The sequence below is a fragment of the Passer montanus genome, unplaced genomic scaffold, assembly GCF_014805655.1.
Source record: "Passer montanus isolate IOZ18808 unplaced genomic scaffold, ASM1480565v1 scaffold2, whole genome shotgun sequence".
Classification (NCBI taxonomy): domain Eukaryota; kingdom Metazoa; phylum Chordata; class Aves; order Passeriformes; family Passeridae; genus Passer; species Passer montanus.
In genome coordinates this window covers 23,313,516-23,601,873 of record NW_024366591.1, presented here as the reverse complement: position 1 = coordinate 23,601,873, position 288,358 = coordinate 23,313,516, and the positions used below count along the sequence as shown (strand labels likewise).

Genomic DNA, 288,358 nt, shown 5'->3' with positions numbered 1-288,358 from the left:
ATTTATTTATTGTGGTTTTTTTATAATGTGTTCCTGGCTTCTACCTTCCTCCTTCTCTAAAAATGCCTTCAAAACACTGTGCTAAAACCTTTCACATCATACCTCTTAGCAAGCCACAATCACATCTGGTTTAGAGCCATGGCTGGCGTCAGCTATTCTTCTTACTGACTTTAGAAGCTAAATATTCAGCAGGGATTAAGACACTGTGAAGGGGGAACCAGCAGCTCTCTAGAATCTGGAAATTTCTAGGCACCCTCCTGACACAGGTGCATTAAGGTTTGGGACACAGTAATATCTTGGCTGCTTTACACTGCAAAGCTCTGACAGGAGTCATTGCATCCCCTTGAAGTGTAAGGTAGGGGACATCTAAGGACACAACTTTATGATGACTGATTTCACCTTCTCTTGGTAATAAGAAGTACAAGGTAGAATTAGAGAACAATATTCTTATTTGTAATGTCTCATCCAGTGGTATTAGAATGTGTATGTCAATTGTAAAGTAAAACATTGTTGTGGATGATATTCCCTGACTTGTTTATAGGAGTAAGCCTTTCATCAGTGTGTAATTATAAAACATTACTTTTGATTAGTAAAGTGTATTTTGCTGGAATGGGCAAGAAAAAAATGAGGATCTTTCACAATTACTTAGCAGTCAGTTTTTTGGGGGTCTGAACCACAATCTTCATCCATATCCAAGCTTTCCAAGCAGATCTTGTTCAGTGACTTTGATTCAGTCAAGGGAACAGATTCTAAGTTCAGACTTAAGTTCCCTAACAGTCAAGAGGAGAAATAGGTCAGGTTTTGAATCCAACTCACTTCTAATATTAATCTGAAGAAAACAAATGTTAACAAAGTGGAAATTTTGCATGCAGCTTCTCTGGCAGTGAAGCTAAGTTTGAGGATTATCATTTGGAGGCTATCAGAGGTTATGACGGACAGTAGATCAATCTTGCCTTCTTGCTAATGAAACTTTTGTGGAACCATACTGGAATTTAGATTGTCTCTGTGATCTAGGTTAATACTATGAAAAAAAACACATGGGAGAGATTACTTGCTATTATTGCTGTCACAAGATTTTACGTGTCTGGTCAAGTCACTTTTGCACAGCAAGAGTTCACAGAGAACCGCTTGCCATTTCCAGCTGTGTTTTGTGCTGTAACAAAAAAACTACCTTGGATTATATGTCCTCACAGTATCTTCAGTCACAGCAGGTTAAGATCCTATCAGAAGTCTGTTTGCGATAGACAAATCTTTGGTCTTCTTCATGCAAAATAAAATCCACCTAGGAGCAAAACTAACTGTATTCTCTAAGGATAAATAAACAGGACAATATTTCAGTTTTGTTTGTATACAGTTTCAGTTAGCCTCTTCTGAAAACAAGACAGCAGTCTGATGCTTCCTGTCCGAGAACTTCAGTGCTAGAGATTGCCTTTGTCTATTCTACAGGCTGCATCAGATAAAAATCTAGTGAAAAATGTCATACTGACAGTGAGACCAGCAGAAGTAATTCTGGCAATGCCTTTAGTTACACTTGACTTTCTCTAAGCCTGTTATGAATTGTGAGAGTTCAGTTGGAGAAGGGTAATAATATAAAAATAAAATAAAAACAACAACAAATAAGTACCTCAGAGAATTAAAGCTTCTCAGTTCTGATTTCACTAGGAAAGCAGAGCTGCTAGCAGTGTCTTATTTTTGTCAGCATGTTAACTTACCTTTTGCTTTTTCTACTGAATAAAGACCACAAAAATGCTGTTTATATATTCTTGGTGTGAATATTTGATTAGTGATATTGCTTTTACCTTGCTTTACATAAGATATTTTACCTAAGATACATAAGATCATAATGATCAATCTCTTTCCTGTGGTACTGGCTACTGTGACAGCAATCTTAGAGGTATTTATGACTGAAAATAACTGAGTGCCATGGACTTAAATAAAAACTCCTCATGAGCACACAATTTGCAGTATTGGATATGGTGAAAAAGATTTTCAAAAGCACTTCTGAAAGTCTGACTTTTCCCATGCTGAACACATTACCCTTCTGCCCATCAAGCCTTTCCAAATCCTCCCTTTCTGTGTTGTCTCTATTGCTTTGGTCATGATCCCGAGGCTGCTGTAGGAGGAACAGAGACAGAATAAGCACATAACAGTAATCCTATACTAGCGTGCGGCACGAGAGATTCCTGCAGCAGCGTGGCACGTCGGCTCTTCAGCAGTGTGCCCTGGACAAAGCCTGCCAGCTATTTCCCCTGCAAACCACCCTGCATGGATGTGGCTGTGGCCCTGAGAGCCGAAGGTCCCCGTGGAATGCGTTTGAGAGGCGTGTGGTTGCGCTTTGTTTGACATTATGACAAATCCCAGCTGTGCAGTTGGCTGGGGGCTTGCCGAAGGTAGAGGCTTTCCTCCTCCCTGGCTTTGCACGGCTGCTGGGGAGGGCTGCAGTAACATAACTCGACTTCGCTCCATATTTTTCCCATATTTAAAAGAAAATAAACCATATGAAAAAGTGCCCTTCCCACATGCACGAGGACTTCTGAACTCCTCCTGTGCTCTGGATAATTGTTCTCAACTTGCATTTAATTTTAAAGCTTGCTGCTTCTATTTCAGACCAAAGAGGGACTTGTCAGCCATTTCCAATTACAGTAGTTTGCCTAAGGAAAGACATATTTCGACTTACAAACCTCCGACTACCTCTGTGTCTCTACCCATCCAAGTACACCTAGGGCTGAGAACAAGCAGAGGATGACATTGTAGGGTTACAAAAAAATAACATTCAAAGAGGCTCCTGTGATAGGATAAGAGGCAATGGTTTTAAAGTAATTCTTTTAAAGTAAGAGAAGGTAGGAACAAGAGGTGATTTTTAAGGAAGGTGGGGATTGACCAGTGAAAGAGGCCAATTAATTAAGGGAGCGATGAGTTTGCTGTCTTGCTAACTTCCGATTAAGCTCCTTTTTTTTTTTCCTGGAAGATGTATAATAGTAATATTCATTTCACTGAGTTCAAGTCAGATGTAGGCAGTCAAATTTTCAGGTCTTCTATAGTCAAGAAGTCAAGTAGACATCTAATCATGCCTTTTAGTCCTAAATTCAAGGGATCAGTGAGGAAACATCAAAGTGCTTGGAATGAAACTGCAGAAGTTTCACTGTGTGAGAGAACTGAGACAAGTTAAGAAGGAGGTCCTGATCCTACACCAGTTTGTAAACATCCAGAACAGATGTTGATCTCTGCAGTGGATTTATAATCTCTGCTTAACTCAGGGAACCATAAAGAGAAATGATCAGAGGATCAACTGTTTTTCTACAAAGAACCAATCTTAATAAAGCCCTGATCTTTTTCATGGGATCTTTGAAAAATTGACAATATGTTTCCATGCATAAGACTCTTTAAGTCTTATAATCTTTCTGGCCACTACTGGGACTTTTTTTTTTCCCTCAGTGAACTTCACTTTTGCATTTGCCACTAACTCATGGTTCCAAGATGTGAGGGACTACCAGTGGGGAAATTTAAAGTAGTTTTCTTTTGTAAAACAAAGCTCCTGGGCAGTCACTTTGTGCCTGAGACAATTCTTTGTCCACTTGTTCAGCCCTGAGAGAGACAGAATGATACAGCCACTTTCTATGCTGGGCTTCTTCAGAGGTCCTGTCACAGCTGAAAGAGCCAAAACAGGTCAGTAGGCTGTGAAATGGCCTCCAGAATTGTGTCTGACACTCTTTAGTGCTGGCATTCCTGTGCTGCACCAGCTGGGCAGTGGGAGCTGGCCGGGCACGCTGCAGGACTCAATGTCACAGCATGGGGGCATGGATGGGCATGTCACCCTTCAGCTGTACTGCATCACAAGCGAGGCTAGGTCTGCCTTTAGAAAACCATGACTAATTACTGCCAAGCAGTTGATAATTCTCCAGATCTGCCCCTGGGTATCTGGAAGGAAAGTGCTGCTTTTTGGACTGCTGTAGTGGCCGGCAGGAGAGACCTGCCCTACAATGCAAACATTTGTTTAAGCAGTGCTTTTAGCAGTAGATTACATCTCAGCAGAGCCATGAGATTCTGGCTGCATGAAGGCCTCCCTTGTAGCAATATATCTATTCTGAGTGTAGACAAGTCTCAGTAACATTAATAAATTGGCACTGAGGGGTTTCTATAATATCTCAGTTTCCCACAGCCAGTTCAGCTTGAGAGAGGACTCTGTAAGTTTTTAAAGGGACAGAGTGGAAAAAAAAATCAAAAGGAAGCAGAAGAAGAGTAGGGCTCAATGTAGACATGACAGGGACAGGAAGGATATCTTTTTGCTGTCTCAGCCCTGTTTTCCACTTTTTAGATAAACATGTGATTCTTTCTGAGTGCCCAGGTACCAATACCCTCCCTCTCTCTAGCTATGTGTGTAACAGGTGGGAAGGGGAAGGGGAAGGATGTGCAGGTGCTGGTCATGGCCCTGCTTGTATCCCCCCAGTTTCATCTAACCTGGAGCTGTGCCTGCCCATAGCACATCTCTGACTCTCACACTAGGTAACCCTCTTCTCCTGCTCCTTGTCTCCATTGTATGCAGCTTCCTTCACTCCTTGAGTTTGCTCTGGTTCCTCTTTTAAGGGCTCACATGCTCTTTCTGAGTTTCCTAGAGTTCCCTTTGTTTACCCACTAACAGAAAACTTCTCCTGTTTCCACAGTGTGGCTGTGATCTCAAATTGTCTCTCCTTTGTTTTTTTTTTATTTTTTTCTTTCAGCTTGCAAGCTCTTGATCTTCCCCTTAAATGCCCAAGATTCTAAACTCCTGCAACTCGGTCTTCTCACTGTACAAGATGGTAATCCCTCCCAAGTTCTGTTGTAGGGGTTTGAAAAGCCTGTCTGTGTCCATGCAGTAACAAGACAGCATTATGCTTTTGGACTAATATGCAATGGCATATTTCTGACAGTCATATCTTAACACAGGGAAAGTTGTGAAAATCAGATGTGTGGTGCACCCTTTCCCAAGTCAGAAAAGATGAGATGCATTAGTTGCATCTGTATAAGCACTTTTGTCCCTCATTGTTTGGAGTTACATCTGATCCCAAATATAATACTTATTCTGGATGGGAAAAGGTAAAATAAACCCCTGCAATTTCTAATTTTCTCTGGCTACTGATATAATATCTTTTACTTCTGCTAGTAGTAATTTTTAAACTTACCTGCTCACGGGACAGTGTTCTGGCAAGTTCCTGTTGCTGCTCTTCATGGTGTCATTCAAGCACCTTGGCAATAGCCAGCCTAACAAAGCTCTCTCTGAGGCTCAGCCAGATTAGCAGCCCAGATTAGCACAGAGGCAGAGTAAAGCAATAAGGAATAAACCATGCCAAGATCTATATTTGGAGTGGAAAAACAGTTAGGTTAACAAGCTGGAAGTGTCAAGCAGGGGACTCTTGGGAGCTAAGTGCATTTTTCCACTCATTTGGAAAAGAACCTTCTTGTGTAAATAACACCAAAACACCTCATTTCTTACAGAAAGGATGGAGATACAGCAGGTGGACAACCCTTTCACAAGAGAACATTACACTGAAGGTGAGAGGGATCTTGACATCTGGAGACTGGATTTGAATCCAGGTTCTTCTAGTGTTGGGAGAGCAGTACAGCCATTGGCTTTGACCCTCGTTGTGTTGGGTGTATGTCCTTGCAGTTTGGTTAAGCCACTGTATTAGCCAATTGGGCTTCAGAGATCATCAAGATAACACTGGGCACCAGAGATGAAGCACAGAGTTTTTGTCTGCCAGTAGCAGTGCAGGCACCAAAGGGTTTAAAATTTGAGACTCATCCTTCCAGCATGAGAAGGCAGCTGAATGTGACTTAGAAGCACTCCGCCATGAATTTAGTTATTTTAAAATTCATGGAGATTTTGAAACATAACACAAATAGTTAAAAGAATTAAAAAGAAAAAAAAAGAGATTTCTAGAGTTAATGGGAACATTCAGTTCAAATAGAAAATACTAATGAAAGAACTTTGGAAGCTTTATAAATGCTTTGAAGTTTCATCTATGCAACCAACTCCTGGAACTGTAGGAAATTTCTCCATTAGGTGGGTCACCCCACAGATACCCACCCAAGCTGGTACTGGTCAGTATCATGGGAAAGACAGGAGGCAGGACTTGTAACAATTTGAATAACACCAAAAAGGTAATATTTTTCTGCCAGTCCTTTTCCTCTATCCAAAGCAGAAACCAACTAGGAAAATATGTTTAACATCAGACATGCTTTTTTCCCTTCATATGAAGAAATCCAGAAGATGAGTGTTTCATTATAAAAATATTTCATACTTAAGAGATACTGTCGCTGTGCCCTTGGTTGGGTAGCAGAGTAAACAGTTGCATGAAAGCGAAAGGATTTAAGATGTGCTAAAAGGGAGTTCATTTTAGCTGCTCTGTAACTACAATAACATACCTATTTTTTTTCATAGTCGTGCCAATCTTGTATGAACACTCTCCTTTCCTGTTACTATTTCACATTGCCTGGATAGGAAATCAAATGCAATGGAGATGGGTGAGACCAGGAAAGTTTCAGATTTTATTGAACTTTGAGGGGGTTTTGGAGCTAGTGGCTTGCAGAGGCAGCATTCTGTGGAAGGTTTAATCTCTAACTCGGTGATTGCCAGTTGAAGGATGAGCCGTGTGAACAGACATGAATGAAAAAGAACAACTACATTTGACCCCAGTTTTGTCTGTTGCAATGCAGGAATAATTTGCAGCTTGAACCATATTTGTTTGATTTGTGAGTAGAGAACATGGCATTTTTAGAAAGAAACTCAGTTTTGCTGACTCCTGTGTTTGGAAATTACCTTTTCAGTTACTCAAACAGGAAAGGATAAACGCTGGAAACGTTATTAATAAAACATTAAACCCCCTCCCTCTCTCCCTCCCCAAAACCCCAGCTCCTAATTCAGCAGAGGTCAAACAATAAAGTTTACAATCATGCACTCCACGCTGCTCAGCACTCCGAGCCAGCACACCAGTGACTGGCCAGATTAACTAATCTTCCTCAGCTTCGTCTTGGGCCCTATAACTACTGCGGCAGGTCATTAACCAGCTGGTGAAGCCCCGGCACATCGTACATTTATTCCCAAACCTTAGCAGCCGTTGTTGAGTCCAGGAGCCTTAAAGAGGTACTTCTGATGTTAGCTGACAGAATGTTAATTTATGCTTGCTGTAATTCAAAGGGATTCCAAGGCAACTGTAAACTAATGAAACCTGAATAACTTTCCTGGAGAAGGTTCCTTATTTAATCAGTTGAACTAAAATGGAAATATGTAAAATGAGCAGTCATTCTTTCTTTTAAAATATAAGGCCTTTTTTGTGAAAAGGGAGATAAATGAGAACATGATGTGTTAGAGGAATGAGATGTAGTAAAATGTTTGATTAATGCAAAATATTTATTCTCCCCAAGTTCCTTGATTTTTTTAAAAACTCTGCTGTTCATCACTGCCAAAAGTAAAAAAGTAAAAAAGTAAAGAATGCAATGTCTACTAAGTTGGGTAACCTAGCAAAGGTATTGCTTTCAGCCAGGATTTGATTTTTCTTTCCTTTTTCTTTTTTTCCCCCCTCTTTTTTTTTTTCCTTTTTTTTTTTTTTTCTTTTTAATCTCAAATGAAAGGCTCTCTTTAATCAGATAATTGACCGGCTGGTAATTTTATCCGTTTGTGACACACCAGTTGGCAGGTACAGTGGTACATAACCATGAGCCTTTTCCTATAGCCCTCCCTCCCTCTGGGACACTCACAGACGTGTCTCTGTCTTATCAGTCCCAGGGGACAATTCCCAAATATTTTGCAATGAAAATGCAAAGAAGGGGCCTTTTCCCTCCCGAAAAGGAGGGCCAGCTGTCAGAGGTAATGACCGCCAGTGGAGGCACAGATGGCACTGGAGGTGTTCCCTCAGCCCACGGAGCACCTGGAGAAAGGGGGTGTCCATTGTACAGCTGTTCCTGTAGGGGCCATGCTCTGTCCTGCTCCTGGGGCTCAGGGCCCTTACCAGGTTGGTGGGGGGCCCAGGAGCAGCATACACAGATGTCCCCAGAGTGTGCCACACTGGCAAGGAAGGCATAATCTGTGGGATTCTCATTTTGATTTACTGTGGGCTTCTTGCTCTTATCCCGTCTCTGCTCTTCACTTTCAGTGCTGGCTGGGAGTAAAATGTACCTTGCTGCATGACTGACAGACCTTCAAGCTCCTCAGCAAACCTTGGGCCTTATTTTGAAAGGCCCCTGAAAGAAAAAGGATTGTGTGCTCTCTGAATGCAGGGCTGCTGAACCGCTGCCAACCCCAGGCTGCTCCATTCAAAGAGCTGAGTGAATAAATGAGAATAACATCCTTGGGGACTTCAGGGATCGGTTTACTCTGAAAATCCTCAGCCTTACAAAGGGTCAGAGTCACAAGGTAAATGAAAATGGCTGGGAGGGGACTTTGATGGCCAAAATACTGTAACTGTAGAGGACTTGAAAGAAAACTCAATTTTTTAAAAAGTGAGAGAAGAGAGGGAGCAAACAGGGGAGAATGTGGCTAGAGGGGGGACTTCAGCCTACAGCCTCACAGAAGAGAGAGGGGGGAATGAGAATTGGAGAAAATAAAGAAACGTCTGCGCTCTCTTAATCAACAGTGATCTTTGAAATACTGCTATGAGCAGTGGCTGTAGCAAAGGAGAGCCTCTCTCCCGCCTGATGCCTCAGTGCAACAAAGGTATTTCCTCTGGGTAATGATAAGCACAGTAGAACAGAACAGCATTTCACTCACTTGATAAGTAACCAACGATCTCAGGACATGGAGGGCTGAGCAAATGGCATTAAGGACATGGCTGCACCATGTCCTCAAAGAAACTGAAGAAAATTGCACCTAAGTGCAATTCTTGGTGATCTTTTTGGTGTTTCAGTTAAAAAAATGAACATACAAGCTAATGCAGAGACATTTTAAAACTACATTTTGGAAATAGCTTTTCAGTGGTATGGAGGACAAGGATGTGAATGTGTGCACCTACTTTGAGTCTGTTTAAATTTGTTGAAGTCAGTAAGTTGTATAAGGCCAGATGCACATTAACATCTTGCGACCATTGGGAATTAGACACCTAAACACTTCAGTCTCTAAATCTCTGCCTTTTGTTGGTCTGTTCTCTTTACCTTTAATTCTCTGAGCAACTCCATTAATACTGACAGTAGTAAAGTTAAACACAGTCCTAAACATTTGCAGGATCAGGATGTGTGTGACAGAGCAGCCACAGTTTCTTATTAGGTGTTTGTACAGTGCCTGGCATCTGGGCCTCATCTCAGTTGGAGTTACTGCAACTCAAGTCATAGTAATTTAAAAATAGGTTAAATACTGAATTATAAATGTCTTCTGACAGATTATCTTTTGCTGGTGAAATATTTTTTCAGGTTCTTAAGGTCAAGATGCTCAGCTGACAAGTGCACAGCTTTGGTCAGAGTGCTTCTTTCTCAATGATCTTTGCACCTTATCTAGGGGAGAAGTTTTATGTGCAGCTGAACTCATTTGTGCCCTCACATGTCAAATGTAGGCTACTAAGAGACAGTTACAGGCATGTCTCCCTCCTCAGCTGTCAGTAAAGACTCTGCTATCTACAGATAGTTTCCTTTTGCAAACAGTTATTTGTTTCTGTAACACAAGAAGGAAAAAAAGTCCTACTGAAAACAGAGAAATCAAACTTGTTCGATTTAGACATTCAGATCAAGGTCCATACTCCCTACTCCATGAAAAAGAGTCTTAACTTTCACTAGGCTTCATGCTGTCATAGAATCATATGACTTGTAACTGCTGTTTATGACATACTTTTTTTGGTAAGCATATCAGTACCCCATAGTAATCCACAAAATAACAGTGGGCAGAGAAAAATGCAGGATCCTGTTTTGTGTTTCCTACACACCAGCTGCAATATTGTTCCTCTGATCAAAGTTTCCCTGCCTTGGGATTCAGATGGGGAAGAACCTGTCAGCCTCAGAGAGTACCATAAACTGTAGTGTTTTTTAGGGTTAAAACAAGAGGGTTTAGCTCACCAGCAGTGTACACCAGTGAGTAGCTAGACCCTTCATTTGAAAGTATAGATAAAACCCACCTCAAACTGTTTTGTTTTGTGTAGTGGGTTGTTATCAGAGTTGATGGGACTGGAGAGGAAATAAAATTGCATCCACACAGGCAAACGCTAATATGAGACCTCATCAATCCAGAAATATTTGAGGCTTTTCTAAAGGTTTATGTTTTATGCATTTTTTTTTTAATTTATAGGCTTAAATCCTTGTACTAGACAGAAGAGACATCACTGGCTTGTGATCCAGTTTTTCTGTCAAATATTAGAAACATCAAGGGGACACATATAACTTCTCTGCACTTTAGCTTCATCTACATAGGGCAGAAATAGAAGTGCTAGTTTAATCCTGTGCAAAAGAGGTACAAGTAAACTGTAGAAATCTTATTTTGGCAGATAAATTAATGGAGAAATAAAGCGCTTTATTAGAGCACACCAGAAGAGAGTTCATAGTTTATTTTTAAAGAAAAGCAGGTCGTTTGCAAGACTCAGGATGGGTTTTCTAATAGACTGAGTGTTTGACCCAGGATTTGGGCTCTTTTTGTGAATGCTCTGAAGTCCAATGTGGAGCAATGTCATGCTTCAACATACCCAGTATGAGGGTATTAATAGATTTTCCTTTTAGCCTGCCACCTGTTTTCCCACACCAGTGGGAGCTTCGCTACCTCTGAGATCTCTATCACTTTTGTCAAATTTAGCTGATGTAGGCCAAAGGGCTCAGAAGTTATTGAAGTATCTCATGTTGATGTAAGACTCATTTCCTTAGGAAATCAGGCTGAGAAAGCAGTTGGGTTCAGAGTACACTTGAGGCTGTAATGTGCCATAATTCACTGTAGCTGTGAGCATCACTGTGTCATAAATGAACACAAATGCAGTGTTTCCTAATGCCTACTGGAAGCAATAAGCAGAACCAATAATGTATATGTAATTGTACTTATTTTTCACAAACGTCTTTTAAGAAAGGATTCTCTTAAACCAACAGTTTGAGAAATGGTCCAAACTGGGATTTATCTCAATTATGTTGTGTATGATTATATGATAGACATTTTTTTCTAGGAGAAAAATCTCAAGTTGCACATGGAATTCATTAAAATAAGACTAATGGTTTCAATCATGTTTCTAATAGTGTGGAATTGCTGGTCAGCAATGTGGGCTGAGGATAAGCCTGTGTGATATCTACTAAAACATATGTGCTTTTGTTTCCCCTCCTCATGATGAGCAAACTATTGCTGAAATGTTTTATTTTCACAAATGTTAATAAGGAGAAACATGAATGGAGAAAACTCTGAATGAACATGAAGAGTAAACACGGTAAGTGTATACAAAGCCTTGCTAAATATGTGTTCAAGTAGGTAGGGACCAAGAGGCCTGTACCTGCTGTGGCATGGACAGTTGATGTTCCTTTGCAGTGCAGTCATAGGGAAGGACAGCATCAGGGCAGTACAAGTCAAATTTTCTTTTAAAGTGCCAACTTGTTCTTAACCTCAAACTGACAAAAAGCAGAATTGTGCAGCTTAACTTACTAATTAAGTGCCAACATTTTCTTTAAAGTAATCTTTGTTTTCACAATGTCTACAATTAATTTTTTAAAAGTGTTTGTCAGGAAAACAGTTTTTGATATTTCACTTTTCTTTGGAGTTGCAGCGTTTTTGTTTATGTGGGCACAGGGAACAGCTGCTCCACATACAGTTCCCCTCAGGCTATCTTTTTTTACCTTGAAAACCTTTGCAAATGACTCTCCTAGTTTTGTTCTTCCAGTGTTCCCCAGCAGCAAAACTTTAGAGTTTCATTCCAAGTAATGTGCTCAGGGCCTGACCGGTGTGTTTCATCCCGGACTGTGGATTTAACTTCAGCCTTCAGAGGGCAGCCCAGGGCAGCAGACTGCACACTTAAACCTCCTCTTGGGTGAGATTTGGACCCTCTTGTCATATTTTATTCTGAGCTCTTTCCTGGATGGCAGTATTGATTGATGTCATTATTCCCCACGTGGTGTGCCTGTGCAAGGCGATACCTGAGCGTGGCTGTGGTTCTGCTGGACAGGCTGTTGTGGGAGATCTGTAGAAGAGAAAAAGGAAGCCCCTTTGCTATGTTGTGTTTCTGTGCAACAGAAACTTATCTATAGACGTGGGTACAACACTTCCATTTTCATAAGGGAAAACTGCACATAATTTCTCCAAGAATTAATATGAGACTATCTCTCATGTTTAAATTTTAATTATGATTAATTCTGCTGGTATGACGGAGACAGTGAGTTCAGTGTGTCTTCCCCAAAACAAAACATGGCTTGTTTAATTTATTTCAAAAATCCAATAAAAACGGTTTAGACAAATGTTGAAAGACCCATTGGCTTCCACCGGGTATACCACATAAACAGTTGGCATCCTATCTACCTTCCTCATCTTGCCTTTGATTCTCTCTTTTCCCTTGCTTTCTACTATCAACTTTCACATAACTCTGCATTGCCTCAGGCCTACATGTTCTGTAGATCAAGTCACTTCTAATAAGACAATATAGTTGATTTATAAAAACATTTCCTTGATGGGCACTGGAGGAGGGTGGTGGGGGTGGGTGGAAATCCTACAGAATTTTCTTAGAATAGCATGAAATCATGGAATCTTTAAGGCTGGAAAAGACCTCCTAGATCACTGAACACAACCTTTGATTAAGAACCACCATCTCAACTAAATCACATCATGTCCATTCTTTCTTGAACACTTCCAGAGATGGTGACTCCATCACCTCTCTGGATAGCCTATTCCAATGCTTAATCACCCTTTTAGTGAAGCAATTGTTCCTGAAGTCCAAACTGAACCTGTCCTAGTGCAGCTTGAGGCCATTTCTTCTCATCCCATCACCTGCTGCCTGGGAGAAGAGGGCAACCCCCCACCTGGCTACACCCTCCTTTCAGGAAGATGTAGTGAGTGACAAGGTCTCCCCTGAGTCTCCTTTCCTCCAGTGAAACAACCCCAGCTCCTTCAGACTCTTCTTATAAGCCTTACTCTCCAGACCCTTCTCCAGCTCTGCTGTCCTCTGACAAACTCCAGCACCTCAATGTCTTCCTCGTTTTGAGAGGCCCAAAACTGGACACAGCCACTTGAGGTGCAGCTTCACCAGTGCCAAGTACAAAGGACAACCCTGCTCCTGCTGGCCACACTACTGCTGATACAGCCCTGGGTGCCATCTGCCTTCGTGGCCTCCCAGGTGCACTGCTGTCTCTTGTTCAGCCACTGTCAACCAGCACCCCCAGGTCTTTTTGGATGCCATCAGCCTTCATGGCTTCCCAGGTGCACTGCTGTCTCTTGTTCAGCCACTGTCAACCAGCACCCCCAGGCCTTTTTCCTCTGCTCCAGTCTGTAGGTCTGCCTGGGATTGTTGGGACCCAAGTGCAGGACCCTTTGCCACCTTATTCTTGATGATCCATTTCATTGCCTTGTTACTATGCCTAAAAGACAACCTTCAAAAAAATTCCTGAAAAAAATGCCCCTCTTACCTAACTGAGGGATTTTACCTCCAGTTGAAATGTTGGCTTTCTTTCTGCTCAGTCCTTCTCTGCAACTAAGAGTGGTCTTGGAGCTTGCTTCTGGTGGAAAAACTCAAAATTTTGGCTTTTCTTCTGGTTGGCTGTGGCATGCAGGGCAGAGAAAATGCTGGAATGAAAATATGCTTTTATATCACTGTTTTCCTTATGTATTGTGAAACCATGGCAGAGCCAGGAGGGAAAAGGAAGGTTTTACAATTGTGAGTGCAGTTCAGGGAAGAAAAACAAGTGTCCTTGAAAATACCTCCTGGGTTTTATTACATTTGTTCATGGATGCCAGCAACTGGGAATGGAACAGCACCAGGGAAACAGGATAGATTTCAAAATATAAAAATTCAGAAGTTCTGTAATACAGTGCTGGGGAAGAATGATAAAAATGCCTGACTGCACACCTAGCTGTAGCAGAAAAGAATGCAGACAATTCTCAGAGGAACAGGGAAACTGCTTTCCTGTAACAGCCTTGTGCTACTCTCCAAGCTGAAATCTGGCTCCCGGGCTGACCTCCTCCAGATGCTCCACAAGCAGGGAAAAAAAAGACCCTCCAAAAAAAAAAGTCTCAAGGAAGATATTCAGGGAATAGTTTGCCAGTAAAGGAGAACTCTTCATAATTGCCTTCAGTTAGTTACTGTCTTACACTCAAAGCAGGAAAGTTGAGTTAATCTCTAATCTACTTTTAATAGGCAACATGCACAAGAGTGCATTGATTTTTAATTGTTCAATGCATGTACATAAAGAGCATATATTGCACTTAAAAGCCCACATATGCAGAAACAAGTTACATACCTTTAAAAGCTGCTGCAGCTCTGTGTATTAGATAGAGAAAAGCAAAAATGAGTAAGTACTTATTGCCCTCATATTTTACACTGTTTCCCATTCCCATCTAGCTGCATTACGTTCCCTTTAACATCCTTTACCACTTTTTAAACTGAAGAAACGTGCCTGCAGAGTCAGGTATCTGTGTCAAACTTCCCCAGCAGTAGGCCAGTTATTGGTATACTAAGATTACAGTGTTAAAGTACTCTGCATGACAGTCCAACACTCGACCTTGGCATGCAGTGCTGGTCACTCTCTGTTTGCCCACTCCAGGAGCCTGTAGCCAATCTGCTGGGATGCTCCTGGACCCAGCCCCACACATCCTCAGCAATATCAACAAAATAAAAGTGGAAGAGAAAACTGTTTTGCTACCTACATGTCTGCAATACAGTTTGTCTACTTTGCTGGCAATAAGGCCAAATGATACCTTTCCTTTTAGGCTAGAAAAATGAATCATACTTTCTGTCTTAAGAGTAACGTTTATGTGTCTCTGGAAATGTGATCCTTATTCTCTCTGCTATAGACATGACCCAGATGCTTTCCTGCCATTCAGATATAGGCAGAATGCTCTTAATTTCTCTTTTCTTTTATTTTCTTTACCTCCTTCCCTCTCTCCCACCTTCTTCCTTTTCCCTTCCTTTTTCTTTCTTCCTCTAACTCTTTTTCTTCCAGGGGGATGTGTGTATGCAGTCATTCCCATGCAAAAGGAGTTTGCTCCTTCTTGTCCAACTGTGGAGAAAACTGTTGCATGAGTGGAAAGTTCTGCAGTTCATTTCAAAGCTTTCCATTCTACAATATGGAGTGGGGATTGTTTCCATGCCAATGCCTCAAAATGTTGTCTAAGTGCCATTGTCCTCTGGAGAGAATGCATCATGCTTTGGGAGCTGCAGATACGACTAGCTGAATGAGATCTGGCTTGTAGGGATCCCTACATGCCTTCTGCCTGGGAAGCTACTACAAACTACACTACATTGTTTGACTGATCTGGAGCTCATTCCTGCTTAAGACTGGGGAAAAGCAAGAGCACCCTTTGTTGGCTTTGTCACAAACTTTGTCACCAATGTAAGATTGTGGTATCAAGTTCTAAGAACCACAGGATAAAGGCACTGCAGAGGGAGTACAAGTGGTGCAGGTCTGTCAGACAGATGAGCAGAGGTCTGAGACCATCAGAAGTCTCACTGGTTTCTGCCATAAGCACAAGAGCAAAGGAGTTTTAAGAAAAGGCCTGAAAACCAACTGACTTTGTGGATGTTTGGAGCAAACTCTTCCCAAGATCAGGAGTCACACAGATGTGGTTGCTTACAAATGAAAAAATTCAAAACAAGGGGATTAGGGGAGAGTTGAGCTCTCCGTGCTGACTCCAAGAGAAGTGGGATGTGAAATGAAGCCTGCTAGCTTCTTTGATGAGGCAGAGGGGCAAAGAGAGACAGCTGTAACATGATCAAAACAGTGAGGCTGAGAAATGATCTTTAAAGCAGCATTACCAATCACTGTGAGTGGGGAAAACTGTGTCAAGGAAAGCAGAAAGGGTGTGACTTCCATGGTCTACTGCGCTTTGTCCAGAACAGGACTGAACAAGCTTTTTAATCTATGAGGAACTTGGTTTACTAGACAGAATTATCTGTTGTATATGTGTTAGAGAAAGGTCCTTGAGCCAGTATTTGTTCTAAATCCTTCTCTTTTCATACTGTTTTTACTGTGCCCACAAATGCCCATTGAAATCAGGATCTCACGGATCTAGTGGATATACAAATATTGCTGCTGCCTTGTTTCAGCTGCAGAGGATGTGAGAAAACAGCAGACTCCTCATTCAGCTGAGTTCTCATCAGCTTGTTCCTGTTGCTGCTGAGCACCAAGGACACCCTGGCAGAGAAAGGCATCCCCATGAATGGTTCCTTTGGCTGCCTGTGCTGGTGCTCCTTTCATGCTGTCCTCAGAGTCTGGGTGGTGTTTGGGTGAGCCAGGGTAGGCTACTGGTCTGCCTGAACCCTCTGTAAGCAGCCATTCATGCTGGGTTGCATGGGCACAAGGGATGAGGTGGGAGACATGACGGGAAGATGGATTTATCCCTTTATCCCTTCAGCTGTGTCTCTGTTGGGTGGCCTTTCTTCACCCTGATGTTTATCTGCTTTAAAAACTTCTGATAGTTTTAAATAATAATGCTGAGAACCCAGAAAGATTTTTGAGATGAATTACAGTAACATTCAAAATACATTAAAATACAAAAAAAAAGAGAACAAATTCCTAAGTTGAACCTTATCTGAGACTATCTGTGGATGGCATTTTGTAACCATGTGAATTACGGGTTCTTGGTTTGTTTTGGAATTTTACACCACATTACACTATAAGCTGTTGCCTAATTTTCTCTCCACCAGGACTGCATAAGCATAATTTTTTTCAAGACTGCTGTCTCCTGTTGTTAAATAGCTATGCCTACTGGCACTCCTACTTTTGCAGATGGGCTAGAAATCTTTACGGAAATGCATTTTTTCTACAATAGCAGTATGTCTAAGAATAAATTAATATACCATTCAGCCATTCAACCTTAGAAAGATAGTAATGCTCTTGTTGAAAGACAAACAGGTACAAAGACATGTCCAGAGATCAACACTATGCCTGATCTATGTAATATTAATGTTATGAAATGAGTTATACAGAAGAAGAGCTAATAGTACTGATTAACTCTTAGGTGGAAGACATAGCATGAAGGATTTAGGCACGTTACAAAGAAACACTGGGCTGGGCAGTAATAATTTAATATGTAAGACAGAAAAAAGGGAGTCTGGTTATCACAGAGGAGAGGATATTGATTTAGGATCGTCATCACTTTGGCTGAATATCTCAGTCCTTCTAAAGAAAAAACAAAGTGTGTTTATAGGGGAGCTAATTAATTTTTGCCATGAATAGCAGGTGTTATAGTTTCCTTCTGTGCCTGTCTGACTGGTTGGAAGCTTTGATTTGAGTCCTCAGGTTGAGTTTTCCTTGATCTTCTCAAGTCTGGAAGAGCCTGTCTGATTGTGCTGCCTGTGACTCAAAGCCAAATTGAGAGAGTTAAATAAATATGCAAGACAAAGGAACTAAAGGAATGCATTTATTCTGTGGCATTTTCTCCATTTTTGAGAAATAATTCCTCATTTGTTATATTTTAAATGAGAAAGAGAAATATGTTATGTGCCTATGTATGTTAAATTTTATGTGCCTTGAGATAGAGCTGGTAAGCACACATGTTGTGGAGTGTTTCTGTTGTCTGGAGCTCACGGGCCCCTTATTGCACTCATTTGTTCTGCATGGCAAGGGCTGAGTTCCACAGTTTGCTCTTGGCAGCTGAGAGCTATTATTGGGCTGCAACATCTGTTTCAACAACAGTGGGTCCCTGGTCAGCAAAACTAATTAAAAAAGAAGTGCAAAGTCAAATACCATGACCTATCTGCTGTGTCTACATGTAAACATGGAAACTACTGGAATAATGAAAACTTAGGATAATTTACAAAAATCTGACAAGTGATGAAATGCCTCAGAACTGTTCTTCATATCAGACACTTATAAACAGCACAAGCAAAGATTAGGATCCGTGTAAGCGCTTAAGCACGTAGGGAACTTTTTATGCATATGGGTATTGGCAGTAAACTCACTGAGGCCACTCAGCTGTGCAGCCCTTCCCACATGGATGAATATTTACAGAATTGGATTGCAAGCTTCCTCTCTACTCTGCCAGAATTTTCTTAATTGGTAATTGTAGATATGAATGTGCCTGGGTACACAGTTAATGACTCCAAACATGCACAAGATTCCTCCATTTCACTCTGCTGTCAAAATTTTTGTTGTCAAGAATAAAGTAATTATTGCTGGTAAGTTCCAGCACATTAAATACTTCCCTCTGACCTAAGAAGGAAGAGAGGAGTCATGTTTATATTGGACTGATGAATGAGATTACTTCCTTGAAGAAAATGTAGTAGAGAAAGTATTTAGGACAGAAGGCGTAGGAAGTTGTCAGAGCAGGCACTGCTTCATTGTCAAAGTGATGACTAAGTTAGCTCCATAGCATCCTAATTTTGCTTTTTCTCAGGTTTTCTAATTAATTCCAGACTTTTAAAAGCTGAACAGAAACTGAAAATTGGCCAAAACATCCCTACAGCATAGACTCAGATGAAAAAAAGAATGATCTCTTTTTAAAATATTGGTAGATTACATGCTAAAATTTGGCTTAAAGGGGGTCTCTTTATACTCCCTGAACGAGCTACATGGGATGTGGATGCTACATTGGATGTGATGAGTGAGTGGAGACAGGAGGACAGTAGATAATGCACTGTGAAGCTGCTGCTTTTACTTTAACACAGCAAATGGGCAGAAGGTGACAGACAATCCTTCCCCATGCCATTTTCAAAATATGGACTATAAGCAAGTAACTGTGAGGTTCTTTTTTTCCCAGCAAATGAAAAACACGCAGAAAGAACTGTAACTTGCGAGGTGACAATTTTTCATTCATACAGTTCCTAATGCTGCACAACGTATTTCCTCTCCAGGTCTGAAGTGAAGTGCAGCTTCAGTCCAGCCTGCCATGAAGATATCAGTGATTAATAGTGCCTCAGAGTGTGCCAGTCTATCCACAGTTCTTTTCTCTTTCAAATGTATTCTGAACATTTTCAGCCAAGAGGAATACTTCTTATGTATTCTTGTGTCTGGTTTTAGAATACAAAAGATTGGTTTTATTTAGTGTTTTCCTGACCAAACCTTTGTCTATGTCTTCCCTTATTGGAAAATAACAGAATTCATTATTTTCAGGGACAACAGTGAGATTGAAATAGTGTGCTAAAGATGGTCCACCTGTGTAACCAGTTGCTCTCTGTAATCTGTTCTTCCTTTAGTAATGGTGGGAAGTCAATGTTTCTCAAGAGACTTTTATTGTCAGTCTGTTTATCTGCTAGAACCTCTTCAATATCCATCTTAGATGGCTGAGAATTATCTTTACAGGGTGTCAAGATGAATGGTTTGTCAGACCTTCTGTCTGATGATTTTTACATCCCTTTCTAATCTCTCCATTGAATAGTAGTTTAGCAAAAAAGTAAAAGAGATGCAATATAATGTTCTGAACTGTCAAATTTGCTACAAAACCAGATTCATTCATGATATTATATCCTTAGAAGCAGTTGAAAACTGCTTGCAATTATTAATACCCATGTGCCATGAATAGTTACGTCATAAGTATCCAAAATAGTGTTATAGCTTATACCATTGCATTCAGATTACAGAAGAATACAAGAAGTATATTTTCCCCAGGAGCTAACACTGTTTTTGGTGAGAAAAAATATTACCTTGCTGGTTTTCTTAGCATCAGTGACAAAACTTGGATTATCCACTGCTAATTCTATTTATTTAAAATACAAATCCTTGTTTTACCTTTCTAATTTGTTAATTTAACTTGCTATCATGCCATACAGTGGGTGAGAGGGCAAGGTGATCCACACTTCAACATTTATTTGAGTTTTTCTAGATTTCTTCATTGGCTCACGCACTCATCTTGATGTTTCATAGCTGTGCTTCAGATGTAGGACCTTTATCTGAAAAACAAGTAAATGCATTATTTACTTTTCTAATATTTTGCCAGAAAGTGCATCTACCAAATGCATTTGTATGGATTCTTAAGAAAACTGAAGGAGCTCAGAAAGGGGATAAAGGAATAGAGAAAACATCAGCTAGAAAAAAATAGCTAGAAAAAAATAGCAAAATTGTTTAGCTAGAAAAAAATAGCAAAATTGAGGCCTTGCATGCAATACCAGGAGTGTGCTTCGCCATTTTGTCTCAGTTATAAAGAGAGCCCGGAACACCCAACATGGGATGAAGGCACCCCTGTGATGTTTACTCTTCTAATATTTTGCCAGAAAGTGCATCTACCAAATGCATTTGTATGGATTCTTAAGAAAACTGAAGGAGCTCAGAAAGGGGATAAAGGAATAGAGAAACCATCAGCATTTGTTTAGCTAGAAAAAAATAGCAAAATTGAGGCCTTGCATGCAATACCAGGAGTGTGCTTCGCCATTTTGTCTCAGTTATAAAGAGAGCCCGGAACACCCAACATGGGATGAAGGCACCCCTGTGATGTTAATGTTTTCCCAGTGGGCTCATCCAGCTGGTGCTGCTCTAGGTAGTGGGTGTGATGTTTGGAGGGGCTGCCTGGGCCCACACAAGCTCCCCTGGGACCTGCCTGCCTGGAGCTGGCACAGGGCGAGGATGTGGCTGCAGGCACAACTGGCCATGAGGACTGTACAGTTCCTTTGGAAGCAGCCATGCTCCTTCCCCTCTACTCCCTTGGTTGCTGCAAGGGCAGCAGGAAGAGCAGCTCCCCCCATCTCTCCATGCCCTTCTTCTGTCTCCATGCCCTACTGTCTCCACTGGCAGAAGGAGCCTGCTCCTAGACCCTTGTCCACAGGAGAGTGACATCCAGTTTCTGATATGCTGCCATGACCATGTTGATCTACTTAGTTTTACTGGATGAAAACAGAAATTATAACAGCACTGATGCAGTGCAGAGCAAGACTTTCAGCTGTTGCAATCACCACAGCTCTGCCAACTTTGAAGGAAATAGTCTATTAATGCCAGCTCAGAATATTGCCTTCTTCTAAAGAAATCAAGTAACACTGAATTTTATCAACATCCCTCTTGAACAATATCATATACACATAGTTACCTTTTCTTGCAAGAATAACTAGGGTCTCTTTGGCCAAATTTTAATAAAATTCTAACTGAAAATATATTTGATCATTTTCTTTGCAAGCAGTTGTATAAAGAAACATAATTGTCTTTCCACTGCTTTATTCCCGTGCATAACTCCGGTTATGCTATTCGGAGTTCTGAGTAGCTGCCGAGTTCAAATTCTTTCACACGCTGATTGCAAAGCTAATTAACTAGGTCAAATGGGACTGGGATACTGGTATTTGCTCTGATTTCCAGGAATTTAAATAGTGACTGCAGCTTTAGGTCTTGAGCTGAACTATTCTCAGGATGCCTCCTTAGACTCACCTGAGAGCCAGTGGGCATCTGGCTGCAAGGCTTCATGGACTTGCTGCTAAAAACTGGAAACAAGGCAGAGAGGAAAAAAACAAGGCAGACCTACAAGATCTCTCCTAAATTAGAGCTTTCACCATGGGAGCCTGAGCAGCTCAGGGGAATTGGTAATGGGAAATTGGAGCCATGCACCTCAAGGCTGCCAATCTGTATCTGATCCAGGCTAGTATTGGCTGGAAGCCCTTAGCATCTAACAGTTCTTTAGCTCTTTTCTTGTCTTTGTGAAGCTGTTAGCAACCTCACACCAATTCCTGTTGGAAATATATCTGTAGCCCAAGGCTACCTTCACAGCTGGCCTAAAGTTGCACCCTCTCACATTTGTAGCAGAGAGGTGAGGTGAGAACAAATTGGAGACATAGCTCCTCCCTGCCCTTTGAAGGGTCCCCATGGTCAGGGAGCAGGTGTGTAGGCAAAGAACCATGGGCAAGACATTACTGCTGCTCAAGGTACACTCAGGAAAGGAGTTTGGGTCAAGGAGACTGTGGGTCTCCATGCAAGAGTGCATGGGGAGGCATAGCAAAGGGTTGGTCAGGAATTACTGGATGGGACAGGAAAGGAAAAGAAGGTGCAAAAATGTTGCTCAAGCAAGGAGGCCACATCAGCATAGAGTGTATGCCAATGTCAGTCATCCTCTATCTCTATGCAGCATTTCTCATCTGTGAACTGAATGTGTATTTCTGACCCATAAATGCCAAGTTTCCTTGAAAGCAGTGGGAAGACAGGATGTGCGATTTGTGTACCTTTAAAAACCCTCACATCCACCTGAAAAGTGTACACCCAGCTGCTTGTGCCCAGGGTTTCTTGGGATGAAAAATTGATTAGCCCTAAAAAATGCACTGCTCTTTCCCATCTCTCCAAATAAATGGAGGAACAAAAAAAGCAATGTCAGAATTAACAGCAGCTCCAAGACAGACTATGTTCTTGGGCTAAAAGTTCCAAAAAAGCTGAGCTTGAAAAAGGAGATTGCACACAGCAAGCATGAGGAAAAATAAGTGGCTGCAGCAGAGCCAAATTTCCCAGAACAAACTGATGCATTCAATTAAACCTTGACTTGCTACCTGGGGACAAGCTTTACCTGCACCTTGGGGCTGGCCATCCGCACACAGGCAGGTAATCAGGTAATATGAGCAACTTGATACCTACCTGAAAAAAAAAAAAGTATGGGCTGGGTGTGCAATACCTAAACTAATTACTCCAAAATGATTGCCTGGATTTGGGCCAAGCATTATCTCACTTGTCCTCAGCACTACTGCAATGGCATGAGGGGAACAGAAAATGCAGTAACCTGAGAGGGAGATAAGAATGAGAGAGAGGGAGAATTGAGAATGGTCTTTAGCTGTGAAGGAGCTGTTCTGTCTCTGTACCACTCTTTTGTCCAACCTCAACAGCAGTGAAGCAGCCTTTGTGTCTTGTCTCCTCCTTTTAAAATGGATTGGCAGCCAGGAGCGTTATCCACACATGCATAGTCTAAATACTGTGAATTAACTTGGTTTTTTTACCTTGATCTCCATACAGCTAGACTCATCCTATTGAAGAATAAAATATCAAGTTTTGAAGGTAATTTTTATGTAGAAAACCACAAACCCCTGATTATAAAATCCTGTTATCTTAATTTTTTAAGTAGGTAATTGGTCATACAGTGAATATAATTTTATATTATGCTGAGTAAAATGGCAAAATTCCCATCCAATCTAATCCAGGATTATTTGGTTTATTGAAAAGAATTCCTTTCCTTTGGTAGGTTTAAAGCAGAGAATGGTTGTTTTATTGTCAGTGGAGAAAGTCAGTAATATAATTTCTGATCTGTAAGCTAATATACAGGACCTGCTTAGGAATTCAGTATAAAAAATTAAGGTGAAAGTCAAACTTGGAGAGCAGAGGAAAATACAGCAACACAACATGCTTTGTCTTTCAAACCTGTCACTTGGAGAAAATAATATTTTTCATATCAGAGTTGGGAAATCCTCTTCCACTGTGTTTCCTGCAATGTGCCTGAAAAGTGTGGGCCTGGGAATTACCACAGGTGTATTTATGGGGAAGGAAGGTGTTTTAGACTTAGCTTGCTTCAGGTTGTTCAGCTGATGCAGAAGTTACTGTGTGAAACCCATGACAGACACCAAGCAGGAGGTGAAACACCACGGAAATGCTATAGCTTTTCCTTCTGATTGCTGTTCTCCTTACAGGGTCATATACTGCATATATGAACATATAATAAATGAGTGGTTTCATATGAAAGAAACATCAGAGAAGTACAGACAAAAATGTGAAATCAATAAGTTTACTAGCTTTTACAAGGAAGGACAAGTCAGACTCTCACTAGTGAATCTAACAATCTGTCCCTAATTCACTTAGTCAATGCTTAGAAAATCAGTAAATGCTCACTTTCAGTGCTTGCTCCACAGGGACACACTCATTCAGTACAATGTAGATTTGTTTAAACTTGCTGATGAATACAGACCTGGGGCATGTGCTTTTGCTGCATCAGATCCTGCAAGCCACATGTATCCAAAGGACAGATAAACTGTGGCCATTTGTGTGTGGCTGCCTGGCCTTCTGCATTGTGCTAGGTGGGAGCTGGGCACATCAGTGTTCACTGTGGTTTCCTGCCCAGGGAAGACAGAAGTTAAACTTTGACCAGAAAAGCAAGGGTTAAACTTTGAGCAGAATAGCTAAGGTTTAGAGGACAGGGAAGTTTCTATCTTTGAAATTCAGAATTCTCTACTTCGACCAGAAAAGCAAGGGTAAAACTTTGAGCAGAAGAGCTTTAGAGGTTTAGAGGACAGGTTTAGAGGGCAGGGAAGTTTCTATCTTTGAAATTCAGAATTCTCTGGGAGCTATAGCTGCCATTCGTGCTAACATAGAAGTTCATGTAGTTCCTTGATCAATTTCATTGTTCCTCTTCCTTTTTTTCCTTTTCCTTTTCCTTTTCCTTTTCCTTTTCCTTTTCCTTTTCCTTTTCCTTTTCCTTTTCCTTTTCCTTTTCCTTTTCCTTTTCCTTTTCCTTTTCCTTTTCCTTGTCCTTTTCCTTGTCCTTTTTTTTTAAACTTTCCTTTTCCTTTTTTCTTTTCTCCTTTTCTCTTTTTTCTTTTTCCTTTTCCTTTTCCTTTTTTAAATTTTCCTTTTCCTTTTCCTTTTTTTTAAATTTTCCTTTTCCTTTTTTCTTTTCTCCTTTTCTCTTTTTTCTTTTCTTTCCTTTTCCTTTTTCCTTTTTATTTTTTCCATTTTTTGTTCTCTTCCTTCTTTTCCCTGTTTATATCTTTCTTCTTTTTTCTGGTTAGTTTTCTTTTCCCCTTATCATTTTTCTTCCTAATTTTCTTCCTCTCCTCTCCTCTCCTCTCCACTCCTAAGGTGCTGTTCATGCTTGCTTCTTTCAAGGGAACCTGCAACCAAAATTGCCTCTGACCTTTCCCATGAGTGTAGGCAGAAACCTCTTCGTGGCTGAGATAAAGAAATGAGAACTTCATTCTTCCATGGTTTACCCCTAGGAATGCATTTTGGCAAGATGCTAAGAATAAACTCGTTATTGAAAGGGGGATCTGGGAAGTTGACAAGCATGGCTAAGCTCAGCAGAGAAATTTGACAAGGAAATAAGATGCTTTGTAGATCAGGGTGTAGTGATTAGTCTTTTGAATGCTAGGATTATTATATAAGCAAAAAAGGAGGGGGGCACTTATTGTACATCTGACAGCTACCACTTACCCAGGTATTCTTCAAACTAATGAGGAACATAATGGTGTATTTGTTTATAAATCTTGAACGAGATTCCTGCAGTTTACAAAAGTCAATTAAACGTGATGGAAAAGTAAAGACAACTTTTCTTTTTCTACTCTCAAAAATTAGAATCCCTACAGAAAGAATAGGTAAAAAAAAATCCAGTGCCATATCACTGACATGCTGCCTTCAGTCTTGACATCTATGTTCATCTTTAAAAATCCTGTATTATATCTTTAAAAAACCATGTTTTGCACACTGAGGATAACCAAATATCCAGAAATCAGTGCCCACTGGTATGACAGATATTACTTCTCATCATGCTGTACAAAAGCAGACAGGCTAGAAAGGTGAGTAGTAGGAAAATCAACAATATAAACTTCTGAAACCATAAAAAATCAATTTAAAAGTCTAAAATATCTTATTAAAATATAGAAATAGATAATTAAATAACAATTCTCTTCATATTTTTCTTTTTCATAAGTAATAAATTAATGTTTTGAAAACTACAGTCTCCATATTACTAAAATATTGAACAATCACCCAGAGATATTAATTCCCCCTCTTGTGTCTTTCTCTCCCATAATCATATGCACACACAACAGTGAAGTTCACCCTTAATTAAGCACATAGATTCTACTAATAAGGATTATAACTCTGTGTGTGCATGTGTAAAAAGAGGAAAATATGAGACAACAGATTCAGCTTCAGATAGAACTTTGGAATATTTTACAGAAGTTTGTCTTCCCACATGACACATAACATGGGACATTATTCACACAGAACATGCTCAGGGAAACAGAGCAATTTACAAATTTATTTGAACAACCTGGAGGTTTGATTAAAAATATCCTATTTGCATCATTATTTCATTATTCTGGATATCAGTACACATTTTTGTTTTGTCTTCTGCAAAGGTACCCACGAATTTGGCTGAGAGCCCTCTGGACCTAGCTAGAGTCCAGAGTCTTTCCAGTCCTGTCTGCAATGCCCTTTCCATTACATACAGACTAATTTTTGTGTAAGCAAGATTTATCATCAGCCTATGCCTCTGCCTCTCACTGGGACATTATCCCTGGAAGTGTTATTCCAAATAGCAATTTCCCAGTTTAAGTGAAAACACTTATGGAGTCAGCTTATTGAAGGGAAGACTGAAAGATATTTATGAATGTTTACACCTAACTTATGCACATACTTCTACATGCTATGGGATATAACACCACCTGGACTGAGGCCAGATCTCACTGTTTATGCGCACAGAATGTATGGTCTCATTTTGTTCCACTTTTTCTGAATTACTGGGATAATCTAAGTGTAAATGAGTCCCTGCCTGAGAGAGAGCTTTACTGAATTAGTTCCAGGAGCAAGTACTTAGTTATGATAACATTTTATATGTGGAAGTCCCAACCAGAAAAGAAAGGGGACATTTTTCAAAAAATGTTGCTGTTGCATTCATTCATATATTAAGTAAACTAGTTCTGGTGAACCCCGTTTTGAAGAATATTCTCAGTACTAGGTGACCCTAGTGAACTACTATTGCTCCTTAAACTGCAGTGGACTGACTACCTCCTTGAGTTTTGGAGTCTCACAAGAATTTTTATCATAGGCCTAGTTTAGTCCTGGTAGCAGCACTTTTGCACATTTTTACTTTGTATAATGACAAATTACTCTAGATAAATTTTAGGAGTGTGGAGAACATATTGCTCACCTATGTGGCATCTGCATGGAAACCCCGTCTTTCTATTTCTTTTGCAGTTTCCCTTCTCCTCTAGTCTGCTGTAAGCTTATTAGAAACAGTCTTGGATAAATATTCACGTGTACTCTGTGTTGGTCAAACAAATACCTGTACATTATTAGAGGATTGCTGGAAATCTTTAGAGTTCTTGCCACAATCTGCTTTTCCACAGAGTGATTTTAGGCACACATAAATCCAGTCACAAAGGTATTCTACAGATTACTGTCATCTTGACCAGATAATTTCTTGTCCCTATATTCACAGAATTTTTTTGATCCTTTTGATTCTAACTGAGGAATCATATCTGGGGAGGTTATGACTCCTGAGATGACAGCCACAATTTATAGCCAGCAATTTGGCTTTGTGATTCCTGGTGCAGACTGCAAAGGGTGTCTTTGGATTTGGTTATGTCATCATTTTAATTCTATTGTTTTTCTTTTCTTACACTCACTGTTGGAAAACCTGGAGGTTGTCTAGATCTAAGACTTTTTTATAAACATCTTTGATATGAATCTGTAAAAATCTTTTCCACTTGTCTGTGTTATGCTTAACAGTGAATGCAAAGACTGTCTCTTCAGATAGTGACTCACAGGAATGCAACAGGCAATCCACAGAAAGGAAATGTAATACCCTAGCAGCTAATTAAAAAGGCATTACCTTCCACCAGTGCTGACCTCCAGCCATGCAGAGGATAAAGATGGGTGACTGTCAATCAACTTTACCTAAGAAACCTTGGCACAGTATAATGAATGGACAAACCTAAAAAAGGGTGATATTTCTCAGAATTCTAAGGTACTTTTAATGTCACATTTAAAGAAGCAGAAGGACTTGCCAGTAATTTGAAAACTCAGCCTGCATACTAGGAATATACCAGTGCTAAATTTGCCAAGTACTATGGATACTAGACTTGGGCTAAGTAGAACCATTATAGATCTCCATAGGATTTTGATACACTTAGCACCAGGATGTTCAAATCACAGCAGTACATGCAGACATCCTAAAGTCTGCACACTTGTATTTCAGTCTTTCATCATTCCAACAACAGAACAAGCAATAAATTTTAAGTGGGTTTTTTGTTCTAAAAACCATTTTTTTGTATGTTTAGGAACTTTGCAACTGATGTTGGCTCAATCCTCTGTTCTAATTTATCTTTAATTAAGGCAAGTTCACCTGCTACGTCTGCAGAAATAGCATTTATGCACACTGTTCTTGCAATGCATTTGATTCCTCAGTCCCACTGCCCATATATTTTTTTCATCTAGATTTGTATCATGCAGCATGTTGCTCCAGAGTTCTGTGATGACCAGCACAGAGCCCTTACCGTGAGATACAGCTTTAAAAAATATGCCTTTTGTTTTCCTTGAACTAAGTAAGAGGTGAGAGGGTAAGATCCTAGTTATTTATAACAGTACCATGGTACTTATGTGAATATACATATGAGAGTCTGGGCTGCAGGTTTTGGGCAGAGTGACTGGAAAGTTGCCCATCAGAAAACCACATGGAATATGAGCCAGCAGTGTGCCTGGGACACCAAGAAGGCCAATGGCATCCTGGCCTGTATCATCTATGGTGTGGCCAGCAGGATCGGGCAGTCATTGTCCCTCTGTACTTGACACTGGTGAGGCCAAACCTTGAGTGCTGTGTCTAGTTTTGGGCCACTCATTATAAGGAAGGCATTGAGGCCCTGGAGAGTGTCCCAAGAAGGACAGTGGAGGTGGTGAAGGGTCTGGAGTACGAGTCCTATGAGAAGCACCCCAGAGGGCTGGGGTTATTTAGCCTGGAGAATAGCAGGCTCAAGGAAGACCTTATCACTCTCTACAGCTATCTGAAAGGTACTGTAGCCAGGGGAGGGTCAGTCTCTTCTCCCAGGCAGAAAACCATAAAACAAGAAAAACAGTCCCAAATTGTCCCAAGGGAGGTTTAGATTGGATAACAGGTAAAGATTCTTCATTTAAAGGGTTTTCAAGCATTGATACAGGCTGTCCAGGGAGGTGGTTGAGTCACTGTCCCTGGAGTGATCTAAAAGACTTTGCAAATGTGGCACTTGGTGACATGGCTTGTTGGTGGACTTGGTAGTGTTAGGTTTGCAGTTGGACTTGATAATTTTAAAGGATTTTTCCCAGCCTAAACATTCTACAGTTCTATGATTCCATCACTATTGATCTACCTGGTCACAATCACATAGTACTAAACCAGTGCCTTAGAAGGTGATGAATGGAGATGTATGACATAATGAACTGAGAAGAAAGATGAGGAGAAATGGAATTGCCATAAATGTAAAGCCTGACAAAAGCTGATTTGTCTTGGCTCATCGTCTGAAGGGGAAGGGAAGGACTTGTCAGGGTAATGTTCTATTCCCATCAAGGTTCGTGGCCTCCAGGAGCTTGAGAGTGCTGAGCCAGCTGTAACCAGAAACCAGAGCAGAGGGGGCAGGTGGCATCTGAAACCTGGAAGCAGGTAGACGGGCTACCACTTCTCTCTCCACAGCCTTCTGTTGCCTAAAACGGAATTGCTCCAGATAAAATTTTCTGTAAGAAGAGATAACATCAGGATCAGAGTTGCTAGGAAGTGGCAGTGAAACAAATTCAGTTTTTTCTTCAGCTATTCTTTAGGCAAAATATGCATTTCTTTTCAATGTATATATTTTCCCATGCTTTGGAAGAAGAGTTTGAAACATGATAAAGTTGTTTGCCCTAGTGTTGATTTTTGGCTTCCTCAGAAAATCCTCCCACAGTGATGCCAACCTTCAGACCTTTGACTCACTTCACTTTGCACATGCTCAGCTGCGAACTGCTGAATTTTCCCTGTTGCATTTCCAGAATATTCCAATTGCTCTGCGCATGCTCCAAGACTCTGCAATTGCAGCTGTGGGCTCCTGTCTAGGGATACAGTTTCATGATCAGCATAATTTGATCTAACTATGGGCTGCTACCCAAAAGGAATGGCCCCATTTTCTCTGGTTTCCCCAACTGCATTTTCAAAAATTCTTCTTTGCATCTGATCTAGCAACTGCACAATTATGGAATTTCTGGGAGTGAGAAAAAAAAAATCTTCCTATTTTTTTTTCTTTCCTCTGTTTTCCAAGGTCAGTGCCAGTTCCAAGTACATGGACCACGGGCAGTATGCCTGACCCTATGCAGTTCCCTCTCACTGACCACACTTCTGGAGTATGCACTGCATGGGAGGAAAGAGAAGCTTGCCAGGATGTAGCAATGACATGGGCCAGAGCCATGCAGTGGGCAGTTGTATATTATGCATTTATGAAATAATACACAAAAAAACTTGGGCCAAGTAAATGATAGTAATAAACAATGTCGAGGGTATTAGCTCTGCAGATGCTTATTTAGTATATAAGCCATTGGATACACAGTATCACACCTGACCATACGGAATCATCTTGGTTGCCAGCAATAAAGAGAAGGAAATCAAAATTACGACTACTAATTCACTAGCATGTACTGGAAGAACAGCAGATACTTAACAGATATCTCAGGAAAACAAGCATTCCATGATGAGCTTGCTTATTCAGTGTAAGAAGTATGGGCAACATATCTGCTGTGCTAGGCCTGTTAAGAGGAACATTGCTTGTGGTGCTGAAGGACACAATCTTGCCCTGGGTTGGTGTTCTTCAGGTTAGTTGGGATTTTACCTTCAATACTCATCCTAGGCAAGACAAAAAAGTCAGAGACCTTTCTCTGAAGCTGAAGCAAGTTGCATCAGTAGTCTGTGCATTTAGAGATGTGTCATGTGTCCCATGCTGCCCCCTCCTCAGCAGCTCAGAGCAGCATGAGGGCTGGTGGCTGTCTGTGTGTCCTCTCCAGTGGGAAAGAAGAGTTACCACAAAGCTTTGATTTAACACAGAGCCATGCTCTGCCTGCTGACTGCTTACTTAGTGCTCTCTGTTGCATCAAAATGAAATGGTAATTCATATCTCTCCCATAATACACCTAGCATTTTTACACCTAAATCTGTCTATTCATCACAAGCTGTTATAGTAAATGACTCTCAGGGGATGGCCTTGCTTTCTAGCAAAGGGACTGGGAGAAGCATCGTTTAATTGTCTTCTGAATATACAAAAACACAGTCACAGAGAAATAATGCACACACACACACACACACACACACACACACATATACACACATATAGACACAAAACCCAAAGGCACTTGCAGAAATACAGCTTTCAATATATTACCTAATCCAATCCAGCAGAACTCTCTGAGTATGAAGGCTGGGCTGGTGTGATATGATTCAAGCATATGGATATAAAGAAATGTTAAAACAAATGGAATTAAGTAGCTTACTTATGTTCTCCTCTACCCAGTGCACAGCATCGTTATCATTTTATCAGGATCCCCTGGCACTCCTGATGAAGTGTGAGCAGATTGACTCACCAAAGCCACAGCTCAAATGAGCCTTTACTCTCTGATGTCCATGGACAGCTTATGAAACTTTCCAGTTGATGCTGAGATGTCCTCTGGGAATACTAGGAGGAGTTCAGGAAACTTTTTTCTTTCTTTACCATGGTATTTTATTTTACAGCAGAAGGAATAAATCTCACTGTGGGAAATATAAACTTGTGATAACTGCAAAGACTGAAAACAAAACAAAACAAAACTTTCAGAATTTTTCCAAACCTAGCTTGTCATTAATAGAAGTGAATTTGTGTTCATTTAAATTTCATGCTCATTTTTGGGAAGGGGGACAGAGACACTTCAAAGGGTTAAATCCTTTGTTAACAACAGAGTCTGCCTCTGATCCACACTTCTGTTAGAAATTACCTGCTTCAGTGCTATTTGATGGCTCAACTGCACACTTGTCAGCCTTACCAGAGGATTGCAGTCTTTGTAACAGTTCTTAATATCTGTTAATGGAAAGTCATTTATTGAATTTCAGCAGTAGGGAGGAAAAGAAAAAGATGTGTATGTATGGTATTAGTTTACCACCAGGTGAATTCAGTGTCTCACTATTGCTCCTTTGTGGTCCTTAAAAAAGTAACTACTACTGAAACCAACTGCAAATATATACCATCAGCATCAAAAATTGTCATATATTTGAATATATATGATATATATGTATATATATTTGACACAAGCTCTAGGCTTGTGTTACCAAAAATTTGCACTGCATCTAGTGCATGAATTCAACCTTTTTGGTCTTTAAGCAACAACACCCACATATGTTAATGTAGCTGCTATTGCCATAGTATGAATAAAGCATAAATTCAGTATTTCATTATAGAAAAGACTTCAATTATGGCCTCAAAACTACAGCTAAGCTAGCTCTAGTCCATGCTGCAGTACGAAGCCATGTTTAAATAGTTAAAGAAAAAAAAGTTATAACCAGATCACTCAATATTTTGTCTTTTCTTAAATTTTTTTTGCAGTGCAGATGAGTCATAAAGGTGATGAAGACAATGCAGGTGATGAAGACTGAACCAAGGTTGGTACACAACATTAGAGAGAAGCCACACCCTTTCTAAAGACATGTAAGCAGATCTTAAACTTGTAGTTGAAGACATTTTTTTTTTACTCCCAACTACCAGGGTGACTTAATTTGTCAACCGTTCATTTTCATCAGTAATTTGTGAGCAAAAACAAAGAAAACACTCTTCAGGAGTGCTTTTCTGCCCAAATAATGAGCTATTATTTTAACTCAGAATGCTCTCAGGAAGGACAGGTGAAAATAAGCCCCAAAATCTGCAAAGTGCTGCAAAACATTAAAATAATTAATGTTGTTTCTCGCATCCAAGATGTGCTGAGGCTGTGATGAAAGATTTTTTGTGTGTGTCTGTTCATTATTCCCCTATGATTGCAACCACAAGAATGGCTTTTAGTCTGCTGAGAACCAAACCCTTATTTCTAGATTTCTTCTGTAATTATGGATATTATTCCTAGCTGGGAAATATAGACAGTTTTCCATACTTTTCTGCTTCTGGTGTAAGTAAATTTTTAAGAAAAAAACTCACCTAATAAATTTCAGTATCTTCCCCTCTTTACAAAGAAAATTCCTTGGTTTTAGGTCTTTGTCAAAAAAGCAAGTGACAAAATAGTTGTCAACACTTTGTACATATATTTTTTTAAAGTCACAACTCCAGCAACTAACAGAAACTAAGGAACGGATAAACCATTCATTAAACCAGCCACACAACCTATTGAGGAGTGCTATTATCTGTCCTTAGACAGTCTTGACCCCCTTATTTCAAGTTCTTAAACAGCTGAACTGTGGAGCATTTCCATGTACCCTTACCTAAGCCTGCTCTCCACAGTCTGACTTAGCCGCCTTAGCTCTCAGAGATCGGAGCAATTTCTGCCTTCCTCTGGGATGAATATTGTGAACTGGTGGGGGGCAGAGGAGTGATGATACCACAGGCTGGTGCTGGCTCCCTGCCACCCATCTCAGATCATAGCTGTGACTCCCACTGCCCGGGCAAACCTGGCTCAGCAGCCCCTGTGCCTTCCCCATGAGAGACACAAATTGAGCTGGAGCTATTCCTCCACAGCTATTTGAATCAGTCAGGCCACTGCAGAATTTGGGGTGCATAAATGACTTCAGAGGTGCAATGGATTTCCAGTCCTAGCTGTAGCATTTTGCCTGGCAATTCAGGGTGGTTCTCAGCCCAGAGGACATTATGGAGTTCATGTGTCAGGACAGGGGAAGACTGGGAAGCTTGTGCTTTTCATGTTCCTGGTCCCATGGTGACAGTAAATCAGAGCATTCAGCCGTTCCTTCTGCAGAAGAGGAGGTCCCTGCTGCTCATTCACAAGAATGCCTCGAGTCCTGTGAGTATGAGCAAAGCCACCTTCCTCTGTCTTCTGGCAGCCTGGGCTGCTGGAGGGTTGGTCTCATTCTTGCTGTAAGAGAAATTCATCTGCTGCACCTGTCAGACTGCTGGAGGGTTGGTCTCATTCTTGCAAGGAAGGCTGTAAGAGAAATTCATCTGCTGCACCTGTCAGAAAAAGGTCCTGAAGGCAGGCAAAGACATTGGAACCATCCCTCATGTCACAGGCAGTGGCACTTCAGGAATGATTTCATGTGCCAGCCAGACTCCAGCTTCCCTGATTCCTCAGAGTCTTATCATGGTTTACATAGACCATGTGGCACCAAACATGAAAAACTGTAGATCACTGATCAACCTGCTCCAGAAAGCAGATTTAGGGCATTGCACATTAATTTGTTTTTACTTTGGTAGTCTTATTGGATTATTTGTTTGTTTATTTAGAGCTTGTTCCATTCATTCCCATGTCCTTCTCTCCCCTTCACTATATTTACAGGCAACTTGATGTAGTTTGGGACATACAGAAAACACTAATTAATTTGTGATTGAAACTGCAGCCTAGATTCACGTAGCTTGTGAAGGCAAGGGAACTCTGGGGACCCTTATTCATACTCAGCATTGTGTTTTCCACAGTTATTCCACAGTTTTTTACTGTTTTTCATAAAGAACTGGCCTTCAATCTAGCTTACATGCATATATTTTTTGATAGTGGAATTCAGCTCTTTCTCTCTCTAACACCTTTTCATGAACTGTGCTGGAGCAACAGCTTTAACTTATGTGTAATGGCATAGAGGTTATAATTCCATCTTGGGGTAAATCCTTCTGTCCATATCCATTTCTCAGAGTGATTGCCATGCTCTGCACAGATCCTCATGTCTCACTTTCAGGGGGAGGGGCTGCATATGTATAGACACTTACCACCTCAGTGTCTGGAAGTTAAACTATCTGTAAAACAAGCAAGTGAGACTCAGGGTAAGGAAACCAAAGGCTTCTCATAATGGGTAATGCTACATTACTGACTGCCTAAGAAAATTCATCAGAAAGGGCAGTTTCATAGAGTCACAGAATATCCTAATTTGGAGGGGACTCACAAGGATCATTAAAGTCCAAATGTGGTTTGATAACAAGCCAGCTTTCCCTGAGTCCCCATGGAAAAACAGGGAAAAGCCAGTGTTCACCCTAGAGACTAATAGGATGATTCTCTAATCCTGTGTCCAGTTTTGGGCCCCTCACTACATGCAAGACATTGAGGCATTAGAGAAGGGCAATGGATCTGGTGAAGGGTCTAGAGCACAAGTCTTTTGAGGGGCATCTGAGGGAGCTATGGGTACTTAGCCTGGAGAAAAGGAGACTTGAGGGGACCTTATTGCTCTCTACAACTCCCTGGAAAGGAGGCTGTATCCAGGTGGGGGACAGCCTCTCCCGAGTAATGAGTGATAGGATAAGAAGAAACAGTCTCAAATTGCAGCAGGGTAAGTTTAGATTGGATAGCAGAAAAAATTTCTTCACTGAAAGGCTGATTAAGCATTGGAACAAACTGTCCAGGGAAGTGGTGGAATCATTATCCCTGGGAGTGCACCAGAGATGTGTGGATGTTGAATTTAGGGACATGGTTTAGTGTTGAACACAGCAGTGCTAAGCTAATGGTTGAACTTGATGATCTTAGAGGAATTTTCAAACCTAAATGATTCCATGGTACTGTGACCTAGCTCAGCCATCACATAGCCATGATGAACGTGCTGAAATCAGCCAGAGTCAAGTTCTACAGGTAGCTGAGACTAAGGACAAATGGTGCACATAAGTCCAAGGCAACATCAGTGTAACAGGAGGCTCCTGGTGAAAAATGGCAAGACAAGAATTTTAAGTGGCTCACCTGGCAGGTTCTCCATACAGCGAGGAAACAAAGCATTGTGAACCATAGAGAGATTTGACAGGAAAACATCTGACAGATGGAGGCAGCAGCATATCCCAACCAAAGCATGTCTCCAAAGAACAGGACAGGAAGACAAGAATCTTAAGTGGCTCACCTGGTAGATTCTCCATATAGTGAGGAAGCAAAGCATATGAACCACAGAGAGTTGACAGGAAAACATCTGACAGATGGAGGCAGCAGCATATCCCAACCAAAGCATGTCTCCAAAGAACAGGACAGGATTGGCCTGAACAGCAGAATATGTGATGATCATGATATTAACTGGCTACACTATGATAACAGTAAAAACATGTCCCTGTAAAAGAACTGTGGCCTACTAACCTCTTACTGCCCCACAAGTCAGCATATGGTGGCTCAGAAGACAAACCCTCAAAAAATACTGGTAGCACCAAGATGTAGGAACTTGTACAAGATTTCAAAGAAGGACCACAAGCTACCAGAAGGAAGAGTCGGAAAGGGGTAGGAAGAAGTGAGCCTGAACACACATCACCAAAGTGCCAGCAGCACACACACAGTATCTTCATGAATAATTCTCCTCATAAGAAGAGAGTTGCTTTTACATATTAGGAGCTTTCTTATTTTGTTATCCAGAATTTAGTTACTGAAGTGGGATTATAAAATGTATATGCATAGCCTGCCTTAACAAACCCTTGCTATTTGCCTGGCTACATGTGTGTAATCTATCACCAAAAATTTACCATTTCATAAGTAGAGCATATCCCTTCCAGGCATCATTTGTGTCATCCACTCACATAACAGCTGCAAAGGATTGCCATTGCAGTGACACTCAAAAAGGAAGGACATGCAGAAGGGTTTGATACAACTACTCTGATTTCTAAGGATGTTGGCTCTTGTTGATTTGTGAGTAATGCAAATGTTTTGCTGAAGTGGCCTGAGCTCAACAAGAAAATAACTGGGTTTCCTAGTGGACATGGAATATTTTGGCTTTGAATTCTGGTGCTGCATCTCTTCTGTAGCACAGAATTTTGTAGTTTAGGCAAGAGTATTTCTGGGTCAGAAAGAAAGCAAACTTTATGTGTTTTTAATGGAAACATGTACCCATCTACTGGGCAGAAAGAAGTCATTGCAAATGTAATATCCAGTTCTGATTGTCAAACCAGCTTCTTCCTTGAGTTACCCCTTTATCAATGGCAGGTAACATACTCAACAAGTCTTCCTGAAGGAGACGGTGGTGAGTGGTTCTGTATATTTTCCCTGTTCCATTAAGGCATGAAGAGATACTAAAAACAATTCTGGACAGGAACTGTTTATAACCACATCCCAAAAAAGTACCATTCTTTCCTGGTACTTACCTGTGAAGGTGGACTAGAACCTGTTGCTCTAGAAATGCTGATGGGTTGGAGTTACCTGAGTTTTGCCTTCTGGATCTGATGATCAAGAATGTTGCTGCTTTAACTACTTGTGTGCTAAATTGATCTCAATGATCAAGAACACTCCTTTCAGCTACTTGTGTGCCACAGGTGCTGCAGTGTAGTTCAGGCTTCATAATTTAGACTAAATCAGCAATGCAGAACTTACCTCCTGGTTCCTCATCACTGCTGTCCATGGAACATGTCCCATGGGCATTGACAAACAGGATCTGCAGAGCCTCCACAGGATTTAGGAGTGTGGAGAATTGAAAATTCTTCCCTGAAATCACTCAGTACAGACCCTCTGGTTTCCCAAGGGACTTAATTCCCCTCTGGGCTTCTGCCCACATTTAAAAAGACACAGAAAAATGCAAATATCCTCTTTGACAAAGTTACCACAACAAACTGGGGCTGGGAGATGAGGACTGAGTACAGGAATAGAGGACTGAGTACAGGAATTGAGAACTGAGTGCTGAGGTCTCTGACAAAGAAATCCATGTTACCTACCTTTTGACTCATTTTCCCCTGTGCTATGCCTGTCTTTCTCCCAGTTTAGAAGGATGATGCCAATGATTGTAGAATACTTTACAGGATACTTTAAATACTAATCATTAAGGATAACTTAGCAGTCTGAGTGGGGCTAATCACAGCGGGTCCTCTATTCAACAGGCAGTAATTTTGTTATTTTTAGAGACATTCCTAAAATGTTCACTATAAATTGTGTAGCTAGGAACATGGTCATCAACACTGGTTAAAAATTAATTTCCTGTCATCTTCCAGACTGAAAAAATTTAACTGTTTCATGAACAAAGTATTAATGTCATGGATAGATACTGGGTGGGTTTTAATCTCCTTAGGGTTACATCCTAGGTGAACCTTGTTTATTTCTGTTGGAGGTGAAAGAACACAACAGTGGTTTTACTCCTTCTCAGTCTTTTAACCTGAAATTCTCTCAAAATTTCTCCCTCACATTTTTGCTTCTGTTTTGGAGTGGGCTTAAATGGGCCACAGGATTGTGCTGTGTAAGAAAAGCAGAATTCCCTGAGGTGGTGGCATGAGAGGTGTAGAGGACAAGGAGATATCTGAAGCAAGCTTTCCTCCATTGTTCTGCTCTGCCTCACAGGCTTTCTTGAGAGGTGTCTTTTAATGTCCTGCCCCCAGGTAGCTTTTCAGCACATCAGCTCTTCTGTGCTGGGAGTGCTTCCTAACATCTGTTTCAGATTTGTTGCTCCTTTGTTTCCATTTATGTCCCTTCTCAACCATTATTATTTTTAGGCTGAAAATATTAAATTGTATAGAAAATATCCGAATAGGCTACGACCGGAGTATGTGTGAGATAAATTTTATTTTAATTGTTGTTTTCTGTCATATTAAGCACAGGAGGTTCAGCTGCTTTGTGGAAAGGGGAGAAAATAGTTTTGTCTGTCTTATTTAGCAAAACAAAATCTACAGAGAGTATCTGTCTTTTTACAGACCAGCTGTTGCTGTCAGAAAAACACCATGAAGCTTTGAGCTCAGAGTCCTCATCACATCACGTTTTCACCATCAAATCAACACTACTACAACAAAATCAACTGATCTAGGAATGTAGCAATTTCTTGTTCTAATGATTCTCTTAATTTTTGCAGTCCTTACAGAATGACAGCACCATGGGAACCGCACCTTAAGGAGTCCCTAGTATGCATCTTGGGATCTGGTTTTTAGAGTATTGGGGCTCTCATTAGTGCTGGGGTGATCAGTGATTCACCCGTATGCTGAATAAAAACACTGGAATTTTTTGCATATCCTCATAATTACCAGACAACAGAACTATTCTGCATGGTGTTAAAAAATAAAATGTGAATACTGGTGTTTATTTGTTAGAGTTTATCCAGTCAGTGCAAAATGAGAGCTTAATCTTGAGCAAGTATGACAAACAATTAAAAAGTAAAGATTTGCATTCTGACTATAACAGGATAAACATTGTACTAAATAGCCAGTATAATGCATAGCAGGACAACAAAATAAAGGCATGTGTACAACCAACAGACCTCTTGAATTTCTGTTCATGTTCACACTTTATTGTTGATGATAATTTTTTTTTCTTTTCCCATTGTCTAACCTTCATGCATATATTTCTAGATCAGTCACCTATACCTGTCAGGATGAGAGGGACACAGCAGAAGTTAGAAGTGGATCTCTTACCATTTCCCAGTCTAAAATATTTAATATACCCTAAGATAGTGCATGAAAGTTAAGAATGTGGCTTATGCTTTGGGGAGCAGAGGTCATCTGGCAGTCCAGAGGAGTAAGCACCTCGCTGTTAGTAAGATTGTACTGTCTTTTTCCAGTGTAGCATGTCTAGTATTTAAGCTTCAACCCGATTCCGTACATGGGTCCAAGCCACATCCTGTTCAATGGAGTTAGCAGAACCTCTGCATAACTCCTCTGTGGGGCCATTTTTAAGTTCCACACTGGTAGGACATCAATAGCTCTATACCACAAACATGGTTTTGGCTGGGCTGTGGAGGCAGCCTCCAGAGCAACTTGTGGAATTCTTTGGCAGTCAAACTACAGAAGCATATGGCACTGAGTTACTTACTGGATAATATTAAAAATAGTATAAGGCTCTGCATTTTAACTGAGGAACTATATTGCTGCTCATTAAACACTTCAGAAATGTCCATCTTCATAAATATAAAATATAGAATTACATATGCCAAAGAAAGGCATTATTACACTTCCTTAAAATGAAATCTTCCAGGTTTTAAAATGCTTAGTAATACTGGCTCACTGACATCCTTCTTGTGACCTTAGAACAATTTTTTGTTGTTTCCTTTAAATAATTTAGTGAGTGATTGCTCAGTGATGATGTTTAAATAAAAACACAATGTGATAGTTAATCTGCGAGACAGATGCTATTAATATTGGGTGGATGTAGTTTCAGAAGTATTCTGCCTGAATTCGAAGCACTAAGCTGGATATAAATAGTGGTGGATTTCCCTTATGTGGAAAATGTAATAGCCCCATTAAGCATGTCTTCGCTGCAGAGTCAGGCCATGTATTGACCCCCAGCTTTGAGCCCAGCTTTTACTGAGATGAGCTGCAAGGAGCCAGACTGCCAAGCTCTTTTAATTCATTCTTAATGGATCCTCATTAGCTTGGTGCTCCCTTGGGCATTTCTGTTGTCTATCACGGGGCATCTCACCTAGTCCTTTATCTCTGCAGTACGTGGATTTGTCTCAAGTCTAAGTCATTTGGTCTCAGACCCTGAGCATCTTTCAATGGTTGAATTACATAACCCAGCCATAATAATTTCAAGGAAATTATCAATTAAATAATAATGAAATAATCAGCGACATTATCTGACTCTGTAGAAAAAAAGAGTGGGTAGTAATGACCATGGCATGGCCTTGGAGAGGGCTCCTCCAGCTTAAGGTCACTTTCCAACAAACAAAGAACAAATGTGATGTCTTTACAAGGTCGAGTTGTTTCTAAAAACCTCTGTTCCTGTGAACTAGGTCCTCATCAGGAAACAGGGAAAATGGGAGCACTGAATGAAGATGAAAAGCTGTCTCTAACTTCTCTTTCCAGCTTCATCATCCCTCAGAGACTGACAGCATCAGAGTCTGTGTGTGGCCATGACAAATGGAGTAAAATGCAGAGCTGAAATAAGAGTCAAAAAATAACTCCACTTTGAAGACATGCTGTTGCGGGGGGCTGCTTTATGGCCAAGTCACTCTTCTCAAATGCCCACAGTTTTAGGATAAGATGGAAAAGATGTTTCTGTATATGTATGTGCCAACAAAATGCTGGCAGGTATATACTGCCTTCATTCCAGCCCACCCTTCTATTCTCCCTAGAGAGAAGAAATATTATACCTGCTGCTACTTTATATTGTAGGCTATACTCACAGCAACACATTCAATTATTTTTAAACTGTTCCAGTGACAATTCCTGTAATGGGGTCTATTTTCCCCTTTGTCCTTTGGGTGTTTTTTTAATTTTATTTTATTTTTACAAACAAAATAAAAGATGGATCAGCTAAAGATCTTTTTTTAAGTATTATTGGCATAGAGTAAATTCAGTAATATGAGAGTTAGTCCTGGAAGGATGTTAATAAGATTACTCATATTACCTATGCGCTTAATAAATTTTTGCTGGCTACTGCTGGATGCTTTGTAGCTTTAGAAACTTATACTTTAAGTTAGGGTAAATCTCAGCTCAGCACTGAAGGTAAGGCTAATGCAGACATTAGGTACTGCCTGAAGTTTGGGACCTGCAGCTGCAGCTTCCTTGCTTTACCAGAGTCATCTTTGCACAAATCACATTGGAGCCTCACACAGGATTTAGCACAGGATTTTCTGTGCTAAGGAGGTCCAGAGCCGCCACTGAAAGCAGCAATTCAGTCAGCAGAGGCACTACACCAGGACAAAAGGCAGGGCATGCAAGTGCTAGGTCTGTTTCAGCTGTCTTCCCCTCCACATACACACAAAAAATTAAAAAAAAAAATCATTTTTAGCACAGGAACATCTCCATTTCAGGATTTGATTGATGGTGGCATGAAATGCTTCTGCTGGAACACAGAGAAAGGCAATGATGGTGTTGGATGAGAGGAAGGAAGGATTGATGCTTTTCCATTCCTGTCAGAACACAGTGGCTCTTGAACCAGGAGCCACTGTGTTCTCTGCCCCACCATCCCTTCTGTAAAAAGCAGCATTAATACTCCTCTTCCCCACAGGAACTTTGAAGATCAACACATTCCTGTTGCTGAGGCACTCAGATGCAGGAGATATACACACAGACACTAAATCAGGCCTCCACTGGGAACTTGGGGACTATCTCAGCCATGTGTCTCACATTACTTAGGTAAGAAACCTTAAAAGTTTTCTTCAGTACACCTCTGTATCATTTCCAGGATAATGCAATCTTTTTCTTCTTCTTCCTTGATGGTTGTTTTAAATATTGTGAGAATTCAGAAAATAGAAGTCCTGTGCAAAAAATTTTCATTGATTTAGCATGCTGTATTTTTCACAATTTTTTGGCCTAAAGCAGTCTCATAATTGGACACTAAATTTCTCACTGTACAACAAAAATCTCATGTATTTCACTGAATATATTGTCTACTGAAAAATGTTGTCAGAGACATGTAATTTAGAGGTCAGTCTGAAACATCTCTATTTAAAGACTTCAGTCTTTTGTCATTATGAATAATGATGGTGGTATATATAATAGGTATTTGCACTACTGAAATACTGAAATATTTACCATGGGTATTTGCATGTCTGAAAGCTGCAACAAGGCAAGAGGATTTGGAAGCCAAACCCAGAGTTAAGGCCTGAAGATTTTCTTGGTGAAAGAAGCTGAGAGTATTCCTACAGCAAGAAACTTTGAACATTCCTGAAACACTTATGAGTGTTTTACATCTAGGTGATGATTAATGAGGGGAGACGATAATACATCACAAATGCTGAAAAAGCGACACTAAAGAAAGTGGAGATACTGTGATAATGGGAAAGAGAACAAAGAGAAAGAATAAGACAAGAGTAAGAGAAGCATAATCCAGTTTGTGAGGAAAGTATGCTTGAAAGTACTTGGACTAAAATCTCCACTGTTCTGGGGTGAAACTATCTTGAGTTTCACAAATCAGTCTTGCTTTTTCATGATAAACAGCACTGTGATCTGGATATGTTTTCCATCTTACTCATACAGTAATAGCAACCTGATTTCTGATATTTGGGTCTTTACTCAAAATCTTCAAATACAGAATTTCTGCACAGTAAAATTAGTTCATCTGCCATTACATTTACTTATCTTAGGTAATTTTTGCAGTCTCACAAATCCTGGTCTGAATATCACTGCTGTTGAGAAATAGGCTAAAATATTCCAAATGTTTCTCCCAAAGAGCAGGAGCTTAAAATGAGTGAATCACATTTAGTACTTTGACAAAGAAAAACGAATCACAAATATGTTCTAAAACTTCATTTTCCCCCAGAGTACACCTAATTGTAATGCGTACACATCAGTGTTGCATGCTAATATTGAATATGCATGGGGTACAGCTGGTTGAAGGGTCCTTTGAAAAGAATACCTACAAATGTAGCTTGTCTTTCCACCAGTAAGTCAGTCTAATTTCTGCAAATACATTTATTGTTTATAGCATTTACCAAAGAGTTTCCAGCAATTGATTTTACATGGTATTTACAAGGTAGCTGGTATGACTAATTATGTTTTATTATCATTCATTCATTGCTGCCCAAATGGAGGACCTGAAATTTCTAACACGTTGATGTTGACAAATACTTGGCATTTCTCTTCCTGCTGCTGCTTTTGTAGCAAAAATCATTAATGGGTAACAATGTTAATTTATCAATTTATGCAGTTTCTAAACGGAATACTGTGATAAAAATGCACATATTTCATATTAAAAATTTGGTTCATCATATGCACCTCTACCTACACACAGTTTTCTATCTGCATTTTGTAGCAGAAATATTTTTTTTCAAAAATTATGTCCTTCTTGTAGAGGTTTGTATTTTGTCATTCACACATTAAAATTCAAAGATTCATGGTCAGGTTTTTTTCATAATTTGTTTGCCTAAAATACCAGACTAACATAAGAAACGAGTCTCTTGAAAACTGTTTTGGTTTTTTGTGCTCTTATGATACATTTCAAAGCCATTAGAAGCTAATCTGACAACATTTTTATGTGACATGGTTGTCAGTAGGGAAAAAAGAGAAAGGCATGGGAAAGCAGTTGGAAAAACCTGAAAATAAGAGACTTCAATAGAGTTGGGAACAGCTGCTAGTGAAATACATGTGTGTGTACAGAAAATGCACTGCCCTAAGGATCAGGATTTTAATAGAGGTTGCATAACACTTTAAGGTATGTTCAGTATCTTTACTGTTGCTGTGTTTACAAGAAGAGTGTCAGAAAACAACACCTTGGTGAAGCAGATTGCAAATTAGGAAATTCAAGCCCCATTTGAAATGGGTGATTTGAGGCATAAGTAACACCACCAATTCTGAAACAATGGTTAATGCACAGCAAAAATCAAATTGCAAAGACTTACTCAGAACTCTGAATAGTCATCTTGAAGTTCCAGCACCCACTTGGAGCACTTCCCTCCATGAAGATGAATGGCTGACATTTTATGATCTGCCAGTGGCAAGACCCTAAAAGCCTTTCTTGTTCTGGGCTAATTAATGCATCTACTATCCATTTTCACACCTAATTTTTTCTGAACTCTTCACTTCGCTATAATTGTTATGGTTATTACTACACTGAATTGTTAAGCATGAAGGAGGAATTTTCTTAATTTAATTACATGGCATTTGTATGATTGATAAAAACAGTTTGCACATGCATCACAAATTGTCACACACTTTGGGTAAACTACCAGCGAGATGTTGGTTGTGTTGTAACAGTATTAGAGTGGCAGAAATAATACAGACTTCTGAATAGTTTAGAGACAGTGCTTAGTGTGACCTGAAAAGCACTGAGCATTTGTGTGCCAAGGCTCAGTTATTTACCAATAAGGTGTCAAAAACTTCCTATGAAAGTTGATATTTTTAAGTGAAAAGGCTAAGTTAAGAAGGCTGTGTGTGTCTTGCTGCTACAACGTATGCTTTCAAAAGCCACTGAAGGAATTTAGTTGCTTCACTCTCCGACGTCGATGACAGCACACACCTCCTTGAAAAATCACTCTCTGTGCTTTGCCTATGTTGGGGTTTTCCAGCTCCATAATCTCCCAGAGTGTACTGTTATTGCATTTTTGACAGCTGGTTCACATACCAAAATCGATGTAACCCAGCTGACCCTATATCCTTTGCAGGTCATGCATGATTCTTGTATTCACAGTTTAATAAAGCTAGGAAAAAAAGGCTTGCAGAGAAATACATCCTTCCCTGGGCAAAGGGAGTTGCAGCAGCTTTAAATTGATTCAATGATACAATGGAAACAGCAAAGTATCTGTCTGTGTCTGTGGTGGATTTTTTTGTTTGTTTTTTTTTTTTTTCCTATGGTAAGGTGGAATGTGGATTTTTCTTCCCTCTCAGAAGAGAACATCTAGGAAGACACAATGAAAATTGCAGGTAGAAAGTGAGTCTTTGTAATTTGAAAACTTGCTCACTTATTTTAACATAATTTTAAGCACATGATTTTGTCATTTCCTTTGCTTCTCATCTCCCAAAGCACAGTAACTGTCCAAGTCTAAAAATTACCAAACAAAATTGTTTTTTGCTGCTGTTAAATGACTCCAGAGTGACCAAAAATTCCTTTAGTTAAAATTCCTCCTATTTTTAAAAAAAAATCTTGGTGCTTTATTTTCTGTTTTCCTGTCAATTTTATTAGCTCCTTAGAATTCTCTAACAGAGGATTAGGTAAAGTTGAGTGCAAATGTGGTGCTTTTCTTTACTGCTCTAGACCAGGTCTTGACCAAATGAGAATCATGGATAGTATGCAAGTCCTTTGTCCCTCTCAGATAACACAGACCTTCCAAGAGGTTTTCCCTTTCTTCTCTCTGTTGTGTGATCATGTTTTTATTCATACAGTTCCATGTCTGCGATGATGGAAGATGTTAAACCTCTCAGTAGCACAGCTGGAGTCTCTGAAGCAGCCTTTACCTTGAGCTGCCCCGACTGTCAGAGTGGAAAGGAAGCTGGAAGGCAAAAAGGAGCAGTGACAAAGGAAAACAGAGAGGAGCAAGAGACACCAGACAGCATTTTGACAGGTTGGTGCATTACACTGACACGAGACTGACAACTTCATTACTAACTTTATCCTGAGTGGAATTGATATGCCTGCACTCTCAGTGCAGAAAAGTAGTTTAAATGCCAAAATAATTCAGAAGGCTTTGCCTGCTTCAGTTTTCCTTAGCTATCTAGTTGTGAAGGTGCAAATATTGTAACGCCAGGGGGATTTTAGGGATCATTAGTGGCGTAAAAGTCTGAAGATGTGAGTGACACTTGGCCTAAAGCCTGTGACTGATTGGTAGGCACAAATGTGGTTTTCAGCTACAGAAAAGGAGTGAGGTCATCATCATTAGAAAGGAAAAGAAAGATGGAAACAAGATGTCCTTTTTCAGAGTGATTTCAAACCTTTGTACCCGTGCTTTCAGCTTGTTTTGCTGAAAGATTTAAATATAAGGTAAAGAAAATCACAATATCCACAATGAAATGAAAAGAACTCAAAGACTGGAAAGATTGACAGAACCATGGGTAACACAGTGAAACTTCACTGACCTTCAGTTAATTTGTTCTTATGTTCCTATTAGTGAAGCCAAAAATATGTTATTTCAGCAGTATTAATTTCACTAAACTTATAAAGAAAATATAAATGAGAGCAGAAGGGAGAAATTAACTAGTAGTTGACTTCTAGAAATAATTTCCGGTCACAGCACAATCACTTTATGAACTGATTCAAAAAAATAACCTCCCACCAAAATCACAGTATATAAAATACTTGTCTATGTACTGAAAAAATCCTCACTTTGCATTTCATTCTGCAGGGTAAGCTGCTTAAGTCCAACGGCAGCCTTCAGAGTATGACAAACAGCTGTCATTTAAAAAAGATTATCAAAAGTACTCCAAAGTAGGAACAAGGAAGAAAGGAATAAATTCTTTTATTTGATGAAACAAAAAAAAAGGTGGAGTGGAGAAGAAAATGAAGTCTTTCGAGGTCATCTAAGGGTTTTCTTTATAAGCTTGCTCAATCTACATCTTCATTCATCCTGTTTTCACATATTTTATTGGTGAAACTTTAGATGAATTACCAAAAAACAACTCATTTTTCCTAAAATAATAAGATGGAGATCCACTACAGCCTCTAAAAAAATTAAAAGGATCAAAACAAAGCAGATGAAGTTTACAGGTCATGTATCAAGCACCCCAAAAGCAGGCTGCTGCAGCTTGTCCTGCCCTGCTAAGCTGGTCCAGGTACAGGGAGGGCAGTGAAACCAGTAGTAGAGCAGGCAGGGAGGGGATTATGGGGGCACAAGGAGGGGAAAGAATCTTTTCTACACCTAAGACATTAATTTTTTTTGAGAGGAAATTATGGGATCTTTTGATGTGCGATTGGAAGCTGAGATGAGGGTCTATGTGGATGAGAAAGTGGCTTTTATGTTTGACTTTTGATATTGTCCAGAACTTCAAAATGAAAGCACAGAATTGTAAAACATTCCAAACCTTACTAATGAAATTCATAACTGTTCTGAATTAGAGAAGGATGCATCCCCTTTATGTCTTTGTCTTGTAACTTAATTAAATTGGCCTCCTTTGGCAGCACTAATTAGGGCATGACATAAGTCATTTACTGAGTTCAGTCACCATAACACATGAAGACAATAACAGAACTCCAGAGACATGGGACAATAAAGATAGTAGTAGGCTGACCTTTTTAATTTCTTTCTTTTCCAGTTTGAATCAGTGAACTCATTGAGAATCATGAGCACAAGCCCGAGAGCTTCCTCCTGTTCATCATTACCTGGATGTTGCTGCAGGCTCTCTTGTCTCATTTGCCCTCTGCCTCACACTGGAGTGACGCTGGTGACATGACTGATCCTCTGAACTGTACACAGAGTTGTTTCCCTTGCAGGCACTGGGCAAGAATTCATAACAATTAAAGAAAGCTCTAGTACAGATTAGATTGAAGCCAACGATAGCTAAATTGTTTCATCTTTCTAACTGATGTGTTTGTGGTTTGCCTGCAAACTCAACCTATAAAAATGAGACACAAAGATGTTCTCACACCTTAGCACAACCCCCCTGCCAAAACATCATGACTCAGGATAGCCAAGGACATTTATTATAGCAAAATGAATTGTCAGAACAGGCTGAACTTCTGTTCTTGTTGAGTGTTTGTGCCCTGATGAAGTAAAACATTTCAGGAATAATTTGAATCATTGCCTGGATGACTGTTGGCACAGGGTTTCCCCAAAGCCATTCTCATGCCTAACATAGAATATGCCATGCTCAAAGACACCTTCCATTAAATCAGGCTGTTCAAAGCCCCATCCAGTCCCACCTTGGACTCAAGGTGTCATGGTAGTAAAATAGCAGTGCTGCATGCTTCATCATCGGCTAACAACTTCATAACCTCCCTGGCCAGTAATGAAAAAAAGGAGTAAAAGTCTTTGGAACCTGACTGTGATTTTGTCTGATATAGAAGGAAAGTTAATGACAGCCAAAAGAGCCAGAATCAATAGAGTAAGGGCTAAAGGCTGTATAATAAGGGGAAAGTTACACTGAGACAGCAGAAAGTTACCTTTTTTGGGAGCTGTCTTGGTCAAAACCCAAACATAAAAAGAATAAATGAATACTGCAGGTGGGAGTGCTGATGCTCTGATATCATAAAATTTTATCATGTCCAGAGCTGCCATTGTCAGCATGTAGAGTGAAGAGATTGATTTACATCCAGTGAATTCACTAGCAACCTAATAATAACATGTGTTTTCCAAATAGGCCACTCTGGAAAACCTGGCTTTATTATAATTATATGTGCCTGTTAGACCTACCAGCATCTTGGATCACAGGCTGTACTCATAAATTATATTATATTGCTGATTTTATATATATATTGTGATTGCAATTTATGTGTCAGTTTATATTTATTCCCCTGCTTGACATTATTCCTCACAATGAGAAAGATTTATATTTTTTCCAGCATTATTTTGACCTTAATAAAGAGTGTCTTACTACAAAGTGAATTATGAGTATATGGACCTCTTGGGCAAAGCTGGTCTTCAGAGAAGTCTGATGGAAATTTTTCAGGTGCCCCCATCTTTTGGATTTTTCACTTTCTGAGTTGAACACGGAGGGAAAACCACACAGCTCAGACCTCATGGCCAAAGCAGTGTCAGAAAAGACACCTTTAAGGAGCTTAAGTGTCTGTGGAATTGCCATCCCCAGAGGTTCAGGGCTCAACTCTTTCTGGATTAGTTCTCTAGACCAAAGCAGTGCCCACCCCAGCCGTGCTTCCACAAACTTGTCTACCTCCCATTTGTTTCTGATGGTGTTTCCAGCAACAAGGTCTACAGTTCCTTAGAGAAATTCTTCACTCTGGTATCCTGGGATTTCAGGATTTTTTACTGTTACTGGCACTTTTAAGGGAATTTAAAAACTTAGTCACTGATGGTGATCCTTCTCATTAACTTAATCCATTTAAAATCCTCTCTTTTTATATGAGGGAGTTTGCATCCTGACTGTTGAGGATTACTTAGTCCAGGCAACATCCTCAGAGCCTGCATTTGGAGGTGTTGAGTGCTACAACCTGAAGCCTGTGGAAAATTCTGCAAGGTCAATTAACTTAAACAAGGTCTATGAAAATTGGCTTTAAGTGTGCCACAACAGGCTGAAACTAAAAGAAAAAACAGATCTGAAAAAAAGGGTAAAGTATATTTTGTTAGGGAACTTTTAAATTTAATTCTAGCAGGGATATAATACATAGAGAAATAAATTCCACAGGTCTACTCAGCTACTTAAGTTACAAGTCTACTAAGTTACTTAAGAATTTCTAATGTCTCCCTTCTCTTAGCAAGGAAATACACATTCAGACATGTACAATAGGAAAAAAAACTGCTGCTATCCTAAAGGGTTAAATTAAAAATGACAAAAATTATCACTTAAAGTATTTTAGTCTCTTTTGTGTTTAAAATGAATTTTTGTGGTTTTGTTTCAATTATGTTTACTACATAACTGACAATAAATAAATCAGTTTATATATATATATTTAAGGAAACCTTAGAAAGGCCGAAAATATCCATAAGTTTTATAGTAGGCCTTCCAATGACATAACATGGTTTAGCTACGTTCTGATCTTTTCAGGACATATCTTCTCTGTGTTAACCCTTTCTTAGCTGTTTGTCAACTTGGTCATTCTTTTCTGAATTATTATCAACTGCAAATGTTCTGTTTTATGTCTTGCTGGTTGCCTATTTAATGGGTCAAACAACTTTTTCAGTAGTGCAAAGAATGTGACAAAATTATTTAAAAATATTATTTACTATTCTCTATGGATCTTTAAGAATAATATTCTCTGAAAGTTTGGTTATTGGCAATACATTTCTTAATTTATTCTCAATGTAATATCTGAGCTGGGAGTTTGGACCTATAAGTCATTTTACATATTAATCATAAGAGATTGCATCTAATATCTTAGACTTTTATCTTAAAATTGCCTAAATAGATGTTTATTAACATGATTTTTTTAGTGGTCCAATTTTTTTCCACAGTTGTGTCAATAAAGCAAGTACATTGATTTTAAAGACTTCAATACAGATTTATACAAAAAATATTGAAAGTATTGGAATTTGACCTCATAGGCCTTTGTGTTGAGAGATTTCTGTCCTTACAATGTTAGGGTTTTTAGCTTTCATTAAGACTCAAGGTTTTTCTAAAGCTCAAGTTAGTGAATATGGATGTATTTCTTTGTGAAAACACCACACTGCAAATCTTCATTCCATACAGGTTTAATTTCTCATACTGTCTATAATCTCTGCTTACATTTGGGATTTTTTTCTATCAGATTCACACCTTTCAATTTGACACAACTGTGTACATGAGGTAAAGGCCAAAACTTGCTGATCCAGAATAGCAAGCTACCAAATTGTTGAAAGCAGAGTATGAGGCTAAGACTCTTGCAAACAGAAACCTAAATTTATGTTGTTCTTGATTTTTGTATTTTTTATATAACAATGTTCTCCAGAGTCATATAGCAGGAACTTTATGTGGAGGTTCATCTCCACTCCAGAATAGGATATAAAATACTGATCCTATTTTGGTAGACTGCAGCTGTAGGCAAGAAAATGTCTGCAAGGTGAAAAATGAAGTAGTTTCACACCAGGAAATATCAACTGCTCAGTACAAGCCTAATGGCTGTTCTGGCTATTTCATATCAGCTTTTTGGTTGTGATCAGATAAGCACAGATTCCCTGTTCAGAGCAGTGTCAAGGATGGTTCAGTTTTAGACAGGGATAGTGGCTCTGAAGAAATAAACCTAAGTAGTAAATATGAAAGCTTTTCCTCATATAGGGTCTACAATCTTGCCATTTGCATAAATCAACAATATTTACCATGTTACAGGTAATTTATTATGCTGACTTTAATTATGTTGATTTATTTATAGGTTGTGGCATTTGTAGCAATCCCAGTACAAGTAAAAGGTGAGAGTTTTACTACCTGTAGAAGAAAGTTTTCATAGCTTTCAGAGATAAACACATAAGTTTAAGTATTTCAAAGAGTTAGGTAAATAGCTTCCATGTTTCTGGTCTGAGGTTTTGTATTTGGATCTAGATGTCTGGATGAAATTGAGGAAACATATAAGAAAATACATTATTAAAAAGTCTTATTGGAGTAAATTTGGTCTCAAAAGTGTCCATACATATTTAGGAAGATGGAATAATTTCTTTCTGATGAGTATATCAGCATTATTACTCATTAAGCTTTCTAATATTGGAATTATTTTTGGGAACTGCAACAACTTGTTGGAGTAAATTTGGTCTCAAAAGTGTCCATACATATTTAGGAAGATGGAATAATTTCTTTCTGATGAGTATATCAGCATTATTACTCATTAAGCTTTCTAATGTAAGTATGCTCACAAATGAGAATTAAAGAAGTCACAGCTTTCTAGACTTTGCAAATACTAGGAACTGTTCCTAAACATCATCAGGAAAGTCAGATTAAAACACAACAAAACAAGTGGGAAAAAAACCCCAAACATTTTGATACAAAATAAAACTTTTTAATTATCCCTCCCTGCCCCCCAAAAAAGAAAAAGCTGCCTGAACCTAGCTGCCTCATGATGAAGAGTCAGCAAAGAAGAGGTATCATAGAAGCATAACGTGGTCATGATGAGCAGCAGCACTGTCTGCTTATCACTGTCTCTCCATGGAATTCAATAGAGGATGGCTTAAAAAAAACCCCCACCAACTTTAAAAATCCTTATTCTTGTTAAAAATAAAAGTGTTATGAAGAAAAGAGGACTGATGAAATTGCCATACTTTGGCTCCCTGCAGTTCAGTGGTTTCCTGTGTGAGACATTGAATTTGCTGCTCCAAACTGTTGTCCACAAATGTTAATGGGCAGCCTGATTTTGCACTTTTGGAAATAGTTGTGTGCTGTAGCACTACCTTTTGTCATGTCCTATGGCAAAATATGCCCAGAGGACAGCCCAAACTTGTTTTGAACACTTGCTTGGTGTTCTCCAAACCTGTCTGGTTTAGGGCATCCTCCCCTGACCCTTAATGTGAGCTCTTCTGGCATGAGCTCACCCAAGTTGTGATGGACTCACATCCACAGACCTGGGTCTTGTAAGTGAAATTCAGAGTTGAAGGAGAATGGTCCAAGGGACCACCTCTCTGGATTTCTAAAATTCAGTGGTTTCCTTGTGAGATTTGACTGTAGACACTTTATCAGATGACATGTGCCTGGAACTGGCATATTAAATTCTACTTATGGTCCAGCCAACCAATTGTCTTTAGCTGGGAGTTCAACTTATTTAGTGGTCCATTGTTGGCACTTATCTTAAAATGTTAGGCCTGATTGCCATCTCTTGGCTTACCAAAGGATCTTTCTCTGAGAATGCAGCCTAATTTCTGTGGATACCAATACCACAGCTCAAAGAAGGGAAGGTGACTGCTTTCTCCTTTCCGAGTAGCCTGCAATCTTAGAAAAGTGTTGCAGATATACAGCTAAATAAATGAGAAGAGGCACACTCAACCATCAAGAAAGTTAAATAAATAGGCAGAAAACTGGATTCTAAGTTTTTGCAGCTGAAAGATATAGGACAGCTATTAGACAACAAAGTTTGCCTTGGCAATATTAGTTATTATGTGCTTTTTTCATTGAGGTTTTGCACTAATAGCTCATTGGTTTGAGCAGATACTAGGATGTGCAGGGCTGATAATGATGCAGCAAAGATCTGGAGATATTTTACATTTCCCAGGGAGAAGGGGGAGGGAGAGGACCTGTTCACGCATTGGCTGTAACCAATCAAATTTTGCATGATGCCAAAAAATTAAACACAGTAAAGCCAGACCCTGTTAGCAACGAGTTGATTGCTTTAAATAAGGGAGATTTCCTGAATGTTTAAATTGAAACTTCTACTATGATTAAAGCAAAGAGAAGTATCAGGATGCTTCCTAACCATTTAGTTCCTAAAATTCTTGTGGGGTCTGGAGATGACAAATTCAATTCTGATGTGCTGTGTTTTACACTCTGCAGGCTGTACTAAAAGGTAAAACTAATCAAGCTTGGGTTTCCCATGGGCTGTGCTTTAAGATGTTTTCTTATTTAAAGTCATGGAAGTATGTTAAAACCCACGTAGACTGGGTGAAGTTTATATAAGGCAAAATGTATTTGACCATGCTTTTTCAGAGTGTGTATATTTCCACTTTTCATTATTTTTTTGTTTGTTTAATCCTTCATCTTGCTTAAATCTATATTCCAACCATATTTTCAGATGGAAGATGGGGAAGAACAGCTTATAGTTCTCTCAAGATGTTACTTAAGACTATTTTTGTAGTGAATTGAATATTTTGTATAAGATTTTAAATGCAGTCGAAGAGAGAATAGTGTACTCATCAGTGAACTTCTAATTACAGGAGAGAAAATATTCATTCTACTGATACTCTTTTTAGAAAAAAATACAGAATTTTGTCCCCAACCCTATATATTAAGGGAAAGTTTAAGTCCACCTACAACAATCCTTCTTCACTATTTCAAGCTCCACAGAATGAATAGTCAGCTGGAATGTAGCTAATTAATCATCATATGTACATACGGAACTCTTTACATAGCACGAAAATTATTAAAATGGGTCTTTTCAGCAGATCCGTCTGCATCAGAAATTACTTTTGTACTGATTATGAATGTAGTCCTCAAACGTATCTTTGAAATTATAATTTTTAAATTTTCTAACTGAAAATTATGTTTCCCATTGTGGGTAAATGAAGCACTTTTTCTGTGCAACCACATATTTCACCATATGAAATGATCTCATCATGATTTTTGTATCCCACCAGAAGAAATATTAATTTTTAAATCTTCTGTGTCAGAAGTTTTAAGGCTGGTTTGAATTGTTATATTTTTTACATTTCCAAAGTTTAGCACTTGTCATTATGCTGATTAGTTGTGCGGATATTCTTTTCTATTCATAATTAAAATCTGTCCATGCAACATCTCTGATATGGTTTTCAAGTCTAGGTTGGAAAGAAAGAAAGCAGAAATTTATTTTAAAGATTTATTATACTGTAAGTTCTGTAGTGGACATTTACCTAATGAATGACAGATAGATGATGAGTATTATTTAACCACCTGTGTCATCATTTTGCATTTTGCTTGAAATCCTAAAGTATGTTCATAACAAATTGAAAATACAGACATGGAAAATTCATGTTTAGACAGTCTTTCAGACTTTGTTTCAGTATACATTTGGCTTTGGAGGTCCCACAGGAATCTCTACTGCTATTAGTAGATATCTACTAGATATTTAGTAATAGAAACTAGAAAAGTATTTTAAAGGCAGAAAATGCTAATCTAAATGCAATGTTTTTCTGAAATGCATTTTCTAAATGCAATGGTTTGAACAACTGCACATGCAGTTGGGGTCTAGGTTTATATTTTCTCATTCTTGCCAGCTTTCACTGAGTGATGTTGCAATTTCAGAGAAACTGTGCCATTATTACTCCAGCCTACATGTTGGTTTTAAATAACATTTTCCATATACAGGGTTGTTTTGATTGGTATACCCTAAAGAACACCTGTTGACAAGTGAGCATTGGAAACACTTTCAATTACACTCCAATTAGTCCATATGGTAAATTGACAGTGGGGTGCTGCTGTGAGCTCCTCCCTCATGGATCTGCCTGACACAGCCAAGTGCAGGAGCTGGGATCACACAGCTTGATGGTCTTTACGTATGGATGCTTTTGAGATTAGGATGTCAGGCTTAATCCCACGCAATCAGATTGTGCTCCTGTGGAAACAAATGATGAAAACCTATCTGTCCAAAACAAACAGATACACATGATTAGTGAAGTAGCAAATGAGTTTAAGACTCTTTCATGTGAGTTCTGCATGCTCACAAGTCAATTTAATTTTTTATAACCCAATAAAAACAGCCATTGGAATCTATGGTGAAATGTAAACTGGTATTGAAGGAGCCAATGAAAGAGGAAAGGTTGAAGCCTGCTGTGCTCTGTGGCCTGGACATGATGGTGAGAAGACACCAGTGAAGTGGCTGGCTTGAAATCCCCTTGTGCCTCCTGTGCATGTCAGGGCATTGCCAGGTGAGAGCCCAGCAGACCTTTCTACCCAGCAACAGGAAAGTGTTGATGGAGGTCTGTGTGGTGAAGGAGCCTTCCCCACAGCCATGCACACCTAGGTGCCTGCACTGCCAGCAGCAGCAAGCTGGGCTTGCCAGCAGCAGCCCCAGCCCCTGAGGGTGGCACTGCCTCTGCTGGACTCTACCAACATCCTGGTGAGCACCAGCGAGCTAAGAAAGCCCAGGTGCCTCCATGGACCCTTTGCGGCTGTACCTCCGGAGCGATCCCAGGCAAGCGAGGAAGCAGGAGCTGCACCGCAGCTGCAGACAATTACTGCCTCCACCCAGACTAAACAAAGGGCAGCCGAGCAGCCAGATCCCAGAGATAGAAGCTGGAGAGACTTATCCCTTCAGCTTGGACCACTCACTCAGGAGGGTGCTGTGCACGGCCAAGTGTGCGAAGCCGGCAAGTCTCGGATAATTGTGAATGACAGGGAAAGGCAAAGAAAGGGGAAAGAGCAAGTTTAGCTCTGTAAAGGCATAAAAGCATCTCTCCCTTGTGCAGCATTGTTTTATTCCCCACTCAGAGGAAGGTCTGACTCTACCCACATGGATTTTAGGCAATCCTTTTGGGGAGAAGAAAGAAGTTTCTGTGCTCTTTGAAGCCTGTGTATGCTGGTCAGACAGGAAGCCAGAGCTTCTGTCAGTCAACAGCACATGCAAAATTTATCAAGTATATTACTTGACAGAGGTTATGCTGTCATTACCAGCTAACAGGGCTCTGCCAGAGAATTTTTTTATGGAAGCATGTGCTGTCAAAGGCAAAGTGTCCATTGATTGATTGCCACAGCTGACCTAACCATACAGGGATCACTGTGTAATAACCCCTTTATCATATATAAACTGCCAAATGCTAAGTTCAATAACTCTAATGGTCTCACTTAAAGCCCCAAAGAGAGGCAAATTCAAAGGAGCAGAGGAAAATGCCATCCTTTCTGCACCCAGTGCAGCAAGGCTGCCACTCAGGATGGAGAGGTGGGACTGTGGAGTAGGAACACCAAACCCTGCTGCCTGCATTGGCTCAAGGGAAAACGCCATCCAGTTCAGGAGCTGAGCTTTATACGTCAAAAAATGTACTTATTAAGTATTGCTCAGATCTGTGTTTTCTACTAAACAGCATGCTATGGTTATCACAGAAATACTGTGCAACAGTCAAGTTTGGTGCATCCTAGGCCTGAAAACTGCTTAAACTTTCTCAAAGAATGGTAGGCCATTTCTTGAAGGAGTTTACTGGCTCTTTATTAAAGCTCTTTAGAAAAACCCAAATGAAACAACCAAAAAAAATCACAAAACCAAACTGCTATCAACAAAACACAATACTCCCAACCACCTAAACAATAACAACCAACAAAAGCCACACCAAATCCCCAGAAATAAAGTAGGACTTACAAAAGAGGGAAAAATAAGCTTTCTGAAGCTACAGACTACACTCTAAGATCTCTATCAGCTGTTTAAATGTATCATTGCAATTGCATTCAGAGATAGAAACATAGGTAGTGAAAACAGGCATGAATATTCCTTGTGTTGAGGCTTTCTTAGGGAAGGCAAAAAAGGCCTGACTGAGGGAAGGGAACTGAATATGTTTGCATTGCGGGCTAACACTAAGTTTGGGAAGTACAAGGTTTGAGGGGGAGGCTGAACTTTTGTCTGCTGATGCTCTCAAAAATAGAAATCACAGTTTTTCTTTAAATGCTATGATGAGTTCTCCCTTCAGTTGTTCCACAGCTGTTAAAATCTTCTGCCTAGCTGTAAATGCAGCAGCTATTTAGACAGAGAACATTGGTAATGGTAATTTCAACAGCCAGGAACCAAGGCCTTGTCCCCCTGGGGTCAATGACATAGGTTACTATAATAAACACATGGCATTGGCCTGAGAGTCATTTCTGATGGGGAGGTCTAAGGTCTTCTGGGTTCTTCTGTCACAGTGTGCCCTGGAAGACTATGATAGGAGTGTAGCTGGGAATACACAAGGAGATTCTACGAGGAAGAAGCCCTGCGAACAATTTCAGACAGAAACCACTTGGCACTGGGATTAGGTTTATGCTAGTACATTTTTTTAAGCTTTTTTTATTGGTTAAGCAGTCCAACTTTGGTTCTGCTCAAGCAAAGTATTTGTGTAAGCTGAAACAAATAGTCCTCGCCCCTCTCAATATAATGCATCTAGCACAAAGCTAGATCAAACTCACCATATTGCAAATCATCTTCTGGAAATCAAATTAAAATGAAACAACAACAGCTCAATGTTATTAATAAGTATTTTATAATAACCAAAAAACCCAGCAGAAAATATCCAGGACAGATGCCCTCTGGATGCTGCACCTGTTGCTCTCTTGCCTGTTTAAGGGCAGTGCAGAGTAAGCGCTGCTGTGAGCAGAGCCAAGGAGGGGAGCAGTGTGCACTCTAGGGATACTCTGGCTTGGAGGGAGCTGAAACAGACATTGGTAGGGCTCTTTACTTCAGAGCCACCTTATACCTGTATAATGCAAGCAGAGAGCATCCCAGCTCTGCAGGAGAGCCCTCATGGGAGTGCTGTACTACAGTGGGATTTGTAGGCCATGAATGGGGTGCCCTGGAAAGCCAAGGCAATCTTTCCAGCAGGGTCAGGCATGCAGAAATGTCACAGCTGTAAATCTGGGTTAACGTCACCTGGGCAAAATGTCCAATGAACTGGAAAGCATTTACTCCTTCTGGTTGAAACCATATACAAATAGATTTCCATGAAAGTGGTTTCCTAGAGTTTCAAGCTGAAAACAAAATTTAGTCAATCAGTTTGGGTAAGAATTTTTTGACATGTGAAATTCATTTAAGCCTGAAGTGAAATGCAGTAGTCAGAGATACAGATGCAATTTTCCCAAACCCATCCTGGTCAGCCAATAACCCACCAAATCACCAGGTTGTCCTGCTACTTAGTACCCAGAGGAGATATTATCCACTTTACCCTGCCTTGTGGATAATCTCTATGCCATTTGTTGGTAGTCACAAAAGATGGATTCAAATATCTAGGGTTTCTTCTAAAAGTCTAGACCTAGATCTAGCTACAGAGATCTGCCAGATTTTACCTGAGTCTCTGGCCATTAAAAGGCAATCCCAACTCTCTCACATGAAGAGTTCAAAGTATAAACCAGCAGAACACTTTACTCGGGGATACAGTGACAAATCATCAGTAACTCAATGATCAGGGGAACATAGTACAAATAAGTCTCATAGAACAGGGACTTCAGCTGCAATGAATCACAGCCACCACAATGCAATAACATTAATTTACAATATTTGTACGAGGAAATGCTTCAGTGGGACCTGGATTAAAGGCCGATGTGCCTGGGAAAATGTTGGAGGACATTATTCCTTATGACAGTAAGAAAAATACAGTCCTCTTGGTCAGATCAATGGGTCTTTTCATGCGCTTTCCATGCCCCATATTCTGTCTTAAGTGTCGCACTTAGGATACTTCATCACACATGCCTGTTTGTTTTGTATTCACCAGTTCCTTACAGCATGGCTTCTCTTACAGGCTTAAAAGAAGAGCTCAAGTTGAAATCAGTTCCCTTCTCAACAAAGTCAGCAATTTCATTCCTGCTGGAAGTGTCTTACAGTACCTGGAAGGCTGGGCAAGAGTGGCCTGTGATAACCAGCTCTCACCTGTCACCTTTCTTAAAAATAGCCATTGAGTCAGCCTTTCTTATGACTTCCCACTGGTGCTCAGTAACATTGTAAATAAACAGTGAGCGATTCTGATGGTGCCCTACAAATTCTGGCAATGTCCACAGAGAATCCCATCTATCCAGTCATAGTGATTGATGTTCTCCATCTCATCTCTTATATTCAAACAACAAATTGTTAAGAGGCTGTAGTCCTACATGCATGTGTGGTCCCAGCTCCTTCATGGGGGTGTTACCCATAAATAACGTGTATGGGGCACTTCTGACTTGGGTACTTGCCAAAAATTCCACAGGGAAGCAGATGAATGTATTATACAGCATGACTGAGATATTATGAGATATGGACCTGTTCTAAGTGACTCAACCTGTCACTTTCTTCCCCTCTCATGCCCCTTTTTGTTGAGAGTGCACTTAAAAAATATTCAGCCTCTTGTGATCATTCTCTTAAATCTGGAAAAGAGACAATGAAAACCTTCCCGTGTGGCTTTTGCCAGTGGATCCTTCATTGCATTGAGGAACACCTCAGCCCCAGTGGTGTCAAATGCTGATGGGAGGAATCAGAAACCAGGCATAAGCAGCCTTCCAGGTGTGGGGAGAGAGGCCCGCTGGGAAAGGATGCATGACACACACTTGGAGAAGAGTCAGCCACTCTGAGCCAGTGAGCAGCGGAGGGAAACAAAATGATGAAGGAGGCCTACATTTGGAAGCAGAATGGTGTTTTGGGATCCAAAGTGCTGTGCATCAACATCATCACCATAAAGCAAAAGGCAGAAGGGAGGCCATGGAGAACTAATAAACAGATGAAAAGCTGGCTCACAGAGGTACCTGGCTCTGCTGCAGGTATTATAGTCAATTTGCACATCTCTCTGAAGAGAGTTTTCAAAACCATCTTTTTGAGAAGTGAGCTTGCCAAAAATAACATTTTAGCAGAAGCACAGCTTGTCAAAACCAGCATTTTAGCTAGGGCAAGTACTCAGAGTGCAACTAATGTTTTTGCAGGAGCAAAGCTTCCCATATTGGAAGGTAGAAGCTGTTACCACACCACTTTCACTAAATCCATACCTCCCCCCTTCTTTTTGATAAAACGTTATTTTCATCCATCCTGTTCCCCTAAAAAAACATTATTTCTGGAAAGTTCCTACCCTTCATGCAACACTATTTTCCTCAAGCAAAACTCCTGATAAAATTCCACTTTCAGCAAGCTTTTCTCCTTAAATTGCCATAGTCCTCATGCCTGATAAAAAGGCATTTTCTGTTAAGGCTCCAATTCTGATAAATGTTACTTTTTCCAAACCTCTGCTCCTGATAAAACATTCATTTTGCCAAGATTGGCTCCTGAGAAAATGTTATGTTTGGCAAGGGCTATTCCTGATAAAACATTTATTTTTGCCAAACCTCCACTTCTATTAATTTTTTTCCCCTCAAAATTATTATTATTTCCCCTAAAGCCTCCTTAGTGTAAGATATTGGATATGACACAGTGGGTAACAGAGTAGCACTTGCCAACAAGTCTTTTATCCACAGCCATGATCATTACCAGCGAACCCCCTGGAACACTGATGTTGAATGCCTCTTTTACAGTGTGGAGGCCTTGGAAGGAACAATGAAAAAGATATTTGCACCCTTGTGCTGAAACAGGTTTAGTTATCATATTAGCTCCTCGTATAAGGCAGACCTGGCCTTATTTGAAAATTAATCAAATCAGACTCACCAACAGGTCAAAGGCAAAACACTTAGGAGGATGTTCAAGAATTTCCAATTCTATAACACCGAATGTTCCAGCGAGGTTAAATGAGGCTGTAGAAAGGAGACCAGATCACTGCTTGTTCACAGCAAACCTTTAGGCTGCCAGCAGTTTTGTGACTATTGCATCTCATTCTGCCCAAATTCACATTGGTATCTGCCACAACGCACCCCAAATTTCTCAGAAAATGCTTCTTACATGAGCACATGCACAAATTTGTTCCTGCCATTGTGCCATTGTGAGCTGCTGTGGAGAGGGGTGACAGTAGCAAAAGGCACAGGAATCATGTTAGCAGAAGACAAGAGATCTGGGGCAACATATTCTGAAACACAGCAGCCCTTTGCATTATCAGATGTGCCTCTGTCTGGCAGTGCTCAACCTGCATCCAAATCATTTGTCTATTTCCATGTCAACTGTCATTCCAGAGCTAGAGAGAAACCATCTGGTGTTTTTTCATATGTTTGCAGCTGAGCACGTGTGATCAGTTAATTGTGGCACAGAATGTGTGAGGAGAGGGGGAGGACCTGAGGCAGTCTAGCCTGGAGAAGGCTCAGGTCTCTAAATGCTTCCTGGAGTTACCCAAAGGGCAGTACAGAGATGGGTCCAGACTGTTCTCAGAAGAGCACCACTGCAAGGTTAAGAGGCAATGGGCACAAGCTGCAGCAAGGGATATTAGATGAAAGAGTAAATATCACCATGAGGGTGTCCAGGCACTGGGACAGATGCCCAGAGAGGCTGTGGAGACTGTTTTTGGAAATACTCAGAACAGGGCTGGACACAACCCTGAGCAGGACACAGTTCTTCTTTTAGAAGGTGGTTAGACCAGATTAGCAGAGATCCCTTCTGACCTAAATATATGATTTTCAGCATGTAGAAATTTATGTGTTCAAGCTGGAACCCAGACAGCAGAGAACGTTTTCTTCAGAGTGAATAAAAACTTTACCTTATGCTGAATTGAATGTTAAACTGTAGCTGGTACATTTTGTTTATTCTTACTAGTTAATGTTAATATTCTTCAATGTATTAGCCTCCTGAAGATTAGATGGAAGACAGCAATTCACGGGATGAATCATTAAAATCAGCAATTTTGATTAAATATCCTATTTATGAATCTTCAAAAACATGATTGAGAATTAAAGATATTAAAACTCAGTGCAGTCTCACATGGCAAAACTTGAAGAAAGACTCGAATGGAAGCTATAGAAGAATGTGGGCAGAGGCTGACAAAATAGCAGTAACACCCTTTCCAGCTGCAAAACACACTTTGATAATTTTAACCCAATAAAGAAACTGCATTTTCAGGAAGTGCCCGCTGGTTCTGGGCTGAGGTTTCAGTAGCAATACTGGTTGCTCTTTCTTACCTCTGTACCTGTGCTTCTAAGCCAAAGAACTGTCCTGGGTGGGGCCTTTTTTGGTTTGTGATATATAAATTCATTCACCTCAGTGCTTGTACTATGAGAGCTGATTTGGGGTGAAGCTGGTGAGCCACAAATATTGCATTCACTTTCCAGGCTTTTCTTATTACAAAGTATATGAAATAATTAATGAGCTCCCTCTTTCTTTCTTGTACTCTCATATTAACAAAGGGACAGTGGAAAAAGGTAGTGACATGCAAATCCTTAAATTGTTAAGCTGCCAAATATGACAGTACTAACTATGTTTTGTAAGGGAGACTGGAAAATCAGTGTTGATCCTTTCCCTCTCTCCATACCTCACTAGATGCAGATGTTGTTCTGAAAGTGGAGTAAAACACTGCATTTTTAAGAATTTATACAGAATTCAAGATTAATCTCTCACTTCAGATTAGCAAATGCAATGATCCTTGACTGGTTTCATTTGTGTTATCTTTTCATCCCAGAATGGGAGCATTGTCTTGCCAAGAGACAAAAAAATTAAAATGTTTTCTAGGTTACGTCATACTGATAAACCTTAGATCCATTACAGAGAGAAATGTTAACAAGTCAGTAATAACGATGGACTGCAATCTAGCAGTCCTGATGTTGCAATGAATTTTGTGAATGAAGAATTCAAAGATTCAAATGCAGTTGCTGATTTCGAATGCCACATGCTGCAATGCCAAACTCTGGGTACCAAGGTAATGCTCTGAATATGCCCCAAACCAATGTCCCCTTCTGAAAAGGTCAGCCATGAATTTTACTACACTGACATTTAAGTTAAGGTCATGCTAACCTTAGACAAAGTTGCTTCTTGCATCCTATTCATATTGGGCTTTGAGGGGAGTAATTTTACTCATGTTAGTATTTTGCAAATATTTTTAGGCTTCCTTTTGTAAGACCCAGCCTCTGTATTGGCAGCTTCCTGATATGTTCTTGCAACATTTCCAAATTATTAGCATGTGCTTAATGCTTTTTTCAGGTTCTCCAAATATCAGTTTTTTTCAGTGTCCACGCTTCCACACAAAACAAAACTGTTGAAATAGAGGAGAGTTTCTTTAGTTGTTCAGGATTTGTTCTCCCAAACATGAGGCATGTGAATCAATAGGATGTGTTTTACTGTATCTCCACAAGTATTTCCATAAAGCACAGTAATGTAAAAGGTATAAACCTACTGACAGCCTATTCCACTAATTTTTTTCAATACTCATAACTTTGCTGTCTTCTGGGTTCAGCCTTGGGAATAGCCTTTCACTATCTAACAGTAGGAGTTAGAGTTTCCCTGAAATCTCTTTATGACTCATGTTGTTGGTCTATTTTAAGAAAGCCATCCCATTTCCAAAATTCAGTCACTTCTAATATCCTCTGCCATGTTCACCTGCCACTCCTGGCTGCTCTTCAGCAGCTAATCTGCACACCACATAAGCATTTAGAATTTGCAGTTAAACTAGGAATAAGATATCAGTACTTGGCATAGTTGATGACCTTTCTGATAATGATATAAACAGATTAAGAGGTATTTTTTTAAAAAAGAAGACCTCCCCCACCCCAAAACACAACAAGACTTTGCTTGTAGGAGTCATGCATCACGTCCTGAGTCATTTGCTATTCTAAATGCCTGACACAATTATCTTATGCTTAAAATATTAGTGCTGAAAATAAAGCCATTAATGCTTATGTGGTTTTCTAGGAAGGCTTTACTAAGAGATTTCATTTTTCTATCAATCCTTGTAGTAGACACAAGTCTAGAGGCCCAGTCTCTGTCTAGACATTACCCCCTTAATATCATACACATAAAGTCTGTATTGCATTTCTACACAATAATGTATTTAGTCCACAAACAGCATGGCACTAGTAAGAAGATATGAAATGTCTAGCTCCACACCTCAGGCCAAGACTTTTCAATTTCACACAAAGATAAATAAAAGGAGGTTAATGTTAAAAACAACTAGACAGAATGAGGATCTATTGATATTCTCTGCAGTAAATAACCAGAGGTCAGGAGTAATGTTGGAAGTGTTTTTGAACTGTGTAGGCTGTGAATTCTCCACAATATGAATCCATTTGCCAAGTCATTTCTCTTGCTGGGAAGAAATGAAACATTGAAACAGAAAACAACTTTCTGCCACCTCTCCTGCCTTTTGATGAAGGAAACAGGTAAAAAGAATGTTTACTGATACAGGGTGACTGGTACTATTTGAACATTAAAATCATGGTTTGCTTTCCTTTGGGAAGCTGTGGGGAGAAACTCTGCCTCTGGACATGCAAGGATTGAACAGAAGGCAACTGATGCCTGGAGCCATGAAGCAGAAACACCAGTGCAGATGCCTGGCCTCAGCCACTGACTGAAACCACCTTGCCAGCAGCATAGCTGGCTGCCTCCGTGCCCTCAGGTCAGCTTGGCTCCAAGCTTCCTAGAGCATGAATTTCCATGACTTACAAGCTGTAGGGTTAGGAAAGACCATATGATTATATGGATTGACAGCACTGTATTTCTACTGCTCCCTGCAACTGTTCATTACAATGAAATTTGAAGCATTGGAAAGGGTTTCCAGAATGCAAGGAAGATGCTTGCAGAAGAATATCTTAACATCAAAAATACATTCCCAAACAGAAGTGACTATTGAGTTGATTTAGGAAATTCTGAGTTCCTTGAATGCTCCTTACATTTTTCGGTGTACCACTGCAAAAGAGTGGTGGTAATAATTTTTACTTGGTGGTAGCCATTAAAACCAATTCTAGGCTAGAGAGGAAGAAGACAAGGTTCGCTGTCCAATGGATAAAACTTCCAATGACTGCAGTAAAGTACAGATACTGATAATGTGTATTAGTGTCTGGAGAAAGGCAGCCATGATATCTATCCTGGTAAGATAACAGTTGTGTTCCACTCTGCAGCTTGAACTCATTTAACTTATGTCATAGGAAAAGGTACAGACAGCAGTCTGTAAGACAGCAGAGGAGACATACACACTGCAAAGCACTTTATTGTAAAACACATAGCAGGAAAGTCCACTGTTGCCCTGAAGCTATAAATTCTGTTCAGCAGACATGCTATCAGAGAATTATTTTGAAAACTAACTTGGGTAAAAACTCTCACTGGTTGACTAAAAGCTTTGGTCAACCTAAAGAAATAGAAATTATGGGGACTTTGCTCTTACTAGAAGTACTGAGGTAAACTTTTTCATAGCTGGAAGCCTTGCAGATCGGATTGACTGGAATCTGTACTGATAAATATTGGTAAAACTTTGCATGTCAGGACTGACACATTCACATACAGCACAGGAGAGCTGTGAGTAGATCTAGAAAAATGATGGGAAAAGAGAGGGAAGAGTATTTTCTGAGGAGCAGGATGCTGTCAGTTCATCCAGTGTTGTGAAGGAGAAGTGGTTCCCTTTCTTGACATCCTCTCTCATTATGCTGAGACTGTATCTCAGCGTAAATCTGGAGATTATGAAAAAAACCCATTTCTTAATATTATTTCCTTTTTGTTTTTATTCTTTTCTTTAGAAGTTCTTTCACCTGTGTTATCTTTTATTGAAATTTGAGTTTGTCTGCTCCTTCTCATTCTGCCACTCATCTGAACTTTTTAAACCAGCCTTGTTTACCACTAAACCTCCCTGGGCAATGTGAGGAAGGTGTTTGTAGCCTTCAAAAAGTCCTTTATTCATGTTGCACCTGCAAAAGTCACAAAAGGAAATAATGAGCAATTTGTTCACATGAATTTCTACAAAAATGCCATCCATCAGTGTGCTTCTAAGAGAGCAGACTTTTCTAACAGCTTTAATTGCACAGCATAAAGAATTTACTGCAAAGAAAAAGAGACTCTCAGAAGGTTGCTTTTTCACCACAGAGTATTCAAGTTCTTCTGAAGACCGCATATAACTTACTAGAAAGCTTAGAAATACTTTATTATTTTCTTTTCAGAAGTGTAAAAAAATATTCTAAAGTACATATATGGACTGAACACAGATTTACTGCCACTGGCTCTTTGTAAGGCAGCCGGAATGAGGCTGCTCGCATACATAAATGAGTCCAGCTGGTACATTTACTGGCAGCTTTATAAGAACACCTCCAGAACTGCTGAATGCTTATGAAAGGTAGGGTATCAAACAAACTAGACTGGACATGTGGGCCAGTTGATGGGCAAGGCACTATAAACCTATCCATAACTAGTGCAGCTGTGACTATAAAACTTTTCAGAAAACCCCCCAAAAATCAGACACACAAACATTTAATGAATTTCAAATGAAAAACCTGGAATGCTTAGAGGGATTATGTAATGATTTTTGGGGAGTTCATTATAGGTCACACTTAAAACAAGAAGTGAGGTTTAGAAGTCAATATATTTTGTTGCTTCCTTTAATCAGGCTCAATTAAAATTTCCCAGCAACAATTAACTTTCTATTTTTAAAATCACATTTCAGAGTGCAGCCTGGTATTAATATCCAGCAAAACAAGGGGACCTCTTTAATATTGCTGCCAAGAGAGTGGTAGCATTGTGGTTCAAAGGCAAGCTTTACGTATTTGTGTTAAACAGAGAAAGCAAAGCCATTTGCCTCATGTGTAATAAAAGCCTATCTGAAATTTATTCTTCCTCTAGCAGTGAAGTGCCTACATCTGGTCACTGCAGTGCCCCTCAATGAAAGTTTATGTCCTCAGGATCAATTGTTTAATTTATTTACTTTTCTCTCACCCCAAGCATAAGCCATTGGTAGTCAAACCCTGAAGACTGATTGCAATATGTTATCATCTGCACCTTTCCTTTACATGAACAGGCAAATGGGAACTCATTATTTTATAGACATAGCAAGGTATTTGTACAGATGCCTGTTGTGAGTGCACAGTAGTAGGATCTCTTCAAGTTCTGAAAGAACCAAGTAAACTTTATGAACCTGGTCTAGGACATATCTGACCATAGACCTCAGATTGGTTCAAAGATAGTGAGCAAAAATGGGAAATACTTCCCATCAAAGCTCCAGAGAAAACATTTCAGTATAGTAGCTGTGGACAAAGCAGGACTTTGTAGCAGTATGTGCACACAAAATTTATTTCTAGCACAGTTCTTGGGCAATGGCTCTGAAGAATATCACAGTGATTACAACCTGCACAGCATCCTTGCTTTGCTTAACACACCTTCTTTAGGATGGAGAATTTTCCCATTGCCTTTTGCTCCTTGGGATGCTAAACACCCCAGTCAGGACCCATATTCAGGGCAGTTCAGGGGCCATCATGTCTGTGATCATGAGATCCTGTCCTCCATACTAGCCTGAGCTGTGAAAAGCACTGGTTGTGCAGGCAGATACAAGGTATGTTTGTAGCTCTTTGGAAAACTGCCAGAGCCCATGTTTCTGAGGGACTCATAGCCTAAGTCTCCAAAGAGTTTGGAAGCTACTTCGCAATTCCTGAGATGGTACTGCTGAGACAGATGAAATTCCTCTGGGGACTGTCATTAAGATAAAAATGTTCTGCAAATGGAATCTGGCTAGAGCAGACAAGTCAAGCCTCTATAAAAAAAGGGAGAGAACTCTTTTGGAGGATCTTTCTGACTGTGTTACATTATGAGAAATGGCTGCATTTCATTCTGATCTGAAATGTTCTCTTAATACAGCCTCAGGCACATCTGTGTGAAGAATGAAGACAGGGCATATCTGCTAGCAGTGTGCTGGTGATCAGGCACCATGCAGAGCATCTTCTCCGTGCACAGTTCAGCTGCTCACACCTATTATAAGCTAGACATTTTTCACACAATAAAGTTGTCTAGAGACAAAAAGTTTGAGGCTATCAAGTCATATTAAGAATATCTTCTTCAGCAAGAATGAAGTGCTCACTTTTTATTACACTGACGTGTTGCAATCATCAGCCTCCTAACTAGGGTAGTAAAGCCAGGGGAGTAAAAATAGCTGAGATGGCTGCAGTTTCCCTGTTCTACACAGATTCAGTGGAATTAGTGAAATATAAAATGGTTGTCAGTTTGTTTTCTAAATAAACCCATTGGTAAACTACTCCCTGAAGTATGGTCATAGATCAATTGATCTCATTCTTCAGCTTCTCAACTACTCAGCTATGACCTGCAAGGCTTCTTCTGTAACAAGCAAGTGCTGAGAAAATACACAAACTTCAAAAGCAACTCCTATTTGCCTAGACTTTTTAACCCTAATTTTCTTCTATTCCTGACAATCAGAAGTCTCTATTTTTATTATTCTCCTATTCTTATTGAACTGGATCAGCAGCAGAACAATACAATGCAACTCTGAGGGCGCTATGTTTATTTATGCTGGCTGTGGGGCTGGCCTCAAAGCATACAAATACCAAAAGATTTAACTCAGTAATCAATACTGCTACTAAGATACTTCCCCTTGCCTGGGTTTTTTTACTCTGGCAGAAGCAAAAGAGAGGGAGGAAAGTGCATTGTTTACCTCAAACTACAGGCCAAATTCCAAATTTTCTTTTCCTGATGCTAAAGCATGAATTGTGAAGAATGAGCAGTTTCACACAGGCTTGAAAAGGCTATTTCTAGCAGAACCCCTGCTCAGGAACTGTCAGAGTCAGACTATGTTAATTATTTCCCTTTAGCATTTTGAGTTTGGATTACAATTTCTTCTGCTTCAGCTGACAGACCATCTTAAAGTCCCATGCTGGATTAGTAGTGATAATCTTTCCTTCTTTGGATGAAGTCCACAGTGGTGGAAACAGGGCAGATCTCTTGTCTCACATAGTCCCTGTCTAATTTGCCCTCAATACAGACATCTATTTATTTGCTATCAAAACCAGGAGTCAAAAGCTGTGACTTGTCTTAAATACAGGACATGTTTGTTGGGAACTGCAAAACTTCTGGACAGTTTTAAAGATTATGTATAAACTAGATGGTATGGCTTCAGATGGATTGGCATAATATTCTGCTTATTTACCCAGGTAACTTACCAACTTCCAAATATCTGCTTGTGGTTTTTATTCTGATAACTTCTTCTGTCAATGACTTTGTTCCATCCTGTCAAACTTTTAGTCAAACAGATGAAATTGAAAGCAGCAACCCACTGACATAAGAGTGGACTGGACAATTCTGACTACTTGACAATTGGTGATTCAGTCAGCATGAGCTCTCTGAGTTCTTTGATCAACATAAGAATTAAAATGTTCTAGTGTAATTGCTAAACACCATGAAACCAGCACACAGTGCATTTGCTCCCCTCCTTCCTGCTATCCTTTCACCACCTTAAGGCATGAAACACTGCTGCTTGAGTTGACACAAGCTGTAACAAGAGTAGTAGAATTATTTTGAAAGATATCTAATGCATCACTCAGTATCTTTGTTAATGTTTGCTCTCTAGGTATGATGTCCTTAATAAAAATTTACCCACTCTAATTTGCCACCATCATATTTAATTGTGGGTGCAGAAAGGCCTTCAGTCTGCACCCTTTCTGATGGCTCTCAGAGATGTGGGAATACAATAAAGATACAGGAGTGTGGGCAACAGGAGCTGCAGTGTGAAGAACTAACACAGTGTTGTGCAGAAATATTTGCTAAAGAACAATGACCTGGATGCTGAGTAGACCATACAGTGATGTGGACCATGGCCAAACTTCAAACAAATGTGGTTAAGTATGGTGGAGTCTGGTAGGACTGTCACCAGCCTCTGCATCTGACACCATTTCTGTGAAACCAAACACTTTAAGGAGAGTTTTTTCTCTATTTCTCCATTACTGGCACCAGAATACCCCTATGGCATGATGGTAAGAGTTTTTTCTTCAAGTGAAATTTTAGAGGTCACTGTGCTGGCCAATCTCAGACACCAGTCCAAGAATCTCTCCTGAGATATCTTTCCAAGTTATAACCTGGCTGGGTTTGTTTTGCACACATGAAAAATTTAGGTGCACATCTATTTGTATCACCCTGTAACAAGAGTAACTTGCTTGAGACTGACATTGATTGTGTTGGTACCATAAATATCTCAGCAAAATGACATTGCAAGCCACACTACTACAATGTGGTTTGCTAATCCAGCAGTGTGTTTTTCTAACTCTGTGATTTATGTCAAGGTTGTATCAATCAAGGATTGTAAATGCATAAATCTAATTGGTTTTGTGATTTGTTTTTGGAGAGTGCACTGAATACTAGCTGCAATAACACACTCCAGGCTACACATTTTCAGAGGATTACTGAACTTATTACTCTTCTTGGGTGGTTAAAGTCAGTCAGTCATACAAATACCTTTATAACACTGCATAGAGAGGGCCATATTTTTATGGTATAGTATATGAAAGAGATAATTTCAACGGATAACGGCCTCCCACCACTTCATAAATGCTGAGACAAAATCAGGACTTTATTGAAAAAGGAAATTGATCTCAAGACAATATTCTACTGCAGTTGCTGAAGATCACAGATATGTTATTACAATAAGTTCAGCCTACTATATGACAAATGAAGGGGAGCTAGCTAGGTCTTGTGGCCTTAAATCTGCAGAAAGAAGCCTAGGAGATTGTATGTGTAAGTGCAACCAAAATGCTCAGCATACATAGGAAGGTGAAGAACACTGGTTCTGTGTTAATAAATATCCTGCCATGGTGCTACTGCACTATCTTGTGTGCAGCTGAAGGAGGAAAGGCTAACAGGGCATTCGTTTCAGTGGGACAGGCAGACTAGATATAATGGATAAAGTCTGAGATCTAGTAAAAAAAATTGGAATTTTCTCCTTGGACCTTAACCTACATCCTTTGCTAGTTTCAGCTCTTGCAGATGCCTATTCATATGTTGTTTCTCAGAGATAATGACTGAACGTCAGACACAGGCAAAATCCTGTTTACACTCTATGCAGACACCCTCACACAGACGTGCATGGTTGTGCAGCACAGCTGGGCCAAGGCTTTACACCTCTGGCAGCCCCAGTCCTGCGTGTGGGCTGCAGGAGCCAGGCACACTTACTTTTGCTAACTTACTGTCTTCAGCTGCGCTGCCGCGCATGCCGTACAATTAGGGGCAAATCAATCTCAGAAATACATATCTGATGATCTCCTCCTCCTGAGAAAGAGGAATGAGTGTAAGAACTGTTGCATTGGATCTGAGGGTTGGGTCTGGCCATGATCCCTGACAGGTGCTCAGCAGATGCCAGCGTACCACTGTTGGCAGATGTGGGCTAATCTCTACTCCACACGCATTAGGCCTCATCCTGATCTCAGGCTTAAACTCTGAATCAAGAGGTTTAATGGCTGGATTGCTTCCAGTGAGCCAGTATTATTTATGTAACTGAATTGGGGTTTGTCCACACAGCAAGATGAAAGCAAGAGGGCATCCTGTTTTGGAAGCACTGGGTTAGCCCTGGGACTGCAGCCAGGTCAACCCTGTATACCAAATGGGCTAGACAGCTGAGTCAGGCCCTGACCCTGAAAAATAGTGTGTTTAAAGCAATCCCACTGAATTTTCCCAAGGAACTGGAGTGTGTCCATGATATTTCCAGTGTTTTAGCACTCTGGCCAGCTCAGAGTATGATGCATGTAAATGGCAGGAGCCCTTCCAGTGCCTGGTGCCAGGCACCTCCCTGGCCTCATGCCCCTGCTCCCCAGCAGGACAGCAGCTGTGCCTCACCAGCCTTGCCTCCACTGGTGCACTTCCTGCTGGATCCAGACTGCAGGGAGGGACAGGACCTGCCAGATTTCCTTGACAAAAAAGCCCGTGTCTGGAGTATGCAAGGTGTCCAGCACAAGCTTTAGAACTGATCCAATCTAACCCTGCAATGCATACAGTGATAAGACTTAGAAGGTTGTTTTGCCAGGTTTAGGTAATCAATTATCTTGTTGGGAGAAGTCCAACTAGACAGGTGTTTATTAATACTAGAGCCATACTTTCTCAGGGCATTTGATCTCATCAGCTCCTGATGTTGGCTCCTTAGCAAAGGCAATTGTCAGCTGACATCCTTTGTTTGGCACATGAATCTCTTGTATTTCTCCCTGCTCACAGGTGCTAAAATTAAACAGAAAGGGTAAAGTAGGGTTTACAAGGTTGTCCACGCTGGGCAGAGGGAAAACTGTGTGAGGTTGACCTCATTTTCCATTCCAAACACTCAGAGGCATGACTGGGATGTGCACCTGGGGTGGCAGATACTAGGGGGAACACGGTTGAGGGGATCCCTAACTTCTAGTGGCATAGCAGGATTACAGGCCTTGGAGACTCCTTTTCAACCTTGTTGGATTTGATAGAAGTGTCATTTTAAGATGATGTCTGGAAAGGCCCATGAAAAGAGCTTAAAACTGTAAGATACGGGGGGAACAGGAAGTATAGCCACTCGCAACTCAAAGTGGCAAAGATTTATCTGTGTGTTTGGTTTTACACATGTGATCAAGAGGCTGGGGAGAGACTGGTGGACTTTGAAGGATTTTGAATCAGACGCATGAATGTTTCAAGCATCCAAATGTGACAGGTATGGAGTCATAAATATATGCCTTTTTTTTTCTTTATTTTTTCAGAACTTGGTGTGAACAAACAAAATTCTTGTTCCTGTATCCTGTATCTATTTTACGAAATTAACCCTTTAGGAATTTTTTATGGTTGCTGTTCTCCAGTAATAAAACTGTTCTGCTATCAATATGTATTCAAAGACAACTCCCTTTAGGCTACCCAGATTTTTTGTGGTTTTTTGAAACATGCCACAGTGTTAAGATGCTATTCTTAACATACATGCTATATATGAAACATATGGATCCTTGAGGAATTTGTCCTTATGTCTTCCTTCTTGTCTAGTTGAGGTATTATTGAATGCTTACAACCCATGTTTATTGCTGTAATTAAGTGGAATTTAGAGTGGCTCTCAGGGTGATTAATGGTAGAAATAGATATTTTGTCAATACAAAGGAGAGTACTGGAATAGTTTGGTGGTTTGGGTTTGTTGGGTTGGTTTTTTTATCATTATGGCATTCAATTTTGCAAAATTTAAAAGTTATTTCCAGAGAGATAGAATGGAGGGAAGAACAGAAATATGTTTGTGCCTTTGGAGGAAAAATATTTTTTATTCATGATGCAATAGCTTAGTGAAACTTCATCATAGGTCAAAGTTTAAGGAGAGCTCTTAAAGGATTAAAAAATTTTCAGGCAATGTGCATCCTGGAGCACTGCTGGAGGGATGCCAGTCACCTCAGCTGCTCACTGCCAGTGCAAAGCCCACCTAGGCTTGGTGAAGTCAGAGATTTCAGCATGGGATAGTTACTTGGTGTGACATTCAGTGACCAGAGATGCTGGTGCCTTTCGGCAGGTGTGTGACTCACCAAGTCTTTGCCTGTCATTGCCATGTTTGGTGAAAGCCTGAGCCCCACAGGCTTGAAGCTAGACCCTAAAGGGTGAAGGAAGTGAGCCCCTTTTCCTCCAAATAGCAGCCAGTGTGTGAATTACCAGAGATGTAAGGCAGGTGGGAAAAACCAAAAATGCCAAACAAAAAACAAAGAAAGAAAGAAAAAAAAAAATCACTGTTTTCCGTGCACAGAGTGACTTCTAGCACACTAATCCTGAGTGCACAGTTGTATACCTGCATTATAACACAAGAAGTCCCTTCTCTCAAGTACGTGTTTCACAGCCTTCAAGAGGAGACTAGCTCTGTAACCTAGAAGTCTGCAGCCATGAACCTATTCTGCAAACTTAGGAGTAGGTTGTGAAATTCTCCCCCTTTCATGGCTGCAAACACCGCAGACATTTGTACATCTGTGAAAAAAATCCTTTGGATTTCTTTATGTATTCAGAGCCTGTATATCCTTTATTCTGCTCTTAAAACAAGGTCAATAGAAGAAATGAAAATGATAGGTGTACTCATCTGTTCCTTGTGTTGTTAGTCTTCTTCTCTTTTCTACCAGATCTCACTGCAGAACTGATATCTGGCTCAACAACTTGACAAATCTGCTTTCCTAGCTACTGTGTTTGGTGTATTGGCTATATGATAATATTTTTTCTTTGTAAATCTCATACAAATTGACTCCATTGTAGTATCAGAAAAAATGTCTGCAACGCTTTCACTGACACAGGAAACTTCCACAAGACCTTTCATAAACAAGGAAATTAACTGTAATTTTTAAGTATGAGCCTTTTGTGAGATTACTTTTTTCTGACTTCATTCTGACACTTCTTCTAAAGTATCTCATTTATCACTATCCAGGTAGAAATATTCTTTTTGTGTGTGTTGTTTTACAGTGATATATGTATAGACATAAATAATTTCAGGAGCCAAAAAAATGCCAGGAAAATTATTACTTCCAGTGCTAGTGTTGAAACAGTGCCAAGCCTAAAGTTTTGTAAATTAGGCTGTAAGTGTGAAATCCCTCCAGCTGTTAAAAGTATTCCATATCTAATTATATGCACAGTTTTTCAGACCATTCTCTCCATTTGGATAATCCTGAAATTACATACTATATGCCTGGAAGTGAGGACCACATGTGTTCTGTGAAAACATCCAAAACATAAAGAAAGCAAATAGTCAAAATAGATAAGCCACATTTTTGTATGGTTTTGTATGGTTTTGTCAGTGTTTTCCTATGTGGCTTTCTTTGTTTTCAAAACATTTCTTTCTAAACACCATTTACTGTAATGTGCCACCCTGTCATTCCAGATGCTGCCAATAGTTATATGTAAGGAAGTGACTATTTTCTAAACCTATTTGTACAGGAGGCTAAAACAACAGCTGCATGAGAGCAGAGAAGCACCAAAAGAAGAGGAAATTTTTTGTAGTCACTGTTTCAGCCTTCAGAAACCAACTGTGAAAGCTCTTTGTGAGCACCAAATAGCACAGTCAGAAAGGGGGTAAGCTGTCCATTTTGTGGAATAACTTAATCAGACTGATGGGAATTGTGTTTTTTAAAATTAGTTACAAAACTTTCTGGTTGTATCTGACCCTCTGCATTTTCATATTACAACAAAACTTATTAACGTCTTTGTCACTCATTAGCAAAGATACTCAGTGCCAACCTAACAATTTGCAAACTTCTCTGGATTGATCCAAAACTAAAGCTGCCACCAATTAGAACTGAGCATGCCCTTGCAGTACCAAACACCACCTCTGAGCTAATACCCAGACCCTGGGGAAATTACTTCCTTTTCCCATGGAAAATGGCCTCCGTTTGCGGCCACTCACACGGGTGGACACTGGGGTGCCAACCTAAAAATTTGCAAACTTCTCTGGATTGATCCAAAACTAAAGCTGCCACCAATTAGAACTGAGCATGCCCTTGCAGTACCAAACACCACCTCTGAGCTAGTACCCAGACCCTGGGAAAATGACTTCCTTTTCCCATGGAAAATGGCCTCTGTTTGCTGCCACTCACACGGGTGGACACTGGGGTGCCAACCTAAAAATTTTCAAACTTCACTGGATTTCTCCAGAACTAAAGATGTCAGCAATTATGGCATAATGGAAATTATGGTAGTTATGCCAGCAATCTCCTGAATAGGAGCCTAGTGACAGAAGCATTAAATAAAAACTAAGTCCTACACCTTAAAAAGAGCAAAATGTTGTCAATACAGGGAAGATGCAAAAACCATTTGCCTTCAAAAACATTTGTCACCATACTTTCATTGTTTTCTTCTGGCTACATTATAGTTCTATGCATTCTCTAGGAAGAAACTTATGTGTGTATGTATATATGAGGCTTATATGTGTGTATGTATATATGAGGCTTTATTTATTCCTTTGTTGTGCATCTGAAATTTTCTGAGACAAATATGTGTTCTTCAAGACCATGGTTCCTGTTGAAGACTCTTCCTGTGTCACTTTTGGTTTGAACATACATTGCATACATATTTTAGTAATTTTAACTAAAAGCAAACAAACAGGAAAAAAGTAAGCAATTTACCCAATATATTGTCCCATATGAAAAATATAATTTTCATTCAAAGGTCCTTTGAAAAACAACCCTGTGGTTGACAGCACATACAGTTGGCAGCCTGGACTGTCTCTCCTATTTTGCAATTTAAATAGCTCTGGAGTTAAATGCATTGAATTCAAAATACTGATGAAGGACTGATTAAGTCACCCAAGTAAAGTTGCACTACCTTGCAAGGTAAACTGCTTTATTACGAATACACCTAGCAGGGCTGGCACCCCAGCATCAAACTCATGGAAAATTCCACAATGTATTACAAGCAGGGATAGCTTTTCACTCCTTTAACTAGGTCCTTTCTCTGCGGGAAAGAGGGACTGCCTGTCCCCAACAAGGACTCTTGTCCCACTGCGGTTTCCTTCGGTGACCTGTGGTACGCCCAGGTCACAGAAAGAGCATGGGTGAGAGACAGCCTGTGGTGTAAGCAGGGACTCCAGAGGCACAAGGGACAGAGACTGTAAATTCTGGGGAATGTACCTGAGAACACAGGAATGCTCAGTTTTTATTTTATGAAAGACAAGTATAGACATTTAGCTCAAAAAGGCTTTGAAAATCAATGCAGATAGTAAGAAAAAGCAGTGAGATTTTTCAAGTTGCTAAAGGAAAGAGCTCTGTACAGCATATCTTCTCTCCATATCATGGTCTGGTCTGTGCTGTTCCCATGGACTGCTGCTCTCCTCCTCGCTGCGGTCTGCACCATCTGGAGCCATGCCAGACAAACCTGAAGATATTCTGAAGCTCAGTGAAAAGCATGGTGGCTACCTGCACTCCTAATATGTGTTAAGCAGACTGGAAAGCATTTTGAATTTTCCAGAACTTTCTGCCTCTGGCAAGGCCAGGAAGTGTCATGACTAATATTATTTGGAAATCTCTGATCTGCAAAGGCAGGGCTCACCACAACCAGAAAGCAGAGCAGTGTTAAGAGCTGTAGGAGCAGAAAACACTTTTACAACCTTCCATGACACATCTATGGGTTTGCACATAGCCAAGGTTGTAGCTAAGTCAGAATTACTGATGTGCCTACACATGTGAACAAATGGAAAAGTTTTGAGGGTTGAAATGTTCTGAAGTAAAAACATTTGGCACATTGACCCAAGGGTCCATTTATTATTCAGCTTCTTCTGTACTACCAAGTGTGACATTGAGTTGAAAATAAAATTCTGAATAATTTGTTCACCCTGGACTTTATTTTATCTTTTGCTGCACTGTAGTAACTTTTGAGCAATCCTGTTGATGAGTCTTTTTAATGCTCAGAACACTGCAGAAGTGACCTAGCTGTTTTCAACAAGACCGAATTGTTCTCAAGAAGATCTCATGGTAATTAGCATATTTTTGTGAAAGATTTCATTGTTAATTCATTTTCAGATTGAAAATTTTCAAGTAATAATTTAAAAGAACTGGACATAGAAATGTTGTTCTTATTTTAATGATCTTACCCTAATTTAGAATATCCCACCCGTGTTTTTACATGTAGTCACATTGTTTATTTTGCTTTCCATGATTCCCATTCATTTTAAAAAAAGAAACAAAAAACCAAAACCCGAAGACATCATCAGCATATGCATCTTGACTGCAAAACCACAGCATTCCAGGCAAATCCAGTGGTGTAGTCCTGCCAGAGGGCCTCAGGAGTGCACGCGTATGCCATGTAGTCAACAAAAAATCACTGCAGATTTCATACAAATGAAATTTGCTTGGTTGTTGACGATCAGCTCTATCTAACACATGGTATATTTAGTAGTTTTGGTCACCAATCTATGAAAAAGATTGTTGGAAGGGTTTGTTGTTGTTTTGATTCAATTCCAATACATAAGAACATCTTTGTTTTGCTGCTGCTGTGGTTAATCATTGCCATATTGTAGGATTTCCTTGATTGGTTTATAAGTATTACATTTCAGTTTTCTAATTCTAAGGGGGTGTTTTATTTATTTTCTTGCCACAAACAATAAACACCCATTATATGTGTAGATAAGGAGAACTGTACAGGACAAAACCCTGCTGTAAACCAACAGTGAAATAAAAGAGCATAGAGATGCTGTGCCAAATAAACTAAGGTGATGCCTTAAGACTTAATGCACAGGAGCTGGGGCAGTTAGGCACATTAATGTTTTAATCTGATCAAGCTCCCATCCAAAAGCTGTGTTTTAAAACCCTGGCAAAATGATTCAGGGTATTTTTGCCAGACAAAGTATCAGGCCTTCAGCATTAAAATGAGTCTGCCATTTACAGCATGGTATGTCAACAAAAGTCTTCTATGAGACCTAAATAAACCAGGGATGTCGGCAGGAGCAGGAGAAATACAAAAACATCTGCTGGGCTGTCAGGGAAGTTCGAAACTAGCTAGGTTGCTCTTCACCCATTCACTGCCACAAATGGAAAAATTGACATTTCCTTGGATCAAATTCCTTTCATTTCAGATATTAATCTTTATATTCCAGTATATAAAGTATAAAATCAAAAATGACTTTTTGTGGCAAAACTCAAAAGCACATGTATCTTATCATTCACTTTGGAATAAAAATGTTTTTAAAATCAGCACATTCCTCAGAAACTTTTGATCTTGACAGAGCAGCATATCTATTAAAAAATTTATAGCAAAACCCACTATGTAGCTATGTATAGCCAGAATAAAAACTCATTTGACTTTGCCTTTTGCCATGCATGTAAATATTTTTCCTTTCTGTAGCATATGTTTATGCCACTTTCTTTACATTTGAAAGTGTTACATCCCAGTCCTGCCACTTGCTCTGTGTGAGCATGTTATTGCACCTATGTATCCTTTGAAGTCAATGCCTGTTTAGTAGATTAGTCAAGCATATGTGACAAATAGATTTTCTTTGTGAAATATATTATCTAATAAATCTTTGATATACGACAAAATTATTGGTGTGTTTCTGGTTGCCTTCAGTCTTCCTTTGAGATCAGAAAAGAAATGTTGTGATAAAATAATCAATCAAATAGATCATAACTTTTCTATCAAACTTTAATGTTTCAAGTGTGTATTAACCTCTACTACAGTAAAGGAAACAAAAAATCTTTTCCCAGATTTTATAAAATTACTTTCAGCACCAAAGAACTGCAGCCATCTAAATCTTACAAGTCCATTTTTCATGGGCAATGAAAGTGTAATTGCTGCAACGTTTACATATTTGGCAACTGCCACAGTGAGTCCTTAAAGCTCCAGAAAATGGATAATGTAGAAGTTCTGAAAAAGAACATAACTAATCATAGGATAAACAAAACTATAAAACTACTTCTCTCAATTTGAAACATGGCAGTTAACTTTAAAGGGAAAAGAAAGGCAGGAATTTATTCTGTATGTAGTGATGATATTCATATAGGGAAGATTCTGTATAGCTTCTATGAAATAGGTTCTGTTGGTGCCAATATGTTCTATATGCCCTTAATTCAATGAAGTTCTTGTTTCTTTGAAAATTTTCCTTTTCTTACATGAAAAGTAAAGAGCTATAGCAAACTTGGAGACAACAGCACAGTCCTTCCTCTGAGGCTTACAAGCATCAGGTTGATAGGAGACATCAGGACCTCACAGATCCTTTATAATGCTAGAAACTGGGAACAACTTTCTTGTTCCTAGCTGCATTCAGTTCAACAAGTCCTGCCCCAAGTTTGTACAAGAGGTGTAGATGAAGTCCAAGGTGCTGAGTACATGTTCCCCTGAGAGTCACGTCCCCTCCTGTCACACAAGGCTGCCCCAAAACTCCTTCTGTGCATCACATGGTCTGGAGTTAGTTCCTCACCTGTTGCTGAGTGTATGTAGAATTGGACATGTGGGGCAGATATTGACTCTCTTCACTCGAGGCACCAGAGTTCACTGTGTACATCTAAGCTCTTTAATGTCCTCATAAAGGAGGCTTGATATGGCCAGCTAAGAGCTGGGTTGTGTCAGCATTAGAAAATAAATTGAAGTATCTTCTTGCAAGAGGAGCAGACTGTGAGAACAAAGCAGTTTTGGTGCTCAGCCCCCAGCATCAGTACTGCATGCTCACATGATTCACTTCAAAACCACACTGCTGCCTGCAACTAAAATGCTGATGTAGGCACAGTCTCGACCAGCCAACTTTCATAAGTCTAAAATGCATCAGGTAAATCTTGACCAATGAACATAAATTTGGACCTTACCCAAACACCTGTCTCTTCATGGATGCATTTTGAGACAATCCAAGCTGAAGGAAAAGAACATAATTCTTTTCTTATGTTCAGTTGCAGCAGTTGAATGGCCTGTCCTTGTCTTAATCAGCTGAGGGGAGGTAGAAGCCATGTATATTTTTTGGGGGACCTTCAATGCCATCAATATTCCTGATGGTGAAAGAAAAGCAATGAGGAACTAAACAGACCATGCAAAAATAAAAATCTATTAGAAATGCAGCATTTCTAGTACCTGTTCTTACAAATCATCTGAGGAGAGAGGAAAATTTACATTTAAAATTACATATGGAGCACAAGTACTTAATATATAGGACAGTGTACTCTCTGAGTAAACCATGGAGTTGAGCTTAAGTTGCATAAACCCTTGAAGTGGCAGCTTTAATTTCATATTCATCCTTCTCCACTGAATAAGACATCTTAATGTAAGTACAGAGAAGCTGTGAAAAACAGTTTGTTGGAAGAGACAGGCAGTTAAGGCAGTGATATGCAGCCTTTATCTAGCTAAACTGTACTTTCTAAGCCTATATGCCAGCAACTCCCTTGGAAACTGTGCATACATTTGTGTGTATGCCTGCACAGCCATGTGTAACAGAGCCCTGGAGATTGGATTACATCTGCACATCCTTATCTGTCTGCCATTGCTTCTGCATCTTCAGAGTAGGAAAATGTATTCTTGTATCTTTTTCTAGTATAATTTGCAGGTCTGCTCGGTCATAGGAGAAGGGCTTTGGTTCCACTTAAATAATAATTTTTTAATTAGAAAAAAAAAATCTCTGAGCATGATTTCATCTGCTCTAGCAGTCAGATCAGCTATTTAAACAGGCAGACATACGTTTCCCTTTATCTAATGAGTATGCCATGTTGTGGTCTCTAGCTGCATGGCCCAGCCCAAGATTCTTTGAAGCCAAGGGAAAGACATTTGCTCATTTGGCAGCAGCAGGATCGGGCTAAAACATAAAAATTGTGTAAAAAGGCCTTTCCTGTAGAATTCCTGGTTTCGTCTGAAGGAAGTAGTGCTAAATATTTCACAAGAAAGCCTGATCCTGCAATCTAATTTTAGACATGATGTAATAGGAGCATGTACTAAACAACAGGAGAGAAGGAGGGGAATTAAGGACAAGGATAGAAGTAATAAAAGCATGTCTTTCTCCAGCCTTGTTATTTGTGCATATTGGTAGCTCTGCTGAATGGGAAGATATAGTTATTAACTTATTTGTTTAGGACTTATTTTGTCTTATGTTGTGATAATACACGGAGACTATGCCTGCTCTTGTGAAACTTATTTTGTCCTTTCCTGAAAGACAGTTCCTTTACAGGTATAATAAATAATATGTACAATGTGTACAATTTTCTGGACATTGGTGCTGACTCCCTCTGCCAGGCTCTGTGCAGCACCCACCACCCAACAATATTTGCTTCATGTACATGGCAGATAAAGAGCAGTAGGCAGAGTGGGACCAAGCTTTTGAGAGAGCTTTTTTCTCCTCTCCCATAGCAGGTCACAAAGCACAGCCTTCAGCCTAGTCCTGGAGGTGGGTACTGGGAGCAGTGGTTGCAGAGGACCTCACAGAAGGCCTGAGCTGGCTGGGAAGAGGGTAGGGTGTGGAAAATGCAGGCATTTGGGGTGCAAAAACACAGCACCAGCACCCTTGGTGACCAGTAAGACCACTGTTTTCATGTCTGCTACAAGTCTCTGTTTCCATGGCTTTGGGGTGAATAAAGCCAGTTTCCACTTGCAAAATAAACCAGTTCTTTCTTCAAATGAGCCTGTGTTCCCTGCCCACACCTACAGCAAGTGTGTGTGCTGGATTAAGCATGGTTCTCGTAATGTGGGAGATGCTGCTTTGCACAGAAATCCATGGAATGGCATTCTTTCTTCAAGTGAATTTTGCAGTTCTCTGCAAGCCAAATCAAACATTAATAACATTCAATCAGCATTTCCATATGTAGATATTTTTTATCAAACCACAGTCTTTTTCACTGTATTTTTCAGTATTGCTTTGGTCTCTTGCACATATTATATATTGACCAAAGTAAATAGAAGCGTAGCTTTATGAAACATTGCTTCACATTTATGGGTATTTTTAAAAGTTTCTGATTTTGTTACTCTTGCCAGTACCAGTAAATGTGTTTGAAGTCCTTCACATGTTGCTTTGTTTATAGTAGAAACACCACATCTCCCTATTAAAAAAAAAATTAAAAAAATAAAAAAGAAACTGACGTTTTATTAAATAAAAGGATTCAGAAGACTCAGTTGCTCCAAAACATTTGTGTGCAGGAAAAAAGTTTGTGTCCATTTTTGTTAATGATCTCATGAGTTTTACAAGTTAAAACTGAAAGCAAAGAAACCAGGACTGATGCTTAACTGGCAAGAAGCCAGTACAATGAAATTAATAACATATGTTGAAGAACCCATTTGTAACAATTTTTCCATTAAAAAAAAAGTGGCAGCTTAAAACCACTGACAAGACTGTCTTTTCTTTTTTTCTTTCTTTCTCTTCTTCCCTTCCCCCTTTTCCTTCACTACATAGGACACTTTGGCTTGTATCCAAGTGTGCAGTATCAAACTCGTCTCAGAGCTCAGATTAATGCTTTATGCAATTTTAAGTGATCCCCCTGCAGCTGCTGCTCAGGGAAATATTGTACTGGACGTGTTTGCTCTGAGGAACCGGTGGCAAAACCACAGATGCAGCAGCCATCCCTTGGCAAGTAACAGATGTGGTGTAGGCTGTGTTCAGCCCATCCTCGGCACTTACCTTACTCCTGAGCAATGTGTGGGGCACTGACCCAGCTCACTGCCGTCCATGCACAAACTCAGCCTTAAAGCCCTTGGCTTGTGAGGTTTTTGCCTTGATTGTTCTCTTGTCACATGCAAGCAAATCTTATTTATTGATACCTGAAGTTAAGGTTGAGAAGTGAGGACTTTGGCCTAAAGAAGGCTGCCTCTGTCATTACCATCTGGTATTACCTCCCTGTATTTTTATCTTCCTTCTCAGGCATTGTGTGTTTTCATTGCAGTTGGGTTTGGTTTCTTTCCTCACTCCCTCTAGAGACTGTGTTGTATGTCCTTTTGGGGAACGCAATCCCTCTTGCTAAGTCCCCCATCACATTTTCTATGTGAAACTCCAGGCACAGGCTTCCTGGCCATGCTGGGATTCTCCCATAAAGAGTCTTGAGTGCCTTCAACAGGAAGCACGAGCACAAATTGTTTTGGTCACTAGAGCTGAAGGGAGGAAAGCATTGTGATTTGAGAAATCACTGCTTGGCATAGGGGAGACACCTTGGGTTTTCAAACTGGCCAAGGGAGTTGGGGAGGTTCTTTAAGGGTACCCTGGTGGTTTATAACAAGGGCACAGGGAATTACAGGAGAATTCCCAGCTGTGGGAGTGCATTGAGATGCCTGGAGATAAGTGGGGTATTGGGAAGTGAGTGAGCTCATAAGATAAGGAAGTTAATGAACCTGTAGATGTCCAACAGGTTGGAGGCATTGAATGACACTGAAGATTATTTGGGAAGTGAAGGCTTCACCCCAATGGCGACACAAAGAAGTCAAAATAAGGAAAAAGAGAGTTAAAATTGCCAGATACTATAAATAAATTAAAGCTTTCAAGGCAATTAGTGTTCACAGTGGGCTGGGAAAATAAGTTAAAGCCTTTGTAATACTGAACTGCATTCCTCTTTGTATAATTTCACTGACTTAATTGGCTTGTACAGGGTGGTACTATTCTGAATTTGGCCCAAAAATCAAAATAAAGTTAAATGCAGCTATCATGCTGTGCCCAGACTTGGAAAGAAATTGCAAGGATTGTGAATAGGAAAATCTTCAGTCATCAGTTCATTGTATGACTTCAGTAGAAAAGGAAAACAGGTGTAGCAGAGTGGGGAAAGAAGACTGACTGTATGAATGAGGAGAGAAATCCAAATTAGTTCCAGTGTTTGGAGACTGTATGAGGTGCTAGCTCCATTTCCTCTACAAAACCGGACATTTTGGGTCTTCTCACAGAAAGCATACCATTGCTCTGGAGATGGAACAACACTTGGAAAACACTGGAGACTAAAGTGTGTTTTCCACTGGAGAAGGAAAAACAAGATAACAGTGTGCAGTATTTCTATATTTTCATGTGTTATAGTGTCTAGGCATAGAAAATCACCTTCTATTCACTGTGACTTACCACACATATTCAGGTTTAAGACATATTCCTATTAATTTTCACCTCCTTTTTTATTTCATGGGTTTATTTATGAATCTCTTATTCTGTCTTAATCTAATGTCTGACTTTAGGAGTTTTTTTTTCCAAGTTTCAGCAGTAAGTTGAACAAACCACACTTCTAGGTGCATTACTTTATCTAAATTGTAAGAAGCTCTGTGAAATCAAAAAACAATAGTGGCTGAAATCTGGACCTAATTCAAGTCAATAACTAAAACCTCACTGACTGCAACGTAGTCAAAATGTTGTGTATGTGGTGAATTATTAATGAGAGCTCAGCTCAGTCATTATCTGTTCTCGTGTCCTTCAGCTGGTCACAGAAAGTGCAGGCACCACACTTGCTTCCTAACAATTGACTCCAAAGTTAAATTAACCCAACTCTTAAAAAGAGCTCTGTAGAACAGCCTTTTCATTTTCAGAGTAGCTAACCTGATGAAAATGAAACTGAGGCTCCATTATTTTACATTTTACTTTGGCAATTTTAATGCCTCTTTTTTTTCCCTTTGCTTGAAAAATGCATAGCATTAACTTATATTCACAGATTTGCAAATCTCTCCTTTTCTATAACCATTAAAACAGTTTTTCTTAGACTTCTGCACATTACATAAAACTGTTTTTATAACAGTAATTTATTAGGTTAAGTTGGAGAGCTTTTACTGCTCTTTATATAAAAAGACTGGGCTGATTTTGGATCTCTTTAATGTGGCCCTTTAGATGTAGTAGCTCTGACATTAGAACTTTCTGGGAATGTATGCCCAGTAGCCTGGTAATATGCAAAATATGCTAAAGAAGCACCATTCCCTTCAGGATAAAAGGGCACTGTTTTCATTCATTACTGTACTATGTATAGGAGTAAAAATGCCACTGCGAATGTCCACAGAAAAAGGGTGTGATGCCTAAAAGACAATTTTTGTGGCCTTCTGTGCTGAGATGAATCTGCAGGCTACAGTAAAAAGGCTGAGTCAAAGTGGAGAAGTATCTGCTGAGCAGAAAGGCTGACTAGATTGCCTTTAACAATGAGGCTGGCATAAACCTTTTTCCTTTTAGGAATTTCTGATATATTCCAGTACTTAACTTTCTTTGTCTTCTTTCAGTCGTTTGTGGGGTTGTATTTTAAAGTTGGGTCAGTGAGGTGATACTAGTTCAAAAGAGGCTCTAAATTTTAAAGTTTACTGACCTGTACTTGACTCTAGTCAAGTACTCCCTGATCTTACGTTTTTGGGAATCTGTTTAACCTGGATTTCAAAGACACAATGTGCCATCACCTCCTGTCATGGAAAACAAATTCAGAGCTAAAGTTGTGCAGGGAGCTGGAAAATGCAAGCACGTAGCCATGTTTTCAGCTTTTGGTGTGGTGCGTGGAATGATTTAATGAGATGTTTGTGGGTTACTTTAGCTGGGGCTGAATTCTGGCTTGCACTTCTTTGTGGGCTGGCTTGTAAGTATGGAACCAAGCTGTCCAGAAGCAAAAGTCAGCACTGCACAGCATGCATGATCTAATATTAGACTCAAGTCATTTTAACTTCCACTGAACTCTGTTAACTATCCACTTCAGGGCAAAACTGCTATAAATAATACAATTTGCAAGGTGTAAATCAAAGTTACAAACACTCGTGTTAGTCATTCAACATAACAAGGAATCAACTGCTTCATCCTGTAGCTCACATGAATAACTAAATTACTTGGAATGCCCCTATGGTTCAGCCTTATGGATGAAGTTGCCTGACAGGTACTAAAAAACAAAGTGAAGGATTGAGATAAAATATAAATATACACATTCTCTGGGTTTAGAAATTGCTAAAACTATGAGAAGTGATAATTAACTTTATAAGCACTTCCCACAGTATTTCACAGTCTGTATTCCGTTTCTGTGTTATAGTAAGTCTTTCAATACAAAACATTTGATTTCTTTTAATTGGTAATTTATTTGCATTTAAAGTGAAATTCTTTACTTGAGTAATACACATCAACACATACTTCTGAAAAGTGAGTTACCCTTTAAAGAAGCACAGGAAGATTTATCACAGCAGTTGTGAATTTTTTACCTTTTAAAAATGAAAACATAAGGTGAGGGTTATTTTAACTAAAGCAAAATTAAAAAACATGGCTACCTAAGTAGAAAAACACAATACATACTGAAAAAGAATGCCTAATTTAGGTTTTGTTTAGCTTTTTTTAGGTCATGAAGTGCTTACATTAAATATATTTTCACATCCTCTGAATTCCTTATGCAAGAATTCCTTGAAGAACCAACATGTGTTAACAAGGATATTATAAAACTATCACTTTAGTGCCTGAAATGCTAACTACTATTTCTCATGGAAAAGCCCCTCACAGTCATGGCAAGTGTCATCAATTTTATTTGATTCCCTCTCTTATAGTTTACATCAATAAAAGCTGTAGCTTTGCTTATGCTTTGTTCACATAGGTAGGCTGAGCTAATCATGTCTCCCAAAGGAGTGTCTTGCCTCCCCTCCCACTGTCACAGAAATTGGCCGTCCATACAACCCTTGAATGCACTTGGGGTGACTTGTGAAGTTTCAGGTAATATTCAGACTTCTTGAATCCTAGAGCAGCAAAACAGGACAGGAAGAGGGAGTTCCATTTGACAGCTCTGTTGAACATTACACAAGGATTTACATGAAGAAAATATGTAACAAAAGAATAGTTTCTGAACTCAAAACCATGAAAAAAACAAATGTCAGAGCTTTTCTCATTTGCACCTTTGATGACATACCAAGACTTGTGGCACAGTTTCAATAAAGCACTTTGGCACATGGTCAGTTAGAAGGGGGCAAGTCCCTTGTGCTCAGCCAGACATTTGAGCGTATGCTTAACTTCAACCACATTAAATGGCTTCAGTGAAGTCGAGTGAAAGCAAAACGATTTAGAGTGAGACTTAAACTTCATGTTTCACAGATTGATAACATTTAAAGTCAGGAAGAATCATAATAGTCATGTAGCCTGACCTCCTACGGAATACAGAACCAAAGAGTTTTGCAGTGTTCCCAGTATGAAATCCATTGCTGCTGACTGAACTGTAACAGCGCTTTCAGAAAGACAAACAACTTTGATCTAGGAACATCACAGTAGACAGAATACATTGTATTCCAAGATAAGACTTTTTTTAAATGCTGTGAAGAATCTTCATTAAAAATAGCTGTGTCCTTGAATGCTGACCTAAATTTGGTGAGATCCAGCTTCCATCCATAATAACTTTTTCTGTTTAGTTAAAAAGATTCTCCCATTTTTTTTCTACAGAAGTATCATCAGACCATCATTATTCAAATTTTAATCTGCACTTTTCAGTGATTAAATTAAGATTCTTTTTTCTCTTGTTTCTGTGGCTGAAGCTTTGTTTGAAACTCTCTTCTCAACATTTTTCGAATAGCCAACATCCTATTTAAGTGCCTCCACTCAGAAGTGGAGAGAGCTATCCCAATAATAATCTTACTAGTTTCAGTATTTCCCAGTAGTAAATGTCCTTTGTTTCTATCTAATAGTCTCCTCCCATATATACATCCAGAGCAGCATTTGCTGGCTCAGCCTCTCTGCTGCCCTGGGACCTCTTGTTCATCTGTTTGTACAGCAAAACCACCAAATCCTTTCCTGAGTCACTTTGTGCCTAAGGACTGTCAATCACTCTGTAAAAACAATCTGTATTTTTCATTCTTAATGAGAGGTCTTTTAATGAAGGCCAGCATTTCATATAGCTTGTAACAGTGATACAGGTGAGGCCAACTTACAAATCAGCTCTTATTTCTGTGTGGTGCTGGTATGTCTTCATCATTACACATATATTCCAATTTTGGTGTCATTTGCAATGATTTTATATTTTATTCTACATATACTTTAAAGAACTCAGTCCTATTGATTAACAAATTTATGCTACATTTAATCATTATTTATTAAGTATATTTGCTTTTTTGAGATGCATTGCCTACCAGAGGGGAGGAAAGAGAATAACATTAGCTATGCTCTTTGCATAGGAATAAAATTGACTGGTCAACCCTATTGAAAGAATGAGCAAAAAAATGCACAATGAAAAGTAAACTAGACCATTAAAAAAATCTTTCTTATAAATTAATACTGCAGGTGGCAAATTTTTCATCCTGAACTTAGTTATTCTGCTTTAACATATTCTGCTTTAACAGTAACTATTTCCTTTGACTTTCATCACAGGGCTTTCCATGAGAAAGTGAATTGGGTGACTGTGGGTGAGTTTTCCAGATTTAGGTACTTCAGTTAATATCACTGAGAAGGACTCTTAAAAATATGTGGAGATTAAAGATTCTATTGATTTCACTGCAGATTGCTGATTGAAAAGAGACAATGGGACAATGTAGCACTGAGGCATTAATTTTAGCTTAAGAAATAGTTATGTCTCAATTGGTTAGTTTTTAATTGCCTTTCTTAAATGTGATTATTTCCCAGCTGGCTGCTTTCCCCTTTCATTTTCTTTCTAAATTAGAACAATTGGCACAAGAAATGGAATGGACATCATATGTGAAAAACAGGCTCAAGCCTGACTGACTCAAGACTATTTATGCAATCCCTCTTTAACTGGTGAATATCATCACCATCAATATATGAACAGTAAAAGCTCATTTATGGTTGAGATATTTAGTAGAGCACCTTCTAAATACAACCCTGACACTTGAGAGAAAGGAGTTTTATAGTCCTTTAAGTCACTTGCCTCCTTGCACAATTTGCTTTTTCGCCTTGTGACTGAGTTTTCCGTTTAAAAAACCTAAGAATAACATTCTTACTTTCTTATATGAAATGCTTTGAAGTCTGTCATGGAAAAGTGCTTTGTCAAGCAGAATTATTATGCAGACCCCCTGTAGCTTCAGTTTTTTTAGAAGGTAATTTTAGTTTGGCTAAGGACACTTGTGCGACGACAGATCACGCTTTCCTCTGTTGGGCAGCTTCTGGCCATGTACCTCAGCCACACAGAGAGAAACTGGCCGAGGGGACTGGCAGACAGGTTTGTAATTTAAAAGATTAATTTAAACAGAGAAGCAGTCACTTATTTCCCTTTCCAGGAGGTCCAAAACTGAGTGCAAGGGACAATGACACGCTTGGCTTAGTTTTTGTACAAAATCCCCTCTATCCCTGAGTAGGTGTGTTTTCAAATAGCAATTATTATTCACTGTGGGGGAAGGAAGGAGTGTGAAGTAGATGAACACTGGAGACTCAAACAATGTCCAGAGAACTTTTATCACTGTAGGAGTGCAGGGTGGAAAGCAATAAAGGTTGAAATCCTCAAATTTTACATGAATTGTAACTTACCTTTATCACAATCACATAACCCCAAACTCCCTCCCTGCTTCCTGCTGTTACTACAGCCTCCAGGGCTTCAGTGGCCTTTGGGTTTTCTTTTTTCTTTCTTTCGTTTTTTTTCTTTAATATATATCTTAATGTGTTTTCTTTCTTTTTTAATAAAAATATCAAAGACATACTTATCAATGACTGAGGAGAGAGAGCTGCAGTTCAAGCTATTTTTTAACTGGAACATGCACCATGCTGTGACACACTCATCCAGCAGCAGAAGATTGATGGCTAGACATGTGGAGAGAACTGCCACTGATTGAAATCAGACAACTGCAAGCTGTGAGGGAGATCCAGGGGAAACCATTTTAACCACAGCAGTCCAGTCTTAGCACACTTGGACAGGGGCTTTCCTCTGTCTGATGTCTGCACTGCAGGACACAAAGATACTAGGCAGTACACTGAGGCCAAAGGCAAAAAATAAAACTATGACAACGTGGAAGATATATGTGAACATCTCTATCTATCTCACCTCAGCAAATTATTTCCTTCACTAACAGATAATAGATCAGAAATTTCATTTCTCAAGTACCAGTCATCTTCTTACACCCTTCAGATTCTTTCTCAAAGACCAGAGGAAAGGAAAAAAAATCCAAAAAACCCTCAAGCTTTCAAGTCAGAAAAAAAAAAGAATGGGAATTGTACTAGAAACTTGATTTTCAGAAGTGCTAAGCACCTGGAGTGTCAATTACAATTCCTGTGAGCTGGAACTGTTCACCATGTCTAAATCATCAGATTGCTGCTGCACAAAATCGTGGTTTATTTAATCCCATTTTGGAAACAAACCTCTTATTTGCTGCAAAACAGAAGTGAAAAGCTTGATGCTGGGGAAGGGCCTGTTCCCCAGCACCCATCTCTGGGGCTGCCAGGGTGGGTGTTGGTAGCAATTGCACAGCCGTGCACTTGCACCGAGACATTTTTATTTCATTACGGGTGTCAGTTTACAGCCATTAGCTAAGCAGATTTGCCTGGACCAAAATGCCTCCTTTTTGTGTGCATGCATGTGTCTTATCACTAGATCTTACTTCCATTATTCAAGTATTTTTTTAAAATAGGATGGAAGGAAGGAAAGAAGAGAAAATAAAAGGGAGAAAATAAAGGCTTTACTTTCATTATGTTTTGTGGTTTGTCCCAGTCCTGTAGTCAGAACAGTCTGAAATAGGTTTTATTGGAAATCATTACCCAAATTCCAGCACTGAGAAGAATATTGATCTCTTGTACCTAATGGTTACCAGACTCCAGAAAGTAGCAGAGAGGGCTCCAAGTGGGCCGACAGAATGTCAGTGACAATTCATTTTTTTTACTAATTAGGATGCTGGTTTAATATCCTGTAAAAGGCACTTAATGCCAGCCTTTGCATAGCATCTGTCCGGCCCTGGCGGCAGCGGGGGGCTGCTCCTGGGGTGGTGGGCTGGCAGGCGCACTGGAGATCAGCTTGGCACAGCCCCGGCATTCCCCCGGCACCCCGCACGCGCTCACCAGCTGTCCCAACTTTCCAAGGCCCTTCTCAATTTTCTAAATATGTGTCACATAAAAATAAAATTTCGGACAGTGATGCTGTGAGGAGCCCTGTGCCTGCAGTGCATAATTCATTCACAGTGTCCGTAGCCCATTATTCCCACATTCCTCCTGCAGAGCTATCAATTTCATCTCTGGCCAAGCTGGAATCTGAATCTTGGGAGAGCAGTGAAGTGGTGGTGGTGTGGGTATGCCACTTTTCTTTTTTATTTTTTTCCCCTACTCTTTTTTGTCTGCCCAACGAGAAATGTTACATTCATTTTGTGTTTGCATACATTAGCTGCTTAGAAAGAGACACATAAGTAGCTCCAGATTCCCAGATTTGGTAGATTTCAGGGGAATAAAAATATGTGACTGTCCATTAGATGCTGAACTGCACTGGGAAAAATATGATCTTCTTCCCAAAATAAAACTGCCAGTTGTTCTATGCATCTCTCACCCACCAACTCTCATGGGAAATCAGTGCTTTGCTAATGAGGCTTCTGCTCATCTCACAAAATGTGTGAGGATTCCTATAGATTTCCCTGCATTAATCATTTCAGTAACCAGAAGCACGCAACTTCGCAGAGATATTAGTGGCATTTAATTAACACAGTGCCTGGAACACCTGCCCCAGTGCTGCAATGACCTGTGGTTTGTACTGCATTTAACCAAGACAGTAACCAGTGTGCTGTGAGCACACTCAGAAGGGCACCAGCAAACTACAGTGTAAATTTGTGTCAATTCTCCCAGATCTTTTATCCCCCATCAGTCATCCTGAAAATAGCATCAAAACATGGTCACAGAAAGGCTAATCCACTGCACTGCAGTGAAAAAAGTGAAGGGCTGCTCATATGAAAGAAATTAGGACAGATGAAGAGATTTTAAGGACTAATGAAGGATCTGGCAAAGCAATGTCATAATGGATTTAAAGTCTGTTACCTGTACCCCAACCAACTCTCTACTTACTGTGTTTTAAAAAAAAATCCATTTTTCTGTCAAAAATGAACATTCTTAGACTAAGCTGTTCTACCTTTTTTTTTTAATTGCAGTAATTAAATATTAAATTTCTTTATAATACATTTATATTAAATATAAATCACTGTGATTAACCAGTAATAGAAAAATGAATAGCAGTAACTCTGTTGCAAACCCATCTGGACAATGTGCTGGGCAGCCAGCTACAGATGGCCCTGCTTGAGCAGGGGAGTTGACACAGGTCACCTCCAGAGATGCCTTCCAAACCATTCTATGATTCTGTGATTTATACATGTAAATTACTATTAATGTGTTTACATAGAACCACACATTTCTAACACAAGAGCACTGAAAGGTCACAGTCAAATGCTAACAATTTGAGGCAGACAAAACGTTATTTTTAGTCCTATTTGTCAGTGTGAGAAGCATGTAGAGATGCAGTATTAGAATTCATTATGTCTAATATCAGACATCTCAAATTTGGGCATTTAGTCTAAGACAGCTCTTTTGTAATCATGTCTCTACAGAAATAGCAGAGGCTGCTGGTGTGCAAATACCTACTGCATGGAGCAGACCCTGAGGCAAAGCTCTCCATTCATTCATGCTCAGGGCTTGTCTTGGAAGGAGGCTGGGAGAAAATTAGCACCTACACAGAATATCAAAGGCATACAGCTAGATGAGATACAGTTCATGCAGAATCTAGAAAGAGCAGTGAAATTTCTTCTAGCTGTAGAAGAATAGACTGTATTGGTAGGTACAATAACTAACTTGGGGAAGAAATTCCCTTCTGTAATGGTTTTGGCCAGAGTAGGTTTCATTTTCTTCATAGTATGGGGCTGTGTTTTGGATTTGTCCTGAATACAGGGTTGATAACATAGAAATGTTGGGTTGGTGTTTTTTTGCTGATCAGGGCTTACACAGAGCCAAGGCCTTTTCTGCTTTTTGTGCTAATGCATGAGAGGTGGGAGGCGACACAGATGGGACAGGTGACCCAAACTGACCAAAGGAATATTCCAGACCATATGGAAAGCTCAGCATAGAAAGTGGGGGCAAGAAGGAGAAAGGAGGGACATTTGGAATGATGGTGTTTGTCTTCCCAAGTCACTGTTATGTGTGATGCAGCACTGCCCTCCTGGAGATGGCTGAACACCTGCCTGCTCATGGGAAGCAGAGAAATAATGCTTTATTTTGCTCCACTTGTTCTCATGGCTTTTGGTTTCTTCATACTTTCTTCTGCTTTATCTGATCCCACAGGTTTTCCAGCTTTTACCCCTCTGATTCTCTCCCAGTCCAGCTAGGGGAGGAGTGAGTGAGCAGCTGTGTGGGGCTTGGTTGCTGATTGGGCTTAAATCACAGCACCATTCCAGATGACAAAGTCAGGTGAGATGGATCTGGATCCTGATGTTTTGCTTGAGACATTCAATGGCTTAGTAGGTCCAGGGCAGAAATAAAACCTGCAACTATATAGAAAATCCAGGGCAGAAATAAACCTAAACTGTGTTTTCCACATTCCAGTCCGGCAAGACAGACTTTTTGCTACCAATGATTCTCCAGTTCTTTCCTAGCATTTTCCAAAGAAGAAATTCAGCAATTTAATGCAGTCTTTTCTGTTTTTCCTTTGAATTTTCTTAATGGTCTGTCTGAAACTGAGAGGCATATAGAACATGTAAAAAAGAACTCATATGCAATTTCCAGGAACAAACATATTACAGAATTAAGACACTATTAATGTCTCTTGAGTAGTCCTCTAAAAATCATTACAGCTTTTAAAGAATTCTAATTAGGCATGTCTGAAGCGCCAAATCCAGGTGGATTTTCACCCACTTCCAATAATATGGCCACTCTGAGCCCTCACTGAAATAGATCATATCTCTGGAATCTAACCGTAATGGAGATCAGGTTCTGACTTATCCCATAACCTCCCAAAATAAAGTTAAGTTGCTCTGATGCAGCGTGTTTTAAAGCTCTGTGGGGGTTACAGCTGCATGCCTGTTAACATATCCTCCAGTTGCTTTCATTTAGTAGCTACAAAACATAGCACTAAAGCAGAGAAGAGAATGGTGAGATGGGTCATTCTTCTCCTCTCTTTCCCCTGATTTTCTGAGTGTGCTCTGCACTCACCTGGTACTTTCCTGCACACATCTGTGGAGTAATGCTATATTGTCAGCATCTGCTTCTCATATGGGACTGCAGCTGCAGCATGGATGGGGAAGAAGCATAATTTCTATCCATTACATTATTTTTTCTTAACTGTTCCAAGATGAATATTTTAAGGTAAGAAAAGTGCTGTTTTCTTAAAAAGGCCCTGACTACAATTTTTGTAAGGCCTAAATCTATATTTGATCAACAAATCTCTGTCTCTACAAAATCTTTCTTATGAGCTAAACTAAAGAAGTCTAAGCAGATGCCTTCAATGTGGCCAGGATGAAAGGAATTCATTGAAACAATCTCAGTGGATTTGTACTTTTTTGTACTTAATTTAAAGAAGAAAATATCCATTTTAAAAATCTAAATCATTGGTTAAAGTTAGGTACATTCTACATACCCTACCAGTCAGATACAGCCTGCAATATAAAGCAGGCCCTTATTTAAAAAGATATGTCAGTACAAATCATGTCAATCAAGACACAATATCAAATATTATTACTGTTATTTATTATCAATACAATTATTGATTATTTTTATGACAAAATAACATTAAATCTATGATGTTTGGTGTTGTGAATTAAGTACATCTTCATATAGAAGTCATCTCAGTAGACAAGAAGACATAGGGGATTTTCTTTAGAAGATCATTTTCTGATCTGATTCTGCTGTTGCCTTGCTACAAGATGAACTGGGTGTGGGCAGAAACAACTTGTTTCTGAGTTCACCAAGGATGTTGTAGTTTGGAAGAAGCTGTGATGGTTCCTCCTGACCTTGTCCCAAATCCCCTTCCTATGTTTAGAGAACACATATTTTTAAAAACTCACATGTATTAAAACTGATAATTCTTCAAAGTTAATTTCAATAAGGCAATGAAATTCATAGTATACTCATAGATATATTGTGAATGCATTCATCATTGTTTGCTTAATAAAAGCAATTAAAAGCCAGAAAAAAATTACATTAGCTCCAAGTAGTTTTGGTCAGGCCACATAACCATAAATATGATAATGCCTCTTTTTTTATTTATAAAGTATTCACCAGGCTGACTACGTGACACACACTGAAGGTGAATTTCAGAAATTAAATCTTCACGTAGGAAATAATTTAAAGGAATGAGAGCTGCCTAAAAACTGACAAAGGCTGCATTATTGTTCACATATGCCATTCACAGTGCTTTAATGAGGAATTATAAGTGTTTGGAGGTTGTCAAAACACCTGTTTGTGGGTCAAGAATAAACTGTCCAGTCTGAAGACATGTGAGCCTTTGCCAAACAATGCTTGCAGGACAAAAGACAGCATGGGGAAATATGTCTGTTCTAAAACCTACTTAGATATTAAACTTTAGGGGAAAAAAAAAAGAAAAAAAAAAGAAAAAAAAAGCATTGAAATTATACCCATCTGAATGCTCTTAAAATGGTCCTGTAATGAGCACAGCTTAACCAGGGATGCATACTGGATCATGTTGCATTTGATTTTGGAACAATTTAGTTATGATTAAAGGCAATAACAATGATCTTCGTCACCAGATCATCACATGCTATTGTTCTTGTTTCTATAGTGTACAAGATACACATATTGAACTAAACCCCAGAGCAGAGAGAACCAGTTTTCTAATTTCAGTCTATGTGGCCAGCAGGTAAACAGGCTGCACTGCTGTGGGTACAGCCTGTTTCCCTGGAGGAGCTGAAATACATTCCATGCATCCCTGTGCAAACTGAGATTGGAGATGATTTCAAGGTTACATGTCAAGCTGATGTCCATGCCATAGTCATCTATGAGGCTAAACTGCACAGCCTGCAGGACTTCAAAAGTGGAGCCCATGGTTTTACTCTCAGTTCTGTGACCATACTACTGAAATCTGAAAACCAGTGGGAATGGCAGTAATTGCAACGGGACAAACAGCTCCCCAGTGATTTTATTGAAAGGAGAGTCTGTGTAAGTGCAAATGAACTAACATGTCCTGAAGATAAGGCTCAAGGAGTCAGAAAAAGATACTCTTCCAAGGGTAAAGATTTGAATAGGTAAAAACAAGGCTGATGATATATAACCTGGGTTTTTTTCGACTGAGATCAATAATGATTTTTTTGTTTAGGGCTGTTGTCTCTCTCTATCTCTCTAAATATTATTAATAATTTGATACAAAAAGGCCCAAACAACTAATAAAATATGGTTTCTAGTGTACCTAAATATCCAGTCCTATCCAGCTTTTTTTATTACCATTTGAACAGTCATTAGCTGAAATGGCATCATTGTTTGTAGGAACATTATGAAAAGAGCACCTCAGATTCCCATTGCGTATGAAAGTAGCTTAGCAATTTTTAGAAGATCTGGCAGACAAGATCAGATGTCTGGATTTTACTAATGAAAGGTCTCTGGATGTACAGCTTCACAGTCCCAGGTCTGAACAAATAAAAACAAACACACAAATGCTTCTTCTTTTTTTTTCTAAAATTGAGATAGACTTTTGCATGTGTCGTACATGTCAATGAATTCCAAAAGAAAGTTTTACTATTTTGTTCCATGGGAATAGAGCTGGTACTCAATTTCCCCATTACTCTGAGGGATACCTTGTAAAATATTGCCATGCTTATGGTAAAAAACATGTGATGAAACATACTGCCTTTGCCCCTAACACTTCTTCCACTGAGAAGAGTCAATTAAAAAAAAAACAAAACATCAATATTCAGATTTTTACTTTAGTCTTTTGTTTCTTAGAGAAAATTGTGTTAATGTATTCTGAAAGATCAGGTTTTCCACAGTAAGACAAAAGAAGCATTAAAATGAAACAGTGAAAATAGTATTTTTCTCCCAGAATTGTCACAAAAAGAGTTCTGTAGGAAAAAGTGTGTTAAGTGCAAGTGTATTATCTTTGAAATAAAGACTTGAATGAAACACAAAGTTAATCAAAGTGGGTTTTTATAGAACAAGTAAAAATTGAAATAGGCTTCAAAAGGAAAATATACGATTGAGTGAGAAGGGTATATGCAATTCACAAAGTTACATTAAATGGGATAAAAACTAGACTGTGTATTCTGAAAATGTGCAAATCTTTGTAAATTCTTCCCACAAACAGATAAAAGAAAGAAAGTGAATATCAAAGTCTACCTAAACACTTAGAAGGATAAGGTACATATCATCCTGTTTATAAAACATGGAATGTTCTATACTGAGCATTCCATATGGTCTGGAATATCCCTTTGGTCAGTTTGGGTCTCCTGTCCCAGCTGTGTGTCTCCTCCCAGCCTCCTGTGCATCCCCCAGCACCCTTGCCAGCATGGCAGTATGAAAAGCAGAAAAACAGAAAAAGCCTTGGCACTGTGTAAGCCCTGCTCAGCAATAACAAAAATATCTCTTCAACCCTCTTCAATTCAGCACAAATCCAAAACACAGCCCCTTACTCACCACTGTGAAGAAAGTTAACTCTACCCCAGCTAAAACCAGCACAATCCCAAACTAACTTTAAATGCAAAGTTTCCTAATGATTTGCATAAGTGACTGATTTCTCCGTTTCTTCTCTTCTATTTGGCCCACCCATTTGGTGGATCAAATAGGAAAGTGTGAGCTGTCACTAGAGCTGGAGGTGTCCAGAGGAACTGACATGGGCATGTGATCTAGCACTATGAGGTTAAGTAGTCAGGTCAAGGTCCTGACCAACCATAAAATTATCCATTAATGAAACATCCCCTCTACCCAGTGGACAGGCTGATCCAAAACCTGTGCAAACACACCTGGCTTCAACAGGCTTGAGAGCAAATTTTCATCAGCTTCCTAAAGCCTTTTCTTATAAAACCTCTCTTGCAGGTGAAATTCTTAAGGGAAAGATACTGGGAGATTTGATAAACAAGAGCTTTGATAAGATTTCCTAGATGCCAAAATGTAGTGAATTGGAATATCAAGGATTACAGGTCTGAAGAGCTTCAACTGACATACTTGTCTACTGCACTTTACAGTGTGTATTTCCCATAACACGAGCACTTATTGGAACAAATCACTGTTCTTGTCAACAGCATCATACAATGAACCTCTTATAAAGTGTGAATGGAACAAAACCCATGAGTACTATCAGAAGTAAGATGGCACATGGCAAATATTTCTCATTTCCTTGCTCTAAATGTAATGCAAAATAATTTACTCTGATTTGCCTTTAAGATGTATTTTGTCTTCAAGTCAGGAAAACACATCTATTTCTAACACTGCATTTCTAGTGTTTTTTAAACATGTGAACTTAAAACTTCTTTATTGTTGCTTTTAAATAAATGGTTTATGTTTAAGAGTGCTACATTTGAAAGAGATATTTTTAGACATCTGAAGTGACGTGCAATGCAAAAAAATAGCTCTGTCTGTTTTCAAATGAGCTCCAGCTTGGAGAAAATACTCCATTGCCTGCCTATGAATCAAGCAGTGAAAGAATAAAAAATAATAAAGTACTTTCTGTCTCAGCTCTGTAAGCCAAAACTTGGATGCATGTCTGTTGCACACAGCACCACAGCAGAAGAAGGAATAGAGTATGTCTGTGTATTAGGGGGCATTTCTCATCTCATATATCACTGTCGTTTTGGTGTTGTAATTCCAGAGAGTCAGGTAATCTTCTTCTACATTCACATCAACACAAATAATTTAAAATAATCATTTGAGGTTGGGGTTTTTTTATAATTCATCTTCCCCACAAGTCCTTCTGCCTGTTCTTCCCTCCACAATAGATGGATAAAGCAGATGTGTCAGCAGTGAGCTTTTTTAGCCAAACGCCTTGTTGAGTTCAACCCACGTGTCTGCCTAACAATGAGTAGAGAATTCCTTGCAGTGGCCTTGGTGCATTGCAAAATGATTTAGTGTCACCACTTTCCAAGCTGCATAACAATTCCTTATAAAATGTTACAGCAAATAATAAAAAGATGTTCTTGTACACACCTCAGCTCAAAAGCAGCCATTCAAAAGTAAGCAGAATGACTGAAAGAGTTACTTCAGTGAAGTATTTTCTGAGATTTTTTTAAAACACCAACCAAAGTCCACTTGTCACTGGCCATGCAAAAATTACCTCTTGTGAAGATTGCTGGAAGAGGAAAGTTAATATGAGAGCTGCTGGCAAAAATAGTAGAGAAACAACTGCTGGCTACAGAAATTTGCTTAGGACTCTGAAAACAAGAGGTAATCAAACAGAGAGAAAACAGAAAGGGGCAGTTCTCTGTTGCTGGGCAAAGCTAGATTGAAGAGTAGGGAAAAGGAAAGAGTATTCCTGAGTAGTTTAGATCTAAGAGGGAAGATGTATTCTTAGAGGCATGAGAAACATCAGGTTTATCAGGCAGACAAAGATGAACCTGGATGCTTATAAGCAAAAAGCTAACAGAAGATTTTTGTAGCTGGTGAATCAATTATCTCAGTGGGGAAGATTTAGGCAGTGAAGAGCTGGAAGAGATGATGGAGGAATTCAGCAGTTTTGACACTGGGAAATTTTTAACTGCAAAGACTGGAAAGGTGAAACAAAGGAGCCTCAGAGCAGAGATTCAGTGGAATTATAGCAAGATTGGAAAAATGCACTGTTGTGCTCCACTTATATAGAGGTCTCTGGGCTATTTGATGCCTAAACACTTTGCATCTGATTTCCAGAACCCTGGTGAGTTTTGCTTTGAAAACTTAAAACTTTTCAAATTTAAAAATGACACCAAAACCTTCTAAATGGAGCAGCTAATTTGAACCTTTCAAGTAAGGGGGACAAAATAAATAAGGGTAAAGGGTATCATTCTTGGAATTATGGAGGTTCCCTCACAGCTGCCCTAAAATGCACAGAGCTTTTCAGGGCCAGCTTTCTGCCTGCAATGTGCAGAGCAGCTCTGCTGTACTTCAGAGTGTGCAGGACTCTGTCCTGCTCCCAGCATGGGGATATTTTCAGGGCCAGCTTTCTGCCTGCACTGTGCAGAGCAGCTTCAGTACTTCAGAGTGTGCAGGACTCTGTCCTGCTCCCAGCATGGGGATGCCTGGCTCAGCCTGCAGCAGTGTGACCTGAAGTGACACCCTGATGATTAGTGAGGTTCACATTATTGGACTCCCCAAGTGCATGCTGTGGGCTGTAGGGGGTAGGCAGAGCTTAGACAGCACACATCTGTCTAGGTGATCAGAATGACCAACCTACCTTTATGAGATTCTTTTAAAACAAAGAATGATCTTTGTTAGGCCCTGGGGGGCTCTTACCACGAGTGTGAAGAGTACTTATTAACCATAAAACCATGTTTAAACTGATAATATTCCTGCAGGGGAATGAAAATCACCAGGCTTGCTTGGACAAAGGTAACTCTGTGACACAGAACCAAGAGATTGACCACAGCCCAGCCTGTGACCCCAGGCTCTCCAAACATGACTGCTGACTTCTAGCTTTGCTAGCCTGGCTGCATCAGAAGTGGCCTCCCCATGCATTTTAGGGTAAAACTGGGTTCTGAATATTGTCAGTTAATTCTCTGATTTCATGCCCACACAACTTCTCTAGGGGTATACCTGATTTCAAAATCACTTGTGTACTTTTATTTAGCCTCCACACAGATAATTACAGCAGTGTGGTATCACTATGGCTAGTCTCATCATATTGGGTCCCCTGTGTAAAAGGGAAGGAGGTTTTGTCCTCTTAGGCTTTTTATTTTTCCTTTTTTTTTTTTTTTAATCCTGAACTTTCAGCAGAATTGAAACAAAGGACTGAAATTCTTTTATAAGTTGCATGAAAAATTCAGGCCTTCCTTCACCAATTTCTCTATGTTTTGTGATCTCCCAGAGCAGGGTGGGTCATTTTGGAAAATATGGAGAAGAAGAAATATTGCATTTGGAACAAAATACAAACATGATAAAATTAATCTAGAAAGAAAACAAGGAACAGGGAGCCAAAAGGAATGATTTCCAAAACATTTCTAAATGTGTACCTCTTTACGCCATACCATTGTCAACGTGTGTTGACACAGTCATCAGAGCAGTCTCTCTGGGATTCAATATTTCACAAGGTTAGAAATTCTGTAGAGAAAAGACTTGTGTCTGTCTCACTCTGCATTTCCTTTGAAAAGGAGTATGAACATGCAAGCTTGGCTAGACTTGGATTATGTTTAGAGGGCAGGAAGGTGGAGCAAGACACAAAAAATTATTTCACCCATCCCACTTAAATTTCTGACTATCAAACCTCCTATACCTTAAGTTCTTGCACATTTAGTCCTATGTAATACAAGAAATCTCTGGAAGGAATTAAGGATCAGAGCCCCAGAAAAGCAAATGATTTATCTGTATAAACAGGAATTAGGGAGAAGCCTTAGTAGCCATCCTTCACAAATCTGTATGCAAAATGGTAAAACTCTTCTTCATAAGCTCAGAATTCGAAGCATTGTGACACCATTTTATGGCACATGGAAACGTTTTCAAATAGACAGAAATGTATAAAATTATTCCATTTAATCTGAACCAAACTTCACTGGTGGGCTGGCAGTTCTGTAGTAGATTTCTTTATGAGTTTTTGTTGACTCTGACATTTTGAATTTTCTTTCTTCACTGAGGTCATATGAAGGTAGACAGGAGACAACACCTACAAATTCCTAGCATGAAAAGAGAAATGATAGCAAAACTTCCTCTATTGTGTAACACTAGCAGTGAAGGAGTATAAATGCATCTGTGAGTCCTCCTTGAAAAATAAGGAATGTAATCTGTAACTAGCAGTTTGCTTTCCTATGAGACCACAGTACAAGTCAGAGTCAGAGCTGGAGGTGACATGTGGATGTTTCATGCTTATCTGCATAGTTTAAGGGGCTTTTGAAAATACTTATGCAGACTAGAGTAGACTTTGAAATATTACAGAAAGCTGAGCAGAAGTGGAAAATAAAATACAATTTAGACACATATCTGTATATATGGAAGAATGTCTACACAGTTATTAAAAGAAAATGCAGTACCTAGCCAATATAAAAGCACCAATCATAATGAAATCCAAGGTCAGATATTGAAAGGAAACCAAAACAAAGGTCAGGGTTGACTGCCTGAATCCTAAATAGATAAGACATTGACAGCTACAAAAAATTACTTAACTCTAGGATAGCTCATTTAGTTGTCTTTGTGCATGTAGGAGATATCCATTTCAGTTTCTGGAATACTGGCTACTCTTAAAGCCAATTTTTGTGTTAGACCTTCTTCAAAATGTGGACAGTGCCTGCTATTGTGTAGTGATGAAACAAAGCACACAGGAGGATGAAGATGCAATTTTTACTTGTGCAATTGCCAAACAAAGTCAATGGCAGTGAAGCAGCATAAATTAAATACCAGGAGTGGCAAATAGTAAGTGAAATCATCTATTCATAATTAAAAATTTATTGGAGGCATAGATTCCTTGTGGTTAAAATAAAAGAAATCACCTCATGCCTAGCTGTGAATGGAGTTCAGTTTGGCAGTGTCTGAGGACTGTCATGTCATTAGTCCTTTATAATCCTAACCACATGCTTCCTCTCCTAGCTCCATCACAAAAAACTTAACCTGGTTAAACATTAATTACCTCCTTCCTCCATTCACAGGTGCCACAAAGAATTCAGTCTCAAAGTAGCATCCACATTACATTTTCATTGAACTGATGGAGCTGAAAACTGAAATACTTAAGTAGGAGATGCCGTATTAGTGGCACTGCACTGCAATGGTTCAGGAAAGACTAGAAGGCCCCCTGAAGATTTGTGGGAATTATGTTGGAGATTTTATGGCAACACTATATCCCTCAGCACATGGTGCAGCTGGCAGAAACTCCTTCCCTCACCAAGTGCTGGGCTGAGCTTCATTATGCTGGAGACTTGATGTTGGCCAGGGTTATGTGGCTGCAGGGGCATGAACAGCAGGATGGGACAGGGTGGCCCTGGAGGTGCTGGGTTAGTGCCTGGCATCACAGGGAGCTCCAGCTGCCACAGCATGACAGTGGCCAGGGTGTGGGTCACCTGGACACACCACAGCTCCTTATGGCTGCCATTCAGGAGAGAGATGGGGACCTGGGGAAACTTGCTCCCCAGAAATAATGGAGAATACAAATAGAACCTTCACTGCCGGGTTTCTTTTGTATTTCCTTCCAGTGAGATAGGATCTGAATGAGTCCTCATCATTCCTGCATGCTCCCCTTTCCACATGGCTCCCCTATCCCTCCAGAGTTAGTCTCACCACTGCGTTCATATGATATAAAAACCTACCTTCACTAGTGCGTAATTTTCAGATGTCCAAAAGGCTATTTCTTTGCATAAATGCCTGGAATTAAGGCTAAAAATAATGAGGATTAATAATTTCATTCCTAAAGCACTCCCCCTGCTGATGGACTCCGAGAAAACTGTACTACATATTTAAGTATATGATAAAATGTAGGAAAACATAAGAATGGTCACTGAACAAACCTTGATAACCTGTAAGAGGAATAAAATAAGACAGTGAAAAGTGACTGAATCCCAAGAAAAAAGATCAAAGACTGTAGTAGGAAGACATTAATATGGAATAATCATATAAAAAATTAGCAAATGTTTTTGCCAATAATTTTGCTAATATTTTTTTAAGAGGTAAGAGACCATTCTCACATTTCTCAGTTTGGAGAAAAAGGGATCTTTGAATTCAGTGCAGAGTAACTTCAGCAGCTCAGGGCCATTCCAGCACACTCCTTGCTGCTGGAGCATGGCATTCCCTGAGGTGGCAGTGCCTGGTGGAGGTTGCTGCAGTGAAGGGTTCAGTGTGTGCTGAGGGAATTCACTGGGTATGAGCTCAGGTAGGATGTCATGAATGCTGGCAGGGCTCAGACTGCTCCCAGCTCCCAAAAGCCCTTCCCTCCCTACTCAAATCAAGTAGTTTCTTTTTAAGCAGTCCATGTAAAACAATCCTGTAACACACTAATGGTTGGAAATGGAGGCATGAGGAAGCATGCATGTTGACAGCTCTGAAATGCAGAGAAAGGAGTGGAGAGCATGGGAGAGGTGTGGAAGGGACCCTTACTGACAATCATGATAAATGTTTGTGGCTTTTCTTTCACACTTGGAAGTGTAACAAACACCAGATTAAGCATTTGCAGGTAGGAATTTGGGCAATCTTTATTTAATGATGTTCAATTCTATGTGTAATACTATTGTGTGGCTTTATTATTTCAATCTGCTTCTACCTCTCCCTCTCCTTGCCTACACCCCCAGCTCCCAGTGCAGTCAGACATGGAAACTGTGGATGACCTGTTTCTACTGAAAAAAACTTCTCTCACATCTTTAGAAACAATCATGCATTTTTAAAAGCTGTAAATATAGTTCTTGTAGTATTGCTTAAAAATCTATCCAGATTTTATTTTCATAGGAACTGTTTTTTTATGATATCTAACAGTCCTTCCTGTTGGTAGCCTTTCCAAAAGAAGGAAAAGTGTCACAATGGTAAGTCACCAGGAGGGAGGGGAAAAAAAATCAGAAAGCTTTTCCATGGCATTACTTAGATAATCCAGTCCACATGTAGCTCTGCACATGAGCAAGCAACCCGATGGACTGGAGCAGGTCTCTATACACATGTGTAAATCAAGGCCACATCGTTCTGTTTGCAGGATCTGAGTTCTGCTTCAATTCTGAAACAGAGTAAGATTCACATGGTTGTGATTCACATTGAATTTGAGCCTCAAATTTGAACATGCCAGCTTGTCATCAAGCTAGCTGCCTTTATTTTATTTTTGGCTTTTTCTTTGTCAGTGCAAGCGTCTTATATTTCAGACATATATATATACTTTGCAAGGCAGCTCAGTCTGTTGAGCCAGGATCTTTCATCAAGGAAAGAAAAGTGCATTGCTTGATTCTTAGAGAAAGAAGAAAACATTGCTTGCTTTTTGGAATACATCCAAACTGTCTGTGACACCTTAAAATACCATACAAGTAGTGCAATTTGTCATAAATTAAACTATAAATTGGCTTTAAAACACACATAGTCTGATTAGCATGTGACCAAGTATAGCAGTCAATAACATATCCTGATACAATCCTACAGCTCTAGTGGCCTCTAGGGATTTTACTGAATCTTCTGTTCTTAAAAAGAATAATGGATTCATTGTTTTGCAGCATAATTCTCATTTTTATTGCAACGTCCCTCCTAATTTTGTCCTCAAATCTTCTGGAAGACATGGTTTGATGCCTTTTCAGCTTCCTCAAATCTCCGTAGGTAACAACCCACCACCACAAAAAGAATCCTCAATCCCAAATTTTGACTCTGTCATTAAGATATTAAACAAGAAAGCAATCAATTAATATTTTCTTGTAAGGGAGCTAAAATAGTTCAGATATTTCCACAGTGATGGATGAGCAAATAGAAAGATGGTTACCATTTCCAGTTCTGCATCATGTCCACAGTTTATCCTCTCATTACAGACTGAAGGCTGTGGCAGAGATTTCCATTTCAGGCACCATGCATCACTGTCATGACAATGTGGCTTGAGAACAAGAGGAGGATCACATTTGGACAGTCAGATTAAGATTAGAAGCTGAGAAACTTGCCACTATCTCATGTCTGTGAAGACATGACCAGTAAAAGAAGCTGCATTTCTGCTTTTCTTCTCTATCACGGCCCTATGGAATTAAGTGCCATTTAAGGGATGTGAACATAATGTGTGGCCTTGCTATAGTCCAGAGTTCCAGTCTGTGCTAGGAAAGCTTGCCCAGTTTCCTCCAGGTGGGATTCCCTTCCCCAGATCCATACTGAACATCCAAGATTAGCCCTGGGGAAAACTTAGTTGAATAGAAGTCATACTTTAGTATCAAACAGACATTTTTCTTTTTACCAGAACTTTAAACTAGAGTGAAGAAAACTGAAAATTTCAGCATGAAGCTGCAAACTCCTTTTCTGAAGACCTGCTTTTATTATATTTGTCCATTTCTCACAATTACAGTAGAAATAAAGAAAAAAACATGACTGCTATACTTTCTTGAAGTTTCATGAGCAGTTTTCATTATCACTAGCACACAGAAAACGAAGACCTTCTTCTTAAGCTACACTAACGTGACCATGGAAAATTGAAGAGTAAAAAGCAGAATCTCATCTTTGCTTCTCCTAGTCAACAAAAACAATGCAGTAAGTGCACATTAAAACAATAGCACTTTGCTAACTTAATCCTATGTGGACAGAATGCTTTGAACTATAAAATATCTTTATGTGTTTAAAGGATAGAACCGTACAAGGTATTTCATGTAGTGTTTTATAGCATACCAATACATCTTTTAATTCATGTGCCAGAGAATCAAAGAGATCTTTTGACTGCATACTATGTGATGTTTTCATTAGATACTTTTATAATGTGGTGGTGATTTTAGACTTTATCTCTCTATAGTATAGTCCATTGCCTGGCTCTTTTTCTCAACAGCTTCCTTATGGCTAGGTGATGGTTTGAAAACTTGGGAGTACTTCCAAAAAGCATAAGCAGAAGAGAGTTGTTCTAACTGAAAACAATTTTGCTAAATAAAGAAGAATGATTCTATAAATATTTATTAACTGTAGACTTCCTTAATTTATTTGTTTTCAGATTAGTTTTGCTTTTGTGCTGAATACTGTAGAATACTGTACAAAATTCAGCCCTTTCATATGATTGTATTGAAATCAACACAATGGGATAATTGTGAAGAGTTTCCAGCAAATTATATGAGCTTAAATTAAATAAAAATAACACTAGGATAAATCAAGCCCCTAATTAGATAAGTGAAAGTGCATTTTCCCTTCCCTTCCCTTCCCTTCCCTTCCCAGCCTAGAGAATGATAATGAAATCTAAACAGCTCTTGAGCCCAATACAGACAGAAGCTTGTCGCTTATGGTTGAGTGATTTAACTACTTCCAATTGAAAAAAAAAAAAAAAAAAAATACAAGCTAGAGCAGGATTTGCACAGAGGAAGAGTCAGCAAAATCAGAAACAACTCACAACTTCTAACCACAGCCACCAGGGAGAATACAAACAACAAGTTTGTGTTCCTTGGTTTGCTCTGTCTTTGGGAGCTTTACAGACACCAGACTTTGATTTTTCCCAACCAGGAGTAGGAATACATAGAGTTTTTGAAGCATATACTTAGGATATTTATGGATACCGCTTCCATTTCAAGTCAAAACAACACAGATCCTTCTCTGGTATGAAACGCTTGTTTCAGAGAAGAAATGCCAAGTAACACTGGTGATTTTCAAGTCACATTTGGGATCTCTGCCACAGGTCAGACAGCTGTCAAATTTATTGGTGCTCCAAATCAACAGACAAGGCACACATTTTCACATCTGTTCAAACCACCAAACCAATGGTTTTGTCTTTTGTTTGCTTGCAGACTAAGGCTCAAAATGCAGTCACGGCTCTGTGCCCAAACCACGTCAGAACTATAAGTTAAAAGCATATCTGATGGTAAACTGAGGAAAGGCTTACAAAAAGGAAAAAATGGGGCACCATTTTGGTCAAGCTCTGCTTCAAAAAGAAGCAATCCATGATCTACAGCCTGGCATCTGGCCTAAATTATTTAATCTGTTACAAGGTTGACAGTTTTGGCATCTCTGTCTTTCATTGTTCCTTACAAGTCTGTAATGCCTGGGTTGCAGGCATTCCTGGTGGGCTCTGGAAGCCCTTCCCTACAAGGAGGCCGTTCATCATCCTATCTCCAAGCAGTCTGAGGTCTCCAGCTTCATACACAGAGCTGCCCCTGGAGCAAAACAGAGAGTGTGCTGTTAACTATGTAACTGTTACCCAAATGAAACTCATATATTACAGTCTTAGAGTAAAAATAAAACAGAACAACACAGTTTTAATTGCTATTTCTACAATAAAATTGTGGCTTATTTATAAGTTGGGATTTTATTACTTACTGCAATTTATACACACTTTATCTGGAAGTTCATGGTGGGCAACAAAGGACTGCTCACATTCTGTTTTTCGTGAATTTTCCATGAAAGCATAACTGCATCTTAAAATATGGTAAAGTAGTTTATAAGTAAAATGAAAAAAGCTTACATGGAAGATTACATAAAATACATCTGTCTTTTCAAACCATTGAGATACATAAACAACTCATTAAAAACTGAAAAAGCCAAAGAAAAGGACAAAAGACCTTCTAATAAGAAGCCGTTTTGTACAGATTTTTTTCTGCTTTTCAAAAGACAGGATATTACATTGTTCCCAGGAAGATGATCTCAAATAATCAGGAAAAACACCAAAAATTTCAGTACGCACTGTCCCTGAGAGAGATTATGCTAAAGCTTACAAAAAAAAAAAATTGCAAGTGGAGATGTCATTTTAAATAGAATCCAGGCTCTTATTTTTCCATTGCAAAGAGTTTTCTTTTATGTCAAATGAAATTCTAAGATCACCTATGAATTTTCAACTGAACCCTTTACTGCCAAATCTGATTCCAATACCTAAAAAATCTGTTTCTGTAATATGGCCAGCAATGCAGTAACTTCTAAAAGGTAGCCAGACATATTGGCAAAAAATATATGTGGTTAATCAACTAAAACAATGTAGTAGTTTGGGAACAATCAATCAATTTCCAGAACTTTTAAGGCATGCAGTTGCTGTGAGGATATCCAAGAACAATAGTAATACTAATGGCTGATGTACACAGATGTTTTTGAGATGGTCTTGTCTTTATTTTTTATGTTCAAAATGCTTCTGCAAAATTTAAGTCTCTACTGTTAGACAAAAAACAAACCCATCACAAATAAATTCCAGATAATAATACAAATGTAGAGGGACAGTAGGTGTCACTTTGCACCAAGGTAAAATAAGCACAACCAAAAAGAGGTTTGTGTTCAACCAGTGGTGTTTTCTCAGTCTGTGCTTACCCACATAATATCTTGGAGACTTAAACAGAGACTTAGGCAAAAATGCAGAGAACTGCATACAGTTCTGGGATACTGAAAACTCTCTGAGTTACTCCTTGAGGCATCATAGCTGGTAACTTGAAAGATGCTTCAGCAATTTGAAAACTGTTCTAAGTGCAGAAAATGTCTAATTTTTAGTAAACAAAGCTGAGCTGCTCACTTCCACCTTCACACTTCAGCCTGCCTGGCATCCAGGAACTCTCTGCTAAATTCCTTGAGGGGCTCATTAAAATACATTGCACAAAGTCACCCCTAAAACACGGCAGTAAGTAACAGTAAGCCATAAAACATAGTAGCACTTTCTGAAGTTCTTTAAAATAGCTGGGGGAGAATTCCAACCACTCTAATGCTCCCTTAATACTGTAATACTGTGGTCTGAGCTCTGACCAAAGAGATGTGTGACCAAGGTTCACTTCCTGGCTATATCTCAGAGGATTTCAACTCCCGTTTACCACTTCCTGACTCATTATACATCAGGTTGCTGGCTTCCATCCTGAGAGAGGTTTGTGTGTGTATATTACATTAAACTCATCTTGGGTAAGTTAGCAGACTCAGCAGAGGAACCAAGAGATAGGCAAAAGCAGCACCCGTGTGAGGACAGTACCCAACTCACTGTGCGTTCTACTGCAAATTATGGAGTTGCAATTAATCTCCTTAAAAACACTTTCAGAAATCTGTGATCAAAGTAGACATAATAGCCCTGTCACATGAAACGAAAGCCCAGATTTTTGCACTTAAACCACCATAATCCTATTTAGGTCATCTGAGAATGAATAGTGTTTTGGGTCTACAGTTTTGCTTTCCCTGGTGAAACCAGCTGCTTTTCCACTCTAGAATCCGGATTCTGATGTAGGCGGCTTGCTCCTTTGGCAACAAGCACTGCAGAGCTGGTCCTCCCTTGAACTGGCATAATCTAGCTGTTTTAGGCTTTTTTTTGAGATTGGAGGGTACTGGATTGTGCCTAGCATGCAGATGAACTGAATATGACTGATGTATTTTTGTAAAAAAGTCTCTAAAAAAATATGCCATACACATAGCTTTATTTTTCTGCATAAATTTGACAAGTTGCATCATTGTTAATATGATGATTTTTAAAATTAGTGTAAGATATTTCCAAAGCTACAATGGTCACCCAGATCAAGGTGGAAGACTGGGTTAAATTTTACCTGAGTATTTTGCAAACACCAAGTTTTATGACATAGAACCCAATTAGTCTTTTTTCATGCTTTTTCTCTTGCCATGACTCCATTTGTTTCAGAAGTCACAGTTAAAATTTTAAAGATTTTCAGGTGATTTTGATTCATATTTCCCTGATAAACTTTAATAAAGCAGATCACATTACTCTGCCCTATGAATAAATTAACTGTGCTCCTATTTATTTGAGAAGCAGTTCTTGTATTCATGTATGTAAAAAAATATTTTATAACCTCAAATAATTTTTTGTTTTCTCTTAAAGGTTACCAGCAATTCTCCTGTACATGGAACATTCCTGATCCCAAATCATTAACATAATCTGTGTCTAGACTAAATACTACATTTTAAAGCAAAGTATTTAAAAAACCAGCTACTCCTCAATTTACATACCCAGGCATAAATTTTAGGTGTTTGTTTCCACTGTAGCAGATGATGATGTCATTAACACCTAAATCAGGACAGAAAAATGCCTGGTTTTAGGTGTTAGTGACATCATAACTAATTCAGGGAGCACACTGCACCCAGAACTTCTAGGCCTGGCAAGAAAAAGAACTGATGTCAAAACACACTTGCTTAAAAGATACTCATGTCTAAGACAAAACTAACCAAGGTCTTGCTATGGAGATCTTAAAAACTTTTTTTAAAATGCTTAAAAAAATATATTTTGCTGTTCACAAAGAAAATGGTTGAAAATATGTGTAAAACATATGTTTTGGTGTTTTGAAGTGGTTTGCTTCTAACAATAGAACTGCACACTCATCACTGGTCATGGGATAAATGTGGTTTGGGGGATCTGTGTTATGCCAAGACTCAAAGCATTTAATATGAGCTTTGTTTTGGAGCAATGGCAACAGAAAAAGTGAGCTGACATGCAGACAGTGGTGACTTCAAGTTCCTGAAAGCTATATGAACACTTAAGATCCAAAAGCCCCGTGTGACATGAAAACATCTGACCCACTAACCAGCTGCAAGACTTTCCCAGACTCTCATCAGCACATGTACCTTTGCAAACCCTGCTACAGCCCAGAGGAGAGTAAACTCTCCTCCTGCACAAGTCTTTTGCAACTCTCGGGGCTGTGCTTCATCTCTTTGCATAAATTGACTGGTTTATGTCTGTTACTGGCTTTGTATCACATCTCCTCAGAGGAAAAGCTCAAGGGCTGCTGGTGCCTACAAGAGTAAGCTAGCAGAGTGTGCCACAAAGCACAAGTACACAATTATTTCCCAAAAGCAATGAATATTATAAACAGACTAAAATATTGTGTGGCTGTGGATATAAATCCAAACACTTAAGCATATCTATTCTATCAATTACCTATTATAGGTATTCTCCATTTCATGTGCTCCTGCATACATTCACACACTTGCAGAGCCACCCATGTTATTTGCACATATTTCCCTGTTCAGTTTTAATCTGTTGGGCCCCAATTTCTATTTCTAATGGAATAGGATGTTCAACACAGACCCTCTAGAGGGTTTGACATTTCTGCCCCTCACCTTACAAGTCTGCTAAATATGGCTACAGCTACAAAGGCTGGAATAGACTAAGAAGAAATTTAGGGTCATCTGAGAAAATGAAACAAAGAGATCTAAGAGCCTTTGAGTGGCTCTGCTGCTGTCCTGTGTCACTCCTTGAAAGTAATGAAAGGACCCAATGTTATCTTGTTTTTTTCATGATACTCACACTTTGCTTTACATTAAATTCAGGTGGAAATGCTGGGATTGACATGACCAGCAAAAGCAGGTCATCAGCACAGTCTGAACGTGCTTGTCTTACTCAGGCAAGTAGATACCATGATGTTAACACATAGTAAAACCCCCATCATTCCCCACACTTGTGCTTGAAGGCTTAGGTCTGCCACTGGAGACTCAAGTGCTTCAAAACAAGTAAATAGTGAGGAGAAACAGGAAAGGAGACAAAAAAGTTCTGATGAAGCATGAATGGAAAAAAGAGTGGCAATAACATCAACTGCTGAAGTACCATTTATGTTCATGATATAAGGTCTCACCCATCTGTCATTTCATTTAACAGAAGGTGGGGGCAGCCCTTCCATGTCCAGTCCTGTAGTCTGCATATTTCTTTAACCTTTAAAATCACTTCCGCAATTTCTTTTAAACAGGGATTACCAAACTGGCAACAAACTATAAAAGTAAATGCATTTACAATATGCCCTCTAGATAGCTTTACTGTCACGGAAATAGTTTTGCTGTGACCATGGGCTGTAGGAGCAAAAGGCTGGCAAAATTACATGGTTTGCAATGATAAAATTCAGGTTTCAGCCAAACATTTTGCTTCTAACCTGCAGTCATCTCAGCTGTGAAGTGCTTATTAAGTTCCTTTTGTGACCACAGGACCTGCAGTTTGTAAATGCTGCAGGTGTGAAGGCATTGTATGGCACTTTTAGGTTAATGAAAGAAGATCGGTATTCATGGGTGAAATATTCCATTTATTCAGTGGAAGAGAAGTAATGTGTGGGGGTGGAGAGTGCAAAGCTGATGATAGAAAGACATAAATAGAAACAGACTTCCACAGAGCACCTCAGCCATTCTATCGTATTGCTGCTTCAAGCTTTTAAGTCTTCCACAATGGCCAAGCCCTGGGATTTTTCTTCTTATAAAACAAACTTGCTGTATCTCCTGCCACTAAACTATTTTAAAAGTTTACCTAATCTTAATTGTCATGGAGTAACAGTAATAGTGACAGACCATACTAAACCAGTGGCTTTTATATCTTCTTCTATATCTTCTATAGAGTTGAGTGTGATTAGACTGCCAACTGCTCTCATTCACACAGGAATACATCCCCAGAAAGTTGTGACTGACAGTAGGCTTCATAAATACAGTATTATTTTACAGTTGTGTACTCAAGGTTGGTGGAGGGCTTCCAATGGAGTTTTTTTCCTTTGTATTTTTTGTGGTTTTCTGTTTTCAATGAGATCCTGACAATGTCTCTGATGTATCACTATGAAGTTGTTAAGATAGAATATAGGAATGTTTATGAACTTTTTGTCAGGCCAGCAGTGTAAAAAATATATTACATGTAAATATACCACCTGTACACTGAAAAGTGGTTTTCAAGAGCTACACTTAATCACACATTTTTTAAATTTTCTTTTCTAATTTGACTACAGACATATAGGAGTCTGAATTCTTCAGCTCCAAGTGCACTGCATTTTTAAATCAGCTGGGGAGTCAGGAAGAAAATACACATGATTTGTAATCCTGGCTGACATACTGCATTATTGACAAACCCACCAAAAAAAAAAAGCTAGTGTATCATGTAGACAAACATCTAACACAAATTCTAAGACAATTTTTTCTTTAAAGAGAAGTTCAGAAAACTGAAGTGGTTAACACTGAAACTGCTCCAGACTGAGTAACAGCAGATTCCCTTGCTTACATCTCTTCCATGTTACTGTTAGTTGCTGAGTAGACAGTAATATTTCTCATTACTAACATTAAATGGAGAATATTCTATCCCTGTGAATCTAGGAGAAACTTAAGCAACATCTGAATTCACCTAGCATTCAAATTAAGGGCAGTGTTGTCTTGGCTAGGGCACCAGCTTATTTTCTGCTAGACCATGAAATCTTTACAATTGTCAGAGCCTCAACACTTCATTCACAAGACATGGACATGATTAAGTACCGACTCAAGGAGACTAATACCTCCTCTCCAGTTACCAGCACACATCCCCCTGCACCATTTGCTAGACCCTAGGCATTGAAGGGAGCAAATACTGATCAGCAAGATTCCAGAAAATCACCCACAATAGCACTAAAGTTGGAAGATAATAGTTATAGCAACAGGAACAACAATGGGACATTCATCTGTTTTTTAGCAAAGGGGTTTTTTTTTTAGCATTTAAATATATAACAGTACATTACAAGCCTAAATCAAAAGACAAGTGGAAGAGAATTTTGAACCCGCATTTCTTTCAGGCACACATTACTTCAGGCATTTGAAGAAAGTGTCGAACAGCTTCCCCACCCACTTTCTCAAAGTGGAGGAGAAATTGCTCTCAAATGTTGGTTATAAACTTGTAATCTGAACTCCAGCCACTCGGCAGGGCTGCAGAAGAATTTACGATGTGCTAAATATTTCCTTTGTTCTTCCCAGTGGTAGCCTGCTGTAGCAATTAGAAAGCAACTGACTGCACATGTAAACTGTGGCTCTTTTCTAAAGAATTGTTCGTAATTGTTTGAAGCCTTCCTAAGCAGAACTTGCTCTGCTAGTACTGCAATACTTTAGGTGCGTCTGTATTAATTGTCTAAAATGATTTTTTCTCATCTTCTAATCTTTGTCCTGTCCTTTAGGTACTTTCCTACTGGGACAGAAGGCACACACAACTGTCGACCATTGCTATAATTTCAATTCAGACTAACTGGGTATCTGAATCCTTCTGTCTTTATTGGACACCTAGGTACATTCCATAGGAATGATGTGTTCATGTAAATGATCCAAACCACTACAACAACGTTTGTTTCCATTGCTGCATGAACATAATGCAAAATAAAATGCAATTCTTCTTGATTCCAACAAAGAAAGCAGTCTCCTAAGCCATTCTGTTGCATGCTGAGAGCACAGGATATCGAACCCCAAGGTGGCAAATTTGACGTAAGCTTGCCACGAAAGGAATTGCAAAGAAACGTGCCTTGGAAAACTGCAGGTATTGAAAATAGGAAAGATGGCTTTGGGAGATATCCTCCCACCAGCATCCATTGCCTTAGACATAACTACAGACAAGGTACTAAGCAGGACAATGCAAATAAACTGGTACAGCTGCCATAGCAGGAGCACAGGACACGGTGAATGAGTAGGCTGCTGGTGAGAAGATGAACAAATGCACTAAGCAGTGACACCACTGCTCTCCTGGGAGTGAGAGCTCATGGTGAGGAATATGTTAGCTCTCCTGGGAGCAGCTCTAGCCAGCCGTTTGCGGTCGGTCACCTCCTACCCAGGGCTCAGTATGCAGGTGCTGGCCAGGAGTCAAGGGCAGCCCCACAACCTTGCTACCCGTGCTGCCTCTGCAAAAGAGGTTAAGAGTAGTGAGGAAGCCAGAGGGAATGCTTCCCCTGCGTGCCAGCAGCAGGATCCATGGGATTTGGCCTCGGAATTCCTGTGGAGCCTTAACCACATCATCAAAGTGAGCTCCTTGGCATTTGTATGCTATTGCTTAGCCCCCTGGGTTTCCTAATCCTGGGGCCATATTTTCCCTCTGAAGCCTGAGGGAAACAAAGTTCCCTAGTCAAAAAGCAGCCAACGCCCATTGAAAAGACAGCAAAATACCACCTCTGGCAGGTGACCTTCAGCATAAACCACCAGACGTACAAGCTGAAAGCAAGCTTTTACATAGAGGCTTTGATTCGAGCACACGCTCCTCTGTGGTGGCCTTCGCCCTGTTGCACCACCTGGCAATGTCTGGAATCAAGTTATTTATAGTCTATACAATGAGAAGTCAAATGAGTTGGATGGTTCAGAGTTTTGGTAATGAGATACAGAGGTTTCTGTTTTGGACTTGCTGTGTCAGACTCAGGCTGGACTAGTGTAAAGGAGTGGAAGTCATTGCCATCCAATTGTTTCTCAGCAGTACATGTGAAATGGACTTTGTTTGTGCACCCTTCCTTTGAAGGCTCTGCAGACAAGCCAAGGATGAAGACAGACTGAACGCTTTCTTTCTTTCCTAGATTTGACCCTTACTAGGCAGAGTAAAGATGCTCCACAGCCAGTACTTTAACACCTTCCTAAGAATTTGGTGCGACACCTTTTCCAGAGCACACCTAAACTCCTTGTGATGAAATTGTCAGAATGGATCCCAGCTTGTGCTACTGCCTCCTATACTTTAAATGTAAGCATTAATGGAGAGACTGTCCAGACAGCACTTACAACTATATCTGCCACAAGAACAAGTCATGCTTTTACTCTGTGCTATTTCACTGGCTGTGATATTTCAAACACAGCCCTGCCATCGATTGTTTAATTCAAGACAACAACCAGTTTACTTCTTCAACTGGCCAGCTTCTCATCGCAGTTATGAACTTGTATCTCCTTGGATTTTTAGGGCAAATTAATAACCTCTGAGATCAAATCTTCCTCTGTGCCAATGTGAGCACTGAATATTGTTGTGGTTAGTTGTCACAGGACTAAAGGGTTCATCATCCTTATGAGATTCCAGTCTCATAAGATGCCTTGAAGCATAACCCATCCCCAGCTGCCATGTTACAGGGAGAATCCTGATGATCCCATCTTTTTGCAGTTTTAATAGTGATATGAACAAAAACTCAGTATTTCCCTCATTTTGTGTCATCAACAAAATATTAGTGTATGTGTCCTGGATTGCTTTTAATATTCATCTTTCTCATATATAAAAATAAAGATACACCAGGTGATAGGAAGAAATCAGAACAAAGAACAAAATTCAGTAGGGGCTGAAGATAAAGGTGACACTTATAGGCTATGTTTGAAAGACTGCAATCAACACATGGAACCAAGGGGATCTATTTGATATTCTTAGTGCTCATTTATTACTTGTTTCTTGGAGATGTATGCTCCTGTCTCAGCTTTGTGTTGCAGGAGCACTGCCACCACACACACTCCCTCACTCATTTTTTTTTCCTTGCTTTGACCTACTGAGAGGAACACTTTTCTACAGGCTCTGCCAGTGCAAGAGGATATCAGTTGTCTCTTGGACTCTAACTTTCCATCAAACTGCAGTTGTAAATCTAAGCACTAAATTGATTAATTTTTAGCACTATGTGTTAAGGCAGAGCCAACAAGGCCAAAATATTATTAACTCATTAGGTACCACAGACACATTGCAATAGTCCTTGCTGCAAAGAGCTTCCAATTCAAACAAGTAAGACTGACCGCAGATGAAAGGGAAAACAGAGTCAAAGTGAACAAGTTAACTCATCTAAATTCTCGAAAGAGCTCTGAATAACACAATAACATTTGATGATAAATCACCAAAAAATGTAAATGAGATCCTACATTTTGGCTCTTTTTTAGCAGAACTGCATAAAGATTTTTGAAAGACATTGTGTTACGTATTTCCTCTCATAAACGGATTCCTGATGTCATAGCATTTATATAATTAGTCTCTTAACCGAGGATTTTAAACAACTACCATTTAATGCAAGCTCCTCATTCTCCAATGCTTGGATAAATACTGCTCTCAATTTACATATTGAAGCCTAGAAAGTCAGGAGACTGGCTTAGCATTCTTCTAGAGAATTCAAGCCAAGGCAAGATTCCAGGAGCAACATGTGTGGTTTTGCCTACTCAGTAGGTGACATTTGCTCTGCATTCTACTGACCTATTTTGTAGTTATTCAGTGTTGGGGTCATCACTCTCAAGACTTAAAGTGTGTTGTTTTAGTCTCAGAGGTGTAGGAAAGCTGGATGGAGACAGAGGAGGACTAAGTCACTCTCTTTCACCTGAAAGAGCTGTGGACAGTGGCAGAGAAAGCACAGGTTAATATGACAGCACTGATTAACAGCTGTTGTAATTAAAGAAAAATCCTTCCCATTAATTTTTTAAGGTAGCTCTGATAAAACATGGTCATATAGTTCATTTTTACCTCACTGATCACTACATTCAGAACATTAGCAAGAAGCACTGCAACAATGAAATTAAAGTTATCAAAGTGTTGTTAAATTTCATCCACTTGAACATCAGCTAGAGTCACAGTAACTTGTGCCAACAGCCTCTGATTATTTTTATACTTTGTTTGACAGACACTTCTGGAAATGTCTTCTTGTTTTACGTCGTCAGCAGGGCTCTCAGGCTAAGTTCCTTACGTATCTCTCAATGCTGCTAAGCTGATTGGCATTTACTTGTACCCCCTCACTGTAAGAATCATGGAGTCTGACTTGGCAAGAATCATCTTCTTTTTTTTCTTTATTTTGTTTTAGACAGAACAGCTGCCCTCCAAACTTAAGCCCATCTGCTCTTATTTGAAAAATGAAGGGGCAAAAATTAAAATCAGTGCTCACCAATTAGAGGAAAGCTGTGCATAAACAATTGAAAGGTCTTTTCATACTTATGGCCTGACATTTCCACAAAAAGCTTAATTGCTTGCATGGTCCTAAAGGGTTATGTTCTTTTTTTAAGTTGCATATGCTCCCTGCCAAATACTAGCTTGGACATGCTGTGAGTGATTTTTGGATCACCAACAGCTCTTGCTATTTTAGGCTCTGTCACAGCTTGAAATTGTAATTAATTTTGAGGATCCTGACAATCATAATTATGACCATCCTGGTGTCTGATAAGGCTCACTTTGCCTGGTTTTTTTTCTTTTTTTTTTTTTGGGTAGGAAATCTTTGGATTTAGTATTGGGAAAAAATTCCATACTTCAGACTATCATGCTGCAATAAATTTTTAATTTAAAAATGAAACACCTGCAGTTGGGCAGGAAACATGGTTCTTGTACCATGAAACTTGTAAAGTTTTCATGAATGTTCTCATCAGGAATTCAAGATTCTCTGAAGCTCTGTTCATAACACCATGGAATGGAAAAACCAGTCAAAAGTGACTTGTCATTGTAGTTGTGGATGCTTAAGATGCATAAAAGAGACAATTACAGGTTTATCCAGGACAAGCCATCTATATTTTTGTAAAAGTAAACACTAACTTGAGCTGACTCTTTAGCCTACTTTCTCTGTCCCTGATTCAGTTGCTTTTTGCTATTCTGGGATTTCTATCACTCTCTTTTCATCATATCCTTCAGTTTCTCTCTAGTTTTGATTAGGAAATTCAGTTTTGGACCCGAGAGAGCCCCAAAATATTGTACTGAACTGGTGTTCCAATTGAGAGTTTCCAGTGCCCTGAATATTTTCCTGCGGGACAAAAATTATAAAGTTTTGAAAAATTCTCATCTGTTCCCTGAAACTTAAAAAACATTGTGTTCTTTTATGTCAGGTGAAAATTCATGATGCTTACGACTTCCAGATTGGCTTACATTTTGACTTCACATCACTGCAATTTGTAATAACAATAATGACAAGAGTACTTTTCCTTTCTGCTTTTCAGAGACATTGAACTAAAAATTCACTGGAGTTGGGTAGTGAAACGAGTATAGAGTGAAAAGAAAATATTTGTTGGATCTTTCGATTCTCTTCTGATGGCCCTGGGAAATAATAATGTCTGTCAGCTGTTCTGTGGCGCTTGAAGAGAGAAAAGCAGACTGCATTTGCCTAACTGCTTAAGTAAGGACATGCGTCACACTGTAGTCACTGTTTTCGGAGATTTATCCTCCCTCTTTAGCAGCTCCCATTAATAGCAGAAGGAATGACACAGAGTTACAGAAGGAAGGATGTCCCTTCTGAAAGAACACTGTTGTGCACTGTTTGGAGTACAACACCCAAGGCCAGCTTGAACCTTGCAGGCTGATTTGGGATACTGCAGAGCCTCAATGCAAGCAGGGAAGCACTCAAGGAGCTTCCTAGGGTATGCATTCCTAGCCCAAGACTCCTGGTTAAGGAAGTGAAGACAGGCAGTTCTGTGCAATTCACTGACTGTGAAAACAGACAGTTTGGCTGCCTCAGAGTACAAGAAAGAGAAAAAAAGTTGTGCCTACTTTTTTTTCTGATCCAGGGGCATTTCTTCCATCACTGGAATCAAGAGAAGTTTTTCCTATGTTCCCCCAGCACAGCAATACCAATCCTACCTGCTTTCATAGCATCTTTTTGTTTTCCCTTGAGAAGGAGTTAACTTTCAGGACACAAAATATAGTTCTGCTTTCCTATTTGTACCATATTCAAACAGTTTTTCCAGGAACCCTAACCCCTAAGGTCATGCCCATTTGAAAGGATTATTTTAATTTTTTTTTAAATAAGCACTGTGAGTTTCCAGCTCCTCTTTCTTCACCAAGAATTTTCTGGTGTAAACTAAGTAGATACTAAATGCTGGGGGAGAAAAAAACCAGGCAATTAAAAGATCCCATTACCTGTTAGGGTTTCTAAAGGAACTTTGTGATTTTGTTTGAATTCAGATTTTTCAATGCCCAGAACTAGTAAGTCTGGTTAAATATTTACTAAACAGAATTAATGCATTCAAAAACTCTCCTAATTTTAATGGGTAGGGGAAGGGGAGCTTGGAACTTACCATTTTTATTCAGTGAAAAACTCAGATCTAAACATGCCCAGCTTTCAGGTCTAAGCATAGATGTGAGAAATTCATAGGTGATGTCATGGATCCACTTCAGAGCTACAGCTATGAAGAACCTGTCTGTCAGTTTTTGCCCAATCCTATTTAAATGTTTTATTTTAAAATTTCTAAACAGCCAAAAATCTGCTGTTGGATATGCCCAGGAACCTTTTCTTACAGGACTGAGCAGGTTGCTATTTTTCTCATTCATGACGCTCAATGGGATTTGCAAATTAGTTGTAGCCTCACTGGGTTCTCAAATAAGATTTGCTCTGGTGGCCAGTTCTTTAATACCATTAAATATTCAAGCCAAGCAAAACTATAACCACTGAAGATATTAGTAGTGGTTACAATATTTATGCAACGTTGGTTCTATTCTTTATCTGCCTATTTCATACACAAGGCTACTGTTTGTGCTGGAATGTGAATACCCTCCTCTTAAAACAACTCCAGGTTTTCAAATGAAGCCATCACTAGTAGTAATATTGGAAAGCAGGGTTTCCTTTCTTATCTCAGGTGGTCTGCCAATATGTCTGATCGTACTCAAACTTTTCCTTTATTTAGGCCAGTATATTAAAATATTTATTTTTGTCTCACAGTGTAGCCTCTAGACTGGCTGTTGTAACATTTTCTTGAGGATGAAAATGAAACTATTGAACCTAGAATGGGAAGCACTGAAGCCACTGGGTGACTACAGATAAGGAAGGAATGAGATGCATGACAGTCATCAGCTCTAAGACTGTACTTATTGAAATGGCTCTTTAGATATTCCACTTTATTCAACATATAATTTTTATAGTGAGTACTTGATTAAAGAGCAAGATAGTGACGTTTCACAGAGATACTTTGGCATCAACTTCTGGGTACTTGTTCTTTTCTCCTCTTCCTCTCCATAGCTGTCCACTCAGTGTAAATGTTCCATCAGAACTGTCACTTCACTCAGTTGTATTTTGATTTCAGCCTCAAACTATTGCACTGCACAAAGATTAATGCGCATTCTGAAATATGTGAGAAGATTCTGGCATGCTAAACATCACACATTGTGGATCTCTTCATATGTGTTTTGTCAAGCCTGCTGCAAATCTGCTGCACACAGCCTCTGAATGTGACTGTGCAAAGCCTTTGGGGGCACCTCAGCAGTAACAGTGACAGATGTAAAAAAGAGGCATAGCTACACAAGCACAGTTCTGAGGGAAAATATCCTGTTTCTTGCACTTTTCCATATACTTCCAGACTGGGGGATTCCTGAAATGTAAGGAGTAACATCACCTCCTCCTATAAAATCTTCAGAAAGGATTAAACAACCAATGCTGTCAAAAAAAGAAAGAAGAGAAGATACCTTTTCCAGGTATGTCACTCCAGGAGGGGACACCACCAATCCTGTGGCCCTGCAGCCAGGGTAAAGCATCTGTGCCCTGGAAAGTCCTGACACCTACCACACATCATGGTCCCTGCTCATTGTGCCACCTGCTGTGAATTCCTCCAGGCCCTCAGGCAGGCGGGCACTGCCATGGAAAGAATTACAAGGCCAAAGTTTCTTTTTATGCTTTGGCCCGAGGATGCTTGAGATTAGGCAGAGCACCACCCTGTGCTGCCAAGGAGGCCTTTGCAGGCTGTGCCTTTAGAGTACAATTTCCCTCCAGATGTAAATGTGTAACAGGCGACTTAGCAGGTAACCACTTAATTGTCCTTTAGCTAGTAACTCCCTGTCCTGGTCATTAAAGCATTTTATATACTGCTCAGAGTATGTACGTTGCAGTAGCAATTATACTGAAATAGATAAAATAAAACAGACTGATAAACTTGATTGTTTGTTTTCTCTTACTTTTCTTTCCAGACCTGCTGTAATTGTTTGTTATAACAGAAAGAGTAGCAATAATGCTGGTTAACAGGGTTGTTGTTAAGGCATGGAGTGGATTCTGCTCAAAGCTCATGACTTAATTCCCATGTATCCTGAAACAAGGCTCCGAGTCTTTTTTTAAAGGGAGAAGAACACTCCATTTTCGACCAACTTTATGTGTGCCTTGTCCCCTGAGAGGCATTGTGTTGGAGATTGATCTTCAGATCTGCTGTGGAAATCTTCTTTAGAACATTTTCTGGTTGTTCAGAGTTCTGTTTGGGCTCAGAACTTCACTTTACATTGCAACTCCCATCAGTGCTTCACTGTGGTTGCACTGCATGTCCAAAATCCTTGTGCTACAAACCCAGATGCAAAGCCTTCCCTCCTCTATAGAAAGATTCTGCTTGGTATATCCTATACCCAGTAATTCAATATCATTTCAATCTAAATTATGCTCAGCCTACTCAGAAAGTTCTGGATAAATGCTAGCTGAGTAACTAACATAAAAGCATTTAAAAAGGCACCCTATTTCTTTTACTAAACAAGTTTAATAAGATAAAGGGGTGCCTCAAATAAATGAAACAGAACAAAACCAAACCCCTAAGTAGTATTAAAGTTTTTGTTCTCACACAAATCTAACCATTCACTAAAACATCAAATTATTTTTTATTATCATCATCCATATTATCACAAACGTGAAAGATCTATAAACTTTAAATCTAGACAGGAAAATGAAAGCTGATGACCCCAAAAGGATGTGTGTGTATATATATATATATATATATATATATAATTACATATAACTGCAATTTGTGAGCAAAATAATGCTTTCCACTATAGCATCGAGACTTGTTTAGAAAGATGCAAAGAGATGGTGCAGGTTTTATTTCCTCAGGGAGTTTGTTCCAAGGACAAACTTCCTTTACATATAAAAATATGTGGGTTTCAACTTCAGTGCATTTCAATTTTACACATTTGTTCTTCCTAATTATTTTTCCTACCACATGCCATAGGTATCTAGTATTCCTCTTTACTGTGAACATCACCAAATATCACTGAACATCAACAACATGAAGCACATCACCAGTGGTCTCCACTTAAACCAACTGGATTTTCTGTTATGCTCCTGGAAGGAGATCTGTTTCCAACTAGTTTAGACTGTGCCAAAGTCCAAGGCTCTTAAAGAAAATGCCTTGCATGTAGTTAAGGACAATAAAAAAGTTCTAAGATTTGAAAAGCCACAACTGAATAAGAATTAACATCTTGAATTTATGAATTAGCAAAGATAAAGATTAGAACTGTATTGTAAAAGAGCCTATGAAATCATTATTTATCTCCACTATTCATTTATTAGTAAAGAAATAAATGGCATTGCCCTTACTAACTGAATTTGGTCAAGGACTCTTGAATATTTGCAAAGAAAATGACAAACTCATTCCTAACTTCAAGCTGACACCAGAAGGCATCTAGTTTGTTCTGTGAAGAAGGATCAGTTACATGTTTATTTATAGCCTGTGAACCAGGATGACAAAATGTGGGCCCATAACTCGAATGGGCTCCCAATGCTTGCTGTCAGAGTATTGCACAACAGTATCACAGACAGCATGTGGCTGCCCCGCTTTTCAGGGTAAGAATGCAACTGCTCATCTGTGGCTGCCCCAAACAGCAAAGGTGTCCAAGCAAGCCTGGCATCATGTAGAAGTTCAACTTCTCTCAACTTCTGAGAGCTAAAGTTGAAGGTCTAACTGCAGTTATTCTATTCTAAAAATACAATATTTATATTTACTTAGTTAGCCTTTTAAACTGATCCTCTTTTTCTTTCATTTCCTTTAGTTTGCTTCCAATACAGACTTTTTTTTTTGTTGGATTGTATAACAGCTTCTACTTTTTAAATCATCTGTATATCATTTAGTCACATGAGAGAATCCCTCCAGCTTCAAGATCCATGTTCCTGACATCCCCATCTGGCTCTCCGCAATGATTTGCTTCCTATTTGCACTTGGGAAATAGGGCCATGATGAATATTAAAGGTTGTGCCATAGTAGAGACATAGTAGATTAGACTCTGTACTTAAAGAGGTCTTGATAAAGGTAAATTCCAAACCAGCACCAGAGGTCCTCCCTTTCATTTCATGTGATAAGGAGTACCTGAAGAATCCACATGTGATTCTTGTTTCTAACATCACCTGATGCCACCTTATCCTGCCTAAGCTTTTGTCGTCTCTTTGATCTTGGAAGTAGAATCAGGGCTCAAACATTATAAAATTAAGCAGTGACCTTACTAATGCTGCTGTTTTCCAAAGAAAAAAGTTTGAGGTGTCACTGCACCTTTACAGGAATACTGTTTTACTAAGCCATGGTTTTTCTAGATGAATGAGGAATGAAATTAAGTACTCATTTTACAATCCTCACATCAGCAAAAGTCACATATTTAAATTACCAAAATCATATAATCATAGAATCATCAAGGCTGAAAGAAAACTTTAAGACCATCCGGTCCAACTGTCAACCCAGCACTGCCACTGTAACCCCTAAACCACTAAACAACATCAACCAGAGACAGATCCAGATACCTCTAAAGCATCTCCAGCTGGGCAACCTATTCCAGTGCATGATCACCCTAACAGTGAAAACTTCTTTTCTAATATCTAATATGAACGTCTCCTGCCTAAGGCATCTGGCAGGAAAAACCAGCCCCACTTCACTGTAAACTCCTTTCAGGGAGTTGTAGAGAGCAATGAGCCCCCCACGAGCTTCCTCTTCTTGAGAAGAGCTAAACTATTCCAGTGCATGATCACCCTAACAGTGAAAACTTCTTTTCTAATATCTAATATGAACGTCTCCTGCCTAAGGCATCTGGCAGGAAAAACCAGCCCCACTTCACTGTAAACTCCTTTCAGGGAGTTTTAGAGAGCAATGAGCCCCCCGCGAGCTTCCTCTTCTTGAGAAGAGCTAAACAATTCCACCTCCCTCAACTCTCATACACATTTTCTAGACCCTTCACGGGCTGTGTTAACCTCTGGGATCTATGTTAGCTCATGCTTGGATTGTGTCAGGGGCAAGCTTGAGTAGAAAATCACAGTATCCCTAGGACAGCTGCTTTTCTTGCAGATTCATGAAAACCAGTAGTTTCAAAACCATTTGTTCATAGTGAAAATTCATGGTGCAGATAAACCTGGATGCAGTTTAACCTGGGGAAGACACATCAAAGGGTCCTGTTAGCATAAACTGCCTCTGCTTTGTGATGAATGTGCTGCTATAGGTCTGTACAGTCCACAAGTCAGACTGGACCAATGTGGCTGCAGTTCATTATTTTCCTAAATATTTCTGAGCCTATAAAAGTTGAAGAAGTTTCCTGACCAGCTCTGGTTTTGGTAGCTGGAGGAAAGCATTCAGAAGTGGCGACGGTACTTAATTTTTAAGGGAAGAGGCAAGGAAAGAGCACATAGATATTTCTTCTTAAATAAGAAGCGGGCAGGATGTGTGATGGGTCCCAGCCAGGTCCTTAATAAAAAGGATGATGTCTGTGTTCCCCAGAGGGCTCATGACGCCACTTTGGAGTTTGCACTCAGCAAGAAGCAGCTCATGTTGCACACCGCATGACACTGGAACAGGACTGACAAACATCAGGAAGTCCCCAATGGCTGCAAATTTGGAATTTGGCAGCGCTGTCTGAACCGGCCCATTGCAGTGTTCATTGCCTTTGTGAGCGTACTTGGGCCCAGTTTCAAACAGATAGCAGAACCCTGGCTTTTTGATTTAAGGCTCTTCACTGTTTCAAAGAACGTGGAAACTGAAATAATACAGGTTGCTTCTGAAGCCCAAGGTGCACCGGCTAAATCATAGGGAGCTGAAACTTGTACAATGACTGTCTGGTTTAAATAAGACCATTAACATTCCTCACTAGCAATCATATGCATGCATTCATATTAAAATTCTAATAAAAATATTCAAACCACATCTGGGAACTAGTATTCTAGGTCGGCACCACTATTGTAAATTTTCAGCTAAGCCACTGACTCCTCAAAAAGAGTTTCTACTGGAAATGTTGACAGGCCATTAGCTAAGTACAGTGGTGAGAATGGCACTGACCATGAGACAGTTTAACAAATAATAAAATGCTAGTAAGCAGATGAGGCTTTAAGCCTATTCATTAGGCTCACTTTCTGATGAGTTAAAGCAGACTGCTTATTTCTTGTCCATAAACACTCCCAGGCAGTGAAAATCTGTCATGGATAGGGCTGGTGTGACAAAGTTTGTTTAGTTCTAGAATACAGTAGTCAGAAATATGCAAGAAACCACATATGGTGACACAGCGCCCTTAAGTCTGTAAAGTTGGAGGGAAATTTTCTGGTTAAAAATTCTGATATGTTATAATAGTGTGCGTTATCCCACTAAAAATTAGATATCTGTGGGACTAGTTTAGAACAATGGGACTGCTAAGAACATAATTACTAAAAAGTGAAACCGTTGTCTGAAACAGTCTCCGGCTGGAGGGTTGTGTGGTGGGAAAATATTTTAACGGGGTTTCCTATTAGTGTGATTGTTTTCAAGATGTAACACTCGTACTGGAATACAGTGGAATGTTCACCATGTGTGTCTCTCTAATAGATGGTAAGTACTTCATGGTGATTCTGTTTTTAAAACCCCCTCTTTCTGATTTCTGCTCCATAAATTCATAGGCTAACACAGTGTGTGCTTACTTGATGTATTTACACTAGAGAAGCAAATGTTAGAGAGCAGGATATGCAGATCTGTTGAAAAAAGAGAAAGACTCAGAGCTTAAGATATATTTTAAGACAAAAGACTGCATGTTATAGCTCATGGGATCCAAAGCCAAGCCTACCCCTGCCAACAGTTTCTTAGCCTGCAAATCCTGGCAATTTGCAATTATTCACGCAGAAAATATTTGCAGTACAGCTCTGCAAGCAGATAAAATGCAGGTAAAATCTGGCAAAAATAGGAGGGGAAAAGAAGTAAACTGGCACATTTTTATTGGTTCCATTCTTCTGTCACTTGCCTATTGGTTATAGTATATAAACTTGTAGCAAACATGTTCCATGGATAGGTTTATTTATACAGCAGTATGTTCAGACCCCATTTTATATATGCAGTGGATTTTTATACTGATGGTGGATTTTTGTGCAACATAGCAAATATATGCCATGATTTTGTAGTTTTGGTGTTAATGAATGCTAAGATATTTCCATGTTACAATACTATATTTATGCCTAATATAGTAGGCATAAATATAGTATTGTAGCATGGAAATACTTCTTATACCCTTATATTTTTTCCAACCCTGTGAAAATAGTTTTTCCTTGAATAGGAATGGCAGAACTGACAGTTGCCCCAGTGGAGATCTTAGGTTAAGCTGTTACCCACTTTTAGTACTTGTTCTTACAAAACCAGTAGCTTTTGTGGGCTATCTTAATTACTCTTGTAAGACTGGTGGAGATCCTTTTTGTTAAGGAGATTTTCCTCAAAGAGATCTCCTTTGAGATGACAAAACTGAGCATTGGTCTTCTAAGTGGTCTGCCTACACTTCTTCTGCCATGGAGGTATATTTAAGATAGACCACTGTAGTGATGGACTTTGAGTTGTCTCTTACTATTGAGATTATAAAACCTAGACTGCAGAAATGATTCACGCAGAAGTTTTGCTACAGTTCTATCTTTAGTTGCACTTGCCTTCGATTTCACTGTTCATGTAATTATGGAGGGATCTATGTTAACTAAAATACAAATGGTATTTGCACCGTACATATGCCAATGTATCAATGGCATGGCACTTTCTCAAGTGTAAATTACATTATCTTGGCCTAGCTAGCATATACATAATTTAGTTTTGCTTACTCTAAGTTCATGCTGAGTGAAATTCTGATCCAGCAGAAGTCAATGGTAATTCTGTCTTTGATTTTTGTCAAGTGGCCCAGGACTTTCTATCCTGTGTTTCCGGTGGGGTTTTGATTTCTTTTTTCAGAGCTCTATGTTACTCTAATTCCTTTCCTTGGATGATTGCTTGGATGATTGGATAAATGGTTCTTGCTTTGGTTGTTTAATTTCTAGGTATTATGGATCATATGCCATGGGGAAAACCACACTGTTTAAAGTATTAGTTTCTCCATTAATTCAGGTTTCACCAGTACTAGAAAAACTTAAAAAATAAGCATTTTGTGAAATGTTTCTCAGATTCCCTTCTGTGCTAGGACATCCTATTCTCCTTCTGCAAGTATACGCTAGAGAAATTGCCAAACATCTTCTCTAGCACTTGTCTTCATAATTTCAGTGCTTTTTACAATGTGAAATCTATCTCCTCTCACAACTCAAAGCAGTTTTGGACTGGTTTATTAGAAAGAGAGAAGAGCAGTCCATCTGTGGCGAGTATTTTCAACTTTAAGGATATGTCTTTGAAGTTTGTTTTCACAGTTGCATCATGGCATAAAGTTTCTTTTAATATAAATGTAGTCCTATGGTGTTAACATATTTCAAGAAAATAAGAATTTAGCAATAAAGCGGAGATTTAAAAGAAATTCTCTCCTATGCCAGATTCTGCTTTGCTTCTGTAAGACAGTCTGAGGAGATTCACTTAAACTTAGGGGGTTGTTTACAGAACAAGAAGTAATGTAACTAAAGTTATTGAATTGTCTGGCCTGAGTTTTGGTAGAATATCAGACTGTCTTACTGATCAGTGTTTGCTCATCTTCCAGTTTATACTCCTCTATTGCTTTTTAAGTCCTCAGTACCCTCTTCTCCAAATAGCTGGTAAATATGACTGGCCACCTCATTATGGTTGTCAGGTCAGTAACTCTGTACAGAAAAGTTATTAAACCTTTTCTTATCTTCTGGTTTTGCTGAAACTTCTACTAAAAATAACCCTCCTGAATCATGGGGCCCGGTGGTAGTGGCCACCACAAGGGACAGAAAGTATAATGTCAGGTTCTCATGCAAGGACCTCTGCAATATGAGGTAAAAGTGCTCTAATTTCAGGACAACTGAACACTGAGGGCACTGATTATGCAGAATTTTTACCCAATTGCTTAACAGGTGAAGAAAAACATCTTGGAAAAGTTCTTAGGATAGTTCCATTGTTTAATCCCATGCACTTTTTGTTGATACTCATACTCAATCCAATAAAAGGACCACTCTCTTTACATAGTGGAAGTGATTGAAATACAGTTTAACATCAAAGCACTTTCAGAGCCACAGTATAATGTCTTCTATACTATCACTTTAGAGAGAGCCTGCCTCCATCATTTTTCTCTATCAAACAAATCCTTTAGTATCACGAATCCTAGAATGGTGTGTGTTGGAAGGGACCTCGGAGACCATCTCGCTCCAACGCCAGTCCCTGTGGGTAGGCATGACTTGTCCATAAGTGAGGCTGTGCTGGTTGTCTTGGATCACCTCCTTGTCTTGCACTAGCCTTGATGCTTCATCTATTTTTCTGAGAAATAATGGCAAAACATGAAGTTAGTAGTGAGTTTATATATGTAAAAACATTACCAGAGGCTGTTAAATGGAAGACTTTGGCTAGTGTATGCTCTTTAGGCTTCCACAGACTTCAAGCTTGTATACATTTACAACTCTTTACACCCTCAACAGTGACACTTTTGAACTCTCAGGTGTTTAAAGATGGCACTACCTTTCTACATATAAGTGAAAAGTGAGAAAAAAAGGGGGTTTATTAATATTTAAACAATTAATGGTGACTTTACTAATTGTACTTTTTTAAATCTCTGACTTTGAAGGGGGAAAAAAAGAAAGTTAAGCACAAGAATTTATAAAAATCTTTTCCAGTTGGACTTTTCATTTCATGGATAGAAAATAAAGCACTTTTTGTGCTGAAGGGCAAAATAGAGGTGTTGTGGTGATGGAAATAGAAAGAAAACAAAAGGCTAAACAGCCTTAGAAGTAAAACAACTTTTCTACATTTAATAAAAACAAAATCAACAATTTTATGGAGGATAAAAAACACCTTGGACCTTTGGTGTTCATAAAATTACAAATTATTATTTTACCAGAAAAAAAATTAAATCAAACTAAGAATTAGAATTGTATATTTTCAAGAGCTTTTGTCCACATTAAAAATTAGCACTTCCTGGTTTTAAAATGGCTTTTAATCAGTCAGTTGAAGGCAACTCTAATGGGGAAAATGCTCAGCTTCAATAAGAATATTAGAGGATGTACTGAACATATTTATCCCACTTATAGAAATCAAATATAGCCTTTCTCAGTGCCGTATAGACTTTAAATGGTTTATAAGAAATAGCCACTACAACTGTTAATATCTGAAAGATTTATTTTTTACATATCCGTGGCATTCTTTTTTCTCTTTTCTTGACTTTTGACATTCTTCTCATACACTTACTATGTACCACTTGCCCAAGAAGTAGGGCAATTACTAACTTAGGATTCCCATGGAGGTGTAAGAAGTCTTGTTGACAGCATTCACCACCTGCCTGTTCTGTAAACAGAGGATTTGTTTACAGCCTTTTGACATGCAGTACCTGGGTAACCAAAGCACTGGACCTCTGCAAGGTCTGCAAACTCAGGTTTTGTAGTTTTCAGAAAATAATCATTCTTGCCTTATTTCCTTGTTTTCCATAAAATAATGATAGAAATATTTATGCACATTATAAGGGGTACACTTTACATCACTGATGTATAATTGTCAAGGAAATATCTAAAAACTGTTAAGTCTTCCTTTAACTAAATGCAGCTTCTACATTATGGAAGTATTAATGGAATTATGTTACAATGTGAGTGGAAGATGCCAAAAATGAAAATGAAAAAAAAGATCAGAGAAAAAAGACAGAAAATGAACTGGCTATACTCAAGGGACTAAATTAGGGCATAAAGAATGGTGACAATCTCAAAGGAAATCCTACTAAATGTGAAGTATTACTAAGCTATTGAATAATCTTGCTAAACTGACATAAAGTTCTAATTTAACTGAAATACAAATATAATTTAGAGAATTAAATATAATAAGGTCTATAAATCTCTCAAGCATTTGTGTACAAACTACAGGTGTGATATTTGCAATACAAATGTGACACACACTGAGTCACTTCAAAGAGAAGGTGATTACAAGGGGAATAAGCATGGGCCAATGTCAACACCTTGTTATGTCAGCATTATAAATTTCACCAAACTCAACTGCTACAAGACTGTAATTCCTTCTTGCATGGGCATTTCTTGCAGAGAATAATACAGACTGCAAACACTACAGAACCTCAGCAGAATTCAGAGCAAGAACTCTCTCCCACCAGTGATCTCTTGTTGTTCTTCTTTAGGCCTGTTTCTCTATCACTAAAATTTGCAAGAATGTAAATTGCCAAGTACTTCCTAGAATTAAAATTATGGAGATCACTTTTGCTTGCTCTAATTTTCATCCAAATATTAGTGACAATAGGTGAAAAACCCTTGTCACATTTCTACTTACAGAGACTGAGAAAGTTATTTTTTCCTGATGGGGGAAATCTACCCCCTCTATAGGTATGTCTATCTCTATAGGTATGTAACTAGCAGATATGTCAGAGCAAAATTGCTTTGCTTTTCCAGATTGTTCTACTTGACAACAATTGCTGAAATAAACCTCTTTTTGTAATAATTCCTTCCTTTAAGGAAATATTAATTACTTCAGCAGTACTACTTACTTTTAGAAATCCTGTTTCCCATTGTGCTTATTTTACAACTTTATGAATGATACCAAACAGGACATGTAAAAAGGGTTCTGGATACCTGACCAAGCTTACTACCTCACTTGCCCTCTCTTAATCTATTCCTCCTGAAAGTCTTTCATCACGACAAGACTTTTTGGAACTTTTGAAGAGGTGAAAGCAAATTTGATACAAGAACATTCCTGATTTTCTCCTAGCGCTCTTACAGATGCTGTTAGCATTCATCTCCAGAAGTGAAGGTTCCAGGAAGGAATGAGAGAAAACATCTTTGTCCCATCATCTGGAACCAAGGGGATGAAGAAAGGGCCCAGCACTGGTTGCCCTCCTTCTTACCAGTTCATGAAAGTAAATTCATCTCTGAGTTTGCATAACTAACTGCATGTTTACACAACTGAAAAAGCATCTCCTCCTGCTGCCAACCATGGTACTGCCATATCTTAACTCTTAGACTCTCAGAGCAAAGCCATGATACCAAACATCTGAGCATCGTTAAATGTGGTTTATATTAACTAAGAGATTAAAGTATTTATTAATTAATTCCCACCCCCAAGTCAGTAATATTAAATTCCATTCATAATACAGTGCAATTATTTTAAAAATTGTCGCCTGTTTTCAAAAACAAAATTTAAGGCAAATTGATACATTAAAAAAAAGGATAATATTATTAATAGGATACATGATGAGGAGGACTGCTATAAGGATAAGGACTGCTAAGGTTGAGTAAATTGCCTATAAATTATTCAGTCTTCACAAGCTCTGAGCAGTAAAACTGTTATTACACTTTGCACACTATGTACCTCTAATATCCAATCTGAAGCTCATTTATCAACAACTACTCTTATGTAAACAATTCATGAAGAAACCTGACTTGTTTTCACTTGTTATTAATGATCTTTCAAAACTCAGAAATTGCCTCCTCTTCAATTTCCTACTGAATTCTTAGGTAATCACCTCATCAATAGTTCTCCACAAAATTAATTGTTTCCAGAACAAAACTTTCCCCAGAATTTAGGTCCTTCAAGCTGATCCCTCTCAGAGCTTCAAAAGTGTGAATAATGAAAATGCGTATTTAAAAAAAAAAATCTTAGGATGTGTATATGCTTTTATAAAGTCAGAAGTGAAGAAAAGTTTTCCCAGAACAGGATATGGGGCAGTGAAAATGAAACACAGGTCTTTTAGGATATGCGTTTCAGTTTTTCTTGTTTCCTTTTTTACCATGAAGTTCAATCTTCAGTTGCATTTACACAGGAGTACAGGTCATTCAAATGCTAATAAAGCACTCACATTCACAGTCAGTCCCAAGTGTAGTCAGCTAATGGAAAAGGTGAGGAAGAGAACTTTGTATGCCTTTTAATGAAGTGGTGTGCTATAGGTGGAGATTTACACTAACTGCTTTGTTCTCATCTGAGGTCCACTTCCCTAGTGTCCATTTCCTCCACTCTCTCTTTTTCACTGCTGTAGCAAAGTTGTTCTGAAGGAGCCACTTGTAGGTCTCAGAACAACTTAGAGCTGTGGCAAAACCTACACCATTTGGTTTTAATTGCTTAAAAAAATGCAAAGTATTTGTTACTAGGAAAAGAAGAATATGATGGGAAGGGTGAGGAAAGATAAAGGTTGGAGAGAACACATTTACCTCTATGACCCTCTGCCTCCTGTTTTAAGCTACTCAGGACTGCTTTGGAGACTGTTGTTAAAAGCATCCTTTTCCTGTCCCAGAACAGCTGTTGTCCAAAAGCAAACTAATGGTGAGAAAGATGCGCATGTACCATTGCATCAATACTCAATCACACACAGCCATCTGTCTGACAAGCTCTTTTACGCCAAAGACTGAGAAGGCACATAATCTCTACTTGTCCAATTTGGGAAAATTGGCAAAGTGCTGCTCAGGTAGTTCTCACAGTCTGGATGTATCAGCATTGTTATGCTAGCTAAAACAAAGTTACTATGTCCTTACCTAGTTTTGTATAAGTATCTTGCTGAGAATTAGGAGCTGGTGGTTTCAGAAAGTACATTGAACAATTAACCACTTCTCTGCTGAAAGACTGTCCCCTCATCTGTGCAGTCCAGTAGTTGCAGTAAAAATGCTCCCACAAAACCTACAGATATAGATCAAGGCATGTTCCAGTTAATACTAGAACTGAAGTGCTTCTTTACATCAACTTCAATCAGTGGATTACCATGCCAGAAGAAATTATATTAGTAACTTCTTTTGTGTGGTTTACATGGGGCTAGCTGGTAAGATCCCCAGGGCAGAGACTGTGCCTACCTCTGCATTTACCAAGTGCAGTGAGGACCTCCCAGCATTTACCCTCCACAGTAAATGTTAATAAGTAACAAAATGTAAATATAATAACTATATTAATAACTACTAATATATTACATAAACAGACTAGACCCATTGGAAGAATGCAGAAACCATGAACATTACTGATTAATTCAGAGTACACTTATTACTTCACCACCAGGACAAAACAAACTTTCCTTTTGCTGGATATGTTAAGATTTCAGTGCATAAAGAATGATTTAATAAGAAGTGTAACTTCAGGTTTAACTAACAGACATGTACAAAACAGACCTCTACAACTTGTGTTTAAATGCCCTTAAAATAACTTAACCACTTTATTTCTGATTTATATATCTGAGATCCAGGATGAAGTGCTCACAGAAACCAACACCTAAAGAGTCTGCTCAGGAGTATCCCAATGCAAGAAAACATTGCAATATGCGCTATAAAGGAAGGGTAATTGCCCCTAAATGCTATGCCTGGCTTTCTGCCTACTACCATTCTGACAGTGCTGCAAATAAGCTAGCAGTTTAAATCCATAAATGCTTATAGATTATACTAGAGCTGTAACTTACATGTTCAGAAATGTCTGAAGTCTTTGAACAGAACATTTTAACAGGAGAAAGGAACTTGTACTTTGAAATAAAACAGGTTTTCCAAAAATACTCTTTGACATAATTTTTTTTTGAATCTGCTTTTCATTTTATAGTTTTTCTCTGTTTCCTTTCTCTATTGCACACCACCTGCAAATAAATGAGTGAAGTTGCCTGAACTTCATTTAATCTTATGCTACTAGGAGAATTGAATTCAATCATGCTTCTGGAAGTAACAGAATTATTTTTAGTGTAATGGCAATATATACCGTAATTTGTAGCGTCATTTGGCAATGACATCTTTACTTCTATAAAACATGTTAAAAAACTTTTGGCAAATAATTCCTCGCTGACTATATATAATATTATAATGCAATACAGCAACAACATGATGTTACAGTGTAGTAAAAAGATCTTGGTATGAATCTGTATTTGAATTTATTGCATAACAAGCTCTATCCTGCTGACAAGGACACTGATGAATGCTTCGCTATTGGTTTCACTGGAAACCTCAACATGCCTGCAAGTTGACTAACACACACAAATACTGACTTACCCAGACCATTTCTGATCAATGACAATAAAATGAAGTCTCTGGTTTATGCTACCTACATCTGTAATCAAAAAACCATTTTCAAAATGCCAAGTTTTAAATCTCGCAGATTTTGAAGCTGTTTTAAATAGCTTTTTAGTAATATTATGGTGACTATCTCAGCATTATTCCATTGAAGAATCTTGTAAATGGATAAAAATAACCCGAGAGAAGTTTTAAAAGATAGTGGAAATTCCTAAAAGTAATCAGAAGTGAGGAAAGTACATCTAACATAAGACTGATTAAAAAAACAAATTCAAGGGAATTACACTAAGCAGCAGCATAGATGTTTAATGGTACAGCTTAAAATGGTCACATTTTTATAAATCATCCAAAGATTGCTCTTCATTTTATTTGTAATGAAATGAAATCTGAAACAAGTTTCCAGAGCCAGAATAAACATGGATGGATGTGGGGCACACCCTCAGTTCTCCCACCGTGCCAGAGGCTCTGGAGGTGAGGTAATGCCAGCCCTGACATTTCTTCTGCCTCCCCAACAACCTGACCCGATGTTGTCTCTGGAACACATTTGAGAGTGACTTTCAGGCTACATCTGCACAACAAAATTTTCTGAAGATTGCTCTTCTGACCTAAAGCCATCCGTCAGAGCAGTGTTTCTGTAAGGCCAAAATTCTCATTATCAGCTTTCTCATTCCCTGTCATAGGATGGATGCCTGGACTAGACAAAGAACTAGGAATGGTCCTTGACTCACACCACAATCTGAACTGGACCATGGCATTTTTTAGGAGTATACCAACTGGTGAGAACAAAACTGTGACAAGAAGTAAACTAACAGATCCATGTGCCAGCCCTGATCAGTGCAGACACAGGTTTTGTATCCCACAATGACCAGGAAACACATGGATCATCAAACAAAAATACATGGCCCAACATTTTCCATGGGTCAACTCCGTAGATTACTTAAATGAACCTTCATGAAACTTCCATGAAACATGATGGAAAGGTACATTGCAGGAAGCACAGCGGATATCTCACAGGAAAGAAAAAAAACATACTGGTGAAATGGCAGAATACAAATTAAGATTATCAAGCACACCTCATTCCGCATGCACAGGCAGCTGAAACAATGCAGATTTTTCTTTGCACTTAGCCAGCTTCCTTTGAAGCAAGCTTTAGAGACAAAACTTGCACTAATTTCAGTGGGGCCTTTGTCTGAGCACGGTGTGCAGAACAGAGCCCTCTCCTGGTAAGCACTGAAGATAATTGAGGACATCCCTGGCACCGTATTTGGCACTGTCTGCAGCACATATCTCTGTGATGAAGTATTGAACGTAGGCACTCAAAATAAAATATTAGAAAAGCTCAGCTATTTGGAGCCATGGAACCTTATGATTGAGGTCAGATTTGTTTGGATTAAAAAATATATGAAAATCTAAGTAACATTGAATGATGGCATACTTGAAAACTGAAACCAAAAAATAGGTTATATAACATACTTAAAGGCACAGTTGGCATTTCAAGATCACAATGACTAGCCAGTTATAACCTGTTTTTGAACCCACAGCTGAACCCTGCATGTCGAATTACTGAAAAGGGTGGGTCACCTTCTTTTTAAACCTGAAATCTGATAACCAGGTCAAAAGAACCCCCATTCATTCTTTCTTTTTATGACTATAAAGCCATGAAGCACCAATAATAACCTTAAGTATATAGATCAACACTCTTTGCCTAATTAACATGCTTTTGGATTTCATACTTGAACCTGAAAATAAGAAACCATATTTCAAAGCCCTGCTTTTGCAAAACAAAATTTGCAACAGGTACCTCATCTAGATGCAGGACATGGTAGGCACTTAAATAAATCATAATAATGATCCATTGCCAAAATAGTGGCTGTCTGTCATTAGCTTTTCTCAGAATAACTTTACCAAAATCCCTTTGCTTAAACAGCAACACAACATTGTTGTCACTGAGATGCAATGCAAAAGAATATTGTTTAATTTTAAAATTATTTATTAATATTCCAAACCCCACATTGTTTTTAGCAACATATGCAAACATGATTCTCTGGAGCCACACTGCTTATGGCTGTAACCTCACTAGATTACACAAGGTAGGTAGGGTTGGGTCTGTAGTATTTGCATGGAAGACTTCCAAGGAAATTCCAGGTTACTCTATGAAATGGTATTTGTGCAGTGTGGCATTCTTCTGCTGACGCAGTATTGAACCAGCAGAAAGAATATGATCACAAGTGCTGTCTTTAATTAAGAGGTAAAACCAAGGATACTGAGCACTTGTGGGCATTAAACACCCTATGGCAGTCTTTGCCAGTGTAGGAGTGCCTGGCCAAATACCAGTCTAGATAATTACATCCTGCCTACTTACATTCCCATGTTGCTTTAAATGGATAAGGCATTATTCTTCTATTCTGGTGTAAGAGTGGATCCTGCAGCCCTTCCTTGGGCTCTGTTAGGACTATTTCTAGCGTGACCTTCTCTATGGTCATACAGAGTCATTTATGTGAACCAATGCATTTTACTACATTTTGGATTTGCCGCCTTCTGAAATCACTTCCACTGAGCTCATGGGAATTTACTTCAGCTTAAGGACATTGATTAAACCAAAATCACCATTTAATTACTGCCTGTGAGTCATACTTGTAATAAATCTCTGCAAAAAAATTGTCTGATTATCAGATCAGTTTCTGTAGGAATCCCTCCGGTACGTGTGACGCTCAGTTTCAGTGTGACTCTGCCCGCCCTCACCAAAAAAACCAGCAAAACAGCAGCATGGTTCAATGGCATCAAGACCGGGCTCCTTATTGGGAGATTTGTCTTGGGACCATACCATGCACCAGCAGTGCAGACGTCCCACACCTCCTCAGTTTGAAGGAAGTTACACTGAACAAAGAAACAGATAATCTTTTCAAGTCAGCTGTACATTTTAAGAAAGCGCGCAACAAATGGTTAAGAGCTTGCTTTAAAATGATATGTCCATTAAAACAACCAATGTTACTACAGGACTGTTCCCCACAACAGGAATTCACTTCATTGAAGTGGAAGGAAACCAGACTTCACAAAACCTTCATTACCATGTTCGAGTACCTCACAACAGACCACCGAGCTGCCACTCACCAAAGTCCCCTGGAAAGGAAGGAGTTGTTAGCATGTTTCCCCGCAGAAGGAGCCTTTTAGCAAGATGGGTGCTGGCATTAGTCACAACTTAGTTTATGGCAGTGTTGTCAATCATAATTATTCCTACAAATCTGAGTTTTCTCCCCTTCCAATTGCTCTCTAAACTCCTATTTTCAAAATTAATTTCCTATTTCTGGCTTGTCCTACACTATGTCAATTTGAAGGCTGGCTTTTGGATGCTTATTTAGTTTAAAAGTTTTTCTAGCTGTATTTGTGTAGGTAAAAAGAGTTTTCCAAGTCTGCTCTCTTTCTGAGTGGCGAGTCTCCCAAGACAGCAAACACAGGGTTTTTACAGACTTGTTTTCATGAAGATTCAGTCATGTGAAATCTGAAATTCTTTAGGAAAAAGTTGACCATGTTAGTAGAATTTATTGAATGAAAATTATGAAATTCATAGGCTTGAGCAAAGTTAAATAGCTCTAAATAGTGTCACCAAATGCAACATGAGAAAAGGGAAGGCAGGTAGGAAAGAATTTTCACAAATTCGTACATTTTTCCCCCCTCCTTTCAGGGGACTTGCTGACCTCTAAAGCTTCTAACATTCATGACTTCTGAAGCCCGAGACTTTTCTCTCACATCTCTCTCCAAGTATAGGGCCTAACTTTTGCCTCCTCTTTTAAATCTTTTACTTAGACCCTTTGGAGAGTGAAGTTAACTTGACAGAAAAAGGGTGATGCAGCTGGTTGAACAAGAGCCACTCAATCCACTCAATGAAACTATAGTCAGAAGATAACACAAGGTGAAGGGTAAGAGTATGAAATGTGACTAAGCAATTAGGGATTTTCTTCCGCTTCCCCACACAATGAAGCAAAGAGGACCAAATGCAGCTGCTGAATTTCTTGCAGAGAAGAGTGTTCAGTTTCAGAGCAGGAAAGGACTTTGCCTTCATCCACACTGATCAGCTTGAGAGAAAGGAGACAAATGTATCCTACAAAACGGTATGCCAACCAGCCCTGCCGTGCACCACTTGATCATACTTGATCATTCAAACTCAGGATTACTTTATAGTGTTGGCTTCTAGAAAAAAAAAACAAAGGGAAGAAACGAAATGCAGACTTCACTACCTGTACTCCAGCGGATTGACATTAATCAATCCTACCCTTCAGGGCCCCCTCCTTTGCTCCCATCACTACTAACTGCAGATGTCAGGGAGTAGCGAAGGCAGAAGGTCCAGGCCCCGGGCAGTGAGGCCGAGGACCGCGGGAGGGACACTGGAATAGTCTGGCGGCCGGGTCAGCCGGCGGTGCGTGCCCGCCGCGGTGTTCCGAGCGCGGGGCAGGGCAGAGCTGAGCGGGGCTGAGCGGGGCAGCGGGGCTGCCGTGCCGACAGGGGCCGGCACAGGGAGCGCCCTGCGCAGCTCCCGGCACAAGTGCGGAGCGGCGCCCCGGGGCTGCGCCGGCTGCCGGCTCCTCGCCCCTTACCTCCGCGCTCCCGGGACGGCCTTTTTGGGCGGGAGGGCGGGAGGGGGGTTACCTTTCCTTAGGGAAGTCCCGTCCCTTGCCAGGGAAACTTTTTACGTTCCTGTGCGTGAGAGGCAACCTAGTTGCACTCACTGAAGTGCGAGGAGTGTTTGGCTTCTCCCGTACCAGCCTCCTCCTCCATCTATTCCCCCCCGCTCCCGCCCCGAATTTCTCCTCCCGTTTTGCTCCGAGTTGCTCTTTATTTGTGTGTGGAGAAAGCGGTGGGGGGGACGACTTGTAGGGGGGATGTTCTGTTTTGGCCAGAGGAACAGTGCAAAAGGGGAGCCTCGGCTCGGAGAAGACACGAGAATAAATAAATAAGGAGCGGCCCTAAAATAAAGGTAGCGGCATATCCCGGCAGCGAGGTGAGTGCCTGTGACTTCCCCGTCCCCGCATCTCCCTCCCACCCCTTCTGCTCGGAGGTGGAGGAAACGGGTTCCCTGTCGCATGTGCATGTGTCCGTGGAGGGGGTGTGTGCGTCTGCTTGTATTTAGCGTTTATTTAGCACTGTTTTCATGTCGGTTCGATGACAGCAACAACAACAACAAAAACAAAGTTGCTGTAAAACAAATGTGATGGGAAGGAGCAGCGGAGCCGTCCATCGCGGGACAGCGACAAGCTTTTACGCCGGCCCCGCGCGAGTTTAATTGCAAAAAACCAAACTGGTTTTCCCTGTGGACGGGGCGACTTTATCCACGCCCAGCCGGACTTTCTGCCTCAGTCCAGGTGATGTTCCCTGCTGTTTTGCCCTCGCCGCTCTTCGGCTGGGTGTTACCGGGGCTGCTGGGGTAAGCCCCAAGACAGGAGCAAGCCGCGAAGGCTGCCGTCGCATTGTTCCCCGCTTGCGCCTCCCGCCCGCTCCCGGTGCGGCGGAAACGGGGGGCCCGGGCTGAGCCCCCCGAGCGGCCGGGGCTGCCGGCCCGCCTGGGGTGGGCGACGGGGCTCTGCCGGCCGCCAATCGCTCTGCTGACAGCCTGCCCTTGCGAGGGCCGGCGGCGGGGCCAGCGGCGGCTTGACCGGAGGCTGTGAGGAAACCTTTCTGGTGGCGGCGTCCGCGTGGAAACACGTAGGGATGGCAGTCCCTTTCCGAAACCCCCGCTGCTCCAGCGAGGGTCCGGGCAGCGCGGGGGCGAGGCGGCCCGGCCGGGACGCGGGGCACGGGCGGCAGCGGCAGAGGAGGCGCTGGTGGAGGCGCTGGCTCCGCCGCCCGCCCTCCGCCCCGCGCTGCCCGCAGCGCTCGGGGGTCTCCGCTGCCCGCCTGCCCCGGGGCGGAGCGCTGCGGGCGTGCCGCGCTCGGGGTGCCGGCGGACGGGGCACGCTGCTTCCCACTGCCTCCCGGCCGGCAGCCGCCGCGGGGGCTCCGGCGGACACTTTTTCGAGTGTCCGAAGGGACGGGAGACAGCGCTGCCCGTTGTTTTTGTTCCTCTCCGTTTCCTCTCCCTGGGGGGATGTCTCTTGCCCTTCCCCTCCCCCGCCCCGGCTTGTTTTCCTTGTGGTTTAAAGACAAAACGTTGCATTTTCGGGTCGTCCCATCGCGCCCCCGCCCCCGCCGCGGTCTCCTCTGAGCCGGCGGACGGGGCACGGGGAAGCCCCGGCGCGGGGGTCCCGCCGCCTTTTCCACCGGCGATGCGGGGACTTGTGTTTTGGTTAGAAAGCGTTTCCACGTGGGTAAGCCTTGTGTGTGTGTGCGGGTGTGTGCGCGTACTTGATCCTCAAGGAGGTAACAGGATTCTCCGTGTTCAAAACCGTTGGGCTCTTAGCCATTAATCTCCTTCTCCTGCTGTCATTACAGACACTTCCAAAGTCAGATACCCGCGGAGAGCCGCCAGCTGCCTTTCACACGGCGGTTCTCCCGAGCCGCGGGGGCTCCGCGCCGTGCCCGGCCGGGGAGCAGCCCCGCGGCGCCTTCCGCCGGGAAGGGAGAGCGGGATCCCACGGCATCTCCGCTGCCAATCGGTAGTTGGCATCTAAAGTTTCATTTACATTTATGAAACTGCCGCTCCGGGCCAAGCAGGCGCGGTGCTGCCGCTCCGTAGCCGCGGGCAGGGCTTGCAGCCGAGCGCACGGAGGGACGCGCTGGGCTCACGCGTGGCGGTGTGAAATAGCTGGTACTGACAAAAACCCTGCGGCTCGAGCTGTACCGGACAAGGGAGCGACTTGGCCGGTTCCAGTCTGAGTGTGAAGTCATGCTAGAACAGTAAGGAACCAGTTTTTGCAGTTTTCTGAGTTTTGTTTTACGTGTTTCATTTGCGGAGACTAGAAAGCGTATCTAAGGTAAACTAATCAGCAGTTTAGATTTAGAGGGAGTTATACAAAGAAGGCATCTTTTCTGTTTGGCAAATAGATTTTCTGGTCCGACCTCGGAGTTTGATGTTGGAAGCATGTACTTTGCAATAAAGCTCATGCCGTATTTTTGTTTCATTTCCCTAACAGTCAAAAGTAAGTTTTGCAGAACTGCCGTGGGTTTGACTCTTCCCCTGGCATTTCTGAAAATGCTGCCGAATAACAAATGCTTGCATACTTGCAATATATATCAGACTGTGAGTAAAATTTCCATACAGACTGACATTTCTCTCTCTTCCCGGTGGTTCTTTCGCTGTTTGACATCTAACATTAATGGGCTATGTCTGAAACAGCTTTTTTTTATTTTTTTTTTTTTTTTTTTTTTTTTTTTTGAAGTGTGGTATTTATGTTACCAAATGTCCTTCAATCAAATTTAATAGAAATGAAAGTGGAGTATGTTGACGAATCTTTTCTGTATCTCCGTTCAGATAATTTGTATACAGTTATTAATTGTTACATGTATATGGTGGTACTGATAATAAATTTAGTTGAAGGTTACTCTTGCTGGATTTGTATTTAATAATGGTCTCACAATACTCTGCAGTATAAATTCATTCTGTGTGGATAATGTCAATGAAATAAATGAATCCTAAACAAGCAATGTATTGAGTAAGGCACTGGTGGGTTCTCAATTAGTTGCAGTTCCCAGTTAAAATATTTCAAACAAGGCAACTGTAGAAATACAGCTATAGGTAGTATCATGTGGCATATTTTTAGCATGTGATGCAAGTGTTAAAGTTTAACTCTTTAAACTTTATGCAACTCTTTAAACTTTATGCAAATCCTAGAATTAATGTTAAACATTGGCATTTGGGGAAGGAAAGGTACCTGTCTGTTTCCTTGATGAACTGGTGGCATTGGACAATGTTGTGTGCAATCCTCCCTTGTTAAAATTTAAGCAGCATTTTGCTCTCTTAAATACGAAAGTTACCACAGAAAGAAAAAAGAAATTCCTGGAATTTCTGTTAAACGCTCTAGGACACAGCTATTCATTTTTTCTGTGTTATCTTTTTCCTTCTTGAAAGTAGGGATTTTATTAACTCAGGGTAAAGCAGGTCTCCCTTTTTATAAGGAGCGTTTATTCAGCATACTTCTATATTGCAGCTGCTGATCATATTTCATAGAGCTGTTAAAGCACTTAAAACCTAAAATTAGGTACTGTCTGGTAGTAAATATTTCAAATCGCTCCTTGAAGGAACGGGCTTAAAAAAGAGACATTTTGAAATATATCGTTGAGAAGAAGTAATCTGCATTGCTTTTACTCAGTGCAATACCAATCTAAATCACTGATTTCAACACAGTGTGCTTTTTCGTTAGGTTTTTTTAATCTCGTGGATTTTTATTGTGATTTTATGCTGGCTTTATTTGCAATCATAACCAGCTACTTTGCTCAAGCTATATTTATGATGGCAATGCTTGAATTAACAGGTGTCGAATTAACTTCTAACAAACCTGTGCTTCCAGTGAGTATTCTTGTGGTACTGAGAACTGAAACGTAAGTTTCCTCGCTTCCTGGTGTGCATGTTTCTGGCTGTTAGTTGCAGAAGGCGTGCACTTGGTTTTTTTTTTCCCAGATTTTGGATGAGACTATTTACAGTATTTACAGATTATTTACAGTATTTTCCAATTGGGGGATGGGGTTAGGTTTGGTTTTTAGTTGAACATAGGTATAGGTTTATTTGCTCACTAGCTTTCATTTTTGGTACTGTCAAGGTTTGCAGAAAAATGCAAACACAGGGACATCAGACTGACAGACATATGTCAAGTTGGTGGAGTATTTTTAAAGCTTTTTGGAAGTTCACCACTAAACCAAGTCTGGTAGCAGCAACACTCAGATGTCTTTGCTTTTTTCTTTGTACATGAGAATCCAGTAGTATTTCTGCTGTCTAATATATCTGTAATCTTCCTGACATTTTGTGTTAAAAAACCCTGGCATTTATAGTATGCAACTGGAAGAAGAGTGTTGATATTCAGTCATTGATGGAGAGGTTTATAAGTACACCTAATAAGTGCTATTTTTCTTTTTTTGGATTTAAATATTGTGTAAATGTGTGTCCAACTTAACCTTTTTCTGTCATTGAAAAGCGCTAATTGATCTTGCTGACCCTGACATAATAGTATAGTTTGATATTCGAAACCTTTCAGCTTTGGCATGGCCTTTTTATCACCCCTGAGATTTCAGGGCATGGTTCTACTGAAGGCATAAACTGCTTCTCTTTGAAAAATTAAATAAAAATGGTTATTAAAAATAAATTATGGTCTTTTAAAAAGTCAGTAATGTTTTACCTATCAAAGACTCAGGCTTTACAATATACATTAAAAGCTTCTGATTTACTTGTATGTATTAGGTGACATTTTTGACATTGCTGTACAGAAATCAGATTTTTATGAAATAATTTTTGGCCAATTCCACACTTCTGTGTTGCAGTGTTATTAAATCTGTCATTAAATCAGAAGTGGTTAAAGGAACTTGGACGCAATTTGCAATGCAAAAGCTCAGATAAGAAGAGTGCTCATATGTCAAATAAATAATAAAATCTATTTGAAAAGGCAGTAAAACATTTTTAGTCTACATTGTAGTTTGCAATGCTGCCAGAAGGATTGCTTTTGGGATGCCTGTAGTATAGGACCTTAAAGGCAAAAGCTGTTTTAAAGAATTTTCTTCCTTTTATCTCTAAGCCTGAAAAATGTGTCGAATATCTGGCTGCCTTTTTGCTTTAACGTTAAACAGTGAAAATTACTTTGATGATTGATTATCCCATATTGAAATGTATCACTGGGCAGTCTCAGTCACAGGATTGTATAGGCTAGTCATTAGGCTTTTGAGCAAAATGTCAAATGGCTAATGGCTGTCTGAGGAATACTAAAGTTTAAGCATTGTATTTTCAATTTGTTAAAAATTTCCTTATTTCTCCAAGGGAAGATTATAATGGCTAGTGATTATCTTCAGAGCTTCTCACTCCATAAGCCGGTGAGACTTTTTTGGTTTTAGGCTGTTAGGCTCGGGTAGTAGACACTAAAGTTTGAGTTAGGCTGCAATTACCATGGATTTGAAAAGAAGTATTTTGGAAGATTTCTATGCATAAATTAATTTCTATGTCTTTTTCCTAGACCTAAATACTATTACAGTGACTTTTCATTGAGCAGCTATCTGTAGAACTGCAGCGGAGGGCAGTTCTGTTGGATGCAATTTAAATGCTGTCTCTGAAGAACTCAGTCTGCCTCGGCTGACTGAATCCTCTCTTTGCACTAGGGTTGTGCTGGGCTATACAAAATTTGACTAATTTGGAGCAGAAAATTACAAAAAAGACCTCCCAAGGCAACCTGAAAAATATTCACACAAAGGCTGATTTTTGCATAGGTGTTAACTTATTACTTATGTGATTTAGTTAATATGCACTAGATTTTTTGGCAGCATGAAAATGAAATACTATTGTGATGTGACTCACTATAAGCTCACATTCTCAGCAGTGAAAAAATTATTGCTGCCTTTTTTTTTTTTAATTGGGTAGATCAGCAAGTAACTAGTCTGCTCTTGACATATATACAATTAAACCACAAAAACCTGCATTAAAATACCATGAAGGGTCTGATTTAGACCATAAAAGTAAAAGAAACACAGAGCTGAGTTTGCAATTTTTCAAATAATTCTCCTCTATGACTATGTGTATATAACTATTGAAATCAATGCTGGTGCATGAGGTAATTGGAAACTTAACTTGATGTTTTGTGCCAGATCCTTAGCTGTTGCAAATTGGAGTAGGAATGCTGAAATTACTGGAGTGGTCTCACATTATGCCAGATGAGTATCTAGTCCTCTATTCTTAGTTCAGTCTCCTCTTCTCATGGGGTATAGCAATATACATTATATGTGTGAAATCACATGCACTGAGAAGTGATCCTGCAATACTTAGGAAAATAAAAAAGAGAGTGAAGTATAAATGTCCAAATTATATATTTTTTCTTCCATTTTGAGGCACTTTCATACTCCTGTGTTCGAACATTTTTTGTAGCATTTTATACACGACCACAGAAATGCCTTTTACAGTAACTGTACTTTTGAAAATGATGCATTTAGAAATATTGCTAATTGTCTGTATTTTTTAAAAATCTATTAAGGCAACTTTGTTGCTCAAAGAAATGAGTAATTAAGTTGTGCTTGTTCAAGGACATTTCATGAATTCCAAGCCTATTCCATGAAAGGCATGAAGTCCATATAAAATCCCATCTGGATGTTTCTTTTTATTCACTGTAGTATATTCCCAGAACATCACAGAAAATGAAGTTTACCTTACTCCCAAGAGAGAGCAGCTAAACCAGCTTCTGTACACTTCAGTTTATGCATCCTGACATCGTGCTCCATATGAAGTCTTTCTTCCAATTCTCCCGAGTGTCTCAGCATAGACGTGGTCTTGCAAAACCAGGCACAGCTCAGGGAGATTATGCACATTTCCTTGCCAAGTTCTAGCAATGCATTCAGACTCAACCTAGCATTTCTCTTCTGGTCCTCTTAGCACAGAGAACTGGGAAGTTGAGAACTAATAGGGCTGAATGATACAGAAGTTTTTACAAATGCAGTGATTATATTCTGGGATAAGGTCTTGAAAATAACATTTCTTGGTACCCCTAGGCAAGATTTAAACTGTGCTAGGTTTTCCAAATAGGAAGACAAAACTACTTTTCCACTCAGACACCTATTTTTATGTTTCTTCTAATCTGGCATGGTAGAAGGATCTAATCTAATGATAAAATTAATTTTTTTTTCAGTTAATTTCACCTTCAGAGAAGCAATTTTTTGTGTTCAAAGTACCCTCTGAATACTGTGCAGCAGTATGTCTGGGAGTTACCTGCAACATGAGGTCTTTCAGCTGAAATGGCTAGATGATGTGTTTCCTAGTAATTTCTGGTATCTAGTTAGCTATGTTTCAGCTTGTTTTCCAATTTTCTGACTAAAATGATAGTCTGATTTCTCCAAGGGCTAGATGAGCAGTCAGATTTTTGGCATAAAACAAATGAAATAGAAGAGTTTGCTCCCTGGTAGTTGTGAAAGTGCCCAGTTTTTTGAAGGAAGTCCAGGACTGAACAACAGCTTGCGAGATGCTGTCAAATCGGGATTGAGTTTGAAATAGTTTGATTGCGAGGTCTGTAGCAACATTTTGCTCTGTTTTTACATCATTATCTAGGGGTATTGGTTCATATAAGCATCAACAGCAGTAACCTCATGTGCGGCTAACCCTATCTGAAGTCCTACATCCATCTGTTTCCTGCGGTGGAGGACGGAAAAGCGTGAAGCCGTGGTTTCACATTTGGTGGCAGTGCTTCTAAAGCAGCCCCTTAACCCGCCTCTGCCGGCCACTCGTTTGAGTTGGATCCACTCTTGCTGTGGTTCACAAGCAGCTGTGCTGGCAGCGAGGCGAAGGTCGGAATGAGTGGCAGCACCCGAGCTGCTGAGCCTGGCAGCGGTGCTGCAGAAATAGCTGCAGAACCACAGTCTCCGTTACCTAATCTGCCACCTCTATTAACTGAAGTGCAGGGTCAAGTCTGTGGGAGAGGTGGAATTTTTCAGAGTGAAAACATTGTCTACAAAAATCATCCCTTGATCTTTAATCAAAAGGTTGTGTTGATGCAGGGATTTTTGACTAAAATCGAAGTAGCTGCCAATAATTGGCAGATACACGTGCAAGTTAAAACAATAGGGAAAGTACTGGGGCCTTTGGAGGGGATAACTGTGATTTTCTTGAAGGAAGTTCAGACGTGATACCAGACAACAGAACTTTTCCAGATCTTTGCACTGCTGTCCAAAATCTGGGCTTGCAGGGAACAGGCGGAGCATAACTTCACCAGAAGTAGGACGTCACTGCCAAGGGCTGCAGCGCTCGTGACAGGCTGCGTTCTTTTATCACTATTCCTGGGGAAAGAAGTGCAATAATTTCTCAGAAGTGGCCACTACATAGCTGTCACTGTAGACAAGTGCTTAATTTATGGCAACTATTTTTTATTAGTCTCCACTGTCACAAAGTATTAACTTACAGGCTATCACGTTCCAAATGCCTTTTTTTATGTTGTTCCCGTATAACACTGAAATATGCATACTGTACCACATCATGCGTTTATGAACACTCAAGCAAGCCAAACCAGTGATATTATTTTTGATGTGAGTACAAGTTTGATTTCCAAAGATAAGTGTAGTGATGTAATAAAGTTCTGTAAGTCTGTCTTGAGTTGACATGACTTTTTGATTAATAAAGTTGAGGGATACAAAATCAACTTGGCACAAATGAAATGGATTAAGCAGCAAACTAAAGCATAGATTTCACAAATAGTTACTTGTTAACGAGTCTTTAAAAAGCGTGCTATTACAAAGGGTTTTTCAGGGGGCAATCATCAAATCAAAACCTATTTATTATTTTACCAGTGACGCCAAGATTAGTAAGTTCTACAAGAAGTAATACCCTTTATTAGAACAATTGCTGACATAATAAAAGATATTTTTCTTCTTACAAACTTCCTTAAACTTCTGTTGTTAGATTGTAATGCCTAAAGTGCTGCTGCTACAAAGACTGAGGGATGGGTAAATAATGACGAGAGCAGATTGATGAGAATAGTCTGGCTCACTGAGCAAACTGAGAGCAAGCAAACAGTATGTACTTCACTACAAGCCAGCAGTTTATTTAAAAAAAACCCCAAATAAACAACAAATGGAGGCCATAGAAAATTATGATGGTATTGAAGCCAAAAAAAGGAGTAGTAACTTAAACTAAGTACTCTGCAAAGTAAGAGGGGTTACATTAGCTGTGTAGGTAGTATGGGTGCAGCTACTAGTGCAAAGCTGTACCCTTTCTTAGCTTTAGAAAGGAAGCTTTAAAAAATTGGAAGTTTCAGATTTAAGAACAATGGAGTAATTAAACATTGGAAGATGTTTCTTCCAGGGAATTAACAAATTTTAGTTGACCAAAGGAATGTGTAACACAGTTTGATCACAGCTAATAAATATGTAAACGAGGAAATGCAGTAAAGGACGCATTGTCAAAGCAGTTGTTTTAGTTAAAATCTGAGAATACCTGTTTTTTACAATTACTTTGTGTGGCACACTTACTGCTGGCTCATAGTAAAAGAGATTTGCCTGTAGGATTGCAAGCTGTTCCACGGATGTCACAACATTTCAGTTACCTATAGGGACTACTGATGGGCCAGGAGCCGAAATGCGTGCAGACAGCTCATGCGAGGGTCAGCAGCATAAAAATGTAGATTACACAGGATATCTGGTATGGGGTTTTGCATTTTCTTTGTGCTGGACAAAGGTGGTACATAGAAAATTTTCTACTTTCAGTCATTGTGTTCTGATGGTTTCAGTTTGACTTGATGGCTGGGGTGCAGCAGTGTTAGTTTTGGTGAGTAATAATTATTCCGTTCTGTCAGAAAGCACCAGAGCTGCATGCTGGCACCAGAAGGAGTTCCATATTCTGGGACAGTTCTGCATTCACACTTTTTGTTTTCCACTGTTCACAGAATGAAAAGATAACAGTTTCTAAAATGCAATATTTAGGAGTTACTGACAATTTTAGTTAAGAAAAAACACTTCATTTATTCTACCAAACTGGAACCAAAGTGGAACCAAAGTACCCAGGCTTCTTTTCAGTTTACTTTGTATTTCTTTCTGACATTTCAAATGTTCCATTCAAGAATTTCATGTGAGACACTTGGCAGTAACAGGAATAGCAGCTGCTGAGCAATGACACTCACACCTAAAAAGGATGGGCATGCTGCAAACTTCCTTCTTCATCAGGATGTTTCTAGTATGCCTGGCAAGTGATTGAACTTCTACAGTAACTGCATCCTCATACTGCTGAATACACCCTTCAAACTGTGGCATGATTTTTAAAGCAAGTGGGATGAATAGGTAGGATGCTGTCACAGCCTTCAGGATACCATGTGGCTGGATTCTTTGCATTAAGTTTTTCAGCCTTATAAAACTGCTGTGTGCTTTTACCTTGTGAATATGCTCATTTTTAGGTTCTTGTAAATTGTTTCTAGTTTAGAAATAACCCTTATTGTTATTTTATGTTTATTTTGTGTTACAAGGTTTTTGAGGGTTTTATGTGTAGAGGTAAATTAGACATGTTTTTAGGGAGAGGGAATAAGAAATAATTAATATTTTCAAGTTGACAGTGTGTCTTTAAATATTCTAGCTAACCAAAGTTAGACTTTCTGTTTTCAATGGCTTGTTTATAAATAATTGAAATGTTTACTTTGGTTTGTTCACAGCTATTTCCTACAAAAAAAGAGAAGAAAATTGTCTCAGAAGTTAAACAAAATACTCTGTAGTAAAACCAAAAATCCTTTTCCCTAAAAAAAATCTAGTTGTTTAAAACACTGAAATGGCCATCTAGTAGGAAAATAAAACAAAAATTTTAATTAGAAAATTTGAAAGGCATCTTTGCATAACTTGTTTGGGTTTTGTTTCTTTTCCCTGGGAACCACCTTTCTTTTCTCTTTATTTTTAGGGGAACACAGTGGGATTCTAGATTAGATTTGCTTATAAATTGAGACCAGAAACAGTATCAGCATTTGTTTTATTCATTTCTCTCTGGAAAATTCTGTAATTGGTTAATTTGGAATGAGATAGATGAGGTCTGTGTAGCTGCATGCCTTATCTAAACATGAGTGAAGCGGTCTCTCACAGCTGGGAAGCCCCCAAACATCAGTGGATTTGTAGATCTGGTCTCTATCTTAGTAATTTCACAGTGTGTTGTATGTTGCTAGGATAAGGGAGGTATTGTTGGGGTTAAAATTCTGTATACTGAAAAAGTTATTCATTACACAGGTATGGGATGGGAGGGGTAGGAAGAGTAGGGGAATCAGTTTTAGTCATATTTGGGTACCTGTAAAGTTGGAACCCAGAGCTGCAAAAGACAAGTGCTGCGCCAACATGCTCTTTTACAAAACTGAACTAAATGAGATCCAGTGCTTGCAGTTGTTTGCCATTTGCCAGGAAGTCTTCTGTTTAAGTCTTGCTGTTTTCCCCTTTTTTATTTGCTGTTGTATGATGGTAGAATCAGCAGGCAGATCTGTCACAGACCCTTTCTGTTTCTTACCTGGTTCACATACCTAACTGATGCAGGGACGTCATGGTCTGTGTTGCTCTGCTTTTTTCGTCTTGGTGGCTGCTTTTGGTACCAAGTGGTTTTGTGGTGCTGTGACTTGTTTCTAAGTCAGAAGTACCTGATGTAGAGTAGCAATACCATCTTAATTTTTTTGAATAAAATGTCCACAAATGCTACAGAAGCAATGCCACCCTTCAGCAAAATCAGTTTAAGGAAACAAATTACATTAAACTGACAACAATTATACAAATATTCATTGAAGACCATGCAGAGTTTGCAAGACTGTGTCTAACAAATGTATAGTGACTTGCATGAAAGTCAAAAATTTGATTTGAATTTTGAGGAATTTTCAGTGTATTGTGGTTTGGTGGCATGAATTGTGGCTGTTTTGATTACTGTATTTAATGTCTGGCATGAATTCACGTGCTCAGAAAGGAAGATGGAAATAACAAATTATGTCACAGTTACCGATTTGTTTGGTTTTTTTTTCAGGAGAGGGAGAAGGTAAAAGGAAACTAGACAAGCTCAGAACTGTAAAGGTGTGATGGATGTTGAAGATCCCATGCCTGTTCTTAACATGCATCCTAACCCAAGATCTGAAAATAAATGTTGTGTTAGCAGGAACAAACACTATTTCATCTCCAGCAGGGATTGTAGCAAGACTGTAAATCTAGTAATGTATGACATCGCACCTTGAAGCTTATTAATTCCAGAAGCACACTTTCTATATACATTAGGATATATACCATATACCCAGATTAAACATATGCACGTTCTTATGCATATCCATGCTGGGTATGTGCTGGGATGAGGACACTGAATGGATCCTAAAGGGTGCCCTGCACAGTGATCCATACACTGTCACCCAAGTATTTACTGTGAAAATGAGGGCTATTTGTAGAGAAAGCAGCTGGGTGGGTCCATTTGCTTTTCAGCTCATCCTAGAAATACCTCCTGTATTCCTTCCCCATTCACAACAGTGTATGTGGCTAAAAAAGGGTATTCATCTGTGTTAAGTTGCATGAGTTCTTCTGTGAAATCCCAGCATAATTAAGATTATTCAGAATAATGTGTAATCTACCTTCTCTGTTTAAGCAATGCATCTGCAAATGCAAATCGATGTAGGCAGGTGCTCCTCAGAACACAAAACCCAGGGAAGACTATTCCATTCCATCAGGGCTTGCTGGAAATGCCTGGAGCTAAAATTGGTGGTACATGATGTTATGGCTTGCTGTCCTCTCCACTGCATACCAAGGGCTCCGGGTGAGGAAGGAGATCCATTTTTTGGAAGTCACTAATATAGAAGTGAGAACTGGATGTGCTACGAAGGCTTCCAGAATGCTCTAAAACTTCTCTGAGTGTAAAATTGTCATTCTCAGCAAGCTAAAAGTGGACTGAAATCAAACTGATCCAAACACAGCCATATTTAACCCTCTAAAGAGGAGGGCCCAAGGAAGGGAAAAAGTATTAGAGGAAGGGAAAGATTATATTCTCATTAACTCTCTAGTCTGTGGAGCAAGATTTGTTTCTAGAATGAAATAGGAGTTTTTCAGGAGGATCATTTCACTCATATTGATGCCAGATAGTAGACAACAGCTAAGGAAAGGGCCTCAGCTAAAACCTAAATACACATGCAAAATTCCTGAGCCATTTCTGCTTACGTCAAGAATCCTTCTGGAATAAGAGAAGAAAAAATTTGAGAATTAAAATAATTTAGAAATTCTGAATATATTTCTGTTCACCTGCCTGTTTTTCTCAGGGAGGAATACATGTCCCTGAAAAGGTCATACTTTCAGGATGGCTTTGTTTGGCAGACAAAGTTGAAGTTCTAATAAATCAACATTTTGTTTCCTTTTAATTTAGGAAATTAAAATGATATTTTATCTTTTTCGAAATATTTTTCAACATACTTTATTTTATCAAGTATATTTTATTTTTTTCACATTTATATTTTATCTTTTCCACATAAGACAGGCATGCAGACAACCAGAAGGATGTTTTCTTAGGTAGGAAATTACTGAATATTAGGGAGGGCCTGTTTGTTACTGCCCATTCCCTTTCCCCTGTTCCTTCAAAGAAATGGGTTTCATGGGAAACAAATAGCATGAAATAATCTAATTTAATGAGATTGCAGTGTGCATGCACTAGTTTCTTGTTCTAAACTCTAAAGCAATTTTCTCATTACCTGCCTTGCCCAATGTTTCATAGTGTCTTGAATGTGATTTATTCTGTTCAGATGTTATCTAGGAGTGGTGCAAACACAAAGTGAGACTGGCCTGAGAGACTGTGAGAGTTTGGACCCTGGACCCATCCTCACTTACTGGTTCACATCCTGCTTTAATTCAGTGGCAGCTGTCAGCACTAGGTACTAGTACTATCACAGGTTTCTGAAGTGTAGCACTAGAAAATGAGAAATTGCTCTATTTGTAGCCACTGCTCTCTTAACATCTTGATTCCCAGCCTGTGTCTGTGACAGAAATGAGTTCTTTTTCATGGCTGAATGAATTGTGTAAACCACAGCAGCATCCTTCTGCTAGGCTTATTACCAACACATTTCAAAATGTGTAAAACAGTGTAGCATATTTGTCTGGGATTATGAACTTTCTGAACTATATTGCCAGACCATCACATGATACAAGCTCAGAAGAGCTAGGGAGCATCATGTGATATAATCTCAGTAGAAGTAGGTGTTCTTTACATAAAACAGAATAAAATGAGTGTGAAAATGCCCAAGAAGATTATAATGTGAAAAAAAAAAGTGGTAGAAACTGAGGATAATGCTCCCCCTGCCCCTGAATTTCATTTCAGAAGACCAATTCCTAGTGGCCAAAGAGAGGACTTTCTTCCCAGGTTTTTTTGTTGAAGTGAAATGGGGAGATTTTTTTGTCTGATGGCCAAACTCTGCTTCCAGATGATGGAGATCCACATCCTTGTCTGGTCAACTGGAGGGCCTGAAGCAGTCTCTGAGATACTCTTGGGAAATGTCACGTGCTTTAAGGCTGGTTTTTACCTGTGGGTCCGCAAGCTTTACTTTCTGGCTTGAGCTTGTGGAAGTTGCAGCGCAGGATCATAGAAGACGTCCCATAGAAAATGAAATTGCATTACATTTTCAGTCATTTATAAAGCAGTGTGCAGCAGATCCGCAAGTAGTTTATTTTCTTTAACTTATGGGTGTATCTCTGGAAGGAAACACATGTTTCTCCTCATGGTCAAGTCCTGGAAGTTGCAGTTTAAATTTGATGAAGTGTTTTATTCCCCCAGATAAAAACAAATAAATAAAAAATTAGATTTAAGTGCATTTGTTGATGAGGAAAGTCAGGAATCCTCCTAATTAAGACATTTCTTAGAAAAGTAAAATTTTTATCTGGGAGCATAAAACACTTCATCAGTTTTAAAGCCACATCTGCAAGGAGTGGATAAAGAGGAGAAACAGGCACTTTTCTTCATTCTGGCTTGTCTGTGAGTTTAAGACTTTTAACAACAGTTTTAAAAATATTTAAACCCAGTTAGAAACACTTGCAATATAATAGGGATAAAAGTGCCCTCCCTCCCTCTGTTTTTAATCTGGTTCTCTTGATGGAATAAACTACAAGGTTGAATTGGTAACTGGATTATTGCCTCATAAAACAGCACGAGGTTACTATTATCCTTTAATTTTATATCTTTATTAGGGAGTAATATTGGTCTTATTTAAATCACTGACTTCTCTAATGGTTTTTCTCCCCTTTTACAAATTTATAAAACTAAACCCTAAAGGATTTGGTCTAAGTGCAATTGGCATAACTGCCATTATAAAAATCTTTGTGTTAGCAGTTGGTTATAATCAGCCGCTTTAAATGGGCTCAGAATGAAGCAGAATTTAGCTGTTGATAGGTAGAATAATACTGATAAAATATTATTTCTGAATTTTATTTCAACAAGCTCCATTTCCAGTAAGAACTTCTGAATTTTGAGGCAGTGTAAAGATGAACAGCAGTGCCATGGAAACGTATAATTTAGCATGTTCGTGCAAATGATGTATTAAACATATTTTGTATTTCTACAGAGATCTAAAGAAGCTTGTCTTTGTCTTGCAATTCAGTAAAGTAACTTTGAAAATTCATGAAAGTTAGTCTTTTTTAGAAGGCGACTGATACAAGTGGCTTATTTAATGATGTATTCCAGTGAATACACCCACCTGAATTTTGGGACACAACACATACTGTGGGTGAATCATTGGCAGTTCTTAGTAAAACTCCTGTTGGATTTGTGTCATCGGGATGGATTTAAAATTTTGATACACTTGTTTTTGGAAAAATGTGACATCCATTGGTTGATCTCAGAGTGCTTTGATTAAGCATCCATCAATAGGGAAAGAAATACAGGTCTGTATGTGCTGGTGTAGCTCTGTAGTTGAGTTATCATTGAGTTTTATACAGAAAGTGAAGTATTTGCCACCTTCAGTGACTGACTGACAGAATTAGAGCATTTGCTGTTTGAATGCAAGCCAGGTACTGACTTTTTAGTCAGTATACCTAGAAACTAGTAAAATAATGTCCCAAAAATTGTTTATTTTGATCATTTTTTTCTGAGAGTAATCTTACCAGTGAAATAACATGAACATACTACAAACTTTTAATTAAATCAAAGCAGATGTTAAGTTACTAATGGAATATTTTCATTTTAGTTAGAATCATCTCTGTGTTTGCAGTTGCCTCCTTTGGTTGGGACTGCTGCAGGCAATGCCATGTAGAGCTGCTTTCTTTTAAAATATCTGTTGTTAATGTCATTCTTCTTTCTGAAAATTGCCTGTAGTGTGTGTTTTAAAGAAGCCTCCTCTTTTAGCTTCATTGAACAAAGAGAAGATATTTACAAATAGAGGATTGTGGGCTCCACATTGACCAGAAAATCATTGGGAAGTGATTACAGTTTTGGTGAAGGCATTGTGGGGAAAGAGATCGATGAAATTGAGAGGAGACTAAAAACATTTTGAAAAGCATAAATTATTTTCAGCTGCATGATATGGTGAAATACATGTAACATGGTTTTCTTGAAATTTGTCTTTTCCTTATGTAACATCATGGCAAAAATTGGTGAAATGTGAATGAAAATAATTTTGAAACTTAGGGAAGAGGGAAGAAAGACAAGAGGGTGTCATTTGGTGGCAGGAAAAATCCAGGTGAAACTTGAAAGCAAAGTAGACTGGGGTGGTGCATTTGTGTGTGTTCTAGAAAATATCCAATGCAAAACAAAATGAATTTTTGGGAGTGACATTTTGGGGAATAAGTGGAGGTATGGCAAGTAAGTGGCACTTGAGATTTAGAGAGGAGTATTCATGGGGCAATACAGGGCAGTGGGTGAGAATATGTGGGTGCCATGGCTTGTTCCACGTAGGTTCCATGACTCTGGTTCCTTTCAAATATTCTGCAAGTGTCAATCCAGCTGTACATTTTTTACCCTTGTTGCATTTATTAGTGCTTGCTGGTCAGAATTTAAAACAGAGATCTATAATATGGTTATATTATTGAGCATAGTCCCAGGTTATTCCTTGTGGTGCCTTCTTCATAAACAAATGTAGGTAATATTGATAAGCAAATCCAGGATGTTTGGGTTCCTTAACATGTGTGTTTACATATTGTTTGATTTTTTAATGTAACATGAGCTTTGCTTAATAATATTATTCCATATATGAAATATCCATGCCACTTGTTTTTTGTTCTAAGTTATGCAAATTCGCATAACTTCAAAATGAATCTTTTCTGAGAATGCAGATTGTAATATAATTGTGTGGCTTTATAGTTAGGGTTACCATGATCATTCACAGGCAGAGCTCCTGGAAAATAGAATTTTCCTATTGAAGATCTCCATATTTCATGAGAATGATTCACCCTGTTAGAGAAGGTATAGACATAGCAGATAATTAAGATAATGTCTGTCATTTAGCACTTTGTAGGGAGCCGCTTGTTATAAACCACTTTGTGTATTTAATTTAATCCTAAAGGAATTTAATGAACCTTAGAGAGGAGACTTCATGCTGATAATTGCATAATAACCTATTTTTATGCCAGACACTTAATGGCTAAGAGGTTATCATTAAATGTGTATTAAGCAGTTCTGTTCAATAACTGTCTTTATAAGATATTCTCTCAAGGGGTTATCATTTGTTGACTACTTAAACAGCTGCCTGTATGCAACATTTTAGCTTCTTTATTGGTTTGTTTTCAGAGCTATTTTTTCTCTTGAAGGAGACAAAGAAAAGTCCCTGTTTCTGTTGGTATATTTTAGATAGTTGCCAAAATAATACTGAAAGTATTGAAGCACTTTACAAGAAAATAGTCTTCATTTGAGAACTTTGCTTCAGATTTTAGTGAAACTGCAACCTCAGTCAGGGTGTTTGTTTATTGCAGATTTATCTTAGAAGTGAGGACACAGACTAACATGTCGTTTTTTAATCTTCTCTTTTAATTTAGACCACTGAGCTGTAAATTGAAAGGAAGATAATTTCTGCTTGTGGAGGAAAAGAAAGGTGAATAACCTCAATGGAAGACTCTCAGGATCTAAGTGAACAGTCAGTAAGTACGAATGTTGCTAAATTGAATGGAATAAATTGAACTCTGTTCAACCAAGTTGTGTGAAAAGATTTTACTTTGGATTTGAAAATTATAGTAAGAGCTCTGGGGAATTCTTCCAAGCTCCTTGTTTTAAACCTTTTAGTTTGTACATTAAATGAGTGGTTTTAATATTTTTTCCTCGTTGAAAGGAACAAGATCTTTGTTATGTAAGATTTTGCGGAACTACAATTGCAGGAGGGATATAATTAAGCTGCATTGGAAGAATAAAATGTTATAAACATGCGCAGTGATATGCCTTGTTCAAATAATTGCATTAAAATGTATCTCCATGGTGGTCTGTCAGTTTTTCCAATTCAAGGGTTACAAAAACCAGAAACAAAATATTTCAAATGGTCAGACTGTGGCAGATGATATACAGTTGACATTTTTTCAGGATTGTCTTGGATTTCGAGGGGATTGTGAGAATTGGTAGTCTGTTCCCCTGTCCCATGTCAGAGACAGATTCTTCTTTTCACTGATGACATTTCTGGGAAAAATGAGGTGAACATTTCTTCTCATTTTTCTTTCTTATTTTTCGTTGCCTTTAAGGATATCATCTTCAGATCTCCTCACCATCAGACTGCAGTTCTGAGGAGACAGCAGGCTCTGAGCAAATTCAAAACTATCTGGGGTTGCCATCCAGTGTATTGGGCTTTTTAGCATCTTAATTTTCTGCTGTTTCTTACTGCTTACAACAGGGACACATTTTGCCAGTACCATGATCCCTACAATTCTCAGCTTGGACTTAGTGTACTAAAGATGAACAAAGGGATTTAGTATTTCTATTTTTGACATGCTGAAGGAGGTTATCCACAGACCTCCTTCAATAAACCTGTTTGTATGTATATATATATATAATGTTTTTAGAGACTTTTATGGTAACAAAAGTGCAAGTAAGTGGGAAGAGTTGCAGTGTTTCTAAAATGTCAGTAATTTTCTTTAATAAGCAGTACTTTGCTCCTGGCTGGGTAGCTCCTATCTGAGACTTTATCTTGGACTAGAGTTTTATTACTGATTTTAAATGGTACAGGACTGGAAAGTCTTAACAGTGTCTTAAGTCCCCATGGTGGCACTACTTGGGACAGCTGTGCACATTTATGTATTTAAAGTGTTCCCAAGCAAAACTTTAGAGCCTGTAAAAGCTACATGGCTTCATAATTTAATAAAGTTTTATAAAGGTCATAAAAGATTAGGCAGAAGTTCATCTCTTACAGTCAGTCTATGAAACACTTTTTCTGTGGAGTATTCATGGTGTGGTTATTAATAGGAGGTAGATGAGCCAGTTTAGCTTACTGCAAAAACATCTTTCCATAGTAGTTAAAATGTTTTTGCAACACTGGATGCCTGATAAATTCATATTTTAAAAGCAATTTTACTATCCCATCATAGTATAATCTCTCTAGTATTTCTCGTAATCCCTGCATAGCTTTATGCTACATGTGAAAATGGTCTGCAGATTGCAAATTGAGGTGAAATCTGTTCTGTGTTGCATATGAAGTTAGGATTTTTTGTGTTTATGCTAGTGTCATAGAAAGTCATGATTCAAGACAAGTTTATTCTTCTTACTCTTCACTAACAGTGTCAGAACTTGAAGGTGATGTGTGGCAGAGCCATTTCATTGTTCCCTGTATCCAGGTGGGCACTGAGACTAAAATCTCACCTAGAGCCTGGGCACGATCCTGGGAATTGTGTGCAGCTTGTCTGCCTAGAGCAGGCACTAAGCGTTCATTTCCCAACTTCAAAAGCCATTTCACTGTTACATCATGGTTAACCTCCTCTCTTAGCCAATTTTCAAAAAAGAAAATAGCATCTCTGGCTTAGCTCATTAAAAGGCACAGGGCATGTCTGTGGGCTAGAGATCCCAGGAAGCAGGAGGCTTTGGTGGTTTAAACTCTAAGAAGGTATCAGATGTATCTGCTTGAAGTGCAGCTGTGCTCTTTTGTACTGGTTAATGTGTTTTATACTGGTTGGCTCTGGGCAGTTTCTGCCCATCAGGCAGGATTTCTAATTCTTTATGTGTTCAGGGAGCATAAGTACTTCACTCCAGCCTCAAAATTTCTTTCGAGAGTTAAATTAATAATATTTAGATCATGAAAATTCATGGAGCATAAGAATCTAGCCTCTGTTGCATGTGTATTAGATTGTGTGAATAGGTGTGAGTGTGAGACCTGTGTTCAAACCTGTGCTGATACCTAGGCTTTGAACAGTCTAGTCCTTGGTTACTTTAAAGACTGCCTTCCTCTGCAGCTGAGATGGGTTAGAAGGTGTTTGCTTTTGCGTGGTGTGTTTGAGTTTTCTGTAGAGAAAGATTCCTTTATTGAATTAATTTCCCTGGGAATTCTTTAAAGAATCTTTCATCCTTGGGAAAAGAAGACAGGCACAGTTCCTTGATAGAGTGAACAAGAATGATTTTCAGGTTTTTATTTAAAGAAAGGAAATTATTCTAACTTTGAGAGTAGATCATCCTCCTGAAGCATGATGTACTGTGGTGTAGCTTTTATTCTGACCATTTTGTCTGTAAGTTTTAGATCGCTATAATTATTTTAACTCAAAAAATACCCCAATAAGAAATGTTTGGTTCTGTGATTCCTATCCTGAAAGTATATCAGTTAGGTGAAACTTATATCATCATACCTAAGAGGAATTCCACAGCATCCCTGTTGCCACATGGGAAATAAATTCTTCCCCTTTTGTCTCAGTGCAATGACTGCATGACCACACACTGCTTCAGAAATCTGTGCTCCCTTGTTCTCAGAGCCTCTGAAGTGTTGTGTTTGACTGAATTGAGCAGCTGCTGTTTTCTGAGATGCCAGCTTGATTAGATGTAATATATATATTCATACATACACACGATGTCAGTAATTTATTTGATTTTCCTGTTTTTGATCAGAAGTCAGTCTACTTACCTAATTGTCCTGTAAAGCCTCTGTATTGGGAGACCTCTTGTGCCCCCTTTTCTTTGCCATGTCCTGGTTGGCAGAGGTGAGGGAATCAAGACTTAATCAAGATCATTCAGCAAGAAAATGAGTCAGAATCAGAATAGAGCTTATTGTACTTCAGCTTTCCTGTCTCTGCTCACAGCTGAATAGGTGAATAGCTCTGTTTTGAAGACCAGCAGGAAAATGATGCAATTTACTAGCTGATGCAGAGGTGAGCTGGGATCCATCAGGTGCAGCTGAGATCCAGTGGATCCTTGCAGCTGGCATGGAGCAGTCTGGGATGAGGCCTAGCATGCTGCTGTACTTTCTAGGGTGGGTGGGTGTCCAAAAAAGCTCACAATTCTCTTTTCCTTTCCAATTCAGACACAGAATATATTTGTGCATCCATGCATGGGATTTTCTTTTAATTTAGGGGAAGGCTCCCTTGATAGTATTCTGAGTGAAAAAGAGGAAAATAGTAAGACAGGTATTGCACAGATGGAAGAAAATAACCAAGTGGTGCTTTTCATTTTCTGGTGTGAGGTTTGTCACCAGGTGCAGGCTACTACTTACCAAGTGAAAGAATACTTAAAACAACATCAATTGGTCTTACATGGACAGATATTATAAGTTCTATTTGTTTTGAAATATAAGAGAAGGAAATTTTACAGATCTTGTATTCATGAAGAGTCTAGCAATAAGGAGACAAAAGTTTTCAAGATTGGTCTTGGAAATGATAAATAAAACTATAACTTTTTAGCACCTTAATAGTCTTCTGCTGTGCTTCAGTATAGCAGGCACACTTAGGATCTTGAGAACTACAGGTTTGCATTCTTTATTTTGTCTCTTTTAGTCATCACTTTCTGTTCAGTCTGTATTAGTAGGAGAAGAACAATTTGGCTGCTAACTTGCTAGTTTAGGGTTTCAAAGGGCCTTATTAGAAACTGGTGTAATTTCATCCCCTGGCCCTTTTATATAACAGCCTGCATATTTAGATTACTTCATTTTAACCTAGAATTAAACAATAGATTGCAGTGCTGTAGGACAGGACACTAGCAGATGTGAAGCTAAACCTGAATGAACAGGTTTTTATTTTTGTGACATTTGGACAATCATCTCCCTTGTGCCCTGGGTAAGTTATTTGTTTTTTATCAGATTGTACAGACTGTTATATCTGTTACTTGCATTTATGGCCCACTTGCAGATGGACTATCCTTGACAACCTTTTTTGGAAAGTGTTGTTTCCCCGTTTTTGTTGTGTTTTAATGTGTGAAGCTGTCAGATGTGATCCCTTTGCAGATCAGTTTTCAGCTGCAGCTACTTCTGTTGCACAAGCCCTGTGTCTGCAGCATTTAATCTTCCTCACATCTGGGGTGGGCAGCCTGTGAGCACTTTGGCTGGAGCTCATTGCAGAGAAATAAAAATTAGTTTTAACTCTTTATCTGAATTTTAAAATGCTTTCACTGTTCTGCATTGCAGCATAGCATGTTGTAGTTCTTATCTCTGTTAAATCAGTATTTGTAGGACTTGGAATATTACAGGTAATTCATCTTCTCAGGTTAGTGATGTTGCTTGAAAGAGATATCTGGAAGTCATCTGGTCTAGCTGCTGGTCATAAAATGCTGGCAGCATGCACAAATACTTCAGTTATGAAAGCAAGGAACATTTAAGATAGGTAAGTGAAGAAATTACAGATGTAGTAAGAAAAAAATACTTTTCTTAATGAGTGATTATTTGCTTTTAATTAAAATCAGTCATTGAAGAAAAATGCCATAACTTCAACTCAGCTGTAAGAGATAGTAAGAGAAAACCAGGCTGTCTTTTTTAAGGTTTATTTCAGAATATTTTTTGAGAATTGTTTAGGTATTTTACTACCTCCTTTCTACAGACACAGTAACTGACACAGAGAGGTGTTTTGCCATAAAGGATCCAAAATTATCACCCATTTTGAATTACAGTAGATAAATAAAATGTATTACCATATTTCCTTATCTCTCATCTAACAGGAATTTGAGGTAGAAACATCAATGTTGCTCTCTCTCAGCTGTAAGACCTTTACATATGACAAAACTTCTATGAACACAGGTTTTTTTGCTCTTTCCTTTGTGCTCTACCACTTCAGCATTCTGTCATTTCTATACAATAATCCACCATTGTTAAATTTGAAGGCACTTTTTTCAAACTACATAGTAGTTTTATATATATTTCATTTCTGTCCTTTACCAAATAGGATAGACCTAATGAGACAGCACTCAGAAGCAATTAATGCATTTTGACATGCAGAATAAACTGCGTAGACTTGTGTGTTGTGTGAATTGAATATCATTGGAGAAATAGCTTGGCATGAAAGATACAAATGTTCACTGTTGACATACATGTAATAGAAATGTGCATTTTTCTGAGTTTATTAAAATTCTAATTTGAAAGCATGTTTCTTTAAAAGCTAAGTACTCCATCTCTTAAAAATGTGTCCAAGAGAATTCTGCAGAATAATATCCATGGATTGTAAACTTGCACGATGGGATGAGAAGAGGAGTTGGCAAGCAAACAGAAGTGCTCCTGTCATTGTCACTGTCATGTTTCCTCTGGTTCAGCTCTCTGCCTGTCTCCTGGAAGATGTTACTGTGTCAGAATTAGAGGTTTAAGTGGAAAGGCACTGTATGGGCTTTATTTAATAACAAGGAAAACCAATAAAAGAAAATGTTCTGCTGTCACACGCTGTCCTTGGACTGCTGACAAGGACTGACACATAGCTACTATATAGTTTGTTATGGCTGGTATTTCTGGCTCCAGAGAGGCCCCTGACTAAAATTTTAGGGATAGAACTATTTGGGAAAATTGCCACTGCCATAAGCTACATGAACTTTCCTCAAGGTAGATAGTGTCTTCTGCACAGGGGTCTCCAGGGTTCCTGGAGCATGAACTTCTCTATTACTAGTGATGTTACAGCCCTGATGTGATATGGATATCAGAGGTGACTTCTATTGTATTGTAACAGATAACACCACTAGAAAAAAATAATGACAAAAATTTTCAGGCAGAAAAAATTGTCTTCAAGGCCTGAAAATGGGGACAGTTTAGACCTTCTTTGAATCCTCCACAAGGACCTGTTCACCTAAGAAAAGGTTTGTATCTATGTGTGCATACATAAGATTTGGAACATGAGAGTCAGTCTAATTAAAGTATTATCTCTCTCTATACATGGTGCTTTTTTAGAATAAATCAGAATCTGACAGACACATTCCAAGCTCTGCAGATGAATTCTGCTTGTATGATATAATACTTGCTCAGGCATTTAAAATACCACATTTATAAATGCTATACTGCTAAATGATTTTAATATTGAATTTTGACTTAGAATTACTCACAAAATTTCTGAAAGTGTCCACATTTGACATATTTGTGAATGCAAAATGGAAGTACAAGTTTCCTTAGCACAGAGGATGTGCATCAGCTTAGGCTTCTGATTTTGACAGTGTCCAGGTGAGGTTAACATGTTCAGAAATACTTTCTTCTTCAGTAAAAAGGGGTCAGGGTTTTGTAATTAAAGCAAAATATTCAACAACATGACAGTAAATCAATCTTCTCTAGCTCTTTCATTTTGCAAAGCTAAATGCCCAGTGCCTTCATGCCTATTAAATAACTAAGTCTACATTTTCACATGAAAAGCATGGTTTACACTGAACATACATTAGGTTTCTACTCATTTGATTATTATAAAAAGTCCAGATGTAGCAGTGTGCTGAAGAATGTGTGGGACTTAGGGGATGTAATTAAGCCCACTTAAATCAATGGGATTTTTCATGTGCTTTTAGTTAGACATGTGCTTAAATACTTTTCTGGAAAAGACTTGGAAATACAGTACAAAATAAAAGCAATAATTTCAGAAATATTTTACTAGCAAATACATCTGAATGATTTGTGACTGTGGCTAATATTTATTTAGCATCATGTAACAGTCATGGTTTCTTTCTTCTCCTTATAGTAGCTTTTATCTGAGCTCTACCTACATATCCAAGTGGTTGACTTGCAAATCAACTTGTATTCAGAAAAGAATGACAGGGAGAAGTATTAAATAATTTCAAAATAATAAATTGACGCTAGGCAAAAAATCTAATTTTCTATTTTATAAAGTGTGTCTTAAACATATTGGGCACATGGAGACCCATTAAACCACACTCATATCCTTGTCCTCTCTTATATTTGGTTAAATCTTTAGCAATGTGAAGAAGATGTTAAAATCATTGAAATGTTTTGGCTACCGTGAATGAAAATAGTTTTGCCATAATATAACTTAAGGCAGAATTTTTTCTGGAGGATCCCATTGGAATAACAATGTGAAACTCATGTTTTTTATTTGTTTATTTAATTATTAGTTAAATAATTCATTTTAAGAATTGTTCATGCTCCTCCATGCTCTTGAAAGCAACACTTAATGCTATATAAAAATATTGTCATGGCAGCCTTCTTTGCCTTGTGTCAGCACTTGGACTTCAGCAGTAATTGTCCTTTAGTCAAAGAGTGACCAACCCAAATACAAAGCAGCTTTCATCTGAGAGACCCAGAGATTCGTGTTGGAGTGCTACTGTTATAAAGGCAAGGTCTAGCTGAGAAACTAAGAAACCAGGTGTGTCTGAGCAAAGACTGAACAAACCTCTTCTTAATGAGGCAGCAAATCTAGTTTGTTATCTCTCCCTCTCTCCCTCTCTTTTTTTGTGTATGATAACAGCAGAGAAATTAATGCTAGCTGACCATGATTTTTTGATTTTTTTTTTGTTTGTTTGTTTCTTTAGTTTTGGTACTGGAAGCAGTGACTAATGGGATTTCTGTCATGAAAAAGAGCATCTTTTATAGTTCAGGTCTTTATTGTTTCTGTTTTTGTGAAACCTTACAGCTTTAAATTTTTAGTCTTTGGTCCTGTATACAAAAAAGTATACAGGTTTTCAAGTTTCAGTTTGTCATGCAGTCACCTTCCCTGTGGGACTACTCACGGCTTGCACTGAAATGTGCTGGGCTGCCGCCTGAGCTTTTGGGGATTTACATAGTAACAGCCCACAGCCTGGGAGCCTTGTGTTGCTGGGCATGGCAGTGGAGAAACTAAATTCCATCCAATAAAAAGTCAAACTGTGCTTGTAGTCCAAAGTCCAGTAATCTTTGCTTTAACTGTTTTTCAGGGATCTTTTTTACTGACTCTGTGCAAATAGGATTTGTGTTTTTTACCTACCCAGATAGGATCAAGTGTGAGAAAGAATTTCTCACTAAATGGTGATCCTCATAGTGGCTCTTGAGCAGTTAGGAAAACCTCTTCTTATTCTTTTATCCATTCATTCAACGATTCTTACTCTGTAAAAATTCTTCCAGCAGCCTGTGCCTTGAATACAGCACATTGCTTTCCCATCAGTTCAGGCCTTTGCTGGAGTGGAGTGGGCTGTCATTTCCTCTCCTCCTTTTTGGTTTGTTTTCTTTCAGTTGTGAAATAAACTTGATAGTATGACAATTTTTGAAACAGTGAAATAAAATAATTCCTTAATGAAATGTGTGGAGTATTTCTATCATTCAGTGGGTTTTACCATCAGAGGGAGCAATGTGTTCTCTAGTTAATGGTTAGTTATATTGGTATCCTCTGTTTTGTTTCAACCACTGTTAACTGTATTTATGTAAACAGCCTGGCCCTGACAGGCCCTGATGCATTAGGGGCACCTGAGCTTCCTTTGCTTTCTCTTGCTTACCCTGGTTGCCATGGACCATTCCAGGACGCTTTTAATTTCAGGAACTGGATTCACTCAGCCATCGCTGCACTGGACACAGGAGGCGCTGCTCTCAGGGAAGTCCAGCACGCAGGAAGAGTGAATGCTGTGCACAGTCAGTCAGATGCTGTATACAGGGGTACAAGTGTTCAGGACCTTCAATCCAGCTACAGTTTCCCTTCACATACATTTAATCAGTTTCTAATACACACCCTGGGCTACTGGTTATCAGCTTCCAATATCTATCTATTATCTACTTTTCAAGAGATTAATTACTCAGGCTAAGCTCAAGTTATTAGCACATTCACAAGTTCAGCTTATGCTAAATAATCTTAAATAATCTTAAATAATGTATTTGTCTACAGCTTTCTGTAGGTACTTTTTCTTCCATGTAGTAATAGTGGTTATGGTGGTGCTGGAGCTTTGGTGGGCTATGGACATGCAGATACCCTGCTGTTTATCCTGTGTTCTAACTCCTTGTCTGCCATGTTCTCAAATTCATTGCCCAGGTTAAATAGCTTTGATAATGAGTTTTCATGGGTTTTTACTGCATCAGTGTAAAACTGATGATTAACCTGTGCCTTCTGTAGTATAGCACCTGCATCTAGAAGTTTCATAAAAATAAAACTGATTTTATCACCTTATCCTATAGCTTTGAAGGTTTAAGACTGCTTTTGTCATTTCAAATGGAATGCTTATTAATAACTGTAGTAAATGGTCATTTAAACCATACTCCTTGGGGCATCACAAATGAAAATCATAGGCTTTCAAGAAGTTGATTTCATATGCATTTCATGCATAACCTGCTTTTAAGTCAAAGAAGGAATCCAGAGTTTAATTGAAGGAAAATTGTACATTTTCCTTGCAAGATAATAGATTTAATCTGAAGGTAACTACAAACTGAAAGTAGAAGTAGAGGAAATAGTCCTTGTAGGATCAAGGGCAGTTACGTGATGCACCATTGGCTGATTGTTCATAAACTCTCCAGTTCTTTCTCCTTAGTACTAATGTTCAACAGTACTCAATTTTGATAAAAGCAAACACGTGTTTGACCTGAACTTCCCAGGCTGAAATAATACCTAATTTCAGATTTAGCAGGGGAGAATTAGCTAGCATTTTGAGAACTTTATACTGAACTATGTACTGAAAATCTCTCAGTTAGTGTAATTAAACTGTATTTTAAAACATGTCTATGGAAGCAGATGTATTGCAATAATGTTACACTTCATCTGCTTTTCTGATGCTGCTGGATATCTTCTGTTTTGGACATTAACCATATAAAGAGTTCTGCTGAAAGTCCTGGTGTTGAGCTGTGATAAATAAAACTGAATAACTGCTTAACAAGACATCCTACCAAATATAATGGATTTGAAGAAGTGACTTGTTTCCAGTTGATAGTCTATAGATCTGCTTTGTATTTTTGTCTAAATACCTCTGTACTGATAAAAGAAGGCTTAGAATTGCTTAGAATATAGGCATTTGGAAAATTTTGTAGCAATGCAGCTGTAGTTAACCAGTTACATCTACAAAAATTTAATGCAAATCTAGAGCCTGATTCCAACATAGTTATGCAGCTGTAAAATTTACCTATTGTTGAAAGCCCATCAGTAGAGTACCAAGCAGAGCTGCTGTCCAAAAAGCTTATGTCAGGACTTTAAAAGAGCAGGAGAAAAAAACCTATGTTTAGATTGTGCTAATCACTACTTTCATGTTCTGTGGTGCATGGGAAATTGTGTATTTTTTCAGAAAATTTTTTTCAGGAAATCTTGATGTGGTCAACAAGCTAAAATATATAATAATAAAAAACAGACTATAATGGTCAGGAAGCTTGTACTACATGCTCCTTAATGGTTGAATGAATTTCTCATGCCTACCATGAAAGTCAAAAAGACCCCTGTAAAATTTCATGTCTACATTGAGTTCCATTTGTAACTGGTCTTGCAATAATGCTCAGTCAGTACTGCAGGTATGACCTGATTGTGGATCTGCAAATCAAGTTGCAAAATTCAGCATACTTACCTGAAAGAGTATGGAGCTGTGAAACAAATATAATTTTCCCAGGGGCAGTGCTATATTCCTTTCTGTCTGGTTTCACCTAACATGATGTGCACTGAAGAGAAAGGATGCCAGATGGTTGTGAAAGAGCTGCAGCCCAGCTTCTTTAACATCACCAGTTACAGAAATCCATCTGGCATATGCCAAGAGCAGGAGCTGACCAACTAGCTGTCCTGTGATTTCCAGCAGTCTCAGGAGATGTTCTTGAGGTATTGAGTGAATAAGTGATGCAGTGCCTAACCAGGAACACTGGGGCATTTCAAAACATCTGAAATTTTCAGATGAGTGCTTCACAGTCCTCAGAAATTATGCTTGCTCATAACATGGTTTCAGAAAAAGATAAGAATAAATATCAACATCTGTAATACTTACCTCAGTTCTCTTGGAAAATTTACATTTTCACAGAGGAAATCATCAATGGACAGTATACGTAGAAATTTATGGGTTATGGGTGATTATCCTGCAAATTTTCAGTGCTGAAAGAAAGCAAAAGATGGAAAATAGCCTCCATGGGGGAAAAGGTAACCAACTGTATAAATGACAGTGTGAGGATACTTCTACCAAGTATATATAGTAATGTAGAAAAATAAAATGCAGCAATGCTGCTTGCTAGGGTGAATAATACAGACAGGACTCCTTGGCTGTTGGTTTCACCAAGCCACTGTGTTTACTCTTAATTTCTTATACTTTTCAGTGCTTCTGCTGTAGCAAAACATCAAAGTGCCATGACTGAATAATACTTGAAAAGTGAAACATAACGTCATTTAGGAGAGGCCATTGGAACATTGTCTGATGTTTGGAGGTTACTTGGTCTGTTCATACTATTCACTTATCCTTTACTATTAGTTTCTGGGAGAGAATGGGAGAATAAATCCCTGCTATTCTGCTGCTGCTCAGTGGTAGCTTTTGAGCTTAATCTTAATAAAAAATGTGTCTCAGACAATCAGATCTTTATAAAAGTCTTGAAGTTCATTAGAGGCATAAATGTGCTAGTATATGCAGAGAAAATCTCCAGCTGCTTAATCTTTATTTTAGATAGGATTTTTTTTTTTTCATATCTTTCCTTCTATCTTTCTCAGGGGACCATAAACAGTTACCCATTTAATTTAGGGTCAGAAAATGGTCTTCAACAGATGCCACAGTGCAAAGCAGGGAAGGAAGTTTTGTGTGTACATTTGTGTAAAGCAGGGTGTTTTATGTGGTGATAGGGACTGCTGCAGTCATCTTTTTGCCTTGTACAAATACTGCTACAGAGATAAGGCCTTTGTATTTGGCTGCATGGAGAGGTTACTGTCATGCAAAGACCAAAAAAGTTCCTGCCATTTTCTTCCACTTCTTGGTCTACAGTAAACTTTGTCCCGCTGGGGGAAAAGACTATACTGTCTTTTCATCTATAAAAGTTAGTAGTGTCACCTGGTAAGTTTGCATGTATGATTTTTCTGCTTTTCCAGGAAAAAATGCCTCCACTCAAATTAGAGAAGCTCAATGAGTGATTTACCCAATTCCACACTAAGGTATGCTTGTGAGTTTGAATACATGAACTCCACTGGAAGTTGGCTTTATTCCCAGGGCTTCCCATTTAACATCCTGTGGTGCATACTGTGAAGGTATAATGCCCTGTAAGTCAGAGACTTAATGATGTCAGATTAAAGGGGAAAAGGGAGAAAAGATCCATCTTAGAAATTAAGAGAAACTGTAGCTGCCTTCCACATGGAAAGTAAATGATGGAATAAATCATTCTTGCATTCCTGGAACAGACTGGACTATTCTACAGCAATAAAAAGTGAATACAAAAAGTGCAGTAATGGTATCATGCAGTGTGTAGTATTTGGTGCCGTTTTTCATCAAAAAGATACATAACTATATAAATGTCATCTGGGCTTGCAACCATCCTTCAACTTTTTTGTGCTTTTTGTACTTCTCTTAGTTGCCTGAAGAAAGCTACAAATATACACAGTATTCTAATGACAGTATTTACTAGAACACAAGAGGCTGCTGCTGTGCCTTCTTCACTCAGTACCCACACAAGGGATGTGCAGCTAAGATGTGCCTTTTTGGTGCAGAGAAGTGAAAATCATTGTGGCACAATTAGCATTAAAGGGTTCTGGTTTAGGTGGTGTAATTAGAAAGCACAGAAAATATGTGTCTGCTCCACCCAACCATCTTTCTGTCCCTGTCTACTTCTGTACCATATAAAGAAACATGCTTTTCACACTTGCTGTTAGTGTAAATATTTTGTTGTATAATATTAGAGGACATGGTTTGAAGATAGTTTTTTATTAATTGGTTTTAATATCTGTTACATCTCCAACAAAAAAGTCACTGTTTAAATACTGAAGTATGTTAATATTTTAAATATTGAATTTTGATAAATCAGTAAGCATCTGCTAATTCAGTAGAAAATTCTTGACCATCAAAGTAACAGTAAACAAGCAAGATACATGGTAACTAAAGCAAGCCCTACAGATCCTTCACTGTATTATACAATGGAACAAGCAAGTGTGTGTACTTTATGTGCCACTGTTTTGTAGTTCATACTGGAAATATTTGTCATTTGAGCAAGTTCAGCTTAAGGATGAGAGAAAATCTGGCAAATTTTTTGAAATGTAATTTTTTTAATGCTTTTGAAAAACATTTTTGCACTGCAGTAGCATGTGTGCCCAGGATGCATCTGTAAATTCTTGCTATGTCTGTATTTTGGCTAGTAAGAAAAATTGGTGCAAAGAATTAATTGACGAGAATAATGAGGAAAAATGAAAATCCAACCCAGAACATTTGTAATTAGTATGGCTGTAGGATGTGATGGGTTTTGAGGACCGCAGCAGGAAACAACTTCAAACAGAGAAGCTGTTAGACTATAGTCTTCATATTCAGAGAGGAGGAACTTCTGCATCCTTATTTGCCATGCTAAAAGCACACAGGTTGTGTGCCACCTGTTTGCATGGGTTTGTGGCTGGATACGTGATCCTTTAGAGATCCTTCAGTAATTGTTGCATGATGATAAGTAAAGCCTTTGGAAACTCTGACTGTGGTAGCAATGCATTAATTGGTGCACAGACCTTGCAACCCTCTGCTGTTTCTGTCCTACCTACTTGTCATGTTGCTGTGACTTGAAGAGAACCTTGCTTCTCTCTCTGAAGTACATCTGCAGCCCTGGTATTCTGCTCAGGTTATGCACACCTTTCCATTACACAGGGTTAGGTTGGCCGTCAGCATCTCAGTTCATGAAGGCTGCCCATTCAAAAAACTGTTCTGTTGGTTTACTTACATGATGTTATGATTTGGTAAGTGTAACTAAAAAATAATATCTCATTACCTTGTTGTTCAATCTTTCAAGATTGATTTGAATAAGTACGCTTAATAACACCGCAATTGAATTGTACAAAGCCCTCTGCATTTTAATAGATGGACTGATTGCAAAAACATGTTAGTAATGTGAGAGATTGTGTAGCTTCTGGTTTGTGAAATGAAAAGTTTAGAGTATCCAATACTAAATAAAATTTCTGCTGTTTTTCAGGGTTAATAAAAATTGCCAAGGAATGAAACTGCAGCATATATTAAAACTATATTTCTCTTGCTTTGAAGGAGATTACAGATCCAGCCTTTATCTCTTTGATCAAAGCTCTTGTGGGCAGCAGCACGTTTTTGAACTTTGTGGCTCTTAGTGTAAAATTTTGAATGGTTCTGCTGTTACATACTTTCATTCAGCTTTAAATTATTTTTTAGTGATAGAAAATCAGTGTGAACTAGGTGTAAAAGCTATCCCTTTTTAGCAAAACAGTTATTTGAAACTAAATGAGGAGTCTGATATTCCCGTACATAGGCATAATTACCATTCCAAGACTTGGGTTTCCCCATTGCAGACCACAGGGTTTTCCTGCTGGTTTATAATCACATGCAGATATGACAGCATATCTAAACTTGGCCTTTTTCAGACCTTGCCAGTGGTTCTTAATCCATCTGGCCCCTTGTGTGTCCTCGATCATCTTCCCACTTTGCCTGGAGCAACTGCTGAGCAACTTCACTTGCTGGTGGCCACCTTGTTTTGCAGCTTTGGATGGAGCTCTCTGAGAGCAGGATTGAAAGGAAGGGAAAATGCAGAGTTTTTGGTCTGTACTGCTGCTGGTGAAAAAGGAATGTCGTTCTTGACATCTTCCCTGCTGCTTGATCAGCACATCCAAACTTGTCTCCTTCCTTGCCTCCCTGTTTGTGCTTGCTGTAACTGGGTGTGCATCAGTACATTCAAACCATGTGACAGCTCTTTGGCCACCAGCCATTTATCCCCATTTTATTAATATGCCCAAAGATGTCCATCTGTTGGAAAATTAAATAATATGAACAAAAGGGGGTCTGCATCTTTTCCAGCACTTTTCTGCAGTGGATTAGGCACGTGAAGATACCAAATGGGTCCCGGGATCTGATTATAGTCAGGTCTCCTTTTGTCCATGCTGCGTTTTACAGAGCAGTATGCTCAGCTGGTCTGTTTTAAATGGCGCATCATATCTTAAAAAATATGAAGGTACATAAATGAAAGCTTATGCTCTGGAGCTGAGTTCCCAGTTACTTTTACTCATGCATTTTATGTCTGTTATACCCATTTCCTATGGTACTATGGATCTGATTCAGAAAAGCATATAAGCATGTGCTTAATTAAGTGCTTTCCTGAGTAGGTATGCTTTTCTGAATTGGAGCCCATGAGTAACTGGCATGTGGGCTGTAATCTCCCACCTGGGACATTCTGGGGGTGGATATTAGAAGACAAACCAGGTTTTTTTCTGCTTTTCCTGTTTTCTGGAAGTCTCCTCCTACTGTAGATGATTTCAGATTTTGATAAAGTGCTTTCATCTGTGAGCTGAATCAGGCTTTATATTTATGGTATTAATCATTTAAATCCCTTTTTTTTAATAAATACAGGTTGTCATTGATAGAAAATATATTTGCATTTCATGTTACAAAATTTGATGCCATGGATACTCTTAAAAGAAATTTAAAGCTTTCTTCTCAATTTGGAAATCACTTTCATAGCCTTAGTTTTGGTATTTAGTACAGCTTAGGTTTTTTTACAACAAAAATTAATTTAGTTATTTCGAAGATCATGTGATCGACTGCCCAAAGTGTGTTCTTTGGCACAGGTCCAGATTCTTGTTCTCTTTTGGAAGTGTTACAGCTGCAATAAATTTGATTTCACCCTTGATAATTTCTATAATGTGTAGTAATAATGTATTGCTGATTTAGTGTTGTTGCCTTTCTACTAAGGAAAAAAAAGGTCACAAATCACAAAATTGCAAATGTTATTATATTTACCACACTTAAGTAGTTGTATGTACATGAAATTCAAATACGCTTCAAGATTTGTTTGGTGTCTAGTTTTGGGAGGTTATTCAAATAACATAAACTTGCAGTTTGCATGTTACTTGTCACTTCTGAGAATTCTGGTAGGTTCCACTGTTTCCTTTGAGGTCTCTGTGGGGTATTTAATGCAAAAAATGAAAAATAATCAAGAAGATTTGCCTCTATATTCATGACACACACAAAATATTCTTATACTTGGCAATGTAATAGAATATTACAAAGTACATATATCCAAAAGGATCTTTAGATGAATGGGAAAAAAAGTTGGCTTTTTATTTTGGTAAGTCATTTAAATTTTAATTTTGTTTTGGTAAAACCATTCTGTGGTCTTGGTGAGGTTATGCTCACTTCATAGTTGTAAAATTTCTTCCAAACCGCCTTTCTGTTGCATATTTAACAATCTATTGCATTGCTCACACAGACACATCTTAACATTTTAAGCTTTTTTTTTTCTGGAAAAATATTTAATACTTTATAAACTTTGCTAAAGAGATTGCCTTAGAAGGGAAACTTAGCCTGGGAGCAGAGGGGAAGACTACAAAAAGGAGAGTGACTAAACCACCCCTCCCAGGTCCCAGTGTTCTCTGTGGTAATGTGGGACTTTCTCCATGAAGGCTGGTGGTGCTTGCTGGTTGAACATTACCACCCCTGTGTTTAGTCTCATTAAAGGAAATTTTTGGCAGGTAAGATGGATTATGTGCTTGCCCTGGTTAGCAGTTGTTAATGTGTGGGTTTGGACACTGCTTTGCAGCCCTCTAGAGCACAGGTTGTTCAAGGGCTTGACACAAGTCACTGGTCCTCCTGCCATGCCCATGTGCCACCCCTATGTGGTCATTGGCCCTTTTTTGTATATTTAAACCTGTCCTCTGCTGGAGATTCCTGTTTGTAACTCATGTGCCTGGTAGCAAAGAAAGGGCTTTGGACTCCTCCAGTATTTCTACCTGCTACCTGTTTTACAGCTTTTTAGGAGGAGATATCAGTAGAGAAGACACAGGTCCCTTATACAACCTTCAGGGCATGAGGTGCTGTGGTCACACTGGAGCAGTAGCCTTGTTTTTGTAACCCTTGTGGTGCAAGAGCTACTAAATGTGAAGACGACCATGAGACATTATAAGTCAACATAACCAGGAAAAATAATTATTTCCTCTCAGGAAGAAATTTGTTACAAGATGACACCTCTGTGTTGTGGCTTTTGTTTCACCTATTTATTTTTTTTATTTATTTCCCTCTTCTGTAAGTAGAAAAATAAGGCAAAAGGCATAAAACAACCTTTCAAGGGCATCTTTCCTCAGCTGCCTATTCAATGCGACAGGTTTTGCGAAACCAGAACTTTCCTTTGCTTCATTAGCTGCAAAGGAAGGTCCTTCTTTCCTTTGTTGTTCAGAGCACATTTTAAATAATTTAATAAGCGCAAGTGATTAAGGCATTAAGAATTAAAGTCGCTTCAGAATGAGACTGTGGTAATGGAGAAGCATTGCCTAAGTTCCCAGCTGAGCAGAAAATGGGAAAAAGCCTTAGCTATTCACCTAAGTCCTGCAAGAGGGGCAAGGGATTAATGGTAAGAACCTGACTCAAAACTACAGTTTTAGAAAAAATAACTCAGAACAATGCTTCTTGAATTAAATTCTCATGCTCACTCCTCTGTGAGTTCATCCTTAGAAAGCAGGACATATTTTTGGCAGCATATATTTTACTAGAAAATTCTAAAATAAAAATACCAGTCCTTACTTTTTCAAGATTTGGGTCCTCAGTATCACCCTAACATACTTTCAACTCTTCATTAATAATTACATTTTCTGAGTCTTCACAGAACATTGCTAAAGACTGTAATGAAAATTCTGGTGTTACTGTTTGATGGATGCAAGAAAAAATTACTCTGAGAGGAAAATATTTACACCAAAATGTAAATGAATTATTGTTTCACCTTGTGTCCAGTGGATGCAGTGTTCTGTCTGTAACATTTAATATCAAAACAAATATCTACTAATTTCTTGGTCTGCTGCTGAATTGAGGTACTATGAACAATTCTATTAAGCGATGATTTATGCTAAAGTAATTTCAGTTATTTGCTGAATTGCTAAACTTCAGGAAAGTCATTCAAAAAAATTGCTAAGAAGGTAATATTTTTAGTTATGGTCCCATAAGTATATATAGTATAAAATAAAATTATTCCCAGGGAGATAAAATCAAAAGGAATTATAATCAATATCCATAGGAGATGGAAAGCTCCCAAGAGGTGAAAGAAGCTTTTCTTTTTTAAATAGAGCTTTGAGAGACTGAGCAGGATTACAGAAGAAAGTACATGCCCTTCCTTTTCCAGTATTTTTGTTCTTCCTCTTCCACCTCTATTCCTTCTAATTCATGACTCTGTCAGTTTATTGGTGGAAAAGAGTTAAATATCTCATTTGGGTGACAGTGTTATTTCATGTCACTGGTGAGCCTTGCTCTCTTGCCTCAAAGGGCCTGGGGAGTCCTGTGGCACGGGGTTGGAACCAAGTGTTCTCTAAGGTCCCTTCCAACCCAAACCATTCCAATAGTTCTATGATTCTGAAGGGAATAAGGGCAGGGAATGCCTAACAAACCTAAATCTCTCCCTGTAAAGCAGCTTGAAGTACCAAGCATCAACTGCTGTTGTCCTTGTCTGACTGGTCCAAGAAATCACTCAGGTGTGTTGTCTAAAATGTGGCATCTCTCTTCTTTGAATTTTTCTATTGTCAGGATAAAATGTTTTTTGTGCAACAGACAGCAATAATTTCACTTACCAGTTTGAAGGCAGGGTGGCTGTGGGCTCCTAGCTCTCCCTGTGTCTTTGCATGGTTTCTGCTTGTGTTCAGTTGCAGTCATTCCTTGCTGTAGAAATGGCTTTTCCATCAGAAAAATACAAGTAGAGGTAGAATCAAGACTGAATGGGGTATGTAAGGAAGAAAACAAATTCAGGTCTGCTCCACCTTAGTTTAGTGACCAGAGTGTAATTTCTGATACACCATTATACTAGTGATGTCCACCCATTTTGATCTACAATAATGTGGACTTGACTGAATTAGTCAATTAGCTGCTCTCTTAAACCACCAGAGTTGTAGAGAGGCTGGGCAAAACACACCATTGATTCATGCAGGCTCAAATAAGTGGGATTAATTCACTCTCTCCTAACTTAACAGCAGTTAGGTCAGTGTTTAAGTATCATCATCTTTAAAACTCCACCATAATACCTCAAAATGTTTTCTTAGTTTAGTGGAAGGTTACCACATGGAGCACTTGATAATTCTTCAAGAAAATAGGATGACATAGCCCTGAACATGCAACTATACATCACATTTTCATTTCTTTTTGTGCCAGAGGAAAATGAGAAGCTGTGTAATCTGGTGAATACAAAAGCACTTTGCCAAAGGCTTCTTCAGGAAAGAGAAGAAAGAATATAATTTTGTCTGCTCACTACTACATTATCTTAAAAGCACAATAAGATATAGAAAATCACTTCTCTGTGCATTACCTTTATTTCAACTGCCCTGTAACAGATTATTTTTTTTTGTCTGTGTTTGCCATCAATCTAGAATATCAGTTTTGTTTTGCCTTTATTTTTCTCTTTGCAATGACACTTTTTTAGAGGTTACCTCTTGAAAGAGCTGGTCATGCCTGCACCACACAGTGGTACAAAGCAGGAGTACACAGCAATGCCTGGGGTAGTTGAAAGGCTGGAAGCAGTGTGCTGAGCCCTGCCTGGTAGGATGTGTGGAAAGGTAGATAGCGTGTGAAACTGGACACATGAAGAAGCAGCTTTAACTGCTTTAACAAGTCTAATTGTGGTGAAAATCCCAGAAATTGAATGGTTTTTTCTGTAAAACTACTAATAACTACTAATAAAATTTTCAATACAATTATTAAAACCAGAAGAACAATTAAGTGAAATTTTTTCCCCTCTCATTTTTCAGAGGAATAAAGCCATGGAATTTCAGAAAATAAGGACATATTTGTCATGCCTGCACCACACAGTGGTACAAAGCAGGAGTACACAGCAATGCCTGGGGTAGTTGAAAGGCTGGAAGCAGTGTGCTGAGCCCTGCCTGGTAGGATGTGTGGAAAGGTAGATAGCGTGTGAAACTGGACACATGAAGAAGCAGCTTTAACTGCTTTAACAACTCTAGTTGTGGTGAAAATCCCAGAAATGGAATGTTATATTTTTTCTGTAAAACTACTAATAACTACTAATAAAATTTTCAATACAATTATTAAAACCAGAAGAACAATTAAGTGAAATTTTTTCCCCTCTGATTTTTCAGAGGAATAAAGCCATGGAATTTCAGAAAAAAAGGACATATTTGCCTCCCCCTCTCTTTTTTTTTTTCTTTTTTTTTTTTTTTGGGGGGTGTAGTGTTTTCTGCAGAGAAGTTGTAACTGTTAAAGAGATACATATTATAATATTATATTATACATATTATAATGCTGCAGCGAAGTTGTAACCTTGATAAAGAGATACATATTATATTATAATATTATATTATACATATTATAGTGCTTTAAATTTGACAGTGATGATAATTTTTGATGGTGAGATGTTAAATGAAAGCATAAGTGAAACCAGTGCTTCAGAATAACTAAAATGTAGCTATAGGAAAAGATGCTACAACATTCAGACGAACCACGGAACTGACAAAATTAAACTGTGATTTTCTGTATTTCCCATTTTAGGTAGCAGTTTGTTGCTGAGAATTTAGTCAAAAGGTATTAAAGGACTGATAAATTAATTTTGCAAATAGTAAGAAAAGGTTAGAAGAGATTTGTAGAACATACCTGTTTCTGTAATCTTTTAATAAACATTTTTAATGAATGCTTTAAAAATCCATACAGATATTTAATGATTCAGAACATTGTATAGATATATGTATAAAAGCAGTTTCCAAATCTGCTTTGTAGTACTGTAATTTCCCTTTTTTTAATAAGGAGGAGCAGTTGTATGTTTTCTATAATTTTGATAAGGAACAAAGCAGAATCTGTGATATTTGCAAAAATACTGAAGGTGCACCATTCCATGATGCTTCATGGAGATAAGCCAGGAGAGTTTTATCAGTTTTTCAATTTAAGACATTGGCTTTGTGCAGAATAGGAGACACAACATCAAGAAGAATAACACCTGTTAAGCAGGGGTTTTGAGCAGTGCAGTTTTAGATGTTGACGGATACTACTGCACTCACTACCTGTCTCACTTTTGCATAAAAGCCATTAGGAAGCTGTAAAGGAGGGCAATAAGGATGGTGAAGGGCCTTGAAGGGAAGCTGTATGAGGAGCAGCTGAGGTCATTTGGTCTGCTCAGCCTGGATAAAAGGAGACTGAGAGGAGACCTCATTGCAATTACAACTTCCTTGTGAGGGGAAAGGGAGTAACTGGGGTAACCAGTGACAGGACCCGAGCGAATGGCCTGAAGCTGTGTCAGGGAAGGTTTATGCTGGATATTAGCAGAAGATTCTTCACGCAGAGGGTGGTTGGGCACTGGAACAGGCTCCCCAGGGAAGTGGTCACAGCCTGACAGAGTTCAAGAAGCATTTGGACAATGCTCTCAGGCACATGATGTCACACTTCGTGTGGTTCTGTGCATGGCCAATACTTTAACTTGGTAATCCTCGGTGTTGTTTTCCAACTCAGGATATTTTCTGATTCTATGACTTCATGAGGCGTAGGATATTAAGGCCCTTGGGGAATTTATCTGCATGTGTGTCCATCTGTGAGGTTTTCTCATTCCTCTGGGACATGAGAATTGAACATCATGATAATTTTTTTGCTGCATATCAGTCAGACTGAGAGCTTAAATATGTTTATATCTATTGTAAAGTGTCTCTTTACTTTTCTATTGGAGTACACTATCCCAGCATCAAAAGAAAAAAAAAAAAAAAAAAACCCAGTCACTGTCTCTTTACTTTTCTATTGCAGTACACTATCCCAGCATCAAAAAAAAAAAAAAAAAAAAAAAAAAAAAAAACCCAGTCATCCCTAGGCACCTTACTGGGCCAGGTGGGTTTTAGCTGAGAAGCCAAGCCACAAAGCACAAAGTAATGGATCACTGATTTAACTGGTAATTAAGAGGTTAACAATCAAGCCCATTTCACCTGACTAGGTAGGTGATTACAGCATGCTGACTGCCTTGGCATTGTCATTCTACCTCTGTGGATTGTAGATGGAGCCCAAAAAGTAAATTAGGACTCAAGATTTTACTTAATTCTAAAAATCTGAAATTGATATTCAAGATTTAACTTTTGGTTACAGTTTTGGTAACAGACAGCAGGCTGTTCAATAAGGTTATCTGGTGATCAAAACAGCTACCAAATCTATCACCTGTGAGTGCTACCTTGCTTATTCCCAGTAAGAAACAGGAGCAGTGGTGGTGCGGTCTGGTGATCAAAACAGCTACCAGATCTATCACCTGTGAGTGAGTGGTACCTTGCTTATTCCCAGTAAGAAACAGGAGCAGTGGTGGTGCGTCCACTGAGGGCTTTGTTAACAGCAGTCTTGTGACAGAGTTCAGATGGTTTGAATGGTTTAGGGTACCCAAGGGAAGTACAACTTCTGCATTCAAAGTATTTTGAGTGGTTTTTATCAGGACCAAAATGTTTCAATTCTGAAGGATAACTTGCACCTTTATTTGGAGCACTCTGGTGTGAACAGAATGCTGATTCAAGTGGGGACTTCGACTGTGCCTTCCCTGTGCCTTATTCTCTGTGTGTGACATATTAAAAAATTGTTTGGTCATCATGAACTTAAACATATATGGTGTTTTTCATATACTAAATTGTGTTTTGGTAGAGTAGTAACATGTAGCAGATCGAGAGCAGGCTGCTGGTCATGCCTTAGGAAAATGCCGTTGCCTAAAAGCAGCACTGCTAGCCCACAAATGCACATATTGGAGTGTAAGTGCATCCTAGTAATTCAGCTTCCTACTTCTTCATTTTTCCTTACACTAAGACTTTTTAAAAAGTTCTGTGAGGTTTTCTGGAATGTAAACTGTTACTCTGACATATAGGGCACTGGAGAAATATTAAAGAGAACACTTTTCCACTGTTTTGAACCTGCATTTGGTGTCACTACTTGCTCTTTGTTTTGTTTGCTCTGTGGTTTTTGAAACATCTTCATTGTCAGGCCCGTTCTGATTGTGCTGATTCACTAGCAGCTGCTATTCCACCAGATTTTTATTTTTTTTTAGTTAATTATCAAGAGAAAAACTGCATAGCATTATGAAAAAGGTAGTGGGAAGTTTGATACAGCCAGGTTCATATTCCTCTGCTACCAGTGACAATTCTTGTTTTCACTTGTCGTCTGTTTGCAGTTCTTGAGACACTGAATTTGCAAATTTAGAGTAATTTTCTATTAAAGTATCTGAAATAGATTTTTTTGCAGCTGTCTCAGCTGCTTTGTGGTACAAGGGAGCACAAGGGCTTACAATACTGATATGTAGGATCCTCACAAGTACTGAGGTTAGAGTTCCTTTGGACAAACCTTATACTTCCTCATGCCACACAGAGACATCCATACCATCCAACATACCTTTGTTTATACTTGGAAGTGCCTGTATTACCTCATGTGAATTATATTTCATGTTGTGTGCTTTGCTTATGAAAATTGCTATAAATCTGTCAAATAATGTAGCTTTTCAGGTTAGGAATCAACCCTTATAAATCTGTGTCATCAGCAGCATCTTTTAAAAGATGGCACAAATGGTGACATCTGGGAGCCAATTCATCATTTAATTAAATTATCCTGTAATGAAATCTGCCTTAATGAGATTAATTTTAATTATTAATCGGGAGCTGACATGGACACAAGGCACCATAAATAATAAATGGGAGCTGCGTCTGGTCTGTTTCTAAGAAAAGACCTACTTTAGAAGAGCAGTGCTTTTCATGAAGCTGTGTTATGGGGGTTTTTGTGCTATCATGATGTTTATTGTGTTGAGTTTGATTTCTGTTTCAAATTTGAAGGCAGAATATTAGTCCTCTTTCTGTTGGGTAACTGTTCTTTTAATATTTCATTTGATTCAATCCTTATATAACCAGCCACCTTCATTCTTCAAGAAATAAATTCTTATTTCTGTACTTAATTAACATAACTATATTTTAGAGGTAAGCAGGGTAGTTATAGTTTATTGAGGCTCTGCCCAAAATGTGTGAGACTTCAGGCTAGTCTGTGATGTCACACCTTTGTTTATTCATATGCTATGCAGCTTCTCCCTCCTTCTGTTGTAACGTGCATCTTCTTGTGGACTACATTCATGTTTGTATTATGAATGCTGTTTATAAGGACTTCTGTGCTTGGCCATAACAGAAGTTTATCAAGGAAGTATGGATGGCATAGGAGAAATGGTCTTTAAGGGTACCAGCCACAAATGCTCCACAAGTCTTGTACAAGGAGTGAACCTTTTTGCCTTTATCTCCATTAAAAAGCAGAACACCACTGTGCACTCACTTGCCAATTGCAAACTGGTTCCACAAGTCCAGAGTTGATTATTTGCTGCTCATAGAGTGTTTTTTTCTTTGGTCTCCTGGGCTGGGCTCACCTGCCATCTGTATTTGTTTTGAAGGAACTGCCATTTGTTTTAGTTCCAGCATTTCATGAGTATTTGGTTTCCCTTCATTGTGTCTTGTTGAAAAATCATTTTGCTTCAGAAAGAATCAAAAGACCAAAGTTAGAACAAGAGCTGTTCATGCTGAGGAGTGTAAGTAACAGCCTGCCAGCTCTTGATTGCAATTTTTGTATGCTACCATTAGCCAGATAGCACAACCCACATTTGGACCTCATTGAATGAGAGAAGGAGCAAATGCAGAATCCCAGGATGTTCTCAGTTGGAAGGGACCTGCAAGGATCATCAAGTCCTAGCTGAGGTAACTATCATTCTTCAGTGGCACCCAGCACTTGTCCCCAAAGAATTCCCCAGCTTTGTTGGCAATGGTGACTGCAGAAGGTAGTGAATTCTAGTACCACCTTTATGTAACCTTTCCTTCCTAGAAAACAGTCACATCATAACTATGTGGCTTTTTAGAAAGGATAAAGAGATTTATAATCAAGTTCTTTACTGCTAGGTATGTGATAGAAGGTGGCTTTGTTTCTTCATCCCTCCCAAACTCACATTAATGTGCCATTACAGCAGCTGAACCTCATGACGACTTATCGCTCGCATCAAGCAGTGGAAAGAGCAGAAATAGATAGAAACAGACTGAAATGACTTCCTTTTATTTTGGGACTGTTGAAAATTATTTGTAACAGGAATCATTTGCATTCCAGAGATTTTCTTGTTTGTGTCCCATAGTATTCTCAAGTGCCAAGGATTTTGGAAAGGACAGCTTTCACTCTTTTGTGTACTTTCCATAGAATCTAAGGGGACATAGTTGTTTACATAATGCAATTATGTTTGGACTGTTTTGTTCTGTAGAATCTATAATATATGATAGGAGTAATTAAAAGTATTATACAGGATAATTATATTATGCTTTAAATAAGTAGAGTATGCAATGTGATTCAGTAAAATTTTGTAAAATGCAAAACAAAGAAAGAAACATATCTCAGCCGAAAAGAATTCGTCTCATTTAAAAGTAAATGCTAAAAATTTGACAAAAACCATCAAAACTTGAAGCATGCCAAAGTCTTGATGATTTTTCTTTTTTTTTTTACTACAAGAAGTTTGGCTTGGGTTTTGTTTTTGTTTTTTATTAAATTCTTACAAATTTCTCCATATATGTGACATATAGTGTATGCTTTGGTATATGTAATTCAAAATGAACTTTTCATCCAGTAAGAATTTTAGGTTTCCTCTTTCCCCCCAATTCCTCTTTTATAGAATTGTACAGAAGAGAGTTAAAAGATTTTCATGCCTCACTGATGTTTTAGGACCCTCTCAGGAGAAAGAGATCTGGCTGATCAGTTTTTCATGTAGTTTCAAAAGGCATACAGAAGTGTTCTGCATGGAACTGCTGAGGACATTTGACAGGCTTGGGAGGAGACGGTAGGTTCTCAACGGACAAAGTTTTAATTTGAAGATAGGAAAGAGGTGAAATGGTGAAAAAAGATTGGGTGACAATGGAAAGAATGACTCTTTTTAAGTGTCAGTTTAAATAGTTAACATTTGAAGATGAGAGGATTGGAGAATATTTTGGGCAAACATCACTATGTGATTTCCTTGTTCTCAGACATTTTCAGCATCTGCTGAAGGCAGGATGTTCAGCTCAATGCATATTTTTTTGGTATCTTGAACATATCCACTTAGGTTCTTAAACAGAGTTGACTGCAGAAAAGTTTACATTAATTTGGATGATGTCTGAGAAGCTCGTGGGGTACAATGCAATAGCACAGTCTCCCAAGCAGACTGCAGGGAGATCACACGTTCTAGGAATGCAGTGTGACTCACCCTGCTAGCACAGTGTGTATCCATTTGGGATCTGCATGTGCTTTCAAACAGAATACCTTGTGTTTCATTAGAGGGACTCATTTCACTTGGTTCTGAGCCACTGAACTCAGTAGCCAGTTGGCCCTTGTGTCACTGTGTTCTGTTGAAATGCAGGATGTACCACTGTGTGTCAGCAGACAGGTTTATTTTCTGCATCTGGTGGATTCCTGCATACATGTGTGCATTATAGTAAAACTTTAAGTTGGCTTTGTTTTCCAGAATCTGATCCAAAGCTCACTGATGCTTAGAGGAGTCTTCCAAGTAACTGCTGTAGGGTTTGGAGCAAGTTGAGTATTATAATATAGGGCTGGGAACATTCAAAGAAGTCAGTTTCACACATGCACACACAGACACACAAACTTAGATTTGTTTAAAGGATTCATTATCCAAATGCTGTGGAGACTATTTTGTTCAACAAACTGCACATAAAAATAATACTGTCCAGTCAGAAGAGAGAAAATGCACTTCTGGCACAGTGGCTTGGCAATATCTGGTTTGGAGGGTGGGTGTGCACCCACACCCAGTGTGTCTGTGTTTGTAAAGTTGTCTGCTGATCCAATTCATCTGCAGCGTCCAGGGAGAACTACTATTGCAAGATTTCAGTGATCTGTGGATTTATTTTAAAGGTTGTAGTTTTCTGTCCAGCTTCTCCCAGATGCACTCACTAGATGACAGATTTGAGAGTAATACTGGCTAGCCTTTATATATTTAACACTCTATCCTATTCTTTCGTCAGGCACATACTGAGATCCGGACAAATGTTTAATATCATTGTTAAGTTGCAAAATTAAACCTTGGCCAGTGGGACACCTTCTACTTGGAAGAGTGCAGCTCTGTAGAACATTCTGGTTTTTGGGCAGGACAGTTGTAACGCTGTGCAGTCCCCTAAAATTGCCTTGGCTCAAAGTCAGAACAATCCCCATGCTGTTAACTTAGCCTTCCCTTAACTGCTGAGAAATGCTTGCTCCCCACAGGATGCGGTCCTAAACTCTCTGCATTTAGACTTGTACCCGTTTAGCTTTTTTTCCATGTTCTGTAGTCCCAGTTGGCTCCTACTGAGTATAAAATATGCCATTTGAAACCATGTTTTCATTAGGCTTATCACACTTGCATACTGATCTGCTTTTGATCTCGCAGGGTCTGTGTCTGTTCCATAATTGGTTTGTCCACATTTCCTAATGTATAAATGGATAAGGAGATTTTAGGTAAGATATCTAACTTGCCAAGAAATTGGAATTTGTAAGTTCAGCCAATCTAGATTTCCACCCAGTTTCTGCTGTATACATGTGAATGTAAATTGGTTTCAGTCGCTTTAATTTACATACCAAAGAGCCAGAAGGAGGTGTAAGTTACTATAGGAATGGATAACTAACCTATTAATGTGTGCTCCTTTTAGTTGCCTTAGCTGCTTATTCTTTCTCCTCACCCTACCTTGCATCAGCAACATTTTCATAAACTGAAACATATTTAGTAACTTGAATTCAGAAATGATACATATAAAGATGTAATCTACAATCCGTGAATGACTATGGATATAAATTTGCTTATTTGATGACCGTAGAATCACTCATACCAGTCTTAAGGCCTGTTCTGGTATCCCAAGAGTTGAGACAGGATCTGGCCTATGACATCCATGGTAGATCTGCTCTTGACTTCAGTGGTGGAAGATCAGATGTTAAAAATTTTAATCTTCTTGTTCTTGTATAAGACTTTGTAGAATTAACTCAAGTGCTTCCCAGCGTTGCCTGATTTCAATCAGTGTTTTAAAGAGCAATTCTAAATGCAGTTTGAACCACCCATTAGAAAAAAAACAACCCAAGACTTTATCTTGCTTTTTATGAGTATTTTAAAATAGGATTTTTATTAGAAACCTTCTCCTTGACAATATATTCAAGAAATATGTACCTGTCTCACATGACTCCTGAAAAAGAGCTAATTTTGCAGTCTTATGCAACCTCTGATTTTCAGTTTAAATATTGTTGAAAACAAGGATACTACATTTTTTATTTTATAGAAATCTAAATTTGAACTAATTACTTGGATCAACTTGCAGTTTTTATGCAAATCAGGGTTCCAAATGCAGGAAAACAATATTTAATTTATTTTATTAAAATAAGCCAGTTGTAAATAGTTTGAATATATTAAAAAAATATTTTTACCCAAGTCTAAAGGATTTACTAGAGAAGAGAATTATTAATGGCAGACACTAAGTGAACTAATCATCATATTTTGACAGATTTTCAAGGCCATTTGGATACATAAAGGTGTTGAAAGATATACAAGAGGATTTTCCTGTGTTACAAATTAAATTAATTGCTGACCTCTGAAAAAATTAGTTCAAATTGACAATTAGGTTTTTTTCCTGCTTAGATGCCTTTGAACATCCATGTATCAGAAACCTTCAAAATATTAGTTTGACTAGTAAAGCTCAGCTCAGCTTCTAATTTTTTATCCATTATATGAATTGGAAAATAAAAAATTCGCACTTTTGCATATCTTAATTGAATTCTTTTATATTAGAGGTAGAAGGAAGTTATTTCCTATGCTTTCCTGTCAGTCTTAAGCTGAAATGAAAAGTGTCTAGGAAAGCTCATTTCTGTGCATGTGACAACAAAATATTTTCTGAAAAACAAATAATTGCAAGGTGTTATCCATTATGAATTGTAAGACAATCACCTATTGGGTATAGTTAGATTTGTAGTTTTCTTCTTCGTCTTGAGGTATGCTTAGAAATTTTTCTTCCTATTTGTGTGTGAGATTAAAAAGATTAAAAATTGAAGTTCTTGGTTATGTGTTTAATAATGTCTCATTAACACTATTTTTTAAAAATTCTATTCACTCAGTAATTATAGTAAGTTTTGGCGTTGGTATGGAACTATGTAATTAAAAATATAATTTAACATACTTGAAAGCAAATAAAAAATATTTAAATGGTAGAAAATGCCTGTACTTTGAAATGTGGCTTCTCTGACAGTTGTTTGCATATGTTAGACACAAGTCTTCTAGAATGTTTTGATACCTTTCATTATTTCTGCTACCTTTCCAGGTACTCTAATAGCCCTTTGAAGAAACTGGCCATCACTTTAGCAAGACAGAGTTGCAGAAAGATAGCCATATCCACCATGCCTTTGGGCAGTTTGCATGAGTGATATTGGTGCCTCCTTTCCTCCTCAGTCTTGTCTGAGTAGACTTTCAGACCAACTTAAAGTTGGAGGGGCACATGAATCAGCTCTTTATAACCTTCCAACCTTGTAGAATACAAACATCAAGGCAAAATCTGAAAGATGCTTCTTTGAAACCTGTTGTATATCGTAATACACCAATGGCAGCAGGTTAGGGGCTAGGTGGTTGTTAGGGTCCCTTACAAATCAAGCCATTCTTTGATAATGGTTATCCTGATTTATGTTCAAACATAGTGAGTTTTAGTTGTATTTTACCCAAATATGACATTTTTAGGGTTTCTGATCACTCTTCAGGTCTAACTCTTTCATGTCAAGTAAATTAGTTATATGTACTTTTATTTAGCCAAGAAGTGACTATGAAAACTGTTTTAATGACTGAAATGTCGAAAAAACCTGTGATTTAGTGCCCAAAATTCCTAGGTAAGTTTAAAAAATCTTCCAGACTGTAATATTTTTGTAGTAACCATTTTCTGCCTTTTTACTGCTAACACATCCCCTCTTTATTATATACATTCTCATTTTTATTCCCTTTGAGTTTATTTAGCCATCTGAATTTGCTCTCTGACCTTCAGAAAATGGCTTCTGTTTAACTTAATTTTGATGAAGAACTCCTCAGATGATTTATTTATTAAGATCTGAAATCTTAGAATCTGTAATATTTTATTAGAAAAACAAAGATGTAATGAAAAATTCAAATTTCCATCTTCAACTTTAAAGGCCCCCTGATTTCATCCTTATCTGTGCTGGGGAGGTTCATACAATAAAGATCCAGAGAAAGCAAGACACAGGGGGTTTTTTTTCATGCAGTAGGGAGCTGTATGATCTTTGCACATAGTGTCAAATGGAAGGCATGAGTTAATGTTTTCCAAATGCTCAAGGTTGATTGTTCATTCACACATATGTTCTTTGAAACCTCCTTCAGCTCTTATTTCTGTTTGATTCCCTACATTCAGTTGAGGTGGTAGCTGTTTCAAGCTACTTGTCCCCCTCCTCCCCAGAATTCCTCTTTGAGCTGGTGCTTAGGTTATTCTTAAACTTGGTGCACCTCCAGGTCCTGTTTGTGTTCCTCTCTCAATAACAAGCTCTGAGTCAATGTGTCCCTCTGAGCTTGAAAAACTAACATAGTAATCTGTGGTTGTCACTCCCTTTTTGTCTATATGGTAAATCTTATGACAGAAACCAGAACTTTAGATTTTGTTTAACTAAAAACTAAGTATCAGCCTCTAGGTTCACAGTGTTGGGTTTCTTTTAAGTAAAGGAGAAATGAAATTCGTGCTTTATGTTCAGTTCTGTTTGCTCAACATGCTAAGAATTTGGAAGAATTACAAAATTCAGATACAGGAAATGGAAATTAATAAAGATATTCAAACCCCCAACTCTCCTTTATGGACTGTGACGGATATAGTTGACAGATGACTGCAGTAATATGTATGCAATAATGACTACAATAGAGACAGTGGGACAAGTGCTGCAATATAGGGAGTATGAAGAGAAACTGAAGTACATTTCAACCTTATAAAAAGGAATATTTTTCTACCAACACATAATAAAGATTTGGAATTCACTGCCACTAGAGAACATGGATGTTTCTATGCCTGAAATTATTTCATTAAAAATAAAACATTCACAAATATGAAATAGTTTTCATTTGGTCATATAGAAATATTTCTATTTCACAACAACAAATCCATAGAAATAAGTTTGAACTTCTGGTCCTGGCAGATTGTTCCATAACTTCACCGGACCAGGGGCAGATCCTTGGATCTACTTTAAAAATCATCAGTAACATCCACTGTCATAAGACTTTCATTGTATCCTGTATTATACAAAGACCTAATCTGGTAATCTAATTCATAGTAGAGGCTGAAGGCAGAGATATCACAGTTGGTATCTTCTAAAATGAGCTCTCAGCCATCTCTGGAGCACAGCACTCACTGAGGGAAAAAAAATAGGTCTATTCCTTTTCTGTTGGCTGTGGTTCCTGCTCCACTCTCACATAGGAATTCTGGGCAAGAGGACTGCACTTGGGACTGTCTGTTTTCCTACCCTGCCCTTCTGTGCAGGCATAGCCAGGCATTCACATAATTTTTTTTAATGCACTTGGGAGGTTGTGTCAATTTTCATTTTATCTCTCAGTTGTTTTAATATAGCATTTGTGCATCCACAGCAGAGACAGAAAGCAGAGCTGCAGTTACACCCAGTAACAGAGTACTGGCTAGGGTTATGCCCTGCTCTGTCCAGATGCCACAGTTTTGGGCCAAATCACCATAAACTTTGCATACATGCTTTTCCCAGTCAGCCACTCTGAATAGGTGATACCATTTTTCTTGTAGTGAAACAGTTCTGCTTTATTTTAGCTACATATTTTCATTGCCAAGTTGCATATTTTCTCTCCCTGCTGTGCACCTTAAGTTATTTAAAATACTCCGTGGTATTTTCTAATATTCCCTTGAACTCTTGCTAAAACTAAAGATATTTATAGCTGATTCATTTTGAATTAATATATGTGTGCTTGAAATGTTTCAAATCTCTGAAGTAATATTTTCATCCACTATATACTTTTTTTAGTAATATCTCAAGGTGTTTGTACATCTCTAGAAATAGATGTGAGCAGTTAAGTCTTATTTCTAATTGCACATACACAGTGCCATGTAGTTTTTTGTTGAAAACAAGTGTTACAAATCTGGATAGGAGAATAGACTGAAATTCCTGGTAGAAACTGAACACTTTTTAATTCAGATTCCATTCTTGTGGTGATTTACACGTATGCCTAACTGCACACTGTGAATGAATTAAACACTTACTAAAACCAGTGAAACAACTCACATGTGAAGAAATAATCACATGCATATGCTTTTTAATAGATTATGTTGAATACTTGTATTGACATAGAAACCAATATTTTGAAAAAGTCATTTGCTTAAATATGTATCTCCTAACCATTTCCTTGTATCCTAAAAATTGTCAAAATACAGTTATGGTTGTCTGAGAGAGAAGAAAAAGGTTTATTTGTACTCTCCTTGTAGGCACAATGACCAGAATCACTACATTACTTTCAAAGTTAGGAGAAATTGCTTTCAGGTACTACAAAAAAATACCATAGGTGGTTTTTCCTTGTATTCCACTCGTGTTTATTGCTTGGCTCACAGTTTGGACAAAGTGTTGTTTGCATGCAAAATTTACTAAGTTTTATTCTTTCATTTTGTGTGTCCATTCTTTCATTTCAATTCACTTCTTTCTCTACAAAATAAAAAAAACATTGAAATCTCTACATTTTATTCTCAGTTTTTAAGTTTTAGGAAAATATGAATTTTAAAGTATACAATTAAAAACTCTCATTTTTTGTGGGTATGGTTTTTTTTAATTTGAAGCACTGTGTAAGTAAGTTTTCATGGCAGTGACAGAAACCTGATTTCATTAAAGCTGCTGGATCATGTTACAAAATACTATGATTTGTGATATTTAATTCTTCATTTATATGTGCAGATCTAATTAGTAGATAAAAGCAACTTATCTGCATTTCTGCACTTGTGTCTAGAAATAGAGATGATGATGTAAAACAAGTAGTTCTTCCAAATGCTTGTGCTGATGCTGAGAGATTTGTTATGATGATGGAGGATGTTTGCTCTCCAGCTCTAGTCACGTGTAAGATGATCCACCTTTGAAGTTGACGTTGGGAAAAAACTCTGAAACACTATATTTTTGAGGAGGGTGGTGATGAAATCTGTATCCTGAACCGGATTTTGTTCTCACAACAGTGCAACCCCTTTGACTGTAGCAGAATTGCAAGTGTGGTGAGAAGAAAACCGGATGCAATGAGATAAAACTTTATATGGAGAAAGTTAATTCTTTATACACAGAAATACTAGGTTGAAAAAAAAAAAAAAAGGCAAGCCAAATTTTGCTACTCTAGCATGGATAATTTTAGATGGATACATTGCTCCAGGAAAGTGTTGTCATAAGGGGTCATTAATACCATTGTATTTCCAATTGCAAATCTATGTGTTTGAAAAATACTGAGGGAGTGTAGAATTCTTAGGTGTTTTACAAATTTAAAAAGCTTGTAGTGTTTAGTAACACTAAGTCAGTTACTCGCTACACTGTAGTGATCAGTTTAATATTTTGGCAAAAATATCCACATTCTGCTCCTGATTACAGGGGTGCATTCCACCAAAAAAATGATGAATGCCTCTAAAAAAGAGAATTGACCCTGTGTTTTCCTGTGTTTCCTAGGAATAAAAAAATTAACTTAGGCTTCAGCATGGAATAGCTTAAAGCAAAGGGTGAATTTAATAAAAGTGAAGAGAGGGAGGATTGTCTTTTGCTTAAGCAGTATGCTGCCATTGGAAGAGAAGGGAATAAAAGGCTATAGTTTAGCACAGCAGAAAAAGGAGCAAGCTGCTGAAAGCTTGGATAATTTGGGGATAAAGAGATGTCACTTCCTCCCTTTGCCAGGCTGTGAAATTTTTTCTAATTCCCATTGGTAAAGTTGCCAACAAAAACAAAGGCAAAAATGGAAACTTCCGTCCAAATCCTCCTTTGATGAGTAAAAAGACATAGACACTCAAGGGAACAAATTTGTCAGCACCATCTTACCCAGATCAAGAAAGAATATAGAAAATTTATCAGTTATTTATGGTGAAAGATTGTTAGAAATATGCTTTTAAGAAATTATTTTAGTATCTGATGTACATCTAAAAAATGTAAAATACTAACTTGTCTAAAAGTTACATTGCCATCTGTAACTTTGGGAGAAAGATGACTGTGTGGTATCAGAGGATTTTTTTTTTTAACTGTTAGCCTCTTTATATGAAAAGACTGAGACCTCAATAGTTATTATGGCTCAGCAGGACTTTCAGAGTATGGATTCTTTATTAAAACGTTTGTAACATATTGCATAAAAGCTATAAAAACATTATACCAAAAATGTTAAATTTATTTTTCTTATTTTTGGTATAGTTTTTGTTCAAAATGCTAAAGGACATTGGTAGGACAGAGTTTGGTAATTGCCTGAGAAAAGCTATTTCCAGTAAAGGCTAAGTTAACTGATCTGTAAGCTACATATCCCCCCTGGGATCGAGAAACCCAAGAATTTTCACCATGTAACTCATGTTTGCTATTACTTGTTACTTAAGGCTCCCTTTCAAGTTTTGTATGCAGCAAAAATCATTTCTTTATATAAGGTGACTGACTTCCCTAAATTTATGAAAGATAAGATAATTCACTCAAAACCAGAACTTTTCTCTGGTTGTCTTTAATAGGGTTACTCTACTGGCAAAATTTTTTTCTTATTATTTTTTTAATATTTATTATTTTTACCAATTTAGTTTTAGTGTGTGCATAAATTTTACCTTGTTTCATTGAAAGTTTATATTTTTTTAAAAAGGAATATGGAATTTTTCATACATACTTACATATGAAGGGAAGTGCCCTCAGTAAAAACTGCTGACTTTATTAATCCTTTAAACTGAAGAAGGCCTAAAAGAGTTTATTTGCTAGGAAAGAGTCATATAGCGGATCTTTTTCAAAGTCAGCCATTCCTTAATTCCCATGTCTCCCAAGTCAGAACCTAAACACCATCTTTTCCATCATGCAAAAAGCACTTCCCCTACCACACTGGATTTTGCTCCAGGCACAAATAAACAGTGTGAGTCCTAGCACTGTGCCCAGAAAGGTCGGGATTATTGCTGCTGCTCCCACTTTTCCCTGCCCCGGCACAAAAGTACCACCTTGAAGTGGTTTGCATACCACAGCATAGGAATCCCTGCTTTGGATGTCTCCAACCTGATACTGCTCCAGCTTTCTGATGAGAAGGTCCAAGGTCATTATGGAGGTGCCAGCCAGCTTTCAAAATAAACAGTAAGTTACAGCTCTTCTTTTATATGAAAAATTCATCATGCCATTGCTCAGGCATTCATCATTTTGGTTCATTCTGTGGTAGTCATATGTGCTAGGAGGGAGGGGGGATGAGGGAGGAGAGCTGGTTCTGTCACAGAAGCAGAAGAAAAGCCGAAAATGCTCAGTACAGGCAAAGATCACTGTACACATGTGAAAACATGAGAGATACAGATGGACTGCATTTTGTGTTCTCAGATTGGATGTGACCTACAACAGGAGACTTGACTGAGAGCAGTCAGACACACAGACACTCTCACTCAGTGTCTTTGAACACTTAATGGTTAAAAGGTGAGAAAATGGGGCCTCGTGATAAGGTGTTCAAGTCAAAATCTTGAAATGGTTCAACCTCTTCCTTGTCGTGCAGCTTTTGAGATCCACTTCAAAAACTGAAATTCCTTCTGAACTTTCACATAAAGTCTCTCCTGAACTTACTTAAATAAACTTTTTATTTGGTCATAAAATAAGCTTGGAAGATTATACTAGAGTTGACTCTAGAGCCGTAAATAAAACTAACTTTAAGATTCCAGGGTTGAGATCATATTTGTGCCTAGCACTGATCACAGAACACGTTACTCATCTTGATTGTAACCCTAGAAAATGTGGTGATAAAAACACATGATAATTAGCAGGGGTTTGAATCTCTTACAGTTTTTTTCCCTTGAATGCCTTTGAGAGATAGGATGTCATATATCAACTTTTCCTAATAAGAAATTACATGAAAAATCTTTTTAGAAAGGCTGCACCTTGAACTTGACATGCATTTTGTAAAACTCAGATTTCTTTGTTTATTTCAAATGAGAATTAATATCACAGACACTTAAAATGGTAGATGTAAATGACACATAAATGAGTAATTTTTAGAAAAAGATTCAATGAAACAAGTGGAAGTGGAAGAGGGAGGCAAAATACTTTGTTGCAACAATTTTATTTTGTTGGTCATTAATGTTTCAAGTTAAAGGCTTGATATTTTGGTTTAAAGGCTCGATTGCAAGACTGCAGAAATAAATCAGAAATTGCAGATGAGGAAACAGAAGACAAAATAGAAAGATCACTAAACTTCTATTTTAAAACTGGTGTTTTAAAGCTCTTTCAGGAATGTTATTTGTAAATATGTATGGTTTGTTGCTCTTATAAATTTCTGTTTACTATGTGTAATTCTTATTTATGTTTATAAACTTTTTCAGTTACCACTGAAAATCTGATATGATCAGATGTCTATTTTTTCTTTGAGCTTAAAATTTAGCTGGCTTCCATCAGTTTTTCAACTATTTTATTGAGATTTAGGATCATAGAATCACAGATCTTTCCATCTGTTTTCAATCACTTTTCTGAGATTTACTCGGGTTTTAGTTTTTGATAGCAGTTTCAGTTGTGAAAAAAGTGCATGTACTTAAATCCATCTAGTATCCACTGTTTTGTTATTGTTCTCTCTATCCAAGAAGAGCCTCTGCAAAGCTGAGGTGAACAAGGAGAGGGAAACTGGTGGGGACTGTGATGGAACCACAGACTTTGCTCTTAGAAGCCTCCAGCTGGACAGTGCCTAGGCAGAACATAACACAGCTTTAGTAGTGGCTGGAGAGTCTAATAGATATAGCATCATGTAGGGATAGAAGTATTAGAATATGAATAATTTTACTTTAATCCCTTCATTTTACAGACAAGTCCCAGAGCAGGTGGGAGGCACTCATGAAATGAAATTCAAATGGTAGTTTTTCTTTCTGTAAAGTCTGATGAATTGCCAAAAATACAGCTCAGGTGAAACAAACAAAACAAAAGTTACAAGTCAACAAAGCCATCTTGGAGAAAGCTGTGAATTTAAATCTAATTTAAAGTTCTTGAAAAAGTTTGGATCTGGGAATTTGTCATTTATCTTAGAACTAAAAATGCAAACTAACAAGAAAAGCAGTTGAGTAAGTTTTTTTTTAAAAAAGCTAGGCATGTTGGAGGTGCCATTATACCATTATCATTCTGTGGCTAAAATTTGCCACCCCCAGGGCCTGTGGTGACTTGCCAGAGCCAGCCAGCCAGGGAAATGTGGACAGACCTTGAAGAGGGGAGAATCAGAGGGGGATGCAGCTCACTTGATCAAAGCATCTTCAAACCCTCTGAATACAAGATCCACTAAAGAATTCAGGAACATACCGACTTGTCATGAATTTGATCTTCAGTTACAAAACTGTTGATCAACCCAAAATCTCAAAGGCATCCCTTTCTTCAAAAGTATCTCTACTTACATTCTTCTTTTTGTGCTTTTTGTCATTCTATTGCTTGATAAATATACTGACTCAAAATGTGAAGTGGTTGTGGTGGTTCTCAGGATGTATTAGAGAAGGTTGCTCAATGGTAACAAAATGCACTGCTGCAACATACATTGAGAAGTACTTCACATCCTATGATGAAATCTGAAGGAATAGTAAAAAAGCAACTCACTTGCAACTTGGCAATGTCAGTTCATGACATTTCTTAAAATGTAAAGGCTTGCTGATGTGGTTTTCTTTTTGGTTTGGTGTTCTCTGTTTTGCAGGCAACAGTGAACAACAGAATCTAATACAAAGTTTAGAACAGGAAGAAAATAATATCAGAAGTAATTTTCACTACTGTGGCTCTGAACCAAGCAGTTTTGGTTGGAGAACTATTTGAGAAATTCAAAATACTTGACATTTCATACTTTCGTATTTTCTGAAGTGACTGCAATTTTTCTTTGCTAATGTCTGCTGTTTTCCCTTCTTACATTTGTTTGTAAGAAATGCTACATTTGTGTCCTTAGAATGATGTTGTAAATAAAGAGCATGAAGAAGCTTCTGATTTATGTGTCAATAAAAAACATCTCCCCCTTAGGAATCTCAGTTTGCGGAGAAGTTAATCCATCTCAGGGGTGTTGGAACAGTGGTTTCCTTGTCAGTCGGTCTGTCAAAGTAGCACATGCTGTAGATGTAAGAATTTTCTCTGGTCGTCTCTTGACACTACTAGTTTGTGGACCAAATTCTGGCATAGAAATTTTTTATCACCGCTATGTGATGAACACCTTTACAAGTGTGTGGGACTGTTCTTTGCCTCCAGGCATCCAGACCTGAGAATCAATAAAATTGTCTTATGTAACTGGGAAAAGGGGAAAGGCTGGTGGTTGTTTCTTTGGTCCTTTCATTCTTGGTGTTTGTGTGTGACAGAAGACAGGAATACAGAGGTGAAATGGTGACAGGGAGTGGAAAACAATCTGCTTTGGATTGAAGCTGCTGAGTGAGGACTTCCCGCACACGGAGGAGGGCAGAGGGAGTTGTGGTGTGCTCCTTAACTGTTGGTGGAGTCCAAGCCCAGGCTGGTTTTTGTCTGCCTGATGCTTGGGAGAGGAAGAGACAAATGTTGTTCCTTACCTGCTACTGTGATGATTCTCCACTAATCTGAGGGTTCTCTGCAATTCATTAAGTAGGATTGGAGCCTTGGAGCCCCCTGTTCATGTACATCCTGGTGCTTTCAGTCTTCTTTGGCAGCATTTTCTGCAATAGCTTTTTCCTTTGTTTCCTTTCTTTTTATGCCAAAAACCCCAACCAATCTTGATTAGCCACCTTCCACATCTGATGTATTGTTTGAGCAGTTAAGAATGAGCTTATGGCCAAAGCTAATGTCAGAAACGACATCTGAAAGCTGATTATGTTCTCCCCAGTACTTTAAATATGCTTCAGTGGGTTTTCATTGTCAAAGAGGTGGGCCTTCATTATACCACACAATGCAGTAAAATGAGGATTACTTGGATTTCAGTGCATGAGATTATAGCAGCTGACAGACACCTGTTTAAGGAAGTATATTGTATTTCTAAGAGCAAGTATTTTATAAAAATTGAGTGAGATTTCACATGAAAAAAACTTTCATATTTAAATTTCATTAGTAGGTTTAAGTACAAAAAAAATGGCATCTGGGAATCTGGATGGATGTATTTATTAGTGGCCCTTATAGTCCTGACAGTCCATTCTAATAATAAAGCGTGGAACCTGTCAAATGATGGCACAAATATCCTAATCTGAACTGACATGACTTTCTAGCCCAGTTCATCAATCATGTTTTATTAGCTCTAGCAGAGCCAGGCTGCTGTCTGTCATTTTGATGCTGCCGTGGTGACAAAAAATGGTGCCGAAAATGTGCTACAGGTGTAACTTTCACTCAGAGAGCATTTCTGAGCAGCAGTCAGCCTTGTGTTTGCATGGGGAGAGAGTGCCATCTTCAGTTGCACATCCTCACTGAAACAAGACTGAAATTCCTAATGCTGCCTGGTGGCTAAGGAGTGAGGAAAAGTACTGGTAGAAATTTTAAATTCTTATTTTTGTAGGACTTCTGAAGGAAAATACTAAACACCATTTCCTTTTCCTCATTGTAAGATACAGTTAATTTAGATCTATCTGTTGTGATAGGCAATTTTCAAGTGGTTTATTCTTTTGGTTTGCAGTTCTGTATAAAGAAAACAATTGCCAGTTGGATCACAAACCTCTTGTAACCAGTAGCACTTGTATGCCTAAAAAATGAGAGCTAGGAGGCTCTACACTGCTGCAGATGTACTGTGTTTTGTAAGAACCATCAATTCCATGTATTCTTTCAGTCCAGAACTGACTTGGTGTTTTCACTGGGGTCCTGGCACTTGACCCTTGTTTTTCTTGGCTCTGTATCATTTTACAGCAGAGCTCGAGGACACTCCTCATCTCTTGTTTCCAGCATGTTAACATATTCAAGTAAATATTATCTGGCACAGGCACATGCATTATCCTTCTGGGGAGTATTTGTAAAAGTTTTAAATCCAGATCAAACAATGACATCCATCTTCCTTCCTCTTGAATTTCTTTTATTCACAAGATGAATGTTGCTGGCAAAATTCTTTGATCTTTAAAAAGTCTTTCTGTTGCTAATATTCACAGACAAGGTAAGCACTTATAAATACCTGAATTACTTGCAGAATATATGCCCAGGTATGACTTTTCTGTATATTTTAACACTTAATAGGGCTTTGCACAATAAGGAGCAGATGTGTCATAGCGACAGCAGGCGAGCAGGGACCAGGAAGGTGGTTTCATTAAAAGGGCCTTGGGATAAATGCAGCACATTAGATACCCACTGAAAGACAGGAGCTGTTGATGGGGTGACCTCTGAATGCAAGTCATCTTACTATAAACAGGAGGGTGTGGAAAGCCATTGGACAGAGCCAAGCTTGTTTACTATCTAGATCTCCTCCTAGTTAACTTAAGTAACTGGACTGTGCTAGGCTCGGCATGACAGTTCAAGGAAGAACAAAGTGTCTTCAGTTTTCCTGAGTTTAAAAAATCCTGGCCGACTGATGCAAAAGCTTTTTGGTCCCGAAAACCTGCCTACGCACCTTAACTGCTCTGCAGTGGAAGTTAATTATTGTGAAACGAAACAGATATTCTCTCTCTTTTTTTTTGTTCTGGAAACTGACTTTGCATATCTGGGGAATTGGTTTCTGTTCTTCAGAGACTGCTAAGGTAAGGTTATGATGGATTTTAATTTGCAATATTGATGCAAATGTTGTTTAATGGTAAAATGGGAAATATAAAATGAGTATTAATTCCCATTCAGATTTTGTTCTGAAAAGGAGATTTGATTTTAATTTCTGTAGTAAGAGTTTCGAACTTGGTTTTGGAACAAGGTATTTATTCATGACTCTGGAGTGCAGGAGTTTAGATAGGACATAGGACTGGATTCATCAGGCTCTTTCAGGAGCAGCTTTTGTTTACTACAGTTTACCACTTGCTAAGTACTGTAAAAAATAAAATGTGCCATTCTATAATGTGCTGCAAATATCACGTTTTGTCAAATCTGCGAGCACTTCCTTGGTGTGTTATTTGATAACATATTTGTAAGAGACACTTAAAGGCCAGTAGGCTGAGACAGGTGTCTAGACATAAGCTGAATTCAAATTAATTCTCTCTAAACTACAAAAACTGTGGATACAACAAAATAAATTTATTTTCCTAATACTTAATTCAAATCCATTTGTTTAATTTCTAAGTTGATTAGACATGCATTTGGAACAAATAATGCTGAATTGTAAATATACTAAAGCATCTGTCCTACCTCCTCCAAAGTTTGCTGTCTGTGTAATGTCATCTATCATTTTAATCGCACTTTTCAATTGAACAGGCCGGGTTTTTTTGTGAATAAATTGTGATTAAAGCTTTCTTCAGGGAACCCATGTGCATGTGCTGCTGTTGTACTCAGACGCTGTTCCCTGCCGTGGGGTCCGCGCAGCAGTGAGAGCAGCAGTGCAGGGGCCACGGTGGGAGCTGCCGTGGAGATTACTGCTCCTTAAATGTCTGTTTCATTCAGGGAAACTCAGCCGGGCTTCACTCTGGGAGTGCTGCTTTATTGTCCTAGAGCAGCCAGCAAAGTCCCAGGAAGAAAGAGCAAGGCAGTTTGGTTCAGCTGTAAACAGGCATTTACAGCCTCAGGGATCTGTAATAGGTAGGGAACCTCTTTGGAAGAAAAATAAAAATTCTTACAGCCAGTAAGTTCTTCGATTTTGTGCCTGTGGTCTGGTAAGCAGCAAGCAGCAGGATCCAGTTACATCTTTCTTTTCTTGGTCTGTTCACTATTTTCTGAAATACATTTCAGCTAAACAGCTTTTGGCTGTCTCAGTAACTTTTGTGCCGTTACAATTTCTTCTAAAGTAAATCAAATGTAAATTTGAAAAGGGTATATAAACCAAGTAATATTTTAAATTCCCAAATTAAAAAATAGTTTTTGCCAAAGCACTTTTCCAAGATAATTTGAGACTTACAAAGGTATATCTTGTTAAATGGTACAGCAAATCAAATAGCAGCAACCTTGTGTGAATGTGGGTAATATCAGGCAAAGGAACTTGAATTTGGGTTTGGAAAACATCTGTATGTTTGTATGTTTGTGTGATCATGCACAAACATATATATGCGTGTCAGAGTGCACATACAAGGAAGCAAATTCATCTGTTACAAAAATTAGAAGTCAAGGTTATTTTCTTAAACAGAATGTGGTTTGTGAAAATGTCTGAACATACTGTTAAATAGAAAAAGCAGATGAAAAACCACACTGCATACTGTCTTGTTCACAAGCTTACCTATCATTTTTATCCTTTTTTTTTCTGTTGTGAATAGCTATACATAAATTTTATTAAATTTACATTTGCTTTGGGAGAATATAGGAAATAATTAGCACTTTGCTCAGTTTTAAGCTTTGAATTGTGACACTTATTTAGTAAATGTTATTAACAAGGGATTAAAATTTTAACATGTTGTTTCAGTATTTTTAAATAAAAGGAGAGCATGGCTGCATTAAATTTATGTACAAAAGGTACGTAAGCAGTTTGCAGAATTTAATGCTATAACTAATATGCTACTTGCTTCCTTTTTATGTTTTATTTTATTAAAGATATTTTAAATCATATTGCTGGAAAAAATAAATAATATACATTTCAGTAATAACTTAACAGGAAAGATAATATCTATGTGGTTTATTTCTCTTTGCAATATTAATTCATTGCTCTGAATTAATACATAATTAAATAGTATTCAATTATAAGTAAATATCTGCAGAAAAGGTAAAGATTTTTTTAAAAGGTGATTTTAAGATGGATCCCTTTTCAGCCCCAGAGGATGCAGTTAACAATACACATTGAAGAAGAATCTGGATTGATTTAAAAAGCCTAATTATTGTATTGTTTGCATTAGGTTGAACAGAAATCCCAGAATCCCAGGATAGTAAAATTCATATATTATTTTACCAAGGGTTAATCAATTATTTGCTTCCTAGATATTGAAGAAAAGTCCTTTTCTTGTTCTCATTGTAAATCTGTAATTGTTTTTCACATTAATTTCAGGCATAAGTCAAGACTTGTAAGTCATTAAATGACCTTTACAATCACATAAGTTTGCTTACTCATCTGGTATAACTCATAGTAAAACCTTTGGAAGGTAAAATAATCTGAAGTGATTTAACATAAACAGAGATTCTGTGTGTATTATCTGTATTTATTTGCACACATGCATCAGAAGTTGTTTTGTGTGTTTACATGAATGATTGAACAATTCTTTTCAGCAAGGGTGTTCTCGTGGATAAAATGAATTGTCCCATTATGAGATTTTTGCTGTGCTTGAAGTATTTATACTGCTATCCCAGGTGAGCTCTGCATTCAATTACAGCCACAGCTAAGAACCAAATGTCCATGTTGCTCTGAACATTCAAACTGTTAGCTCCACTGAAGCTGATTGATACTTGGATTTTAAAGCAAATAAGGACTAACTTTTGCCCGTGGCAAAATATCTTTGAAGTTTCGTGCCTGTGCCGCGGCTGGATTAGCTAAGTGATAGCGCTGGGGCTGGGACTGTGACCCTGTTGTGCTTGGCAGGTTGTGATAAATGGGGGAATCTTTCTTAACCTCGTGGCCAGAACATTCCAGGATCAGGTCGGGGAGACAGGAGAGAAGGGAGGAGAGTCGAAAGATGCAGGAGATTTGGCATGTTGAGCCGGAGACAAAGGACACTTTCTCACTTGTCTGGAGTAGGGGTGAATGCACGAAGTCTTGTGGGAAGAATGGCTGCAGATGCGTTAAAAATGTTCTTTATTGTACTTTATTGTAACTCCTGGGCATTGCCCTGGGTACGTGAAATTCATCCTTCACTGTGAAGCTGTCTCTTTATTTTTGTTTTGAATGCTTTGAGAGTTTAGGGAATCTTGGTTGTTATATTTTCCTAAACTAAAGAGTTTTTTTTAATTTAATACTTGAGATGGGTATATAAAACCATCCAAAATAAATTGGAAGAATTCCTTATTCCAAGTAATTGCCTGCTGGCTAAAGAATTTACTGGAGGACAGCAAATATAAACAAAATGGTATGAATTTGGAAAAACAAACCTCGACAAGTTAATTGATTGCTTCTGGAAAACTAGTTCAACTATTTTGTATATAAAACACCTTTAAAATTAAACTATATTTTCCAATATTTTCAAATTATGCATTTTAATATAACAGTATTAATAATAATAATAATAAAATAATAAAATCCCTTTAGATATACTAAAGATCTATAGTGAGATATTACCAGTCAAATTTTCAAACCTGAAAAAAGAGACAAAATTGGCCTACATGTGAGCTGAAATATGATCTGTCAAGTGGTTCCTTCTTATGGCAGTATTTTAAGAGCTGTATTGCCTCTGATGTTGTCCCCCTTGGTTAATAAAGAAAAATATATTATTAGCTGATAGTTTGAGGTTTATTTACATACTTTATGCTGTAAATACAGCTATTCTGACTAGTGCTAAGAGCATAATGCAAGAGACAAAAACAAAATCAAATATTCTTAATGTAATTTCTAATTGTGGCTGTTGTTGTTACAAGTATACAACCAAATGCATGTTCTTGGGTATAAATACTATTGATCATTTATCCTTTTATGATTAATTTCCCTGAATGACATTTTAGCCCTACAATATTAACAGGGTTTTTAATTAATGTTGTGTTGTAAATGTTCATTAGTATTTGAATAATCAAATCTAAATCATATGCATAAAAAGTAGTCTCACTACATAGCATAGGAGTTTGCTTCTGTGATGCTAAATAGCACCTAGTAACTAAAGTGCACAGTATGTGCAGTATATTTTCCTATGTGTTTATTAGAAAGGATTTTATCTGTAGTTTGCCTTTTCTAAGTTATTATTCTTTTCCGTATACCCCTAAAAAAAAGGAAAGAAGAGGGGGAAAAAAGAAGAAAAAAAAGGGACTCTTTTCCAAGCAGCATTTTCTTTCACTGACATGTCTACTGACGTATTCCAAAGGCACTGAAAATTAAAGTAACCAGAAACAAAGTAAATTTGGCTCCCTGATGATACAAATGCATGTGAATAGGTCTTTAGTTTATAGCCAGTGTTTGTGAGATCTTACACTGCAGCACTGTATGTCTTTTTATCTGACCTCTAACAAATTCTTTTTTCACTAGTTGGATAATATCTGGACCACAAAAAACTTATTATTTCATTTTCACCATCAAGTAGTTTGGACTACAAATAATCCTTTGCATCCTTACTATGAGAGAAATAGATTACTGAAGTTCTTAGTTATCTGATGTAGTTTACAATTGTTAGAACAGCTGCTTGAAGTTGTTGCTAAAATTCTAAACAAATTAGCTTCAGTAATGTGGGAGAACAGAAATGTATGAAGCTAGGAAAAAGCACAGCTGTTCACTGTTGGTGTACGGATTTACTTGGTAATTCTCTAATTAGACTATGATGTGCACTTATTACCTTCTCTTTCCACTTTTTTTTTCAAAAGTTTTGAACACAATTTAAAAAATTATTTGTAGCATAGTCATTTGCATGCACTTAATGCAGGTGGTTTTAATTGGAATAGCCTCAGTGCATTGTGTAAAAATACTAGTGTTGTACAATTAGCTGATGACTTCAGCTTGGGCTGTTTTCATAGACCAAATTATTTGTTCATGATCATTCATAGATATTATCTGTGGAAAAGTCAGATATTTATAACTGAATACCTTTGATCTACTACCAGGAGAAAAGCTACCACAGAAAAGCAGAACCCTTTTTTATTGCTGGGGCTTTGTGGCAGGTTTTTTTCAGTTTTATTTTATTTTAGTACTGTTTTAACATAATTCCCATCTTCCACAATGCCTACAAGACTCTGCCAGCTGTTAATAGGTAGACAGGTGCTGGGCTAAAATCATGTTCATATTACCTGCTCATATTACCTTGTTCATCTCCTTCCAACCTGTCTTATTGCTCTGTCCACCTGTTGCTTCTTGGCATTAATTGAGCCTCCTGTCCTACTAAGGCATATTCAGACTCACCTTCATTATTCTGAATTGTTGCACTGACAGTAACAGGCCAAACCACCATGATCCAATTTAGGCCTAAGCTTAAATCTTTGTGGGCTTGTCCCAAGGCTGACAACCCCTCTGCTCAGGGAATGGCTTTTGCTGGAGGAGTGAATACAGCGTCACCTCAGGCTGCTGTGGCTGAAGCCATGCAGAATTTGGCAGAGCTGGATCGATGTCACTCTGCAGTCATTGCAGTTGGTCACAAAGAGCCTCTTTTCATCCTCAGGTCTCTGCACACGCACACAGCATAAACGTGCTCTTGCCTTTCAGATTTGTGAAGGAGCACAGTGGATAACAGGTATTTTTACTGATAAAAATTATCAACGTTTTGATAATGAAGAAGTCAGTCAATTATCTGTGAATAATGTTCAGTTTAATTTTCTCATCTTTCTGGTACTCTGTGTCACTTACAACACTGTCAATTGAATATGTCTCTCCTGAGAGATGAAGAAGGATCCAAAAAACACAAAAGTGACTTGAGTTCTTCTTACTAGCTGCACACTGAGAAGTGTACTGAAAATCTGCAGTAGTTTCTCTCCTTTTCTGAAGGACCTGTGCAACGTTACCTCTAATTTTGTATGACATGTGTATGACGGACAGGTCACACAGGGTGGATTATGCTGGCAGACACTGCAGGTAATAACTGGTCTCCTACCATTACATCTGGCTCCTACAGCTTGGGTAAGACCAAAAGTGAAGAAAAGTTGGCTGAAAAGTATCTGAGCAAAATTGGCACCAGTGAACAAGTGGCTAAACTTGGAAGAGCTTGTAGGAAGAGCTTGCCATGTTTTCTGGAATAATTCAAACCTCAACCTAGGAACTTTTGGATTGCCAATAAATCAAGTTGTCATGTAGCTGAATCCATATACAATGCTTTCAGTGTGCCCAAACTATTCCATCCCGTTCTGTCAGACCAGGATCTGAGTCAGGTATTCATTCATTCTTAAACAGGTTGTACTTCTCTGAAGACTTCAGTGCTTGAAAACTAATTAGTACAAAGGTCGCATCGAGTAAGGGTATGGTGAACACATTAGAGCTGTTTTTCTCTTCCTGAGCTTTTTGAATATAGTTCAAAACCACAATCCTTGTCCTTAAATCCTTTAAAGTCCCTTTAGTTCTGGGATGAAGAATGCAGCTGATGAGTATGCTTCTCCAAGACAGAGAGAATAGTGCAACTGATGGTTTTTCAGACGTCGCTTACTTAACATTGACCCAGGGTTGGTGGGTTAGCTGCTCTCAATGCAGCTAAAAAACATAACATATTTGACCAAGAATAAGGCACATTTTCTGAGGGCTGATCTCCTTTAACCTTAGCACATTGCAATATGTATATTTAAAACACAGAAGACAAACAAAAGAGTACAAAGAGAGTAAAATAAATTCTTTGTTAAATCAGAATATTTTACATATATGTATTTAATCATCTTAGTGGTGATTTGAGAGATGTGAGATCATCTTGTTTACTGCATTGGGGTATCAATATGCTCCTTGGTAAAAACCAGGATAGTGAAGTACAGAAAGGAAATGATCGACAAGGCCATTTGTTTAAATTTCATGTAAGTGAGGGATGAAAAAATTGTGACAAGTGTTCTTTGATCTCAAGGGGAAAGACAGATTACTTTGTGATGAGGCAAACGAGTCAGGAGAGAAGTTGTCCTTTGTTTCTGCGGGGGTCAGTATGTAAGCTCTTGGGTGAACTAAGGGGAAGCTGGATTCCAATGGGACACCAGCATTGTCAGAACAGAAAAGCGCCTTGAGGCAGACATACTTGACTTGTGGTGGCAAAGTCAGCATTAGCAGTAGAAATATATTGTACTGTTCCTCATACAAGTTGGTTTCCACATGAAAAGAAAACAGCATGTTTTATTATGCTTTATGGCACAGTACTATAGGCCTTTAACAAAATAGCTTGAAGTATTTGCATGATCTATTTGCAACATGGCCAAGTTAACACAGCCATAGGAGCATTAACTTTTGAACTTCCTGACTTTCATTGCTTTAAATTTCAGCTTCAAAGTTTACTCTTTTTTTCTTTGCATTTGTTGGCCCTGGTTGGTTTTGAAAAGCAGGAGGAAAGAAAATAAGTTCAGGTTTTCCGAGGAAGTTCTGAATTTTATGCATATAACAGGAGATGACTTGGTATTCCTTTGAATATTAAATGATACCTCCAAAGCAGCTTTGATATACCTAGTTTGATTACAATAATCTGTGGAGCTGAGGAATCACAAGGTGAAATCTAGAAAGCATTGCACAGCATAACTGTTTTCCTGCATTTCAGTATGTTGGGGTTTTTTTGCCTGAGCAGAGATCAATGGTATTTGGGAATATTTAAAAAGCAAACACTTAAAAAAAATGCTGCGGTTGCTACAAAGCTGGAGGACATCATGTGAACATAACTGAAGTGAAAGCAGTAAGCATTTTCCATGTCTAGATTAGGAATGGTATCTTCTAGCTCATTGCCAGTTTGGAGATACCAGGAAGACACCAAGGGTATACTTGCAGATTCAGCTTCACTGAGATATGGTGCTGACATGAAAAGTCAAAAAAAAAAAAAAAAAAAGCCAAAGGTTTGTATTTAGGTTGGTGTGGGCATTTATTAAGAGATGCTGGGAGTAGGAGGGAGGGAGAGAGCTAGGAAAATAATGTGAGAGAAAGAAAAGAGAATGAGAGAAAACCAGTTAGTGCATTAGTATTTTTTCCCAAATCTGAATTTGTGAATTTGTTGATAAATGAGCTCCATGCTGGTGGAGTTTCCAAACCTTGGCCTTTGGAAGATTGGAATGGGGAACTAATTCCTTTCTCTCTTCTCTTCTCTTCTCTTCTGCCAGGCCCACCCTCCCAGCTGCAGTGAAAAGCATTCTGTGAGCTCTGAGCTATTAGGTAACTCAGGCTGAAACAAAAAGTGCCATTGTAGTATGGCATTTGCCCTGCCTGACCCACCAGTTAGGGGAAGGTGAATTTCCTTCTTTCATTGTACACAAACAAACAAAAAGAAAAAGAGAATGCCAATTTTTCCCACAGTGCATGCATAAATGCTTTTCAAAATGTACAAGTTAGTACTTTACAGGTTCCAGTCGCTTAAATTATGACTTGACTGTTACACCCTCTGATATTTTTAGTGCACTTGTGCCAAAGGCAGTTTAAAATGTGTTTTAAAAATGTTTGCAGGTATAAAAGATTTTAAAAACGCTTAGAGCTCTGAACTGTTTGAACCCATTAGTCATGTTGCAAAAACAAACACATAGGAAACCTTTCCACTAGCAAGAAATTACCAAGGAAGGAATGTTTAGTCCCCAATGATAGCATATGAGTAAGAAAATTGAAGAGTTAAAGTTTTCTCAGATTTTATCAATCATGTCACCTTAATGATACCTTCATTCTCTAAAACTTCTCAATAGAAACGGAGTTTCATGTTTTACTTATACAAAGCTTTCTGATTTATGTTTTACAAAGGCTTGTGTCAATGGTAAGACTGTGCAGCATGCCCAAAAGAAATGATCGTTATAGTCTCATTGGAAATATGAAAAAGGTATTTACCTGGATTGATTAAATTCCCATTAACTTCAATGTGTATGTAATGTGCACACCAGCAAGAGCTCTAGTGTGTCACTGCTCATCATTCCAGCCTGGTGAAATAAGACCTAAATGAAATGCAGTGCCTCTTTGCAGCTCTTTGGGCTGTCTATGGACTGGTTGCTGGTTTGTCCACACTGTTCTCAGCAGCAATTTGTACAGAAAATCCAAAACATTTTGAGAGTCATGAAGATTGTCATCTGAAGAAGTGGAAGTATTTAAGATTATTGTATGGTTTTTAAGACATAGCTTCTTCTTAAAATTACTATGTTCAGTGACTGGTTCAAAGGAGCTGAGGCTCTAAAACATGTGACTTCCTTGGGAGCCATCCCTCTCTGTTTTAAAATCAGTGTTGCCAACAAAGAAGATTTCATGGAGGATGTCATGAGGCACACAGGCTTTGCCCCTCTCTCTTTTACAGCACCATTCCATTTCCTCAGTGTTTCCCAACTACCTGCGTTTCAGCAGGTAACTGGAGAGTAGAAGCCATTAGTCACATTTAATTGGGTGTAATTCCCCTCTGCCTGAAATGGATGACTACTCTAGGTCCAGTAAAATGCATCTGTATCTTTCTGTTAGATCTAAAGGAAGCCTTATGTGACAAGCCTGGACCAATTTAGATGCCTGAACTGTAGTTATTTAATACTAAATATATCCCTTCTGGATTAGTTTTCCTTGTGAGTTAGGTGTACATCTTCTAGTGGATCTGACCAGAGTTACTACTGTAACTTCATGATGCATTTCATCAAGAACAAATCTATCTTAGGAAAGGTTTGCATGGAAAACAGAAGTGATGGTGGAACAGCAGTGACTTCCCTTGTTCCCATCCCTTGCTCTCACCCCTTAGAGGCATGGAAACATATCTGATGTCTTTGAATATGAAGTCTCCTCTGCTGTGCTACATAAAATGCAAAAGTCAGCATCAGCAGTCTGCTTTAATACTCAAAACTTTTAAATAATTTGCACTTTACTTTCATTTTCAAAAAAGTGTATTCAAACCTCAATTTTGTTTTGATTAGAGTTTTCAATTGTAGTTGATGGCATAGTGATTTCATTACTAAGAAAACAGAAGAGACCCTGAATAGCTGGTTTAGGTGATGACCAGACATGTTGTTTCCACTAGGGAACTAGCTCATATAGACTTTTATTAAGAAAAACCAAACTAACAACCAAAAAACTCCTTAAACAGTGAATTTTAGAACAATTTATGTAGCATATTTTTACTTATTCTTCCATTACAATCAGAACTTTTGTTTTCAGATCTGCTGAAATATGACAAATTCATGGTGTGATTCAGATAAAATACAACTATGTACAGTCTTTGCACTGTGAAAAATAGGGGGAAAAATCAATTTTCTATTGCTTCAAGTTCTTTCACTCAACAGTAACATCAGTGTTTGGGGTTTTAACTACATCAGAAATGTAATTAAAATTTGCTTGTGCACAAAAGTGTAGTCTTACATTTTCACATACATTTTAATTTCATTTAATATTGTATTTTAATACAAACTTTATATAATGTTATTATTGTCACTAGATTTAAGTGAGCAATATACTTATGAGAGTTATGTAAATGTGGCAGAATAGTGAATTACTGTGAAAAAATAATTTCAGAATTTGGGATTATTTAGTATTCTTTTCATATGTTTCTCTAGGTCTACCCAGCATATGTTTGATTTTGCAGAAGCTTCACTGAGATTTTGTCTTCACAGGACATACATAATTGGAGTATTATTTGAATTCAGTCTTCAAAAAACTGCTTCACTTTCAAGAATATTTGTTGTTCTGTTGTGGGGTTTTTTAATTAAATCAAAAGCACATATATTTTCTGCATGGCTACGATTTGTGACTCAATCCCAGCACTGTATCTGTAAGCAAACCCTTGCCCTGTTTTTGTTGGTCAAGTAAATGACATTATTTGTTTTGTGGTATCAATGACAGCAGAGGAAATCTTTAGCAAAGATGTGTACAAAGGCATTGTAAAGACAGTCTCCAGTAAGGTTTTTTTGTTGTCAAGACTGTTATAAAACTCCATGTAAACACTATCAAAGTGAGCATGTAAAAAACATTTGAGGAGAAATACTTTTCTGTGCTATTCATACTCATTGCAGTGTCACTGATATCCTTAGTCATATTCTTCTACCTGTTATTTCCATCAAGTTCCCCTGCCTATGCCATCCTCTCCTGGAGCTGTTCTACAGACATAGTCCCTTCCCTGAGCAGCGAGCAGAGATGGGTCAGCTTCCTTCAGAGCAATTTGCTGTAGGGAGACATCCAGGCAGTGCAAGTGCACTTGCTCTGCCCATATTCCAGAGCAATCACACAGCCTGAGGAAGCACAAAGATGTGGTTTGAGGTTGTCCTTGTGTCTGCAAAAAGTGCTTTTCTTTCTTCATTCTTGTCTCCTTGATGTTAGAGCCTCCACACCACCACCATGCATAGCTGCTTCCTCCAGACCCAAAGCATCGCAGGTTCTACTCAGCCCTGTTGCAACCCTACTGATTTAGGATGGATCTCAAGGCCGTAATTGGTGCAGTAGATGAGGGAACTCAGCAGATTCATTGCCAGAATAATTTAGTGCTGATGTGGCAAGATTTTTTAGCTGTAAGTGTTAGAAGGGATTTCTCACCTGTGTTGCATTACGAGTTTAATACCACCAGTGTGTGTGTGTGTGAGAACACCTCACAGAGCAGGACCATTTCATGGTTTAACATTTAGTGTAATGGGGTCCAATAAAATCGTGTTAAAAGATGTTAATGTTGCAAAGCAAAACATCAGAAGCAAGGAAATGCCAGAATTAATATGGCCTGTGGAAATTCAGCTTCTTGCACATTATGGTGCAGATCTTATTACCTGACATCCTAGGCTTTCCAGGGGGTGTCTTTTTTTCCAGTAATGCATAGTTATATTTTTCTTTTAATGTTCCTCACTGTATCTTTGTTAAACATGAAGAATCCAAAGCCCAATTAATATAAAATCCTTTATCATGTAAATATTTATCATATACCTTTATTTCAGTTCTTTGCTGCCTAATAAATGCATATCTTTTTCACAGTGACCTTAAATTATCAGACACTTTTAACAGTGTTCATATTTGAACAGGTGAAGGTAGAAAATGTATAAAACTTTGATTATTTTAAATAAAAGTTTAAGCCAAATGGGACTTTCATTTTTCTACATAAAAGTAACATTTGTACACAATCTTATAAGTTCAAGGTATATTTTCCCTTGGAAAATAAGCTTGGATCATTAATTAGGTCTTCTGTACCACTGGAGTAGCAAAACTAGTCCACTGCTCAGACTGGTCACTAATGACTTTTGTAATGAGTTTCACAGGTATCTGATGAGTGCTTAAGGTTATGTTTGTGGTGTTAGTGCCAAATCTAGAAGAGAGGACAGCAAACTGTGGTGTTCCATCTCAGCCAGTCCCAGTATTCTTCTTCTGTCCACATCATACCCCTGCCTCTGTCACATTTTTTGCATTTGGCTTCTGCTCTCCTCTAGTTTTGACACCATGGAGAGCCCATTCTTCTTTTGTGCCCTGATTTCTGTTCCTACTCCCTGTTCTTTTTTTCTCTCTTTTTCCTCCCTTCATTTGAGTCTATAGGGTTGTTTTTTTTTTAACTTTCAGGGTACTTCCTGGGTACCCTGTACCCAGGGCACTGCACAGTGGGAGATGGAACTGACTAAGAGGGACAGTTTTGATAGTGTCAAATTTCCTGATGGCATGGGGTTCTCCAGGCACTCAGAAGTAATCCTGAGGCTTGTTCAGCACCAGCATCTTTGAGATGGAAATTCAATGCAGATAGGGTCTTCAGAAATTCAGGAGCCACACTGCAACAGGAGCTCACCAACAGGAGTGACAACAGGCCTTTTAGAATCTTACAAACTGAAATAAATGTGGACACCATTTTACAGAAATTATAATTCCTGGGTGTTGGTAATTCTCCCCCTCCCCTTTCAATTCTGGAATTTTGCCTCCAACTTTCAGGAGCTGAAGCCAATCAGCAGCATAATGACGTGACATTCAAAACATGAACACGGCAGTCTGTTCTCACAAATATTTGTATTTGAAGGTTTTTAGCTGAAACTTTACAAACAATTTGTAGCAGGCAACCAGAGTAGGAAAGTTCAGTACAGTTCAACAGAATTCAAACTAAAACTGGAATCTTACTCTTGTGAATGATTCTCAACATGCATTTAACTAAAACGGTGAGAAAACCTGTGTAAACAGAGAGAGGGAAAGGAAAACAGAGCAGGAGTAAAGAAAAAGGTTCTTTTTATAGCATTTAACACATGAGAATGTAAATAAATGTGGTGTTAGTGAAAGTTAATTATTTTGAAAACAGTCAGCAAGGCAGATTAAGAGGTAAAACAGTGCAGCTGAAGACAAAGGAAACAATATTTAGTCTTTGATCAGACATTTTCACAGTGATTTTCTGTTCACCTTCAAGGGTGGCATAATTTTATGAATAACAGAATTTGTTTTGCTACTTGAGTAGCCTTGAAGAGAAATGGTGTTCATTCCATATGGCCACTTGAAAGAAAATCCCATGCCTGTTCGTCCTTTAAGAAATAACATTTTTATTTATTAAATATTTTCTCTCAAAGAGGGACCCTAAAGATATACAATGAAGTTTACATTTAGTCTCAGAGGACAAGCCAAATCTATACTCTATGCTTCTGCACATTTCTTCAGATAATGATCATAGATAAACTTCATCATCTATGTGCCAAGCAACAAACCTGAAATACTCTCACTTTTTAAGCATTTTGCTTTCATTGCAATATTCTTAAATAAGAAATAGTCTTTTTTTTTCTTCCCAAGTTTATTGCATCACACAGGAAGTGAGTATTTTTGATACAATTGCTCAGTGGCTTTTCTGCTATGACCTTTCAACTTTTATCAACATTTATCAGTTCAGGTTTTTTGGTGGTAATTTTTTGGTTCTTTTTTTTTTAATGTTTAATGTTAATTTATATGGATAAAGCATAATTTTTCAGATATTTAGATTGCTTTGTAATGTTGGTCAAAACAAAATGCAGTAGTCGTGTGAGCTATGGTAGGAAAACTCATCTGTGAGTATCCAATTACTGTATCATCCCTGCCCACGAAAACTAGGGGTCTTAATATATTCTTCATATTAAAAGTGCTCAGATTATGTTAATGTGTGATGGAACTATCTTTGGGCTTCTGTGGTAGTTGCCTACCACAAGACATGCTGTCACTTTGAAAAATCCAGGTGTTGGGATATCTGGGTGACAGACTCTCCAGCAGCTGATTAACGTCAGTGGTTGAACTTCGCAGACCTGGGGAGTGAGATCTGAGCCCCAGTGCATATGTGAGAGACAGTGCTACTGGTGGCAACCACAGAATAGAAAAGAAATTGGAAAGGAATGTATAAATGCCAGTAAATTTAAGAGCAAGGAGATAACAAAAATATGGTGGAAGTGAGAGTATGGTAAAGGGACATGGAAAAAGAAGATCTACTAGGGTTTATCTATATAGCTACTAGGCATATACTTACTTTTCTAATTAATTTTACTTATGTTATTGTATTTTATAGCTCTCAATACATTATGTTTTCAGTCATTTTAACTTATATTTTATATGCAAAATGAAAATATTACCTTTCTGGTCAAACCTCTATAACTCAGTTGAAACAAACTGCTCCTGAATTTAAACACGTCCTGTCAAGGAGAGACTGTTGTAATTTCAGTGTCTTTAAATGATTTTGAATATATTTTTTGAACAGTTCTCTCTGACACTGACACACTCAGGAGACAGTACAATAATCTGAATTACTATATCTCATGTTTGTATATAATGCACACTGAAGGCATTTTTCATGGCAGATGCTCATATGCTTATAAATCTGAAGTATTTTGCTGTATTTCAGATGTTATGCTACTTTAATGACAATGGTTTAGCACAAAACTATAGCAATGATGTTTGCACCTAAATGTTTATGAAATACTGCCTGTCAGGTTTGGGTTTGTGTGAACCCTGACTGTGTCTCATGCTCTGTGAGTGGCTCATCTCTATGAGTGATGTTCCGTGGTATTTAGCTGAGCGAACTTATATATCTATATAATATTTACCATTAGTCAAATCCTTTTTTCTGTTGGGCCTGGTGAGTGTTTTGCCATTTGTCAATAACTTCAATAGAAGTGAGTCAAAGTCACTTTTTTTTTCCCTCTGAAATACTTTTAAAGTAGCAAAAAAGAAGAGTTTCTTGATGCAAGGTATCCTGAAAGTTGTCATTGAACTTGCTGTTTGTAAAGGGAATGATTTTTTTAATTGTGTCTCTCACACCAAGCGAGCCTTAGTGAGTGATATTTCTAGGTGGGTTTAAAACCGGAACTTCGAAACCTCCCACAGAGCCCTGGATTTTGCATTAGCAAGCTAGCGAGCAAAATGTTTTTTCCTCTGCTGAAAATGCAAGTAATTTAGATTACCAGAAGGTACAATTAAACTTTTGCTGGAAATCATAAAGATCCCAAGGAGATACCTAGTCTGCAAGAGAACAGTTTTCTAATTTTTTTTTGACAGTGATGGATTTTATCACCTCCAATCAGCCTACAGCAGTGTATTGCAGAGATCAAGTTGGAAGCTAAAATTCCTTTTATGTACTTACGTCTTGCAATTATGAGTGAAAACAGTGCATGTATTCATTGGTGCAATAGGAAAATATAGTTAACATACAGTTAGCAGATTCACAAAATTAAAAATACCATATGAATTATTTAACTAATGGTGCGCTTTGCCCCAGAACCTGGTGTTTATTATTTTGAGCTTTAGCAGGAAACAGAAGCAGTATCAATTGGGGAAACATTTCTTGGCCAAGCTGAGAACAGTATGGCTTTCTCATTTCAAAGTGGGGAACCTGGTTCTTTGGTTTCTTTGTTCCTAGTTAAGACTACTCCCCAAGCTATTTTAGCTGAACATTTAACCCACTAATGGAGCCTGGGGAAGTGCAGTTGGCAGCTGTTCATGGGATAATAATGAAACACACTGTTTAGTACAGCAAAACGCTGCTGTAAAGTGCGGGAAATATTTTATAGAGATCCCGGTGAGCAGAGCAGGATCCGCTTTAAGTTCTGCTGTGATGGGGGGGAGCAAGAGGAAGTTGTGTTTCAAGTGAGAGTAACCAGCAGTGCTTTGCTCCTGCAGGTGAAGAAGCCGTGTCCGGAGTCCGATGGTTCAGAGCCGCAGAATCCCAGGTATGGTGCTGGAGGGCCGACGCCGACTGACTGCGGTGGCGGAGAGCAAGGCCGAGCTGTGCCGTGGATTTGTAACATCAGAGCCCCGGAGTTGCGTTTTGCAAAGAGCAAGTGGTTGGATCAGTTGTAGTGGTTTTCACTCTAGAAAAGGGATTTTTCCCTTTTCCCTGTAAAAGATGCAGCCTGGAGTCTGGGTTGTTGAGTGTAGATGATGGCATAACACTGAATGGTCACATTCAATTAAAAAAAATCCCAGCTATTAAATAGCGTAGGGAAATCTGTGTGATCAGCTCTCACTTTCTTCAGTTATCCCTTTTCTGCATATCTGAGTCTTGAAATTTATTGAAAATATAGTTTATTTCCAGTGTGGAAAACTAATTATTTATTTGGGAAAATTTGCCCTTACCAAAACTTCATTTTGTTTTCACATGTGAAAAACATGCTGTGTTCATAAGCTGGAAAGAAGCCATACATTCCTTTCCAGCACAGGCATTTCTAATATCATGTACATGGGAAAAAGGAAACAGATTTAACTTCCATGTTTTGCACATGCATGTATGTATATGGATAATTTTGAGCAAGTGAAGTAGTAACTGTTTTAGATGTGCATCTTCCTGATTGTTAGTAAACTGGTGAATAATTTTCTTCAATATTTAGTGAGTGCTCCTTGTCTTTGTCTCGCTTCTCTATAGAAGACTGTTCCAGTGTCATAAAAGCTCAGAAGCTTTCATTGTGAGGGGAGAGTCACAAAATAAACCTGACATTTCACTAACATTGTCACTAAAACTCAGAAAAGTTAAATAATTCAAGGTTTGCCCCCCAAACCTATCCTTACCTATATTTTAACTATGTTCCTTAATTATTGCAGCAGGATCCTCTGGGGGTCATCTGCAGCATCCAAAGCCATTGTAGTACCTGTGCCTTGAGCTGCACTGTGCACCATCTGATTTTTTTGATTAGATCATGTCTGTTATTAATATGTATTTTCATTTAGTTTGGTTAGAACGGAAAAGGGAAGAGATAGCTCAATGTCCAAGTATGCTTTCCGTGTAGTCAGTAGCAGTTTTGACCTGGACTTCAGTGGAAACTGCTTTGCCCTTCAGTACTCACAACTTCTAAATGAAAGACTTATTTGCTATGCTGCTGCTTTGGATTGAAATTTATTGTAAAGGTCAAGTTCTTTCTGAGTGTTTTGACACCATGGAGAATCTCAGTGTAGCATAACCCTCATATACAAGTGTGTAGTTTTAAGTGTCGTGGTTGCCCAAATGAGACTATTGTAATTCAAGCCTTTAAAATCCATTAATTCCAGTCTGATGTAATTTCATCAAAGGGTGATGAAAACAAACGGCAACAAACCTGAGGACCCAGAATGCAATGTACTGTTACTATCTCTGCACATCAGGAAATTTCTTACAGGCTATAGTTAAATTCTTTGTGCTGTGTCTGAGGACTAAGATAATTATTTTTTTTTCTCCTGAATGTGCAAGAGAATCCATGCTACAAATAGTTAATCAAGCAGTTTCATTTCTTGAAGTGCATTTTCAAACAGAAACACTTTTCATTTTGAGCTTTTCAGCCTCATTTGGAGGTTATATCAGATAGAACTAAAATTCATGTTCCAAGCCTGAGCATATGCCATGCTGTGTGTACAGCCTGAAGTGGGATTTTTTGGTTGCTGTGTGAGTTTTGGTCTTGGAGGGGAATCTCTGACAGACATTGGGCTGGAGCAGCACTAGAGGGCTCTGTGTGGCACATCACACTTCAGAGCCTGGAGCAAGGTAATTCTTCTCTAAACAAGGCTTAAGTGAAAACACTGCACATAAAATGAAACATCAGCATAAAAATGAATGCTGGAGACACACAGCCTTACAGAATAGCTCCTGGCTTGGGACCTAAGGCCAATATCATTCATTTATTTAGCTAGCTTTATAGTCTGTTAGTTTTGGATTTGAAACTATTACAATAAATGCAGATGGAAAGTGTTTTTACAGTAGGGAAGTAATTAAATTGGGTGTGGGAACCTTGTCAGGAGAATTCTTGGAGTGACATGTGTGTATCAGCAGATTCTTTGTCTTGCTTGGCCTGGGTTTGTCTTTCAGAAAGAAGCAGTCAAACTGCAGATGTGACTGCTAAATTTTTTAAGGGATATACTAACCTATGCAGCATATCAAAAAATTCTTTTCAGAAGAGACCAGCTGTACCTGCAATAAAAATCAATCTTGTCAGCACTTCTTTAGAGAAAGTGCCTGTTGTCTTAACAGACAGGTAAATTGCTACACACAGAGGGAGAGGGATCTGTAGTTGAAAACAAAGTTATGGTGAATAGGAGAGTTGTAAACCCAAAAGGAAGCATGCTTCTTCAATGTCACTGACAGACATTTTGATTCACAAACAACTTGGTCTTACAAGTTCTGTCAGTTTCTTGGGATTTTTTTTTGTCAAATACCTATCAAGGGGTTCTGAATACTTCCTTTTATACCTAGGTAGTGGCATTATACCTTAGAAGGTGGTGTTGTGGCTGTATCAATATTATGGCATTCTTTCTTCATAATTCTGTAGTAAAAGCCAAAGTCTGCAAGCCTGGATAGTTATCCAATCATGTAAAATGCTTTCTGGGGATGTTGGTGTGTGATAGAGAGGCAGCGAATACTTAGGACTTGCCAACTGTTTCACCACAAGTCTGGAACAGGCAAGAGCAGCATGATGGACAATCCTGACATGCTGGCCCTGTGTCAAATTCACTAGCAAGGTTAGGGAGAGAAGTTCTTGTCTTCAGAGTCTACAGACATACATTGCTCTTAATTTTCTTATATGACAGGTAACTTTAAAATGGTATCAATCCCAAGTGTGCTGAACAGCTCCTTCGTGAAATTTAATGTCTTACAAGAATTGCTGAAGTCTAATGCAGTGCTTGAGAATTAGCTTGTTTGCAGTTATCAACAAAATAGGTTAATAATAAAAAAATCCATTTTAATTCTAATAAGGAATAATTCTGTTACCCTAAAATCTGTAAGCTATGCTTAAAACCTCATACTATGTGAAATGCTACAATATGTGTTATTCTGAAGTCTGGTTAAATGCTAAATATGAAGTCCAAGACTTCTGCTCACACTCAGCAACAGCATATTCTATTTGGCGACACATCCCAGGGTAGCATCTTTCTGTGACATAGCAGTCTGCTTGATGAATGCATCTCTCCTGCCCCCAAATCCTCCTTCTCATACCACCAGGCCTGCCAGAGATTCCACTGTAACACCAAAGTCATGTCTGCAATTGAGACATGAGAGTAACTATTGGTTTTTCTGGGCTATAAAATGAAATAGGGAGGAGAGAAATTAAATGAGGGCGTGGAAGTCTGCAAATGGAAATTCGGCAGGGTCTTCTACTGCTTCCTCAAAGTTCAGTGATTATAGGAAAAATAATAATGTTTTTTTTACCATCTGGAGAGGATGGAAGACTGCAGCAGAATTAAGAGATTTTTCTAACAGTTTAAACACAGTTTCTTTTTTTCCTGGAAAGGCAAAGGAAAGTGGCTGGATATTTCACATACTTTCCTTCTTTAAGCTATGATATTTATGTTGTGATGAAGCTATCTATGGGAAGAAAGGGAAAACTTAAGGTTTTGATGAGTAGTTTTGTAAGTTTGGGATAAAAGTTAGCTGGCAAATCAACTTAGGAATACTTAGGATACACAATGTCAAAAAATACATTACTCATGTGTTTGCAGAAGGGCGATAGATTTTTGTATTAGTAAGTTAAAATTAAGCCCCATAGAGCAAGAAGCCCTCCACTTTATTGCATGACTTTTACTACAAACCTGTGGATCCAGTATTTCCAATAATATCCATACTTCCTGACTTTTCCTTTACATACTTTAAAAAAAAAAAATCTAAAAGCAAAGGAAAAAGAAATTAAGCCAGTCTTAAGTAAATCCTCCCATTTAAAACTTCATCAGATGCTGTAAGAAGAGTGTAAATCAGGGGCACTACAGTTACTGCATTGGTACCAGTTAGATAGGGTTCATCCCTATGTGTTACCAAACTACAAATTCTCCAGTGATGATCACTGGCAAATATTGAATCATATGCACAGATCAAGTTGCCAGATAAAGCAGTTATCCAAAAAAGCTCACGGGGATTTTTTATGTGTTTAAAAAGGCCTCCAATATTTCAATTCAATATGGGTTTCAGTGAGGTTGCTAGCATAGATTGCAGCTGTTCATCAGATTATTGCTTTTCTGTTCTTCAACACCCGCGCTTCTATGTGCACCACAAAGTAAGATTTAAAAGATATTAATTCCTGTTTCTGTTTCATCTTAAAAGTCTTTCTTAAAACTTTTGAATGAGAAGTAGGCTTTCACATTTTCTCACAGGTCTCATTTAGATACCTACTCGTGGTTTTTAATTGGTCAGGATACGGAGTGCACATACACATCCAGAAGCAATTATTGTCATTAATGTGTTCCCCAGTAAATAGATGGTATTGAGTGTCAGTGAGAGCTACTGCAGTTTTCCTATTCACTTCTCTGGACCAAAGTTTGTTTCCTCTGCAGTTTGGGCTCACTGTTGTGGATGCAATGTTCACTATGTTCATTGGATCTGAGCTATGCTAATGCTTCATGTATGCATTGCCAGACAGTGTTTCCACAACCATTCATATACTTTAAAAAAATTAAAAGCAACATGTATCTTCTGCATCTTATTCCAGACAATCAGATAATCACATTTCATGCTCATCGATTTCAACTAAAATACACCTGAGATTTCTTCCACCAACTAATTCCCTCAACAAGACCTTAACAGTCTTATCTCAGAATGATCAGGGTGATGGTTCATTATTTCAGTCAGGCATTGGCTGGCCCATATTTACCAGATCTAACACTCCAACCCCTGAGCCCAAATCCAAGCTTTACAGGCACCTGACGGATTCTGTGATGAGGCTTTCATGCCTTTTCCATGACTTTGAAAACAGATGACTGTCTGCGTACACATTCCTAATGGAGTGGGATCAGCAGTACCTTCCCATTCATTTGCAGTTCTAGAGATGAACAGAATTACTGTTACATGGTAAAGAAAGAATTATTGTTACATAGTAAAGAGGAGCTTGCAATTGAGCTGCTGAGCACAAAAAGCCAGCAACAGCTATGGAAACTGTGCTGAAAGTTGCATTAATTATAATATTTTAAAATACATCATATTTGTTGTGGAGTAAAAATTAGCAAACCAGTCTACCCAGATTTCATATGTGTTGTTTAAATACATTAGGCTCCCTAATTTTCTTCTCATGCATGTCTTAGAAGATTTTTAGAAGGTAAGGGTTTGTTGTATTGTGAACCATATGTAGCTTATTTTGACCAGAGGATAATGCTTTTCTGAGTCAGAAGTGTAGCTCCAATCTATCCCATATTGAATAATCTGTAGATCATTATGACATAATAAATGGGCTTCATTTGAGGAGATTAGTTATTGACAGGACTCTGATTTAGACTTTGAAGGTGAGATTCCTCTCATCCTGAAGTAGACATGTAAGGTAGGCACTTTTGAAATTCCATTTATTTGAACTTCTTTCTATTGATATCTTAGTGTATCCCTCTTCTCCTGGGAAACCATGCAGACTGCACCAGCAATCACCTGTTGCTCTGCTGATTTATTGCAAGACCCACTAGATACACAGTTTGACCAAAGGCAATGAAAGCATTTCTTTCAGTTTTACAGATTCAGCGTTTCTGCAAAACTGGTCAATTCCAGAAGGGAATACCTGCAAAAATAAGATTAATCTTTAGCCAGGAAAAAAGACGTTTTGACTGGCTTCTGGTATTTCTTGGACTTGGAGCAGTCTATAAGGAGAAACAGACACAGCAAAACAAATTTTCTATGAAAAGACAGAATAATTAAATTGAAAGATTGTCACAAGTAATTTTGGGGACTGGAAGAAAAACTAGTCAACAAGAGGGATGGTATATGCCAGAGTGTAGCATTCATGTCAATGAGGCCACTACAGTTACAAGCACTTCACCTAAGAGAAATGTTTGGTAGGATCAAGCCCAAACTACTCCGTCAAGACAGTGACTGACAAAAAACATACAACAATTTTCCAATTTAAAAATAACTACATTGTGGAATAAGATTTCTCGTAAAGACTACATTCTGGGACACACAGACTTAGCTTGCGGAGAATGTTTTATACAAATCTGGTCCTTATTAAAGTTTTGTGCAGTCATTTAGTCTGCGTGCCACTTAGGCAGTTGGAATCAATCAAAGTGTTTGGGAGATGATTCTTCACAAACGTTAACTGAGTGACACACAGCAACCATGTCAATTGCACTACAGTTCCTACAAGGAGTAGTGCCTTGCAACGTCGATTTTATTTTCAGGCATGTAGTTTTCAGGCAATGCAAGTCTCTCCTTTTTTTAGATCAGTCTGTGTGCTGTCTCTCTGCCTTCTGAGCACTGATGTTCTCATTCTTTAACTGCAGAAATTCAGTCTTCTGATTACCCAAGGCCTATTGAAGCTGGTCACTGTCTGCCCATCAGGTTTTGTTGGCTCTGGATCAAGCCCCGAAAGAGTTCTGAAAATTTATATGAGATGTTTACAGAAATTACAATAATCTATTTAGAGTGCAAATACATGGTAACTGATGACATCACAGGGAAGTATTTTAATGATTTATATTAACAGCTCCCTGTAGCTTATAACAATAAAAGTAATGTACTTTTTTATTTTTCATGTCTGTTAAAAATTCCTGGGGTTTTTTGTTAATATTGGGCATAACATACTTTCTGTGATATTAATAATCATTTATCCCTGTGATCCCAAGCCAGATCATGTCACTGTTAAGATTTCCATTAACCTGAGTCAGTGATGGGTCAGACTTCAAAATGACTGAAAGCAACAAAACCTAAAGGATATTTTTTTTGTCTGTTTGCATTCATTTTTGGAGTTTTGTTTGTTTGGGGTGGTTTGTTTTTTCTTTGTTTTTTATCACCACATTAAAAAAAATTGGATATACAAGATTCTAACAGAAGTGTTAGTGGAAGTAATCTGGAGATTTTGGAGATCAAAGTGCCTTTTGGTTTTTCAGTTCGCTGAAGAGAGCAGGATTTCTGCATTAATTAATGTATCCATCAAACTTTTTTAATTCTTTAATCTGCAGGAATATTTTAGGGTAAATACTGGTTTTGAGCAAAAGATAAACTAGGATTACACCTATGAATGTTTTTGCTTGATCGAGTAGTTTCTTAGAGCCTTATCCTAAAATTTTAACTGGATTTTGAGCCATAAAATAACAGTGTTTGTTCTTCTTACGTGTGCAGCACATGTAATAACAATGAGAAGGAGCTCTGTTTCTTTCTCCTGTGGTCTATTTTTTGCTCTGTAATATCACATTACCGCAGTACATAGGAGAACTAATTCAGACTCTGTTCCAGCTTCTTTGACCTCTTGTATACTCTAAATATATTTTACCATTGGTGAGCCTGAATAGTAAAAGTATTTGATTCCACCTACTTTGCACTTCAAATATAGCTGAAAAAATTCCAAGAAGAATGTAGACAATAAAAAGAAAATGGCCATTGAGATCCAAATCTCCTGTTCTGAGATTGGTTTGCTTTTTATGCAAATCACATCTTTTCTCAAATATGTTTAAGTGTAATTTCTAGATGTTTCACGTTTTAAATGTCATCAGTCAGTCCCGTGTACTCAGTAAACAGTTAACTAACACCACGCAGTTATTATGCTGTGGTCATATTTAACATACCAGAATTCATCTCTTTACCATCCTACTAGGCCCTGATCAGTCATTAGTGAAAAAATAAGTAGGAAATAAAAAGAGAATTGTCATGGTTTATTCCCAGCTAGAAACTAAGCACCACACAACTTCACCCTCCACACACCCACCCCAGTGGTATGGGGAGAAGAACCAAAAGTAAAACTTGTAGCTTGAGATAAAACTGTGTAATAATTGAAACAAAGTAAAATATCTAATCATAATTAATAATAATAATAATAGTAATAATAATAATTGTTATTATTATTATTGTTGTTAATAATTATAATTATAATTATGGAAAAAACAATACAAACAAGTGATGCACAATAGTTTGCTGATAGTGATGCCTCACTGTTTGCTGACTAATGCCAGACCCTGGCATTATCTGTCCCAGAACCCAGATAATCCCCATTTCTGGGTAACTCCTGCAGTTCATAAGCTGGGCATGATATTCCATGGTGTGGAATATCCCTTTGGCCCATTCAGGTCACCTTTCCCAGCTATGCTCCCTCCCAGCCTTTTTTGCATGCCTCCTCCCTGGCAGAGCATGAGATACAAAAGAAAAAGGTCCCTGACTTAGGATAAACACAACTTACCAAAACCAAAACATTCTCATGCTGAATCCAAAACAGCACTGCAACAGCTACTGAGAAGAAATTAACTCTATCACAGCTAAGGACAAGAAAGAACAAAAAAAAAAAAATCCAGATAAAAAGAGACCACATGCAAATAAGATGAGACCACTTGTAAATAATAATTGCAAGCTTGCTTTCTTTTTTCCTACCATCTGCATCTTCCACACATTACACAAATGCATGTTAAGCCTGTTGTAATATTTTAGCCTTTGCCTCCCCTCCTTATGTTAAGACAGCCTTATCAGAGAGCAGTTCTGTACCTCAGCTCCCTCCACGCTCAGCTTAGTCTGAGCACCAGTCAGTGTTGCTCTCCTCTGGGAGCAGAAGTCAGAGGATCCAGATGACAAGGAGGGAGAGGCTCCTCCATAAGCAGCATCTGGCTCTTTGGCAGATTTGTCAAGCACTTCTGCTAATGGGTTTGGATTTGCCCCAGGGTCTTTTATGTGGTTACATTGCAGATGGTCTGTCTGTTCTATCTTCTCCTTTTGAACACTTTTATTAAAAAAAACCCAAACTGATAAGGTTCTTTATAGGTCTCACAAGATGCCTGTGCAGGCTTCTTTCTGTTAGTCATTGCAAAACTGTCCATATATCCAAATGTGTGTCTTGAGTTTTGTTGGCAATTCTGGACTTAGTTCTCCAGTTTAGCTGCCAAGTGATATAATTTACTGTGATCTGAGTTCGTATTATTGTCAAATTTCTTTGGGAATTTCTTAATGTCATTTGGAGAGCAGAAGTAACTTTACCTCCTCTTAAAGCATGAAATATACTTGCCTTCCACTAGCCATCCACCTTTGAAAACATAAATTTAAATCTGGTTTTGGTTAAATGTGAAAATTAGCATGATGGTCTCAATCTAATTCACAGGGGATTTGTGTCTGCCATTTAAGAGAGGCCCAGGACTGAAGCAACAAGTCTGTGGGAAGGTATGTTTGGCAGAGCTATGGAGAAACGCACATGCAGTGCCCAAATAAATAAAGCAATTCCACGGATCAACTTTTTAACAGAATTATTTATTGTGTGGCGTGAGTGCAGAAGAGGGCAGAGAGGGAGGACATCCTGTTTGGTGAATTCCGTTTAAGTTCTGTTTCAATTTACAACTAAATCTCTGTCACTTTAATTTTTAAGGGTTTCGGGATTTTATTTGCTTTTCAGTGTAGAAGTAATTGGCAGGTGACTAGACATAAGATCATGTTTTATTCCTATGTTATTTCAGGCTTATGTCTTATTTTCCTTCTAATTATGTAGATTAAATTAAATAGAAAATAAACCCCTGTGCTCTCAAAGATGTAGTGCTTTTCATGACTTTCTCAAAATAGTACCAGAGAAGCACTTTCATCCCTCTTAGCATTTCATTATTATACCATGTTTCCCAACAGCAATATTTTAACATTTGCTGAGAAACAAGAATAAATGTATCATACAAAGCAGTCATGTTATTATGAACATCTCGTGCCCTGCCCTGTCTCACAAACCAAGTTCTTGGGGAACCAGAGGGGAACCTGTGCTAAATGCAGTAAAGTTGCAGTCTTGCATCTGCAATATGGACGTGGGTGGATGTGGGCTTGTTTCCTGACACCTAGTTTTTCCCTCAGTACTTTGACAGAAGTGAACATCTAATGATTTTAAAAGGCTAAGCATTATGTCAGAAGTCTTGGTGAGATCCAACCATTTGGTGTAAGCCATGTTTTGAACGGAGGGAGCTCTAAAGGAGGGTAACCAGCAGAGAGGCTGGTTCCCAGGGCTACTCCTGTGGCTCTGGCCATGCAGGCAGGTATGCCGTGGCCTGGGGGCTGGGTTATCAGCATGCAGGCTGAGCTGGAAGTGGAGGTGTTACAGATTTGCAGCTGCTACCTGTCCCTTCTCGTGGCCCAAGGGGATAATTCAAGGGAGGGGAACTGTGCCCCAGAGTTCTCAGCGACACGTATTTATTAACTCTTAGAAAAATCACCTACTTCACCCCAAATGAGAAAGGTGTGTATGCTTTAAGTTTCAAATTGTAAAATAACTTGGGGAAATAAAACAGCAAAGCAAAATGAAGTGTAGTCATTTTATATCAGTTGTAAAGAACAGCCAGCATTGGTGCATTTATCAGAGCATCATTGTCTCTCTTTCTTCTGATAATGGAATTTGTTTTGAGTATAATTACTTATTCAAAGTTCTTTTAGATACTTCCAGGCAATAAGGTCATCCTGTGCAAAATGACAAGGGATGTGTGCAGCACACCTAGTAAACCTTGCCATCCAGAATGGCTGTGCCCAGCTACCCCTTACAGTGATCAGATGCTGAAGCAGTTAAGGCATCAGGCAGTCAGCAAGTTGCATGTATTTGTTTTATATTCTAACCAAAACTCATTGTTGGGGCTTCGATTAGAGAACAGAAATAATTGCTTTTGACACAAACTGTTTTTGAGCCAAACATAATGTGCTCCACATGAGGTAAACTACAGAATATTTGTCTTGGGAGCCAGGATTCAGATCAGGTTTAACTTACAAGGGGAACTTCACTGTTAAAAGTGAGATGTGTTAATGTTTCCCATGTTAAGACTGCTTGCCAGTAATTCTCTGTATATTGTATTTACCAAGAGAAGTTTCAGAATGTTTGCATTAAAATATGAATAGAGCATGAAAACTACAAGTTTTTGGCAACTCCTGTATTCTGCGTAGTCTGTCATCATAACTCATCCTTTCTGGAAGCTGGTGAAGTTGTTGCAAGGCCCCTGTACTGGTGGCTAAAGAAATTACATTGAAATGAGGTATGGTCACTCTTCATACAGCACACCTGAAAGAGCTTCTTTTGCTATGGACATTTCCTGGTGAAGAAGAACCATGTTCAAACCATAACTAGTTTGAAATATAACAGACATCTCAATAGGGTGAGTCAGACACAACCCACCCATTACTCTTTTTTTTAATGAAAATATGAGTTCACACTTACATCATGCTGTCCAGGCTCCACTGAAGCCAACAGCAAAATTCCCAGCCCTTCATACCTGATTTCCCAATTTTATATTTGCTTAAATATTGTCTGACATGAATACAGTTGACATTATTATATTTAAATTCATAATATTATGACTGCAATAAGCAGTGTCATATTGAAGGCTGTGTTTTACAAAGGACAGAATAGCAACAGGCTAGTAATTGGCAGAGCTGATCATCTCCACATTCCTCTATATCTATGAGAAATAGTCTGTTGCTTAAATCAGACTCAAAACCACCAAAGAAGGACTTTGCGAGATCCTTCAGCCACTGGGTTTGTTACCTGTTCCTTATGTCCACCTGTCAGAGATGTAGAAGGGATCTGAAATTTCCAGCAGATTTTTCAGATGTGACTGTGAGCAGTTGTTGTACAGAAGTAGCGCCACAGGGGGGAAGGCCACAGGCTTGCTGTTTGCATTCCAGCCATCTCCACAGAAGTGTTTGTTATTTGTTTATGACACAGCACATCATGTTGTCAGAACCACAGCATTTGCAAGTGCCTGTCACATCTGGAAGTGATCAGAAGCTGTTGGGTGAACTGATCTTTGAAAATGTGGCCCTGTAAGCCAAAGACTTGCCTTTAGATCTTATGTATCTGTAAACTGGTAGTTTATATTTCATGTAAGTTGGATACTTGTCAGCTTCCTGTGGAACTGTGCTGTCATTATCACTTTTGATTTACTTAAATATTTGCATAAGGACTCCAAAACCCACTTTAGTGTTGTGTTTTGTTTTGTTTTGTTTTGTTTGTTTGTGGTGGTTTTTTGTTTGGTTGGTTGGGTTTTTTTTGTAAAGTAGCAGGTGCTTGTGTATCTTTATGTTTTCTGTTCACATGCCCAGGCTTGGGATGGGCCTGTCTCTATGTGGAGTAAAAGAATTGAGCACCCAGCCCCTCGTTCTGCTATTCCTTCAGTCCCTGGTCCTTGACACTAGTTATGTTCTCTCTCTGGCTCCTGGAGTGATTTTCTCCAACCAGCTGCCTTTTTCCTTGAGAAGATGGGAATTATCCATTCAGACACCACATTGCCTCTTTCCAGATACTTCCTCCAATGACTGGAGTGTAAACCCTGAGCCAAAGTCGCATCCCATCAAAACTGTGGCTCTCACATTAGGATAGCCCAGAAAAGATATCTGAAAGGCTGGGATCCAGCTGGCCAGAAGGTGTTATTCTGTATAGCTGTGCCTTTTGTGTGTGCTTTAGTGTATTATATCAGAATGGAACAGTTTCCCATATAAAACTATCATTTGCTTTCATCAACTCGAACCTATTTTTAACTTGAGAGTGGAGATATGATGTGGAATAGGAGCATATGGAAAAAAAGCACCTCCTGTTGCTTGCTTTTTCAGTGTCAGCCTGCCTATTTCCCTGCTCTGAATCTGATTTGTAATTGAACAATCTCCTGAGCATAGAGCATGTGAGCTGGAAGCTTATGCTGAGGTAAATAACTTAGTAAGTTCCACTCCCCTGATTTGTCTTAATTTTTATTTACTTATTTTAATCGTGGTTGGCTTTGGACAAGTCAGCTACATGTTCAACAGGAGAATCCAGAAGTGGCTTCTGGGTATTCTATGTTATATCCAAAAGTGGAAATCCAAATTAATTTTGCATTGTCTTTTAATTGTGACAGGGAAATGACATTAATTGCCAATAAAAGTCAGAAAGCAGTGAAAAATTATTGTAATGTGGATTTGTGGCTGAGTGAACTGCACTAGAATACACAGTTTTCTGTGGTTTTCTGGAAACCACATTAAATGACATTAAACTGAAATAAAATATCTCAGTCAATCAGAAACAAGGGGAGCCATGCAGTTACTGGCTTTCAAGCAAATAATGGTTTTCAGCAATTATGTAGCACAACAATCCAAGCTGTCTAAATTAATTGATGTGTTTAATCATCATAAGAGCAAAGCTAAACTTCTCACTTTCAGGAACAAGAAGAAAATAACCAGTTTTTCTTTTCCAACAAAAACAAACTTGAATTTTTAAGCAATTATCTTTCACAGTATTTAGTGATATCTTCTCATTAGAGTCACAAAGAACAAATACATGTATCTTTTTCAGTAAAAAAAATTAATATCAGCTTATTACTAAAGAAGTAGCCATATACTAGATCAACAAAATCTCCAACCTTTGGCAGTTGTTCCTGCAGTGAGAAAAGCAGGAAGCATAGATTTAATGAAGACAAAAAATATCTGACACCTAATTGTTAGGAAGCACAGAGAAGCTCAAGGTGCACAGGGTCAAAAAAGGGAGGGTGATAGTAAAAGCTTAACTGGGGAAATGGGAATGGGGGTGGGGAAGATGCTGCAGTCCTGTTAAAAGAAATGTCTTTTTCTTTAGCTGTGAATGGTGTAAGGGGCAATCTACAATGCCAGCCTTTGTCACCAAACCTGCTCGCCCACTTTCTCAGTGAGCCCTCTGCATCAAGTGCATCCCAGGCACTGACACTGCCTGCCTGTAAAGTAATACTGTCTACAGGAGGGTTTTTGCTCCTGGTATTAGGTTTGAATAGCCAGGTGAAGAACAATAGGCAGGAAAGCAAAACTGAGATAGAATCACAGCTTGTGCCCTTTTATGCCCCAAAGAATTACCTAAGGAGTCCTATCCTCTCTAAGACAAGCAGTTTATTCGAGATCAAAAAAAGCTCTTAAACAAAATCAGGCACTTTTGAATTTTCCTCAAATTATTGTTCCTCTCCACAGTGCAGTTAGTGCAATATCTGGGTATGGGTTCTTTTCCTGTGAGCTTGAACTCATGCGCTGGGAAGCTGCATGGTGATACTCAAGCTTGTCATGAGTAGTCCATAGGGAGTCTGGTACAGCCCTTACTTTATACTTACAGTTTTGCAAAGCTCAACCTTGTGATTTATTTTTTTTATATATATACCGATGTGGTATTCCTTGGCATGGTAGAAAAGCTTGGATGTTTTAATTCTTTGTTTCACTAAGGTTCCCTCTCTTTGATACCCTCTGACACTGGTTGTAAATTAATGGAAGTATTTTTATTCTTGGAATATGAATGTGACTTTACTTTTGCCACTTTCCATTACTCTTTTAATATGAATGTTGACACTGTATTTCCAAACACATAAGAAACAGAAATTATACAGCTGTAATTCACCTCCTATCCCCTAATGATTGCAAAAAGGTAAGCACTTGCTTTCTGTATTGCTAAAACAAAATAGAAATAAAATTAAACTCTGAGGAGCATTTGCTGATTTTGTCAATATAACATGACATTATTTTACTGCTTCTTAGCACTGTTATTGCTTTACAAGTCAAGAAAGGAGGCCTCAAGGAGAGCAGGAAGGAGGTCTTGCTGGTGTCCAGTACTATCATTTGTTTTTAAATCTGGCAAGCGTCCAGAACTTGTGTGTTAGAGGAGCAGCTTTTGGGATGTTGTGCCTAGAATAGCAAAAGTTCTGCTATTTTGGCCATCGACTAAGCTTAAGAAGATCTATAGGTGGGCTTGATGAGCCAGGGAAAACAAGAGGGGTAGTTGTCTCAATGGAACAGATTTATTTCGTTGGATGTGCTCTTCCTTCATTACCTTTTACAGTGACAAAAAAAATGACAAAGACTGCCATAAAAAGTGTAAAAGCACATGGAAAAGAAAATATTATCTTTTATTTTGGGGTTGATGAAACGATTTGAAATATTACTCATTTGAGGAGGTTTTTTTGGCTGTGTGTTTTGTTGCGCTGTAGATGGAGGTCTTCTGTGGAAAGGTGTTGGGAAATTTTTGTTGTGTATACACTTAAACACGTGTTTTTGTGTATATTGAGCACCAAAGAATTGTAAGATTGGATGTATCTGTGTTAGTGCACATGAATTTGTATATTCCCTGGAAACCTGTCCATCATCCAGAATCTCTCTCTCTCTCCTCCCTCTTTCTTACTGCCCACTGTAGCCTTTGAAGTGTTGGTCTAACTTCTTTTTAATTGCATTATTTACAGTTCTTGTAGGGGCGTGTAAACATTAAATATATCTGGTTTAACTATGAATGTAATTTAAAAAAAAAAAAACAACAACCAAACAAACCCAAAAAACAGAACCCCAAAACATTAGAAAAAAAGCCTTTATAATAGTGCTGTTATCTAAATTATTGTTTTTAACTTTTTTGCAGATTTTATGTAGAATGACATTTGTGCATGTGCATCCATTTTGATTGTTTTTGTCAGAATAAAGGCTTGTATGAGCTAGTTCAGACTGCATGTGAAAGAGAGGTGAGCTTACTTGTCCTGTTTAGAACATGGCTGAAAGATCTGCCTAAAAAAATCTGTTTGGGAAATGGAAAAAAAAAAAAAAAAAAAAAGAAACATTAATCCACTTGTCTTCAAAACAGTGTAGTTGATCTGAGATGTGATACCATTAGGAAACAGATGTAGCCAAGTTTGAACAGTTCTGTTATCCAACTTTCCTATTGTCCTATTGCACTAAAATTTAATTTGAAATAAAGGGAAAGTTTGCTTAATTTCAGAACCTCCAGGCTGGCTGATAACTTAAATGGACAAGACTCCACATTTCTGCGAGAAAGTATGGAGTGTTTAAGAATTGGTGTTACAAGAGGAGGGATACTAGGAAAGCAGGGGTGAAACTAACCTAACAATAATAGTAATAGTAGTAATAGTAGGAAGAAGAAGATGCATTTTTGCCTCAGTGAAGTTTCATGAGATTCTGCTAAAGAAATGTATGTGCTGAATTTCCTATCAAAGAATTTTAAATACTTCAAAAAAAATTATTTACAAACTAAATTAAATAATGCAATTTTAAATAGCCACCATCTAGTCCTTCTTTCAGTTCTCCTGTCATTTGGATTTGCTTCAAATTCTGTACAAAGGAAATAGTATTTGTAAAATGTTCTGGTTAGGCTGGGATTTAAAGTACTTCGTTTTCATGTTAGAATATTTATTCTTTTATAACTCTTTGATTAACTATTTAATACTTTTGGTCTTGTTGGTAAAAAAGTTTGAACTGGATTATGAAACAAAAGTTTACATTTTAAAACATGATCTCTTTCAAGAAAATTATATAAATATGTTCTACTTGTAGAATTAATAAATAATCAATGGAGTTACAAGCTGTGGAAAGACCCAGCTCTTAGTCCACCTTATAAATAGTTAAACTGGAAATGTAGATGGATAACACAGTTATATCAATCCAGATTTTCTGAAAATTAATTTTACATCTGCTGAAGAAAAGCAGTGCATAAATGAATATGTGATCATAATGAAGGGAAGGAAAAAAAAGAGGAATTTTAAAAACAACTGTAGGAGGAAGACTTGGGCTTTTTGCCTTTAAAACAACACAAGTGTAAGCTATACAGAAATAGAGAGATGCAGTTGTCGCATGGGGCAGTCATAATCAGTCCTGCTTACACCTTCTGTGCAAGGCTGGGTTATGGTGCTGGGCTGTGCACTCTGGTGGTGTGGGCTGGGGCACTGCTCATCCACACTTCTAAAGATGGGACAGAACAGGGTGGAATTTATCTCTTTGGATACTGTTCCTTAATTCACTTCTGAACATAGGCTAACCCTTGAAAAGATGTAACTTCAAGCTGGGGAGCAGAATATGCTGTAATGGGGAAGGTCCAGAATCCCCACATGGATATATTTTTGATTCAAACCTTCTTGTGTTGGGTAGGGTTGTCCACAGGTTGGAGTAAAAGCCCACTGAGATCTGGGAGACTGTTCTGTGACATGGGATGTTTTAGAGACTTTTCCAGTAAGCCTCTGCAATGATCCAATAAGCATGTGCAAATACCAACTTTCAAAGAATTTTAAGCACAGCCAAAGCAGAATAAAAGAAAAATCTGTCTTGCCAGGTTCCAGGGTTTTGCTCAGAAGCTGGGAATAAAGCAAACCTAATTCAAACAGTCAAGAGATAATTAAAATTTATTCTTATCCACTCCATTTCCTGACAAAATGTATCTTTTTATACGATGTAGATTTTTGCCTAATTATTCTAAAAAGCAGTTGAAGACATTGTAGGAGCAGAAAAATTAAAGTTCAGTTATGTGCCCGGCAGAGAAACAGAATATGTAAAGTAAAATCGTACAGAGTATTTTTTTAAGCACCTTTAACAATAAAATTTATTCCACCTAAATTAGAACACACTGCATTTACTAGAAAGCAGTCTTTACTAAATAGCTGCATAAACTTAGAAGTATTAATTACTCCTTCAGAGATTTCTTTTAAACTTTTTTTTTTTTTTTTTTTTTTTTTGCGCAGGAAAGCACATACTGAACCTCAACCTGCTTCTGATTAAGTCAGTGAAAGCAGGACTCTGATAAACATTTAGTTTGACAAAATGAATTCAAGATGTTGGATTATTTTGTCCATTTTACTAAGCATTTTTCCTGAATCCTCCATTCACTGGAAGATAAGATTTTAGTAAGTGTTACATCTTCCTGAGAAATTTTCAGGCTAAAGGTAAACTAAATATATCCAGAAAAGTGAATTGAATTATATGTGTTACACAGAAGTCAACATGTGCACTTCTGTAAATAAATCACATAGGGATATATTAAAGTAATCCCTGTGCTTGTTCACACAGGATGAAGCACCCAGGATAATACAATGTATACACATGGTTTTGTGAAAATTTTATTGGTTTGGATATCCTTTTTATTCTTAATGGACTACCAATAAGTACAAGATGTCTTTTACTCCTGCAGAAAAAATGTCTATTTGTGAAGGCACTACATTAAAAATACTTTTAGTTAATTAACTTGCCATGTCTGCAGATGGGATGTCATTTTTGTTACAGAAAATAAATTAGGGTGATAAAAATACTTCTCTGCACAGAAGCTGTTGTGCTTGTTTGGAAGAAAAAGTATTCATTTTACAAAATTTGATTGTTTATATTCTTTGCCAAGAAAATGAGAGTTAGTGGACCTAATTTTCTGGTTTAAAAAAGGTCTGATTTGATTAGGAAAACCTGATTCATTTGACTGTGAAAAGTGCTTAAAATGGATACTTCTTAAAAAAACAGATAGGTGAACCAGTGATTTTGCTTCTAAAATGCTGCTGAAGTGCTTGCATCTGTGGCAATGACATATGCCTGTCTGAAAAGAAATTGTTCTAACTTTCATGCAAACCAAGGGGAAAAAGCAAGTGTGAACTTTCTAAGCTGGATCTGCCCATTAGGTATCTGTGTGCTGATCATACTTCAACAGGAAATCATGATATTTAAAACTGCCGAGTGAACACGTGGGGAGCATTACGCTGTATATGCAATGAAACACACGTTGTTTATTTTGTGTAGCATTCTTCTGCTCCCTTAAATACATACAAGATGGAAACCCATAGACTTTTTTTAACCTTTAGCTGCTATAGTTGTACAGAAACTGCTGAACAAAACCTGGCAGACTTGTAAACAACCTGAGTTCATTTTATTTCATCTAACACTGATCACATTTCCAGTAGACAATAAATATAATGCACTGCTGACAGATGTGTAGAAATGTATATACAATTTGATGAAGAAATCAGGTTCAATGCAGTTAAAATCTCAGTTTATACCTTTGCATTTCCTTGAATATGGCTGTAAAATTCTTACCTACTGATGCATGGCCTGCAGCAATACCAGTTTTTTCCTGCTTTTCTGGAGTGCTGCTGGGCAGGCTTTCCTACCAATGGCTTAGCCAGTGCATCTTATTGTTGACTGAAGCATTTGCTTGAGTAAGTGGGATTCTTTGCTTCATGTGGCTTTGGATGAAGCTTCCATTTATTTTCCTGGCTGAGATATAGTATTTCCTACATCTTCTCGAATATATTCAACACATGAAAGCTCTGAATCTTTGTCTTGGGTTAAATGAATATAATGTGAGGGAGTAAATCATCCAGGAGATCAGCAGCATTAGGTATACAAAATTCTGATAATTTCATTTTGTGGAGGGGAAAAAAATCCCGATTCAGCCAGAAGACCATATTTGATGGAAAGGTAGTGGAGTTTTGTTTGTTTGTTTTTCCACAGAGAAGGATCTGTGGAGGACAGAAGATAGGCAGTTTCAAAGTGAAACTTGAAATAAGTTCTTACAGCGCTGGGTGTTGCCCTTAATGATTTGATTGTCCCGGTCAGAATATGAACACCTGGGAGCTGTTTTACTGAACCATCCCAACTGTTCATCTCTTTCCTCTCCATCTCAGCCTTCTACAATGTAATAGGGCTTTCACATCCTCTGTAAGTCAATCTTTCTGTTGGCCTTTGGTGTATACATATGGTAGATCGTTCTCTTGTTACACGTGGGCTGGCAACTTTGCTTCTATATAGCAAAATTGTTTCTCTGGGGGGAAAAAATCAGTGTAATTAATATATAAATGAAGAAGGAGTAGGCGAGCACAGACTGCAAATTGGGTTGCAATTACCGGTCTAACAAGAAATGTTCCTTGTCTGCTCTGTCTTTGTCTGGAAAGGCAGATCTGTTGTCACTGCACGAAAGCCATCTGCAGGCCCCCAGTGTAACTGCGAGGCTGGAACTCATTGCAGCCGAAATCCACTTGAAATTTTGCAAGCTTCCCACAAATTACACAGAAGAAAACAAGTATCAAGAGATCCAAGAAGAATATATACATCTGTAGGAGTGAAGAATTTTCCAGATGTGCACGAAAGTTCTGTTCATTCACTTGTATGGGCTGTTCCTGTTATTCAGTGTGGATGCAGTAACTGCTGGTGGTTGCAATACTTATTGTGAGAGGCAGAAGTTCCTGTTTTGGCTTTCTTATGCACAAACTCTGTGGTGTGTTTCAGGGGAAGTTGCATTAGCCCATGTCACTTCATAATATCTAAAGGAAAAGTGGAAAATAGTGGCATTGTTGCTGTTAACTTTCCTAGGTTTGGTAAAAAGCGAAGATGTCAAAGGAACCTGCACTGATTTGTTAATCTGGATGCATTGCAAACTTTCCATATTAAAAAAAAAATTAAAAAGTTATTGTAGAAAAAGCAGATTCTTTTGAATACTATCACAATGCATTAATACTGTCACCTTGTTTTTTAACAGGTCTATGGAAATGCAGGATCTAGCCAGTCCTCATAATCTTGTTGGAAGTAGTGATGCACCAGGTAGTTCCAAACTGGATAAATCTAATCTCAATAGCACATCAGTCACAACAAATGGAACAGGAGGTAAGTATAAGACACAGCTGGCACACAGAAAGTTTTGGATAGGTTTTAGTCATACACATTTTTTACCATAATTTCAAGAATGACTATATACCCATTTATAAATCCAGCAAGAATTATGAAAAACTGGCAGTCATACAAGTGTAAATTTCTAATTCCAACATCACTTTGATTTGCACCAACTGAAGTAAGAGGCAGAACTGAAACAAGGAGCAAAGATGAAGTAAGAAAAAATTTTGAATGGTTGATTTGAACACAGTGTTAAATGTTTGCTTATACCTGTTGGTAACTTACAATATTAATTTTATTTTCTGTGTCATACTTCCTTGATGAATAATAATTTACTCTATACCCTGAGTTACATGCATATATGTTAAATTAAAATCATTATAAAGAAAAGTGCATCAAAATTAGACTTAGGAAATATGAGAGGGTTTTTTTTTTCGCTGATGAATTTAATTTCTTGGGAGGTAACTAAAGTTTGTAATAAAGAGATTGTTAGATTTTCCTCAGCAGTAACTGGTCATTACCACTGTAGGTGATACTGTAACACTGCCATGCAACTACAGTACAGATATTCCAATGCTTTCAGATAACCAACTCTGCCATAGCAGTGGGCTGCAGTGTGCCACATCCTGAGGTGCACACAGTACAAGTGACACCATGGATATGAGTCAAGCTAGAGTTCCTTTTTTAGAGTTTATTCATTACTGTCTATTTTTACAGTTGGTACTAAGAAAAAAAATTTTTGCTTGTTCTTTCTGGCCACAAGGTACAGCATTTTATTCACTTACTCTGTTTAAATAAAAGTATGTCAATGTCAATAAGAAGTGGATGTGCCTGGGATAGTAACTGGGCTCTGCAAAGAAGGGCTGAATCCTATTTTTGAACAGAATCCTTATTCCAGCATAAAAAGAAGAGAAAACTTTCAGCATGCTATTAAAGAACACTAGTAACTGGATGCCTCTACATTATACAACGTGAATAAATAAACCAGTTAAAATAATACTGACAAAACCAATACAGTTCAGTTAAAAGGCTTGATTTAAGTGCCAAAATACTGCTTTGCCTTAAAGACTATTCATTTACACTGAACAGACATGGGGAGAATGAACTGTTGTACCATTCCTGTTCTCAGGAGACAACATGACTGTGTTAAATACTGCAGACTGGTTGCTGAGTTGCAGTACTCCCTCCTCTGCAACAAGTATGAGAGGCCCTGGTACAGTGCATGCGTGTGTGGTGTGTCCCCACGAGTGCTGTGTGACATCTCTCTCCATCTGCTCTGGTCTTATGCAGTTTGAACGTTCTCCTGGGGTTCCCCCTCACCCTGAGCATTTTTCCCTACCCTTTCTCAAAGGCTTTTCCCACAGACAGAAAACTGTTAAGGAAGTTGCAACAAGAAGTTACCTTACAATGCTTTGAAAGTCATTTGATGAGCAAGGAGAATTTAACCCACTTATAATTAGCTTAGCTGTCTACATGCTCTGAGTGACTGGGATTGTCTCGTGGTGTTCAGCATTGCTGGCAATTGCCAGTAGTCAGCATTGGTGGAAATCAGACCGATGGAATTTTCACAGAATGCCCATTTGCTTTTCTTTTCTTTTTAAGTAAAGCATTGCATGATTACCTGAGCACGAGTCAAGGCTGACAGTATTCTTACTCCTACTAAGACTTTCATTATTAATCAAAGCTTATGTCTAATGTGCTGCCACATGTAACTTGCCACTTTACAAAATTTTGGCCAAATTTTCCAAGCTGTTGTTTTCATTTATGAGTTTCTTGACATGTATTATTAATTGCCAGAAGCTGTAAGGATTAATAATAACTCTATATGTAACATCGTTACAGTACATATGGAATTAATCATAGATATAAACATGCACCACTATGTTTCTCTACAAGTCATTACAAAGGTGCTTAAGTTGTGCAGGTTTGGACTAAAGTTAGGAAGACTTCAAAAACTTGTTCTTTTAAAAAATCCTTCAGAATCAGCTTGCCATTTGTAAAACATATATGCAAAGAAAATTTAAAAAAAAAAAAAATTTGAATTGAGCACAAGAGATCATTTGTACTAAAATAAGTTCCATGTGGATGCTCCTGCTGAATAACAAGATTTTAGGTTTAAGGAAGACTGAGATAACTTGGGCTGTTGCCTCTTTTAACTGTTCAGCATGTTCAGGTAAATGTGGAAGGTAACAATTTAAGTACTAGTTATTAGTTGGAGGAAATACAATGTGTTAGTTGTACTAAATCTAATTTTCCATAGGCAGTAGAATATTTAGAATTGTGCTTCTGGTTGAGTATATTCCCAGGAAAACTCTTAAGGCTTGCTAAAAGAAAGAAGAAATCATTCCTATGACAAGCTGTGTGGTTTATTGTTTCACATGATCCTTTAAAACCAGATTTGTTTTGCTGTAACTTCTGTTGCGCTTACTTGTCCTCTTTCATGCATAGTATTAGCACCTCTTCCCCCTAAAACTCAGTCCTTAACATAGAGGAATGCTTTAGAGAAAATAAAAAAGTGGTCAGCAGAATAGCAGTCATTTTGATCTGCTAAGTCCTTTCATCAAGGTCTATTGCAGAAGCTGTTGCTTGTTGGGAGTTGTATTCTGAGTTAGCCTGAAAACAGTGAAGTTTGAATGAGATCCCTGGAGGTCATTTGGGCCAAGAACTGCTCAGAGCAGAGCCAACTTTGCTGTTAGATCATGTCATTCAAGGCAGCATTGAATTTTCCTCCTACATCTAATTGGACTTTTCCCTTAGTGCAGCTTGTATCTGTTCCCACCAGTTGTTTCCCAGGGCACCTTTTGAGGTGAGTGTGCCTTTGTTCTTTGTCATCTTTGCACCTTCCCATTAGATAGCTGCAGGCAGCAATTAGCTCTCCCCTCAGCCTCCTCTTCCTAGGACAGAACAAGCCCAGCTTCTTGCGTCTCCTTGCACACCTCGTGCCCCAGCACATGATGATGTAGCTCTACTGTCACTGTGTTGTCATGGTCTAAGCCCAGCTGGCAACTAAGCAGCACACAGCTGCTTGCTTATCCCATCTGAAAACAGAACTGCTAGCAGCACTCAAATGTTTTTCCAGTTAGAAGTTGCTTTTCATTTTATTTTCACTCTTTCAATATATTAAACAAAAAAAATTCGTTGTCTTGAATTGATGCTGGAATATTTTCTTTTTTTTTTAGTTAGTTTTGTGCCTTTTTCCTTCTTTATGTAATGACATACAACATAAGGAAAAATAGGTAATAGTAAAAATCTCCAGCTACACTGAGGAAGGACCTTGATGAATTCTTTACTGTCATGAAATCTGAATGTAAAAAAGTAGAACTGTTTAAAGTCAAGCACATATAAAAACAATTTCTATAAGTATTTTCCAACAAATAGTGCCAATATAATGTTTTTGCTCAAGTTAAGTGCAGGAGAGTGTTTCTTTTGTTTTAGATTATTTTCTTGACAGGGAAAGAAAAAAGATTGTGTCTATTCATGCTGATGGCAGTGCAGTGCAGCTGGCATTAACCAGAACAAGACACAATTCTAAAGTAAACATTTCAATTCATGACTGAAGTTTCTGTTCAGTTAAACATATACTGTCTCCTTGGATGCAATACTGAACATTTGTACCTCACAGTGGACAATAGTGAAATACTTTCTTGAGCAAAAAGAGATAAAGGTACTAAAAAGTACTTTATTCGTGTGGGTAGGTGCCCAGACTTTGCAGAAGTACATAGAGGCATCCATATGCAGTAATCAGCAAATAAATTAATTTAGATACTTTTGATACTTCAGGCAACTATACATGTTCCACATGACTGAGAGGTTTAGTGAGGGCCATCCTTTTGTGACAAATTACCCTTGAACTTTTTCTTGATATGTGTTTTATTGATATGATGAAAATAAAATCACATTCTTCTCAAATAATTATAGAAACGAGAATGCCTGATTACTCTATTGCTCTTAAGAATTTTTTTTTTTCATTTTGGGTTGGTTTTGTCACAGTTTTGGGTTTTTTTTAATTGAAAATATAATAGCTAGCAAAGTGAGGAGTTCATGACAGCTTGAAAAGATGTGGCTAAAATTCTTCCCTGATGACTCCATATTGAATTAATATCCTGCTGCTTTCAGTGAGACTATTTGGACATGGTAGTTTTATGAAAGAGAAACAATAATGAAAATGAGTTTCTATTCAAAAGACACATTCAAAGAGTTTTTAATCTCAGACAGTAGATGGAAAGATACAATTGTACAACTGAAACCAGAAGGTATTACTTTGTTTGTTTGGCACTGGTGCACCAGTAATGCTGCAGGGCACTCTACCAGTCACAGAGACAAATGCATCCCAATTTCTCCTGCTTGATCCAAAGAGGTGTCCCTCTGACTTCAGCACAGGTCACTTGTACAGTTGTAGACATCAGCAGCATCCCATGTGACTTCCTGAAGTAAGATCCATTAGGCAGTGTGACTGGAAATGGGATGTGATTTTGTAGGAGAGGTAGCTCACACAGGGCTTGTCACAGGCAGCTTTACTGGTGGCTGACACAGAGAAGAATAGCAGGATTGGTCTGTAAGTGTTGTTCTGCACCTTTTTCCTTCGAGGAAACTAAATCCTTTATTTATCTCATGCACTGCCTTTTCCTCTTCAGACTGTATGAGGGACAGTGAGCTTGAGGGCAGCTCAGGTCGTACTTGTACTGAATCAACCTCTGGAAGTTCCTCTCTGTCTCAGCTAAACGTGAAGGGAGATTAGTAGGCACCTTTTATACGCTTGATTTAGGTGACTTGAATCTGTGCCACAGTTTTTAAATACATTGCCAGATCGGAACATGAAATTCCCCCCTTTCCCTTACTGTTGCCAGTGCAGTCAAACGTGGATGCAGTGATGTTGACAGATGAGAGCTTTGGTCAGCTTAGCTGAGGCCTCTCAGAGGCGTCAGGTAACCAGCTGGCAGAGGACGCCTCTCCTTGGCTTATGTCAGACCTGCTGGGGGGCTCTGCCAGGCTGGCTGTCACTGCAAAGGCTTCTTCACAAATCCCAGGCTGTGCCCACGGAATTTGGATACCTGCATCCAACTGAGGTGGTTGCTTGTGCAGGTCTTCATTGCCTCTTCACTCTGTGGCCCTGGGCACCAGCCTGTGCAATCCATAAGCGTGTGATGAGTGTCCATGCCCAACCCTAACCTACCTTCATGAAGAAATTATGTTACTATGTTAAAGCTTCTACATTTGCCAGTCAGACAGGCTAATAGGAGCTGCAGCACATTCTCTGCTGCTGTTTCTTACCACATCAACTGGATGGATGGTTCCCAAATTCCATTACAAAAGTCCATGCCAAATCTTCTGTCCATGTAACATACTTAATTACAAAAATTTGTATTGCCTCTGTGGTGCTTTTTGTGCTTTGAGGTACAGCTTGAATGGTAAGACTACATGATGATCCCTAAGAAATAAATTTGAGTTTAGAGTAGACTAAACTGTTTGGTAACCTCTGATTAAGAAGCTAACTTGTCATGGCTGCCATTTGTGTCCTACTCTAGTTTTTTGGCTTTTTTTCTTTTTTTTTTCTTTCAAACTTCTCTCTTCAATTATGAAAAATTGCTTGTTGGTGGCCTAGCTCAAAAAGGCCCCCACAGACTGTAAAAGGGGAAGGGGAAAGGCAACATGCTGGCACTGTGAAAGTAATTTCCTTCTGTATTATCATGAAACTATATTATAATTGTTTTACTTGTCAGGCAAAACTATTTTTGTTATGTGCCACATCCCTTGACAGCTAATGTTTCCTTCCTCTATGCTAGTCTTAGGATATTGTTGGAATCAATTAAATTTATGTTGAAATCTTCCCAGAAGATATTCCAGTTGCTAAAACCAATAGCTGGATGAATGCACAGATACAGAGCTGTGTAGATAAATGGGCATTCCTGTCAGATTCCTGTCGATTGTCTCGGTATGGTGCTAGAACAAAGGTTGAAACTGTTGCACGTGTGCTTGTTTGAGCTGGACTACCAATAGTGAGACTGGCATGAGGACTCCAGTGCAAATCCAGAAGTAAAATCTCATGTCTACTTATTCTTCTATGTAGTGTCTCTTCTTGCAGTCAAAACAGAACCCATGAACAACAGTGAAACAGCAACAACAACTGGAGATGCATCGCTTGACACTTTTACTGGGTCAGGTAAAGCCATAATAAAATGATGTTTTGTTAGATGGACATTAATGCAGCATTTAATAACAATCACTAATGAACATTTGCATAGAAGCAATCTTTACAAAGCTACTATAAAATGTTATAGTATTTTATACCTAATAATAATAATAGTAGTAGTAGTAGTAATAGTAGAAATAATAATAGCTTTTTCATTTTTGTAAATGCAACTCAGCAGTTTATGTGAGGTGTGATCTTATTCAGCAATTTATGTGAAGTGTGATCTTAAAGAATGCCTAATAATTATGCCTAAGACCACTGCTGTTTGCAAAAGTCTCAAAATAATACTGTTATTATGGTAATGTAGATCTTTTTTCTCAGAGTTAGTCTTGTATGATATTAGAAAAAAAATGGGATTGTAACAGCCATGCTAATTTGAGCAGTTTCAAATCTTAAGGTTTATACCTCAGTGCTAATCTTTTTACTCCTATTTAGTTTAAACAGTGACCTGATTGCTGTGTTAATCTCTTTCCACTGGGATGAGCTACTTTCTTTCCAAGAACATGGTTTTACATTAAATAATCATAGGCTTCAATTGCTTCTCAAAAAATTCAAACAAACAGTGGTTTAAGTAGATTCCTATAAATTGTTAAAATGTGATGAGCTGTGGAAAAGTACAGAGAATTAGCCTTCTAATCATTAAGTTGCATCCTGCTAATAACAATATTAAAAAGGAGAGGAGGGAGAATAAGTTTTGCATATGGAAACACGAGTTCAGTAATGGCCTGACGGAAATGAAACACCAAAGCCACAAATCACCACTCCACACTGATGCTACTGTTACTTTGGTAGACTTAAGTAGTCAAGCCCTATTTAAAATATTTTGGAAATCATAATGTTTCTGTGTAATCAATCAGTTAATCCCAAAAGTTAATTATTCAGAAAAGTAGTTATTACTAATTTAGTGTATGAAGAAAAAGTACTTTGTGAGATTTAAAGCATCTACTATTTCTGATTAGAAAAATGTCCTCATTTTAATTTTCATTGTCCTCATTATAATTATACTGAGAGGAACCTCAGCCTAAAGGCTAAAAACTTCCATAAAAATTAAATAGTCTGGGCTTAAATTTAGCTTTTCTTTTTCACTCTGTTTTCACTCAGTGCTAAAATTTTGTTGGTAATGATTACAAACCATAAAATATCCAACTCTAGGTATGATTTTTTCATTGTTGATGAAGCTTTATCAGCTTCTGCCATGTATTTAAGGCAGCTGAGTTCTATTCTATGGCTAAGGCAACATTGGAGTGCCAAGACTTGCAGCCTTCAGCTCAGGTTTAGATAGCTAAGTAACAGCTTGATTTCCCCAGGTGCCACTCAACCATCAGCTTCCACTGAGATAAAAGAAGTCTTGAGATCTCTACACTTTGGATGTTTGGGAAGTTGGTGCCTCAAAAAAAAAAAAGATTAAAAAAGGCAGGAATTTGAGCCTTGCATAATCCTTTTTTGCCTGTTAGCCACCTGCGCACTCAAAAGAAATATGAACCTGATTCTCAATTTAGTGCACAAACTCAAGCAGTAAATGAGTACGGTCATTCTCAGTGGGAAATCAATAGTCTGCCTGTCTGGGTGACATGCAGTCTTCATCATCAGAGCGAGACGCAGAGCTGCCCTCATAATGCACTCAGCCTTTCACAAGGATTGAATATGTTACTTTCGTGCTTGCCTTTTACTTGTACTCCAAAATCAGGCAATTTTTTTCCTCTAATTTTCCTCTAATTTTAATTTAAAGAGCAGTAAAAACTCAGCAAAACCAGGATTTCTCTGAGTTTTTAGCCTAACTGGTTAGTTGGAAAGTTTAGTGGATTGCCAAACGGTAAATGCTGACTAGTAGACAGATGTTGTTTCAAATGAGCCACCTGTGACTGAAAAATGCATAGCAAAGCCCAACACTGAACAGTTTGTTTTTTCCTGAAAATGAGGGACATATATGTGTTATTCCCAACTATGACAAAGTCATGATGCCAGCACTTCTCTGTATTTTTTGAAATGAGACATGGGTGAAAAGAGAACTCCTGGTGCTGAGATGCATTTGAGAGTCTGCCATGCAGAAATCCTTTCCTTCAAACACTCTACAAATTAAAATTGATTTCCCTGCTCCAAAGGCAGTCAAAACACATGACCTGTCCTGGAACTGAGCAGAAGGCTCAACAAGCCACATGGGGTGTAAAGTAGTCATCTCTGTCCCTAATGACCAGCTGTAAGTGATGGTCAAACAAATTGTGTCAGGTATAGAACAGGAAAGACAGATTAGACCTCACAGAAAACTGATTCTGTGAACTGTTCACTGAAAAGGTAAGGCACACAGATCTCTTGAATTTAGAGTGGCATTTGTCCTGGGATTGGCAAGGCCCTATTCAGGGCTGCAGCCCATGTGTTGCAGCTTGTGCTCAGGACTGTGGTTCCCCTGTGCTGGGGAGCTGCCCCTGGGAGAACCAGTGCCTCTGGGCATGGGTTAGCCAGGTGAGGAGTCCCATTGTGCACCCGCCTTCCTCCTCCTTCTTCTTCACAGAGGAGCAGTTGGTAATTAGTTTGCAGCTCTCTGATTCTGCAGCATGCTCCTGCTGGGGTGGGCATTCACAGGACTGGGAGAGGCGCACAGCCCTTAACTGAGAGTTTCATGCACTGTGAATTTGTTGCAGCTGCTGTACTGTAATGCTGTGTATATCGCTTACAATAGTGGATTAATTTGAGAACTGTTTTATCATTTTAGTGTTCTCATCATTTTAATTTAGTATTTATTACACACAGGGTATAGAGTACAGTTTACAGATGTAGAAAGCAATTTCAGAAGGCCATGGAAGTGAAGTTAGGGAATGTCACTGCTGTTTAGACTACATTTGGTCCCCTTGTGCATAGAGATTGTGATGTTACTTAAATCAGGTCCTTTAAACCTAACCTTTTTGCACATAATTTTCCAGATGTGTAATGAAAATACACAAAACTCCAGCCCATATTAATATACTGAACCCAACACATGCTATTAAAACAGCTAATGATCATTTAAATCCTCCACAACCACGTTGGCCATTAGAACTAAGAGAGTAACTGGTAGGAGCTGGCTGTCAGCTTGCCCCTTTGTGAAACAACGTTAATGGGAACTGGAGAGATCAAGGGTCTTATACCTGCCCTGAAGGGCATTCCTTTGGTAATTTCACGTAGTGAAGTCTTAGGAATATTTGAGTTTTTCAGAGAAGAAACAATTTTGTTTTGGTATGGTTTTTTTGACATAAGCAACACAAAAGAGCATTTAGCCCCTTTACAAAGCACCACAAAACCCACAGGAACCTGCCTCCACCACCTCTTCCACTGCCAGCAGTCCTCAGAGAGGAGATGTTATGAGGTATCTAAAGTTTCATAACCCTTAGAATTAGTAGTTTCATCTGTGAGATACAGGTGTGGTCCACAGGCTCTACTCAGTCACAATGTTCTCTTATGATAGGCCTTACACCCTGAAATGTTTCTCAAACATCTCACAGGACAAATTGCAGGGACAAGCTACAGAAAAACAGTGAAAAGAATGGATTTTTTTAGTCTTGACTCTTTCTCTTCCTTACAACTGGATCATCAGGGAAAACTGGGAATAAAAACAAGGAAATTTAAAACCAGACACATTCCAAAAGTATTTTATTTTATTTTATTTTATTTTATTTTATTTTATTTTATTTTATTTTATTTTATTTTATTGTCTGAATTTTAGAAAGAAGGTATATGCAGAAAGAATAAAAAGACAGGCAGGATAGTTTTTACTGAAAAGTATTAGGTTTTGATAGCTCAATTGATTTAAATGAATAGTAATTAATTTTTTTCTAGTTTACATAAGGTGGATTGTCATGCTAAATGTTCTTTAACCAAAGTGATTAATTGATTGAGCTCTCATCCAGCAAATGATCAGACAAAAAAAGCAATACGGCTAAAATGATCCGATAAGCCAATAATGGATCACAAAAGTTCCTTGCCCTGAGAACCACCAAGGTCACTCTGCTGCTATTGCTTGTCTTTAGAAAGGTCACAGAGCTGCAACAGGGAAGATTAATTACTCATCAACCCTTAAATAACCAAGAGCATTCTTTGGAGTTCTGTGAAACAGTTACATTGATAGAAACAGCTATAGGTTTGTCTGACTCTGGAATAGCTGCCTGCACCTGTAGCAGATTGCTCTAAACCACAGAAAGGCATTCTCAAAAAAACCCTCAAAAACAATATCCACACAAAATGAAATTTAGCAGATTTCCATTACAAGCAAACCCTCAATATCTTTTCAAACGGCAACTCTTTTATGAAATCTAATGGCACATGTTTTAAAAGTTATTATCCAATTCTTTACTTTCAAGGCATACTTAACTGCACATTTTAGAAAGAAGTTAATTGTTTTTCTTCTACTGTATTTTCCTTTTAAGTTCTACACATTCTAAATGCATTTAAACTATCTTTAAAAATATGAAGTTCTCTGTGTGTTCAAAGCAGTAGATCTGAGAGACATTAATTAGGGCTGGATGTAGAAATGTATCATGTTTCATAAAATAGTTAGGAACCTAAACCTATTTGTCACTTATAAAATTCTGAATGTTCATTTCTACTACCATTAGGAATAACTCAGGAAGAGGGTACACTTTGAAGTACAACTATGATTGATTAGACTAAAGAAATTCCAGTGCTTCATTGTGTACTACTTTAATCTTTTGAAAAGTGAATGAACAGCAGATGGCCTAATAAAGACACTCTGTATGTTTGCCCAGTATGGATTTGCTCTGAAGGGATTGGTTCAACACTTTAGAGTACATATATTTGGAATACATCTGTCTTAGTCAAGACAGATGGTTAAAGGAAAGGGAAACTTCCAAACACTTGGAATTAATCCAGTGTGAGCACTGCTTCTGGATGAAATTTTAATGGGTTATGGCTATTGTTCTGTTAGCTTTCTTGGAGAATGCAGCTGTGAATAGTATAGATACACACAATTTGGATGGCTACCGAACAGGACTGTTTATGCATACTTTAAAATAAAAATGCTGTTGTTAAGGGTTATCTTCTAATTGGCCTGTTTATAAGGAATGGTAGTTGGTTTCTACTGCTCAATGCAGTATCTTCCATCACCTAAGCTAACTAAAATTAGTCACAACCATATAAAGCATGCTTTTCCTAAATTGAACTTCTTGTTAATGTGAGACTATAAAGGTATGTGTATGTTACTTCAATCCCATGAAATATGTTAGATCACAAGATTCTTTTTAACTACCCCTTTTAATACAACTTGCAAATTTGAAAGATCAACAGTGTGGGGATCACAGGTGATGTATAAAATACATGCCTCTGCAATATACTCAGAAACGTGTTAGTCAAGTTGAGAAAGTGTGACATACCCATGCTAACTAAAGAGTTCTGCACACCAGAGAAAGATTTGGAAGTTTTAAACTTTTTTTTTTAATGTTTTGGTACTGGTGACATCTGCTTCCTTGAAAAGCTGTCCATTTCAATAGGCTTCTCTGTTAATGTTGCTGCTTTAGTTCACACTGTGTGACTGTGTGGGTCTCATGGTGTTTCTAACTGCTGTACTCTTGTTTTCTGTTTTGCAGTAATAACAAGTAGTGGCTACAGTCCCAGATCAGCGCACCAGTACTCTCCACAGATATATCCCTCCAAGTTAGTGTCTGCACCTCTTCTAGTCTTTCATAGACCTTGGCTGTGGGCAGTTTTATGGTTTGTTGCAAACAAGTGTTCAGCAGGAGAAACAGAGGAAAAGGAAAATTCTTAAGCCACGGTACTGGCTCCAGTACTGGCTCCCTCTCCAACTTTTTTTTCCTCGTGTGTCTACAGAGTAAGATCCTGCTTCGTGCAGTATTGCTGCACGAGAAGCACCCTTGAATATCAGCACACAACAGAAGTAAAATAATCAGGCTATTGCATTCCCAGACATCAGCATATTAACAGCATGTGTGGGGAATATATGCAGATATATTTTGGAGAAGTCAGTTTATATATAGAAATCACAATTGCATGCACAAGTTGCATACTGGGGGGTAACCCTGTCCCTGACCCTTCCAAGGCCAGCATTGCCAAACGCTTCCAAACATTCCACAATCATGAACCACCCTTTCCTTGTTCCTCTCCGATATCATAAGATTTAAAAATCAAATAAATTGGATTAGCTTTTAATCTTATTATTTTTAAGCCAACGGATGTTGTTAGAAATAGAAAATTTCTTCATGTTTTTCTTTTTTTTGGTGGGGGGAAACTGACTCTTGGACAATCACTCAAATCCAGGAGTGGGAACTTTTGGAAGAAACACCAAAGATGTTGTATGGAACTGCTGCAGTTGGCAGCATATTAGTTTGCTTGTCCTGTGATCAGTGTTGTGCACGAGGGTTCTTGATTCCATTATGCCATCTGTTTGTTTCCATTTATTTGATACAGCTATCATGTCACTTTGGTACAGAGAAAACATTGAATCTAAAGATTCAAGAGCCACTTAAGCTCTTTCAAGTTTTTTTTAACAAATTTGCAATCTTATGATGGTCACCAAAATTTATTAATACAGAAAGTAGGTGCCTGAAATAAGAGCCATCATTTCAATTTGAACAGGTTTTGGCAAATTATATTAGGTACTTTTGGCCAAATACATTACAAGGTTTAATAGAATTTTCAATCTACTGTTACAATTTTTTGGCATCTAAATCAATGAGTAATCCTTTTCTGATAGTAAATGCTGCCAACTGTACTGAATTAATTAGAAAGAAAAAAATTTAAAAATTGGAATCTGAAATTTAGTCATGGCTTTTAATGGCCAGGTTTCAGTTAGCGTAATTCTGCAGAGTGTGTTTATTCAACTCTTGGTCCATAAAGTCTTATTTGACTTACAAAACAATCCAAGAAAAATGTTTCTCTGTATATTTTTGCAACTCTGGAGGGCAAAAAAATTTAAACTTGATTTTATTCAATCTCTCTATAAAACCCCAGTGTTCATAAATAAAAGACCATTTTTTATTTCCATTCTATTTTTCTAGGCCATATTTTCCGAACATTTAAAGCCCATCTGGTTACCAAAGTATTGGTGTCTGTATTTTTTATGCTACTCTCCATGGGTAGGATCCATCTCCCATTGAAGCTAGAGGCTACATGTCTGTTGAAGCAGAACCTACACAGATGACATAATGTACTAGCTCCAACATTCACCTCTGTGTTTCCCCTATTCTTCTAGTCCAAATTTCCCTCCATTGGATTAAAAAGGTGTGGGGGCTTTTCTAATTGAAATGTTCTGGTCTCGGCTGAAAGATGTTAAATCCATATAAAGATATGAAGCAGTGGCACAGCCCACCCAAAAGTGGACACATTAGCTTAAGAATTAAATTGTAGTGATGGGACAGCATAAAATATTCACTGTGCCTTGGGGAATGTGGGACAGAGTGTCTTTCAGCTTATTTCAGTGGGGGATGGAATAAATCCCAGAAGAGGAGCAGTTGGCAGAATAATGAACTGCCTTTGGACATCTTTAAACCTTTTTCTTTACTTTATTGCTTGAATCAACATACAAAGTATTTGTTGCCACAGTAATGCTATTTTTCCTGATATTTAGGCCCTATCCGCACATTCTTTCTACACCAGCAGCTCAAACAATGTCTGCCTATGCTGGACAAACGCAGTATTCGGGAATGCAGCAGCCAGCGGTCTATACAGCCTACTCACAGACAGGACAGCCCTACAGCTTGCCCACTTACGGTATTTGACCACTTCTTACTTCTCTTTACCTATGACTAAAAGCAATGCCGACTGGAACGTCACTTTTGCTTTCTCTTTTTTTGTTTTCCCAACTGTAACAAAATATTTTAAAGAATCAGTTGAAAATTAATTTCTTATACAGATTTGGGTGTAATGTTGCCAGGCATCAAGACGGAAAGTGGGCTCTCGCAGACCCAATCTCCTCTGCAGAGCGGGTGCCTCAGTTACAGCCCAGGGTTTTCCACCCCACAGCCAGGCCAAACACCGTACTCCTACCAGATGCCAGGTGAGTAGCCACCTCTAAAATTTAAAGCTATTTCTTCCTGGTGCTATTCCTTTTGATCATCTGTTACTTCAGATCCGGGCATGGAATGTAGTCCCTACTTGAGCCTTCTTTTGGATTTTGTAGTGGAGTGAAATCCACTACAAAAAGTGGATTTCACTTGTTATATTTACTAATATATACAAGTTTCTTTTCCTTGATTGTTTTAGTGGCAGGACTGAAAACACTTGTTATATTTACTAATATATACAAGTTTCTTTTCCTTGTTGTTTATGTTCCTGAGTATGGCATCATTTGATACTTGTTTCTCCTTGGATTAACATACTTTTTTAGAATTTCTCCTTAATTTATATTTATTCTGTCATTTACTATTCAGTTAATAATTAATTGATTACCCAGTGGTCATTGATAACCTATTTTATTTGGAAAATTTTTAAGCCTCTTATACAATGGTCAATCTTTTGCATATTACAAACTGCAATATGAATCGTCTAATTTATGTTGAAAGCAAGGACATGCCTCATTACAGATAGATTAAAAACACCTAGATATAGTTTTTTGAAAAGGTTTTTGTTTCGCAAATGTAACACTAAAGTATTAGAAATGAAGGTAAAAGAGAAAAACAGTGTTTGAGGCGAGGTGAGAATGCAATAAACTGAAAAATGCTTTCTAAATTGGTGAGATGACTTACTGTTGATATCTTCCTTGCTTGGTGTGGAGAGGAATGTATGCATGGAAGTAGTATTTAATTTGATCTAAAGTTTCATTACAATGTTTTACACTTCTAATGGAAAATAAAAGTGTTTTTTTGTTCTGATTCATCTACATCTTCACATGGAATATTCTAATTAGTATTTTATTTTGATTGACTAACAAGTTCTCAGAGTTAATTATATTTCTTAATTTTAGGTTCTAGTTTCACACCATCATCCACTATTTATTCAAACAACTCTGTTTCAAATTCTACAAACTTCAGTAGTTCACAACAGGTATGAATATTACCATTTTTATTTTGCCAGTTACAAAAGGACTTCTATAACTCCAGAGATAGCATGTTATTTTAATTTAGATCTGTTATGTTGAATGAAACTCACTGTGGTTTAATGCTATTTTCTGTGGAAAATGATCAAAATCTTACTGGAAGCCTAGTTACATATTTTAGCACTTAAATATTTCAGCAGCTTCCCTGTAGTCTTTTAAATATATATTTAAATTAAAAGACACCAAATAGTCTTAAATTTAAAAATTTTAGAAAAAGCTAAACGAAGCCTTCAAAACAATAGCAAAAGTCATATGACTGTACAGTTAGAAATATTTAATGGGAAAAAATCAGTCATTACTGTATGTAATGGATTCTCTGCTGCATCTGCTGTTTCAGGATTATTCGTCATACACAGCTTTTGGCCAAAATCAGTATGCACAGTATTACTCAGCATCAACATATGGTGCATATATGACCTCAAACAACACGGCTGATGGCACTTCATCATCATCAACCTACCAATTACAGGACTCTCTCCCTGGCTTGACTAGTCAACCAGGTACAGATCTACATTCAGGTGAAACAATTTTTGTATTTTATTCGCTGTTTTTATAAAGAAATTATTTCCATATTCAGCTTGCATGGATGTTGACATCTTACACTCGTGCCTTTCAAAAAACTTTGTCATGTAAATCATCCAAAATAAGTTATTTTACTGTTTAGTTAGGAAACCTGTCCAGTTTGTTTGCTAATTAAAGAAAGCGTTTTGCAGACTGAGATGGTTGTCTGTATCACTGGCACTGGGACAGTGCTGTTCCCACCTACACAGTCTGAGGCATTGTTGTGAGGAATTTTAAACAAGATACTGTTTTTCATTTAATTATACCTCAGCCTTGCTGGCAAGAGCACATGGTCTTCATTCAAAGGGGTACAAGCCATGCTTGCTAATTCACTAATTTAAGTAATCAAGAATAGGGGAATTAGTTATTAGCACCATAAAAAATATTGTACTGAAGTAGCTGAATTTGCAAGAAGAGCATTATCAGGAGACATGCGGAGGCTCCCTTTGCCTGCCCAGCCCTGCCCTCTTGTGCACAGCCACCACAGCACAGTAGCTGCTACTTGCATTCCTTGGACATCCCTGGAGGGTAGTGGCAGTTTTTAATTTTTCTTCAGCACTCTTAGAGCGGTCTCTTTCACAGACCGGCATCACTCAGCCAGCGTGGGCAGCGTCTGCCGTTTCTAAAAAGACTAACAAACTGGCTTTTGGATTAAGCTCTGAAGAGAGAAGGAATTTTTGCTTTAGTCACAAGATCACCTTATTGCATAGATCTTCCTAGAAACTGCATCAGCTTATTGAAAAATACATTAGAAAATCTAATGTATTATTGTAATGAATTTGCACAAAGGAAAGGTAACACTGTGCAGAAAAGTTTAAGCAAGGACTCACACATAATATATACTGCTTAAATTTGCTAAAAATACTGGAATTTTAACTAAATTAGTTGAAATTTTTCCTACTCAGATGTTTTCCTCAGGCTGGTTTTTAAAATGTAACAGTGCATGTGTTTGTGGGTGTATGTTTGGGGTGGAGTATTGTTAGATATGGATATGGATATTGTATGGAACAGTGATGGGGACATACATATTCCCTTGATTTATAATGAAAAGTGCAATGTTATTCAGCGGTCTCAGAATGCAAATCTAGGCAGAACCTAAAGGTAATGTGAAATCAAGTGAAATTTCAACAGGTGGAGGATTTCTATAGCAGACACAAATCAATGTAAAGAATTTTTAAAAGAGTAAGGAGTGTACTCACAAGTTGCATGTTTTGATAACTGTGTATGTCCTGTGTACTTTCTCTTGCTGCTTTGTTTTTCCTTCATATTCTTATTTGAGAAAATCAGACAGTTTCCCATGTTGTTTCTCCCCTAGGTATCTGTTTCCTAGAAATGCTGTGTAAATGTATCATGTATTTTTACAAGTACCATTGGTATTGAATAGAATTGGCAAAAAAAAAGGAATCTTAAATAGTTTGAACATGTTGAAAAAGTATTCATAGGCTTCACGTCTGTGAAATGGTAAAGGTTTTTCTTGGTTGTACATTGTTTAAGCATATGAGCTTATTCTCTTGTTAAATAGGTTGTGCATCAGAGTTTAACAAATCCGCCCCCGTCTGCTCCTTATTTCTGTGAAAGGTTGCAGTGATCATGCAGCCCTCTGCTGAGAGTGGAACACCCACTTTCTGAATGCATGACATGCCTGTGCCCTTCTGTGTCACAGTAAAAATAAATTTCCATTGGTGAGGGGCAGTGTCTTGGAGATCATTTCAGATATCATAGATCATGCTGCAGTGCTGTAGCACTCACTGTGTTCACTTGCTGTCAGACAAGTCCTTAAGACTTACTCCACCAAAAACCTGAGACTAAACACAGCAAGGCACTTAATTCTTCTGGCAGCTCTACTAGCTGTTAATTCAAATATCGAATCAAAGCCTCTAGTTCTATCTGCACATACAGAATTTCTCATTTGCATAATAAAGCCCCATCAGATGAAGACTTAATACCACTACAATTTTATTTATTGACTGTTTAAAGAAAATGAGATGAAAATTGAAGTAGACTTTATTCTTTCTGCTATTCATGACGAACAATAACACGCTACAAGTCATAAAAAAAATAAATAAAAAAAAATAAAAAAAAAAAAAAAAAAAAAAAGGATAAATAAATAAAAAAATAAAATTAAAAAAAAAAAAAGCAGGCCTGTAACATTGAAGCTGTCTTCTGGCTGCTCTGCTCTGTCTGGTAAGGATATGTAACAAAAGTCAATCCATAAGGAAAGTATGAAGGGGGTCAGAAATTCATCCATTCCACATTTGTGTAATGCTCAGCTCCTTAAACCAGGGACTTCTCTTCCAAGCTTGCATTAAGCCTGCCTTAAATTAAAATTTTTCAAAATGCATTAATTAGCACAGAGTATTTGTGAGATAAATAGGTGTCTCCTGAGGCACTTCATCTCAAACAGGGATAGCTCAGATGGACTGGGAGGTGAGGTCTCAGGAGATAAGTACACTTGAGTATATTTGATGGACACATGAGTACATTTAATCTGGGGCAAACAAAACTCTAGCAGAGAATACAGGCCTGGATAAAACCTTCTTGTGAAGGCACCTTGCTATCCTATATCCAGGGTTAGGGGAGGCAAATCACCATAAAATATTAGCTTTTGTTCCATTGTTGGGATGCAGCAAGGCTTAATTTGGTACCCACAATGAAGTCATCTTTTGCAGGTGACTTTGCACCTTTTGCAGGTGACTTTGCACCTTTTGCCTACTCTGGGAGATAGCATTAGATTTATATTCAGACTGCACAAACTCTTTTTTTTTCATTCTTAAGTCATAGAACTGTATTTTAACAAGGAGGAGGGGATGTTCACATCATCCAACTAGAGGTGAGAAACAATGTCCTGGATGTGAAAGACCACCTCCATTTGCAATGTGGTGCTGTAATTCCCTTTGTATCTTGGTGCTGTAATTTCCTGTGCTCTAACTGGGGCTGCTGCAAGGTCTCCACAGCATGAAAGCTTCATATTGGACAAATGTATGAATATGTGTAAGAACGTCTGTGATAAAGAGGTCATTCCATATTCTGGTTTTTTTTCCTCCTGTTTTCTTGGATCACTGGCACTGCTCACAGTCCCAGTGGGAAGAGGCTATGAAGTATATTTATGAGGCATGTGTGAAATATTGAAAAAGCTAAAAAATTTCAAACATTGTAATAAAAATTTCTGTCTATTATGAGCTGCAGTAGGAGCTCTTCATGATGGTAATGTTTTCAATACTCTTTGGTGCTAGAATTTCTCACATTCTTTTATGTTGCAGGGTTGAATTTTTAATAAGTTTTCATTTTGTCAGCATTGACCTCATTTCTAAAGCAAACAGAGGATAAGAAAAGTGGTCTTTCTTCTTTAAACTGCTGTAGGTAAAAAGCAAATCAAGCAATTAAGCCTACAGTTGTTTAAAAAAACAAGCAACACTGACTTCTGCAGTTCTAAAATAGATGCATACCTTGCATTCAAGTAAGAGACAGCTGCTCATTCTGATTTAGAGATTAGTGTAATGAAATAAAGTTGGCTTTAAATACCTAGATTTTACAAGGAACAGCGATTAGTTACAGTACTGATTAATAGATAATTATGCAATCATATACAGCATTGACACAAGCAGAAGCCTAGAGCAACTGGTAATGGCTAATGCTAAATGAAAATCAGATTTATTTACTTCAGTTGTTGGGTAATTTCAGAGAAGATTTAGAACAGGGGTTTTTTTATATTTTATTTCTGGTAGATTAGAATAAACACAGTCATTGAGAACAGATGTTTTAATACATTACTGTGGAAATGAGTCTTGATTTTGTTGTAATGTGTTGAAGTGTTATAAATAAGAAGACTTTTGTGGTAAGAATGTAAACATTCATCTTCAAGTTTTTGCTTTTTATTTCTGGGGGTTTGGTTTCATACAATTTTTCCACTCCACCAGAAAAATGTAAGAAACTATTTATGCATTGAGCTCTTGCACACTCAGAACCTATTTTAAAGTCATTGTAGGTTTTTGCTGCATAGGGATTCTGATTTGGATGCCTCTTGTACATTTGTAATTACCCAAATACATTTTGCTGTTCTTATGGGGAAAGAGCCAAGATAATGTGATCCTTATTGATTGCTGTGACCTTGCTGACATCAACACTATGCCAGGAATAGAAATGAGTAGTCAACAAGAACTGTGTACTCTCCCCATTCTTTAGGGATTTCTGCCTGTGTGTCTTGTCCTTTCTCTGCACATCTCTATGAAAATCACTTAGCCTCTTTTACTACATGCTCAGCCCCCTTAACTGTCATGGTGACCCTCACCTGGCCTAACTCCAGTTTTGACAATAACTCTCTTCTACCTGGGCACCCAAAACTGCACATTTTTCCAGATGTGGTCTTGCAAGTTCAGAAGAGAGAAGAGAAATCAGTCTCCTTCATCTGCTGGACACCCTCTGATACTCTTTAGTAAAAATTAAAAAAGAAAAATCAGATTCCAAGTCAAAATCAGATGCATCATAGATGATTTTTGGCAAATGTTTGTACTAAGTGTTAATATATTCTGCATATTTGCCATCATGAGCACTTTTAACAAATATTACCCATGGCCCAGGAATGCTCAATTACAGACAGCTCAAGGACTTTCTTGAATCAAAATCTGTCATAGATGTCAGATCAAAGCCGTACCCTTTCCTCCTTTACTGGAGAAAAATCAAATCATTATTAATAGGATAAATGAAAAAGGAGGACAAAAAATTAAATTTTTTGTCATTTAGCACTCAGGAACCTAGCCAAACTGCATTTATTGATAGAAATTTTGAAAGCTGAATATGCTAAGCTTCATTAAATGGATAAGCCAGGGATGGGCTTGAGTGTGGTAAAGACCAGCTATGCCATACCAGGTCAAAGGCCCTTCCAGTACATCTCTGTGAAAGCCCTCTCATACTTAGAGAAAGACAATCAGAACACAGCAAGCATAACTTCATCCTCTTTCAGGAATTAACTGGAATATTGCATTTAATATTATGACTTTCCTCTGACAATTTATGGGCTGAGGTATGGTGAAGAAAAAAGTGAACTTGACTAAAGAGCAGGTGACATGGGAGGAGAACATGAAACTGGAAGCTGCATGGCTGTTCTGGATCATGGATTAGTGCCAAAGTGTGTTCTGGTAAAAGTAAAGGAGGACTTGGAAATAGGTCTAGCTGAACTGAAAACATGGGAAATTAACTACTTTAATTAAAAAGCACTTCATGTTTTGAGAAACCATTAGTATGACTTCTAAAATACCCCTGTCTTGGATATATTGGTATTTTGCCTGGGCTTGTGTGTATTTGTGTATATGCACATGTGTATGTGTCATTTTAATTTTTTGTCTTATTCTGCTAAGGTTTATACTGTTTCCTTGGTAAGGCCAAAAGTGTGTGTGTGGTATCTGCTGATCCCATCTACATACGACAAGCCCCATTATAATCTTTTTGTACAACATTTTTACGTCTCTTGTCATTGGCATACAGACATGTTGAACTTTGAGGGAAAAAAGTTGATTATTTAAAAATCCAGCACTAATTTTGGCATGAATGGTTGCCTCTACAGGGGAGTTTGACACAGTGCAGAGCCCCTCCACGCCAATCAAAGATCTTGATGAGAGAACATGTAGGAGTTCTGGGTCAAAGTCTCGGGGTAGAGGGCGGAAGAATAATCCATCACCCCCTCCGGACAGTGACTTGGAGGTATGTCTGTGGTAATTGATGAATTCTAACGTGGAGGTTTCTTCTGATGAAGTGTAAATTCTGAATACTGCAGCTGTGAAAATAGCTTAAAGCATTTTAGAAGACATTATGGACTCAGTCTTACTAACTGAATGTAACAGAGAGTAGTAGCTGTTTTAATCTACGGTGAAATCTTACTGTTCTGCATTACGTGTCTGTCAGTTTCTTGTGCAATAGAACCACAGCCCTCTACTCAAAAGTGTCACAATTTCTTTTAGTTTTTGAAATAAGAAATCTCAAATGTGTCTTTCAGCTTAATTGCATGTATTTATGGATGCAGTGTAAATGTGCAGGATCACCTGGCCATAGCCTTTTAAATATTTAGGCGCCAGTTTGTGCTTGTGTTTGTAAATTATATCAGCAGATCTCAGTGAGGAGCTGACCTCAGTGAAGTTATGGCTGTGCCTTGCAGTGGCAGGAGCAGCAGGAGGAAGCAGACTGTGTGTGTGTGTGTGTGTGTGTGTGTGTGTGTGTGTGTGTGTGTGTGTGTGTCACCCCAGCTGTGGCACCAGGGATGTGCTGTGCTGCCTGCCAGTGCCGTGTGTCCCCTGCTGCCACCAGAGCAGCACAGAGAGCCAGCAGCCCTGGCCTGGCCCACTGCTCTGCCTTCACTGACCAGCCCTGGATACAAAACAAAATTGTTGCTGGGACTTGGCTGACCACAGAGCCTGGGGTAGCAGGGTGGGCTGAAGGACCAGGATCTGAGTGTAAATGCCGTTGCTTTTGTACAGAAACTTATTTTTTCTTTTTCTTTTTTTTTTATTTTTTGGTCTTCAAATGATTTAATTTTTCCAGTGAAAAAACTAACTTCTTACGTTTCAGGGTTTCTTTTGGTTGATTGGGTTTTTTTAAATTTATTATTTTTACCAGTGAGAATCAAAACGAGTGAAATTAAATGAATGAAACTGAGTTAAAATAATCTGTTTATCTACAGTATTATTTAAATTCTATATGGCATATAGCTCTTTTACCCAAAATTTTAGTTATACATTAGAAATAAAAAGAATCTTGACTCAGTTAGACTTGCAGAGAAGTATCTTAAAGTACTGTTTATCCTTAACAATTATGTTTGATCTTCAATCACATTTCTGAAATCAGTATTACAGAGCTTTTGTGGAAAGCTTTTTTAGAGAACAAATAAGAAATAGCTGAAGAGTTAAAAAGTTACTGCCTTTTGACTTTTTACCATGCATGATACACTGCTATTGCTGATTTTCAGAGAAAACCTGCTCAGTTAATAAGTACTTGGTTAAACTTTTAGAGTCAGTTGAATTTTAGTCTTCCTGGGTGGTGTGGTGGTGGAACTGTGATGTTGTTTGTGCATAATATTTCCTCTCTTCTGCTTTCAGCGTGTATTTGTTTGGGATTTGGATGAAACAATCATAGTTTTTCATTCGCTGCTTACAGGATCCTATGCACAGAAGTATGGCAAGGTATGTGAGCTGTGAATTTTGTGTCAGTTCTGCAGCTATCTGACCTGACTATGTACATGTTTTTCACCTCTGTGTTCTTTATGGCCCTTATGGGTGAAGTTAGAGATGGAGTGTAGAGTAAACCCCATTTTCAGAGCTTTAATGTGAAAAAGTCCAGGAGAGGAATGAGACACAGACCCTAAATACAGTACATGAGGCAGGGCTGAAGCAGATGCTGCAAATAAGAGAATTTATAGAGGAACAAGGATGAGGTTCCTGACATGCATTGGAAGAGACATTGGAGAGAGATAATAGATGAAGTGCACAAATGGAAAAAACTGACAGAATCTGGAACAGTAGAGGAAGAAGGAATAAACTGGGCTGGTGGGTTAATTTACCAGGAAATTTATGAATAGGATGAGTAAGAGTCTGATTTATTTCAATGCCAACTGCAGATGTTGTTCTTTGACTCCCCACCTTTTTCACTTAATTTTTGGTTCCCTTGGCTGGTTCTGGGGTGAGTAATGTTGGGGAGTGAAACCCTCTCCCAAGTAGTTTTAAGCATCCTCTCCCTCCAATGAGTCCAAAAGGAGTTCAGGTCACAGAGCAGTGAGTGGGAGAGCAGGAAGAGTGAGGGAGGCAAAGAGAGGCAATGGCAGACTGCAGGAGCTCAAAACCTGTGCTGGGAGTCCAGGGAATTCCTGCTTGGACAAGGTGAGAAGGGTCTGGTGTGTAGCAACAGGAGCAGACTAATGGAAGAAGTAGAGCTAAGGGCCTGGATAAAACAAAAAATCAAACAAATATGTGGAAGGAGGAAAATGGACGAAGGCGATGTTGGTATGTACATACGTTGTTTTCTCTGTGCTGTGCTGTTCAAGTGAAATTAATGCAATGGTATTTCTTTTTAAGAACATAACCATGTCCCCCTCAGATAAGGGGCTTGTTCAGCATGTTTTCAGCATCTTTATTCCAGCCAGAATCAGATGCTTGAGAAAAGGGTATGAGAAACAGAACATTACAGAAATGCTTCTCACAACCGCCTCACCTACCAGTGGGTTAGAAATGTCCAAAGCCAGGACCTGTGGATTGTAACCAGAGGGGGACCAGTCTTCCATGCAATCAACCTTTTGTGGTTATTAAAAAAGAAAGTTAACAGGAAAAGTCAGAGGCCAAGTGCAAAATCTGAATTTCTGGAATGCTAAGATAAGGATAGTTCCTCGTGTCTTGTAAAAAACAGCCTCCCTTGCTTTGCAGCCTCCCAGTGCCAGATCTGTGCACTTCTCAGTACTCTGTCAAAAAATCCTCTTCTGCTGTTTTTCAGACATTGTAGCAACAGTGACTTTGTCAGAGCCATTTCCAACGAATGGTTATCAAAACAAGAGGGAAACCTAGCTGACCATGAACTTTTGTATCACTTTGAGAGTAGCCCATAGACTACCACAGGACTTGCTGAATTGGCAGAGTGATAAAGTTATTCCTTTCAGTCTTTTTTGATTGTGCCCTTTGGATGTTTCCTAAATCAACTGTAACACATAGTTTTAGAAATCAGAGCACATTTTGTAGCTCACAAAACATCTGTGGATAACTCTGAAAACTGTCTTGGAAACAGCAACAGATAAATTGATAAATTAGTAATGGCATATTAACAGACAGTAGTACTGACAGCAGATAAAGTCTTGTATAAACCAAAAGTGTCTCAAGGGTTAATGAAATTAATGTAGTTATACTACTGAGATAAACATCAGTAAACAAATATCAAGTGTCATGGATGACAAAGAAGCAAAAGGTACGTAATTGCAGAATTCTTGTGTAAAATCCTCTTTATCTTTTTTATTTTTTCTCTCTTTTTTTTTTTTCCTGGTGCTGATAGGTGATATCCATACAAGTCAGGAAAGATATTTATTTCCAAACCCTATAAAATAAAAGTAATAGACTTTTTCCTTGCTGCAGTGGCTGCCATTGCCATATTTACATAGTACTTGTGTGATGAGTTATTACCAGTGCAAGTCAAATATAAATATTGTTGACTGCAAGGAAGCTAGAGCAGTAGGAAAGGGAATGCAGGAAGAGCTTATAGTGGGCAAGCTTTAGCTTTTGCATGTCATTGTAGTGTTGCCTATATTTAAGGTGGGATGTGTCTCAGCCTAAAGTGCCTAAGAGGTTAGAAATGGGAGAAGTGAACGATCCCACAGACAGACTTCACTAAGCTCTGGTACATGACATGTTTAGCACATGTGGTCCTTATCTTTTCTGCTTGTGATTTCCATCTGTACACAAGGTCTTAATCTAGACTGAAGATTGGATTGTTATGAGAATTGGGTTGCTATTAGAGTAAATGCTCCAAGAATTGTGAGGCTGTCAGCAGAAGTCTTGTTACCACATTGGTCTTTCAAAATTTTGTTTGTCTTGGAAAGGTGGTATAAAATTGTTGCCTAACAATGAAAAAAGAAACAGGGTAGTGTAAAACAGTGGAGAGAGTAAATTATTTAACTGTGATGATTTGCTGTCTGATTTATAAAAGTAAAGGCATCTAATGTCACACAGATGCTCAACTGTGAATACCATGTTCTTCCACATATATTTCATGAGCCCATTTTGTATAAAATAGTCGAGGTACTCACAAAAAAAGAGAAACTACACCAAAAAAAACCCCCTTGCAGGACAAGCAGAATTTTCCCCTTCTCCCATTTTTAATTTTTTACATGAGAATAGCATGTCATTAATGCAAACGTTGCTTTAAGGGAAGGCAACTTCTATTACCAAGTGTTCTCACTTCACACTTAGAAGGATATTGACTTTCAGTTCTTTCTTACGTACTCATTGACATAAAAACTTTCATTCCTTGTTTTCACCAGCTTTTCCCTGTTTTTTCAAGTGGTAGGTGAAAAAAAAAAATATCAGGAATTAGTCTTTTAATCTCTCTGTTCTGCTGCAGTTCAGGCTGCACAAGGATGCAGTGAGAGGCATAGGGATGGCCTGGCATAGGGATCCACGTGTGAGTGCAGGAGCACTAGAGAGCTGGAAACTAGAGTGTCTGGAAATAAACACTTTCAAAAGATTTCTACAGTTTAACAAGTGGTTGGAGTAGAAGAGAAAAAGGAAAGTCAAACCAGGATCTCCTTAGGCAAGGAGGACTTTCGTTGCCAGAGATTATTTGGAAGGCCTGGATCCAGTAGGCAAGTTTCAGGTTGTGTATTTGTCAAGAGAACAACAGATTTCTGACTTATGCCTAAGGAAGGCTTTATGAAGCTGAGAATGGACACTCTCCTGGATATATATTTGTACAGCACTTTGCATGGAATGATAATTATTTGATGCCAAAATTTTCTAGGATAATTATTTGATGTCAAAATTTTATAATAAGCATGCTAAAACAGAATTAGTGATTTGCTGAAGGATGCAACTGTGAGCATCTTTTTCAAAATGGGGCAAATTGCTGCTGTTTATCTGGGTGCCAGTAGAGTATAGCTTTAAACCCAACCGAACTGGGGGAGGTTCATCCAGAATTTGGCCAGTGTATCACTTCTGCATTTAAAATATAAAGCTTTCCCAGGAGAGTATTCCATGCCTTGCTGTTTTCTAGCTGTGGCTGTTTCTCTCTGGCTTTTGGTATATTGGTTATTCTACTGGGCTAACATAGAAAGAGAATAAAAACTACACCTGTGTTAGGTTTCAGGAAAGCTGTGCTGCCTTCCAGCAGTAAGATCACCTCTCACTTTTCCACTCATTTGCTCATCTGCATTGTACTTCGTGAAACCAGTACACTTCTATTTTTAATTACTTACTGCAGTAGCAAATTGTGAACGCTGGCATTGGAGCTGTTACACTGTGACTTGTGTGGAGGATGATGGGTTTTGCAGCTGAGCACCAGTTGACAGATAAGGTTTTCTACAATGCTGGGCTCTTAAGTGAGCATTGGTTGATGTGACAGGACATCTGTTAGGAGATGTCATCATCTCTTGAAAGTTTATGAGGTACATTCTTATTCCCTCTGAACAGTGTGTATTCTTTGTTCCATTGCATTCCAGTTATTCTTGCTGGTTGAAGATGATTAAGCTGGAGTTTTTCTAGCTCCAAGCATTTATTCATTTCTCCCAGGTCAATCCAGAGGGCAAGGATTCCCAGATTAATGCTGTGTCTCAAAGTGCAACTCTTTAGAAGAAGAATAAAATTCCTTTGTGAGCTTAGAAGATGGAGAATGTGATTTCCAAGTGCAAAAATCAAAACAAATCCACACTTGACGATGATACTTTGCCATTTTTTTATAATATTGGAAATGACAGAAAGCTGTCAAGGAAGCCTCATTAAATACCCTGTGCAGTTATTTGGAAAGGGCTCAGAAGCTTTTTACTACTGACTGTCTGGTTGTCTGGTCATTAAACAAAAAAGCTTTGTCACCATTAACACCCATGATGGCACTCCCAAATTCACTCATAAATATTCTGTTGTCCACCTGTATTAATAGTGTATCTCTCATCACCTCCAGTTGTCCTCTCCATTCACTCCCTCCTTGTCTGAGGCCTCTGAGTTGATTTTCCTCCTGCCTTCTAGAGAGCGTGGAACAGAAACTCCCTATGGAGTACGTGAGTTTCCCTTCATCAGCCACCAGCTATGGTTATCAAGAACAGATGTGATCTCTTCCTCCATCACCACCCACATGAATTTCTCCTGGGACAAGTGTCCCCTATGAGAGAGTGAGGGCTGAACTTAAATCTGAGATTCCTACATAGTATAGAGAAGTCTCTTTAGGCCAAAACATTGGTACTTAACGTCAGCATTTCCACTTTTTCCTGAGGTCAGTTTTGTTTTAAGTCTGTGCAGGACAGCCACCCATTGAAAATAACTTCTTAAAATTTTGCTTGTTTTCTTGCTTATTTTTAAGGCTTCATGCATGCAAATTCCTGTCACAATGACTCTACCTGGCAGTCTATTTATCTCTTTGTTTTCCAAGGTTTTATTAAAGTCACTTTGGTGTTTGAAGTTTTTTTCCCAAGAAATGAAATTCTTTTGAACATGTGCTGAAACCTGACATTCCAAGACAGTATTAAATACATCTCTTCCACTAATGGACACTGAGCTTTTGGGGCTTTATTCCAGTTACTCTCCCCTTGATCAAAACATTTAAGTATTGGTCCTCCCAGGATATTTTTATCTAGTCTCCCAGGAGGCATTCCAATGGATGGACCAGTCTGGTACAGAAGTCCACAGACAGACAGTCTGGCTCCAGTTTAGTGCCTTCATCTTAACATAACTAAAGTAATTTGTATTTAGGTGTACAGAAGTGTTGTAGCTGGTCTTGATTCTTCTGCACACTAATGATATCTGGCTAACATCATACCTCTGCGGGCCAAAGAGTTGTTCTTTGTTCTGTGAATTATCTTGGGAAAACTTTCAGATATTTTTTTTAATCCTTTTTTCCTCTATTGTGTGTGCTTGTGCAGAGTAGCACAAAATACAATTTTGACAGAAGTTCAGTCTGCCTCTTACTAAGTTTTTCAATTTTCTGTGCTAAGTTCTGTATCAATTGCAAGTTTCTTGCTTTCTTTTCAACACTCAGCCCTTTGTGCCACTTGGATCAGTCTGTGGCTTCTGCTTCAGGCTGAAAGACAGTAAAATGATGATTGTCATGTTCCTCCATATTGTGCAAACATTATAAAGCCATGAGACCCTTACAAATCTGCTTTCTTGTCTATTTTTTTAATGTGAAGGAAATAATATAGCAAGAGCTGGATAGAACATAAATTTTAGTTCTTGTTAAACAGTTTCAGGGAAAAGTTTTGGCCAATTTATTAAGGGAAGAATTGTTCATATCTTGAGAATTAAATTCCAGCAATTCTCCCTAACAGAAGTACAGGGAGATCCCAGAGTGATTTTATGCTAAGATGAAAGTAATTCCCTCTGCTTTGCTTTATTTTATTTTACATACTGTACCTAGCAATAGCCTTCTCATGCCTTTGTCAAAACAAGAATGTAGGAAATATAATTTTAATAGTAATAGTCAGGCATAACTGGTTACAAAACTATTATTAATAACAAAATCATAAGAGCTTTGTCACATTTATATATTTCAACTCTATTAGGCAAGGCAGGAAATTGTCATACATAGCTGGTAGTTTCTGTAAAAACAAATCTAATTATAGCAGAAAAGGTTATAGGAAATTCCTGCATTCAAGTCTGCTTCTACCCAGGAAGGGGTAAAAAAGAGGCTGAGAATTAAATGTCTGAGATTCCAGTTTTGGAAGCACTCCAGTGAATAACTTATATAAATAATAATGAGTTACCACCTGTGCATAAAATTATGCACATGCCTTTGTGTTCATGGAATTGAGGTTAAAAAGTGTGTTGCAAATACTCTCTGTTATATTGTATGTAGGGAGAAAAGATTTATAGCTTGTGATGCACAGAAAATAAATGCAAATGAAATAGACAGACGTTTTTATATCTGATGACATTTTGATAAAAGGGTTATGGCTTGATGAGGAATCTCATGAGTCCAGGGTATTTTGGTGATTTGTATTGTCAGTGCCTAACATGAGTTTTGCTAATCTGTTAATGGTGTTCCTTAATCATCCTCTTGGAAATCTGACCTTTGCACTTGGTGCTGCCTTCAGCCATGTGTCTTTCAAATCTGGTGAACATTACTACAGAAGACGGAAGGGATAAAATTTTGTTCCTGGGCACTGTGTTGGGTTTATGCTTCTATAAGGTAGTCTAGACCAGTTCAAGGGTCAACATAAAAACATTTCTTTTCACTGCTAGAGAATTGCGTCTAACTTTGGATTGTTACAACTTCTTGAAAACTATTCTCCCTTTCAAGTATGCCTTTTTCATGAGCAACAGTCAAAGTATGTCAGTGTTTCAGATTTTACCATTAGTTATTAAGTGCTTGAATGCAGAAGCCATCTTTTATTCCGTCATTGCAAAGCCCTGGAGTAGTGAGTGTCTGATCCTGGTTGGGAAGCCTTTCATCCTAATGCTAACAAATGATCATTTGAGGTTTTGTGAGATTTTGTTGCTACATGCTGGTAAATATTTAGACCTTAAATCTCAAGATATTTAAGAAGGGATTTCTGAAAACTTCCTTGTGTCATTCAGAGTTTAAATGATGAAATATTTTTTTCATATTTTGATGAGAAGAGTGTTTTAAAAGTTCACTGCAGTTGTGTTAAGCATAAAAAGTTAACGGAAACACATAAACTCAGGCAGATGATTAAGGCAACAATCGAACTAATTACTAGGTGTCAGCAAAGCACCAGGGACCATTACTCTAAAACAAATGTGCTTTACCTCTCTCCTAACAAACCTAGAAAATTTGAATTCATTATCTTGCCTTAGCTGTACACTTAATGCTCTCAGACAGTGTTATTGCAGATCAGGAGATTTATAGTGTCTTGCTGAGGCAGAGCAATTTGAGAGTGTGAAAGACAACCTACAAACAAATGCAACATTTTGAATTAATCTTATCCAGGGACGGGATTCCTGTGTTTCATCAGCAATGAAGGGATGACCTGTAGCAAACAACAAACTTATATATGCTTTCCATGGGAATGTATGTTCCTACATACATCTTTTTATGAAAAGTACCGTCCCTGTTTGCAGTCTTCTTTATACTTGTTTATGTTTATGTATATGTTTATGGCCATCAGATTTTTTCCTTTCAGTTCAGCCAGGTTGCAAATTGCTCGGCTTTAAAAAAATTTATTTTTTCATATCCACAGCTCTCTGAATTTTCTCAGCAGTCTTATTACAGCATTATATTAAAATAGCTTAATACTGAAAGGATTTCAGTGAAATTTCTTACAGTGTTAATTTTTTGAAACACTTTATATACATCAATTTTTAAGTAATTCTAATATAACTTAGAGGTATATAACAAGCTAACCTTGTTTTTTTGTTTTTTAAGGATCCACCCATGGCAGTGACCCTTGGACTACGAATGGAAGAAATGATTTTTAATCTTGCTGACACACATTTATTTTTTAACGATTTAGAGGTAAGAGTCAAAGGAATGCTAGCACTGTTATTCTTGATTTTTAACTTTGTGGCTTTGTGTGTTAATTGTGTGTGACACTTCTGCCTATGTAGTTTTTGAGTTTGTCATATTCTAATCAGAGAGAGGTTTGCCAGGTGACACTGACTTGCGGTGGCACCAGAGTCCTTCTGTGAAACTCAATGAGAGAGAATCTGCAAACTACCCATTCCTTTCTTTGTCCATCTTTTTTGGTTTCCACGTGTGTAAAGCTGTCTGCTGTCATCTCCAGGATGGTAACATACATGCCTCACATTCTTCTCTTGAAGTTCTCCGTATTCATTTGCTTTCAGTGGGTGCCCTCATCTGACCAGAAGACTGTTCTCTGGGCACACCTCAGCAGCCTTTTGGCTACAGTCCCCTGTTACTTGTTCAAATGTAGAATATTCTTCATTTACATCAAAGAATGCAGCATCAGAGAGCTGGGACTGTGATAGATGTTCTGATCAGTGATTTCCCTTCCCAAGGTAACCAGGCAATCAATGTATTGTCACAATGTACCCAGGGAGTATAATTTGGCAATTGGTCAGAAAAAGGAGAGACCTCTTTCTAGGAAGTGCCCTCTGTGGGCAGCTCACCTGTCAGAAGCATATACATGGACTCTCACAGGGGCAGTGGTCTGGGAAGCAGGCTTGTAGCTGGGCTTCACAGGCTTTTTTATTTCACTCTTAGAGTCTGGGTCTGTTAACATAGACATTGACAGTCTACGACCATGTGTGTCAAGTCAATGAGTTTTCAAAATAACCTAGGGGTTTTTCAGACCTTCTGCTGGTCTAAAAGGGTTGTTTTCTTACTCAGAGTAGATCCCAGACTTCCCTCAATGGACAGATACTTACCATGAATGGGAGCTGGAAGACTTCGAGGTTTTGTTTAGAATCCCAGAGAAAGGTCTCTGGTGAGTCAATAGACAAAATAAAGTGAAATTTTTCCATCCACTGGGATGTTGATTTTGTCTTTTGTTCCTTCATTAGTAGGCAGTAAGAAAAGCAGAAGGTACCAGTTTGCTGTTGTCTTCATCATCCCTTGCAGATCTCATTTATTCTTAGCTCTTTTTAAATCAAGGAACTGGAATCTATTTCACCCCACACCTGAACTGCACTTCCTCCTCGCAGCAGCAGAAACCAAAGAAAGTAAAGCCCTGGACATGCCTTTCTCAGTGTGTGCTTTATTGCAGGCCTGGTGAGACATCTCTTGACAATGCAAGTCCGTTCAGTGAATGTCTCCTTCTGGTGCCCTATACCAGGGGAGATTCCAAATAAAATTTTCAAAGCATTTCTTAAATTTCTTTTTAGCAGACCTTTGCCCCCCTGCATGTTCAGAGTTTATATGGCATGAACGAAATTTAAGCCATTCAGTAGAATCTGTTCTTCAGTGTTGTGCTGGGTTCAGGTGGAAGAGTTCAGCAAAATGGAGCTTTTCCCTCTTTCCATACCTCTTCATTATTGCTTATGGCCACTGAAACTTCATTCCTTTCTCTCATTATTTATTTTGTCTGTAGATCACAAGTTCAGCTGTCATTGGTGGATCATTACATTTTGGCTAATCTTCATAGGATGGTTTTAATAGCCCCGTCCAAAAACTCATATGCCAGCTCATTCCAGAGCTTGAACAGTTTCCAGTGTTAGATAAATAAAAAAATACTACTTGGGAGCTGTCTTAGAGAGTCTCGTAAATCAATCAGTTTGATTTGATTAAAAGCAATTTATATATAAATATTTAATAACCACAATTTCTACAAGAAATTTAATACTTTATGGCGCAGAATTCATCTTGGCTTCAAAACAAACTCTCACAAAATTACCAAAATTCCAAATTTCATGTGCTGAAATGAGTTGTAAGCATGTACAAGAAGACCAGCAATTTTCTATCTTCTTGGCAAATAGGATAAAGTGCCCAGGTATGTAGAGGGTTCATGTGCTGAAATGAGTTGTAAGCATGCATTTCAGTATGTACAAGAAGACCACAATTTTCTATCTTCTTGGCAAATAGGATAAAGTGCCCAGGTATGTAGAGGCATCCTTTAATATGCTGATGGATAAACCTGTCTGTTTAAATCTGTTTGCAGAGCACATGGGCATTACTGAATATTAAAGTGCATCTGCATGATGAATGTGTAATGAGCTCTGAGAATTCTCAGAGTCTGACTTGGGTTCTCTCCCTCATCTCCCCTCCTCTCCCCATCTCTCTTTCTCTGTCTTCCTCTCTCTGTCCTCCCTCTGAGGAGCAGAAATGAGTGCTGAGCTGCTGATGATCATGGCCATCAAGACACAAGACCTTCAGTTCTCACTGGAGGAACTGAGACAGTCCTTTATTTTCTAGGCAGACAGATTGCTTATCCATTCATCATGTCACTTTTTCAGTGGTGAGCCCTCGGGTTCCACACCTTCTGTCTTGCTTTCACCTTCAGCCCACAGTAAACCTTGTGGCTCTGGACATGACAACTGTATAGTACTACTGAACCTGTGGACCTGTAATATTCACTCCAGTCACTACATCCACTTTCTTTTTTTTCCCTGTCTTTCTTGGTTACAAACACTGAATAGCAGGTTCTAGGAATAATAACCAAGTTATTGAAGTTATCACTTACAAAAATAAAGTTTTCCTTCCTCTATGCAAATCCGTGTCACTGCAGTGACTGCTGATGCAGAAATTCCGATCTGCTGAGACATTCCCTGCTGACCCAGTAACCCGGGTTCTAATCAGCCAAGCTGCACTTTTATTTCAGGCTAGGCTGTTCTCCAGCTACTGCATTGTCAGGGTATAAATTTTAGTTAGCTTGAGAAGCATCACTTGGGAGGGCAGTTGGTGTTTTGCCATGAAAATAGGAGTCTGGTGCTCCAGAAAGTTCATGTGTCTAAACAACGTTTAGGGATGGGACTCAGATTTATAATAATGGCCAAACTAAGACATTCTCTTTTCAACCAGGTGAGGAATAAAATTGAGTTTTTCTTCATATCTCAGTATTAATTTTAAGACAGCATTTAGAAATGTTGGTAAGGCCTATTACAGACACAAAAATTCTGCAAATTGCAAATAGTAACTCAGACATGAATCTTCCAACTCCATTATTCCATTCCACTCTCAGGTCAATAAAAAGAAAGAGTATTAGTTTCAAACAAACTGAATTATATTTCAATTTTTATCATTATCCTATCATATTTTAAAGGAAATTTTGTCCTTTTTTTCCTCACTAGAAATATAAATGAGAAATTAAAAATAAGATATAGATATGTCTCAGAATTTGGGAGGCAGGTAAGACTAGTTTTAACAGAGACTGAAGCATAGATATTAAAAGGGGTTGTTGGTATAGTCTAAGAAAGCATAGTGCAGTTTTTGTTCAGTTTTTGTAAGTCAGCGTTTTTACTGGATAATAAAATTATTGTCTGGTCCAAGATGATAAGTTTTATGGATGATGTATTGATCCTTTACTCTCAAATTTTCAGGTTCTAAAAATTGCTGCAAAGAATTTACTGCATTCAGATATAATTTTAATTAGTATTGCTTCAAACAAAAGCTAGATATTATACTTAGATTCCTTTATTTGCTCTAACAGGAAATGTATTTTTATGTTTCTTAGTTTTCACATTACACTGACAGCCACTGTGACTTGAGCTTACCAGTACCATAGCTGATATGAAAAAAGTATTTTACCTTAATATTTAAATTGACAGAGAGTTTTCTTTCTTTCCCATAACTCTTTGGTGTCATCTAAAAGCAAACTCAGTTTCCTATTTCTTTTGAGAAAAGTAGAGAACTATCTCAAATCTGCTCAAACTGCCTGCTTTTTCTTTTTTTTTTTTATAGCAAGATTTTTCTACACCATGTAAGTGGATTTGTAGAAGGTAAACATTTTAGTTGAAGTAGATAAGTAAACAAGAAAGCAAAGTTAAAAAAAAAAAAAGAGTGATGGGCACATGAGCTTGTTTGCTGGTCAGAAAATGTGTACTGCCAGCATGTAGAGAGGAGATGAGCCATAGATCCAGAGGAGAGGAGGAAGGGGGAAAAGAGGAAGTTGGACAGTGCTGTTCGGTTTGATCTCCTATATAACATATATGTTGACTCCTATATTAACAACCTTCTTGCAGGGACAAAGGGGTGAGTAATCAGAAAACTGCATGGTCCCCTCATCCTGTTTCTGGAGTCAATCACAGAATCACAATGAACCAACTGTGAGACCAAAAAAAATTAAACAGCTGAGCCTTTTGCCACCCACTCATATTTAACTTAATAATGACATTATCAGCAGAACAGTTACCTAGAATTTTCAAGGCTGGAACAATGTAGCTGAAAGGCTTAACAAAACCCAAACAGCAGCAGACACTCCTTATCCATCAAGGCTTTTGTGTGCCTTCCATTTAATTAGTATACTTTCATATCCACAGTATTTTTAAACTTTTAAACTTAACACTTTTACTAGTTCCAGGAAAATCTGTGAAGGTGATTAGGAAGCCTGATATTGCCCAGATGTTGCAACATACAGAGTCAAAATTTTTACAAGTCAGGTTTTTTGTCTGATTTTTGAGTTCCTATCCTACACTGGGTGAAGCATAGTTGCATTTTTTTCTGGAGTGTAAATGATGAATAAAGATAAAAAAAATAATATTTTATTTCAGCTGCCATGTTCCCTTTGCTTTCTCTCTTCATCTGCTATTTATGTGCAAAAATAGCTTCTTTAAAGTATTCTACAGATAATCTCCTCAGACAGATCTAAAAAAATTTACTTCTCCAGTGAGGGGAAGAATGCTTCATTCCTGTTCCTTGAACACAGCTCTATTATCCTATCTTAATGGAATAAGCCACATCAGCAGAGCTTGGTAACTCTTTCTTTGAGCTTTGGCCCAATATTTTAAATTATTATTTGTATGATGCAATGAAATTATGTATTTGAAAGTTAAATTATACGTATTTTTTTATACATAATTGCCTGTTTTTTAACAGCTTAGTTTATGCAAGTAGAAATCTCTGAAGTTTTTGTTCACTGGAAAGCAAACAAAGTAGAAAGATGAAATGATAATTCCTTAAATTCACACTCTAGGAACTTGTGTCTTACACATTTGGAAATCACTCCTCTGTTCAGATTTATCCTTTGTCTGTACAATTTACCCTTGTTATGAGACAAAGACTGGAAACCTAGAAGGACATACCCCTGCATGCCACAGAGAGCCTGAATTAAGTACTGACTTAAATGGACACTGAATTTCAGGTGTGTCTTTGGGTTAAGATGTTAGTTCCAGCAACTATTGAAAACAATTATATAATGCATGATGGCTTGGCTTATATATTTACTTTTGTTTTCACCACAATTTCTTATCTTTGTGCTCTAACCACTGTGCAGATAAGGACATTTGATAGCTGTCCAATTGTAAAATCATCTTGGAGGGGAATTCGTATTTCCAATGTACCTCAGTTCCTTCGAGTTCTTTCCATCCCTTCCAAAGCCAGGAAATAATCAAATTCTGTAGGATTGCTGATTATATGTGATTTTCCATCCAAAGGCACTCACATAAATTAAAATAAAAACCCAATAAGTGTCCAAACTACTTAAGATAAGTTTTACAACTGTTGAGGTTCACCATCAATTGCTTTTAGGGAGTGGGAAAATAAGGTTTATGTGATTTTCAAGTATTGGTGTACTAGGGAGGCTGTAAATGAGACTTGCAATTCTGGTGGCTTTACAATTAAGATAAATTTACTCCTAAAAATCACCTCTAAATTGCATATTGCTTTTCTGAAGGTATGTTTTAACTAGTGATTTGCACTGTGTAGAAGTTGAAGTTTACTCTTTTAAACAAGTTGATGGCAGTAGGACGCTGGGTGTGCACAGGCTGCCACCTTCTGGTGCAGTCCTTGGCCTGCACCAGTCATTTCTTCATCCGCACTAAGCCCGTGCTGAGCACAGAGTTATTTGGGTTGGAAAATACCTCTGATATCCCCTAGTCCAACCATTAGCCCAGCCCACCATGCTCGCCACTAAACCGTGTCCCCAAGTGCCGCATCCACACACCTTTTGGACGCTTCCATAAGAATGCACTCTCTCATAAGATAAATTTGTCATTTAGGTTTGCTTTCTTTTCTTTCTAACAGGAATGCGATCAAGTTCATATAGATGATGTTTCTTCAGATGATAATGGACAAGACCTAAGGTAAGATACAGAAATTTCTTTTCTTTTAATTTATTTTTAAGATGAAATAATTTGAGCATTTACAGGAATACATTGTATTTATTTTTACTGTATTTTGGGTGTTTGCAGTACCTACAGTTTTGCAACTGATGGCTTCCATGCAGCTGCAAGTAGTGCAAACCTTTGTCTGCCAACAGGTGTAAGAGGAGGGGTTGACTGGATGAGGAAGCTGGCTTTCCGTTACAGAAGAGTAAAAGAGTTGTATAATACTTACAAGAACAACATAGGAGGTGAGTTCAATTATCAAAACCAACTTTGAATGCTGATCAGTCTGAGCTGCATGGTGATGAGCTGTGTCGCAGGGAAGGAAGCTGGGAAGTCCCAGAGGGAATGGAGAGTGATATGACTGAAGAAAGCTACTGACTATAAAGGCAAAGCCACATGCTGCTTTGCAGGGGAAATGCAGTTGGGAAAACAAAGCAAGCTTCCATTTAGCTTCCACAGAGCTCATTTTCCTCCCTCAGAGCCAGCTAGTCTTAACCTTACTGGTTTGTTGAACCACTTAGACTACCTCAGATTTGCTGTTGTTCTAGGAAAGACATTGTATAGTTTCACAGCACAAATTGGTTGGGGATGGCCATTTCCTTCCTACGTTTTCGTGATCTGGTTGGTAACAACACTAAACTTCTAAACTTTCTGCTGGGTACCTCATAGTCTATTTTCACCAGTGGATGCAAGAAAACTCTATCACTGTCATGGCAATATTCCCTTTTGTTGACTGGAGCTTACACAGTTTTGTCTCCAGTAAGTCCAAATCTCATATGGGACAATAACTTTGCTGTTACTGCTTTAATTCATGGACTCACTTATGTCAGCACTAGCAGATTATAGGCAACAGGCAGCAGACCCAAAAGAATCTGTTCTGGAGAGTCCTGTGTGCCTTGCAGAGACAGACAGCCTGCTTCTGAGGAGGGAAATGTGTCAACTGACCCCCTCAACAATAGACTGTAAGACAAGGAATACTTAGAAGTCTTCAGTAATTGCTACAGTCATGTATTTTCACTCTTAGGAGTTCAGTGTTTCCTTACCACAGGGGGAAGAATAGGACCAAAGAGTGGTAGTAGAGGGCTGACTTTCACTTGCCCTACTTTGCCTTTCATTGGTGTTGTGAATAGAGTTGTTATGTATTAATAATTCTTTAAACAGTGTTAACCAAAAGCTTACTGGGTTTTCTTGTATCTCCTGATGCATCTAAGATTCTGAAGCTGCTGCGTTTCATAAAACCTTTAACAGTGATAAGAGAACAAGTCCAAGAGCACTGCACAGGGAAACGCACTGAGAGGAACAAAACATTGCAAACAGAGTGCAGATATGTGGTGCACTGGATTAAGGTTTTTATTGTCTCCCACATATCCTGCATCTGAAATAGAAACCACCCTTAATGGGCAGGTTTCTTCATTTGTCCTCCACATCTTAGCCTTTTTAATGATTTTCTTAACTTACAGATATTTGTTTATTTCAAAAGAGCTGCTAGAAATTATAAGGCAAGATTAATCCATATATTTTTAGATTATTTCACTTCTGATTTTTGAAGACAGTCATCATCACTTGTAGGGTGTGAAAGAGAAGAGGGATACTAAAGGTCAGAAAGCCTATTTCTCTGCTCTTCTGAATCTACATTTCAAATACATTGGTTCCTGCAAATTCATATCTCAACATTCAACAGGCTGGATATTTTTAAATGTCTGACAATTTATACCCAAAAAGAGATGTTTGAGGACTAACTTCTAAGGACCAGCTGAGATATGAGAACATAAGATGTGCAGCCATTTCAGGATCTAAATGCTGTAAAAGGAACCAACTACAACAGGACATGAAGAGCAAGCCATCAGCAAACAAATGTATTTCTGTATGTGTACTACCTGCAGAGTCATAAGTAGGGCAGTTTTAAACAGTTGTTTCTAAAGTATCTTCTTTTGTGACCATCTTCACCTATGATCCCAATGACATGGATGTCCTTGTCACTGCCGCTGATAATGAGAATAATGTATGTGGGAGGAGCTGGTTTAAAAATATGTTTCTGAAAGGAATACTTTGAAATGCAGCCTGATACATAAAGAAATACAACTAATTATTATTATTATCTGAAATACTATCTGACATTCCTTGATATAGTGAAGTACAAATAAAATCTATGATTTCCTGATTATTGAAGACAATAGATTTTCTTTGATTTTTTTTTCAAGTTGTAGTGGAATTTAAAATAGAAACAATGACCATAAACCCTATCTGATACAGAATTTAATTCTATTTTTCTCACTTTTCTTACATTAAAGGACTCCTGGGTCCTGCTAAAAGAGATGCATGGTTGCAATTAAGAGCAGAGATTGAAGCTCTAACAGACTCCTGGCTTACAAATGCACTTAAATCATTATCAATTATCAGCACAAGGTATGTATCCGAGTCTGCTGTAAAATTAGTTTTTAGACATGTAATGGGTTTTTTTTTACATTTTAGATTACAATAAATTAGTGCCTTTAAAAAACAGAACAGGTCTACTATGACTTTTGAATAGAACACAGGAAAAGTGGAAAGTGGTTTAATTTGTGCTGATTCCAGCACCTACTAAAGATAGTATTAAATGTCTTCTCAAACGTGTGTACATTGAAAGTGTATTGTAGAATTCTGAGACAGCTTTTAATTTATTACCTTGTGGACAGCATTCTCTGAACTCCACAGCTCTCTGTTCTGTCCTCCAATGTTTGCGCCTATTCACAATGCAACCTAAATACTGTACAGATACCAGAACATAAGGGCATTTTTCTTCTGTCTTTTCAAGCAAACCAGTATGTCTTAGTTTCACAAGAGCAAAAATCTCTTTTAACTAAGAGTCTGAGTTCCCAATATTGAGACATAAAACATATTGTTCCTCTGAAACAATAAAACTGTGAACCCTGCTGCCGCTTAGTAAGCCATGCAATATGTGTCTTAACATCCTAAAAAATGCTAGTTTTAAACGACAAAAAAGAACATTAAATCGTCTTGCTTTCTGAACATGTCTGGGAAAAGAGTCAGTGTCAAGCGGAAAGAACAAACTGGGAAAGACACAAAAGCCTTGATTTCAACATAACAACTTTTGCAATATGCTTATCTCTTAATTGTATATTTAACAATATGTGAAGCACTTCAGGAGAAAAAAAGTAACAAATTTGTGTAAGCTGTTGTATTTAGCTCTGCATTTCTTTCTGAATTGTTAGTCTTTAGAGAGACTTTTGGTAATGAAGGCCACTTGAGCATTGGTGGATGAGTCTGAAAAACTTATCCTTCGCTCAGGATTGTTCAGTAATAGTCTTGTCATGTCTTCAAAGAACTGTACAACTGTAAACCTTCAGAAGCTACCTGTGACTCAATTAAACATTACTGATATGTTATAATGGGAAGTTGAGATAAATAAAGGTGAAAATAGCAGTCTAAGGTCTTGCTTGGAATTTCTGGAAATGCCAGAAGGAAAAGTCACAAGTATTTACTTTTGGCTCCATGTCTCCATCATGGCCATGCTCATGTTCCAGCCTGGGAGTGCCAAAAGTATCTCAGCTCTGAGTTCTCTGGCCTGCACAACTTCTCCATTCAAGTTTTCATCCTCACCATTCAATGCTAGCTTATTAACATGATCATTCTTACCTCTCCCTCTCTTCAGAGATATTCTTACTCTTTAAATTTGAAGAAAGCAATGCCATTATGGAGAAAAGTGTAGATAAAAGATAGATAAAAGAGCAACCAAACATGGTTTGGTTGCATTCTCTTAAACCTTTTATTTTGCTGGTAGCTACTGACCATTAATTGCCAGCATGAAATTATGCTTTCAATGCACCTTGAAAGACATGTTTTTTATAAACCAGTGTGGAATATTTCCTGCAAATCAGGCCTACATATTTTTAAAGGCTTTCACCAGTGGTTTTATGTACATTTTCTGTAAGTGATGGTGCTGAGCAGCTGTACTGTGTGAATGGAAGTAAATGTTGAGGGATCCTTAATGTGCTCTCCACAGATGGTTCATCTCATCAATATTTGGGTACTGTTTTAAAACTATTTAAACTTAAACTATTTCTCTCATTTTAGGAGTAATTGTGTAAACGTGTTGGTAACAACAACCCAGCTTATCCCAGCACTTGCAAAAGTTCTACTATACAGCTTAGGAGGAGCTTTTCCTATTGAAAATATATACAGTGCAACCAAAATAGGTAAGAAAATTATTCTTTCATCCATTCTGACTGCAATGAATAACATTTTTTTCTTCCCAGTAATGGATGTATTCCAAAACACTTCCCTGACACTTAGCAGTTTTAGTTATAAGATTTAAGCATTGCATGTGTTCAGATGTGTTTATGTCAAAGAATTCCAAATTCACCTTATTTTCAATGATGCTGAAAGGAATAGAGATGATGATTAAAAGCCTCAGAAACTCCTCAGTATAGTGCAGAAAACAAAAATCTTAGAAGAGTATGAAGAAAAGTTTTTTGTGAATTCAAATCTGAGCAGAAATTCTGTTAAATTAGCCTGTGCTCTGACCTTCAGCTCTATGCAAGCCAGGCCATAGCTTCACAAACCTTTTCCCAAGGCATAGCATGTCAGTGATGGGAATGACAACTGTTACTAACAGAACCTGTGTTGCTGGATAACAAAAGGGCACTTCCTCATTCTGTTCACAACTGTGTGCCTTTTGTGCATTATTGTTTGGAAATGTATGGTTTCCAGAAATTGCATCCAAAACTGTAAACCAAGAGAAGCAGTCATTCCTGTGAAATGTGATGCAGCATACAATGACTGATAATTTTGCAGATTTTACTAATCATCAGTTCATGAATGCTTCATTTCTATACCTACCTTTATAGTATGGAATGTGTCAGTTCATTGAAAAAAGCATTGCAATATGTTTCATAAATTGTTTTCACAAGGAAAAAGCATGTTCTAGCAGCATCAGGCACAACTCAGTCATCATTTAATAAAGTTTTTTCATTACTACATCACTCGTTGCAGTAGAATTAAAATTTCGACTTTCCTTGTAATAATATTATTACAATCATAAGAAAATATTTAAATTCAATTATTCATTTGCTAACTTACTCATTTTTGCAGTGCTGCTAATTCCTTTGTCTTAGTGGCTTTCCTGTAATGATTAAGAGATCTAGTTTCACCTGAAACATCTTGGTGTCACTAAGGGAATCCATTGCTTCTTACCAGATTTGGCTCTAAATCCCAAGGTTGGGAACTTTTTAAAAGTAGTAGTAGCAATGTCTTACCACTGCAAAAATCCTCTGTAAGGCTTCACCATAACTCACTTGATAGCTTGAATAAATAGTGCATTGTTTTTCAGGCAAAGAAAGCTGTTTTGAGCGTATAGTGTCCAGATTTGGCACTAACATAACTTATGTTGTGATTGGAGATGGCCGAGATGAGGAACATGCAGCTAATCAGGTAACTTCACTCTGAACTCTTATCTCATTTATCTTCCAGGAAAAGAAAGTTGCTTTGAACGAATAATGCAAAGGTTTGGCAGAAAAGTAGTATATGTTGTAATTGGGGATGGTGTAGAAGAAGAACAGGCAGCAAAAAAGGTAACCTGTCTTCTGAAATGTTGGTGTGATACATAGCTACTAATGCAAGCCTTTCTGTTTGCATTTCTGTCAGTGTTGCACAAAATGACAAATAACTTCAGTCCACAGATGCAAGCCAACAAGAGCATGATGAGATCAACACTTAGAGTAAAATGAACCATTTGGATTCTAGCATTTGCTTTGCTTCACTTTGGAAAGGGAAAAAAAAAAAGTTTTTTAAAACAGATGGAAAAATAATGCAGAAAAAATGTCTGACAAACTTCAAGCAAATTAAAAGATAAACAGAAGAGATAGAAAGGGTTATGATATGATGGTTGAGTGGTGTTTTTCTTAAAATGCTGAAATTGGGAATGCTTCAAGAGAAGTGTTACAGAGAATGTGGAAAACATCTAAAGGACTGTGCAAATTTTTTTGCTAAGATATATGAAGATCCATAGTTTACTGAGGCAAATATGATAAAAATATAATTTGCTTCAAGAAAGACATATATGCTAAAGGAAAAAGAACACAATGTAGAGATCGTGCACCAAATCTGTTTCCAAAAAAGAACTGTTTCCTAGTTTCCTCATGATAATTCAAGTCTAATTTCAGCAGAAAAATTTTTAATGTTCAGAAACATCAAAATAGTCATTTGTGCTGTGCTTCCCAGTATAACCCATGAAAGTGTGCAGAAATTGATTTTTTTCCTCACAATGTCTGTACAGGACCAATTATGTAAATCTTGTTGTGCTAGATGTAGCAAAATTAAGCACTCTCTTAGCTTTGTAGTTGGAGTGGAAACAATGGAAATCACCAAAATGCTCATTCCAAATGGTTCCTTAATATAGGTACAGTACTGGTGATGGGTCCTTTATAATTTTTGCTAAACAGTGGTGGTTGGATTGTGGGCTTTCAGGTTGGGCATGCTTTTTCCTTAATATTGGCTATATTGCATGGATAGATGTAGAATTCAGAGAGATGGATGAATATAGCACATTTCAAATAGATCTAAACACAATATGGAAGTGTGTGGTTTTTTCTGTTCTGATGAATTATTGAAGGAGAATAGTGTGTATACCTGCATCTCTCACAGACACTGATGCTTTCTGCAATACAAATTATCTTTTCTTAAACTAGAAATGTGTTATTTTCTTATCCAAATGCATTTCTTTTTCTGCCTGGATGGAGAAAAAATGTAATTCTGCTCCGTTTTGAAGTGTTGAGTGAGAAGCATCTTTTCATGGAAGTCATATAGTTCTTTAAATGATTCAGTATTTTGCAGTCAAATAAGTGGAGCATCAAATTATTTACTATTAATGCTCCTTTGCACAGGCTTGCATGCTAACAATAAGCAAGTGGCTTTTACTAAGTAACAGGCATTTTCCAAATAAACTGTTAAGAAAGGCTATCATCTAATTACTTTAACTTCAATTGAGCAGTAGCTCAGATCTATTTTGTCAGTACTTGAATAGCAAAAATCAATCCAGAAACACCAGATAGGTGCTGATAATCTCTAACTATCCTTGTGTGTGGTATGCTGCCCTGTGTCACAGTGTTCCTCTTTCCTGACCTTTTCCCTCCTCTGACAAACACAGCACAACATGCCTTTCTGGAGGATATCCAGTCATTCGGACCTCTTGGCTCTCCATCAAGCACTGGAACTAGAGTATTTGTAACTGTGTTCTAAAGCTGGTGATCCTTTTATATGTATATATATATATATATACATACATATATATATATGTATACGTATTTCAAGTACACTGAATTTTTATGTGTGATTCAATGCCTCTGGCTTTACACATATGAATTGTCTTAAGAAGGGAAGAAATATTTGGAATTAAAAATTCCAAATTGAAGAATTCAGATTGCTGAATGGAGTTAAAGCATTAGTGCTACGTAAGAAAGCTCTATGGTCTTATATATGCAACATTTTTAAATGAATTAAAACTGTGGAGGTTGCTGGTACACACCAAGTGAGCCCTGACAGGAGTGAACAAAGGACTCGAACTGGCAAAGCACCAAAACGCATTTTCCAGCCAACAAGGTGGTGTTCAACAACATTCCTCAAAATGGGATATATTCTCAGCACTGAGGTTTGAACCAGACTTTAGCCTACCTAACCCAAAAAATCTGAATTGGAATGCACTCAGACTGTATAATGACAATCCTGTCTAGACATGTAATTTGTGTAAATTATTGATGAAAATAATTTACTGTGACTTTATTAGCAGCTGATTTTGGAAGTGGATGCAATTTTTCTTTCTTTTTTTGGGGGGGTGGGGGCAGGGGAGGGAAAGGGTTATATAATATTGTCTCTTTTATAAGTTTGGCAAAGAGAATGTGCATATGATGTGTTGTGCCTTAAAGAGAAGACTGTGTTCGTGTGTTATAATGTAATTTTGGTTAAAAACTCTGTAGATAAACAAAAAAACCTTTGTGATAATTTTTCACATGACCAAATTTGAAATTCAAAGAAATCAAAGAGCAGGGCTGCACCAAAGAATTTAAGTATTTGTTGCAGTAAGAAAAATAAATAAAGGAAAGTTTGTGTTTTTATTTGGATTCTGAATAATTCCACTGATTTTTTGAGAAAAATTAAGAAAATATTGGGAGGTTGATACTGGGGACCGCTACCTGGAAAGGTAAAAGAAGAAATAGTGTTTAACACCTTCAGCATCATTTCTTGATCTCCAGCAAGAGAACTAAGAGCCACATTCATTAATTAGTGAGTCCACTGAGAGCCATACAATGAGTGCATCTGCTGTCTAGAACAGAACAAAGTTCCACCCAGCAGACGAAGTGTTCAGGTGGCATTACGGGAAGGCGAAAATGTGGAGTTAATCCCAGATGGGGAATAAAATACAAGTTCATTAGGGATGAAAAATTACTAAAGAAGTTCCCATCTGTCAGATGTAGAAATTATGCTGCATTTAGCATATTCAGGGTCAACACAAGCTGCTGAAATTGCTGACTTGGTGACATCGGCCATTTCAGGAGAATAGTCCACTTTGGTAAAGAAAAGCATTTTTATAGGTTTACCATTCTGTTCCACATTTTTGTGTATTTTGTTTTGGGTCAGCATGATTTTTCTCATCCATTTTTGATTTCTCAACAAACTTACACAGGGACAACCCTAAATGTTTTTGCAAAAGAAATTTCAATAGCATGCCAGGCATCTGAGGAGAGGATAAGGAGGTGATTTTCATGAAGAAACATTGAGAAATATATCACCTTAGCTTCCATAATGTCTATTAAAAGTTACGGTCCATACAGCAACAATTACCTTGCAAGTTTTGAACATTCTATCTTTCAGCTATGGAAAATGAGCAAGATTCATATTGCACACAGGGCCCTTAATGTTCCATGTGCAGCTTGAGCACTCTGTAATAACAGCAAGTGGCTCATCTCTCATGGCAGAAGGTGGAAACTGCTTTTTCAATTTTTAACACTGTATGTGGAGACACCTGAGGCTGAATGTGCACTGACTGTGTGAAGAGGTATTTGCAAGAGAAGATGTTAAAGGCAAATTCCAGGATGTCTGCACGAGCACAGTAGTCAGCACTGAGGTGAAAATCTTCTCTTTGTGCTCTGAAGCCATCATATGCCAGAGTTACCAGGTAGTAACTTAGTTCATTTAAACTTTGTTGAGGTTTCAAGAAAGTTACTTGGTAGGTGAAAGCCCGAAGCCACTACAAGTCCAAGGTGAATTTCCTCTATAAATTCATAAAAATGGATTTCATTGCTGTGTTGGAATTGGATATACAAGTCATCACACAACAAACAATAATTTTTTATCACTGGGCAGTTTAAAGCCATCACATGAGACTCGCCACATATGAAGTCCCTGTGGACTAAGTAGATATTTGCGTGATAGATTTGTGTGTCCAAAACAAAAATTGAATTATGCATATCTTCTTTATATTTTCAGTACCTGGAAATACATGTCATAAAAATCTGTAGTACAGCTTTTTTAGTTTTTCAGATAGGAAAAAAAAGTTTTTCTACTGGAATGGGAAAGAACTTCGAAACCCTTCTCAAGTTCCAGCATTACATAAAAATCTCAATGTAAAAGATGTGACAAAACAAAAAAAATTTGTTTGGTTAACTAGCTTTTTTCACTTCTTTTTTTTTTTGACATGTCATATTGTTATTTAAATGCATGAAGTAATATTATTTCTCAAGTTATTTGTTCAGCTTTTCAATGTTCTTTTCCTAATCAAATGAAAGAACAAAAAGTAGCCCAGCAACAGCCATTGGTTCTTATTAAAGGTTTGCAGTGCCTTCACTGGAGTTGTGCTTAGCTTTCTGTGGCAGATATGGCTCAATTAATATATGGACTTCTAGAGAGGAGATGGAGGTAAAGGAGGGAAGTTTCACAGAGCATGACACGGTTCTGTGTGCCACCATAGTGGAAGTTAATTGTTAAAACAAGTAATCCACACAGACATGTATCCAAAGAAAATTCAAGGATGTAGCTCAAAAGGCTTTGCAATACTAAAACTCTAAAACAAAATTTCAGAGAATGAATACTCTATTGCTAAGCAAAAATTGCTATATATCTTTAAATAAAATTGTGTAGTACATGCCTGCCTTGTAGAGAGAAATTAGTCTGATATATTTTCCTGCATGAACAAAACAGAGGAGAAAATAACCAAGGCAGAGACAGTCATGCCAGACTGTTCCAGATGGGCCTAAGAAGATTAAATTGAAGGTTGGTCACTTTGACATTGAGTGCATTTTAATTCAGAAGCATATTAATCAGAAACTACCTTCCCTTCAGCCTCTCCTCAACAACAAGATTGAGCACAAGGCCCCATTTGCAAGTATTTTGGGCAAATGAAATATAGAATAAAAAATTTTGCTGAAAAAGCAAAAGCAGTTCTCTGTACAGAACCTGAATGTTCATTAAGTATTTGAGTAGTCAGCTGGCAAAATACAAATACTGTGTGATTACAGTCACAGGCGAGTATCTTAGACATAACTCTGTGCAGTTCAGTAAGAGGGCAGAAAAACCTAAAAATTGCGCTTATTTTTAGATGCCTTTGGAGATTGTGCACAAAGATATAGGTAGCAGCTTGCTCCCAGATCTGTTCCCATCTCAATCCAGTGTGAGCAGCAGTGTTTGCATCTGAAGCAGATGCAGAGTGTGTTCCAGTGTAAACATTGACAAGGGAGATGAGGCCAAATAAAGTCCTCCATACAAGCACTCTTCATCTTGGGGCAGATGACATCTTACATCCTATCAGAACTGCAGAGTTTATGGAGAATATAGGCTTGACCCACGATAGGAAAGACTAGGTTTTAGAGGTAAAGTTGTATCCAGATCCAGGGTTTCAGTTCAAAAGTCATCTCTGTTTTATAGGATTGACACCTGGCATATGCTGTAAATGAATATGGTATTTAGTATGGCTGAAGAGGAGCTGAAGTGACATTAGCCAAAATCCCAGCAATAGCAGCATTTTGGAGATTTGAAGCCAAGGGTCTCTGTCATGTATTAGCAGATTATAGTTTATTAGGGCCTACCTAATTTAAGAAAAATGTAAATTAAAATTAAAAGCTTGTAAAATTATGTACATCTTTACTATTTCTCAATAAATACACTTGGAAGTGTCATTTTCTGCACTATACAATGTTGTAAGTTGTTTGGTTTGTGGTTGAAAGATGCAGTGTCTCTTACAGGAGCCGAGTATGAGCTGGGACTCTGACATCCATGCTGCCCTTGCTGCTCATGCCTGGAGAAGCCCTGAGCCCATATATGGGTCTGGTAGACACTGGCTCACCTGTGGGTTGTGCCTTGCTCCAGATGCAGCCTCAGAGACAATTAGCAGTACTTGCAGTGTCCTTGAGACAAAATATGGAAAAACCAATTGGATGATGTAGACACAGAGTGTATGCATCTAAATCCCCGTGCCAGTTCACTCACTAATGTTATGCTAACACCTTTATGGTCATAGGTTGTTCAGGAGACAAACTGGGCTACTGAGGAGCAAGTAGCCTGTCCAGTTGAAGACCACCCTCATAAAACTCTAAATGTTTTGAGAGCAATACTCCATTATTTTAGTGAGGTGCTGAATTTTGTTTTGAGGCAGTCCCTCCATAGTCTGCAGACTGTGGCCAAAGTGGGATCACAGAATTGTCAGCACATTTAGATGTGACATTACAGTCTTAGGAACTATGTGGCAAGTGTCAGAACCTTGGTAGCCACAGTGATTCACCCGCCTACAAGAAGCAGCTTGTAAGTAGTGGACTTCTTTGCAAGGGGTTAGATTAAAGCATGTCTCTTACAAACACAGCTGTTCTGTCTGAACATCTGCTGCCTTCTCAGTTTTAGGAACAAAAAGGAAGATCTGTCAAAAATCAAGTGGATGAAATACAAAGAAATCTCATTTACTGAGCAGACAAACCCATAGTAAACAGTTTTACAGTGTCTCCCAAATGGGTTTGCATGTGACTCCAGAGAAGAACCATTCAGTAACATTTCAGAAGAGTGACATAAAAGGTAGTCAGAAATTGGGTGACAGCACAACATTACTCTCATGTCTCATTGCTGAGAAACTCAATGCTCTAAATGGCTATCATTGTGCCTTGCACATGATGTTCACAGTGATGAACTAAAGCAAAAATACCATACTGAGAACATTTGCAGGTGGACTCTTCCTCATTTGGGTGCAAAAATGCTTCTTTGTCATTATCCATTACCTATACTACTCCTCAAAAAAAATGCACTTTAGGGTTGACTTGTTTGATAAATTTTCTTTTTTTTTTTCAAATAATGGATTCTGAAACATTTTGGAAATGTTTATAAGTTTGGGAAAACTTTTTTGATTTTCCAAAAGCCCAGGCAGTAGAAGGAATTCTGAGAATGTCAAAACATCACAAAGTTGTTTTTCCATGTTAGTTTCTCTACAAATTTCAAGATCTAATTTTCAAAGGACTGAGTATTCTAACTTGAAATAACTAATAAATGAAGAATTTATTAAAAAATGAAGAATTTGTTTTTCTGGTTGGGAAGTAAAGATAGAAAAGAAGAAAACACCAGAAAGTTTCATAAATCAATTTTTTTAAGTGGACAAGCAAAGAAACTCCTTTGGTACGTAAGAAAAGGTTTCTCAAATTTTGTGGATAATTTAGGCATCAGACATCCATCTAAACATTATTAGAAATTTACATATTAGAAATTAGGCTATTAGAAATTCACATACTTCAGTGAACATGAAGCAAGAGAGCAGAGAGGTATGAAGGACAGGATTTATAGGAATTATATTAAGGAGTCAGGCTAAAACGGAGCTTTATTAGATTCCATTTTTCTGCCTTGCTCATAGTGTCTGGGAGAATGGAGTGCAGCAGAGAGGCAAATGGAAAGTGATTCACATTCTCATGTTTCTTACACTACTACACAATCTGCTGTGCCCTTCACCAGGAAGCACACACTTTTTCTACATAAAAAAAAATTAAAAAAAAAAAAAACCAAAAAAAAAAACCAACCCAACCAAAAAAACAACTTGAGCTATTGCTATTTGGAAAATATTAGAAATTGTTGACTCATTGAAACCAAAATGTGTTTTGGGAGTGCAAACACCAGTGTCAATGAATGGAACATTTCTAGTCCTGTTTAGAGAAAGAGTGAATCAAGGGCCCACCACATCAGCCAGAAAAACAGTCTGAGCCACTTCAGGAGTTTGGTGACTGTGGCTCTCAGCTGACACATCAAGCCCCTGTTCTATGCTTTCAACTTGTCTGGATTAGGGTCTTGGTTTTTAGCTTTCTGACTCAAAATAGTTCTAATTTGGTCCAATTGTGAAGAGCAATGTTTGTAAAATTAGGGGGAAAAAAAGACGAAAAATAAGTGAAGAAAAGAAAAAAAAGAATAAGCATAAGGAGATCATGTGCAGTATTGTGAGCCTCCTGGATAGTGGAGCAAACTCCTGGCACTTAGCAGTAGGACTTTGCAGGATTTTTTTTTGGGGTGGTGTTGGCAGACTCCCACCCAGCAGCTCTCTCAGGAACTGCTCTGTGCTGGAGATGTCTGGTGCCATGAGCAGCCTATAGTGTTACGTTTGTAAGGATGCATTAGCCTCAAATGCTATCTTTCTCACATGGAAAGCTTTTATTTTGAATTGGTTTTATGGTACAAGCCATGACTGGAGCATGTGTTGTACCTCTGCAGCTCATGCAAACCAGAAACCCTTAATGAGAGCTGTGCCTCATGATCACTCATGTTTAAAAGCAAAACAAAACAGGGAGGGAAAAAAAATGGGAGAGGAAGAAAAATGGAGCCAAGTGTGGAGGGCTGTTCCAGTCAAATGGCACATTCACACTGATTTATGAAATGCAGTCCGATTCTCAGTAATCACCACAGACCACTGGCGCATGGCAGCTGATGGAGGTAGGGTAATTAGCAAAGCCCAGCCTCTCCAGTTACTCACTGGGAGCTAAAATGAATTTATTGCAAGCTCTGAATAGTCTTGGTGAATAACATAGTAATGTTCAACATGGAACTGCCTGGTGGCCAAAACAGATGCAGTGTAGCCACCTGACCCCCTTAACCAGCTGAAAGGAGAAACAGCTGGTTCTGCAGTGGTCCCTTCTCAAGGGAAGCAGTCACTCCACTCACCTGGCCCCTCGCCCTGCCCACCACAACCTTGCCTGCCACCATTCCACTGGGGAGAGGCAATGGCCCATGCAGCATCATGTCTGGGTGCAGCCCCCAGGGAGCAAGGGGTGCAGCTCCCAGTGCTTTGCTGATTCTGAGTTGCTTCTATACCCTCCCTAAACAAAGCTGGTTCTTGGTGGAGCAGGTATCCTAGCTAGGAGGCATCTATTCACAGGGGAAAAGAAGCAGCTAATTTGGGGCCTCAAGAGGTCAAGAACTGCTCACCCCAAAAGGTATGCAAGCACTTGCCAGTATTTTTATTTTTCCTCTTTACCTAAATGCTTACAAGTGAGTTTTCTTCTCTGGTTAAACTGCAGTTCCTCAAAGGAAGTTTACTTATAATTGAAAGGCTGACTCAACCTTCACTCTAATAACCAGGAAAACACAACAGTAAAATGAAACAATAAATCATTGCTCTGACAGTAATGAGGCACTTGCTTAGACATTTATCTGTCCTTTTACAGGGCAGCAATTTTATGGCTGAAAAGCCTTGGGTTAAACTTTGTGTCTGCAAAGAAATTGCCAAGCCCTGGCCAAAATGGCCTCATTTAGCAGACGGTAACATTGTACATAATTAATATATTCATTTTCATTCTTAAAAACTAGTAAATGCAGCATATTTGAACTTCCTCCTGAAAGCTAAATTTATTATCTACAAAACACTGAGACTGTGCCAACTGTTTAAAGGAGATTATGTCCTGTCTTTCTCCTGTTTTCTAACAGTTTTCCACTAATACCACCTGGGTGGCTCTTGTCTATAAGAAACTTCAGTGCAGACAACAGCTTTCTCCTGTCCCTTTTGTTGCTTCATAATGTTTTCATGATAAACATTTCTTTCCTTCACCTCCATCAAAAAAGCAGAGAGGCTGCCACTTGTTTGCTGAAAATTACTTTAAATTCATCAGCTCTCCCAGACCTAATAAAGTGACGTGTTTACAACGCTAAAGGAAATCAGGTGTTTTAGTGTTAAAGGAAAAAACCCCATATTTATGTAGTGTTACAATAATACTGTTTGCCTGGCCTTTCTCAGCCTATTCATCACCCAGCAATCTCCTCACAAAACGCTGTGGAGTCTGTGTGCTTCAGTGCCATGCAATAGTAAGTGCAAATTCACCATAAATCACATATTGCACGGCCTCCCCCTTGGCTGCTGGCAACTGCTGCAGTGGGGCACATGTACGGAAAGAGTCATTC

At 38.4% G+C, this 288,358-nt stretch overlaps 2 protein-coding genes across 15 annotated transcripts; one reads left to right on the top strand and one right to left on the bottom strand.

Moving 5' to 3' along the window:
- The first annotated feature begins 139,834 nt into the window (after positions 1 to 139,834).
- EYA4 (EYA transcriptional coactivator and phosphatase 4) lies at positions 139,835 to 281,073 on the top strand. 14 transcript variants are annotated; one of them, XM_039707597.1, is made up of 22 exons: positions 139,837 to 140,404; positions 140,573 to 140,765; positions 141,832 to 142,236; positions 157,936 to 158,037; positions 215,259 to 215,308; positions 235,697 to 235,821; positions 236,957 to 237,025; positions 241,895 to 241,987; positions 247,591 to 247,657; positions 249,588 to 249,730; positions 249,894 to 250,016; positions 250,923 to 251,002; positions 251,392 to 251,572; positions 257,176 to 257,312; positions 258,701 to 258,784; positions 266,667 to 266,756; positions 272,877 to 272,935; positions 273,044 to 273,204; positions 275,251 to 275,365; positions 277,034 to 277,155; positions 278,429 to 278,529; positions 280,104 to 281,073. In XM_039707597.1, the coding sequence occupies exons 4-22, from the start codon at positions 158,005 to 158,007 to the stop codon at positions 280,182 to 280,184; spliced, it is 1,914 nt and encodes a 637-aa protein (XP_039563531.1). In that variant the 5' UTR covers positions 139,837 to 140,404; positions 140,573 to 140,765; positions 141,832 to 142,236; positions 157,936 to 158,004; the 3' UTR covers positions 280,185 to 281,073. The 14 variants fall into 14 exon arrangements, with proteins under 14 accessions (XP_039563522.1, XP_039563519.1, XP_039563518.1 ...); XM_039707591.1 differs by having other exon boundaries at positions 139,840 to 140,404; positions 249,873 to 250,016; XM_039707592.1 differs by having other exon boundaries at positions 139,841 to 140,404; positions 249,873 to 250,016; positions 251,392 to 251,554.
- Positions 140,729 to 141,556, bottom strand: LOC120501210 (translation initiation factor IF-2-like). The gene has a single exon (XM_039707124.1). It carries the CDS (start codon positions 141,554 to 141,556, stop codon positions 140,729 to 140,731), a length of 828 nt encoding a protein of 275 aa, XP_039563058.1.
- Positions 281,074 to 288,358: the final 7,285 nt, after the last annotated feature.

What these genes read in the sequence shown, in the direction of transcription:
- LOC120501210 (XM_039707124.1), bottom strand. Translation starts at nt 141,556, where the DNA reads ATGCAACGTTTTGTCTTTAAACCACAAGGAAAACAAGCCGGGGCGGGG.
- EYA4 (XM_039707584.1), top strand. Translation starts at nt 158,005, where the DNA reads ATGGAAGACTCTCAGGATCTAAGTGAACAGTCA. An exon ending in TCAGAGCCGCAGAATCCCAG is followed by an intron (nt 215,309 to 235,696) that starts GTATGGTGCTGG and finishes GTTTTTTAACAG; the next exon opens with GTCTATGGAAATGCAGGATC. An exon ending in CTACAGCTTGCCCACTTACG is followed by an intron (nt 249,731 to 249,872) that starts GTATTTGACCAC and finishes TTTCTTATACAG; the next exon opens with ATTTGGGTGTAATGTTGCCA.